The following is a 288,358-nucleotide window of genomic DNA, read 5'->3' as shown; positions in this document are numbered from 1 at the left end:
AGTCATTACCGTTTACCCCCCAGCAAGCTGGGTCCTCATTTTACCGACCTCGGAAGGATGGAAGGCTGAGTCAACCTTGAGCCAGCTGCTGGGATTGAACTCCCAGCCTAATGGGCAAAGCTTTCAGACGGCTGCCTTACCACTCTGCGCCACAAGAGGCTCTTCATTCATCATTAGGGAATTCTTTTTAAGGCAACACTGCTTTAAGAATGGAAAAAGAAGGTTTGAGATGCCTTCATATAAATAGGCAGATAAAATTTATTTTTAAAAAACAAACTGATTATTCTTCTGGAACTCAGCTAGATTAAACACAACATCTGGCTCCATGCTCTAAAAAATGTTATGTCAGTCTTTGTCTTTAGAACAGTTAAGTTTTATACATCTGAAAGCTGATTACTACAAAATCTGGAACTTGTATACTGGTATATCTGTTCCTTAAATTGAAGGACTGAAAGTGAGCCCCCAAATTAAGGTGTGGCATAGGGAGATACCACAAAGGTGAGGCAAGGACTGAGTACATGACATAGAGGCCCCTGGATGGGCCAAATCCGTTGCTCAGGTATGACTGGCCACAGGCTTGGGAGAGGCCAGCTGCCAGGAGAAGGAATCCTGTTGAGTTGAAGAACCTGGTGGGGGCAGAGAATACCAGCCTCCTATGGCTTCCTGGGGATAAAAATTTACGTGTGGTCATGGCCAGGAACTGGGAGCGTCCAGGAATAGATGAGGATTTGATATGTATGACAGATGAACCAATTTACATAACAGTTCACTCCTACAGGCAAATAAAGGAGCATCTTGTTGACCTTCCCTTGCTGTTCAATGTTTCTTGGGATGACCATGGAAGCATGACCCCTCCCCAGTCTCTCATGATCTCCTCTCTACTCATTCTCCCTGTCCAGACAGGGCTTGACAAGGACCACATAAAGTATTTCACAAGTTGACATTGGGTACATGTATAGTACAAGATACTTTGATTACTAGAAATGCTTACAAATGCCTTCATGGGAAGTCAAAATTCAGATTTTTCAGAAACTCCATATCAGAGCAAAAACACACAAATAAGACAGAACTGAAAATGAACATGTGACCTCTAGAGAGGTTTGGGAAAATCTGGTTTGGGAAATTTTTGGAGACTTGAGGTCAGAGCCTGGGGGAGCGGAGGTTTAAGGAGGGACTTTAGTGGGGTATGATGCCATGGACTTGACCCTGCAGAGCAGTCATTTACTCCTGCGGAACTTCAGTGTAGAGACCAGTGGCCAGGTGTCTGGAGGCCATAGAGGCCTGGCTCAAGCTGAGTTGGCTGAAGTTAAATCCAGCCAAGATGGAGGGCCCCAGCCTGGTAGAATATACTCCTGTGAGAGATCAGGGCCCTATGGGACTTAAATCAGTTCCGCAGGGCCTGTAAGACAGAGCTATTCCACCAAGGTTATGGTCAAGGTCTAAAATAATATAATACCCACCAATAGGGCTGCCTCACCACTAGAGGAGGAGGAGCATTAGAAGATCTGCTCCTTGTAAAATACCCCCTGCCTGGCAAATTCAATTGGAGACATTTAGAAATGAAATATTTTAATGTTTTTAAAATTATAAAATGGGAACAGCCTAGCTAGAATTTTTCTCCTCTGTGTTGTTCTTCCCATAACACAACTAGTTGTAGTAAAGAGATATTATCCAGATATGTAGGGGGGGGGGAGCAAGGAGCTCTATACAAGGGGATGGAAGGTCTTGCAGCAGTGGATACCCTTCTCACTTCTGTGCCACCACAGGCGTTTTAACGGGATTTTTGTACAAAACAAATAAAAAACAATAATTGTTCTTAAGAAAGCAGTCTAACACTCTATTGCTATATTCTCAATAGAATCATAGAATCATAGAGTTGGAAGGGGCCATACAGGCCATCTAGTCCAACCCCCTGCTCAACACAGGATCAGCCCAGAGCATCCCAAAGCATCCAAGAAAAGTGTGTATCCAACCTTTGCTTGAAGACTGCCAGTGAGGGGGAGCTCACCACCTCCTTAGGCAGCCTATTCCACTGACTGCGAAAAAAAATTTTTTTCTACTCTGACTGCGAAAAATTTTTTCCTGATATCTAGCCTATATCGTTGTACTTGAAGTTTAAACCCATTACTGCATGTCCTTAAAGAGGGCTATCATGTCCCCTCTCAACCTCCTTTTCTCCAGGCTGAACATTCTGTACCCTTTCAATTTTATCTACGTCCTTCTTGAAGTGAGACCTCCAGAACTGCACACAGTACTCCAGGTGTGGTCTGACCAGTGCCGTATACAATGGGACTATGACATCTTGTGATTTTGATGTGATGCCCCTGTTGATACAGCCCAAAATGGCATTTGCCTTTTTTACCGCTGCATCACACTGCCTGCTCATGTTTAGTTTACAATCCACAAGTACCCCAAGGTCTCGTTCACACACAGTGTTACCTAGAAGCGTATCCCCCATCCAGTAGGCATGCTTTTCATTTTTCTGACCCAGATGCAGAACTTTACACTTATCTTTATTAAATTGCATCTTGTTCTCATTTGCCCATTTTTCCATTGTGTTCAGATCTCGTTGAACTCTGTCTCTATCTTCCGGAGTATTTGCCAGTCCTCCCAATTTGGTGTCGTCTGCAAACTTGATGAGTAGTCCCTCCACCCCCTCATCTAGATCATTAATAAATATGTTAAAAAGTACCGGGCCGAGCCCTGAGCCCTGAGGTACCCCGCTACTCACCTCTCTCCAGTCTGATGAAACACCATTGACAACAACTCTTTGAGTGCGGTTCTCTAACCAATGCCCTATCCACCTAACTATCTGAAAGTCCAGATTGCAGTCCTTCAACTTATCCATCAGAATATCATGGGGAACCTTATCAAAAGCTTTACTAAAATCCAAGTAAACGACATCAACCGAATTTCCCCGATCCAGCAAACCTGTTTGCAGATCGCTCCCTTTAATATCTGCTCCATTATCTTACCCACAACAGAGGTCAGACTCACTGGTCTGTAGTTTCCCAGGTCATCCTTCCTCCCTTTCTTGAAGATCGGAATAACATTTGCTCTCTTCCAGTTCCCTGGGACATCTCCAGTCCTTAAAGAGGTCCCAAAGATGATGGACAAGGGTTCTGCAAGTTCTCCGGAAAGTTCTTTGAGCACTCTCGGGTGCATTTCATCCGGCCCAGGGGATTTGAACTCATCCAGTGCAGCTAAATGCCTCTCAACAACATCTCTGTCCATGTCAACCTGCCACCCAGACACTGTCTCTTGGCTACTGCCATCTCTAGATGTGCCTAAACACTTTGACCTGTGGGAAAAAACAGATGTAAAATAGGCACTAAGCCTTTCTGCTTTCTCTGCATCTTCCGTTAGAGTTTGTCCATCCGCACCCAACAGTGGGCCTATTGCCTCCTTTACTTTACGTTTGCTCCTCACATAACTGAAAAATCTTTTCTTTTCAGGGGCTTCCCTGGCCAATCTTAGCTCACTCTCAGCTTTGGCCTTTCTGATGATTGATCTACAGTGCCTAGTAACCTGTAGGTACTCTTCTTTAGAGCTCTGTCCTTTCCTCCGTTTCCTGAACATCTCCCTTTTCTTTCTTAGTTCCTCTTGAAGTTCTCTGTTCATCCAAACAGGCTTCTTAGAGCTCCTGCAGTGTTTTCGTCTTTCTGGGATAGTCATGGATTGAGCATGCAATAGCTCTTGTTTGAGTAGCGCCAACCCTTCACATGCTCCCTTCCCTTCCAGCATTCTCGTCCATGGTATGACACTCATCATGTCTCTGAGTTTATTAAAGTTTGCCCTACGAAAATCCAACATCCGCGTCTGGCTACAAGCTTCCTTGCCTCCCCATCTCAAAACGAATTCTATGAGGATTTGGTCACTTCTCCCTAGGGTCCTCACCTCCTTCACCTCATCCACCAACTCTTGCCTGTTGGTCAGTATTAAGTCCGGTATGGCTGAACCTCTTGTGGGTTCATCTACCATTTGATAAATGAAATTGTCAGCCAGGCAGGTCAGAAACTTGCATGACGGAGGACGCTTCGCAGAGTTTGTTTCCCAGCACACATCTGGGAAATTGAAGTCACCCATGATGACAAGGTCCTGACGCTTGGATATTTTCTCAAGCTGCTCACAAAGTGCAGCATCCACATCCTCTTGTTGGTCTGGCAGTCGGTAGCAGACACCAACCACCACACTGTTTGTTTTCCCCTCGCTTATTTTCACCCAAATGCTTTCCACTGTAGATATACTCTCCTTCACTAGAATTTCCTGAAAGGTAAGCCCTTTCCTCACATACAGTGCCAACTCCTCCACCTCTTTGATCTATTCTGTTTTTTTCTGAACAGTTCATATCCATCCACTATTACATTCCAGTCATTAGAATCATTCCACCAAGTTTCTGTGATGCCTACTAGATCATACCTTTCCATGAGAAGTTTCAGCTCTTCCTTCTTATTGCCCATGCTTCGGGCGTTAGTATAAAGGCATCTAAATCCTTTTACTTTTTGTTCCCTATGAGCTGGCCTTGCCGGTTGGGCTGCCCCTGATCGTTCTCCTTCCTTACACTCCCTATGTTGAACGTCTCCTTCCCCTTGTGGCTTCAGTTTAAAACTCTCCTGAAGAATCTCCCCAGGTTCCTGCCAAACACATTCTTCCCCAACTTCGATAAGTGCAGTCCATCAGGTGCTAGTAGGCCTTCCTCAAGAAAGCCTATCCCATGGTCCCAGAAACCAAATCTCTCCTGCCGGCACCAACTACGCAGCCACTGATTCACCTCCATTATCTTCCTCTCCTGACGCATTCCTCTTCCCTTGACAGGCAAGATTGAAGAGAATGCCACTTGTGCCCCCATTTGCTTGAGCTTCCTCCCTAGATCTTAATAGTCTGTTTTAATAGGAGTGATGGTATTCACAGACATGTCATTCGTACAATATTCATAGATTTCATTTTTTTTAAAGTAAAACCGCTTTAAAGTAAATATCTTTTGTGGTCTAAAGACTTCCTTTTACAAAACAAAGCCTGGAAATTCAGACAGCATGTCAATGGATCATTAGAATGCTATTGTGTAGTTTTGCAACAGCAATTTCTGATATTTTTCTTAAACCTTCTGGTGGCAACTGGCAACACATAGACATGGACAATTAAACTAGTCCAAAAATTATATGACTCAGTCACAAATATATTGTTTTTTGAACTTACTGTTTGGTGTTCATCTGGTGGTCCTTACAAATATGCATGCTGTATGTTCAGTGTCAGGAAACCACCTCCCCACCCATGTTAACCTGTTTGATAGGTATTCAGATTGTTCAATATGAACAGATGAGACCGGGTAATTGGCTTATATCTGACCACCACATCCAAACGTGTTAGTTTGTCTGCTGAACACATACCAGGGTATACAGAGTTTGCAGTTAGCCATTATACTAACAGCCATTGATGACTCTGGGTGCCCTGAAAACTATGTAAACTAGCAACCAATACTACACCTTGTGGCAGTGAATTCTCTAAGCCAGTGGTCCCCAAACTTTTTATCACCGGGGACCGGTCAATGCTTGACAATTTTACTGAGTCCTGGGGGGGGGTAGTCTTTTGCTGAGGGACATCGCTGCCAGCAGCAGCTGCACAGTGCCACACCGAGGGGGAGCCCCAGCCATGACGGCCGCTGGAGAGCACCAAAGGTGAGCCGGCAGCAGAGTGGCAGGACAGCCCCCGAGGCAGCAGCTGGGGGGGGGGACGAGGAGGATCTGTGGCCCGGTACCGACTGATCTACGGACCAGTACCGGTCTCCGGACCGGAGGTTGGGGACTACTGCTCTAAGTTACTTATCTGTTATGTGAACAGTTCTGTGAAGAAGTATTTTGCTCCCGTTTCCTGAACCTACTGCTCAGCAACTTCATGAAGTGCCCTAAGTAATAATATTATGATAGAAAGGAGAATCTTTCTCTATGTCCTCACTTAGTCATTTTAACCCACTGAAGTCCCTCCCCTCCCCAAACCCCACCCTCCTCAGGCTCCATCCCCAGAATCTCCAGGTATTTTCCAACTCAGAGCTAAGAACCCTATTGTATAGCAGATATATCCATGGTGTTGCCTGTAACAATTTTTCTTTATTTGTTTAATTCCTTTTCAATCTGTGGAGAGGTATCATTGGCCTAGGTTGTCTCAGCATAAATGTATAATTCACAAGCAGTCAAAAACAAGTATTACTCATAGGCTCTGAGCAATACTATTAGTTGTATGTAAACTGCTGTCAAGTCACAGCTGACTTACGGTGACCTCAGCAAAGGGTTTCCCAGGCAAGTGAGAAGTGGAAGTGGTTTGCCATTGCCTTCCTCTGCAAAGTCTTCCTTGATGGTCTCTCTTCCAAGTATTCACTCTGCTTAGCTTCTCAGATGAAACTGGGTTCATGGTAAATGTAGTCCGTGGACATCTAGAGAGCCATAGTTTGACCACCCCTGCCTATACTATGATGCCTTTCATAAGACCTTGGAAGCAATCTTCTCTAAACAGAGAGAAACTTGCCCACACAAACATTAGTGCTAAACTGATGCTGGGAAGTAACTTGTTACCATCCCCTCAACCTGAAAAATTCACTAAAACAGATGTGACAAAACTGAAATGTTGCAATATTGGTTTCATAAATAACAGGTTATCAGTTTAAAACATGGGAGGGGCAGAATTTTGTCCTTTTGTAAAATTCTTCATTCTTTAAATGTAAGTGTATCATAGTACTTGCTTATATATTACCCTATGGGGGTCCTTATCTATCAGTATGGAAATTAAATATCATACTTTAAATTGTAAACAAGCTTTTAATCTATTGTTCTTGCAAGGGAAATAAAGTAGTCCATACATCTTTTATTACAATTAAAGCTCTACCAGTTTAGCCTTTATACTTTGTGCCAATTAAGCAAGCAGCAGTGAGAATACCAGAATCAGCCTCACTCCATCATCTTCTATTATCAACAGAAGGGCTTCTGTTAAAGTACAGCAATAGCAAGGCTACTGTAGACTGTTCCTCTCACCCCTTGGGTGACAAAATCAAAAGAGCTTTGTTTAATGCTTGGAATCCACCTATCAAGAAAACAAAATCCCCACTGATTGTGTTTAAAAAAAAACAGAGGCAAGAAACCAATTGACTAAGAAGCACTTTACTAAAATGTCACACCCCACATCTGGCACCCTGCAATACCTCTGTGCCACACTCAGAGACTGCAAATGTGGCATGCCTGATAAAAAGGTGACTCTGAGGTGAGAGGTCAGTGAGGAAATACTCATAAAGTCATGTACTAATATAACCTAGAAGCATTCTGGATTACCTTCACTCCTACATTATGACACCAGGTTCTCAGAATTATTATACTATCTGTAACAGGGCCAAAAAGTTGAATAACTTAATTGTTGATATGTTACTTTTTAAAAAAAGTGTGAGTTTAACAATTCCAGCTGGTATCTAGCAGAATAATAATAAACTATGCAAATTAAAGAAATGTACATACAAAGATCATGGTGTTTGGATATGATCAAAATGGACACCGGTCAGAACATTACCTAACACAAAGAAGCAGTACAAGATTGGAAATCATGGCGACAGCTGTGCCATGGGGTTGCCCAGTTTTGGACTCGAATTAATGGCTAACATCATCATTATAGAAATGTGCTTGGGAGGGGAGTCATTAGTCTGTATAAGCCCGTGAAAGCTTTTAGGACTTTTGAAGGGGGAGATTTTGGTGAAAAGGAATTATTTCCTTTTCTTACAGTTCATGGCAGGCCTACAGTTTATATGCTATTAATGCTTTTACACTAGATTACCTCCAAACCATATCAATTTGCCATGTGCAAGTTGACAGAAGGATAGGATTTCAACAAATCGCTGTGCCACGACTATATAAATGTAGCCTAGATCAGGGGTAGTCAACCTGTGGTCCTCCAGATGTCCATGGACTACAATTCCCATGAGCCCCTGCCAGCGTTTGCAGAAGTAGCTGCCAATTTTTAAACATAAAAGTAATTAAAAATAACTAACAAATATCAAATGAATATTAAGCAACAGCCTAAATAATTAGAGAACATAATGAGACTTTCAGAATCTGACCATGGCTTAAAACTACTTACAAAATTTGACCACAGTATAAACTGGACATGAGCCAAATACTGGATATAAGCCAAAGACGCTATTAATGAAGATTATTGTCAGCAGTCTATAGAACATGGACAATGCAGCAGCTAAGCAGGTTTCCCTTGGGAGTGTACCAGGATGCTGATATCAAGAAGTACCTCACTCATGTAGACACATAATGTAATTAGGAGCAAGCTGTAAATTCTGTAGACTGGATTTACCCCTGGCCTAGATGATGAGACCAGCAGTGCTATCCTAGGAAAAATAGCCTGTGAACTGGGCCTGGCAGGCTCCATTGCAGGATGTGCCAATACAACTATTTGGTGAAAATTGTGGGGAAAGATGGGGAATAGGTTAAGGAGAATCCTGGCCTCGTTAAAAGAGACCTGGCTACAATTAATGGAAACTTTTGGTAACCATGTTAAGCAACAATCGAATGATGTGAAGAATGATCAACCAACAAGTGTGGCAGATGATAACATGGGAGAAAAGAGGAATAATTAAGGTGGGGAATTTTCATAGCATATAAATTAATCTTGCTACATCAAATGAAAATACAAAATCTGATGGTCAATTTAACGTAGCATAAAATATGTTTCCTTCAAAGCTGAGAGAACCCTGGAACGTTCTTGTGAGAATTTGGGGAAATGTGTTTATTTATACATTCATAAATTACAAGGGAATGCTGATCCCAAGGCAGACTCAGTGCAATCCCCATCTATTCTGAGTTCAACAAATTAGGAAAACAGTAAGTTGCTCTGGCAATGCCTCTGCTCTTCAAAACTAAAGTAGTGCATTAAAAAATGCAGACATTTGATGCTGTATTTAGAGCCAGAATATTTGGTTTCTATAGAACTAGCCAGCAAAACAGGTCTGAGTTCAGCTTGAAACTTTTTGAGAAAGGCAGACTGTAAATGAAATAAATAAAATGAATAAACAAACTGATTAGTATTAGTGCAGTTTACTAGAATGTATGACTGACACTAATCTCCAAGCTCCAAGAGGAAGAGGTGATTTATAATATGACTGGCTTGGCCCTACTAACAACTCACCCCATTACAAATTGGTTTCTTTTATTATGGCTTGGAGAAATACTAATATGTAGATAACAGGAAGTTCACAGAAAGTGACATTTCATATACACTGGTGGAGCTACATGTACATGTCAGTGGTGTCTGCCTGTTCACTCTTTGTTTAAGTAGGGTATTTTCAGTCACTGCACAGAAGCCATTAATAATTCCTGTATTTCTTTTTGCTGAGAGGTAAATAAAAACATTCAGGATCTGGCATGAACATTTTGCATAGCTATTTGCTTCATAGGACCTGACAGCCAACTATTGTTCGTGTTCAAAGAAATTTTGAGAAAAAACAGATGATGTAATTCATTAATATAAACTGCATTCAGATTTCAAAGTCCATAGCAATGAATGTCTACTTGAGAAGAAACAATGAATAATATAATTTTCATATAAATTGCATTTTTTTCAAAGCAGGGAGTGGTACTGTTTACAACCTATCAAACATAGCTTTATTGGGACTGGGATAGAATATATATGTGTACAATCAGGGAAAGTCAGAAAAATAGATTTAATATGACTTAGGAGAGCAATATTTAAAGTTTGCTTTATGGGTCTGATTTTGATTCTAATTTGTGACATTCTTCATTTCCATTTTGTTTTGTGATAGTTAAAGAAGATTTTGAAAAAAAGAAGTTTGGTTTATTTTTCTGGCAAAAACTCCATTCAACCTTGTTTTTCAGATCACTGGATTTTTGTTTATTTAGTTGTTCAGGAATAGTCAGTGGTATAGATACTAATATAGCCACTGCTCTGCTGTTATTTAAAATAATTATGTATGAAGGTCATTTTAAAATGAATGTTGTAATTTCACCACTAGCTTTCTATTCTCATTCATCATACTTAAGTGAAACATCTAATTTGACTCTAAAAGTAAGCAAGGGGAAAAAAGTGTTTCCATTTTTTATAACCAATGCAACTTTTCTATAACAAAACAAAAATTCAAAAACACTGCCCCAGAACATATTTACAGCCTGACTGATAGCCTAGCTAAGGCATACCTGAAGCTAGATTTATTTTAATTAACTAGCACCTGGATTCTAAAAATATGTGCTCCGTTCAGTAGGTACTGAGTCCATTCTGCACAGAACTTTCATACATCCAAGACCTTTCCCACTCACTTCAATAGTAATCAAATTTATAAAAACTTCAACCAATCAAAGTAATATAAAGTCTTCTTAAATAACTACCAAATGTGGGATGCACACAAATTTCTTGAACAGGTCTGATATGCCAAAGAAGCTCCTGCTGAATTTTTAAAATATGCCCTGCCTTTCTTCTTGTCTCAAGGTGGGTTACAAATAGCTAGGTTCAATGTGTCATGGTGACCTGTATTGATTTGTTTTTTTGCAAGCATCCTAGACAATTACAACAAAGTTTTCAAAAACCATTGGCTATCATTTCCTTTAGGATTCTATTGTGACAATGAAAGCCCAGCATACCCGTTATGGATAACTGTCAGTGCAGAGCTTTCACTTGTGATTGGTGTTCCAGGGGGTATTTGCTTGCAGAATTGAAGATGTAACAGAAAGCTGAAGACAGAGACACAAACATACACACACAGAGTGAGAGATCTCCTCCTATTTTCTCTTTCCCTCCATTGGCCTCTCTCTTTTTCTTGTTTCCTTCTCTCCATAATACCATTGATAAAATTTCAACCAATGAAAGTGATATAAGCCAACCTACTTTTATTTGCTTTCCTATCCTTAGTCTTTCCTCTTCTTTCCCCCATAGCAGCATTTCCCTCAGAAAACAATGGCCCAGTTACATGGTACTGGCCACTAGGTTGGGCCCAGTTGCACAATGAAGATCCTGAAAGGATTTGCATGATATTTTTCCCATATAATTTTCTCCTTTAATGTCCCTGGCAATCCACCTATCCCTGCTTCCTTCTGATCAACCAACCTATTTTTATCTGCTCTCCCTTCTGTATTTTCTAGTTCAGTTATACCCTGCCTTTCTCTAAAAGGGGAAACTAAAGAAGCTTAAAGCATTCCCCCTACTTTTTCTTCACAACAACCTGCAATTTAAGTTGGGCTGATAAAGTGTTAACTGGCTCAAGTTCACCCAATGAGCTCCATTACAGAATGGAGATTTGAGCCTGGGTCTCCCAGATCCTAGGCTGGAATTCTCACCACTACATCTCAAAGGGTTTGGGGAGGGGGGGGCTGCCATTCCTGAGTAAGTCATGCAGATCACATGGCGTCAAGTCACTTGGTGGTTGCTGCTGGACCTGGCTACCTCTAATTTTCTATGAAGAAGAATTATATTAAAAGACCCCTCATCTACATTTCAAAATAATACAGTCCAAGCCACAGGTATAGAATCTCAGCTAAGTTGTTCCAATGGGAGATGGCGTAAGTAACAGCTAGACAGAAAAGTAATTTTTGGCATCTGGTCTCCATGATTCTAGGACCTTTGGCAACTATCAGTGATGAGATGTACCATATTCCCAGATCATCATAAAGTATAAAGGGAATGTGGAAAAGATTGCAAGTGCTAATACCTGGAGAACCAGTGTGAGTCAGAGCTGTTGTCATTGTTCAAATCCAAGAAAGACTACTTAGTTTCCAGTAGACATAATTCTAGCAGTGTTTTAAAACAAATTCATCTTGGATTGAATAAGATATTCTAAGACAGGAGGAAACAATTAAGGAAGATAGCAGTACTTTTAATTGATTGCACAACATCCAGCCATTGGGTGTCTTATGGGCCTTTGTTGCCCTGAACTGGAACCCAACCAGAATTTGAGTCATAGCTGAACATTAACTGGAACCAAACAAGAGAATATACAGTATGATTCCCTTTTTGTGTATCCTAGAGTTTAACCTTTCAAAATCTATTTTGACATTTTTTTTCTCAAAACAGTTAATGGAACTGTTCAAGACTGGAGATATAATTGACTTGAAACCTAGTGGTTTGGTTGTACCAATGTTTAGATCATCTATTAGTCATCTATTCTGATCTTAAATAAATTTACTTTTCATTCATTCATTCATTCATTCATTCATTCCATTTGTACACCACCCTCCCCTGAGGCTCAGAAATGTTCAATTACTAACATATGTTCCATTACTTTCAGGGTGACAAGGCCAAATATTAAGGTCCATTCCGCACAACTTAACTGTAGCTGAAGTCTTACAATTTGTAAACGCTATTATTTTAGCATTCCACATGACGTCATCAACAAACCACAAAACTCCTGCCAAACTCCAGCAACATTCAGAATTTTATAGCGCTTCAGGGGGAATCCAGAAAAGTGGATTCCCCCTAAAAGAAGCTCTTGACTTCTGAGCACAATCCGTAACACATCAGAAAAAGACGTGCATTCTCAAAATAGCAGTAGAAAGAATGCCTCTCCCTAGTTCCCGCCCCTGAGCTTCTGGAGATGAGATCGCCATTCCCCCCCCCAAACCGCCAAAAGCAACAAATAAGGAAGCGCGAGGCTTCTTTAGCTGAAGTCCCTTCACAAGCAATTCAGAAGTGCTTAAGATTAAAACAAAGCTCCCTTCTGCAATTGTCTTTAAACTTTCCGAGCACAATACAGCCCCCAGTTCGACACTGCATGTAATTTCGACCAGAAATTGTACCCATTGCAGAAAAAAAACCTTTTTTACTTGAAGAGTGTGTAAACAATTAAGCGCAAGCTCCAACGCCAGCGAAAAAGGTCTTTCTGAGACAATGAATGTTCATTGCTGCTGGTGTTTTCTGTTTTTTTTTTAAGTTTTTAAAGGGAAAGGGGTTTTTCGGGAGCATGAACACAACAGTTCATTGGCTGTTCTTTTTGATTGACAGCCAGGGGCAGGCAGAAGCACGGGGAAAAATCGCCTCCTTTGTTGCAATTCCAGTGAGACTGGAAATCTGTGGGGAATAAATAGACCGCTACTGGGACTTCAATGTTCTGCTAAAATTGCAGGTGTGCGGAATGACGCAATTCTACTATTAATTAAGCGTTTCTGTATACTGAAAACATTTGGCAACATTGGTCGTTGTGTGGAATGGATCTAAAAATTTGCATTTGGGAGTAATCCTTGTTCTGCCAGTGGAATTGACTTCCAAAAAGTATATATTTAGGCTCCACCCTTCTTATAAATCCATTCTACAGAATTTACAGCTTGCTCCTAATTACATTATGTGTCTACATGAGTGAGGTACTTCTTGATATCAGCATCCTGGTACACTCCCAAGGGAAAGCTGCTTAGCTGCTGCATTGTCCATGTTCTATAGACTGCTGACAATAATCTTCATTAATAGTGTCTTTGGCTTATATCCAGTATTTGGCTCATGTCCAGCTTATACTGTGGTCAAATTTTGTAAGTAGTTTTAAGCCATGGTCAGATTCTGAAAGTCTCATTATGTTCTCTAATTATTTATGCTGTTGCTTAATATTAATTTGATATTTGTTAGTTATTTTTAATTACTTTTATGTTTAACAATTGGCAGCTACTTCTGGCCAGTTTTTTTTAAATAATTGTATTGATGCCATTGTTTACATTGTTTAAGTGGATTATAACACACCTTGGTATCAGTTTTCAGGATGGAACTGCTAAGTGCTCCTAATAAATAAGTTAAGGATGTTTATTAGAAGCTTTCACGTAAGAATGCTTAGTGCTATAGTCCCAGATGTGTTGTGTTCAACACTTGAATTACTCAAACTACCATAATCAAGAGAGTTTCAGTTTCCTCCAGAATGATAAAAACATGTTCCCTGGAAATTTTGAAAATTTTAATTTTGATATATTTTTGACAAATGGGGCAAAATATTCTAGGGGCAAGGTGAATATTTTAGAAACTTCTAGTCACTCTTCTGTTTTGACCATTGTTTCTAGGAGTCCCTAAAATGTCAAAATCACGTTTAGTAACAGCATTACTATGGCACTTAATTTAGGTAGCACTATGAATTTCACGTAGTACTTCACTTTTATTGTGTTAGCCCTCTCCACAAAGCAAAAAAATTACTGCTATTTGTTTTGAGACTGACAATTATTTATTTGCCAAAAGTATCAGTGTGCGGCAAAAGTAGAATCTGAACCTTTGTCCTAATGCATTATTTGGAAGAAACTCCCATTCAGATGAGTATGTACTAGTCGCTGTACTACTCTCTGTAAGTAAAGATGAAAATATTTCAAAAGGGGGAATCTGAGAAGAGACAAACAATGTTCATCTATTCTGAAGTTTTTAATCTTCTCTACAATATGTTTAGCATTCAATTAGTTGAATCATATTCATTTGAAAGAATAGTCCCTCAGCTTGGTTTAATTTAAGAGAAACAGCAGAAGAAATGGTAGCAATAAAATCTAATGTAATGAATATCCAATTATCATGAAGCCCGGAAAAATCAGTTGAGATTTTCCCTTCATTCTTCTTTAAAGAAAAAAAATGAAATTCCTTTAAAATGAAAAGCCGGGCATTCTTATTGTTATACCGTGAGCAGTTCCAGGGCTCTGCCACATGTTCCCATTCTTACTCTTTCAATTTTTCACGAAAGACCCTAATACTGGAGGAGTGTGTCTAGTTCCTTAAATCAGCCCATTGTTGGGAATGTTTTTTTTAAACCCTGAGAACTGCCGCCTGTTCTTCCTTGGGGGTGGGGGTGGGGGAGAAGGGCTGTTGCTTTTGTTGTGTCTGAGTAGTTTTTAGTAACTCTGCAAACATTAGCATGAAAAGGATGTCCCTCTAGAAGCAATGAGCCATGAAATCCCACAGTTCCTTTACGCAGTAACAACAGCCACATGAAAGAGGAACATGCAACATGTCACTATATATATAATTACATTGCCCGGGGCGTTGGTAGAAAAAGCAACTGGGAAGCCTTTCTCTCCCAACGTACGAGACACGCGCACACGCACGTTTGGGGGTTTCTCCTCGCTTGTCAGTTAATTGCACACGTCCCTCCTTTCCGAGCTCTCGTTATTTCACACAGACGTCTTTCTGCCTGAAAGGCTTCCGCGGGCGGGCACGCGCGCCACCGCGCATCACCCACATTCACGTATTCTCCCCTTCAGCTGCACCCAAAGGCCGCGTACTGACCGGCCACACCGGCTCGAACGAGTTCCCCCCTTCGAAAAGTTCGCAGGGCTTCAAGCAGTTTTCACGCTGGGAAGGCGTTTTCCGTCTCTTCGCTCCCGTAGCTTTACAAAACGCAAAGCACGCCCACACCTCTCTTTGCCCGCGTGCTTTGGACAGAAGCGATGCTCGCTTTGAACCTGCTGCGCACCTGAGCCGCTGACGGCTCCCTTCATCCGGAGGTGGCTAGAGCTCTCGCTTCTTTTTCCCTCGCAGGATTCTTGGCCGGGGACATGGCGGAGCGCGAATGCTGGAAGTTGTTGGCGCGACCCCCAAACACCCCCCTCCCCTCACAGGACAGAAAAGTGCTGGGCGCGCGCCAACTTGTGAAAGGTGCTCGAGGAGGAAAGCGGCAAGGGTTCGCGGGGCGCCAAAAGAGGTGACGGCCGGCGCGCGCGATGTTTGCCTGCCTCTCTGAGGAATTCGCCACCAGCTTTCTCCGGGAAAGTCGCTCGCCTGGCATACCCAGACGTACAGTAAGGCGAGCGACTTTCCCGGAGAAAGCTGGTGACGAATTCCTCTCAGAAGAATATTAGATTCTTCTATATATTATAGATACGCGTGTCTGTGTTTGCGTGTGCATGGTATGGTATACACATACATACTAAAAGAGAGAGGTGTGCATGAACAGTATACAGAGAGAAGCTGTTGTCCACCTAGGATAGGCTTCCGCCAGATTTGAGCATTTTGAAATCCCCCGCTGTCCAGTGGGGACACATTAACTTCGCCGTGAATCACCGTTATGACCTTCCTATTCCGTTTTCCCTCCAACTCGTGGAGTTTCTCTTTGGTTCCTCTTAATGGAGAATCACTTTGTTTTTGGTCCTCCCTTACGAACCCCTTCAAAACCGAACAATTAAATGTACTGGGAATGAGAACAATACGTATATATATTTGTGTTATAGTGTATTCCACGCACTTGTTTTCTGGGTGATGTGTGAAGTTACCCGAGCTTTTTCTCACACCAACCCTGCGAGGAAGGGTAGGATGAGAGTAACCAGACAACCCATTGAGCGCCGTGCCCGAGAAGGACTTTGAACTCCAGCCTTTCTCATCCTTCTGTAAAACGCGGAGAACCCCTTGCATGTGGGAACGGGAAACAACCGGCGCGTCCTTTCCCCACCCAACTGTGTCGCCGCCGAAACATTTCCCCTTCAATCCCTGCAGGCTCCGTTGCCACTTCTCCTCGCAACGAGAAAGCGGCTGGGCAGGTGGCCGGAGTCCCTTCGCAAAGGTATAGGATTATACAATTACCCACATGAGGCAGGCAGGCGGGCGGGCGGGGGTTAACGTCGCTCCATGAGGCTCCGTGTAGAGCCAGTTTTTACTTTCTTCCCATGGGGAGGAAAGGGAGGGCGACAGGCAATTAATTCTCTTACAGAAGGCAAGGACGGGGGACACTACCCGGCCGTGGAGGGAATGGGAAGAACAGAGACTGGGTCTCTGGCATCCGAAAAACATCCCCCCCCACACACACACACACGTGCGCAGGCGGCCTGTCCTCGGCTGCAGCCGAGTCCCACCAAATGCAACCGTCCCTCGGGGCTCTGCAGCTGTGACAACGCCGGTCCCGTCCCCCCGCCATCCTAGACCCTGCGCTGGGCCGGCGAGCGGCGGCAGGCTGGCCGTGGCCCCCCTTTCTGGGCACAGACCGGCCGTGACAGAAGGGAGTGGGAGTGGCGCGTTGGAGAGGCTGCATTTCCAAAGTGCTCCGTGCTGCCTGGGGTCGGGTTTCTGTTCACACGGGGAAGCCGCCCCGCCGCCGCCAGCATCGTGGACAGGCGACCCAAGGCATTGCCTGCCCATCGCGCCGCCCGCACGTTTCGACCCGAGCCCTCCCTTCTGCCTCTCCTTGCGGCCGCCCTTGGCTTCCGAGCCCTAATCGCTGCCCCGTCTGGACACGGCCGTCCCGAGCAAAACCTAAACACCCACCACCTTTCCTTGGGATCAACCGAAAAGGGGTGGTGGTGGGGAGGGGGTGCAAGGACGTGCCCAGGCCTATTTTAGTCAAAAAAACCTCCCCAGCACAGGATGCAGACGAGTGAAGGCCTGGAATACCTCCATCGCCTTTGAAAAGACCATCAACCCGGATGAAGGAAGAAACCTCCCGCACTGCCTTGTATTATTGTCCTTATTAACGAATGAACATGGCTTTCGTTTTGGGATCCCAAATCGCTTCCTTCATCTACATTTAATGATCTTGTATCGTTATGATTGTATCTTGTTTTATTTGGTGAGCCGCCTTGATCTCTAATGAGGCGGCATCTAAAGTGTTTTAGAGAAATTCTTGGCTATCCCCAAGTCGTTTTCAGTTCTCTTCCACTTTCCTCCTTCTCTGGTCTTTGGCTTTCTTGTGTCCCAGTTTTCCTCCCTGCCCCTAACTTGTTTCCTTCTTTAGATCCTTTCCTTCTTTAGACTCTATTTCTTTTAACTTCTAATCTTTTAACTTCTACCATAAAGCAGCAGCCGTAATGGTAATTGCCAAGGACAAACGGAGCCCAAGCAGAACGCAAACCTGGCCGTGTCGCCCGTCATCTGCCGCCTTATCAGTTCCTTTTCCTCTCCGACTGCCACGCCTCTGGCCAAGAAGAAACGTAATGATTAGCCAAGTGAGGGGGCGGGGTGTCTACTAATTCTCACCTGCCCGTTCCACCCATCAAGACAATGGCTTCTTTGAGAAGGGGATCCGGGTGATCTCAGAAACCACATGTCTCAGCAGGGGTGCTTTCTCAAACCATTGAAAGCAAGATTCAGGTAGACAGCCTTGCATTGCCTGAAGTTTGAGTTCAGTGGCACCTTTAACACCCAACACGGTTTTATTCTAAGTGTGAGCTTTTCTGCACATGTGCACTTCGTCAGATACCAACCGATACCAAGTACTTCCCCCATCTAATCTAATTGGGTTATAAAGTCAAATACAACTGACAAATTGGAAGGAGAAGAACGTGGCAAATGTTTGTCTCACTAGGGCCGTTTATGCACTGGAGGTTTCATGCTGGGCTGCAGGCTGGAGTTTTAGTCATGGCAGGTTGCCCCACCTCTTCCTGCACCCACATGGGGGAGCATTTGGCCTGGTGCACCTCATCAGCCCCCGATCTGTGCTCCTGACAGGGGGGTGGGGCAGTGAAGTTCCCAGTGCATAAATGGTCTAGATCAGTGGTCCCCAACCTGCGGACTACGGCCTGGTGCCGGGCCACGAAGGCCATGGTGCCGGGCCGCGGCTCCCTCTCCCCGCCCCCCCCGCAGTAAAAAACTTCCCGGGCCGCAAGTTTGCGGCCCAGGAAGCTTCTTACTGCGGGAGGGCGGGGAGAGGGAATCAGGGCTGCACCACGCACTGCGCACGCGCGGCTGGGCCGCGTATGCGCACATGCGCCATACATGGCTGAAATCGCACATGCGCGACACTTTTGCGCATGCGTGCACCCGCGAAAGTGCGCGCATGCGCGATTTCGGATGCTCATGCGCGATCCGTGGGCACGGCCCGCGCATGCGCGATCCGCGGGCAGGGCACTTGCCCTGCCAGTCCCCAGCCTCAGAAAGGTTGGGGACTACTGGTCCGGATGAACTCAATCCCACGACCTCACCCCACTTTCTCAGCGCCCGAATAAGCAGCCTGTCGAGACGGCTCTACCTCGCTTCCTTCCCACGGTGATCTCAGTGCGGGGCTGCTCGAGGGCGCAGTAAATTGCCATCAAGCCTCCCTCACCAGATCTAAGCGCACGGCCCAGTTTCCAGGTGATTCACCTGGTCAGCGTCGGACGCCGCGATCCCCCTTCCGCCTCCACCTAGCCAGAATGCTTGACGCGGCTCGACCTCTTCCCGCCGCCCATGCCCTTCCAGGGGAAGAGAGGCGGCCTTATATGCCCTCGCTGCTCACAACTGAGGATGGGACGGGAGTGCCAGTGACTCCAACATAGAATCTTAGCAAGAGTTGCCGGCTACAGTTTTTCGCCCCTCACGCTTTATTTTTGGTGTCACTTTTCTTTCAATGCTGCTGGGTCGGATTTGAGAAGTGAAACCAACTCCCCCCCCTCCGCCCGTGGTTTGCTTAGCGGAGGGCTGCGCTGTGCGCCATTCTTCTCTTGGGTTTTACGAGCTCTGCGAAGCCAGCTCCGAGCCAACGCTTCGACCAATTCCGCCCCAGCCTCTCGCGCCCAGGCCCCGCAGACCTGAAGGTGCCTCGCAGCCCGCGACAGCCCTCCCCCCCCCCTCCCTCCCGTCTCCCTTGTGAGCGAGAGCCGCTCGGGGCTTTCCCACGCTTCCAAGACACCGAAGCCTGTTCGGCGCCGGAGCCAATGAGAAGGAGGACTCGCGCGCTTGGGGCAGGAGGCCTGTCACTCACGCCCCTTCTTCTCCAATCCAGCGACTCACTCTAGGAGAAAGGGCGTGACTGTAGAGGTCTAGGGGTGGGGCGTGAGGCTTGAGGCTGAGCCGCAGCGTGGGAAAGCGGTGCAGAGATTCATTTGGTTTGTTGGCGCCGGTTTGGGAGGGTTCGGCGAACTTAATCCGGTGGTGTCTCTCCCCCACTCCCTCCGGCATTATTTATCTCCTGTTTGGGAAGCTGGACTGTCTCCTCGAGCAACCATGAAGCGGCCTTGCGAGGAAACTACCTCAGAGAGCGATATGGACGAGACTATAGACGTAGGGAGTGAAAATAATTACTCTGGGTAAGGAGAGATTTGTTTATTCAGTTTCTTGCCTGGAATGTGTCTGGTCTGCTCCACACGAGGGGCGTGTGTGTTTGTGAATGGATGGAAGGACTCTTTTGAAAAATCATGCTGGAAGGGAAGGGCATCAAATTTTATCCCCTTGGGACCTCGGTGGTGGTCTGGCTCTGTGGCATCTTGAGCTTCTATGTGGTATCCGGGTAAATAAATACATACCCTGAAGGAGGACAAGAATGGAGGATCTGCTTAGTTTTGGCCAAGTTTCCTCTGGTGCTTTAATGCATGGTTTGCTTAACCTTGGCCTAACTACTGTGTTACTTTATTCATCTTGGTCCACTTTTATCGAGCCGGTCATACTCTCGGGGTAATTTACCTGATAGGTTGTTGTGAGGACAAAATGAAGGAGAGAAGAACCAAGCAAACTGTTTTGGTCCTCAGTGGGGAGAAAGGTTGGGCATAAATGAAACTTAAAAAAAATCTCAATTACCTTGGAGGTATGAGTGGAATGTTTCTCTGAGCAGAATACTGTTTTTGGAGTTTTTACAGGAATACTTTGTATAAAAACACATTGTTATCATTTGTATGACCTGTATGGCACCTAGCGACACACTGTTGACGTTGTACATGTTAAGTAGCGATATTGAAAGGATGCAAAGAAGAGACTATGCTTCCTTGTTCTAAGGAGAGAACACTTACAATAGGAAGCATCTCTTGCAATAAGTGCTATTGGACAATACTGTCTGGTGCTCTTGAATGGAATGTGTGTTGCTAGAATCTTTCTGTGTATGCTCAGTGGGTACTGATTTGACATAACCTGGGTTTGGATGGTGGGAAAAATGGGGTGGAATGGTACAAGGAAGAGGAAGAAATGGATTGTACTGCCTCACCTGATTTTATTTTGCTTTAGAAGAATAGGTGAGAAATTGTTTGGGCAAGGCATACTTCAGGACATCTGCTACAAAGCACTGTTGAACTGCTTGTCCAACAGCCCTTAAAGTCTCTGTAATGTGCCTAATAGAAGAAAAGTTGTTATCAAACCAAGGCAGTTCACAAAAGCGCCATTCACTGATTTTTAGACTATTGTGCTACAGTCCTAAACAAACTTAGTGAGGACTGAGGCCCACTGAACTGCTTGAGGATAATACTGTTGATCTCCTAGATAAATGTATTACCAAAATTTCGATATGGGGCATATTTTTCTGTTTTTGCGTGAGATACCTAAACAACTAAATAAAAGGTAGCACTCATTGTATTTAATGTTTTGTTTCAATTCTATACTACAGTAACACACCAGAATCAAAATAGGAGAGGAAAACAATAGATCAGTCAAAATTAGACAAATCCCATTGGGAGAATTAAGGACATGGTTAAAACTGTCCCACTGGAATGAATGACACTAGGAATCTTGCCAATACAATGCCGCAGTGTTTCTCTCAAGGAGAGAAACTTTAAAAAGTAAAAACTGATAAACAAAGTTCATTTTTAGTCTAATAGTTCCTTTCACTTGGAACTTTTTTCAAGATTTATTGAGATAAAGTATGGTTTGAGAGTATTAAAATGCATTGCTCATATGATGGATTTAAGCCAATCACTGTTTTCTAATCCATTTTAAATTAACTTGTATTAATAATGTGCTTCAGGCCATCTAATGTGCTTCAGGCCATTTATTGATAGCCTGTTTGGCATTTGCTGAACATTAGCACAATTCAGTCTTGATCTCATCCAAACTGGATAGTGCAGATTAACTGGATAATTATTCTTAACTCAATCTTCTTTACAAAATAAAAGGTGTGCTCTAAATTTTAAACCTGGTTGAAATGACATGCTATAATTTACTTTTAGCCACATATTCTGATTAAAATCATTTGGTCTGCTGTAGAGTTAAGTGGATTATAAAATCCTTGGCCTAAGAGAAAAGTGAAATCCAATTGATGTTACTGTTTAAAGCCAAAAATTAGCTGGATTGAATATTCTAGCAATCTTTTATTTATTCATTTAAAATCGTTCTGTGACCAGTATTTGAGAAGCTAGTTCACACAATTTCCTGTTTGTTGGTACCTAGGTATATTTGAAATAGATACAAGTCTGTTAAAACAGATACTATAGACTCCTTAAATTGTGCCAACCATGAATTTGATCTCTCACATTTCATTTAGTGAAATATTCAAGTATTTGGTTTCAGCTGGAACATGCCAATAAATTTAAACACTTAATCTGGAGTAGACTACAACAGTGTGACTTACAAGTAAGGAATATTGTTAGGCTACAACACGTTCTTGGGAGTAAGCACTATTGAATGGATTTGGACAGGCTTCTGAGTTAGCCTGGATAGGATTGTTCTCCCAGGTTCCAGGCAGTGTAGTCCTTCAACCTATTGAATGGCAGATGTCAAGCTGAGGTTGTAAATACCTTATTGAAAGAACTGGATACTGCACAGAAGATGTGAGTAGCAATGCAACTGTTTCATTGGATCGTGAACACTAAAGTAATAACTAAGGCTGTTAGGATAAAGGGCTTCATATCCTGATCATGACTATTTAGAAGACAGTCCAATTCATCTTAGGAACATATGTGTCCAACTGCTGGTTAACATTTTGTATGTCCCAGTAACATACCTACATATATGTGTCTTATATTGGTTGTGAATGAACATTGACTGCTTAATTAAATTGTTGCTTTTCTTAGCCAAACATGGGAGTGAGCTCTGATCATTGCTTGAAAACACAGTAATTTTGTGCCAAACATGTGCCTTAAGTGACAGGGGGCACATGTATTTGTTACTTGAGCATAAGCACCTGAGTACAACAGAGTATTGAAATAAGCAGCCCTGAATGTGCTGAGCATCATACTTTTGGCAGTACTATTTCTTTATGCATATGAAATTTCATCAGTTCAACTCATGGGCTTTTGCTGTCCGACTGACTATTTTGTGTATTGTTGTGTATTGTTGTCAAGCTCAACTCAGCCTATGGAGTGTTTTTGAGAATATATCTTTTTCAGCAAGTTGCTTTGCTAGAAATTCTAATGAAAAAGGTAAGAGGGAGGTGAAAGTTTTGCTCTGACTTCTTAAAGTTCTTAAGAGTACACTGTGTGTGTTTATGGGGAGCGAAGTGACAGAGATATATGTAATACACCATGTAATGAGATTCAGCACCTGACATATCTTTTCAACTGCTCCTCAGGCACAGTACCAGTTCTGTGATCCGATCAAATTCTCCTACCACAACATCACAGATCATGGCCAGGAAAAAAAGAAGAGGGGTAGGTTTTTTCCCAACAATGGCTACGAGGGCTACTGTCACATTTATTGTCATTTTTTTAAATGTACATTTGCAGCTTTTATATCTATATTTCATTTTATTTTGGGGGCAGATTATAGAGAAAAGGCGCCGAGACCGTATAAATAACAGTTTATCCGAATTGAGGCGGCTTGTGCCAACGGCGTTTGAAAAGCAAGTAAGCATACATAAATATATCTCTGTTCTGACTCTCATCTTTTCTAGCCATGTTGGGTGTTTCATAAAGCTCATTAAAATGAGACTTGATGTGCCCTGATCTGGCACAAAACAGAAACTTCAGTAAAATGCTTTGTTGTGGTGAACCTATTAAAAAGGCGAAATCTTCCACAAAGCTGGAAAACGTTTCCATTCTCTGCCTTGCTGTTCCCTTCAGGGCAACAGTGTTCGTGTTGCTGCCTCTGTTCTTTCAATGAATTCCAGTAGTGGCTTGTTCTCTTTTTACATGCTTATTGTTTAAAAATGTCACATTCCTTCTAGACAAACTTTTTTAACAGCAATATGAATTTTTCTTCTTTATTTTCAGTTTTGTTACTCTTTCATTATTTCAGTCTGCCTAATATGCAGATGATCTAATGAGTTTAGTCTGTATAATATTTAGAACAGGGGTAGTCAAACTGCGGCCCTCCAGATGATCATGGACTACAATTCCCATGAGCCGTCACAAACAGCTGGCAGTGGCTCATGGGAATTGTAGTCCATGGACATCTAGAGGGCCACAGTTTGACTACCCCTGATTTAGACAATACCTGCATAGGAATGTTACAATTCTTGTGCTTTTTCTCAAAGTGTTATTACCTTTTTGAGTTCTTTCAAAGTGTGCTATCTTTGTGTGCTTCCCCCACTGAAGTAGAAGTATGCTATTTTTGTGTTTATGGGGAAAAGTGATGGGGCAATTGCATGAGTAAGATGCAAAAGAAACTTGTATCCCACTGAGGGATAATCCAAGCAACAGTTCAGTGAATAGCATTCCAGCATCATAGTTTCAATCCAGATTATAATCATGACTACTTGCAAAGTAGGGTTGTCCCTGTTTCTACCACAGCCCCTTGCATTGTACTCCCTCCAGTGCTTTTCTTCTGGGACAGTATGGCACGAGGCACAGGAGGAAATTGGGACTTGTCCCTGTTAGCCCACTTTCCAACTCTCACTAGAATTTCTTTCTATTCTGGAGAATGTGCATGTACTTTCAAAGAATCTCCTTGAAAACACAGAGTGGGCAGAATGCATTATGATGAAATGCATGGTTTATGGAATCCTATACTTAAACACTAGTTATTGATCCCGATGAAAGTACACATGGTTTTCATTAGTGTTACTGTTGAATATGAGATGAAAAAGCTTTAGCACCAAGGTTCTCACTGACTTCACAGGATCATACAAATGTAGAAGTCAAAATGGATGCCTCTGGCACTCAGATGTCAACCAATCCCATTTTTTAAAAAATCAAAATTTATTATCCAGGTTACAAAGTGCCAAAAAGCTGGCGTAAGGGGAGCTGTGAGCATGCATTACCCAGTGCCCCTGTGGAATCAAGCTAGGAGGTGTATCCAAGAGTCTCAGTGAGCTGCGCCTTGTGCAGAGAGATAGGTTAGATCCTGCTCCTGTTGCAGATCTGTGAGACCTGGAAGAAGAATTGTCCATACTAACTGATCAGTTAGATTCTAAGTATGCAAGAAAAAGAATCCATGTATTAATTTCCTTATATTGGTTAGGTTTTTGCTTTACTAGATGTCCCATGTCCAGTTGGAATCATATCTAGTGCTTGATGGAAAGATTTTTTTAGAAGTATGATTTCTTGGGAAGGGAAAAAATGTCCTTTGTACAATAAGTCTGAAGTTTAGTTTAAACTTGAGACTTCAGTTGTTAAAAATATATATCATGGAGTTTGCCTCACAGCTGCTTTTCAGGAAGCAATTTGGAGATACTGGCTGGTGTAGATTTTTTTCTTACACAGAAGAAAGCAGGATTGTCAATATTTATATTTATTATTTATATTTATTGACCACTACTCCTGGGCTGAGTCGGCTTGTGACGGTTCACAATAAAACCCCAATAAAACATTGATAAGAATTCCCAGGCAGTATAACCCATCTGATTCCCCCCACCCCAGTTCAGAACCCTGCACTCAACAGCCAGTCCTCAAGAAGTAGTCAAAATGCATCAGTATAATTATTTAAGAAACTTTATAAATTAAAACCCTATGATACCTGTTTTCCACTAGAGAAGTAGTTCATGGAATAGCGTTAAACATTAGATCAATTCCATTAAGAGAATACATTCTTTCAAAAAGTCCCACAAGCTCTTATTTATCTAGAGATGGCAGAGTTCTAAGTTCTTCCAAGTTTTCTACCAGGGTAGAGAACGTCTGCACAAATTACAGTTGCATGGAGTATATTACAGAACAAGCCTGTCATGCAGAGAAGACATTGAAGTAGGCATGAGGCAGAGGTAAAGAGCTGACAAAGAGCAGGCAAAACACCACTTGTGCTACCCAGGCTACTTAAAGCAATTTGCTAAATAGTGCCATTTAGCAGGCTTTGACAGCATGGAAAGAATGGAGGCTCGTCAAAGAAACTGGGACAAGAGACAACAGTTGTTTGTGGTTTTCAAGAAGTAAACAATGCATTGGGACAAACACTGTGAAGCAAGGTCTCCAGACCCCTTTCCTTTGAAAATTCCCAGTACTGAGCTTTTATTCAGCCATCACTGGAACAGTTTGTATTGGGATTATCAAAAAGTTCACCACAGAGAAAAATACACATTGTAATTTAATGTGAGTATGTGTGTTTTAAAAGGACATTTTATTATACAAGTCAAGAACTACCTTGGCACTGTTGATATTAAATGTAAGACAGAACAATGGGAGGATGTAAGAACAACTTTCATATAACTTGCCAGGCCACATGTCTTATTATTGTTTTTTATTAGCCTTCTTTATCAGATGTATCGATTAATAAAACTATGTTCCACCTTTCACTTGTGGCTTGAGGCAGCTTCCAACACAAATATTAAAAATATATAAAAAGATGGTTAATAGTGATGATAATAATAAAAACATTTTATTTATAGCCTGCACTTCCCCAGGGGCTCAGTATGGGTAGCAGTATTTATAAAACAGTAAAATGGTTCAATAAAACTTAACATTAAAATCCATAATAGATCCCTTGATTCCATAACTGCCTCCTTCTCATGTAGAGAAGGTTGATATAGGTCTAGATTTCAGATTCTGATTTAAATTTGGATGCTGTTTTGACTAGGGAGGCCAGGATTTATCTTTAAGTGCATGCATCTTAAACTACACTTAATAACTCCTACAAATGAGATGGCCTCAGAGCGTCTCCAGAAAAGCTTTTAAAATTGTGCCCCTTCACCTTTTGGGGAAGCCTGTAGCCACTATAGAAAAGGGATGGGCTTTTCTAGATACTGAGAAGTCAGCCTTAAGTGGAGGTACAGATCTTCAGGTATGTAGGCTTCATGAAAGGCTTTAAAGGTTATAATCAGCAATCCACACTGAACTTGGAAACAGACTGGTAGACAGTGTAGCCCTTTTAAAATAGGTGAGATGCATTTCTATCTGTTAGCCCCTGACAGTAGTTAGGGCCTATGTTTTGAAATAGCTTGTCACTATAAAATGCCCCAGATATTAGTATTTTGACCTGATGCAACCCCAGCCATGCAGAAGACAGGCACAGAGGTTATATCACAAAGATGCAGTTGCCTACAAAAAGAAACACGCAGGGCTGGATCCATGTTTCTGTTTACTCAAGAGGGACTCCGCATTTTCTGCAGATTTCCCCCTTGAGCTGCAGTCTTCCGTATCCTCCAAGCTTCAGGAGAGACTTTTCAGGGAACACAAGGGAATGCAGCAGGAAGATGGAAGTGGGAAAGGTCTGTATCAGGAGCAGAGCTCCATATGTGATTCTTAGGATCAGTGTTTTAAGTAGAGATACCAAAACCTTTTCTTTTGAGAAGCTGGCTGAATGTGCATAATAGTAATGTAAGTGTTGTAGAAAATATCAAATTGCAGTTTCCCTCTTATTGGTCATACTGTGAAACACCAAAATGATTTAACAGGCATGAAAATAGCAGCTATTTTCATCCATAAGTAGTAACATTTCAATAGCTAACCCAATTTTGAAACTATATTTCCTCCCTGTATTTTTCCCCGTTGCTTGGGCAATGCTTCTCACAATAGAACGTCATTAATTAGGCATTTGGGGGGGGGGGGTGACCAGATTCCTTGTGTTGTATTTTTTCCCTAACAGGAGCTTAGATATATCTCTGGCAGGCCCTGCTTCTGCTGTTTGAGAATAATTGCTTTAATGTCCTGCTTATTACAGAGAATCTTCATATTTTGGATGTCCCCTGTTGGTTGCATAACTATGTTACAAAGTCCTTGTTTTCCCATAAGTTGATAAGTTTCTTGTTTGGGGCTTCCTGTGGTAGCTGTTACAGGTCAGGGAAATGATGAAAGGGACAAGGCTTAAGTTTATTCTCATACAAGAGTATAAGAAGGACGGTCTAATAATTAAACCAAACAGAGAGAAACAGACCTATCCAATGGCAATACAATAAATATATTCATAAAACAAAGAAAAGTGTCCTTTTTTGTAGTTTTCCTTATCTGTTTATTCTGTAGGACTTCTGTCAAAACGGAATCCAGGTAATATCGATTTTCAGTGAGATTCTTTCATCAGTGACCTCTGAGTCTTCAATATCTTTATTAATTTTATAGGTATTGAAAATTTAAACCTTATATAATAATAATAATAATAATAATAATAATTAATAATTAATAATTAATAATTAATAATTAATAATAATAATACTGGCCACAGGCTCACATAGGTATGGGGATATCGGTCTGTAGTGACCAGTTCCTGTGGTAGCTGTTATAGGTCAGGGAAATGATGAAGGGGACAAGGCTTAAGTTTATTCTCAGTCTGCGTGGCATGGTCCTGATCCAAACCAGGTCCACGTACACCTGCAAATTATTTTTGTACAGACACATGGCTCAGGCCCAACATATGCCATGTAGTCCATGGCAAAAAAGGGAACACAGATTCCCTTGCTGTGGGTAACTAAGGGCCTTAGTTGTATCAGGCCTGGGGCCACCTTGAACCAACCCTGATGCCATCAGGGAGTCGGAATTTGACCCAATCCAAAACAAGTGGGCCAAATTCCTCATACAAGATAGTCTGCATCTGGATGGGATTGAATAGCCACTAAATTGATCAACTTAAGTAGATTTTGTTTCAAGTCCTTGCTAATGTATGGCCTGTTATGGTTGGCCTTTGGGTATGTCTCAGCAGAGAGCTACTGTGCAGTTCGTATCCTGTTCATTTCATTGCACTTGTGAGAAATTTCCATTGCAAGGTTTTGTGTTCCTTTCAGAATTGGTGTGGATCTTTGTACCTCATTGTAAAATTGCTTTTTTGGAGAGAGAGTTGCAGGTATTTTCTTATGCATAGCACATATGCATGCACCCTGTACCTTTTCTCCTTGTCTGTACTGTTATGTACCACATCTAAGAGTGTGCACAGTTGTCGTGCTAGATGCTGTGATCTAGTGCTTGTGCTCAAAAATCAAGTCTGGGATGCAGATGCTCTGTGGAAGATTGAAGCTGAGAATGGTCTAATGGTTGGGAAAATTGAAAACATAAGATGGAGCTCAGAAGAGAGTATACCAAATCAAAGCATGCAATACTTTTAAGTCTTTATTGGTTGTGCCTCTTATCTTAAAGGGATCTGCCAAATTAGAAAAAGCAGAAATCCTGCAAATGACAGTTGATCATTTGAAGATGCTTCAGGCAACAGGCGGGAAAGGTAAGAAACCGATTTTTGCACTGTTTCTAATATTAGCTGGGGAAACCTTAGCAAATGCTCCTTTTGACAAGCTGGGATAGGCAGTTCTAGATTAAAGGACTGGAAATCAGTGCTGAAGGCAGAGCTGAACTCGTGGGAAAGAACTACTGGGACAAAAGAAGCACTTGACCCTGGGCTTGTGTTTGCTTTCATAACACTGTGGGAGAGTAAAGGCTTCATTCACAGGCAGCCCAGTCAGAGATTTGTTTGGGGTTTCCAAAGAGCACTGAGATCAGCACAAGGGAGAAAAACAAATACCCCAAACATAAACAAGGAGGATTTCGGCAACAATTGTGCAGCAAGAAACAAAACCAAAGTTAAATTCATTATGCAGCTGCTATACCAGAGGAAGTGGTTTCAGAGGAAGATGTTTATGTATTGCATTTTGTTTTTTATGCAAAATTAGGCTGTGCCATTCATTCTCCCAGGCAAAATCTATGCTTGGGTTTTCTGGGTGTTGTACAGTTAAGGGGACACCCAGTACTAATAAGAAAAACGATTCTGTGTGCCACAGAGAATTCAAATAAATATAGTTTTATGTTTCACTGTGAGTTTCCTGGATGGCTTTATACATATAATTCTCTTGGCATCTTTGCCTCGATCCAATTCTATATTGCTGGTAAAAATTATCATCTTTGCACTCTTTACTCGAGCATTCCTTTAAGGTGGTAGGGAAGATTGCATGTGTATAAGAGGACTTATCCCTTCCCTTCCTGCTAGATGGCAAGCATGCCACCACTCAAACTCTGCCCTTTCTTTCACGATTCATGGCATGAGGCACTGATTGAAGCTCTGGGTTTCATGTCCCCTCCTTCCCTGCCTGCCAGCTGACTTTAACACAATCAGGAGTTTCTGAGTATAAGTGTGGACAAGCAGCAGGCACCCTTGATGAAATCTTTGAACATAGTCTGAATTCTTAAGGAGGAATGTTTACCAAAATACAATTTTGATTTGCTAGCACAGGAGAACTATATCAAAACACTAAAGGGTATAATAGAACTAAGACAAGAAACAAAAGTATGAGGCCAAGGTACACAATTCACTGGTATTACCCTGGCATCCCTTTCTGTGGAATAGACAGAAGTCTGATGGAGCTCTGAAACAAGAGGCTTGTCATGGCAGACGTCACTTCATTTCTGACTGTTTCTTGGCTTTCACCCTCTCTCACAGTCTGTTACACCTTTTAACCCTTTCTCTTCCAGCTGGGAGGATTTCACTTTGACCTAACCTGAATTTGGGCTTGAGTCCCTATGCAATGCTAGGGTTCAATTATTATGCCCTGAAGGCCCAGGTCGACATCCTACTCCCTCCCCGTATGGGTGGAAAGCGTTTTTATGCTTGCCCAAGGAGTCTTATGGATCCAATAGGATTCTGGAATACTGTGTAGGATCCAATCCTCCCCCCCCCCCCCGAGACTCAGTAGATGAGCTTTTGGAATATTAGCATGATTGTCACACCAAAGGTATCAATATGTGCTCCATGACTCCCTCCCAGCTTCATGATATACCCAGGAGCTATGCGAACGGAAATGAGAATTTGGTGAGTTTGGTGGAAACCCATGATGAAGCTGCAAGAACATCTTACAAGATGCTTATGAATACTTTTGAGATGGCAATAAAGACCACAAAATGGAATGTTTTGCAGCCTTTATTGCCTCTGCCAGCTCTCGTCCAGTGCAGTTACATAAAACAATTTTACTTTTGATATCCCTAGTGATAGAACCATCCCAAATTGCACAATTGGATATCAGCTGTGAGGCTTTTACAAACTTTTTTTGTGGAGAAAATCTTGTCACTCCACCATTACTTGCCCCCCCAAAGTTGATGCAGTAATGGAACTGGAGGCCCCTTGGCACTCTCAATGTCCCATTTTGGACCGCTTCAGTCTGCTGTCCCTGGCCAATGTGGACAGGACACTTGTCCTTCCTAACTAGTGAAACCTGGCAGTGAGGAGATTCGGGTTACCCTCCATGAGATTATCAACTTCTCCCTGATGTCAGGGGCTTTCCCAGGAGGCTATGGTTAAGCCACTACTGAAGAAAGCATTGCTGGATCCATCTGACTCAATGAACTTTTGCCCAGTTTCACGCTTGGTATTACTGGGTAAGGTGATTGGGCATGCAGTCACAGAATAGCTAGAGTTTCCTGGGACAGACACTGGCTCTTGACCCATTCCAGTCCAGCTTCCAACCTGGCCATGGGGTAGAGAGGCTCTGATTTCCTTCAAAGATAATCTCCACAAGCAGTTGGATCTAGGTGGGACAGCACTGCTGTTACTGTTGGATCTGATATTAGCATTCTACACAGTTGACCATGGGCTATTAGACTATCACCTAGCTGACGTGTGGGTTCAAATTGTAGTCCTTAAATGGTTCCAATCTTTCCTCCAAGGTCAGGGACAAAAGGTGACGGGGGAAAGAACCTCCCAGCGGCATGCTTTAGTATGTCGGGTTCTGCAGGGAGCTATTCTTTTCCAAATGCTATTCAACATCTATAATGCGTCTCCTTTCCCAACTGATCCAGAGTTTCAGGCTGGGGTGTCATCAGGATGCTGATTCAACTATATCTGCTGACAGCTGGCCATCCGTCAACACTCCCAGATTCTTTGGTGGTCATGGTGGGCTGGTAGAAGTGGAGTTGACTGAAGTTAAATCCAGCTAAGACAGAAGTCCTCTGGTTGCATCAGTGTGCCCCAGCTGGGTTGCTACAACTCCCAACTAACAACTTCAGCAGCCATCAGGAATCTGGGACCATTTCCACCTCACTTTTGGCTTTTTAAAGTGCTGAATTTTGTGTTCCTCACTGCATACCCAATTTGCCCACTCACCCCATGGTTAAGGATTCCCCAGATAAAGCATTTTCATTTTTAAAAGTGAATTTCAATTTAGGGCTGCCCAATGGAGAAATCCTTGCATTTGGGTTTTTTACACCAGCCAACATTTTGATTTTTGTGCACGCCCCCTTCCTCGTCACCGTCCTCCCTCTCTAAACGACTTTTTAAAAGAGTGATCATATTACAATGCTGTCTCTAGCCATAGAAACAGCAGTAATCAGTCTTGCTTGCTATGCTACAGCAGTGTTGAAATGTGATAACCTAAGTTTGTGTGTGTGTTTTAAAAAAATCACATCCAGTATACTGGGGAGGAGGAGGAAAGGCAAATTAGTATGTTTGAGGGAGGGCACAGAATGATGGAATTAAGGGGTGTAGCAAAAAACAAATGTACAAGCAGGCACCATTTTTTAAAAAAGCAAATATTTGGAAAAAGGGAAGGGAGCAAAGCATGATGGGAAGCTGCCTCCTTCCAAATCAGATGCAGAAAATATATAGTGAGTTCCTAAATTTCCAAACAAGGCTAAAACAAGGTATGTCTCAAATACAGGAATGTTCTCCCTGTGACCCTGGATGTTTCTATCGAGGCCTAGGTCATAAATGTTGCCATCTTTGCCAAGTGCGGCAACTATCTATCGACATCTGACCTAGCCATTATGATCCATGTAACAGTCACCTCCAGACTAAATTACTGCAACTCACTCTATGCAGGACTACCCTTGAAGCTACTCAGGATGTTCCAACTGATCCAGAACGTGGCCTGCATTCAACCCGTGCTCCCCCAGCTGCACCCCACCTTAAACGGTCTGTGACTTTTGTACCTGTGGGACTGCCTCTCTCATTATGTCCTACATAGAGCACATGCTCAGGGTCTCCAGCCCTAAGGGGATCAATCTGGCCATAACCAGAGCCAGGGTTTTTTCAACCCTCCACTGGCCTGGTGGCATACTCTGCCAAAAAAGATCAGAGCCCTGCTCAGGAAGCATGCCTCCTCACCTTGGAAGGGATGTAACTGACCATCGCATCCCAGGTCAGGAACTTGGGAGTGACCTTTGATGCCTCCCTAACTAGGGAGGCTCAGGTCAAGAAGTTAGCTGGTCAGGCATTTTTCCATCTTTGCCAAGCCCGGCTACTAGTGCCCTACCTGTCCCCTGAACACCTGGCCACAGTGATCCATGTGATTGTCACCTCCAGAATAGATTTCTGTAACTTGCTCTATGCAGGCCTGCCCTTGGGCTTGACCCGGAAATTGCAGCTGGTCCAAAATGCAGCTGCAAGGGATACCTTGGAGGGCCCATATCCAGCATGTGCTGAGGCAGTTGCATTGGTTACCAGTTGCGGCCCGGATCCTGTTCAAGGTTTTGGTATTGACCTTCAAGTCCCTATGTGGTCTGGGACCCGCATATCTGAGGGACTGCCTGTTGCCCTATGCCTCCTGCAGGGCATTGCGCTCTGTAGGCACAAATTTGCTGGTCATTCACGGCCCTCGGGAAGCACATCTGGCCTCAACAAGGGCTAGGGCCTTCTTGGTCCTGGCCCCTACCTGGTGGAATGAGCTTCCAGCATTTCACAAGACCTGCAAGACGGAGCTCTTCCGCCAGGTCTATGGTTGAGGCCAGCGTGCCGAGGAACATCTGTATGCCCCCCCAGGACTAATAGATACTGCCATTATGTGATTGGTGGCCATGGGGTATCATCTGCTCCTTTTTTCTCTCACTTGGTAGAAATGGGATGTATGTATATTTTGCCGCATGTTCTTGGTTTTATTGAACTCTTAGGTCTGTGGTTTTAAGGGATCTTATGGGGCTTTTATACAGATGTTTTGTGACCCGCCACAAGCCGTTGGGAGTGGCGGGCAGAAAAATAAATAAGTTAATTAAATTGTTCCACGGGGGTTGTAAGACAGAACTGTTCCACCAGGCCTGAGGTTGAGGCCAGAAGTAACATCTAAACTGCTGGCCTTTCTGTCTGACCCTGCCGGGCTGAAAACCTGTAGTTCTGAATGATTCCCCCTCCCCCGCCATGCCCATAAGTGGAAGCACCATGACTAATTTTAATATTTAATGTTTTAAGATTCTAAAATAATATAAAAACTTGGTATTTGTTATTAATCATATATAGGGGTTCCATGCATTTATGCAATGCTGTAATCTGCCCTGAGTTTCTGAAGGCCGGGCAGAATATAAATCCATAAATAAATAAATGTGTTCTGCCTTGCACCCTTCTCCCTTCCTATCAAAGAGTGCATTCCTGACCATTTTACAGCGCCACTCAGGATATCTAAATAGCTGTCTGCCTCGCCAATCTCCATCCTGTCTATTTGGCTCTGAAAAGAAGTCATCTCCTCTGAGCCTGAAACCTGAGGAGTGTATTGCTTCATTCCCAGGAAAGAATGTTTTCTCTAAGATCAGGGCCTCTCCGAGTGTTAATCAAGATATCTCAATTCCTATACCACAATAGTGCCTGCTTGACTTACAGAACTGTGAAAACTTGAGATAATGTAAATGAGTGGTCTAATACACTGCACTAATGTTAAGATTTATCATCGGGCAGGATTTCTGGTGCCAGGGAGATTGTGCTCCCTTTTCTTAAGACACTAGTCTTTTTTGTACAATGTGTTTAAGATTTGTTGTGGGGACACAACCAGCATTGAGTTTTCAAAGGAAACGTGGATGAATGTGGTAGTGCATCTCCCCAATTTCCTCTTCTTTCTTTCTGTCCCTTTCTCTCTGCCACCTTGCAAAGCTATTCCAAACTCAAAGCACTGCATACAGACTAGCAGTTGAATATTTAATGTATATAACGATTTGCATACTTGTACTAAGCAAAGGCCAGCCACAGGTGAAACTATCAGCACTGTTTTCCTGAACACAACCACTGTTTTCTCTGAGGAGAGTGACATGGAACTGGAGCAAGCAGCAACTCTGTGGCTGTTTCAGCTGGGAAAAATGACATGCACGTGTGTATGCAGGGGACAGACCTAAGCTTCTTCTCCCTTTACAGAATCATAGAGTTGAAGGGTCATCTAGTCCTACCCCCTGCAGAATGCAGGAACTCACAACTACCTGTCCACCCACAGTGACCCCAATTTCATGCCCAAGTGATCCCCCCCCCACCAAAAATCACCAGAAGCCAGCATGGCATGGAGGAAATTGACCTACCATCCCACAGTGATGGTCAGCAATTCCCTGGGTATGCAAAAAAGGGCCACAAGAGACAAACACTAGCACATCCCCTCCTGCCCACCCACTCATAACCTGCCTAAAATCATAAAATCAGCCTTTCTGTCAGTTGACTATCTAGCCTCTGCTTAGAAACTTCCAAAGAAGGAGAATCTGCTACCTCCTGAGGAAGCCTGTTCCACTGAAGAACCACTCTGTCAGGAACTTCTTCTGGATGTTTAGCCAAAAATATTTTGAATTAATTCACTACATTGTTTCTGGTCTGATCCTCTGGGGCAACAGAATACAACTCTACTCCATCTTCTATATGACAGCCCTTCAAGTAATTGAGGATGGTTATCATATCACCTCATAGTTGTCTTCTCTCCAGGCTAAACAGACCAAGCTCCCTCAGCCTTTCCTCATATGACCTGGACATCAAACCCCTCTGGACATGCTCCAGTTTGTCTACATCTTTTTTCAGTTGTGGTGCTCAAAACTGAACATAGTACTCCAAGTGTGGTCTTACCAGAGCAGAGTAAAGCACAAAGAGTAAACATCACCTTGCATGATCTATACTTCTTTTAATACAGTCCAAATTTCTGTTTGCCTTTTTAGCCACCAGGTCACACTCATGTTCAGTGTATGGTCTACTGAGACGCCCATATCCTTTTCACACATACTACTGCCAAGACAAGTCTCACCCATCCTATAGTGATGCATTTGATTATTCCTGCCTAAATGAAGAACTTTACATTTATTACTATTAAGTCATTTTAGCCTAGTTTTCTAGTCTATCAGGATCATCCTGTAGTCTGATTCTGCCCTTGGTTGTATTTGCTACCCCTCCCAGTTTAGTATCATCTGCAAATTTAATAAGTACCTCCTCTAATCCCTCATCCAAATCTGTAAGAGCTTCACTGTATAATATAAAAAGCGAAGGCCTAGGTGGGCAGAGGGTAGGCGGGGACAGCCCACCTTCCGATTGGTCCAAAGTTTGGACTGGCCCCACCCCTGGACTTTGGATGATTAGGGAGGGAACACAGCTTGCCCCGCCCCCAACCGGTCAGGGACAATCTGGCAATAGTTCCCCATTTCTTCACAGCTGAGAGAGAGGGAGCAGGTATCACCCTGGAAAAAAACTTCCCTTCCCCCTTTTTCCTGGCATGGTTCCTGTTGCGTTTGTAGTTCTGCCGAGATCCAAGGCAGGATTGTAAACCTGCAATGTAATTGACCAATGTGCGGCTATTTAGATATCCTGAGCGGAACTGTAAAAGGTTTAGGAATGCACTCCTAGATATTATTCGTGAAGGGAGTGTATGCCTGCAATGTAATTGACCAGTGCACAGCTGGATCCTGTCTGCTGGATCCAGTTAGTTTATAGTGAAACTGGCCAATAGCATGAACTGGCAGGAAGACCTCTTGTGTACTAAGTTGGGATTAGTTGTGCATTTTTTGGTTCATTTCTGCTTTCTCTGTGTGGCATGCTGGAGTCCTAATAAGGAGCTCAAATCACTTCCATGTCCGTGTCCACCCTGAACTCACAGCTCCCACAGCCAGGAGAAAGGAGGGGTTGGATTGTTCTAGAAGGGGACTCACCATCCCCAGGGGAGAGGTCTCCCATCTCCCTCTCTTCTCCCTGGGCATGCAGCCAGGAGAAAGGGCTGTGGGGTTTCCTGGGAAGGTGATTCCCACTGTCCTCTCTCCAGGCCATGATGGTTTGAGGCTGCTGTACCTCTGGTCGTCACTTCCTTGTCAATAGTAGACATTTAACCCAAAATTATTAGTAAAAATGCATCACCAGTAAATGTTAATCATTGTTTCTAGTTCTCAACCACAACCAGCCTTGTTTTCTTTCAGTACAAGTCAGGGTGACAGGCCAGGGCCCTTTCCAGAGTTGTTTCAGCCTTTGCGGGAAAACTTACTGGGGTCATGGTCAGCAACAACCTTTGCATTACTAAATACTTGCCTGACTTCATGACTTATCTAGTGCTTGTAACAGTAACAGCAGCCACCCCAAGAAAATCAGCGTGGTATAGTGGTTAGAGCTTTGGACTCTCATCTGGGTCCCAGGCTTGAATCTCCATTGTGTCCTGGAAGTTCACTGGGTAACCTTGGGCCAAACACACATTTTCAATGAAAGCTACCTTTCAGAAATGTTTTGAGCACGAAATGTGGGAGATGAGAATGCTATAAGTTGCTTTAGGTCCCTATTGTAGAATAAAGAATGATATAAATGAAATAGATTAATTAAGTAACTGAAAATGAGGGGCAGGTAAAAATTGGTGGGTGGATAGGAAGGAAATAAGAAGCATGCTACCAAGTGATTCATCACTACTGAACTTGCACTTGCAGTTTAGATTCTGTGATCTGTCAGTGGAAGGTGCTGACAGTCGATTGAGAGGGAAAGCAGAAAGCTTGGATGATTTGGGAACTTTGCATATATCCAACCTTTTCTACCTCTCCATACTGCACCCAGGTATAAAACTGTCCCCAGGAACAGTGCTACAGGGTGTGGACTTGGAGTGGGAGGTGGAATTTGGTGAAAATCATGTCTATTCTTTCTCTGAAGAAAAAGAGCCATTGGATGTTCTCTAGTGTTTCTAGCATCAAGATTTTCAACAAACATTGTGGTCTTTTAAATGTTAAGGCAGTTTGCTGAAATATGAATTATTTCTTTGTCATATGCAACTCATTATTTAGTCATGCTCATTAAGACCTATTTAGATCTTGGTATTGTCCATGACAATGATATAGGTAAATGAGGTAGGGAGGGCAATGCTGTCTTCTCCAGAAAAGCTTGGCATTTTTAAAATTATAGATAGGGATATTGTCAAATCCAACAGTACTATTCACTAGGGATGAGCACGATTTGACTGATGAACTAAAGTTTATCACAAATTTTGGCTGGTAGCAATGCTTGCAAACTGAAGAACTGCCATGAATTTTCACAAATTTTGATGCAGTTCTTGGTGGTTTGTGCAGAGCAGAAAACTAGAGTTTAAACCAGCTGATTGGCAAGGAGCTCCCTGCCGCTCAGCTGTTGGTTTGCAGGAAGGAAAAAGCAGGGATTTAAACTTTAAATGGCTCAGTTCACGAATTAGGATATCAGTTTGATATTCAGCCATGAACTGAATCATAAAAATGTCGTTCGTGCCCATCCCTACTACACAATTCAGTGATTGGTACCTACATTGCCTCATATGGTAGCAGAAATTGTGACACAGTAGAATATCATGCACCTGGCATCACAAAATTGATCATGATCTTAGATCAGGGATTTCCACCCAGATTTCTGGGGAGACCTGGATTATATGAGTTCCCCAAGGATTACATGGAGTGTCCCAGAAGTTCAGATGGCCTCTGACATCACTGGGGCTCTCATCCCATTGTTCTGCAGGCCTAGTCTCTTTCTCCACAATGAAAACAGTTAATGGTTGTTTTATTTATTTATTGGATTGGGTTTCTTTCCCAGTAGGCTCTTTTCCCAGCTGGCTCATGGCCGCTCAGAATCATAAAACCAGCGAAGTTCAATAAAACAATTGAAATAAAAACATTAAAGCATTAAACGATAGCTGCATGGGTTGCTTATACTAATAAAATATATATCAACTCCATCATAAGTTTTCTGTAATGGGGTTGCAAGAAGGGGGCAGGACCAGTTGAGGCTGAGCGGGCTTCCTTTGGGCCAGGGACCATCAACCTGTTGGTGTTTAATGAGCAAACAGTTCCCTGGGGAGAATAGGCAGACAAACAGTCCCTCATATATGCTGGGTCCTTGAACCAAATCTGGAATTCAACTGGTAACCAGTGCAGCTGCTCAAAAATGGGGCAGATATGTGCTCTCCAAGCTGTTCTGGTGAGAACCCTGGCCGCTTTGGTCTGTACCAGTTGTAGTTTCTGGGTCAGGGACAAGGGCAGGCCAGCATAGAGCGAGTTACAGAAGTCTAATCTGGAGGTGACTGTTGCATGACTCACTGGGGCCAGGTGCTCTGGGGCCAAAGAGAGTGCTAGTGGCCTGGCCTGGTGGAGATGGGAAAAAAGCCAGCTGGGCTACTCTAGTGACCAAAGGCTCCATAGAGAGGGAGGAACAAGGATCATGCCCAAATTCCAGGTGGATTGTACAACCTTAAATTGAATGCCACCCAGGCAGGGCAAGCACACTTCCTGATTTGCTCCCTTCCTATCCAGTCATAGGACCTCCATCAACTGATTGACTGGCTGCCAGTTGATTGATTGGCTGCCTCCCCCATCTGACTTCCCTGCCCACATCTCTGAAGGAGTATGCCATCATTTCCAGGGTTCCTCAAAGACTGAAAAATATTTTAGGGGGCCCTCCATGGTCAAAATGTTGAAAAAGCCTTTCTTAGATTAACAAACACTATTTAATTAAATTCTGTTTAGCAGAAAATATGTGAAACATTCTACACTAGAGAAAATGTCCAGAGATTAAAGGACATCTTGCACTTTTTAAATCAAAGCAATATTCATTTGGGTAGTAAATGAAGTACTTTCCCCTAGTCACCACAATATAATGCCAAAAGCTATTGAAGGATCATGTTCCTTGCTATTGGTTGTGCTGTATACTACCTGATTCATCAGAGCACATTCTGATGCATGAACCCAACTCTCTATATGTACAGCTCTCTATTAATTTTTTAAAGCAAGTGACCTTCATGTACATAGGAATGTATGTATAGGTCAAGTTGAATGAGGTGGAAGATTAGCTCTTAGAGGCTTAATTTACCAAGAAAATACAATGTCTAAATGCTATCTTCTAGAGACCTGAGAGAAAAGGACAAAATCTTAGTAGCAACTATTAATATCCAATTGTTTTGTGCGCCTCTCCTCCATACATGGGTGCAGAAAGAGACAGGTATTATTGTGAGCGCTCTGTAAACAGATTTTGTCTTAATCAATAAACATTTTTAAAAATATCTCTGACATTGATGTTGTCTTTCCATTTTGACACATGCATGAAACAACAGCATGAGAAGAACTTTGTTTTACTGGACTTTGTTACGCATGTATGATATAGATTTTGTTTTTTAAGAAATGCAACTCTAAAATCAACTACAATATTAGACATCTGTTGTTTTCCAAGAGGTTAAAATCACATGGATAACCCAAGTATTTTCGCTTTCTCTTTGTTTCAGGTTATTTTGATGCACATGCTCTTGCCATGGATTTCATTAGTATTGGGTTTCGAGAATGTTTAACTGAAGTTGCAAGATACCTGAGCTCTGTGGAAGGTCTGGACACATCTGACCCTCTAAGAGTTAGGCTAGTCTCTCATCTCAGCTCCTGTGCTTCTCAGAGGGAAGCTGCTGCAATGACTTCATCTATGGCCCACCACCACCACCACCACCACCACCACCCTTTGCATCCTCACCACTGGGCAGCAGCTTTCCACCATCTCCCTACAGCTTTACTACAGCAGAATGGACTACATTCCTCTGACCTCTCTCCTTGCAGACTGTCAACAGCCTCAGAAGTGCCTCCTCATGGATCTGCTCTTCTCACAGCCACTTTTGCTCATGCCGATTCCACACTTAGAGTGCCCTCTGCTGGTAGCATTGCTCCCTGCATACCGCCACTTTCTACCTCTCTCCTCTCGCTCTCTGCCACCGTACATGCTGCAGCTGCAGCAGCTGCCCAAAGCTTCCCTCTGTCATTCACTGGGGCATTCCCAATGCTTCCACCTAGTGCAGCAGCAGCTGTGGCAGCTGCAACAGCAGTCAGTCCACCCTTGTCTGCCTCTGCAGCTTCCGGTTCTCAACAAGCAAGCAGTAACAGAAACAGTAAACCTTACCGACCCTGGGGGACTGAAGTCGGAGCTTTTTAACTCTCCCTTTCAGAAGCCTTCATGGGATGTTGTCAAGTTACAGCAGATTGTTAACAGGTAAAGGTGCCCTGTGGAGGGCCCAGAACCAGATGGGAAAACAGCAGAACCTTTTCCCCTTAAAGTGTCAAAATAGACACAAGAGATTTCTCCCTTGTTGCATTAGGCATCGTATGGTACAGTTGTGATTGTCGAAAGGATGACTACCTTGTATAGATTGTAGAATGAATCCTCTTGCCATCTGCTTGTATTTGTGGAGGGGAGGTATTGGTTATGCCTAAAACAATTTTCAAGAAAGATAGGTGCAGAAGTAAGTGCCTGACCTCTTCCAACTATGAAGAGAAGAACATGGCTGAGGAAATCACATGATGAGGTCCAGAGAGGGATACAACTCTGGAACAGTCTGTATGCCATAAAGCTACAGGTATAATCCCTTTGGTATAATGGGATTAAAGGAACCGTAACTCTCTACAGCATTGCCATCTAAAGCAAGAACTGAGGCTTTATACATCTACTTACCTGGCTCCCTGTTTATGGAGGTTTGTCAAGTGGTGACAGGTAACAAGCATATAACATTAATAAAAGCACTGTTCTTTCAAGTGCTTGGTTTTATAGAATGCACACTTTCAGGCAATTTTCTTTTAAACAATTGGCGTAGTGTTCTGTGTCTCAGAATCCTTGCTCCGTACCAAGAGATTGCACTTGGACATGTCAGTAGCCAGCATGTCTGTGTTCCCTTTGGAAACTAAAACTTAGCAGGATACCAACCCTTTCCTCTTCTTTTTGGGCACTTGTTGGGACTGGTCTCCTCCCTAGGTATGAACGACTAGAGTGTGGCTAAGAGGGCCCTTTGAGGTGACCCCACCCCCAGTGGCAGCGCTGTCATCTATCTTTGGATTCACAATCCAAATAAATCTGCTTGAGGATGTAAGTTCTTTTACCACTATCTGGACAAGCAGTGCCGCAAAAATTTTTTTTTTTGCTTTTTATTATAGCAACATGGAATAGCCTAAGTGTTTTAATTCATTGACTCCAGAGCTAGAGTGTTTATGTTGGGTGGGTGATAAATAAAAGCACAGCGTGTATTGTTATGCACTTCATTTCTCTGCTGTGTGGAGAAAGCAATAAACATTGAGAATGTTAAACATTATGCAAAGTATACTTTAAAAAATATTTGTTTTAAAAATACTATTGCTAAGTTGAGGGCGGGAGGGGAAAATTTGTGCATTATTTTGTTAACCATTTTTCTATGCAAAAAACTTTACATATCACTAATTAAATGAAGTCCTTTTTGACCGACCTATAGAAGTGGTGTATTGTTTTGATATGCCTGTGGGGAATAAAAAGTCTGAATGGGTTTAATCTTAGAAGGAGCCCACATGGCAGCTTCCTGCACAACTGCTGGCTGCTACTGTGAAAGCAGAGGTGTAGGAATGGATCTTCTCATTAAAGAATGTGTCCTTTGTTAAATCCAGTTTTCCAAAGGTCTGGAAGAATCAGTGACCGTACTGATATTTACTGATAGCTGTCGTTCATAAAACAGATAACAAGATTGGTAACTGCACTCCTTCAAGAAAGGAATTATCCTGATTCTGAAAATGATCACCAAGATTAAAACCAAAAAAAGCTTTCCTATAGCAAACGAGCCAGAAAGGGATGGGTCAACTCCATGATAAGAAACTCACTGGGAAGGGTTAGGGAACAGCTAGAAGTTCCTGAACGTACAGGTGACCTGTTTGAACCACTGGTGCATCCAGCAGAGGAATCCCTACTGATGGAGGGGCATGGGTTTTGGATCCAGACCTTGTGCATGTAAAGCAGAGCCCTGACCACTGAGCTATAAGCCCTCTTCCAACAGCTATCCACGTCTTCCATGGGAGTCTCAGACTTTTGAGAACAGGTTCTTTAAGATGTTTAGTTTACACATCTAGTAGTATGGTTGAGGCCAGGGCAGGTGGTCCCAACATTGGATCTGAGCTCCCGGGGTTCATCTGAGTGATCTGATTGCCTCACTCCCATATTAGCAACCTGATGTCCCTCGGCTAACGTGGGCCGGTTTGGGGGGGAGGGGGGTTAGTGCGGGTTAGCGCTCGCCTGTTGCCTAACATTGATAGTGTGGATTGGTTTTAATGGTTTTAACTATGGGTTTTATTGTAATTTTTATCTTGTAAACCGCCGTGAGCCTAAGGGAATGGCGGTATAAAAGTTTAATAATAATAACAATACAAAGCAGGGACTTGGCTTTGACTGTTCCACAGCACACTGAATAAAGGCAGCGTTTACTAGGGACATATAACTTCAGACATACATATCAAGCCTAGGGGTCAGGCCAGCTGGCCATGAATTTAAACAAAAACTTCTTGAAAGGCCATGGTATCAACAATTTACGCCTTTTATGAAGCATGTATTGCCAGTGTATCCCTGGGACGGTGCTGTCAAGCCACAGCTGACTTAGGAGGACCCTGTGGGGTTTTCAAGGCAAGAGATACTCAGAGTTGGGTTGCCATTGTCTGCCTCCATGTCACATCCCTGGACTTCCTTGGAGACTTCCCATCCAAATACTAGGCAGAGCCAACTCTGCTTAGCTGATAAGATCATTCTAGTGTGGTCCACTCGGGTTAGGTTAGAATGATTTTGAGAACAGAGTCAAAATACTTGAGTTTTATTTCTCTCAGGATCACATATTTAAGATGGCAGCCATACTGGAGCTCTTATTGGACTAAAGGTACTGCTGGAACTCACTAAGCCTTTGAGAGCCTGGAATGCATATGTATGCATACATAAGAAACTCCTCTCTTCTCCTTTCCCTAAATAAAGCCTGGTTCTCCTACCTGCATATGGGCTGTTGGCAGCTCAGAAAGCAAAGTACTCAGGGTGAGGGATTCCAGAACAAAGATATGTGAATCCCTATGCAACATCATATTGCATCTATATATTGGGCTGACTAGGGCAGTATGCACCCAGTGCTCAGTTGTTTCTGAGAATTCAGTATCCTGATTTCTGTCCTGGCAGCAAAACAGAATCCATTTTACATATTTTGAGTAAACCTTAGATCCAAACTAACGAGTAGAATCATGTTTTTAAAGGTTCTTGCATGAATAAGATAGACACAATCTATTCATTGGATTAACCCAGAAGCATTGAGCTGTACTGATAAAACATTATTTATTCAGATTTTTATACCGCCCTTCCATACGGCTCAGGGCGGTTTACACAAAACATAAATTACATAGAATAGAATCATAATAAATACAATAAAAATAACACATTAACTAGAACAATTTCAACAGGAACGGTAACTTTGACAGAGCCCTTAGGTAGGTGGGGTGGATGGGACCAGCGGATTTTGTTGGGTCAGTTGGCCTCAAGCAAATTCCTGGTGGAGGGGCTCCCTTTTACAGGCCCTGAGGAATGGCAGGAGTTCTGGCAGGTCCCTGATCTCTTCAGGGAGCTTGTTCCACCAGGTGGGGGCTAGGACAGAGAAGGCTCTGTCCCTTGTTGAGGTCCAATGTGCTTCTTTGGGTCCAGGGATAACCAGCCAGTTGGAGGTGGTGAAGCATAGGGCTCTTTGGGGGGTATAGGCAGAGAGATGGTCTCTCAGGTACACTGGGCCAAGACCGTGTATGGCATTGAAGGTAAGTACCAAAACCTTAAGCCTAATCTGGAATTAAATTGGGAGCCAGCTGAGTTGTTGGAGTACGGGCCAGATGTGGGATCTCTATGGTGTTTTAGTGAGAATCCTGGCCACAGTGTTTTGCACCAGTTGTAATTGCTGGATCAAGGATAAGGGTAGACCTGCGAAGAGTGAATTGCAGAAGTCTAGTCTAGAGGTGACCATCACATGGATCACTGTGGCTAGGTGTTCTGGGGCCAAGTAGGGTGCTAGTAGCTTGGCTTGGTGGAGGTGGTAAATGCCAGCCACACTACCTTTCTGACCTGGGCTTCCATTGTAAAGGAAGCATCCACGATCACATCCAGGTTCCTTGTGGAGTCAGTCACTGAGAGCTGCATACTGTCCAGGGTGTTGATCATTTTTCTATGCAAAAAATCTTTACATATCACTAATTAAATGAAGTCCTTTTTGACTGACCATTGTTATTGTTAGGGGCAGTAACAATGAGGAATGCATATTTGGCTCCTGCTGGTGGTATGACTGTTACAGCATCTTCAGGATGCTGCAGCATCTTCAGGATGCATGTCAGGACCTAATCAACCTATGAGAAATGCTAGTAAATCACTATTCAATCATTAAATGTTTTTAACAGTACAATATGCTTTTCCAAGAGAATGAAGATTACGACACCATTGCCTGCTGCTCACTGACAATCATGGGAACAACCTTGGTAATAAATCCAGGCATTATCTGTCTCCCATTGAACACTTCTCCTGCCACAACAGCTCCTTTGATGTGACCATCAAAACCCAAGGATGCCCAAGAACAGGAGCAGGAGCCACAAGGGAAACAAAACAAAAATAATAACTTGGCAGAAATATGTAAACTCTCAATTTTAAGGTGATATTTTCACCACAGACTCTGCCCCCCTCAAAAGAAATGACAGAAACATCTGTTGTTGTGTTGAGCATTATTTTATGTAAGATTTTCAAACCTAATACCAATCTTGAGCATAAGCCAACCAAAGAAAGTACTATTTCTTTTAGTAAAAGTAATTTAGCACATGCTTAACTTTTTAATTTGGAAAAATACAGGGATTCTCTCCCAATTGTTGACATTCACATAGACAATGGTGTTACTTTGTTTTTCAGCCCCATCTTTTTGTGTGCACACTCACAAATGATCGTCATCTCTCAAATGGTGTCTGCAGAAGAAACATGTAACCTTTCCTGTGTTACCAAAAACACACTTATGCACGTGTCCTCTGGCATGTGTATATTCAACAGTGGGGAATTTGCTTAGTGAGAGGTGGTAACGTAGCAAAATGGATCATTTGACAATGTTTATGAGATGATTACACCCTTAAGAACTCATGGCAGACACAAATAGACTACAACATAAGAGATTCATAAGTATTGAAACGTTTATAGTGAAATAAAAAGTGATAAGTTTCTCTTTGGAAAGAGAATTCCAGTATGGGGATGTCATAACAGAACAGGCAGAGTCTTTCTATGGAACACAAGCACCCAAAATCCCAGTTGAGCTCTATGTCAGGTTTCAGATAAAGAGCCTTACCTTGACCAGTCTGACTTCCTGCATGGTTTTGGGACATGGTATCCTATACTGGCTGAGGTAGCTTTGGAATTTTAGCACTGTTTCCACCGTGACACAGTGCACACTAGCCCTTCACCATAACATGGACAGTGCTGTGGCACTAGAATGTCAGGAAGTAACAGCATCTTACCCAGAAATCCCTCCCCCCCTTTCCTAATATCAGTGGGAACTTCACACTTCACACATGCTTAATTTTTTATTATTATATACACCCCATGTTTGAACCCTACTGTACTGAAAATAAGTTCCAGAACTTTGGGGTGTGATAATTGCAGAAGGGTAGCTGTGTTAATGTATCACAGCATAATAAAAACACAAGTCCAGTGGCACCTTAGACTAACATTTATGCAGGCAAGAGCTTGCATGAGTCAGAACGCACTCCTCCAAATGATTATTGGAAAGAAATCATTTCAAGAAATGTTATATAGAAAGTCAGAGAAAAGATTTAGAGCAGGGAGGTGTTTAGTGTGAAGTGAAGTGACTCAAAATAGGTCCAGCTGAAATACACATTGCTGGTCTTTCAGATGCAACTGTATTTGTGTTTGATGGTTAATCTCCAGCTGCAGTTGGATATGGGCAATCTGTCACTGCTGATACTGTTAGATTTATCAGCAGCAACTGGCCTGGTAGACCATGATATTTTGGTGGATTGACTACAATCAGTTTTGGGAATTAAAATGGTTTTGTGCTTCCCCCCCTTTCAGGAACTATAAAGAATTTCAGTTTCTATAGGAGGGGCAGAGTCAACTATTCAAGGCATAGTTTATCTCCTCTTTTTATCCGCTCTTTATATAGAAATATTTGGCTGAGATCATCCAGAAGTTCAGACAGAGGGGATTGTCACCAATATTCCGGTAACACCCATCTTGATATCAAGGTCTCCAGAAGCAGCTGTGAAGGTGCCTTATGGCTCTGGTCAAGCACAAGAAAGCTAACAAACTAAAGCTTAATCCAAGTGTTTGGCTGGCATTGATTTACCAGACCTAGATGAGGTTAAGTTTTCTTTGGCAGACTGAGTTACAGACCGAGTTAGGGATGCTTTTTGTCTGGAGTGCCTTTGCTAGGAGCACCTTCTTTCAAGAATGTCTGGCTTACAACCCCCTCAGTTAGACTCAGCAGACCTAACTATACCAATTCATTCTATTGTAACCTCCATATTGAGTGACTGTAATGTGCTCTCCCTTTGAAGATGTCTCAGATGTTTCAGTTGATACAAAATGTAACAGTGAGACTCCTGTCAAGGGTCAGCTACCCAGAACACCTAATGCCACTGCTATATTAACTGCACGGGCTACCTATGCGCTGACATACTCTCTCTGAAGTAATGAAAGCAGGATTTGAGACATGGGACTGGTATGCCCCCTTGTGGAATACTGATTCAGGGCAAGGACTCTGCATTTTTCTTTGCGCCTTTCCAGAATGGGAAAATAATGGTTAAAGTAGCCTCTGGAGCAGGGGTAGTCAAACTGCGGCCCTCCAGGTGTCCATGGACTACAATTCCCATGAACCCCTGCCAGCGAACTTCTGGAGGGCCACAGTTTGACTACCCCTGCTCTGGAGTAACCACATCATACAGCAGTTTACCAGACAGCACCCACTTGTTTTCTGGCCATGCTAAAACAGATCAAAGCAGAGGAAGGAGGAGTTCACACCAACTTAGCAGGTGTTGTGCCTTTTAGAGAAAGGCCTTAAAGGATTCAAACAAGGGATTCTCAAAAAGGGGCAGTCTTCACCCTGTGCCAGGCATGTGGGAACCAGCTGAAACATCTATATTTCATGTCCTTGTTGCAATAAATCCAGAAGCACGGCTTGTTCGCCATATGAAGACGGCCCATTCATCCCATTAACTACCTCTGATTCATCTAGCAGTGGCATGGAAACGATTCACATGCCGCAAGAGGCATATGTGGTGAGCTGCTCCCTGCCACAAGTGTTGCACTGATGCCATTTTCAGCTGGCTTCCACATGGATGGCCCAAGGGGAAGTCTGGCCTCGTAGCAAAACCTGATGAACATTCAAGCACTTTTGTCAGTTCAGCTTTTTCCAGGGCTGCATTGGATGGAGACATAGCATTGCATTAACCAGAAATTCATATTTGCTGCTTTAAACATTCTACACTTTTGTGCTATTACCCTGATACAACATGGGTGGAAAATACCCAGATTTGGCAGTGTGTTCCTTCTCTTCATACAGCTTCCAAGGTGGTTTTGGCCTTTTAGGAAAACAAGAACAGATATTATCTTGGACCAGAATTTAGAATAAGTGGTATCAATTTTAATAACTGGCAAAGTGGCTATGGACCACACCTAGGTAGCCCTGCTCAGCCGAATCCCGTCAGCTCTTGGAAGCTAGGCAGCATCAACCCTGGTTTGTAACCAGACAGGACCTTCAAGGAAGTCAAGGGCCTATAATTGAGGGCATGCAATTGCAAACTACCTGCTCATATCTCTTTTCTTGAAAACTATCATCTGTGACTTGACATCCCATCCCCCCCCAAGCATTTTAAGACTGTCAGCTTGGTGGTGGAAGGGGGAGGACTAGAGCAGAACCCTCAACCTGGTCTGTTAGCTGGTGCTGCTTGTCATGGCAAAGGAACATGTCCAAAGCTGGTTGTTCCAGCTACAGCCCCCAGGTTTGTGCACTCACTTGAGAAAATGCCAAATGCAAAGGTGGTGTCAGTTAAGTGGGATAAGAATCAGTGGACAAGCTTCTATGCCATAGCTGGTTACTGTGGTGCTAGAAGAATAAAAAGAGGGTTTTTTGTACCTTGCTTTTTACTGCCCAGAGTCTCTAAGCAGCTTACAATTGCCTTCCCTTCCTCCCCCCACAACAGACACTCTGTGAGGTAGGTAAGGCAGGGGAAGCTCTCCCAAAAGCTGCTCTGTGAGAACGGCATTATCAGGGCTGTGGCAAACCCAAGGTCATCCAGAGGGCTGCATTTGGGGGGGGGCAGGGAATCAAACTCACCGGATTAGAAGCCGCGGATCTAACTATGACACCAAGCTGGCTCTACTGCAGTCAATTACCAGGTTAAAAAGCAAAACGCAACTCTCCTCCTTCCCTCTGTATTGAACTCCAGTCATAGTCCCAGATGATGCTTCCACCAGATGTCCTTGACTCTTCCCTGTCCGGGAAACCGAAATCCTTCCACCAGGCAACAGCTGAACAAGAACCTGCAAAACCTAGCCTGAAAGGAATAAGAGCCATGTGGCTGCCAAAGCACGCGCATAGGGATCTGAAGCGTTAACACGTTGAGCTTCAAAAAAGGAAAAGGCACGCAAACACCCAAGTCTTGATCCCCCCCCCTTTTAATACGTTGTTTGTCAAAAGAGAGAGAAAAAACAAAACAACATTCCGTAAAGTAGTATATAGTAATCACAAACGAGAAAATCCAGCTCGAAACCGTAAATAATTCTATAAAACTTCTCTTCCCTGACCGGGAATCGAACCCGGGCCGCGGCGGTGAGAGCGCCGAATCCTAACCACTAGACCACCAGGGAACTTAGATCTATTTGTGAGAAAGCTTTCTATTGGTCTTCTCTGCCATTATTCTTGCTACCTTTTTCATTCATCATGAATATCATCCCACCCCTTTGGGAAAAAGCTGACCTATCAACCAGAAATTCCGGCCTCCTATGCCCCTACTTCCCCGCCTACAACCTGCTGAGAGAACGTGTGATTGGCTCACTGGACGCCTCTTTTTTTAAAGAGAAAGAGGAATGCTGGGAATGGAAGTCTTCCTAACAGACTCCTTCGAACGGCCGAGTTCTCGGAGGCACAGAAACCCCGCGACGACGAACGCCTAAAGCTAATCGAACGCTGTGATTCATCTCAGCCCCTCCACGTTCTTTGGGGGTGGAGGCGCTCTGTCCAGAGCTCTATGGAGTCCAGTCGTTTCGTTGGTTTTTCGTTGAAACTGCCCGGTGCAGGGGAGGGATCGTGTCTGACGAGCCCTCTCACGGCAGGATGAAAACGGAAGACGGCAATGTATTGCAATAAAGCTCCGTGTTTGAATGAAATGAAGGGACCCCTGTTGATTTTTCGTTCCCTTTACGCGCACTCTCCGCCCCGCCCCCTCCGTTCTGTAGAACTAAAACAAAGAGGAATGAGGGTCCCCAAGGGCGGTATACAAATACAATAAATAAATGCCAATGCCTTTTGTCTTCCCCGAGGTTCCTGTGGAGCCTCATGCCAACAAATTTACAGTCCAGTGGCACCTTTAAGGCCAACAAAGTTTTGTTCAAGGTAGGCGCTTTTGTGCGCATGCAATATTGTATCTGAACAAATCTGTTGGCCTTAAACGCATCCAGGAAGCTACTGTCGCTAGACCTCTCCATAAGCACATCCGAGTGTCACTTCCCTCCACACAGTTTCATTAGCGTTTCACCTTGGTATATATATGCAAACACTGCACGCGGACAGCAAGTAGTTTGGTTTACGGGCACCGCCATCAAGCAAGTTAAATGGATTTAACAAGACAGCAATTAACACTGAAGCGGCACAACTAAACCGCAGTAGTATTAAATGCAAGCCTATGTGGTTATTACTGAAAGTAGTGGAATCAAAGTGAAGGCTTCTAAGCAACCATGAGACACTTTAAAAAGTCTACTTCCCTGACCGGGAATCGAACCCGGGCCGCGGCGGTGAGAGCGCCGAATCCTAACCACTAGACCACCAGGGAACTCTGACAACTTTTTGGGTTTTCTTCTATAAGACATTTTAATTAATCTTCTTTAATCACAAATAAATTTCAAGAAATGGATACAGGTTGGAAATGATAATGTCTATCACATTACTATGTTCAGTTCTAGCAAACAAAACTTCTCTCCCAACATTCTTTTCTTCTGAGCCTTACAGTATTAATCACCCTGCATTTCTTTACTTATCATACAAATACACCTGTGGGTAACTCACTACAGTAGAGACTAATTTCTAGATCCTAATTCAGTACCAAATCTTTTTTGATCACTGCAATCTACATTCTGGGAAAAGTGCAACTGTAGAGTGTGTAGGTTATTAAGTCAGGAATAACAACAATCTTTATTGTTATTTGCATGTGAAGATGCAAAGGGCTCTGGATAATAAAAGCATATATGCACAGATACATTTCTCTTTAGCACCCTCCGGTGGTGAGCCCATTAAAGCACCACAAAACATCCATATAATATCAGATAATACAATGAAAACTTATCAGAGGTATATGACTTAATATTCTCACTCCAAAATCCTAACTCCTTTCTGAAGTTGTAAAAGTCTGGATGAATAATGTGTTCCATGGGACATTTTTAGATCTGAAAAGAACAACTACCTAATATGAAAATAATTTTTTTTTGCTAAAGCTATGAAACAAACACTTTGGAAAATGTATGTATTTTTCAACAACCGCAATTAAAAATAATGTATCATTAATGTCTGTTTACAGAATCAAAGTCAGTTAAGGTATGTTCACAACATGTCACAATTCCCCCCCCCACACACACACACACACATACACACCATCGATTCAAACAGACAAAACCAGAAAATGCAATCTTAAAATATCCTTTTAAAAATAAAATTTATTTTTGGGTAGATCATTGGTAAAACTATTAATTCCCCACTTTCACTTCTGAAGATAAATGAAGATCATGTACAGTTTAATTTTAGCTACGGATACCCTGCTGTTCTCCTGAGTAGCCATACAAAGCATACAGCATTGTCCATTCCTCCTGCCTTTTATCCTGCTAGATAGACAAAGCTGAGAGAAGGTAACTGTCTCAAGGGCACCCAGAACACATTGTGGACTTGAACCTAGATTTCCCAGATCCCACTGTATGGGCAATGATGCACAAGATATTGTGACAAGGAGTTTAGTGACAGAACTTGTCTTTCCTCACGTCATATATATGTATTCCTTTCATTGTCTTAAGAAATTGATTGTGTTGTGCTTCTTTTACTGAATCACGATGATAAGTAAGTAGTATCACTCTCAAAAATATGTTTACCCAAATTCCTTTGTAATTGGGAAGCATTTAAGGAAGATCTTGATTTGGATGGGATTCACCTGCTCTCATCTCTACTAATGAAACAGGGTCCAGGTATGAGGCATTCCTGGAATGAGTTGAGAGGCAGGTGTAATCCAACAACTTTGTTTACCATGTATGCTTAGACATAAAAAGTGAGGTATTGACTTAGCATGATGAGCTTCTGTGCAGGTAGCCACGCACTGTACACCTTTTAGCTGGGGGTCTACATCTCTGGTATTGTCCTGGAGCTCCCGATAGCTGCTAAGAGATAATCTTGCTTGGTATGTATGAATGCTATATTGTAACATCTATATTATCCTGTGAAATACAACTGCCTGCTAGTTGCGCTCAATAAAAGATAGCAATTTTTCCTATCCACTGGCATGCTTATTGTTTCCAAATCCTAAGAAAAGAACCACTGCCAAGTAGTATGGCAAAACACCTACACAGGCACTCTAACTACTACATAATGCTAGAATTCATTCATTCATTCATTCATTCATTCATTCATTCATTCATTCAAATATTTAGTCTCAGTGGTAAGTTTGAAATACACAAACAATTTCATATATAGAAAAAGGCATCTGAAACAAAAATTATTACAAGTCAAATTATAATACAGAAGATAACAATCTATCTTGCCCTTCCAAGAGAACCCAGGGAGACTGGGAGACTGTGAACAGGTACCTGGAGGCAGTTTTGGAACGGATGAGGGCTGACAAACTGAAACTCATCCGTGACAAAAGAGGTGCTCCTGGGGTGATGGGGGAGGGGAAGGCTAACTGAGGAAATGAGTTAGTTCATCTTCTAGATGTGATTGCTCTCCCCCTAAAGCAATATATATGTAGCTTGGGGGGGGGGTGCTCTGGGATTCAAGCCTTCTTTGGGTGAACAGATGGCAGCAGTGGCCAAGGGTGCCCTTCACTATCTTCGGCTAATAGAACAGATGTGGCTCTTCCTGGCCAAGAAAAATCTTGTTATTCTCATGGTAACATTGAGAGTACATTACTATAAGCACTCTATAGGGAATAACCCATGAAGACTCTCCAGAAGCTATAGCTGGTATCATATCACTCCAGGTTTGTCCTACATATACTGGCTCCCAATTTTCTTATAAGAATCATGGCACTGGTGGTGATGATGTTAACCGTTCAGTCGTGTCCAACCCTTCATGATTCTATAGGAAAGTCTTCGCCATGCACCCCTGTCTCTGACTGCTTCTTTTAGTTGGTTCATGGCACTGATATTGACTTTTAAAGCCCTATATGGTCAGGGGCCATCTAAGGACTGACCACTTTCCCATATAAGCTGCTGCGATATGTACCAATCAAAACATTACAGCTTTGTGCCAGAAAATCTGGGAAACTAATAACTGGCCAGGAGTGGAAATGATTTGTGTTCATTCTGCTACTAAAAAAAGGGAGACTCAAAAAACTGTTCCAATTACCATACAATAGCCCTCATTTCTCATGCTAGTAAGATCCTGCTAAAAATCATACAACAACGCATAACAACAACCATTGAAAGAGAATTACCAGATGTTCAAGCTGGCTTTCAATGGGGGCGTGGCACTCATGATCACATAGCAAACCTGTGCAGGATTTGGAAAAGTCACAGGAGTATCAGAAGGATGTCTACATCTGCTTTATTGACTACAAAAAAGCTTTTGATTGTGTGGATCACATCAAATTTCTCTGGGTCACTCAGCAATGATGAGCTTGAACCAAACATGAAAAAACAAGGACATAAGCCTGAATACCAAATGTAGATTAATTAGAGCTATCATATTTCCAGTGGTCACTTATGGCTGTGAAAGTTGGACGATGAAAGAACTGGACAAGAGAAGAATCCATTCATTTGAACTCTGGTGTTGGAGAAGGCTTCTGCGGGCTCCATGGGCAGCAAAAGTCACAAACAAGGAAATACTACAGCGCATAAAGTCTGATATATTGTTGGTAGGCAAAATCCCCAAACTCCAGCTAACTGACTTGGCCATATCATGCGATCAAACTCAATGGAGAAATCAGTTATACTAGGATTGGTCAGTGGAAAAAGTAAACCAGGCTGACAAAGAACACGGTGGTTGGACGCGATCAAAATGGACACCAGCCAGAACATTGCACGGCTGAGGGAGGTGGTGAGGAATTAGGGATTGTGGCAACAGCTGTGCCACAGGACAGCCAAGAGTCAGACTTGACTGAATGCCTGACAACAACAATAACAGTAATATTGTACAGGCAGTAGGATTAACAACTGATTAAAGAAAATGCTTGCCTTGTCCTCTGCTTTTAACAAGCCACCAAGAGAAGCTTTTAATGAGAATTTTAAACATATTGCTTGCTATTTCCAGAGAAAACTGCTATTAACAGTATATGTAATACAAGTCAACTGTTTCCTTGTTCCCTCATCTGCAACTTGTGAGCCCTAGCTGATTAAGATACATGAAGACCTGAAAGAGGCACTGTTAATTGTCTCATCTATCTGTCAGTCCCTCTTTTCCCAGTTCCATCTACACACTTCCTACTTAGGGCTTGTGAGGGCACAGTGGTTCTTTTCTTTAAAAAAAAACAGATGCAAAAAGAACAAGACACTCCCCCCTTCTGCTTCTCCCCCCCCCCCATCAGGTCACAGCTAATCTATGATGACCTTGTATAAGGATTTTCAAGTCAAGACACTGCCTGTTTCTGTGTAGCAACCTTGGATTTCGAACATGGGCTCCCATCCAAGTACTATCCAAGACTGGCCATGTTTAGCTTCTGAGATTGAATGAGATCAGCCTAACCTGAGCTATCCCAATAAAGGAATTCTCTTTTTAATAGCACACAAAACAAAGGACTTCAATAGGTACAACTTTTCTTGGCCTTACATGACAGGCTAAACTTGCCAAAACAGAAACTTAAAAGCTCACTTCATCATTAAATGCATGATAAATCTACCCTCCTTTGTATGTGATCATCCTATTATTTCAGTAATTCTTGTCAACTAGCCTAGCGATCCCCAACCTGTGGGCTGTGGACCACATGCGGTCCGTCGACTAATTGGAGGTGGGCCGCGAAGGACGCCTTCTCCCCCCTCCGGCCCTTTACTTCATCCCCCCCGGCCCTTTACAACACACTTTGGGTGACATTGTCTCCCATCACTCCCAGATGGGACTACCTCATTGCAGAGAAACAAGCTCAGGGTTCCCATTGATTTGTCATTGTCATGAGTTAAAATTTCCATGAAAATAAAATGTTCCTTATGTTCATTGTTGTGGCGTGTCTGTATCTTATTTTGAAGGGATGTTTAAACATTACCATAGTGATCAGAGAGCGTTAGGGCAGTGGTTGAGAGTAGAGGAGTAAACTACCCCCCCCCCACCGGGCCTCAGTAAAATTGTCAAGCGTTGAGTGGTCCCCAGTGATAAAAAGGTTGGGGACCACTGAACTAGCCCATTTTGTTCAGAACACTGTGTAGTCTCTCTTTTGGCAAGAAAGTGGGAGGAAGGATGGGATTTTATCCTCCTGTGAGTCCCATGGGCCTCTGGGCCCCATCTGTTGGGAGTCTCAGTAGTACTGGAGGGAGCCAGTGGATGAAACCAAGAGCAGTTCTTGGCTTGCTGGCATCAGCTGTGAGAGTAGGAGGAACTCTAGAAAATGCAACTAGTTTGGCAACAGAGGCCTGGTTAGGGCAGTGGCAGCACAGAGGCCCAGCAGCAGAAGCCATGAAAACGCAGGGATTTAGGAGCCTCCACGGGCCTGGTGACGCAAGCCTAGGACCGTGCTGGGCTCGCTGGCACCAATGGGTGGTGGGTAGGAAGGGAGTGTGCTGGCCAAGCAGTGGTGGCTGCAACTGTTTGTGGGGCGGTGAGAGTCACGATACTTGCAGGAGGACCCCTGTGCTATCTTGGCAGTGTCCAGGGAGGCCAATAGTTAAAAGAGGGAAGGGATCCCCCTGTGTGTATTGTTGGTCCCTGCTTGTCAATATATCTAATTTTCAATGTTTAAATATCTGTGAATATTTAAATCTGGAGACTGAAGTAATGAATATCCAAGAAGAATCTTTCTACCACCCTAAAAAACTCCCTACGTTTGCAGGAAAATCTGAAATCTTAAAAAAAAAATCAACAGCATGGGGTGGAGGGCTGCTAGCACTAGGGATGGGGGGCATAGTGCTTGTTTGGGGGTGGGGAGGGGATAAAAGATAAAATGCTGCGTGCACCCCCCCCCCGCCAGCCCAAGTCCTTGCAAATGGTCCACAGTGCACCTGGCTCTGACTTAGCCACCAGAAATGTGCAGTCTTCCCAGGGAGAGGCTGTGGGAGGGTGGGGAGCCGAAGATAGGGAGAAAAATTAAAATAGATTGGCTAGTAGGTGGGAAGGAGAGAAAGAATCTGGAGAAGAGGAGAGGTTGTGAGAGTTTTCTGGGAAGGGAAAGAGGAAACAGTGGTAGAATGGAAAATGAGGTTCCCCCTCAACAACTCCTTGCAGGTCCCACGTATGTCATAACAAAATCTAAGGGGGATGTGGGCAAAAGAAGCCTACGGCTTCAGAATGCATGCTCACAGCCAAGGCTCAGTTTTAGAAAAACAGTACTTTTAACAGACTGTGGGGGGATGCTCTGTTTCTTTAATAGTCTTAATGCCATGAAAAGCTTTAAGCCTCTATTGAAGGGATATGACTTTTTTGTTAGCAAGAGTAGCCTGTGAATATGCACAGTGTTCATTTCCATTGTTACCCAAGTGGACATCTCACGCCCCCCCCCTCCCAGATTCATTTCTTTAATAGGTGCCACAACAGCAATCCAAAAGGCGTACTACAGTGATGCTACAGTGATGCAAAATATTTCATATCTAAATCTTTGCCCTACAATAAAATGCTTAGAGGTGATAGCCTTTGTTATTCACAAATCACACAACTACTGCCCATACAGACATTTGCCCTATTGCTCCTTTGCCTTTAACCTAAGCATCTTGTGTACAGCTGGATGATACATGCTGCTAATTACATATATGTACTTATTTTGGGTTTATGCCACCTTTAATCTTGGGCTTTAGTTAGATTTTATTGCTACATCATTTATTTTGGGGTGGAATACAGCAAAAAAGAAAAGTTCCTCATACATTTATCATGCATTTAACTTTGTACTCATCTATAGCCAAGAGCAAGGGTCCCCAGTATTTCAGAGCCTGTGGGCAGGCACATTTGGAGTTCTGACATAACCAAATGGCTGCTGCAGCTGGTGAGGCCACACATGAAATAATTGTCACAGCTTAACTTCAGTAACACAGCATAGATCAATGGTTCCCAAACTTTTTTGCGCTGCCTCCCCCTTGGCTCCCAGGCCACATCCCAAATGCCCCCCTCCCCTCATGAACACACACCTCTTTCCTGGGGTCAAAGCACGCTATATTGCCTACACTTCTTTTTGGGCTGTTGTGTAACTGCCATATTTTAGTCTGAAGAAAACATAAGTCCTTTGTAAAAGCCATTTGTAACAGCCACTTCATGTTCTTACTGAGAAGATGGGGAAAGAGAGGGGGGGGGGTTGTACTACCCACTTTGGGAACCCGTAATGCAGATCTTTGTGCTATGGTGCTGGCTGCTTCCAAAACAATCTGTACAGTCAAACAAAAGCTTTGTTTGGCAAAAGCCCTACCGGGCCTCATACATTTCCTAAAACCATTTAGGGTGACAAGGCACTCACAGGAACCATGTTGGGGATCCCTGATAGAGTCCTATGAAAGCATTCCCACACCCAATGAAATACAGAGCTGAGATGCTTTTCTGGTAATATATTAACTAGACAATACTCAGTAGCCAAAATCATACTTTACTGCTGGTCTTGTTGGGGTTTCTATTGGGATTTTATTAAATTATCAATGTTTTTATTGTAAACCATCACGAGTCCTTGGAGCAGTGGCGGGGTATAAATCCAGCCATAAATAAATAAATAAACAGCGGCTGGACAGATACTTATCCTGGATACTTTAGGCTGATCCTGCATTGAGCAGGGAGTTGGACTAGATGGCCTGTATGGTTCCTTCCAATTCTATAGTTCTTTGATTCATACAAGACGTTTTATATCAGGGACATTCCCAGAGAACCTAAAAGAGGCTGTGGTGAGGCCCTGATTGGCAAAAAAAAAAAGAGCTGGATCCCACTGACCTGGCCAGCTACCACCCAGTTTCACACGTAGTGTTCCTGGGTAAGGTAACTGAATGGGCAGTGGCAGGACAGTGCCAGGGTTTCTCTCTAGTCTGGCTATTGACTTGACAGTGGGTTGGAGATGGCTGTAATTGCCCTGGCAGATGATCTCCAGAGGAAGCCGGATCGAGGTGGGCCAGTGCTACTACTTCTATTGGATTTGACAGTGGCATTCAACAGAGTTGACCATAGACTCTTGACCCACTGCCAAGCCAACACAAGGATCAGAGCTTCAGTCTTGAAATGGGACAGAGGGTAGCAGTAAAGAGCAGTATATCCTAGCACAGGGCCCACCATAACTGCAGGGTTCCACAGGGAGCGCCCCCTCACCCACCTATAATCCAGAGTTTTGGGCTGGGTTGTCATCAGTATAGCAACCCAGAGCTATTAGATGTTTTATTTCCATACTGCAGTCGCCACTCACGTTAATTTGTGATCCAAGAAAAATGAACACATTTGATCTCTTCAGGTAGGGCAGCCCAATTTAGTTATTTGCTGTTTCTTCGCCTTTAGGCAATTCCCAGATGTTGGTTTTACTTTTTCTGGATTGTCCACCTTGAGGTTCACTCATGAATTTTAAGTCTTAGAGCAGTTGATATTGAGCGATTTGTGCCAACTTTTTACATTAAGAAGAAGAAGAGTTGGTTCTTATATGCCGCTTTTCCCTACCTGAAGGAGGCTCAAAGCGGCTTACAGTCGCCTTCCCATTCCTCTCCCCACAACAGACACCCTGTGGGGTGGGTGAGGCTGAGAGAGCGCTGATATTACTGCTTGGTCAGAACAGTTTTATCAGTGCCGTGGCAAGCCCAAGGTCACCCAGCTGGCTGCATGTGGGTGAGCGCAGAATCGAACCTGGCATGCCAAATTAGAAGTCCGCACTCCTAACCACTACACCAAACTGGCTCTCACACACAGAAAGCCACAGAGAACACTGTTAAGCAAAACAAATGTGAGTCCAGTAGCACCTGAAAATCAAACCAAATTTTCCAGGGTGTAAACCAGGGATTTCCAACCAGGGCTTCCTGGTGCTCCAAAACCACTCCTTAGGCGCTCCCCAGCCTTTCCCCTATGTCCTGCCTTAATTGACTTGGCTACACTTCTGAGCCAGTTCTGGGGCTAAACAGTGTTTCAGGGGCTTCTTCACAGTCAAAGGTGGGAAGAAGTTGGTGTAAGCTCTCTGACCAAGTATGCATTGGAAATTTTGTTGGTCTTTTAAGGTGCTACTGGACTTGGTCTCTAATACAGACCAACACATCTGGAATGCATAAAGTCTACTTAAAACCCAATTTAGGCCTATTCGATGTGGCCCTTTTTCTTTTGAAATAAGGATTATTGAGAATGCTGCCCTGAGCAGATTCTGTGGTCTTAGCTCTACTTAAACTCAAATGGAATAATAATAATAATAAAAACAGAAACAAGGTCAGGATTATCGAAGGGGCCCCCTCCCCCAATGTTGCTGGCCTAGCCAGCTGTAATTCGTTCAACGCGGCTGCAAGAAATCACAGCTGCATACCATGTGCGCATCGCATTTGCTACCAGTGGCGTTGACACATGATTCTTCAGGGCTGCGACCGACCGAAGAGACAAGGAAGCGTCCCTGGTGTGAAAGCGGGAAGGGGAACCATTGCACGTCCTTTTACGCGGGCGACACGCTTCGGATGTGGGCGGAGTTGCGTGTAGAGCCGCGGGAAGGAAGCCGGAGAGATCGGACTCGGATGCAGCGGAGTCTTCGGAGATTTGCTGCCGGAGCGAGCGGGGGGCTGCGTCTGCGCTGGGGGTGCGAGAGGGGGGGGGACCATGCCGGTCCGGCGACTGTCCTTGTGCTGGCCGCCGGCGGCCGGAAAGGGCGCCCTTTGGCTAGCGGGCTGACCCGCAACGGCGGCCGCCGGGACTCTGGGCCCGCCCGCTTTCGTTGGCAAGCGGCTCCCGCTCCCCGCTCCGGGAGTCTGCAGCTGCCGCTTCTCCAGCTCCTCTTCGCCTGCCTTGCCTTGCCTTGCCTTGCCGCTCCGCGGGGGAGCATGACGGACTCGTCATTCGGCCGCGGTGGCCGGACATGCCCCAGCCTTGGCTGAAGACCGGCGTCCAGCAAGCGCCCCCTCGCTGGAGGTACGTGGGCGGGGGGCGGCGAGGGGGTCTCTAGGGTCAGAGCCGCCGCTGCCTGCAGGCCGCCTCGAAGCATCGCGCGGGGGCTGCGTGCAAGACGCGAGATTGTCTGCTGCCTCGGAAGGCCTCCCCCAGGCCCGCGGCACTTGCCCTCTTCCGAGCGAGCCTTTCGGGAGCCACTCAAGGATGCCGCGGGGAGACGGAGGGGAGGGCGGGAAGCGCCGGCCTTTGGCAGCCTGCAGCCGCAAGACCTGGTTTGCTTCGCCTCGGCCGACAGGAGCCCCGGAAAGGCGAGCGCGCTCCCTGGGTGGGTGGCTGGCTGGCTCCCGGCCCCCTCCTCGGGCCGAGGCAGGAGAAGCGGCCGCCCCTGGCTTCCTCGTTCGGAATGCCTGTGAAGCTCTCCTCCGGGAGTGGGAGAAGGCACGGGCCTTTGTTTACGAAGCGTATCTAGCGAGCAGGGCGAGTGTCATCATGGCATCTGTGGCGTGTGGTATGTGGGCTGCGCTAGTGAGAAATCATCGCCCCCCCCCCCCCGCATCGTTTTGCAAGCTGGTGGTTACCGTGATAGGGAGCTATTGTTCCTGCATGAACAGTGGCTCCGGCTCATCTCTTCGAAGGGGTTTCTCCCCCCTGACAAGGTGTTTACACGCATGATGGACCGGGATGCATCTTTCATTTTCTGTAGCCATTTGAGTGGGCGTGGGAGAGGGAGGCTGCTGGCCCTCTGTTTGCTCATTGGGTTTTGGAATGCCGAACTTTCTTCAGGCCCATAGGGGTGGGGGGTTGAACGTACTGCTGTAAGGCTCTGAAACATGAAGCACTAATGTTTTAGCATGTCAGCAAAACTTCAACTCATGTATAATTAACAGGAGGAGTCTAAATGACATACTTAGCTGTTGGAAACAAAAGCTGAATATAGGTATTAAAAGCAAACAGGCTTTTTAGGGATTCTCAGAATCAGGATTGCTGAAATCATGCTCATGTGCACACACCAGCTACCTGTGAACCCCACTGTTGGCTGTCCTTGGGTATTACTGACATGGTGAACAGTACCAAGTGCAGCAGTGAGGACTGCATTTTATTGTAATCATCATAAACACGTAGATTAAAATGTGGATTTGGATGGTTCTACATCCAGACATATGGAGAAATGTTAGTTTTTGAACTTACTTTTTTTTGGGGGGGGGGAATATGAAAAAGAAAATAAAGGTTACTGTTTAGGCCTGAATATCTCTGCAACATTTTAAAATCCCTGGCATTAAATTCCCTGGCATTTCAATCTCATGAATTTATTTACTTGGAAGCAAGGTCCACTGAATTCTGCCTTAATAAACACACTTTGGTTTTGAGACTTCGGATGGCAAAAGTTGCTATTGAAGATGTTAAAATTTTAGTGAGGATAACTTGTGTGATGCATGTTAACTGGAATACACTTCAGTTAGTCTAATCCAGCAAAGAGTTAATATTAGTTTGTTATTGTTTTTTTTAACTTATTTTCTCCTGCTATGAAGTTTCAGTTGCGACAGCAACTTCAGGTATTCTGTATCATCATCATGATTAATAAACTATGTCATAATAGTTCCATAGAGCAGAAAACACTGAAATGTAGGTCATTTGCAGTATTTCGTTGGAGATGTCTTGATTTTAGCACCTCATCATTTATGTTTTGAGTAAATACGTAGTAATGTATTGGTATTGTGAACAGTGTTTATACACTGCAATGATTGTTTTTCTCATGATTTCATGTTTTTATATATCTGTAATAAATGGGGTTTCAGTTTAAATGGTAAATATTTGCTCACAAATTGATTCAGATGTGCTTGGAGATGTGTTCAGGTATGTTTAAACAGTGTTTAACAAGCTTTATGAAAATGCTGGTCTTTCTAGTCTAATATATGAGCAAATATTTGCAGTTTTAGATCAATGTGTTTACAAATCAGCTTAGGGCAGGTTAACTATTAATGTAAAAATTATAACCAACACAGAAATGTAAGTATAGAATTAAGTCATATGGAAAATTTTCACCAGGATTTGAAAACATGCTGGTCTATAAACCCTGTAGACTTCCATAAAGATCTTGAAGAGTTAAGTATGTGGTTGATGCTTTTCACATGTCTAGAACCCAGTGCAGACATAATCCTTAACTATAGTTAGCACTATCCATGGTTCTCTTAATCCTGATGAAAATGCCAAACATTTTAATCGGTAAAACTCTGATTTAGTATGCAGAGCTAACTTTTGTTCCAAGGGTTATATGATGGATTACTAAATCATGATTGATAAGGACCATGCTTTGCAAAAACATTTGAAACCTTAGTTTCACATTCTGCTTTGTTGATAACCATTAACCAGGATTTAGGAGTTTAAATGTTAAATGTAACTGTGGCTAAGGAAAACAAATTATAGATAACTCTTAGTCTACATAAGATGTGTGAACAATTCCATTTATATAACATTTACAATTTGTTGCTCGCAAGAAAAAGCCTTTGCAGAATATAAAGTTCAGTTGGAGTTGCTTAGAAGCATAATGACACAGACAGATAAGAATCCCAGACTCAGCACTTCTGAGACTTTCGTAGTAGGATGGAGAGTGCCAGCAGGTGTGATATATCTCAGTGACAGTGCTGATTAGTGCCAGGTAAGAGAAGCAGTTCCACACTGGTTGCACTTTCATTCCTCCCCCCCCCCCCCCGATTCTGGAAATCTTACAAAAATTTAATGTTTTCTTTTTTATTAAAAGTATATTTAAGAGACCAGCAAGTGAAATGTTATGGATGAAAAATCCTTATTGTGCCTGGTCTTCCGATCTATTATTGTAATTTAAAAATAATATTGGATATAAAAATAGTGGGAGAAATAAGTCATACTGCTTCATTATGTTGTAAAGATGGCAACGGAACTGTCATTGCATAAGGAACATACTGGGACGATTGAGGGCAAAAGAAGAAGGGGACAACAGAGAATGACTGGATGGAGTCACTGAAGCAGTAGGTGCAAACTTAAATGGACTCTGGGGAATGGTAGAGGACAGGAAGGCCTTGAAGGATCGTTGTCCATGGGGTCGCGATGGGTTGGACACGACTTCTCACCTACCAACAACAAATCTTACTAGAGAAGGATACTGGGCTTGAAGCTTCCAATTTTTTGCAAGTGGGTCTACCTCTCCCTCACACCTGCAGCCATATTATTGTGGTGTTCACTATCTCCTCAAAAGTTGGAAAGTGCCATGTATTCAGCAATGTGGACTACCCATGCTGTACCTGTGACCATTTACAGTGAAATTTTTTGCAGAGTCACTGCAGTGTAAATGCATTGATAATATAATGCCTAGCATGAAGCAACTTTGTACACTGTTTATAGTTAAGATGGTGGGAACTGAATACGAAGACTTTAAGTCTTACCTCCAAACTTGGACAAAACAGTTTTTGAAGAAAAACTTGTAATGCTAATAGATTCAAGTGGGTAGTCCAGTAACACTTTTAAGATACAATGTCTGAAGAAGTGTCCATGCACACAAAAGCACGGACACTTGAATAAAACTTAAAGGTGCCACTGGATTCTAAATATGTTATAATGCTAATATTGGACAAATTGCTGGGTGCTGAAATCTTGTAACAGTTGAGAGATACTTGTTCTCCTTTCTCCATGAAGTGTTGAAATCTTATTTTTCTTCTTAAAAATGAATCAGGCAGTACATGTTTTCCAATGTTGGATGCTATGACAACCCTGCCCATATCTCCCTTTCTATTTCCCTTTGTTGACTGAGCCATTCAAGTAATGTGTTTTCTTATTTGCTGAAGAACTCTGGCTGTCCCACCTTGTCACATTTTGACTATTGGCTCAGCTGAGGAACCTTAGCGAAGGATCATGAACCCCCTTTAACTTTAAATGACATATGAGGCATTTTGAAATTCAAAAATAACAAAATATTTTATTTAATATAGAAGATAGAAGGGAAGGTTCAGGGGAAATTGGGTAAAATTTCTGAAATAACTCGGAGGCTAAATTAGTACATACACTGACTTTACTTATGTTTCAGGCTCCTGAGAGTTTCTTAAGCTTTTCATAGTGACTTACTTTTTTTATATTGAGAGGCTTTTATTCCAGTGTTTTCCCAAAACATTTCAGTACACTTCCGTTGAGTGTTCTCCAGCTCTCTTGGTTTCCAGAAGGCTGGTGCACTCTTTCCAGTCTTCTCTTGAAACACTAGTACTTGTCTTTGAGTTTTTTAACCGACTCTGAAGGTTTCTTCAGGTAGTTTCTAGCCACACTAGACCAGGGACTCTTCAGAGCTATCATCTTGTTTAGATTGGATAGGGAAATTCTTTATCTCACTAGAAGATCAGTCCCCGGATGGGAGTCTCCATCGAACTATCCACTCATCTTTGCAAATTTTCCCTGGTTTTCCTGTCTGTATTAACCTGCCGTCAGTCAAGGCTGAATTCGAAAACCATTAGTACTTCACTATTCTCAGCTGTGGGTGAAATCAGACTTTATTCTTCTCAGCATCTGTTCAGCTGATGCTAGCCAATCCTTTGAGCAGCCTTGTCACTCAAGGCTGTCTGTTTCTGTGAAGAATTAGCCCGTCACAGTCCTTCACCTGTGTGTACAGCACCTCTAAGCTTTTAAAAGTGCAGTCCATCACAGACCAGTAATGCTCTGGAATGGCAAGGCATGGTTGTAGGAGAATTGGTACCCTTGATGGAGTTTCTGTTCTTTTTTCCCTTCTAAGAGTAGTTATGAAGCAGAACATAGTAACGCTTTCTCCCTCTCCACCAATTAAAAGTAAATTGAAGTATATGGCATAGGTTGAGAATTGAGTGTGTGACATCCCATGCATTATTCAGAATGTGGCCATAACAATCACCCAACTGTGATGCACAGAAGAGTATGATGCATTAATTAAATTGGTTCTATTATATAAATGCTGATGGTGGAATAAAACACTGTTAGCATGTGTCACAAGACTTGTTTTTATACCAGTATTACCGTATCAGGCACATAACTTTACTGGTCACAAAAGCCAAACTGCAATGATAGTCAGGCAGGTGATGATGAGAAAGGGAATCACATTCTACTAATGACTTCCAGTGTGTGAGTTTTAGCTCCCAACTGAAACTGTACAGCTTGCTTAGAGATTGGCTGTAAACATCACAACTAAAGAAATGAAACAACACTAATATTTCATAACTTATCTGAAAGTCTGTAGTGCTCATTAACAAAGATGATGGACATTTCTATCCATCAGTTTCTGTAATTCACAAAGTTGTATGTTGTTGAAATGGAAACAAATGCCAGAGGGTCTTGCTACTGAAACAACACAGTGTTATGGAACCTCTAAGACCAATACATTAGGAAAACCACAGAAGACGTGTGACAGATATTTTTTGCTGTCCAATAACACCTGATGTATGGTGACCCCCCCCCCCACTAGGCTTTCAAGGCAAGAGGTAGTAGGAGGTGGTTTGCCATTCCCTGCCCCTGTGTAGTGGCCCTAGTATTCCTTGGGGGTTTCACATCTAAATACCAACGAGTGCTTACCCTGCTAAGCTTTTGTCTGGTAAGATTGAGCTATTTTGGTTTATTCAGGTCAGGGTACCATACAATCTAACAATCCTTTATTGCAGCATAAGTTATATGGGCTAAAACCTACTTTGCTTGATTCTTAATGCAACTGATGCATTATTAGCATTTTAAATTATTTTGTAACAAAATGAATATGAACACATACCTAACGAAAATGGAAGTGGGGTGTGTGTGTGTGTTGGGGGGGGGCTTTGAATAAAAATGCAAAAACAAAGGTGATTTCATTTAAACAATTAGAAAATGTTGCTTGATTTTTACTGGTGACTTGTTTTAATTAGTGATGGTTTCATTACTGATTTTTGTTCTCTGTCTTAGAAACCTTTGGGCTGAAATTTATATGGGATACACATTTCTAAAATAATAACTGAACTGACATCTTAAGTAGTAATTCTTTTTCCATAGATGCAAAAGTTGGCTGTCTGTAAATTCATACACAATCTCTCCAACAACTTGAGTACGGCTGGACTAGCACTTATGGTGTGACATTTTTAGAGTGGTTACCCTCCTTGTTGGCTCATCCGTCAACTTCCCTGCTGAGCGTTTAGCAAATACCATCTTCAGACACAGTCTTTTTGCCTATGTCCCTTCATTATGGTGAACTAGTAGGGAGAGGAGTGGGCAGGCAGCTTGTAATAAAAAACAGTACTGCGGATTGCAGAAGTTGCACAGAAGTTGCACAAAAGGGGCACAGAAAACATTAGGGAGTGTAGTCCTGAGATGGTGGAATTAATTGGGGGGGGGGGCACTGGAACTGTGATTGAGCAGAAGAGACTGCTGGTGGTCATGTTTGTATATGAATGTTAGTAGATAGGCATAGAAAGACAAAGTTCTAAAATGACCTCTATACTGGATACCAGAAAACAAAGTCTCAGTGATCAGAAGTATATCTGAAAGTACAACGATATAGGCTAGATATCAGGAAAAAAAATTTCACAGTCAGAGTAGTTCAGCAGTGGAATAGGCTGCCTAAGGAGGTGGTGAGCTCCCCCTCACTGGCAGTCTTCAAGCAAAGGTTGGATACACACTTTTCTTGGATGCTTTAGGATGCTTTGGGCTGATCCTGCAGTGAGCAGGGGTTGGACTAGATGGCCTGTATGGCCCCTTCTAACTCTATGATTCTATGAAAGGTTCAAGGCATTGTCCTCTGAGTCTTTGCTGATTTATCGCACTAAGATTTGTTGCCACATGGTTAAACCATGTATACATCGTAGCTTATTGGAGACTTGCAATGTTGCAAGTGAGTGTCAGCTTTAGTCATTTCTAGAATATGTTGGCCTAGCAGAATTGCACACATTGCTGTTCTAGTCGGAATGCTGCATTAATCAAGATACAGAGACCTTTAGCCAAAAAGCAATTACGCTGCTTGACTACATAAGACTATTGACCTCTGTGCTTGAAAAAAATGCTCATTGTAAAAAGGCCAACTGCTTCTTTTGGTGAACTTAGATCCCACAGGAGCTGCTAGTTACTTTATACATGAGATTTCAGCTCACTGTCTCAAGGGTTGATGGATTCATTACATTTTGGTCTCAGCAGGAGTTAATTTACCCACTTACTAATCTGCTAGGTTGACTGATACATAATTTGTGTAGAAATAGAGGTTGTTTTTTAACTGGAAGAAAATAAGCCTGGAACAAGAGTGTACTCATGGGCTTTCATGCACAACACAAGGTAGAACAACCTACTTTGGCTTCTTTTCTCTGTACCTTGTGCAACACCCTAAAATTTTCTCTAGCATTGATAATATTATAAGGACTACCAAGCACTTCCTATGTCCTCATCCTTCAAGATTTTGATATAAGTTATCTGGTTTAGAGAGATGTCTGGACTGTTGTTGGCATTCATTTTTCTAGCTGAAGGGACCAAATAGACTGTTAGGTCCCAGACTTGAGTCCTGTTTTAAAGCTGCATGCCTGCTCAACTTTTTATACAGGATACTGGCAAAACTAGGTCTTACGGTCTTGAGATATCTGTTCTCTCTCTCTGCTCCCTGCTGGTGAGCTTGATTGTTTATACAATTTTGGGTCATCATGGGGGTTATGCTTGTTATTTCCCTTTGAGGAAGGACAGAGGTTTGCATTGAAGTGAACAGGAGTAAACTGTGTATTTGACTATCATGTCTTTCAATGTGTTGTCCTATTACCACACAATTTTCTTGTCCTTCATCATGTAGTAAGATTATTAAGTTTAAATTGGATGTTTGTTATCATTTTACTTTGGTTTCTGCTTAGCATTTTTGGGGACACTTAGGTGACTGTGCAAATAGATACTACCAGGGCTTATAGCAGACTGAATGCACATGAGGTCCATAGATAACAGAACCCAGAGTTGATTAATTTGAGTGTATGTGTGGGTTTGGTTGATGCAGGTGTAGCCCAGTGGTTTCATAGAAGGCCAGGATTATGTGTGGAGGACAGTGGAATACAGCAGTTTTGCTGACAATAAGTGGGCTTGGGCTTGGTCAATTTATGGATGGGAGACTTTTCAGGATTCCTATGTAAGCCACCTTGAATTCCATTGTGTGTGGGGCATCCATCTAGGATACAAATTAATAAAATAATAGGAGATTGAAGAACTGGCAACCAGAACTTGTCTATGCAATTACTATTAAAGGTAAAGTTATCCCCTGTACAAGCACCGAGTCATGTCTGACCCTTGGGGTGACGCCCTCCGGTGTTTTCATGGCAGACTCAATACGGGGTGGTTTGCCTTCCCCAGTCATTACTGTTTTACCCCCCCAGCAAGCTGGGTACTCATTTTACCGACCTTGGAAGGATGGAAGGCTGAGTCAACCTTGAGCCGGCTGCTGGGATTGAACTCCTGGCCTCATGGTCAGAGCTTCAGACATCATGCTGGCTACCTTACTACCCTGCACCACAAGAGACTCAGATGCAATTGCTATTACTGACTTCTAAATTTCCCCCCTCCTAAGATCATGAGGGGGACTATTATCTGTGCTGATCTGTACAATATAAGCAGTTGAGTTTTGCTTGTCGTCTTTACTCATATTAAGCTGCTAATGTTTGAACAGAAAGTGCCTAACATTGATTTTTTTAAAAAAAATCCAGCAACTGTTTGGATATGCTAACTTCACTACTCTGACACATTTAATAAACTATTCTCATCCAATAAAGTCTTCAGGTTTAGGGTAGGTACAACATAAATATGTGTGTGCATGTTTATGCATACAAATAATTGGTGTAGTGTTAACTCATTACTTATTCCTGATGAACTCATAACTTCTTCCCCCCCCCACCTCCTTGACATATACTTACCTCTTCTGTAATTCCATTAACCTAATCCAGACTACTGTACAATTCTTTCTCCTTCAGTGTTGGAACTATTTTCCATTAAAAAAAAAGCTTTTGGCAGATTTCAGCTTTAGAAATCTTTCTTTTAAAAAGAACTGATTAAGAAAACAGGGACATAGTTGTTTCTGACAAACACAGGAAGATGCTTTAAGGAGATGTCCCCCTTCCATTTGTTCCCAACATCTGAGGACTTGTTACACCATGCACATGATCATGAGGTTAACCATTCCATATGATATGATTCCTGCAGCCTAGAACAGTTATGGAACCATGGTTGCTTTTACTGTCACTGACCAGGCAAGCGTAATGCATAGACATTGGAAATTTTTGGACTGCTTTTTGTTTTCTTTTTTTAAGCCCAGTGGTACCTCAAAGACTAATAAATTTACTATAGCGCAGGGTTTTACTTTATGCTACTCTGAAATAGTCTGTAAGGTTCCATGCAAACTAGGAAACCTGACAGAAAACTGGCAACTAGCAAGCAAGATGCTTTGCCTTAGCAGTATATACTGCAAGCAGCTCAGGTCCAGTATGTACCTTCCATCTATAAATAGACCCAACAGAACATCATGTGTAAAAGAAATGGTAGATTGGGCTCTTGTTACACAGCCAATGCAATTCCTGTTGATACTGCCCAATATAGATGAAACTGAGTTTTTCAGTTTGACAGTGTGGGTGGAAATGCATACTTGCCTGCACTTAGAGTCTACCATACATAATTATTGTTCACGTGTTAATAGTCAAGCATAGCACTTAGTTGTTCTCAGTTATCTCTGGCTTAAAGCCAGAATGATTAGATACCAGCATTTCAACCCTAATGTTGGCAACTGTCTGCTTGAAGCTTTATTGTACTAGGCAGGTTATTTGCAAGTGCTTTCTGTAGTAGCAATGAATCATGCTAATGGCTTGAGTGCTTGGATGGTGAAGTACGAGATACTGTACAAATGCCAGTTGGAGTTTCTTTTACACTGCTTTTCTTCGCTGGCAGTCTCAAGAGTGCAGATGATTCAAGTGAAGGATGATTACACTGTCTTAAGCATTACTTTGTTGAAGCCACTTTTTCTTCCAAGCTTCTCTTTGCACTTGAATTATGTAGAAAGCCGTATTTACCAAAAAGTTATTTTCACCATTTTCAGAGGTTTAAAGGCTATATAAAATGTTTGCTGCTTTCAAATCTTTATATTGGCTTGATGAACTTGTGAGTTTGTGGGATCATAGTGATAGAAAAAACCCACAACAACCCAAGGGAATGTCTAGAAAACTGACACATTGTAGACCTCTAGGTCATATTGAGGTCATTTGTAAAGTTTTTCTCAATTGTAGAAAACAGCTTAACTAAAATGTGCAGGATGCCATGCACTTCCATCTGTATTGCAGTCATTACATTTTTAATCCAATAAAGATAGATTGTTGTCCTGGGGGGGGGAACCTATCACCACAAATGAATGATTTTTAGAATTTTACTCATAGCCATTTGGTAGAATAGAAACATATATATTTTAAGACCTGACCATATCCTATGAGAACAGCTCTTAGTACATAGGTTTTCCATGTGACAGAAGAATAGCTGTTCGAGCAGACTTTCTCAACCAGGATTTCGTGAAATCCTGGGATTTTGTGACAGCACTGGAAGAGTTTTGCTAATTATATATATATATTTTCAATTATTTTTTTAAAATATTGGGTGATATGACCATATATGATCATGTCAGCCTGCTCCCTCCCAAAATGGCCAGTGATGGGCCTGGAGGGGATGGGAAGGACAGGGATCTCAAAGATACAAATCCTTGTTGGCCAAGGCTCGATGCAGGTGGTGGTGACTGGAGTCCAGGGAGGTAAGTACTCTCAATTTAACTTAACTGGGCATAGGCTTGCCCTGACCCTGTTTCTGATGTGGAGGAGTGCTTCAGTCCAGTTTCTGGTACTGGGGGGGGGGTGACAGATCAGCATAAGCCTGACCCAACTCTGTTTCTGCAGGCTCTCTTTGATGAAGAAGAGCAAAACAGTAGCCAGCCCAGAGTGCAGCTATGGTCCTGTTCACAAATCATCTGAAAATATTTTTCTGCTGTCACTTCCTGTGCTATGGGAATGGCCTGGTGATATCGTGTGTGATGGGAGCGTCTGGGTGATATCAATTCTGGGGACATGATTTCTGGGAATGTGGCCTGCTGACATCACATTCAGGGTTTCTTGAAGCCTGAAGAATGTTTCAGGGGGTTCTCAATGGTAAAAAGGTTGATAAAATTGCGTGAGAGACTACAGGCAAAGGTTTTTTGTAACTTGTCCTTAATATAAATATTTCTATACCATTTTTCTAAATCTAGGTATAGTGTGCCTCACAGCAGAACGGAAATTGGTAGTGTCAATCCCAGGTTATTGATGGAAGTCTGTGCCTGAAATAGTTAGCAAATGCAAAATGGCTGTTTTGATAATCATGATTTTTTTTTAGTTTGAATATATTTAGCATTTGTATTAGGATCATGTTGTGCCTTAGTACATTGTGCACCGCATGTCAGAATTAAAGTTACTATAGGAACAGTAACTTTTGCTTTGTGATGTTTGTAATCTGTGTGCGGTTTAGTTTGTGTGTGTGCTAAATAGCATTAACTACATTTCTGAGTTACCATCGTTGTGTTTTTCAGGTTCTTTCCCCGTTCTCCTTGATTTATGTATTATATACACCATATGGTAGCTACCTTGCTGATGAGAATATACAGTTACCCCCATTGTTTTTAAAATCCATTTCTGTACTTTAAGCACCAGTAATTGACAGACATACATTGGCTAAAATATATATTGGATTTGGAAATGGCCCCCTGCTGCATTAACAGCAATCAGAAGTGGTGCTTGCCAGACTAAAAGGTTTTCTTCTGCCCCATTCAATGCAAGCTTACTCAAAAGTATGTCTCACTGAATTTGATTGGACATACTCTAAAGTAAATGTGCTTCCAGTTGCAGCCTAGCATCACATGCAAAAGTGTCATTAGACTATAAAGGATCAAACCTAGCCACATTTAACATTCAGATATTTGATAACTGGCACAGCAAAAAAAAAAATTATTTTCATGCATGTGTGTGTAATTGTGCCTTGTGTGTATAATTTGGCCAGTCAGACTTTGATGAGAATCTTCTTCCCTGTACACTCTGGTACATTTCTTGAAACCAAAGTATCTGTAACCGCTCGGGGAACGGTATACATAATTGGTTAAGGGCTAAGTGGGCGGAGAGTGAGCGGGGGCCAGTTGGGTGAGGGCCCAGAGCTCTACCCAGTCAGGATGCAGAAAGCCTCAGACAGGTCACACCCACTCAGGACTTTGGCCCAATCATTGGCCCACCCACCCAGGACAGCCAGGGGCAATCTGGAGACATCATGGCCAGTCTGCCCCTGACCACTGCAGGGAGAGGAGGTCAGTAGGGATGCCAAGGGGGATGAGAACAGAGGTTTGGACAGGCTGTGCCAGCCCTTTTCGCCCCAAGGCTGCTCTAACTGACATGTCCAACTGTGACTTGCCTCAGAACCCTGACAGAACTGGCAGGAGGCTCTGACAGCCCCTGCCTGAGGGGAAGGAGGCCTTTCTGAGAGCAACGAAGGGGAATCTGAGGGCATGGGTGAGGGCCTTTCTTTTGATGGGGGGGGGAGCTTTCCCCTTCTGCCAAACAGTTGGCTAACATGGAGGCCACAGAAAAGCCTCTTCTCACTTAAAATACTGCTGTGGCCGGCCATGTTGCTAGAGGGAAGAAAGAGCCAAGCAACTCTCTGCAGATTTGAGACCTACCACATAGGTGAGACTGGAAGTTGTTGCAGAGGTTTTGTTGCCTCCTGTTTCATCTGTGCAACAACCCTGTGCAGTAGGCCTCAAATGTTTCAACTCCACAACAACCTGCGTAGGAGGCTTTAGATGTTTCTTCTCCTCAACCCTGTCCAAACTCCATAGCAGCCCTTTCTGCCTGGGGAGCTGATCTTTATACTCCGCAGATGAGCTGTAATTCCAGGAGCTCTCCAGGTCCCACCTGGAAGTTGGCTACCCCTGGGTTGGAGATATTCTTGGAGGTTTGGAGGAGGGCCTTAAAATCGTACAATGCCTCAGAGTACAATGCCCAGAGTACAATGCCCAAAGTAGCCATTTTTTGCCTGCAGAGCTGATCATTATAATCTAGAGATGAGCAGTGATCTAGAGAGGATGGTAGAAGCTCACAGACTGTGGTTGAGGTGGAGTGGTTGCGGGTGTGTTCCTCATGGGCTTTGGTCAGCCCTTATCAGCAACTGTTTGAATTTTGGGGTGCAGAGAGATAGACAGACCAATATCAGTCCTGGAAAGTTCAGGAAGATCTAAATAAAGAATATTTACAGCCTGAAACTGTAAATAGTGAACAAGTAAATGGCTGGAGAGACATGGGAAATGAAGTGACTTTTTTCAAGCTTGGCCTGGTAAATAAAAACTATGAACTCAAAGGCATAAGTGGCCCAGAATTTCAAGTGTAGTTAGCTTTACAGGAAAGTAGACAGTGAGACTTTGGGGGGAACTAGGTGATCCACTTTTATTAGGCAACAATTTGGTCTTGCAGACAACAACAAGGACTACAGTTGCCACCAGTAGATCTGAGGCTTCAGAAGGGCAGACATCACCAGCCAAGCAACCAAGTGGATTCTGGTGCCATGTGCATTCCTTTTGAAGGGATGCATGTGAGGGGAGAGAGCTTTCCCTTCAGCCTAACTGCCTAGAGATGAGCGGTACTTCCAGGGGATTCTCAGATCCCACCTGGAGGCTGGCATCCCTAAACCTCAGTGGGATATAATGCTACACAGTCACCCATCCAAAGTAGCCATTTTTACCTGCAGAGCTGGTCTGTATAGTCTGGAGATGAGCAGCAGTTTCAGGCCCCACCTGGAGGTTGGCTGTCCCTGGTCTGAATATATTCCTTGAAGACTGAAAGTGGGGCCTCAAAAGTGTGTAATGCCCCCGCAGCTACCTAGCACCCCCCGACCTATTTCAGGTCAAGAGAACATTGCAGAGAGGAGGTAAGGTTGCCAGATTGATGTAGGTTCATCTTCTGGAATTCCACACTACCTGACTAAGGTCAAGACTGCTGTGCACAGAGGGACCTCCTCTTAGGGTTGCCATCTTCCAAGTGAAGTTCTCTACCGCAGGGGTAGTCAACCTGTGGTCCTGCAGATGTTCATGGACTACAATTCCCATGAGCCTCTGCCAGCGTTTGCTGGCAGGGGCTCATGGGAATTGTAGTCCATGAACATCTGCAGGACCACAGGTTGACTACCCCTGCTCTACCCCACCTCCCTCACGGAGAGTCTGCTATGGGGAGAGGAAAGGAAGGTGACTGGAAACTGCTTTGAGACACCTGAGGCCTGCTGGCTGACTGTAGCCCATGCCCTTACAGACTGGACAACTCCTCTCCTTCCTCTCCCCCCCACCAAGCTCTAGTGGCTGTTGTGTTCCTGGATACAACGGGCTTTGCCCCTAGTTAGATTCATACTGTAACAAATTTTCAGGTTGTTTTCTGGTTTTGTTTTACTGCTTTGTTCTGCTTCCAAGAAGGCAAGGAGACTTGCAATACCCTCCACAAGAGGGTGCTACTTAACACACTTTATGAAATTTACAGGGACTGTTCTGAAATATTACCTGTCTTCTGTGACTTGTTTGGACTTTCCTTCCTTCTTGAGTTCTGTGCTTCTGTTGCCCTTGTAAGATGTGCTTTTGTATAAAATGCCAGAGTAGATTTGATGTCACAGTTCTTGCTGGTTTAGGCACATCGGGATCTAGTGCTGAGGGAGGGGAATTAACAGTTTCTCTATAGTTAAATCTGTATTTGTGCGCTCCACAATGTTTGAAATCTCTTCCACCTTTTTTAAAAGTTCCTCTTCCTTCTGCTTTCCCAAAACTGATTTTTTTAAACATGTGCAGTAGGATGATAATGTAATGAAATGTATTGGTAAATGGGTAGATGTTAGGAATGACTTCTAATTTATTATTATTATTCAATTAAGATTTCACTTTTCCATACTCACTCCCCCTAATCCAGGTATTTTAAAGATAAACCTGAGGAGTGATGGGGGATACATCTTACCTTATTAATAATAATAATAACTCTAAAGTTAGTTGGTCCAGAACGTGAGTGCAAAGGTCCTATCGAAGAACCCTTGGAGACTGCACATATGACCAATTATCCTACAGCTTCACTGGTTGCCAATTGAGTTCTAGATGAGGCTTAAGGTGTTGGTTTTGACCTTCAAGGCCTTACACGATATGAGACCATCTCTATCAGTATGTCCCCCAGAGAACTCTTTGCTCAGCAAATTCCAACCTGCTGGTGATCCCCAACTCCCAGAGAGGTGTGCCTGGCCTTTTTGGCCCTGTCTCAAGCCCCTGTTGGAATGAGCTGCCAGCTGAAGTGCGAGCCCTCATGGAGCTTCCAGTTTCCAATAGTGCAAGACACTATTCCTCCACCAGGCATTTGGTTGAGGCCAAGGACCACCGTTCCTGTATATCTCAGGGAGGGTAGCAACATGTTTTAAAACCAGTTACATAATAAAATCAGCGTATAATTGGTAAAACATATTTGTAATTACCCCCCTTCAAGGATCGCTGCCTTGTTGTGGCAAGGGGGCTTGCGTAGTTCAGTGAAGCTATGAGCTATGCCGTGCAGGGCCACCCAAGACGGACAGGTCATAGCTGAGAGCTCTGACAAAAGGTGATCCACTGGAGAAGGAAATGGCAAACCACTCCAGTATCTTTGCCATGAAAACTCTATGGACAGTTCCAATAGGCATAACGATATGACGCCGGAAGATGAGCCCCTCAGGTCGGAAGGTGACCAATATGCTACTGGGAATGAGCAGACGGCGAGTACGAGTAGCGCCAGAATGAATGAAGCGGCTGGGCCAAAGCCGAAAGGACGCTCAGTTGTGGAAGTAACTGGTGGCGAAAAGACAGTCCGATGCTGTAAAGATTTTTATTCCATAGGAACCTGGAACGTCAGATCCATGAATCAAGGCAAGCTGGACGTGGTTAAACAAGAAATGACAAGACTGAACATCGACATTTTAGGAATCAGTGAACTAAAATGGACAGGAATGGGTGAATTTAATTCAGATGACCATCAGGTATACTACTGTGGACAAGAATCTCGCAGAAGAAATGGAGTAGCCTTCATAATCAATAAGCGAGTAGGAAAAGCAGTCTTGGGATACAATCCCCAAAATGACAGAATGATCTCAGTTCGAATCCAAGGCAAACCATTCAACATCACAGTGATCCAGGTCTACGCCCCAACCACTGCTGCTGAAGAGGATGAAGTTGATCAGTTCTATGAAGCCCTACAACACCTTCTAGAAGCAACGCCCAAAAATGATGTGCTTATCATCATGGGGGATTGGAATGCTAAAGTAGGAAGCCAAAAGATAACCGGGATAAGAGGCAAGTTTGGCCTTGGAGTACAAAATGAAGCAGGACACAGGCTGGTAGAATTTTGTCAAGAGAATACAATGGTCATAGCAAACACTCTTTTCCAGCAACCCAAGAGACGACTCTACACATGGACATCACCAGAGGGTCAACACAGAAATCAGATTGACTATGTGCTCTGCAGCCAAAGATGGAAAAGTTCTATCCAGTCAATAAAAACAAGACCAGGAGCTGATTGTGGTTCAGATCATGAGCTTCTTGTTGCAAAATTTAGGCTTAAATTGAAGAAAGTAGGGAAAAGCACTAGGCCACTCAGGTATGAACTAAATCATATCCCCGACGAATACACAGTGGAGGTGACAAATAGATTTAAGGAATTAGATCTGATAGACAGAGTGCCTGAAGAACTATGGATGGAGGTTCGCAACATTGTACAAGAGGTAGCAACTAAAACCATCCCAAAGAAAAAGAAATGCAAGAAATCAAAATGGCTGTCTGAGGAAGCTTTACAAATAGCTAAGGAGAGAAGGGAAGTGAAAGGCAAGGGAGAAAGAGAAAGATACACCCAACTGAATGCAGAATTCCAGAGAAAAGCTAGAAGAGATAAGAATGCCTTCTTAAATGAACAGTGCAAACAAATAGAAGAAAACAATAGAATCGGGAGGACCAGAGATCTTTTCAAGAAAATTGGAGATAGGAAGAGAACGTTTCATGCAAAGATGGGTATGATAAGGGACCAAAATGGTAGGGACCTCACAGAAGCAGAAGAGATTAAACAAAGGTGGCAAAATTATACAGAAGAACTATACAAGAGCGAGCTTAACATCCCTGATGACCACAATGGGGGTAGTGACTGACCTGGAGCCAGACATCCTGGAATGTGAAGTCAAATGGGCCTTAGGAAGTCTGAGTAACAATAAATCTAGTGGTGGTGACAGCATTCCAGTTGAACTATTCAAAATCTTAAAGGATGATGCAGTAAAAGTGCTACACTCAATATGCCAGCAAAGGATTGGAAAAGGTCAGTTTACATTCCAATTCCAAAGAAGGGCAATGCCAAAGAATGTTCAAACTACCGCACCATTTCACTAATTTCTCATGCTAGCAAAGTTGTGCTCAAAATCCTACAAGCTAGGCTCCAGCAATATGTGGACCGAGAACTTCCAGAAGTACAGGCAGGATTTTGAAGAGGCAGAGGAACTAGAGATCAAATTGCCAACATACGCTGGATCATGGAGAAAGCTAGGGAGTACCAGAAGAACGTCTACTTCTGCTTCATTGACTATGCTAAAGCCTTTGATTGTGTGGAGCACAACAAATTGTGGCAAGTTCTTAAAGAGATGGGAATACCAGAGCATCTTATTTGTCTCTTGAGAAATTTATATGCAGGTCAAGAAGCAACAGTGAGAACTGAACATGGAATCACTGACTGGTTCAAAATTGAGAAAGGAGTTCGGCAAGGCTGTATACTGTCGCCTTGCCTATTTAACTTGTATGCAGAGCACATCATGAGAAATGCGGGATTAGAGGAGTCACAAATTGGGATCAAGATTGCAGGGAGAAATATCAACAACCTCAGATATGCAGATGATACCACTCTAATGGCAGAAAGTGAAGAGGAACTAAAGAGCCTCTTGATGCAGGTGAAGGAGGAGAGTGCAAAAGTTGGCTTGAAACTCAACATCAAGAAAACAAAGATCATGGCATCCGGCCCTCTCAATTCCTGGCAAATAGAAGGGGAAGAAATGGAGATAGTGACAGATTTTATTTTCCTGGGCTCCAAGACCACTGCAGTTGGGGACTGCAGCCAAGAAATTAAAAGACGCTTGCTCCTGGGGAGGAAAGCTATGGCAAATCTAGACAGCATCCTAAAAAGCAGAGACATCACCCTGCCAACAAAACTGCGTTTAGTCAAGGCTATGGTCTTCCCAGTTGCAATGTATGGCTGCGAAAGTTGGACCATAAGGAAGGCCGAGCGTCAAAGAATTGAGGCTTTTGAACTCTGGTGCTGGAGAAGACTCTTGCGAGTCCCTTGGACTGCAAGGCGAACAAACCGGTCAGTCCTAGAGGAGATCAGCCCTGACTGCTCTTTAGAAGGCCAGATCCTGAAGATGAAACTCAAATATTTTGGCCACCTCATGAGAAGGAAGGACTCCCTGGAGAAGAGCCTAATGCTGGGAGCAATCGAGGGCAAAAGAAGAAGGGGACGACAGAGAATGAGGTGGCTGGATGGAGTCACTGAAGCAGTAGGTGCAAACTTAAATGGACTCCAGGGAATGGTAGAGGACAGGAAGGCCTGGAGGATCATTGTCCATGGGGTCGCGATTGGTCGGACACGACTTCGCACATAACAACAACAATTTGTAATTACAATACCCCCAGCTAATTTAAACTAGGGAGGGATTCAAAATCTTTAGAGGGCAGATCTGAGTTATAATTCACCTTGATATCAATCTTTAATGCATTGTTTCCTTCCATTCCCCTTTCTCACTTACCTAGATAGTACATTAGTAGAATGATTTAGCTGTAGTGTTTTAATAAATAACAACATTGTATAATTTTCTTGTTTGAAAAAAAAGACCACAAGTAAACTGTTATAGCAATTTATTTCCATATCCTGTTTCAGAAGATATCAAAGATCTTTCAGCAGTGCTTAAATGGAAACGCAAGTAGTGATTCTTGGACCATGCCCAACGGTGTCCAATAATGTCTTGATGGTTTTGGAGAGTGGAAGGATCATGGAATCAAACTTGACTCACCTTCAAAGTTTGTTCATATAGCAGCAATAATAAGTATTGTACAATGGTTCTTTGGTATGTGAAATCTTAGACTGCAAAAAAGCTAAAATCACGAATACCTGTCAGTGAGAAGATCTGTCTGATGGGAACTGCATATTTATCAGTGTTCCTTCCTTTTCATTCAGTTTTCATGTTTTACCTGCTTTCTAGAGGCTGTATGTATCTCTTTGCATATCCATGACCTTCCCCCACCTTGTAATCCTACCACTAGAATAGCGCCCAGCATCCAGCAAACTTCAGCTGTTCCCTTTTTTGCTGCTGCCTCACTGAATCAAAATAGCCAAATGGATTTTGTCTTGGGAGAGGACCATTAACCTCTTCACTTCAGAATATACAAGCCATTCTGTCTCAAAGTACTTTACTTGGACACTAAGGACACTGCACAGTAATGCCATTAAAGGATGATATGATAGATAGGATAATGCCATGGGACCGCTGTGTTTTGCTCAAACACTTTGTATTCTCTTCAGACCTAAGGTCAAGAAAGAAATTATTGTGTATGGTTGGGCCAGCCAGACTTATTTCAAGGAGTTGTTATGTAGATAAAGTGTAGGAGAGGAGAATGATGTAAGAGGCTTTGGGTCTCTATTGTGAATATACATTACAGAGCCAGTTTGGTGTAGTGGTTAGGAGTACGGACTTCTAATCTGGCAAGCCAGGTTCAATTCTGCATTCCCCCACATGCATCCAGCTGGGTGACCTTGGGCTCGCCACAGCACTGATAAAGCTGTTCTGACCAAGCAGTGATATCAGGGCTCTCTCAGCTTCACCCACCTCACAGGGTGTCTGTTTTGGGGAGAGGAAAGGAAAGGCGCTTTGAGACTCCTTTGGGTAGAGAAAAGCGGCATAGAAGAACCAACTCTTCTTCTAAATACATACATTCAAATACCTCACAGGGAGAAAGGCATAAATGCAGTAAATGAAAGGGTATAATGTTAAAAACTAAGGGGATTTCTGCACCCTTTAAAAATAGTGAGATACTTATCTATCATTGTCGTTATATTCTGGCCCCTCCATATGATGTCCCCAACATGCAGCATCTGGGCAGTAAACAGTGGATTCACCATCATATGTAGCGCTACCTACCAGAGAGCAACCTTCAGGCCAGCAGCAAAAAAAGTGTATGGAGGTGAAGAAGCTCTATCTTTGCCTTCAATGTTCTGTCCTTGCACCCACCTCCCTCTCCCTTCTTCCGGGTATGGGAGTTTTTTGTTTTTTTAAGTGAACTGCCTGAAGCAACAGATAGGTATTCAATTGTGCAGGCAAGGAAAAAAATTTCTCCCAAAGTTGTAGCACAAAGCATGCCTCTTTAAGCTTCTCCCCCTCCCCATCGAGAATTAGATTTATTTTTAAAAGCAGCATGACTTGTGATTCCATAAACGGTGGCAATAAAGAAGCACTATGCATCTATGATTAGGGTTCAGCAGCTTCAATGATCACCGAAGCTGGCACGCTGCTACCCCTCCTCTCTGCACCACAGTGCTGGCCTCCTCAGGCTTCGGTGATCGCTAAAGCAGCTAAACTGCGCCAGAGCGCACAACCCTATCTATAATTAGATGTATAGATGTTTCAACTGAGAACTATTGTTAAAAAAAAAATTAGTGGGCATTGCAGGCCCTTTAAAGCATGGAGAAAGGAGATTGGCTGCCTGGTTTGATTGACAGGCAGAAGAGAGTCGTGTATAAATTGCATTGCTCTCCTCTACTATTTCCAGCAGGACTAGCTGGTGCCTGGATGCAGGTACAGAGCTCTGCACCTGCATGTGGGTGCTGGCTGGTATGACGCCCCCCCCTCGCGCACCGCATCACTGGCTATCTCGCATCAGTGCTTGCCAAAGTGTGCTGGAGCGCTCAATCCTATGGGGCAGCAATCTCAGCAGTGCTCAGCAATGACTGAATGTGTCCTCATTTTGAAAACATTTGCTGGGCCTAGTATTCACTTGACTGAAATGCCAAACAATGGGGTTGTATCGTAGATTTCTTCCACTAATGCAAAAGTCTCTTCTGCAAATAGAAGAGCCTTTTGTATTGGGGAGGGGGAATGCTACCATTTGGAAAACAAATCCATCAGTTTTATGCTCTTTGGAGAATCCTTGGAAGAGTTCCATGCTAATCTGTGTGAACGCTCCTTCTCTCCTTCTTTGTGTATCACAAAGATAACAGCACTGGTCATTTTGGTAGATGTGTCTGTACTATCATAGGTCAGGGAGATTGCAATTCAATTTTCCTGGATTTCCCTGGGAGGGGAGGCTCTTGATACTTTTAGCCGTGGTATCTTTCTGGAAACTATCCTATGGACTTCGTCAAGGATAAATTCTCATTCTTTTGTGATGCTGTTTTCTTAAGGCTGTAATATGGCTGTCCTTTGATACGCTGATTTGTTTGCTAATAATTACACTGAGGTTGTATTGTGTCTACCTTAGGAGTACCTTGCCAAAACACTCTGTTTGAATGTTTGTAAATGAAACAGCCATTTCAAACAGAACGTAACTCTCCAGTGTTCTTATTCAGAGGAAGCTGGACCCTGTACTTCTGGTTCCTGGATCCTTTGCCACTTTGAACTGGGCAGTACTTCAAAACTTTTTGGTTAAATTTGCTCTTCAGTTGGCTTGTGACTTTTAGTTGCCTTCTGGATTGTTGCTTCACTGAGTTATAGCGTTTTGACTAAATACTAACATTGCAGTGTTAATTTTTTATTTATTTATTTTCAGACGTCTATACTACCCCTCACGAGGAGTCGTCTCGGGACTGTTTACACATAAAACCAGTATAATAGAACATTAAAAACCCAATTATACAGACATAAAATCATCCCAAGAAAAAGGTGTCAATCACCACCCCAAACATCAGATCAGCAGATGTTCCCTAATTCTGTCCATCCAGGCACTGTCCTGGCCTCAACCAAACGCCTGGCGGAAAAGCTCTGCCTTGCAGGCCCTGCAGAATCCAATGAATTTCATCAGGGCCCTTAACTTTTCTGGGAGCTCATTCCACCAGGTTGGGGCCAAGGCCAAGAAGGCCCTGGCCCTGGTCAAGGCCAGGCTAATGTTCCAGGGGTCCAGGACAGCCAGCAGGTTCATACCTGCAGAGCAAAGGGCTCTGTGGGGGGCATAAGCAGATAAGCAGTCCCTCAGATAAGTGGGACCCAGGCTGCATATAGCCTTAAAGGTCAACACCAAGACCTTGAACTTGATCCAGAAGCAGACTGGCAACCAGTGCAGCTACCGCAGCACTGGCTGGCAATGAGCCCTCCAAAGCGTCCTGGTGAGGACCCTTGCAGCTGCATTTTGCACCAGCTGGAATTTCCTGATCAGAGGCAAGGGTAGGCATGTGTAGAGTGAGTTACAGAAGTCTAATCTGGAAGTGACCGTTGCATGGATCACAGTGGCCAGGTAGGGTGCTAGTAGCCATGCTTTGTATAGACAGAAAAAAGCTGTTTGGGCTATTTTTGTGATCTGAGCCTCCATTGAAAGGGAGGCATCAAAAATCACTCCCAAATTCCTGCAGCTGTCAATTGCTCCCCATCCAGGCATGGGAGACATGCTTCCTGATTCTGCCCCCTTCTACCCAGCCATAGGACCTCCGTCTTGGAGAGGTTGAGTTTCAGATGATTCTGCCTGACCCATCCAGCCACTGCTTCCAAACAACTGGCAAATGTATCCGGGGGGGGGGGGAGTCCGGCCAGCTGTCCATCAGGAGATAGAGCTGGGTGTCGTCTGCATATTGGTGATACCTCAGGTATTGGTGATATCTGCATATTACGGGGTACCTCAGGGCTCGGTGCTCGGCCCGGTACTTTTAACGTATTTATTAATGATCTAGATGAGGGGGTGGAGGGACTACTCATCAAGTTTGCAGATGACACCAAATTGGGAGGACTGGCAAATACTCCGGAAGATAGAGACAGAGTTCAACGAGATCTGAACACAATGGAAAAATGGGCAAATGAGAACAAGATGCAATTTAATAAAGATAAGTGTAAAGTTCTGCATCTGGGTCAGAAAAATGAAAAGCATGCCTACTGGATGGGGGATACGCTTCTAGGTAACACTGTGTGTGAACGAGACCTTGGGGTACTTGTGGATTGTAAACTAAACATGAGCAGGCAGTGTGATGCAGCGGTAAAAAAGGCGAATGCCATTTTGGGCTGTATCAACAGGGGCATCACATCAAAATCACAAGATGTCATAGTCCCATTGTATACGGCACTGGTCAGACCACACCTGGAGTGTGCAGTTCTGGAGGCCTCACTTCAAGAAGTACGTAGATAAAATTGAAAGGGTACAGAGGAGAGCGACAAAGATGATCTGGGGCCAAGGGACCAAGCCCTATGAAGATAGGTTGAAGGACTTGGGAATGTTCAGCCTGTAGAAAAGGAGGTTGAGAGGGGACATGATAGCCCTCTTTAAGTATTTGAAAGGTTGTCACTTGGAGGAGGGCAGGATGCTGTTTCTGTTGGCTGCAGAGGAGAGGACATGCAGTAATGGGTTTAAACTTCAAGTACAACGATATAGGCTAGATATCAGGAAAAAGATTTTCACAGTGAGAGTAATTCAGCAGTGGAATAGGCTGCCTAAGGAGGTGGTGAGCTCCCCCTCAGTGGAAGTCTTCAAGCAAAGGTTGGATACACACTTTTCTTGGATGCTTTAGGATGCTTAGGGCTGATCTTGCGTTGAGCAGGGGGTTGGACTAGATGGCCTGTATGGCCCCTTCCAACTCTATGATTCTATGACGACCCAGCCCAAAACTCTGGACCAGGTGGGCGCGACCAGAGGGCACGTACAGATGTCAAAAAGTGTAGGGGAGAGTATCGCCCCCTGAGGTACTCCACAAAGGAGCACAAAGGTGTCAGATAACTCCAACCCGTCTGCCACCCTCTGGGTCCAGTTCTGGAAAAAGGAGACTCACCATTTCAGCAGAGTCCCCCTAATTCTTGACTCAGCAAGGTGGTGGGCCAACAGGTTGTGGTCGACCACATCTAAAACGGCCGACAGATCTAAAATGACGAGGGTGGTCAGACTGCCCCGATCAAGCTGGGTTAGGGTTAGGGTTAAAGCAACTGTCCTAACCCCCTGTTCATTTTGGTTGTTTTTTCAACACCTTTTCAAGCTTGACAATACCATTTTAAAGTGTGGTGACCAGAACGATATTCCAAGTGTGATCTCACCATAGATTTGTATTCTCTGTTCTTGTTTGACCTGTGGCCAGCATGGAATTCGTCTTTTTTACAGTAGCCACACACTGGGTTGATGTTTTTATCAAACTGTCTAATTACCACCCATAGGTCTTGGTCTGTTGCTGCCAATTAAGATCCCATCAGTGTATAGTCAGTCAATCAAATCAATCAAATTTTATTACGGCAATTGCCAGCCATAACAAAAAACTACAAAACAGTAAAGTTAGATTGACCCCCCCCCCCAATATTTAGACATCAGGATAAAATGGGAGAGATGAGAGTATTTCTTTGTCTAAGGCAGAGCTTGTCAGGACACTGTAATATTGCTGTTATTACTATCCCATCTGCAAAGGCAAGTCATAAATCTCTTGATCCACTACTGCTGTAGGAAATACATTCTTCAGTTCAACCACTGAGACATTCTGATAGCTAGATGGATTTTGCCAGCTTCATTAATCTTTCTCTCCAGGTGATTGCTGTGTTACTTCTTCACCAACAGTATTAACCACTGAAGGGCCCCTCCCCCTTCTACCTTTTTCAAAAAAGCAAACAAATAAAACCAGTCTGCTCCATCTGTGGACTTGCTAATTTGCTACAAATATAACCAAAACTAACTGAACTTGACAGCTGGAGTAGCTTCATGATGTTATGTGGTAGCATATGGGAGGGGGGTGTATTGGCCCCATAAGGAAGTCCCAGAGGGCACTTCAGACCTCTGACCCATCTGAAGTTTATATCCCCGTTGGCCTGTTTGCAGAAATTAGGCATAAATTCTTAAAACTTAATTTTAGTGAAGTCATTGTTTTCTTCTTAGAACAGGATCTCTGTCAAACTTGTATAGTCTCCTTTTCTTTGAAACCAAAGGCTTATTATCCCTGCTGGGCACATTGAAAAGAACACGCCTGTAATACTGTGAAGGAAAAATAGTTGTTTTTCCTTCCTTGGGTAGAAAAAAGCGTTTTGTTTAGAGAAACCCTGTGGTTGAGGTAAAAAAAACACACCTCGTACTAGTTGGGGGTGGCTAAAACTGAGAAAATGCTCCATGTGAAAGCAGTCCAAGTGACTATCATGGCATTGTAATAGGGTTCCTTTAAGGGGGTGAAATGCAGGGGGTGGTACACCTGTCTACTGTGCAGTTCCATGCTGTAATTCTCAGTATTGCAGTTTATTTATTTCTGATGATTTGAGTCATGTAAGTTTTTATAGGTTTCTTCAGATGATTTTAAATTTCTCATATTTAGCATGCCCATTAAATATGAAAGTGGGCAAGGCCCACTTTCTATCAGGAGAGACTACAGCTTGGTCATAAGGGCAGTATTCCATGTATTTTGCTCCTGCATAATGTAATGGGAAAAAGAAAAAAAACACTAGGGGAAACAAAATGTAGACTGGCTCTGGAGACTTGAATGTTCTTTGTGTCCTTACAGTTGTTGGGGAGGAAGCTCTTTGGGTTTTTGCTTTTTTATATTTCTCATTTTCTAGAGATCATCAAACTTTGGTGGTTTAATAAAAGTTGAAAGAGTATCATTACTGTGTATTAAAATAATTGCAACGAGTTTGAAATGAATCCCTAGTAAAGTGTTATTTAGGAAGCTTTCATTTAATTTCTGTGTCAGAGAGACTATATCTTTTAAATGATTTTATTAGAATTAATATTTATAGAGCATTTTAACATGCTGTATGCTGCCGTGAGCCTATTTAGGGAGGGCTGGTTTATAGACCGACATGCTGGGAGAGTTGGGGTACAATTCCAAAATAAATAAATAAATAAAATTAATAATAATCCCCGGTCCCAAGGAAATATGGCTGGCCTCAACCGGGGTCCTGCTTGGTGGAATGAGCTCTCAAATGAGATCAGGGCCCTGTTGGAACACTCCAATTTCCTTAGGGCCTGTAATATGGAGCTCTTCTATGGTTGAGGCCAGCTACATATATAGATACACAGCTAGATAACATCTGTAGCAAATCTTGGCCTCCCTTCTGCCCTCCCTGCCTTTTTCCCCCTCCATCCTCCTTCTAATAGGCCATAATTGACCTCAGAAATCCAGGATTGCTGCAACGGTATTGTGTGGCTTTGTATAACTTCAATCTGTTTTTATCGATGAGTTATTGTTTTATTGCATTTTATAATATGTAAATCGCCCTGAGATGGGAAACTGAGAGGGGCAGCATATAAATCACATAATAAAATAATAATCGTGAGAGTGTCTGATCGTTCAAATCAAATGTAGATGTTTCAAACAATGCACAATCATGAAATCACAGACACAGGAGATCTCAGCGAAGTATCTTCACAAGGTCCAACTTCTTCATCCTGAGGTTAGCACAAGCTCTTTTCAGCCGTTCAATGGTCAGAATTCCTCTTCAAGCAAGTTTACGTGAGAAGTCAGGTTGAAGGGATTCAACACTGAGGTGTTAACTCTTCCTCTAGGAAATAAAATTTTCCCTCATAGGTTTCTGTCATGATGTAAAATTCTCTAGGGAGAGTTTTCATTTCTAAATTACAATGTAGAGAGACTCTGTATCTTGTTGCTTTTATAAAGACAAATAAAATGTGTGTTCCCTGTACAGTGAGCTGGCCGATGTCCATTGTCTTTTGTTTTTGGTACAATAAACTGGGTATCATGTGACTTTCTTTTACAGTTAAAGTTGACTTCTTGTGGAGCAGCATGCTGTAGCTTTGTGACTTTATAAATAATGTCAGGTGGTTCTGACGAGCTAATTAATGAGCTTCCACTTTTCTTCCCTTAATGATAAATGTAGGAGCTATAATGAGGACATGAGGCACTGACTGGAAACACAAACACAAGCTTACTTTGGACTTTTTACTATTCACCATGGAGACCAAGGAAGACAAAAAAGAGCGAAGAGGCTATTTTTACCGGTAAGCTGATGGATGTATTTGTGGATTTCCCCCTCTATCATAACATTTTAATTTGGGGCAGCACTGGAGCCCAGTTGTAGGTTCAGATGGGATTTTCAATCCTTACTGAGAGAGTGGTGGTTTGTTTTCTTTTTCTTATTATGTCTGCTATGGTAAACCACTGAGATAGTGACACTTTCTCCACTGTTCTACACTGTTAAGTGTTATTATTCAAGCACTGTATGTTTTAACGTGGACTTTAGCCCCCATTTCACTCAGACTACATTAATATTAAAGTTCATACAATGCACGTTTTGTATACTTTTTTTAAAGTGGAAGATTGCTGTGTAATTCTACCACCTTTCCACAGTGATTTGCCATTAAATCTAAGCCTAATTATGTCTGTTTCATCAAGAGGTTTGGTGGCTGTAAGGTGCAACTGGACCTTGTACAATTATCTCTTAACTTGAAACTCGGTTATTATGTCAAGTAAATTTTTGAAGAATTTGTTTATTACTGACAAGTAAAATACTTCTGAGAATATTTAAAATATGCCCCAGTTTTCTATACAGATCAATGCTGCTTACAAAACCCCCAAAATGATATGATCATCAGATTAGATTACATTTCGTTGTCACATACAGAACTAAGGTGTGTATATTGTTAGTCAGTATCTTATTTTAAAAAGCAACAAAGATATTGGCAGTGAATGCAAACATCGACAAAAAGAAGTCAACTAAAGCAAGATAAAACTACAAGGTAATAATTAGAGTAAGATTGTAGTTGATATCTGAATCAAAATCAGAACAGTACAAGTAATCCTTTTCCTTTCCCCAAATGTAACCAGTGAAGGTTTCAGATAAATGTCATGTGGAAAAGTGTTCCATAGAAGTAAAGCTATCATTGAAATGACCATCTCTGGATATTGCTTGGAAGAGGGAAATATCTGCCTTGTATAAATGCTTGCCAAACCCCTGAAGGTTTGAAAATATGGACTGAGGACTGTCCATTTTTGGAGAAGCCATTTTTATGGTAACTAATTCTCAATGATTTATGGCCTTACAAGTCAAAGTTAGTACTTGAATTGAGCTCAGAAAATGGGACACTGTTAAGATACATCATACATGGTATGATATAATCATTAGTGGCTCTTGATCTGTAACAAGCTGAAATTTGGACCAGTTAAAGGTTCTAAGAACTTTCAAAATACTATAGACTATATTTGCAAGTTCACTAATTGATTGTTGGTAGAGTATATTATCAAAAACAATATTGCCAGTTCCATTTAAAGCCGAACAATAAAACTAATGATAAAAAAATTCCTGTAGGAACTAACTTTGCATGTATACATCCTGAATGCTTTGTTGTTGTTAGGTGCAAAGTCATGTCCGACCCATTGTGACCCCATGGACAATGATCCTCCAGGTCTTCCTCTCCTCTACCATTCCCCGGAGTCCATTTAAGTTTGCACCTACTGCTTCAATGACTCCATCCAGCCACCTCATTCTCTGTCGTCCCCTTCTTCTTTTGCACTCAATTGCTCCAAGCATTAGGCTCTTCTCCAGGGAGTCCTTCCTTCTCATGAGGTGACCAAAGTATTTGAGTTTCATCTTCAGGAGCTGGCCTTTTAAGGAGCAGTCAGGGCTGATCTCCACTAGGCATGACTGGTTTGTTCGCCTAGCAGTCCAAGGGACTCGCAAGAGTCTTCTCCAGCACCAGAGTTCAAAAGCCTCAATTCTTTGACGCTCAGCCTTCCTTATGGTCCAACTTTCGCAGCCATACATTGCAACTGGGAATACCATAGCCTTGACTAGGCGCACTTTTGTTGGAGGTGTGATGTCTCTGCTTTTTAGGATGCTGTCTAGATTTGCCATAGCTTTCCTTCCCAGGAGCAAGCGTCTTTTAATTTCTTGGCTGCAGTCCCCAACTGCAGTGGTCTTGGAGCCCAGGAAAATAAAATCTGTCACAACCTCCATTTCTTCCCCATCTATTTGCCAGGAATTGAGAGGGCCAGATGCCATGACCTTCGTTTTCTTGATGCTGAGTTTCAAGCCAACTTTTGCACTCTCCTCCTTCACCTGCATCAAGAGGCTCTTTAGTTCCTCTTTGCTTTCTGCCATTAGAGTGGTATCATCTGCATATCTGAGGTTGTTGATATTTCTCCCTGCAATCTTGATCCCAATTAGTGATTCCTCTAACCCCGCCTTTCTCATGATGTGCTCCGCATACAAATTAAATAGGCAAGGCGACAGTATACAGCCTTGCCGATCTCCTTTCTGAAGTTTGAACCAATCCGTGATTCCATGCCCGGTTCTCACTGTTGCTTCTTGACCTGCATATAGGTTTCTCAAGAGACAGATAAGATGCTCTGGTATTTCCATCTCTTTAAGAACTTGCCACAATTTGTTGCACTCCACACAATCAAAGGCTTTAGAATAGTCAGTGAAGCAGAAATAGATGTTTTTCTGGAACTCCCTAGCTTTCTCCATGATCCAGCATATGTTGGCAATTTGATTTCTAGTTCCTCTGCCTCTTCAAAATCCTGCCTGTACTTCTGGAAGTTCTCGGTCCACATATTGCTAGAGCCTGGCTTGTAGGATTTTGAGCATAACTTTGCTAGCATGAGAAATGAGTGCAACAGTGTGGTAGTTTGAACATTCTTTGGCATTGCCCTTCTTTGGGATTGGAATGTAAACTGACCTTTTCCAGTTCTGTGGCCACTGTTGAGTTTTCCAAATTTGCTGGCATATTGAGTGTGGCACTTTTACTGCATCGTCTTTTAAGATTTTGAATAGTTCAACTGGAATGCTGTCACCTCTACTAGCTTTATTGTTGCTCAGACTTCCTAAGGCCCATTTGACATCACATTCCAGGATGTCTGGCTCCAGGTCAGTGATTACCCAATCGTGGTTACCAGGGATGTTAAACTTGCTCTTGTATGGTTCTTCTGTAAAATTTTGCCACCTTTTAAAAATCTCTTCTGCTTCTGTGAGGTCTCTACCATTTTGGTCCTTTATCATACACATCGTTGCATGAAACATTCTCTTCATATCTCCAATTTTCTTGAAGAGATCTCTGCTCCTCCCTGTTCTATTGTTTTCTTTTGTTTGTTTGCACTGTTCATTTAAGAAGGCATTCTCATCTCTTCTAGCTATTATGTGGAATTCTGCATTCAATTGGGTGTATCTTTCTCTTTCTCCCTTGCCTTTCACTTCCCTTCTCTCCTCAGCTATTTGTAAAGCTTCCTCAGACAGTCATTTTGATTTCTTGCATTTCTTTTTCTTTGGGATGGTTTTAGTTGCTACCTCTTGTACAATGTTGCGAACCTCCGTCCACAGTTCTTCAGGCACTCTTTCTGTCAGATCTAATTCCTTAAATCTATTTGTCACTTTTACTGTATATTGGTCAGGGATATGATTTAGTTCATACCTATGTGGCCTGGTGCTTTTCCCAATGCCAGTAGTCCAGTGGTCCCCAACCTTTTTATCACCGGGGACCGGTCAATGCTTGACAATTTTACTGAGGCCTGGGGGGGGGGTAGTCTTTTGCCGAATGACATCACCACCGCCTGAGCTCCTGCTCCACTTGCTTTCCCACTGGCGCCCGTGACTTCCCGCTGCCCGCTGGAGGTTGCTGTCAGCAGCAGCTGCGCAGTGCCACACCAAGGGGAAGCCCCAGCCATGGCGGGCGCTGGAGAGCACCAAAGGTGAGCCGGCGGCAGAGTGGCAGGGCAGCCCCTGAGGCAGCAGCCGGGGAGGAGGATGAAGAGGAGCCATGGCCCGGTACCGACTCATCCACGGACTGGGACCAGTCCCCGGACCAGGGGTTGGGGACCACTGTACTAGTCCACAAAATGCTACCAGTCCACAAAAAGCTGTAACCGAAATAAGTATACAATCTAATCAGGCATGGACCCTAAAGGGTCTTGGTGCATGTTGGATTTATCATTTAGTGTGCTGGTTATAGATTTATCTCTCCTTTCCTATGGGTGCTATTGCTATATGTCACTGCGATCACCTCAAAATTTTGAATGTGTTGAAATTTTTGAGAGGGCTTTGATGGCATCCCTATGTAGAACGTGTTACAACAATCAGCCATTGATGTCATGGGAACTTACAATACAACCTATTAGGCACAGCAGTGGCCGCAAGGGACGCATTTTAGCGATGCACCAACTCCGTGCAAAAATGCCTCCGCTGGGAAATGCAGCTGCAATTGAAAGGTTCCCCTGCGTGGAGGCATTGGGAGATGTGGTTATACAATCCCACTTTCTCACAAAATAGCAAACCCAAACCCCACTCTGTGGCATCGTGAAACGCAGCGGAACCAAGCGGGACATTTTTGGTCCCCTCCTGGCCACTGTAGCATGGGGAGGAGCTGGGCCTGGAAGGAACACACACAATTGAATCATATAATTCTAGGAAAGTGTATAGCTGCTATACCCAATGAAACTGACTGAAGGCAGTTTGAAACATGTGCGTCTGAGGATAAAGCCAGATCTAAAATCTGAAAACATACCTTAGGGGAAGCACTGCTGTGTGCAGATCATGTAATACCATCTGCAAGACCGTAACTCTCCAGTCCATTTTCATCTGTACAGCACATTAACTAATCCATCTGGCTCTCATGAAAGGAAGAAAGACCAACAGTTAAAGCTTAGGGGAGAAGGAGGGCATCACTGAGGGAATGCTAAGTAAAACTAAAAAGTCTTTACCCACTAGTGGAAAATGGCAGCAGATTGTGATGGATGAGTTTCCTTAGGATGAGAGCGTCAGTGTTTTGGTGCCACTGTTGAGAAGGCCCTATACAATGGATGGTCTGTGCCATCTGCTGTATTCATTCTATATTTAATGTATTTAAATATTAACTGAAATCCAGTCTCCCAAACACAGCAAGCCAGATTTCTTCAGTAGAATATTATGTCAGAGCTCTTTTAAGAAATGTTTCTAGTGTAAAAAGTTACTGTTAGAAACAGAAGGAGCATTTCTGCCTTTTCGCTTGGTAAAAAAGTAATTTTTTATTTCAAGTAAATGTACAAACAGAAAGGCAGTGGTTTACTGAGATACTTAGATCATATTAGATTAAATAAATATATGCATAAGATGAGGATAGGTACCATACCCTCATAAATGAGTTGCTATTTGAGACATTCCTTTGGTACTCCATTGTGTAGTTCTGGTATAAAACCTACTATACAAGCAGTAGCTGTTTTGTGTTAGCTTTCAATATGAGCTGAAACACATTAAGATCATCATGTTTTGCACAACCTTACTTCTCTACCCCTGGCAGAGACACATTACTCTGTAAAGCACTCTGCTCATCTATGTGCATACTTAATTAGTTCAAAGCCCCCAAAGCATACCTATAATTGCTATAACCTTAGCTAAGCTCTAAGGTGAGGGTAGGTTATAGTCAGTGCTTTAAAAGTTGGTTGTGTATAAAAATAGGTTGGAACCTCATATTCCATTATGGCTTTCTCCCGAGGAAATGTCCAGACATTGGGGATTAAAGGTAACTTCCAGTTGGCTTACTTATGAATAGTTGATTTATATAGATGGAAAAACTGTTAAATTGAGATCAAAGGAGGAACTTTTGGAAAATAGATTGGATTGGTTTTTATATTACCAAATTCCAGAGTTGTTTAAAAAACATAAAGAGAAAGGCTTTAACTTACAAAAATCTAGATTTCAGAAAGAAATCCTAGAACAGGAGGATAGAGACATTTCAAAATTATACAGGCAACTTGGAACATGGAAGAAGGAAGGGTCAAAGAAGTTATGATTCCTTGGTCTAGCGATATAGGCATTCAGTGAGTTTGGATACTTGGGATAGATCATGGAAGACCAACATGTGGTATACTCCATGTTATTCAATTATATACAAACTAGAAATAAAGCCCGCTGTAGCTTTAATACAGCTAGAGCTGGGCCCCCCCCCCCCAGTGGCAGCGTTTTGCAGGCTTATCCCGGCCGCTGGCTAATGAGAAAGACAGGAACATCAGTGAAGTCTCCATCCCACCCACTATGTAGCTACCCGTCTGACTTCTCTCCTTAGACTTTCAAGCATATCTTCATCGAACCATAAGAGATTAGAAAAGGTTTTTTTCTCTCGACAATGAGTTGTATTCAATAACCACAAACTCTGAAGTTTTTTTCAGGCCTGCAGCATGTGCAGAGTCTCTTAACTCTACCAGCACAGGGACATAATAGACATGTCAACATTTTAAATCTAAAAGGATTGACCTACCTCCTGGGACCAGAGAGTTCGCAAAGGCAGGGTTTCTTTGTTTTCTCCCAGGGGCCGTGAGAAGGCGGAGGGCCCCCCCACCAACGCAGCAATCTTGAGGCTTCTCCCAGCCGCGGGAGCGGCCTAGCCTTGGAAATCTTGAGGCCCGGAGCCGGCGCCGCCACTCGCGGCTCTTCCTCCGCCAGCAATCGCAGGTCCATCGGCACTGGCGGCTCCAACGGCAATTGCAGCCGCAGCTCCAGCTCCGAACGTGGGCCCGCCGCCGCCAAGTGCAGGTACATCGGTGCTGGCGGCTCGGCTGCCGCTGGCGGCTCCAGTGGCACTAGCAGGTCAGTGTGCTGGCGGCCTGACGCGTCGGGAGGCGCTTTGCGCTTCCCGGCGTGCCAGGCCGCCAGTGCTGGCATGGCGGCTGCCTGATGCATCGGGAGGCGCTTCGCGCCTCACGACGCGTCAGGGTGCCGGCCAGGGAGCAACTGCGAGCCGCGCTGTGCACGGCTCACAGTTGCTCCCTTGGCGGCGGGGCGGCCATCGGAGAGGCCAATCGGCAGGCGCAGGCTGATGGTCTGTCCGGAGGAAGGGGCCAATCGGCACCCTTCCTCATCCTGGACAGAGCCCGCCCTAATTCCTCCCCCCAAGCCCTTACGGCTTTATTTAGTTAGTGGCGCCCGTGGCGCTGCGGGCGGTGTTAAGATATTTATAAAATGGTAACTTATTGTTGGTAACTCCAGTAAAGCTCGTTAAATGGAATTAAAAATACATGATAAATATTGGAAATGCAAATGTGAAAAGGGGGCCTTTTTCATATGTGGTGGATTTGCAAGAAGGCAATAATAATCTCGAGGAATTAAAAAATGTTGAAATTTAAATTAAAAACAAAACCCAGAATTATTTATGTTGAATTTTTTAGTGGGTAAGATACATAAATATATTAGAATATTGTTTCTTTATGTGACATCAGCAGCCAGAGTTATCTTTGCATCTAGATGGAAAGCTCTGTCATCCCTTCGACGGAAGTGTCGTTAAGAAAATTGATGAACCATGCCGAAGTAGTTAAAATGTCTGCTATTTATTGGGAAGTATTCTTAGCAATGGGCATTGTTTTAGAACTAAAATATTTTCCAGTCTTTTCACAGATTTGTAAAAATTAATATTGTAGCAGTAGGTTATATGTATAATTTTGTGCCACGAAACTAGGTTTGACTATTTCACTTGACTGGGATAGGGGAGAAGTTCAGTATATTTTGTAACTGTACATTTTGATTCATATTTCAGTTATGTATGTGTTTTCATTTGTTTGGGCGTTAGGTGTAATGATCTATATTAATTTGTCTGTATGTGGAACTGCAATAAAATTTTAGAAAGAAAAAAAGTGTGGCATGGTAAGGATTGTGTGGTGGTGGTTTTTAAGCAGTAGTAGTTTATTCCTCATAAACATGAACACATGTGAGGCTGCCTTACACTGAATCAGACTGTCAGTCCAGCAAGATAAGTGTTTTCCACTCAGACCAAAGTTGCTCTCCAGGGCCTTTCTCTGTCTTTTGCATCTCCTACTGCTTGGCCCTTTTAAATTGGAGATGCTGGGGATTGAGAGCTGCTGAATGCAAAGCAGAGGTTCTTTCACTGAGCCACACAGCCCCTCCCCTGAGTGCCTGAAAGCCCTCAACCAGCCTTGCCAGTAGCAGCTACTACCTTTTCCTGTGGGTTGTTTGCCAATCTGTGCTTTTATCAGCAACAACATCACTACATGTCTTACTGATAAGCTTCTAACTAAGCCTAGGCACCAATTTTTTTTTTTCAAACCTGCTGCCTGATCTTTTTTGTCACACTGCTAGATTTTTTTTAACCCTGTCAGGAGACCATTTTATCCTTTCTTAAACCTCCAGCTCTGAAGGTGCCCTAAGTATCAGAATTTATATTGTATGTTTACATTCTTACCAAAGCATTTGTTTCCTATCATATCTGGTAATATCCTTATCCATGGTTCCTCTATATATTTGTGAAACACTCCTGTGGGAGGACTGTGTCCGGGGTGTCCGCTCTTGAATCAGGGTGCGGCCAGCGTTGGGCCAGCCCCTACGCTTGCCACCCTCCCTAGCAGCCTCCCTCACAGGAGAGGAAGGAAAGGCAATTTTAAACTGCTTAGAGGAGAAGAAGGGAAGGTGATTTTAAACTGCTTAGAGACACCTGAGGCCTGCTGGGTGACTATGGCCCATTCCCAGTTGTCTCAGAGCTCTCAGCCCCAGTTTCCTCACAGGGTGTCTGTATGGAGAGAGGAAGTGAAGGCGATTTTAAACGGCTTTGTGACTCCTTTTGGTAGTAAACAGCAGGGTACAAAAATCTAGCTCTTCTTCTGAGGGGCAACAGTGAAAGAAGCATGTGGGCACATAACATCAACAGTAAAAATATGGAGACAGAAGGAGCAGGGCCACAGAACTAGGAGGAATTGGTTGCCATGTAATCTCTCTTTAAGAAGTATCTCTCTCTCCAGTATGATTATCCCTTCACATATCTGAAGACAGGACGCTCATCTGTAACCACTATGCCACAATTCCCAAAGGTCAGTCCTCTCCCATACTCAACTGACATTTCAAACCACAGGTTCTTGACACCCATCTCTCCACACCCATGCCCTAATTTGTCACCACGCCACCACAATCCCCTGCCACAACACCCACATTCAACCCCATGCCCTTACAGATTGGACAATCCTTCCCCTTCCTACTGCCAAGCTCTCTCTGTCTTAATCATTCTCTTCTTTCTATCTCCCTGTCTCTTTGCTATTTTCCCCCCTCCCCCCTGCTAGCACCTGTTGAATCAGCTACAATGAGCTTTAATTCTAGTATATTTATAAAGTTAACATACAAATGCAATCAGGCCTTATGAGAAGTACACATGTATAATCAGGAGCCTAAATGGATTTATTTTGGGCTTTATTTAATTTGAGGTCTTTGTTATGTATCTCAGTGACTGTGTCTATCAGTGAGTATCTTGTTCACATCCAAGTGCCTGCTGCTGTTTCTCCCCCCCCCCCACTACCGTATGCTAGAATAACTTTTGATTTTGTAAACACAGTGGCTGCATACTGTCAACAGTTTTATCTGCCTGATTTTTAAAAGAAGTTTATTTTGCTGAAACTGAAGAGCACAATTAAACAGAGGAGGAAAAAAAATCTGTTGCCTGAGAGGTACGGATTTTCAGTCCTCGTATCGGTGACCCTGTTCTAGTGGACTACCATAGACTGTGCTAAAGGGTTAGCAAATAAAACAATAGTTGTGCAGGCTGCCAGTATGTTTAAGGAACCAGGTCAAGGTTTTGGTGCTTACCTTTAAAGCCATTCATGACCTGAAGCCCACATACTTAAAAAGACTCTCTCTTGTCAGTATGAGCCTGTGCAGCAGTGTTCACAACAAATCTGCTGGCTGTTCTTATCCCTGTCAAGTTTCATTTTGCTGCTGCTCTGTCACAGACATTTTCAGTGGCTTGCTGCCCTTTTCCTGTGAGACAGGCTTCATTATTATATTTCTGTAAAGACTGCCAATTGGAACTTTTAACTACATTATAGTCAATCAGGACTTTGGGATGTGGGCGTTATAGGCTTTTTAAAGTGCGTATTTCTCTTTCTCTGATTTATTTTACTTTTATTTTGCAGCAGGCCTTGGGTGCCATATGTTTGAAGAGGTGGGCCTGTACATATATTTAAATGAATATCTAACATACAGTGAAAGCCTCTCATATATCTCTCAGCCTGCTGTTCTCCCCCCCCCCCCCCCGCTATTTAAACATATAGGGAACTAAGGCAGGCTGTGGACAAAAAACTAAATACACATCATACCTTAAAGTTCTATACAGATATGTTCATACTCAAGAACTGGAGCTATGGCCAGATCAACCCCCCCCCCCTTTTTTTTTTGAACTGGCATTTTTATGTACTTAATTCAACCAGAGGAGATGCTGAACTTAGATTTTGGTTTTGAGGGTATGTGAATGAAAGAGGTTATTGTTATGCTAGCACCCATATTTCTATGTTCCCCAGGATTGATTAAGAATCCTACTTATTAAAGAATTAAGTGAAAATCGAAGACTCCCCGGAAGTCTGTTTATTACACTGGAATAATTTGAGGAACCATATGCTTTGTATGTGCATGCATTCATTCAATTTTTACTCCCATCACTTTTCTTGTTCTATTATCTTCAACTCCTAGTGACTCTCCAAATGGCACTTGGAGTCAATGTGAATGATGGGTGTTATAATGTGTCAAATTTTATACTGGTATATAACCTATATGTAAAACACATCGTTTTTTCATCCATTGTTAATATTTAATGTAGATGTTTAATGGTGTCCTTGCCTTAAAACATCTATCAAGATGGTCGTTGGAATATATTGCTGGAAAAACAGTTCTTGATAGTGCATTATAAGAGAGTGAATGTCAATGGTGTAACTGAAATTCATCATTTCAATTGTTAATTTTGGGTTTTTTAAACCCCAGTTTATCTTTGGTTAAAGAAACGTATCAGTGTAATTAAACCAAAATAATGAACATTCAAAAGTGTCTTGATAAATGTTATGAATTTTCTAATTTATAGTGTTTCAGATAAAACATATATCAGAGAGCACAAATTAAATAACCTTGAGTGAAATGAATGGTATGTTTTGGTAAAAACAAAGTTGGTCATAAAACTGGGGCAGCTGGCTATGAAATTATAATTTTAGATGATATGACATAATAAGTAGACATTAGCCAAATATATTACATCAGTATGGTATCATTTGAGATAACCCATATATGCATGTCCCTTCTAGTATTACCCAAGTGATGTGTCAGCATCTGCAGGATTTGTCCAATGCTACTCCGATAAAGTCAATAGTCTGAACTCTTGGGGAACAGCACAGACTGCACTGGGTCTCATTCTACCAAGGAAAGTTCAGAAGTTAAACATTTTGTATCCAGTTTTCCAACAAGAGCTTTGTTTAATAATTAGTTGAGGTACATAAACTGGCAGAGCAGATCCAACATTTCTGTTTCTACAAACAGTATTATCCTTCTTCTGAGGAACCTCTTGCTGGTAGATCATATGTCTTCTGAAGGAACTTGCACCAGTGGAATGATGCAGTGTTCGTGGAACAGAAATTCTGGCTTCAGCTTCTAACTAGTGCCATTGTTAACTTATTTGCTCAAACCAGTTTTGCCAACTAACATTAATCTGTTCTTTTTAGTCTGAGAAAGAAGAGAGCAGTAAAACAAAACACAGACCTGGCATCTGGTAATGCTTATGGAACCCCTGCATGTAGAATTCAGACTGGGAAAGATGAGGGAAGCAAAGTCATCTTGGCACAAACGAATGGTTCCCAAGAAAATGGCAGAATTTCTGGGGAAAACGAAGATTATGTCACTGATGGAGAGAAAAAAAAGAAAAAATGCAGCCAGCCTAAGGACATTAGGCGCACAGATCTCAAGAGATACTATAGCATTGGTGAGTTGAATCTAGACTTGAAATAATTTGGCTTTTACTTGAAAGGCTCTGTTGGACATGGGAAGTATTTAAATGTAACAATGTGAAGTATTGCACATGTGTATTTTAATGCTGTTTTATTTTCAGTAACCTTATTCCTAAGAATCAATACAGAATGTATAAACATGTTGTGGTTTTATGGTCTTGTCTCTATATTTCAAAAATGTTACAACACCATTATAGTTTTATTGATCTTGGCGAGACTGGGCGTGAGTCCGTCACGTATAAGGTTTTTTGAAATAGTGGATGGCAACTGATAGAAAGTTTTGATGTCAACATGTCTTTTATACCTATTTGAAAGAATTGTGGTGGATGAGTAGTTTGGTACTTGGTGGATGAGTAGTTTGGTATTGAAAATGATTATATGATCTTTTTGATAGACTTTTGTCTCTAGTTTATCCTGTAGTAAATGAATATATGATCAACCATGCTGAAGGAATATCAAGGGTAGCTGGATGAATTACTGACCAGGTTTCTCACTGAATGTATTTCCAAATCATGTAAACTTGAGGATGGATCCAGATGAAATTTTTCTCTGGTGGAATGGAACTTTCCTGTCTTCCCTTTTCCCCTGTAGCCCACTGATCTCAGAAAGCTGCTTCTGGGGGATAGGGGATGTAGGACAATAACATGGGGGAGGGGCAGTCTACAACGGGAAGTAGGTTTGAAAATTACCAGTTTAATCTGGATCCAACCCATGTTCTAATTTTCTTTGTCTGAGTGACCTCTATGGTTCTTGACAGATTTGTCAGTCTATTTTTTATATATACACACATTTTGTGTACTATTAACAAGCTGTTCTGCTTCTGAACAGAACTACCGTCCTTTGTAGAAAACCATAATACTTTAGTCTGGTAATTATTTTCTCCATTAAGGTAACCCCTGAGGTTCCTGGGAGATTTGCCAGCCCAGCATTTGATAATCATTATAATGTGTGTATAATGAATGTAATGAATGTAATACATAGAGTATGTGCTATCCTAGATGGCAGCTTTTAGAAATGTTTTTCATATCATAACATAGTATAAATCATAATAAGAGGAAAAATTCTGTGTCCTGTTGCATAGTCAATTTTGTTGGAAATACCATAGTTGAGTATTTTTAAAAAAAATCATACTTGAAAGTAATTAAAAGCTGAAACATGATTTTTGAATATGAACATATATAGTCTTTGGGTTGGCGGTAAAACATGCTACCAAAGTAACTTTTATTATGCCTATTAAAATTATAAGGAATAATTGTAATTGTAGGAATGATTTCATCACTTGGCAGGATGTTACAAGGTTAATGGGGATTAAAAATGACTGTTGTTCAGAAAGTGCTTTTAAAAAATTAGTTTGGAGATTGCCAGGAAGTTTGCTGTCGGTGTCGTAATATTTTGCTAGTTTAATAATAAACTTGCTTAGCATTTATGCAGTATAGGTTTAACCTTTGCAGTAATCTTGAGAGAGCATTATTTATACAAAGATAACAATGATTATGATGCCCAGTGCCTTTCTCTAGTAGATTTCCGTTCCTCTATAAATTGGGGGAGGGGGGAGCCATCATAGATCTGTACTGGTTGGCTGATTTTAAAAATAGCAGCAAACTAAACGTGAGGAAAGTGTTTCTTATTTTCATGCCATGACCATGCATGAGCACATGCTAATCTATATTTCAGCCAGTTTCTGTCAAGAGCAAAATTTCATACACAAAACAGTTGTGCAACCCTCTACTACTCCTTTTAGCCCCTGGGCAAAGAATGAGCATACAAAACTGTACGACCCCTATACTTTTACTGGGTTGGAGTGGTTTGGACGCCAGAACATGCTGATTTGAGCTGCCCATGCAAGGGCTCAACAGCCACTACTCAGCTGGCCAGTGGCTCACCCATTGCCTTCTTTTGCACTACTGCTGGCCAAACCTTAGCTAAGCAGCCCATGCAAGTCAGACCACGCCAGTGACAATGATGGGCTCAAGCTTGCCTGTTACCACCTATGTCACTGGCTGAGTCTGAGTTAAGCCAGTGTAGGATCCAGTGAAGGAGAGGAGCCCAAACCTCCTGTTGCTGGCCGGATAGAAGTAGCTCTTCACGACGGTGATCCATTTGATATAACTCTGGCCTATGTGGATTTTCTTATGTGGTATCCATGTTAGCCAACTCAGTGTAGTGGTTAAGAGTGGCAGCATCTAAACTGGTGAGCCAGGTTTATTCCCCACTCCTCCACATGCACCCAGCTGGGTGATCTTGAGCTTCTCTCACAGAGCAGTAATATCAGGGCTCTCTCAGCCTCACCTACCTCATAGGTTGCCTGTTATGGGGTGAGGAAGGGAAGGTGATTGAGACTCCTTGTGGTAGAGAAAAGTAGTGTATAAAAACCAGTTTCTCCTCCTCCTTCCATCTTAAGGATCTTGTTGCAATTGTGGCTGCCAAAAGTTAACAGTGTTTGCAGCCCCCAGCACAAAGAATAGCAGAATATTTTCTCCAGCAGTTTTTCAGTGCAAATCCTTTTGAAAGAAAGAAGGCATGAATCATAGAAGGCTGTTGGAGAATGAAACCAAATATCCTCCTAATTTTTTTCTTGAATGCTTCTGTCAGTGTGCCATCTTCCTGAAATACTGTAAGAAGTTTTCAATGTTAGCCAAAATTGACATAGGACAGGCCGCTGATTTGTAACAAAAACTGTTTATGGTATGGATCAAAATGACTATCATTGTCTTTTTATCTGCCAAGACATTTTCACTAGTCCAGTTCTGTTGTACTTCCCACCAATTACTTTATGAACATAAGAAGATGCTGCCTATACTGAGTTAGACCACTCACTGATCTGTGTAATTCAGTACTGTCCATGCTGGTTGGAAGTTGAACTTCAGGATCTCATACACCTCTTCCTGATCAATTTTTAGCTGGGAGGAATAGAAATTGCTGTACAACATCCCCTCTGATCCAGACAAGGTTACAGTCTTGTTCTGTAGAAAATAAAATTTTGCTTCCAACAAGAAAAAAATTAAAATGTCTTTAAAACATAGAGGTTTGCATGCCACTTATGAACTAATTAATCATATAAAGACCATAAAGAGCATATTTTATGTATCTTTCTATGTCTATTCTTCAGCTTTCTCCAGTTGGTATCCAAAGCAGCTTACATCATTCTTACGTGTTCCATTTTATCTTCATGACATAACAAGGTTACATTAGACTGAGTGTGTGTGGCTGACTCAAGGTTATCCGGCAAGCTTCCATGTCTGACACTATACAAAAAAATTAGACCAATAAAATGTATTTTACAGGGGGTTGCAAATGAGATTCATAATCAGTAAAAGAAACCAAAAGATATCATTGATAAATAGGTTCTGGTTTAGTAGGCAAGAGCATGAATTTGATAGTTGAATTTTTGTATAGTTACCTAGGTATGGGCTCCCAAATATCAAGTAATTTTGAAGATAATATTCCCTTAGGTCCTCCAGTTGTGGTTCTTACTCAAAAAGTGGTCTGTGAATGGTCCATGCAATATTCTATTTTTAATCCTAGATACATGCTCCATTATACAAATCTTTAATGGTCTGATGGAAATCTAATATGCAACATGTTACTACACACAATTTATTCATTATTAATTTAATTTTTATGCTGCTACTCCTAGCACTGCTAACTTGTGGTGGCTTACAACAATTGATAAAATACAAGCCAACAAGAATAAAACTTACAACTAAAAAACCCCTACCACCCACCCATACCAAGCTGTCAATTACTGCTGTATGCACTCCAGTGGAGATGTAACCTAGGGTGGGATGCTGGAGGAGGGACCAGATCTCCCTCACCTGGCCTCAACCAAACACCTGGTGGAAGAGTTCTGTTCTTCGACTTGGAATTAATAAATGATCTCATATTCCATTTAATTCTATTGTTGGGATGTTCAGATTATTTAATTTCCAACATTAATTTACAGATATTACATGATCTGCATCTGTGATTCCCAGGTGAAAGTGATCTTAAAGAAACACAGTTAAATTGGCGTTTAGATGTAAGTAGTTCCTGGATATTGCAGCTTCTTCTCCAAGCCACTATTACCTGAAGAAGTCTTGGCTTACAATTGCCTTGCTCTCACAATCCTGAATGTCCAAAACCAAATACCTTTGTTTGTAAATATACATTCCCTTTACTGGGCATTTTGTAACACTCCATGAGCCGGCTTCGGGAGTAGTGGGGAATAATGATGATGATGATAATAATAATAATAATAATAATAATAATAATAATAATAATAATAATAATAATAATAATAATAATAATTGCAGTAACTTCAACAAGTAGGGTGTGTATTTTTCACATACACTTAGTGATTTTAAGGACGGACCCTTTCTTTATTCTGAAGGTGATTTCATCATACCATGTCAACCCACAATCTTTCTGTCCAAAGCCAAAATATCCTAAGGAAAAAGCTCTGCACAAGTGTGTGGTGGGGACCACCGCTTTAGCAGACAGGTTTTGCAGCAGGTGGTAGAACAGAAAGGAAGGAGGATCCCTCCGTCATGACAGCTTGGACATATAATCAATCTGGATATATAATATATTATATTATAATATATAATACTAGTAAAAGAGCCCATTGTAATTCCAATACAATGGGCGCTAGAATGGGAAGGGAAGGGTAGCAAGGAGAAAGGGCAGCAAGCAGAAAAGGAGCGAACCTTACCGGAGGCGTCAGTAAGGGCTGGCGGGCGGCAGCGGCGGCGGCGGGGCATCCTGGGCTGGGTGGAGGCGGCGGCGACGGCTAGCTGGAGGTGGCGGCGGCCATTTTCGGAGGTCGGCGATGTTTGGCGGCGGCCATTTTCGGCGTCAGCGGCAGCGGCAGGGGATCTTTTCGGCCATGTTCGGCCATTGTCGTCGGCGGCGGCTGGTTTGCTGGCTGCGGCGGCGACTGGCTGGCGGGGGCAGCGGCTGGCTTGCGGCGGCGGCCATTTTCGGCGGCATCGGGAGCTGGCTGGCGGCGGCGAGGGCTGGCTTGCGGGGGCAGCGGCTGGCTGGCGGCGGCGGCCATTTTCTGTGGCGGCGAGGGCTGGCTGTCGGCGGCAGCGGGTGGCTGGCGGCAGCGAGGGCTGGCTGGCGGCGGCAGCGGTTGGCTTGCGGCTTGTTTTCATCGTTGGCGGCTGGCTGGCAGAACGGACGGGAGTCTCCGGCAGCCGCACGCTGCCCGGCCGCGGGGGGCTCCCTGGGCGGCGGCCTGACGCGGCGAGAGGCGCTTCGCGCCTCTCGCCGCGTCAGGCCTCCGCCCAGGGAGCCCCCCGCGGCCGGGCAGCGTGCGGCTGCCGGGGACTCAGTAGCCGGCGGCCTGACGCGGCGGGAGGCGCTTCGCGCCTCCGGCCGCGTCAGGCCGCCGGGCAGGGAGCACCCGCCAGCCGCGCTACGCGCGGCTGGCGGGTGCTCCCTTGCCAGCGGCCTGACCCCTCGGGAGGCGCTTCGCGCCTCCCGAGGCGTCAGGCCGCCAGCCAAGGAGCAACTGCGAGCCGCGCTGCGCGCGGCTCGCAGTTGCTCCGGCAAGGAATTGGAGGGACCAATCGGCAGGCGCTTCGCGCCTGCCGATTGGTCCCTCCAATAGTCTGTCTGGGGGAAGGGGCCAATCGGCACCCTTCCTCATCCCGGACACAGCCCGCCTTCCAAGGGCTTACTCTTTTATTTAGTCCGTGGCGCCCGTGGCGCCACGGGCGGTGTACAGATAATGATGTTACCTGTACTATTTTGTTGTTTCCTGTAAACTGCCCTGAGCCTTCGAGGAGGGTGGTATAGAAATACAATAAATAAATGCATAAATGAAGCTGCAGGTTTTTTTAGTTTTATGCTTAAGTAGTCCTACAATGTTCTGCAGTTCATTCACTAGAGTAGTAGGTTTTGGGATGCTAACGTGAATATTATATGAAGTATACAGTATTATCCCAATTACCTTATTTTATAAAACACAGGGCCATAGGGATCAGAAAAGCTTTGTATGTGCATGCATTCATTCAATTTTTACTCCCATCACTTTTCTTGTTCTATTATCTTCAACTCCTAGTAAGTAAGTAAGTAAGTAAGTAAGTAAATAAATAAATAAATAAATTTCCCCACAGAAGGAGAATGAAATGTTGGAACATGCCTGAAGATTTCTTCTGTTCAGCGGGGCAAAGTCATTCAAAGAAGCAAATGAATAAATGAACATAATGAAAATATTTGGAGCTGTTCTATACTAAAGCTGGCAGGTCAGCTGGTAACTTGCAGGAAAATTTGCACAGCGCAGCCTGGAGCAACAGGAGGTGTGACCTAACCACTCTGGATGACTTCATCCCACTGAAAAGAAGAAACCTTCAGATAGGTTCCAACATTTTATTCAATAGTGCTGCAAGTTTGATTGATTGGCAGCCATTCCCTTTTCCTGGAAAGTCATAGATTGCTGTGATATGGGATTGCATATGAATTAGTATTTGGTTGGTGGGAGTGTTTTGTATATGGTAAGTTTTGATAAATATACCAGTGATACAAACATTTTAGAAGTGGCTAATTTGATCCTAACTTAAACTGTCCAGGTGGTCTCACAGTTCCTGGTTGCAAGATTTTATTCTTTTTTTGAAATTACTACTTCCATTTGTTTTCACTATATCAGATGGCAAAAAGCGTAAGCTAGAATAAGCTTCGGTGCTCTAAAGTTGCCTCAAATATTGGCTTTTGCTAAAATTTACAGACACTTCTTTGTACTAACGGGCACTAAGTGTAAAGATAGGCTCTTGTAAATCAGTAGCCACAGATCTGTTACTATTTCTTTTACAACGGGTTCCAGTGTAATTTCTTGCCTACTGCTGAAAATACATTTAGTGTGCGGTAGGAATTCGACCTGCCACCTCTGTCCAATTTATTTTATTTACTTTATTTATATCCTGCCTTGCATCCCAATGGAGACCCCAAGCGACTTGCATCATTCTCCTCTACACCATTTTATTGTCACAACAATCCTGTTAGACTGAGAGAGTGTGACTGGCCCAAGGTCACCAAGCAAGCTTCCATGGCAGAGTGAGGATTTGAATCTGGATTTCCTGGATCCTTACTCTGACACTTTAACCACTACACCACACAGGCTGTCTGAAGTGTTATATGATTTATTGGTGTTGTCTTGTTATTGGAACAGGGAAACTCTTGTTAAAAAAACACAAGAGGATTTTCCTAATTCCAAAATCCACATCATTTTGAAACTCAGGATTTGCTAACAGTGCAGTTAAATCATTTCTTAAAGTCTGAATGCTCGTTATTTGAACAGCAAAATAGCAGTATAAGAAGTGTTGTAGACCAAAGATTGTAGATTATGACTATATTCACATAGGTTATTAACTTGAGTTCAGTGCTGTCAGGAAGTTGGGGTGGAGGGGTAGGGTTTGCTACTTCCCCTCAGCATGGTGATGCATTGTGGTATCTCTCAAGATTTTCCTGGATGTTCCCCAAGTCTCCCTAGATCTGCTTTGCTCCAAAGTTCTGGAAGGGTTTCAGAAAAGCCTTGATGCCTGTTGTGTGGGTGAGAAAGTTTGGACGCTCCCACACTGCAGTCATTTTAGCATTCTGCAGGGCCTGCAAAATGGAGCTCTTCCACCAGGTCTGTGGTTGAGGCCGGGGGCAGTGAGGAAGATCATTGTGGCCCCCCTACAGTGGTCAGTGTCATCTTGACCTCTTTCTTCTCCCCTGGAGGTAGGGAGCGGGAGCGTGGGGAAAACTGAGATGTTCCACCATGTTGGTGCTTCTTTTGTTGTATTTTCCTGTCCGTTTTTAATGGGTTTTGTTAGGGTTTTTATAGGACACATTTGTGACCCTCCACGAGCCATTTCGGGAGTGGCGGGCAATAAATTAAATAATAATAATTTTCCTCACAGCAGTCATTTCCTCTCCCTGACACTGGGGGTATTTTGGTTTTCTAAATCAGTGACAGAATATTTATTGTTTATTTAATTATTTTGAATTTCTTTATGCCACCACTCTTGGGACCTGCATGAGGCAGCTTCCAAAATCAGATCAAGTCAGATTTTACTGCATGTAGCCATAGGCCATTAGAACATAAAAAATATTTTTAAAATATTTAAAACATTTCATTTCAAATCAGTAATAAAATAGTAAAATAAAAGAATGAACAACACAGATTACAATTACTAATCACCATTAGAACATTTCTAGATTACATATATCCACCTGACCTACAGTTAATTAGAATTCAGTGTTAAGAGTCCCAACCCAGCATAAAAACATAGATCATGAGAACAGACCATGGATAGCTTAAAATAAGTTTCAGAGAGCAAAACAGTGCTAAAAATAGATGCTTGAGTGAACAGAAACATTTTGTTCTGGCACTTTAAAGAAAGCAACATAGGTGTTAGACAAGCCTCAAGAGGAAGGACATTCCACAAGTGAGGTACCACTACTGAAAATGCCATCTCTGGTTGCCATCCACCTCACTTCTGAAGGCAGGGACACAGAGAGCAGGGCTTGTGAATCAGATCTTAACTGGCAGACTGGTCAATATAGGTGGAGGTGGTCTTTAAGTACCTTGTCCCCAAGCCACTTAGGGCTCTAAAAGTAAGAAACTTTGAATTCTGTCCAGAAACAAATGGGCAGCTTGTACAGATCTTTCAGCCCTGGGCCAAAACAATCTCTGTATCCTGCCTAGATGCTGCATTTTGAATGAGATGGAGTTTCCAGACCATTTTCAAAGGGTGGGAGTGCCATACAGTAGAGTGCGATACAGTAATCTAACCTAGATGTAAGAGCATAGATCACTGACCTAATCATGCTTCTTGGAAAATGGCCATAGTTTGCATATCAGCCAAAGCTAAAAACAAAAGGCTCTTTGTACCACAGAGGAGATCTAGTCCTCTAACTGAAGGCCAAGATCCAGCAGTAGCCCCAAGCTACAGGGAGAGTTCAACCTCTTCCAGGACAAGCTGACTCCTGTGTCTTCAAGCAGCTTGGTTACTTACCAGCGGCTTACTGGTATAGCAATCTAACATTATAACAATACATGTAACTGGTTCTTTGAACCATTGGTTGCCACTTTAAAAGATCTCTAGTCCTATTAGGGCAACCAATGGGAGTTGGGGGCTGGGTAGATGAGGATGCTGTCAGTGATGACATAATATCACTTCTTAGGGAAACCTAGAAGTGATGTCATGCCTCTCTAGGAATACCTGGAAACTCTGATAAAACTCCATGTTTTTGCCTCACTTCTGTAGAAATGTTACATAAGTTTCAAAATGGCAAAAAAGGTAACAGAAATTGAACATCTACCAGAGAAAATAAGCAGGATGAAAATGGACTTTGTGAGAATGCACAAAATTAAAACTATTTCATGTATTATGAGAATGAATTGGAAATGAATGCTACATTTTGTATACGTGTTAGTTTCAAATGAATGCACATATACTAGATTTTCATGTAGTATTTTTTTAGTATTTTAATAGAGATAGAAAGAAAAAGAGGACAATTTTAAAATTGAATTTGCATTCTATATAATGCAGGTATTAAAACATTATTACACTTGACATGGAAAGTGGTACTGATCTCTCACATTTCATTTGTGCATATTTGTGAGTCAGTGTTGCCTGAAAGTAGAAGATAACTGTTTTAATTATTTTATTTAGAATATTTCTATGCTACCATTTTTGCTTGAGGCAGCTTACAATTAACACCCTCCCACCACCATATTACAACACAAGATATAAATAAATGTACATGCTAGGCAGTGCATATTTTTCACAGGGAAGAGTGTATTCCTTCAGTTTGTAATCAGGATTTGTTCCATCTATGATATAGGGTTTCCATACCCACAATCTACCCTAACATTTCATGGACTTTTGAGGAGTAGAAATCAAGGATTAAAGAGAGAGTGTTCTTTTCCATTTCCTCAGGGTCTGTGGAGTCCATGGACAAAGGGGGAATGTTTAAAAGTTCCATGGATGTGCGCTTCACATCTTCAGAAATCAGGGGTTTGTGAAAAGTGCATCAATTTGTGTTACAACTTTAAAATATAAGCAACAAAATAAGGAAACAGCCTCCTCCCCCCCCCCAAAAAAAACAAGCCAGAAAACATGAAACCTTTTTTTGTACTGGCAGAGGATTACTTTTAAAGAGATTTTCTTGTGTTTGTGTCTGTGTTGTAGAAATGCATGACTGCTCTTTTAATTTATCTTTCTAAAACATTAAGCACTTTGATAAAGCTGTCCCTATTGCACCTGGAAGTTAAGTCAATGGAATGCCAATATTTACCAGGAGCAGAATGGGGGGAGTAGGGTTCTGACTGGAGGGTCCATTTCAATGATAATGGTGGTCCTTGGCCCCAACCAAATGCCTGGTGGAAGAGTACCATTTTATAGGCTGTTTGGAACTTAGGAAATTCCATAAGGCTCATGTCTCTGCTGGCAGTTCATTCCACCAAGCGAAGCACACCTCTCCGGGACCAGGGGTCACCAGCATGTTGGAATTTGCCTAATAAATAGCTCTTGAGGGGGCGTATTTAGAGAGGTGGTCCCTTAGGTACACAGGTCCCAGACTGTGTAAGACCTTAAATCTGATCTGGAACTTTACTGGTAACCAGTGCAGCTGCTGGAGGACTGGTTGATTATGGGCCTTGTAATTGGGGTCTTTGTAAGGACTTGGGCAGCCTTATTCTGGACCAGTTATAAGTACCAGATCAGGGGTAAAGGAAGACCCATGTAGTTACAGTAATCTAGCCTGGAAATGACCATCACATGGATCATTGTGGCTAGGTGCTTGGGAGCCAGTTAGGGCACAAGTAGCGTCACCTGGTATAGATGGAATAAAGCCTGGTGTGCTACTTTAGAGATCTACGCCTCCATAGTAAGCCGTTGAAGTTCACCCCCAAATTCCTGCCAGTCTTTGCAGCCTGAAGTTGCACCCTATCAAGACAGGTGAGGCGCGCTTCCTCCTCTGGTCCTTTTCTCCCCAGCCATAGAACCTGCATCTTCAGAGAATTGAGTTTCAAGTAGCTTTGTTGGAACCACTCTGTCATGGGTCCCAGCCACTCGGCTAACAAACTGGGTGGGATGTTTGGCTAAGGTGACCAGAGTCTGTGCCAGTATACATGCTATATATTATGTCTTTGTTGTATCCTGCTCTTACTGCATTGTTTTCTACTATTGACATTTAAATTTTCCATTGCCTGATATTGTCTCTCTGATACTTTTTGGTACTTCTGATTTTTGTAATCCTAGACCTTATTAGATCTTTCATGCTATTTGAGTATATTGTTTTATACCATACAAAGCGGACTATATCTGTAAAATACACACAATATACAATACTGTTGCCATCCAGCTATTGTCAGTTTTTGTACACCCCATGGAAAGGGGATGGGTAATGCTGGCTGTGCAGAAACATTACATGGAAAATGGTACCAAAGTAGATGATACTTTGGGAGGTGCAGTCTCACCATTTGGTGGAATATCTGCAGAAAACTTTGGATTTAACTGGGTTTGAGAAAATGGGAAACCACAACACGACCACAGGTAAGCCGTGACATTGTATGGGAGCTTAGAAATAATCCACTGAAGTTGGCAGCCCAATCAGGATAAATCGCTGTGGATAAAATGGATGAGAGGAGAACGATGTAAGCAGCTTTTGGCCCCTGAAAGGCAATTAAATGAATTAAATAAATGAATAAATATAGAAAGAGCATCAGCAAATAGGAACATGACAAAGTTAGCCTTCTGTGTTTGTTAGCCCTATGAATTGAATTGCTAGCTTTGAAAACCTTTCTTTTGGTTTACTTTTTTGTTTTAAAATTGACATGCTTTTCCTTGGATTTCTCAGTTCCTAATATCATAGAAATGTGGACCTGCAAAATGTCAATGACATTTTTTCTTCCAGTGTTTATGCTCTATCTGGACTTCGAATGGGGGTGAAACAAATCAATATTCAGATGGAAAAATCTGCACTAATAGGATTTTGTGAACATCTCTGGTTTTGAATTCCTAGTAGAAACCCTAGGAACACAAAATTTTACAAATAGAGAAATACAAGAACGGATTTTAGTATCACTACTGAACACTTCCTAGGAGTCTATGTGCTATACGTGCCTCCTGATCCTTCAGTTTCTCTTGTTGCAAGGGATAATGCTCATGTTACAGCAAAGGGAGGGAGTATGCAAAATTCCATTGGTCTTGGGAACTGGATTGCATAGATCAGGGGAAGCCCCTTTCTCAAACTTCATCTCAGCAGATGAAGGGAGTTTGTATGAGTGTGGAGGTGACATTTGTTTCTAATTTCTTAGATAAAGAACAAAAAATATTGGTACATATTTTAGAGAGCTCTTATATCTTTTTGGACAAGATTTACTGTAGTTTATTTTTGGGTTTTGTCTGTTTTGAAATAGGCAAGGCTGACTTGGCAGGAGGTGTGGCAAACACATGTGGAAAGAAGTTTGCCAGAAGCAATGCACATTTCTTTCTTTTTCTAAAGAAGATGAAAGTTGTAATAGACTTAAATGGGGCAAAATCCAGATTTCTGACATATGTCAAGTGATTTGCCTCCATTCCAAGAGCCTGCTGTGTTCACTGTCCAGATCTGTGTTCACTGTGTAATATCTGTTCAGTGGCTTCTTCTCCAGGAAAGACCTGCAAGATAGTTCTATATGAATTCCCCCAAAGATGCACAGACATGAAAAGTGAAGAGGCTTTATTATCTTCAGGGTACAGTTCGGCAAATGAGGACAGCTATGAACTTTTGCTTGAAACAAGGGCTAGGGATCACAGCAGCTATCTAATGGCAATGAAGAAGCTGGTTGAGGTTATGCATGTATATTCACCTCAAAAGCATTTCCCCTGGTCTGTGGATTACAGGCAGCCTTACGTGGTGCTAGGTATGCAAGCTACCAATTCCTGTATGCTGACATTTATCATAGCAGTGGAGGGAGTGGGAACATGGGGATCTTTAAAAACTAGATAAGGGAAACAGTTGCGGTTCTTTATATCTAGCATGCCAGTTAAAGTTTTAAAAATGGAGCTCACTTTTGGATGTATGTGCCATGCAATACGAGCACCTACCATAAGTGTATGTGTTTTATTTAATTGTGTGTGGTTTTTATGACTGCAAGCAATATTTCTTTTATATATATATATATATATATTATTTTCATAAAGATAGAAATATAGAATAGAGACAATATAAGTTATTAATACAGAGAATAGTAAAATATAGTCTTCGTTTGGAAATATAAGACCCCACACTAACTACACAATGGTATAAACTTTTGCCCAAAGCTAATAAACTTTTTCACGTTTCCACCATGTTTAAAAAGAGAAGCCTACTTTGTTACCACCTTTCCAACATTTGTTTACATAGTTTTTAACAATTTTAACGGTCATTTTTGGTGTCCCATAACACCTATGAAACAATTTATACTTAACACAATCTTAGAGCCATCCATATTTCCACCACATTTAGGAAAAAAGGCCTACTTAGTTGTACAGAAGAAAAATATATAAGTTGCTATATAAGTATACGTTATATAAGTAAAAGTTGTTAATATAAAAAATGGTAAAATAAAGTCTTCGTTGGTTACATTTACACCTCCTCGATTAGGTGCCTCCTTTTAGTTATGCTTTAAATTTAGACTGGGAGTCACTGCGGAGATATATTCAATAATACAGATTCAGCTTGCATAGGAAATCTAAGACCCCACACTAACTACATAATAGTATAAACTTACAATGAGCAATAAAATATAGTCTTCATCTGTTATACTTAAACCCACTCCATTGGGTGTCTCCTTTTAGTTAAGCTTTAATTTTAGGCTGGAAGGCACTGCGGAGATATATTTAATAATACAGATTCAGCTTACTTAGAAGATCTTAGACCCCACATTAACTTCTTGACCCTAGTAAAAAAGAAGAGAAAGAAGGGAAAAAGCCCCACTTTTTCGTGACATTGCCTTGAACATGTACAAGAGAATAACGAGAGGATTTCAGTCATTGCTTCTCCTTTCCCTTAATACAGATTCAGCTTACATAGGAAATCTGAGACCCCATATTGACTACACAATGTTATAGACTTTTGCCCCAAACTTATAAGCTTTTTCACATTTCCGCCATATATAGGAAAAGAAGCCTACTTTGTTACCACATTTCGAATGTTTGTTAACATAATTTTTAGTAATTTTTACAGTCCCTTTTAGTGTCACATACATTTACAAACATTTCATACTTGACACATTCTAAGAGCCATCCTGACAGGTATATTTTCAGATTTGAATTAAATGCTTAACATTAAACATTTTTTTTGCAGAACAGTATGAGCTTTGGCCCCATGGCAATACACTAATAAAGAAGAAATAAAGGGGAAGAAACCCCGTTTTATATTTCCGGCACTTACGATTATATTGCCTATGTACCTACAGAAGAAAAGAAAAAGAGAGAGAGAGAAATTCAACCACTGCTTCTCCTTTCCCTTCCCCGGTCTTCTTAAGGGGGTCTCATATCGAGGCTTGCTGTACCTTGTTGCTCCCGTAGACTTGTGTTCTGTCCAGTTGGTCTTTGGTGTAGAAAGTGCAGATCCATATATCTTTTGATTGGTTCTTGTGTACTGTAGCTTTGAGATGGCTGTATGTCTTTTTAAGAAGGGTGACCTCATCTAGGCTGCAAGGCTCCGACATCCCCTTTTCCATCTCCATAATTTCAAATTTCTCTTCTGCTGATGGTTTTCCACCTTGTTGAGAGCTATCATCAGCAACTGTTATTGATCCATCATTCCTGTTAGAGACTTCTTCCTTGCCGTCTTGGATCTCCTTGAAAATATTTTTAAGCAATCCTTCTGTAAATGCTTTCAAATCTTGGGTTTGTTTCTCTATTAAATGAGCCATTCTTTTTAACAGACATGTTTTAGACTTGTAAGTCAGCAACCAATCTCAGACAATTTTGCAAATAGCCAGTAGAGGTCCTACACAGTCCTAAGCGAGAGTAAAAGTCTGTTTTGACCTCCGACGTTCCTGGCACTGGCATGTGACGTATTGAAGTCAGTAAAGCAGATATTCTCGTACTGGAGCAGAATTCTCACGAGATCCTCCCAGCCAAGGCTCTTATCTCTTATCTCCGAAAACCAAAACAATGGCAGTAAGAGCTATTGCTAATTAATTTGAGTTGATTTAAGTCCTTCTTCTGCTTAGGAAAGAGAATTAGCCTGCCTCATAACAAGGTGGCTTCAGGCAAAGGGGGAAAAAAGAGAAACGAAAAAATACTTGCGTTCTCTGTGCTTTAATTGCAGTCTCTGTGCTTTAATTGATATCTTGGAATTTGGCAGATGTGCTCCCCTCAGTTCACAGCGTTCATTTGCAGTAAATCATAGTGGAGGGTTAAAGCAGATTCTTTAAGAAAGAAAGAAGAGTCCAAGATAGAATATGGCGGTCGTCCTCTTGACCTGAAACGCTGACAGCCTGTAATCTGGGGAGATATACTCCCTAAAGGATTGGAGACGGCCCCAAGAGTTCCCTAGGACTTCCTGGGTAGAAAGGTGAGGTGGGGTTTGCGTACCCCTCCTCTTTTCTGCCAATTGCTTCCACAATTGGACCCTGTCAGGCTTCAGTGATTGCACTGCAATCCTCTTGGCCACACCTCGACTGCAAGCAATATTTCTTGATCAAGTAACAAGTCTGAGTCTTGAGATGATAAGTTATTCTGGAGCAGTCCAGTAAGGCACATGGGCAAGACTCCTTAGGCATGTTTTAGGAATTTCCATGAGTGTTCTGTTGTATACTGTTATGATAATAAAGGGAAACAGTACTGCTCTCCCCAAATGAACCTCTGTAGCAATCCTGACCCTTTCCATCAGTGGCTCTTCATGCAGATAGGTAAAACTGTCAATACTTGGTCTTGAGCTTTTACAGTGCTGGCTTCTACATTATGGAACAGCCTTCTGAGATTGTCAGGATGGCCTCTGTTTTTTATCCTTTAGTAGAGTCTTTAAGGGTAGTCTGCCCACTTTTTGAGCTGGTCTCTTGTTTTATTTATTGTTTTATTTTGATTCAGTGTTATTATTACGTTACTGCTGGGAAATGCTGTGAGTCTCTTTGAGGATAAAAGCAAGGTATGAATGTTCTAAATAAACCACATGTCACCTCTGAAGAACTTGGGGAAGGGGACTCCTTATTTTTTCCCTTTCTAGTTGTTTTTTCATACCTTGTATCCTCAATGGCAGTCAATAACTCTTTTTGGCAGTCATCAATCAATTTACCAGGAGGCATTAGGCCCCACAGAGCATTCAGGAAATCATTTGGATCCATCAGTCTCTGTAGGCAGGCATAAATTCTCCCCCCACCTATACAAGGAGGGAGCGGTATATGGAACTGGGCCTTCAGGGCAAGGTGATCTGACCAAGTCATGCTATTTTTAGCTTTCAGATCTCCTATATGGAGGGCTGCAGGCATTAAGTTTACCAGCCTGCATTTGCAAGCAGGAGGCCATGCGCGTTTTACCCCTCCTAGTGGAAAAGGTTTGTTCTTTGTAGTCTGGACGGGAGCTGTAATTCCAGGGGATTCCCAGGTTCCACCTGGAGGCTGGCATCCCTATGCTCAGGATTTTGGAAAGAGAACTGTCATTGTCCAGTACAGCTTGTAAGTTGCTGATAATATCTGTCTATATTATTGGACCAGATGTGGCTGTAGCTAGAGCCTGGCTATATTCAATCAATCAAATGGTATATTTAGGATAGTAGCTGAAGGCATGTAGATATGTTAGCAGGTTTCTGATATAAGGTGGCATCTGTGCATCCATTGTGTATTTGTACAGTAGTGTCTAGAATTGTTTTTATTAACATAGATTAGTTTATTGTCAGGTTTATGTTGGGGTGAAAGTCATTGAATGCCTGGTGGAATCTGTCCAGGACTTCTTTGCGATGTGCCCAGACAATAAAGATGTAATCAGTGTATCGCAAGTATAAGAGCGGTGTGAGCTGTTAGGAGTTTGGGAAGCATTGTTCTACGTTAATCATAAATTTATTAGCAAGCATACTTGTGGGGCCACATGGGTGCCCATGGCTACACTGTTGATGTCACACATGATTTATGATACCAGGCATCTCTTTGCTGAACTCTGCTCTTTCCTCTTCCCCTTTTGCATCTTTATTAAAATGAGGTAAATTAGTTTCTTTTCTTTGCATTGTGATTGAGGAAACAACTTCTGGTTTATGAAAGCTCATACTGGAATAAATATGGTTAGTCTTTAAGAAGCCACTTGATTTCTGTTTTGTTCAACTGCTAGGTTGGAAGGAAGACTGCTTCTCGGGAAGTGACCAGCACAGCTAGAGTGGATAGCTTTTGAGCTTTTCACACCCCCATTCTTTAAACAAATCTTAAGATTAAAATTGATGTAGTCCAGCTTTGCCATAATTCTGTGCAAGCATACACATGTACACATACAGGCAAATTACTTATCATACCAGACAATTCCTATCAAAGCATGTGGCACATAAGATCTTGACTTGGTGAACAAGCATTCATTTGCAAAATAATTTTGCAGTACATTAGTTCATACATTATGTAATAGTTTAAGAGCAGTGTTTGCTAAATACATAAACAATAAAGTGATGCATTTTAAACTTTTCCACTTCATAATAAAAATTGCCTAGCATTCACAGAGCTTATCTCCACCAGAGGGTGGAGACTGTCCTGGTTGCCTTGGTGGATGACCTCCAGTGCCAGCTGGATAGCAGTGGGTGGGCCATTCTCATAATGTTAGATCTGTCAGCTGCATTTGATGTGGTTGACCACAAGCTTTTGGTCCACCGCCTTGCTGGGGCAGGGATTTGTGGGACAACCCTTCAATGGCTGTTCTCCTTCCTATGGAACCAGGTGAGTTGGCACACCCCTTTCAATTCCCATGTGGAGTTCCATGGGGGTGGTCCTCTCCCCCACGCACTTTAACATCTTTATGCGCCCTCTGGCCCAGCTGGTCTGGAGTTTAGGGCTGGGTCGTCACCAATATGCGGATGACACCCAGCTCTATCTCCTGATGGACGGCCAGCCAGAATCCCCCCCCCCACGGATACATTTGCCAGCAGGGTCGCCTGAAACTCAACCCCTCTAAGATGAAGGTCCTGTGGCTGGGAAGGAAGGGGACAGATCAGGAAGTGCACTTACCTGACCTGGCCAGGGTGCAACTCAGCATCATGCCGTGTGCTAGGAATCTGGGTGTGATCTTGGACGCCTTGCTTACTATGGAGGTGCAGATCATGAGAGTAGCACGCCTGGCATTTTTCCATCTAGTAGCCAGGCAAGGCTACTAGTGCCCTATCTGTCCCTGGAACTCCTGGCCATAGTGAGCCATGTGCTGCTTACCTCCGGGATTGACTTCTGTAACTCACTCTACGCAGGCCTACCCTCATCCTTGACCCAGAAATTGCGGCTGGTGCAAAATGCAGCATCCAGGTTCCTCACAGGAACATCTTAGAGAGCCTATATCCAGCCAGTGCTAAGGCATTGGTTGCTAATTGTGGCCCAGATCAAGTTCAAGGTTCTGGTTTTGACCTTTAAGACCCTTCATGGTCTGGGCCCCATATATCTGAGGGGCTGCCTATTGCCTTATGCTTCCCATTAGGGTTGTGTGAGGCTGTGTTTGAATCGGCCGTTCCAGGCTGACGCGGCCAGCACTGTGCCACAGGGGGAGGGGAGGGGCGGGGCGCGCACTGGTGCATAACTCGGCACACACACAAAGGCATGGAGCTCCCTGGAACGGCCGATTAGGACGCCACTGTGAACAACCCTACTCCCTGCAGGACCTTGTGTTCTGCGGGTACTAACCTGTTGGTGATTCCTGGCCCACAAGAAGTTTACCTGGCCTTCGCCAGGGCCTTTTTGGTTCCAGAAGAGCTAAGAGCTCTCACCATTCTGCCAGGCCTGTAAAATAGAGCTCTTCCGCCAGGTTTTTGGTTGAGGCCAGTGTGCGGGAGTTCACAGGGGCCCCTCCACAATCAAGAACTATCAGCATCCCTGGGGATTTGGGTCCTGAGGTGCAGATGAAGGGTGGGGTTATGGGAGGTGAACAAGGGTTTTTTATTTTTCTCATCAACAGAGTTGGTTGGGATTTGGTTTTATGTTTTTATGTATTGGGGTTTTATTCTTGTAACTCGCCGCGAGTCAATTCTGAGAGGGGTGAGTAAGAAATATAATGAATAATAATGGTAATGATAATAATAACATGAATGGGATTACAGACAAGTGTAACAACTCACAAACTCAATAATGCTATTCATATATTGTTCTGGCTACTTAGCATAGTTATATTTATTAATTCTAAATAATATTTCATTTTAGTACCAAGCTGGAAAGATCAAAGATGGAAGTGGCCTAGTTGGGCCCCATAGACTACTACATGCAAGCTATTCTTTGTTAATTAATTTCCAGTTTCAGGTTTTACTCACATGGCTGCTATTTGGAATATATTATTATTAGTTTAATACTATAAGAGATACTATTCAGTACTTTAAATCAGTGGTCCCCAATCTTTTTATCACCAGGGATTGGTCAACGCTTGTTAATTTTACTGAGGCTCGGGGGGATAGTTTTTTGCTTAGGGACGTTGCCGCCGCCAGAGCCCCTCCTCTGCTTGTTTTCCTGCCGGCGCCCCTGACTTTCTGCCACTCACTGGGGGGCACTGCCAGCAGCTGTGCAGTGTCACGCCGAGGGGGAGCCCCAGCCATGGCAGCCGCTGGAGATCACCAAAGGTGAGCCGGCAGCAAAGTGGCAGGGCAGCCCTCGAGGCAGCAGCCAGGGAGGAGGACGAGGAGGAGCCGTGGCCCGGTACTGACTGATCTACGGACCGGTCCCGGTCTCCAGACCAGGGGTTGGGGACCACTGCTTTAAATGACAGTAAGCCATGACTTCTTTGGGTAGTTCTTTAAATATTCAACTTGCCTAACTGATCACCTGGTTTCTTGTTCAGATAACAATCAAACCAGAACTAACGAGAAGAAAGAAAAGAAAATGGTCTTTCAGAAACCCCATGGTACAATAGAATATACGGTAAGAACTATTTGCACACAACTCATTGATGTATTTATTCTGGGAAAATGTCATGCCAGTGGTATGGTTTCCAGATGCCATTTAAATTACATCCTCAGTGTTCATTGCTTCTTTTGTACTTCCTACAAGCAGAGCCTTGAGTCCAAGTATAGGGAGGGCATGTAATCTCAAACACAAGTATCTTGATCACACCCATATATGTGACTTGTGGATACCTCCTTCTCCTAGTACACATATAGCTGTGTGTATTAACACTACCACAAAGCTGTTTTCAACTCTGAAGAGGAAAACAACTACTCTGTGGCTTTATACAACAAAAACAGTGACATTTGGCCATTATAGAGAATGCAGGCTGTTTTCTGATCTGCAAAATCTAAATTCCTAAGAATTAAACTTTTCTACTAGAAGGAGCAATATAGAAATATAGAAACTGTTGGCAAAATAGAATAAGGATTTCTGCATGAGAACACCCATGTATACAGGAATTCATTATTTCATGAATGTAAAAATGGAATAACAGAAATTCCCTGGCAAACCCAACAAAGCTTTGAACAAAAAAGAGACAGTAGAGTACAGAAAATTCACCATTCTATTTAAATATCTTGCAGTGATGGGAAAAGGGGGGTAATTTTACAGTTAGGATACTGTCAGGACTCTCCATAGACAAATACAGTATGTGTGGAAAGGTGATAAACAAGTTGAAAAAAATCCCCTTTCTGCATTGCACAGCTCACATTCAAAGCTACATAAACATTGTGCTTAGTTGACTACAGCCCACACCAGCCTATGTACATCCAGGGACAGGGTTAGGCAAGCAGAAGCCTTGGAGCAGAGACATTCTTAGGAATCAAAATTTCCTAGTTTCTTATTCCTTCCCCTTCTTTGTGTTTCCTCACATGCACCCTATTTTCTATACAAGTTTCTCAACTTCTGTCAAGCTTTCATATTCTATACCATATTTGTAAAATAGGAGAAACAAACCCCTTTACCTTTTCTACTGGGAAAAAAAATCCACATTTCTCACTGAGGCACATTTGAACTAGCAGAAAGTAGACAGAATGCCAAGGAGAGCTTTATATAGCTGCATATAATTCATTAACATGGCAGAAGCCAGAATATAGCCTTTCCGTGCTAGAAGTTAGAAAATAAATCTTACAATGTGAAGTTCTGCTCCTGGAGGCAGTGAGGGGGTACCCTCCATTGCATTCAAGGCTTTGTATTTGGGTAGTAACAATAGAGCACAAAATATATTCAAGCAATAACATTTTCAGTAGTTCATGATTCTTGGCAGGCTGGATGGGAAGAGGTGGATGAAATGGTAAAGGTCTCTGTTTTAACTCTGGGTAGGCCCTGGATGGTATTTTTAGTTCTGGGAAATGTAATTTTATTTAAAGCTATGCTTATGAGCATATACAGAGTATATTTTAGTCACTATGAATTACTGCAGTTACCCTCTGTGTCTGGGATTATTATTGAAAGCTGTGACTTCCATATGAGCAAGAGTCCTGGCAAATTTAATTTAGAAAATAAGAAGGGGGAATGGTCACATGGAAGTAAGGAGTCATTAGTTATTACCTTTCAGCAGCCATTTTCTTACCGTGAATTTGCATATGCTGTAGAGCCTCTAACAAAGGTTTTTACATTTGTCTACCATGGCTAATAGCCATTGATAGAATTGTCCACAGTGTATTGGTGATAGCTAATAGCTATCACTATGTCTAAGGATTTTGTTTTTCCTAACTGGGAAGGGCAATCCAGGCCCTAAGTCATTTTGGCTGTCCTTTTCCATTCTCTTCAGTAAAAGACAACAGGCTTGTCAGAAATTAACAGATACAAGGTGAGAAGAAAGTAGGCAGACATACTAAGGTGGTTAAACCTTAGTATAATTATAGTGGCGTTAATTATATTTACACAGAGGAGAAACTAGCTTGCTCTGTATACACCATCCTTGTGTTTTGTAAGCAGAGAACCTAGTGGACTTGCCACACAATGAGGGTTTTGTTTTCATTTGTATTCCTACCATCAAATATGGGAGTGTTTCCTACTGATCCTTGTGTGCCTAGTAAAGACGTACATGTGCAGGCATGCTTGTTGTATCCTTGGTGTTTCCCAGAGGTCAAATGCAAGCCTTTCTGTGTTTGAACTAGGATTGCAGCTGTATCAAGGACTGTTCTGATGTTGGCATGTGCCTTAATATACAGTGGGCTAGACTAGGCCAAGTGGACAAGTTTTATGAACTTAAATTTCATTTCTTGTTTGTAAGCAAACAGTGATACATAACTGTATGGAACAATGCAGACCACAGTCTGAAAATACAAATGTATATGTAACAGCAGAATGATTTCAGTTTGTACAATTTCATTTTAAAGTTTGTTGTAGGCTACTAATTGAAAAGAAAGATTTGATAGATGCTATTTTGCGATGCATTGTAATTATATAATTATTTTGTTACAGTATTAGTAATAAAAATATGAATTTCTAGTCTTTTGAGTTGTTTCCTTATGTTATGAGTTTGAAATCTTTCTTTCTTTCTTTCTTTCTTTCTTTCTTTCTTTCTTTCTTTCTTTCTTTCTTTCTTTCTTTCTTTCTTTCTTTCTTTCTTTCTTTCTTTCTTTCTTTCTTTCTTCAGGCTGGAAGTCAAGACACCCTAAACAGCATTGCCCTGAAGTTTAATATCACTCCAAACAAACTTGTGGAACTCAATAAGCTTTTCACACACACAATTGTTCCAGGCCAGGTAATTACGTCAAGACTAAATCCCCAATTGCTAAAGATTAGATATGTGAGCATAGAACACTGCAATGCTTAAATAATTTTGAAACAACCACAATGATTGAAGTGAAAATAAATATTTGGAGCCAGGTAGTAATTTTAGATATGCATTTATTGTGCCAAAAGTCTGTGGATCTATTGTTCTCCCTGCTGTCTGAAGCACATTCTACTAGATACATCCATTGTCATGAGTTTCAGAATTCCCATGAGTGTCTCACCAATTCTTGCACAGGAAATGGACCTTTTCTGTGTTCCTATCTGTCTCTGCAGCCTGTTATGATCCAGGGCAAAATCATATCTAGAGTTGCAGGACATGCAAGAAGGAATAGCAGCACAATTTTAGCTGGAGGAAGGAAAGATAAGGTATTGCTTCTTCTGAATAGTCCTGCTGAGGACAGGAGTTGATTTTGATTTCCTTGTTCTTCCTTATTCCAGTCTAGTGATTCACATGACTGTTAAGGACTAACATGGCTATCCCTTTTGTATTTGTAACGCTGGAAGACAGTTCTATAATGATGCTTTCTTGGGGCAACAAACTTCTGAATTTTCCTGAGATATAGGATCTTAGTTTGACTCTCCTAGCTTTTCAGGTTTTTCTATATTTGAGGGCGGGGGAGACACTTTTCATCCTGTCTACTATGGCATTTAAAATTTGCCTTCAAGTCAAGTCTAAAGTGGTCAGGTCTGATCATGTGATAACTAGGCATGTGCAAAACAAACAACAACAAAAAAACAGCAAAAAGGACCATTACAAATAGATCCAGGTCGAATCCAAAGCACCATTTCCTGGCTATGATTCGGTGCCATTAAAGTCAGTGGGACATTTTCCCTTTCCATCTATTTTGTGGTCTTGGTGGGGGAAAGGGGTTTAAGGTAGAGGCGTAAAATTTGCATCATAGCTGTGGGAGCCTCAAAAGAACACCCTAGTTTTAGAAAGATTGAAGAGAAGCTCTCACAGCTATGCTGTGAATTTGGTGACTCTACCTCAAACTCCACCCCCTCCCATCCGAAGAATAGACAGGATAGGAAAAATGTTATCCCTTTAAACTGTCCAAGCTCTACATGACCAGATTGTTCCCAAATCATGGTTTCGTGATTTGGTCAAGGCTGATTTGGGCAGTTTAACTACAAGGTAAGGTCAGTTCAAACCAAAAAGTGTCCAAATCAACATTGATTCAGGTGCTTTTCACACTGTCCAAACTGAATTGCAAATACCTAATGATAAATACGGCATGTGAATGAAAACACGCACCCAGTTGCATCTTTTAAAATCTCATTGATTTTTCAATAGACTGAAAATTCAGCCCATGAATCTGAGTGAAGGATTGCATTAGACGGTAGTTTATACAGAGATAGGAGCTCTTAGCCTTCCGCAAACAGCTTGCTCATCCACTTTTCGATGAAAAGAAAGTGCTCTACATTAACAGAGTCCAGTCTAGTGATCATTTGTATATACTTTTCGTTTGTTACTTTAAAACTCTGTTCTCCAATGTGGTTATTTTCACAGTGGTTGATAGATCCTGATAACCTAATATTTCTCTTATATAGTATATTCAGTTTTGTTTATATTTTGGTGTAGGTTCTGTATGTGCCAAATACTGATCCTGTTTCCGCTGCTGGAAAGCTAGCTTCTTCAAGTCCTGGTGCTCCTGTTTCACCATCATCATCAGATGCAGAATATGATAAACTTCTTGTAAGAACTCTCATAAGCATTATTTGTCCTCCGACAAATTGGTAAAATAATTACTCACGTCTCTTTGACATTACAGTTTCATTTCCTCAAAACAAGGGTTGCTTACAACAGTATACTTGATATAGTTATTTATTTTGCTGGCAGCTGTTGGCGTGCATACAAAGCAGTGGACTGGATAATTGTTCCATAGAGGGGAAAATGGGGCATCTCTCATAGCTTGAGAAAACAGCTTGATTTGCACAGGGAGCCTCTATAAACCTTCCCACCCCAAGAACCACTTTTGGGCTGTAAAGGCCAGTCACAACAGATTCAAATTTAGTTTTGTTCTTCCTACATCAGTGTTAAAAATGTGGGGAGAGATTACAGAACAGTACTTTTGCATGGAGATAAGTAACTTCAGAAGACCAAGACTATATGGGAGGAATCCACATTGTGGTGCTTTTGCACACAGGCATTGCTCTCATTTCCAGGACTAGTCAGTGGTGGCCTGAAAAAGAGCTGCAACAGAGAGATCTTTCCATATAATTTTGATCTTTTGACTTGTTTGGTAATTAGTACAGGACTTGTGACATCAGCTTTCATGTATGCAAATGTAACATTGAAGGGTAACAGAGGAGGAATTTCTGTAATTTTATAAATTACAAATGTCTGCCATTGTCAATATGCAAGTGGTTCAGGTCACATAAATCTCTAAATTGGATGGAAAACCATCTAAACACTGCCCGCGGCGCCACGGGCACCGCGGACAAAATAATTCGCTAAGGGCTTCTGGGGTGGGATCTGTCCGTGATGAGGAAGGGTTCGGATTGGACCCTTCCTGTGGACAGACAATCGGAGGGACCAATCGGAGGGACCAATCGGAGGTCCCTCCGATTCCCAGCCCCAGCAACTGCGAGCTGCGCGCAGCGCGGCTCTCAGTTGCTCCCGGCCTGATGCGGCGAGAGGCGCAAAGCGCCTCTCACCACATCAGGCCGCTACCCGAGGGAGCCCCTGGCAGCCGTGCAGAGCGCCGCTGACCAAGGGAGCCCCTGGCAGTCGCGCGGAGCGCGGCTGCCGGGGGCTGCCTGCCCAGTGGCCTGACGAGGTGAGAGGCACAAAGCGCCTCTCGCTGCGTCAGGCCGCTGCCAGACGAATCCCCCGGCAGTCTCGCGGAGCGCGGCTGCCGCTGCCAGACGAAGCCTCCCTGCCGCCGCCGCCGCTTAGACACGACGCCACAGGGAGGGAGCCGTCGCCGCAGGACACACCAAACTGTGAGTGCCTAGCGCCCGCTGTATCCCTTATACAGCAGGCTATATTTCTAGTTTCTCTATAACTGGTATAATTTCTGCATAATGTCATGTTTTTATATGAGAAGGATGTGAAATATAAATTTGCATGGAATTTTACAGCACTATGTTTATTCTTCAAGGATGCTGACTTGGCAAGAAGGGCTTGCAGACCGATCCAAAGAGTCCTGTCTTCGACATCAGAGGAAGATGAGCCAACTGTTGTCAAGTTTTTAAAAATGAATTGTCGATATTTCACAGATGGCAAGGTAGAAGTTTCTAATGGTTTCATTTGCGGCAAGTTAGGCTTCATGTATTCTGTCTTGTATTCTTTCTTAGAAGCAGATCTTCCCCACCTTCCCCTCTCCAAAACAAGTCACCCAGTACAGGTGATTGCAATAAGAATTGTGAACTAGGCAATATGGCCACTTGTTCCTCTTCTGACAGGTTAGCTTTTACTGGAGTAGGAAGTTTTGCTGGTAGAGGGAGTGGATGTTTGATCTTATTTCCCCTTCTTATCAGCGGACCTTTTATGCTGGGGAAGGTTCTTTGACTCTAGCAGTGCCTTGGGGTAGTGGCCACAAATATACAGCAAGATGGAGTGTAGAATCCTTAAATAGTACAAATACAGAATGTGCATTGTTTGACAGTATTTCCCCTAGCAAACTCTTGAAAGGGTTAGCAGATGTATAAAATTCAATTTGCAAATTTAAAAGATTGTCATTTTTAACTAAATTGACTTTCAGTCTTTCAAGAATTTCTTTCAGTGAATTTCTCCACTGAAAGAACATCAAGCCTTTAGGGGCTTTGCTGGCCACAAAGCCAAGAGATTCAAAGGCAAACAGATCTCTACAAGGCAGATAGCACTTACAACTTCCACACTCTCAGAGACAGAACTAAACACTGGGCTGGAGCTCAGTCGGAGCAAGCAAGATAAAATATTTCAACTAGCACATCCTGTTCGCCTGAGAGAATAGCAGGGGTACAGGATTGAGAGGATACATGTTATGACTCCTATAGCCACAGCATGAGGCATCATTGGAGTCACAGGAATTTCAAATCCAGGACATTTAGGCTTAGGCAGGCCCCCTCAAACAGACCCTTTCTGGCTTCCAACCACCACTAATAACTACATTGGATAGAATCCAGGTCTTGACAGACTCCCTTGACCACAACCCCCTGTGGGAAAAACTTGAATTCTGACAATAGGAAAATAAGGTGAAAAACCCATTGACAGTGGTTTGACAGGGAGTTAATTAGTTTGAATCAGAATAGAAGTTCACCTTTGGACTCTTTCAGTCAGGTAAGCACACATTATGATCCATCAAGTCCAGTGCAGCCCCACAACATTTGTTGGGGTTTGTAGTGCAGGACAACATTCCCTTTTTATGTCCATTTTTAAGCAAAAACTGAGAGCTTACTAAATCCCTTGCAGACCTCCATAAACTGTAGATAAACTGAGTTTGGTTTTGTGGTCACAGGTTAATTTATTCAGCTCATGTTTTCCTTGCTAGACCTTTAAATGCCTACAACTGATTTATGAATTCAGCCATTAGAGGAAACCTTATCTAAATTAAAAAACTGTTCTAAGATTAAATGTTGGCATGAGTCATATGTGTGCTTTTAAACAGAAATTTGAATTATTCCTAGTTCCTGTAGGTATCCAGTAGAGATAAGCCAATACAGATTGTATTGACTCAAAAATCTTAATGTTGTAATTCTAGTTAATTAACAAGCAGGAGCTCTGTTTCATTGCAGTTGAAGATGAAATTTAAACACCTGCATTCTTCTTTATAACTTTGGCCTTCTCGGCGAAAGATAAACTTGTTTTGACCACTCTGAATTGTTAGTTCTAATACAGCGTTGCCCTGAGGGTCACCACAGTAATAAATAGCTTAACTGCTTGAGAGAGGGAAGAGGACTATAAAGATTTCAGGAGAGTATGTAGGAGCAGGATGACAGACATAAGAGTATTCTGTGAGCATGTGACAATGATCTGATATGCTAAATGGTCATTTATTTATTTTATTTCAAGGGCGTGGTTGGGGGGGTCATGTTAGTCACTCCAAATAACATCATGTTTGACCCTCACAAGTCGGACCCTCTGGTAATTGAGAATGGCTGTGAAGAATATGGACTCCTTTGTCCTATGGAGGAGATTATTTCAATTGCTTTGTACAACGATATCTCACACATGAAGATTAAGGATGCTCTGCCATCGTAAGACATATTCTTTATTGATCTTCTTTGCATGCGAGTGGGAGGTGGAGGAAGAAGCAGGCATTCAGTTGAGGTCCACTAGTTCCAACATCTTCCACTGGGTCCCCGAACCTTCCTCCCATGAAACTGAATCTAATGCCTGTACTGATCATTCATGGGCCCATCAGTATGCTCCAGTTATGAATTTATTGTTCTTATTGTTTGCCATTTATTGTTCCATTGTTTTATGACTAATGACTTCTCTGTATTGTTCCCATTCCTGTGTTCCATGTGAACTGCCCTGAGCTTCCGGGGAGGACGTTATATAAATATAATAAATAAATAAACAAAAACAGGGGAAGGAGACCACAAGCAACAAGACAGCATATAAAAAGGGAGATATGTATTACCTAACCTCAGCCCAATTAATACATTTATTTCATTTGAATAAAAAAGACAGTATACAATGTAAGTCATTCCACATTAACATTGACCTTAATAACACAGTACTAAACTCATAGTTTCTAATTGTCTGGTATGGCAGTTTGAATTTTATGAGTCTGCTGTTTGTTACAAATACCTAATTACATTAAAGACTTGTTGCAAAAATTACTGTTTGTGATAGACAGACATGAAATTGGCCTATATACGTGGGAGTAAAAGGCAGAGAGAAAATTGATGAAAAGGAAAGAAACTTAAAAAAAAATAGGAGTGGGCACAGCATTTTAATTACACTGGGCCAATGTCTGCCCTGAATGTATTTATTGCAAGAAAATGTAAATTAAAGAGAGATGATTATAGATTTCAATATTGTATGCTGCAAGTTACATTGGTGCAGTGAATGATACATTGGAGACTGTAGGAGAGCTGGCATATGAAGGTCCACAGTATGTGCAGGCCTGATATCCTTGGATCTCTTCCATCTTATGCTTGTGTACTGTTAATGATTCCTCATTGTTCCTTTATTGAAATGGCTGAAAAATGGACACCAGTGAAAAACTGCCATGTTAAGTGCAACATAAGAACAAAAATGTTTCATAATCCAGAACTGTGGTTTGTACTTTCTCATGGATGTTTGGTCATGTATGAGAAGTTTTTAATAAATCCCAATCAAGTTAGTTTGCTGCCCTCTGCCCCTTTCTGTATGTAGGTTTTAATGTTTTGGGGTTCTTGGCTCCTTAGTAAGAGAGCCGGAAACATTTCCAGTTCATTTCTATTCATGTTTTTATCCAAAGTTCTATTAAAATTTAAAGTTGAGATTTTGTCTGAAGTCTGTGAGGATGGCAGAAACATTCAGGCCTGATAGCTTACCCAGGCCTCCATAGAGCAGTCAGGGTTATATTTGTATAATCAGTTTCTCTCCTCATTAATTTCTAAACAAAAAGCAGGACTTCAGATGTGAATAATTTTTCATTTATTTATTTTCATTAATTTGTCCTTTTATTGATAATGGGTGCTATGGTATGATTGTTATACTGAATTATACTGTGCTTTTTTCTATCTTCCATGTTCTACATGAACTGCCCTGAGCTGAAAGGGAGGGTGGTATATAGATTAATAATAAATTAATAATAAATTGAGATCTTGAAACTTGGTGTTTCATCAAGACATATTTTCAGTTCAGAGAGACCAAGTGTTAAAAACTCCAAATATATTTGTATTCCAGAGTTCATGATTTTCTAAAACTTTTGAGCTACATTATAGTTCTGAAAATTTGGATCTTGTAATTCATAAATTTATATTTTTCCAAACTGATAAACCAGGATTTGTATGCCTCCAGTGGATTAGAATCAACCATAAATAGGAAAATTTGATAAGATTATATGACTGTATTGTTGTTCTCTTTGTGGCAGCTTAATACTCAGATTGGGCCTGTCTTTTCTTCCTGCATCCCTAAAATGCCTACAGAATATGTAATAACATAGCCATTTATCTACTTTTACATGTATTTCGATATTAACATTGTTGGTTATATCACACCTTCATCTTCATAGCCATTTGATTCAGTTAAATTTTATTTTGTAGGAAACTGTTAGTTTAATTTTTATTATTTAAATATTGTTTTGATGTATTTTAGTTTAACATTATTTTTCCATGTTGTGTTTTAGTTCTCATTTTGTTTTTGTTTTTTTCCTGTTTGTAACACTCCATATACATCCACCGTTTTTCATGACAGCGACATACCAAAGGATCTTTGTCCTCTGTACAGGCCTGGTGAATGGGAAGACCTTTCCTCTGAGAAGGACATTAACCCTTTCAGCAAATTCAAATGCTTGAACAAGGAGAAGAAGCAACCGAAAGTAAATAAATTCGTCACCTTGAATTCCAAACTGATAAAGCCTCCAGACCAAGAGAAACCTACAGATTTTGAACTTTTTAAACCTTCTGAAAAGGCCTCCTTGGTGTCACTAGAACAGTCAGGGGATTCCATCATTGATGATCCTTCAAAAGGAGTACATTTAGAGAAGTATACTAAAGAATGTTCTGGACATAATGTTACTCAGGGCCTAGCCAAAGATAATTCCCTTTTGGAAGAAGATGGTTTTATTGAACTAGAAGAGACTTTATCTTGGACCGATGGCAAAGGAGACAGGAGAGATGTGGGACCAATACAAGTTTCCACTGATGGTAACCTGACTGAAAAAGTGCAGCTACGAGCAACAAATAAGGGTAGCTGTGAGCGATCAGAATTAGATTTATTAGGGACAAAGCATGAGGTTGGCAGTAAAGAGGTTATTGATTCAGAGTCTTGTGAGAAGCTAGATGTAGTGCCTGAAATAAACAAGGGTGGCAGTTCACCAACAAATAAGGTAGAAACTACTCTGGATGCCAACCAGGAGCTGAATAAAGACAAGCTAATTGAATTTTACCTAAATAAAGATGAGTTGCAGCCACCTGATGATTTGTGTAAGGCTAAAATCAAGGACGAGGGGAATAATAAACAATTAGGTATAGACCTCACACTTAGTTCTTCTCATTCCCAAGCCAATGAAGATTTTACAAACAAGAAGGTAGGACCTGATTCATGTCCTATAAAAAGGACAGATCCGTTGCCAGAAGTTGCCTCAGCAGTGCCTGAGAAAAAGGAGCATGAAGGATCAATATCATCTTCATTGTTGCCTCATCTAGACCAAAAGGGTTGTCAAGAAATTGATCTAGATAATAAATCTGAAATCAGGCTGTGGCTCCTGCAGAGAATCCAAGTGCCTATTGAAGGTAGGCCTCTTTTGAACTTGGTCAGAGAAATAGCTATTGGTTTTTCAAAGCACTGGGTTTTTCTTCCTGTTATTTTAATTTAATTTTAGCATAATTATTTTAATAACTTAATTCTTGCTGCTTCCACCACTTCTGATCTAGTTTTTGGGAGTTGTGGGTAGTCCAGTGAGGCAGTCTCGCCTGCAAATAACAGCATTAAGTAGCCATCAAGTCACAGCCAACTTATGGTGACCTTATAGGGTTCTAAGACAAGAGACATTCAGAAATGGTTAGCTACTGTGTAGTGACCTGATATTATTTGGTAGTCTTCCATACAAATATTAGCCAGGACAGATCCTGGTTAGCATCTGAGTTTGACTGGGCTATCCAGGTCAAAGATGATAGTATTCCATGTAGGAAAATGTCTGTATCTATAATTTGTAGTCAAATCTCATGTCTTACATTTGTCACTTGTGACAGCATATGTCAATTTCCCTACTAAGGAGAAATACTGATGCAGTTAAATCATAAAAATGGACCAGTTTGTAACTTCAGTACGGTGGAAAGGGCTTAGTGTAATAGAAGCCATGAAACTTCCCTGGTTTCCATCTGAACTTAGAAGACAGATGTGATTCTCTTTACCACTGGGTGAAAACCAACATGCAAGGGAGCATGGATAGTACTCAACAGTTTTTTTTCGCAAAACTGCTTAACTTTTTTATACTACCTGTAATCACCTTCAGAGCAGTTTTTCAGATTATAGACTTTTATTGGTGCCTGTATTTTGGTCAGAAGATTTAACCTACACACACTGAGTAAGAAAATTAAGAGATCTCCGTTACAGCAACTAACCAAGTCTATCCATAGAACGTGTCACTCATGGGGTGAAAGTTGTGACAGTGAATCTTCTTGTTTGAGTGGAGGATTCACAAGATTTTCTCCATGATGAAGTACCTCAGAGTAGGGGCCTCTTTCTGATGTTTCCCCCTTTTCTGCCAGTTTAGCCAGAGTAGAGTTTGTGAAGGCATTCTGGTGGGGAGCAGGTTCAGGAGTGCATGAAGATGGTGGATAGTGGCAAAGGTGTTGGTGTGACAGGCTCAGTGCAGTACATCTATGGCAGTGAAGTCCTGCAGAGAGCTGGACAAAAGGTTGTGCTGCTGAAGAGGCTGTAGTTGTACTAAGACAGCTCATGCATGCACATGCCTCTTTCTATCCTCTTCTGGCTTATCCATGGCATGCCAATCGACTTTTGTCAATTCTCCAGCTTTTTACCATCTCCTCGTAAAGTTAATAGCTACCAGACAGCATTGTGCCTCTCCCCATCTCACACACACATTCATTATTATTGCAAGTGGGTGGGTGAAAATATGACAACTTGACAAGGAAGAGGAAGATGATAAAGAGAAGGGAAGGAGTGACCACCAGGGAAGGCTGGCCTGCAGTCTACTTCCAGAGACTTTTTGATCCATATTGGGGTCCTGACCCACAGGTGAGGAAACACTACACTGTATTACATTACAGTGGGAAGAGAACCAATACTAATTCAGATTCTTTACACGTTGACAAATAAAGTTTCATTGCACACAAGAATGTGTTTGCTGACCTCACATTTAAGGTATGGAATGGCCATCAAGCCTTGTAGGGAATGACTGGAGAAGAGAACTGAATCTGGTAATATATACTGTCACAGTGGATAGTTGTTTGGGATTGTGTACTGACACACCAACACACACACAGGTATTCTGATAGTGCTGATGCAGTAGCTTCTGTCTTGTGCCCAAAGGCTAGTGGCCCGGTTGGATGCAACCTTTTTGTGATTTGGCGGGCATATATATGTAAAAATCAGTGGTTTTTTAAATTTCTGCTGAAAACATAAATTTTGTAAGATTTTCATTTTTATATGGTTGTTATTGAACTGCAGCTATCTACTTGCTTCTGTTGTTTATAGCTGAGTAGGTATAGTGTGTATTTTATAGGAATGATTTTATTTAGAATATTGTTTTAGAAATCTTGGTAGAGGAAGCTACCACTTTCTTATTTGGGAGTAATTTCCTCTTCGTTTAGGTGGCAAGGTGATCTTATGAATTTGTTTGGCTTGTGTGGTTCTAATATTTTTCTTGTTGCAATTTCTGGTAAAATTAGAGGGGGAAATTAGTGTGTGGGTGGCTGGGTGTTTTCCATGACCTGAATACAGTCAAAATGAAGGAATGTCCCAGAAAAAAAAAAAGAATTTCAGCTTGCAAGATGCATTTTGAAACCCAGCCCTAAGACTGAAGCTCTTTAGTAAAAACACCAGCCATACCATATTAAAGTAATTATTTCTTCCCTGGGATGTATAATAGAAAAAACTGCGACAGAAATTTCATAATCTGTTGAGAGATTAAACTGTGACTTTTACGGTCTCTTTGCTGTGCTATGACTACATACTTGCCTTTTTTCTGGATTCAGATATGCTTCCTTCAAAGGAGGAGAAAAGCAAGACTCCTCCCATGTTCCTGTGCATTAAAGTGGGTAAACCCATGATGAAGTCATTTGCTTCTCAGAGTGCCACTATGGCGCAACAATATGGCAAAAGAGGGAAGCAACCCGAGTACTGGTTTGCAGTCCCTCGAGAGAGGTAAGATGGAGATCTTCTTTAATACACATCTCTCTTAACTGGTAAAATCCATTTATCTCAGCAGCCTGCTTCTGTTTGTTTGCAGGAAGGATGAAGAGATACTGCATTTTCCCACAACTATTACTGTTGTGATGTTTACTTGTAACACTCTTATGGCTTGTAATAGTGTGTGGGTGTCCCCTCCTTGGTATATTTACTGGTTTATTGGGCCTGCTGTGCACGATGTGATCATGCAAGTGTCACTATTCTGTTAATTATTGTGTGAGGTGATTAGTGACAAGTGTCACCATCTGCTCAGTCTCCCTCCTCCACAAACCTTTCTTTTAATTTTTTAAGCTTGCCTAAGTGGCCACTATTAGCACTATAGAGCCCCAATGGAAACTGATACTTAAAGAAGAAAAGTCTTATCTGAAGTCTTGGAGAAGCCTCTTGTCTTTTAAATTTTTGCCTTTGGAAGTGAACTCATGGGTGCTGAATTAGCAGAGGGAATGGCAAGGAACTCCTGTGGACTCCACTTCGATATTTCCTGAGAAGTCAGAGCAGTCCAGAAAGGGTTTTGCTCATGAGAAAACATCCTAGACTTTCTTCCATAGCTTAGGAGACTCTAATACAGGGTGTAGTCTGCACGGGGCTTTTTACCCACTCTCAGATTGACTAAATCTCTGCAGTCTACACTGGATTCTATTTCCATTTTTATTTTGGGTGCTTTAAATCAGTGGTCCCCAACCTGCGGGCCGCAGCCCGGTGCCGGGCTGCGAAGGCCATGGCGCCGGGCTGCGGCTCCCTCTCCCCGCCCCACCTCGCAGTAAAAAACTTCCCAGGCTGCAAGCTTGCGGCCCGGGTAGCTTCTTACTGTGGGAGGGCGGGGAGAGGGAATCAGGGCCGGGCCGCGCATCGCGCATGCGCGGCCCATGCGGGCGCGGCCCGGTGCGCGGGCGTAGCCCGTGCGGGCGCAGCCCGGGGGCACGGCCCGATGTGCGGGTGCGGCCCGATGCGCGGGCGTGGCCTGATGCCCTGCCGGTCCCCAGCTTCAGAAAGGTTGGGGACCACTGCTTTAAATTTTCCCTCTGCATGGTGCCCCTAATCTTCCCCCGTGATATCCTGGAGTGGATATAAGCCTCGATATTTCAAAAACCGCCATGACTATATGAGCAGCTCTCTGTTCTTTGCGAATTAACTTGCTGCCTCATGCCTCCAAACAAAGCAGTCTTTCCTGATTGGCCAGGGTGTCAGTTCAAAGACTTCCTAGTTCCCGATTGCAAGGCTTGTCTTGAAGTGACTGCGATCCAGAAGCTCTAACTTCTCTCAGCAGTTAGAAGCTCTAACTTCTCTCAGCATGCCTCTTGGATTTATTTCCACAACCACCCTGCTCGCTGTCTCCAGTCCTCTCCCCCCTACCACCGTTCAAGAAAAGAAAGAGACTCCTGCTGTGCTTGGCGCCCCTCCCTGCTCTGAGCTTTCCCAATCGAGTGCAGAACACTTTCTGTTTCAATTGGGGTGGGGAGTAGAGGAAGACCTGAGTTCAAATTGATCTGAATTCAGCAGGATCCTTCAGGCCTGCTGTCAAGGAGGCCTCTAACTGCCCCTGACTGAAGTGAGAGATGCATTTCCAAGAGCAATGCAGGGGAGTCTGTGGGCATGGGTGTGCATTCCTTTTGAGGGGGGAAAGCTTTCCCCTTCTGCCTAATGGTTGGCTGACAGAGAGGCCACAGAAAAGCTCCTTCTCACTTAAAATACTGATGTGACTGGCCTCGGTGCTGGGGGAAATATGCAGCCAAGCCATGCACCTCTCTTCTGTGTGGAATCCTGAGCAAGAGCAGCAATTGGTTCCTATTCCATCAATAGGAGGTTTCAGAACCATCAGCAGAGTCTACGGTCAGGGTCTACGGTTAGGGGTGGAACAGTCTACCTAATTGGCCATTTGTTGGATGGATGGCCAATCAGGTAGGTGATGAGTAGGTCAGAAATGCCTCCCACAAGCTCAACTGTGTTTTGTATATGTTACAGATGCTTTGTAATGGAATTCCTAGACTACATGAATTATATCGCTAATAAGCTTTCTGATTTAGGAGTCATTTACCATATTGCTTAATTTGTACATTTATCCAATGTGTCTCAAGCACAGCTCTAAGATGCTTTTGCTGAACATTTTTGTCCTCTCTGTGACTTTGGCCAAGTAGCAAGTTCTCCTAAAGCATATGTTGTTTTGTCAATTCAGACAATGACCATGAGTTAATCAGTGGCTTGGACACAGTTGCATCATGGTTGTGAAATGGAATAAGTCCTTATCTTTTGCACATAACTTGAGAAGCTGTAATCATTAGAGGTGTGTTTATAAAGGGTTTTTGTTGTCCTGCTGAATGTTCATTTTGACCCAGTTATGCCTTTGCATCAGTTAACTAGTCAGAAGGTCCTTCATTAAAACGCCTGCATATCTTACAATGGGGAACATGAACAGGTCTGGAATTAAAAAAGCTGTTCTGTTTCTTCGTGACCACTGGATATCACTGAAGAATGTCAGGTTGGTAATTTTCTAAGTAGTTGTAATTGCTTATAATACATTGGTGTGTTGGAGAGCTGGTGCTACTGTTTACAAGCTGAAAGTAATTTTAGAGAGTAGAGAATGAATATGGACAAATAGCACAGTTCTTTTTTCAGGGGTTAGATGCATGGATGGAGCACACCTAGCCCCAGTGTTCCACATGTGCAATGGGTGCCAGGTTGTGCCAGTATCCCCATCTACCAACATGCAGTAATCATCAACTTCTTGAATGAACAACTTCCTAGTATCTCTGCAAGACTGGGACACAGTAACATAAGGCACAGAGAATGCTTATGCAGTGCAACTTCAGGTGGGTTTGAAGCAATAGAACAAAGTTAGATTCCAGTGGCACCTTTCAGACTAACACAAAAGCTAATACCTTGAACAAAACCTCTTTGGTCTTTAAAGGTGCCACTGGATTCAAAGGTAGTTCTGCAGTGTAACTTCGTTTGCTTGCTAAATGCTCTTTGAGACCAACATATGAAGTTGTCGTGCACTGAGTTATACTATTGGTCTCTATAGTAAAGTATTGCCTGCTCTGATGGGTGAGAACTCTCCACAATCACAGGTAGAAAAAGATCTTTTTCAGTCTTCTGCTTGGTACCAGGGGGTTGAATGTGGAATCCTTTGCATGCACAGCATGTGCACTGCTTCTGATCCAATTATACTCTGTTGATATAATTAAAATGCTTGAATCTAGAACTCGTAATTAATCTCGTGGAATTTTTACTGTGTGCCTGAAGGAATGGGTTTCAGTGAACAAAGGTATTAAACTCATGTAGTAAAAAAGGTTGTGGAGAAATAAGAGACACCAATTAATACAGTGATAGAACTGTTTAATATCTATAACTGTTGCAAGTATGGTATATATAACCTGGTCGCTCCCGTGATTTTGAGCCCAGAAGCTAAAGAAATGTGGCATGTAAGTAATCCTGGGCCAAACTTATACCCCTGTTTGATTTGAAGAATTGCAAGAGTGGAGAAATGCTAGCAATTAAGGGTGCTTGCTCATTTTCATTTGTACGCATTTCAGATACTTACCTTGATAAAAGGTATTAAGTTAAGTTCTTGTAATTGTGCAAGGCAAACCTTGTGATTTTAGGTTGGAGTAACTGTGCATAGGATTACATTGCAAACGCCTGCTTGTGTGAACAACAGAATCATGTCACCAAGAGTCAGAAACAGATCTGAAGTCTCTAGCCCTCCACTTCACTGTAACCAGCCATGTAGGGTATATAATTTGCCTTGGAAGCAGTGGTAATTTGATTAGGGGAATAAGCCTTACGTCAGAAAGTGAGAGAATAGCAGATGAAGTCTGCTCCAAATTGTTATCTAACAACACTACCACTTCATGGGTCATAAAATTGTTTCACATCTGAGTTTAAAAAAAACTTGAAATGTTTTAGAGTCACTTGTTTCGAAGAAAAACTGATTTTTAGAAGAATGACATGGATATTTTCTAATCCAATAATTTTCTGTTAGCCAGCGTGTAAGACCTATCAGAGCCTAAGAATATTCACAAAAAGTGAAATATTGGGAGTATAATCTTTTCTAAGTTTCTTCCCTGGGAAGGGTAAATTATCTGTAAAACAAGCAAGTTGATTGATACTTAAATGTGAAAGCCCATGTTATACCCAAAATACACACTGAAATGACTTGATTTTGTGGTTATTAAGAAACTGCCCATTTTTCAACAAAAGCAGAATTTTGGAAAGTAAAGTGATTGAATCAGCTGTAAAAAAGGGAGGATGAGGTAAAATTCTAGCTACCTATTTAATGTCACAAAACAGAATGGAGACAGTACCGTTGGGAGTGACAGTGATGGATCCAGAACATTCAGATTTGCACATGCACCTGTACCAATCAGTGACTGATGTGGACACCTCTTGCATGTCCTGATATTTCAAAGGGCTAGTGCATATTATTTCCTGTATGGCAAACCAGTTCTTGGTGACCAGATTGTCCAACATTTGGAGGGACATCTGGGGGTATCTGACAAATTGTGTTGAAATTAAAAAATATATATTACAATACTACTTTTGCGTTCTATAAAACTTTTTGTTGCTCCATATAGAACAAATTTTTAATCAAGAACTCCCCCCCCCCCCCCTGGTCAATGGTGTCCCGCTTTACCAATATTAAAATCTGGTCATGAATAGGAGATTCTGTCTGAATGTAGAGCTTACCTCTGATTGAATTTTGAATTCCATGCAGGTTCATTATCCAAGGGAACTGGCTGTGAAATAGCCTTAGGATATCTCTGTTCAGGGTATTCTCTTCCATGTAGAAATAATGTGAAGAGTGCTGTGAGCAACAAGACCTATTGAGCTCCCATCAAGCACCAAATAATGAAGAGTTTTGGATGTACAAAATAATCATAGATCAATCATTAAAAACAGAACTTTAAGACTCTTAAAAAACCCAGTTCTAATGATTTGCAGAAGAGTTCATGTTTCCTTAATATCTCCTTATATCTTTATTTACAGTCATTTAGACCAAAATTTCAGATGCACTAATAAACAATGGCAGTAAAAAGGGAAGGTAATACATAAGAAAAAGGTTATTAATGCTTCAGCTGTAAAACTTTAGAACTTTTAAAACCATAGAAGACAGTATTTAAGAGAAGCATTAAATACCATTGACTATTTCAGGAAAGCAAAATGGGACATAATACAATAAAACTAATAAACTGTTAAAATATAAAACTAAGCAAGATTAAGGGACAAACCATAAAAGCTACTAACCAAAAACATAAGTATTTCTATGGCAAAGTTATAATGGTATATGTCAGTGACCCAATCTTTCCTAGTTATTGAAGCTAGCCAAGCAAATTTTGCTTCTTTGCTAGTTAAAAAACTGTTTGAGTCCGATAGCAATAGTTGCAGGTGATTTTTTCTAAGGCTGCGAGGGCATTCCATAAGCATTGGTACTAATGCACCTTTGCGAATATGGTTATACAACTTGCACGCAAATAAGATGTGTTCTGTGGTCTCCACTTGACCCTTACTGCAAATACAGAGCTGTTCTTCGAGAGGGAGTCCTTCAAATTTCCCACTCAAGTGAGCAGAGGGTAGGGCGTTGTGACGAAGGAGCGTAAAGGATCTCCTGTGCTCAGGATTTACCACTTTACTTAGATAGTGCATCAGGGTATTCCTGTTTAAAAAGTCTTTCCTAAAAAGCGTGTCCTGGATATTGTTGAAATCGTGTTGTCTCTCTACTTCTATCACTCTTGTTTTAACAAGATCTATAGCCTTATCGTAACCCATAAACAAAAACAATTGATGGGAGAGATCATAGTAGCACAGCTTTTTAGTGAGTGCAATTTGCCAAGGTGCAATGAATGTGTCTATCACTATTAGACTTGCAAGACCTTACTGTTGGAAAAGTAATTTTAGCCAGAATACAAAGGTAGCTATCCAAAGCCTGGACTGAACATTGATCATTTCCATCTCAATCCTAATTGCCACATTTAAGATGTTATTTGGTACTGCCAAAATTGTCCTTAGGAATTTAGACTGGACCTTTTACAGACTGCCCAATCTGTCCGTTATAGTGATTGGAGCTCCATATGTCAGCTGAGCAAGAGCCTTAGCCTTAAAGATGTTAATTGCAGCTGGAATGTAGCAACCTCCTTTCTGCCAGAAGAATTTTTTAATTGTACCTGTGCTTTTCTGTGCATTTAAAGATATGTTATTGATTCTTAAGAAGAAGAGTGGTTTTTTTGCACCCTGCTTTTTACTATCTGAAAGAGTCTCAAAATGGCTTACAGTTGCCTACCCCTTCTCCCTCCACAACAGACACTCCATGAAGTAGGTGAGGCTGAGAGAGCTCTGGGAGGACTATGACAGGTCCAAGGTCACCCAGCTGATTGCATGTGGAGGAGTAGGGATTTAAACCTGGTTCTCCAGATTAGAGACCGCTGCTCTTAACCACTACACTAAGCTGACTCTCAAAAATATCTTACTTAAACAATCTACTGGAATCTACAAGAAGAAATACAGCTATTCTGTAAATGTGAGGTCAGGGATCCAAATTTTATCCAGGGAGGTATGGCAGTAACAGTTGTTTGGAACAACTATGGTTTCTTCTTTATATATTCATTTCTTCTGTCAGAAAGCATTGCTGGAGATGTCAGGCCCTGACATAGATTGATTTAGGGGGATAAACTATTTAATCAAGAACTATAGGATATAACTCCCTGTGCCTTGACATGCAGGCAGTGCCTTAATCCCTGTAAACCAGCTTGCCCAGTCTTGACAGTGATGTGCAACTGCTGGTCTTGCTTTCTAAGTGATGTGGGCATGAAGCCCTTTTCAAATTTAATTATCTTGCTTAAAAGAGGTACATTCATCCTGCAGTGTCCCTTTGCTAGAAAGCAACAGTCCTGTGTTATGGTACTTTGTACATGGGGCAAGTGCTGTTTTTCCGTATGCAAAAAGTGATTTTCCATAGGGTTATGTTTTGCTGTCATTGTCATGCAGAAATGCCATTTTCTTGGTAATGTAGTTAAATAGAAGCCACTACCAGCCTAGCAGCTTCTGCATTTACTCTGAATGTGTATGTCCTATTTTAGGTGTTGGAAACCTTTTAAGTAACATAAACTGCATTTCTAAAATACAATGTTCTAGGAAACATAGTACAGTTCTTTTTCTTTTATTCTACAGGGTAGATCATCTGTATACATTTTTTGTACAGTGGTCGCCAGATGTGTATGGCAAAGATGCTAAGGAACAGGGTTTTGTGGTGGTGGAAAAGGAGGAGCTTGATATGATAGACAACTTCTTCAGTGAGCCCTCAACAAAAAGCTGGGAGGTGAGTGCTTGTGCTTTTTAGCTTAGAAACATGAAGATAATTGTAGGGTTGCACCCAGGCATCCTCCCTTGTTTCTAAGAATCTCTCTGATGATTATGATCTCCTGTTAGCTGAAGTTGTTTGCATTTTAGTCCCCTTGGTTACAGAAAGATCTTTGAAGCATGAGGATAATGTATTGAGAAGGCACCGAAACCAAAACAGAGCTGGAAAACATGTTTTATTTCAGCCTACTACTTCATCACACTTTCCTCATGTTCTTGAGCAGTCGTTTTCAACCATTTTCCTATTTTACAAAAGCAAAAGAGATTTTCCTAAATTAGTTCTATACCTGAAATTATATAATTTATATACTTAAAGTCCAGATTCTGGCAATGGCTTTTGGTTTGCTTCCCATGTACAGAATGCACCTTGGGGGAAGTGTCCCTGGCAAAGCCTTCCCCAAGGATGAAGCCCCCATTGCAGTCAGTATGCCCCATTGCATGGCCTTTGGACCACATGGCCTTTATTCTCCCCGTTGGCTGTTAGTGCTAAGTGCTCCCTCAGCAATGCTAAGAACCTTCTGCATTCTATGTGTGCATGGGAGAGACCTCTTAAGGCAGAGTCCTGTGCCACGTGTCATCCTAGCTGAACTATGAGGTCTCCTGGATAGGGTTCATATAGTGCCTTGGGGCTGTGGTTGGGTGTAGGGGAGGGGTTTATCTGCGGCTAGAGAGGGCGGTGATTGATTGTGGCTGCAGTCAGCATCCTGTGCTCCACTGGGGTTTTTGCAAGAGACACTCTGTGAGGAAGGGGCTCTTGGCTTGTCCTGCTTAATGGGTACCCGTTTAATGGGCTCTGCTGGTTTGGGGAGGAAGAAGGCTGGAATGGCTTAGGAAACCAGCTAACTCCTGCGATGCCTCCCTTTGCTTGCTGGTGTAGCAGCTTGCTCCAGCACTGTTCTGTGATGTTGTCCCACCGAAACTGGATGGGGTGCAGTGCCACCAAGCCCGTATGCTGACGCATATCAGAGATACGGTGGCAGAAGAAATTGTCAGCTCCCTGTGTCCTTTTGTGCCCCTCCCCCAGATTTTGATGTCAGTATTTGTCATCATCAAGCTGTATAAAGTGATCTTTGTACCCATGAATGGAAGAGAAGTTAGCCTTGTTGAGGAGAGTTAATGCTTCCTGTGAGGCTTTAGCCCAGGGCTGCAATTTGCTTCTTGGGGGAATATACAGGTACTTTCCTTTTCCTTTGCAGAGCTAATCAGATTGTGAAGGTGACACAGAGACAAATGGTTATCCCCTCAAATAACCAAATAGAAATCTGTCAGGGCCCCACAGAACTGTGGGTCAAAGTTTAAAAAAAAAACTCTCTCTGCAAAGGGGTGGCCTCTAATCTATAAAACTGGGTTTTATTCCCCATTCCTCCACATAAAGCCTGCTGGGTTACTTTGGGCTATTCACAGTTCTCTCAAAACTCTTTCGGCCCCACCTACCTCACTAGGTTTCTATTGTGGAGAAAGGAAGCCCAGTCCAAACATTGGTTCTGATGATGCCACAAACCCCTTTTTTGGATTACCCACCAGAGGCTTGTATTTCAAAAGAGGGCTCTATGCCCTCTGCATCCCAAAACAAAGTTTGAACCACCACATGTCATATCCTCCCCCCACCCATCTCTCCTCTCTGAGAGGACATGCACTGTTTCCTGGTCTGAATCCTGGTTCTTGTGGTCAGTTTGACCCATGGGAGTTCACAGCCAAGATCTCAGTTCATAGCATTAAGTATGTTCCAAGCCCAGTTGCCAACATTAAATTTATTGCTTTATTTTAGTTAAATGTCCATGTACAAGAAACACGGTGTTTTGTGTAGCTCAGCATAAAGTAAAGTGTGGGGAAAAAAACATAAGAATGCATCCCTCCATTCTCCCCACCCCAACAGCATAACACATGTACAAGTACACAAGAAGATCAGTGATCTCTTCTCCAGATACAAAATTGTTGGCATAACTTATTACAGGAAATCATTTTGTTTGCTTCCACAAATGTGGAAAGAATGGTGATCGGTATCTATATGATGGAAAGGAACAGTAGAAATCAGGACATGGCAACACAGAGATCACAGAAGTTGTATTTAGCAATATTCGAGAGAGAGATCTACCATTTCTGCATGCGGGGTAAAATTGTATGATAATACAATTGTGTGATAATAAACTTAGGGCAGGACAGCGCTCAAGAGACTATAGCGCATTTCCCCCTCCATATGTTCTTAGTCCTGGCTGCTGACTGCTTGTTCACCCCAGGGACGCATGATAGAGGGCGGTAAATCCACTGTCCTGGATTTTACCACATTGCACTGAAACAGCCTTGGTAGGTTGGCGACGTCATTTGGAGGGTCCCGAATGAGCCGCCAGAATTCGGAGGCTGTGTCGCAAAATATTCCTTCTGCGGAAGTTGTTATACACTTCCCAACCACATTGTTGTTTTGTGGCAGTCATGAACCTTAATGTTCCCTTCCCCAAGCCAGGAGGGAAGATTCCGATTACCAGAGACACTGAACAAAAGTGTTAGAAACAAGTTTGCAGTTCAGTTTTCCTATAACTCTATTTCATGGTCCATACATATTGGCAATTAAATGTACTGTTAGCTACTAAGGCATGAGAGCCACCAGTGACCAGGGGCATGTTAAAATATTCTTTTGATCCTGAAACACAATAATTTAGACCTGGATCCTCCTCCACATTCTCCTCACTAGCCCAGGGCTCCTCATAGCTTTCAAGGCTCACTTACCCAAAGAGTCCCTTCACTCCCTAGATCTATAGAACAAGGTTTTCTGCCAAACGTAGGTGGCTTTTGGCATACCTTTGTGACAACCTTAGATAACTTCTACCAAAGGAGCCACCACTAGATCAGTCACTGTCCAAGGAGAAGGAGAGTCATGACTTGGGATAGTAAATCTACAGACAACACAGCAAAAATCAGTGTTTAATTGACTTTATATATATTATATTGTTTTGCTTATTATTTTAGTCACATTGGTGAGGTAATATCATAAATGTTTTTAAAAAATTACTAACTAGCTTTCCAAGTGGCAGATAGTTTTGTGCACAACAATAAATAACTTGAAATAATTATGATTCACTGTCTGGTCCTGGTATACATAAGACAAGGGAAACTATGAATCATATTGGGGCCCCATACCATTTCAGACATATTGATTTTCAGAGTACCCACTTGGGAGCAGCTGGCTCAAGCACCAGGTTTTGGACCAGGAAACAGCACATGTCCTCTCAGTTTATGATTTATGGTGATCCAGTGGTCAGTCAGTCAGATTTTTACTATAGTCATTGACCAGTAGCCTTTATTTTGGAGTTCAGATCTCTTTCAATATTATTGGTTGAATTCACAAATAAGAACAAATAAGGAATAAGTAACCAACTTCTGCCTCCTTAGATACAAGAAGTTGCTTGAAATCTCTGTGTTTGCATTTTTGTTTGCAGTAGGAGAAACAGTCTTACATATTTCTTCTCTAGCAAAGCAGCATTTCTCCTAGACTGCTGGCCCCAGTTAAGCATATTAATCAGTAGCCTTTGAAGTAGGGTTTCAAAGCATCAGCCATATTGGCTGAAGGTAAATGAGTTCAGAAAATAATGTGACAGCTATCATGGTAGCACTTATCTGATCAGTTTAGCCTGGGGAGGAAGTGTTCTTGCAGATAAGGGGACTGAGAGGCAGAATCACTGGGATCTGCTGCACTGTGTTGATGGTGTGTGTGTGTTTTAAGTAGTATTGGGAAGTCAGTTACTTTAAAGGAGTTAAAACAGAAATGGCAACCCTATGGGCTTTTATCTCACAATTTGCACACTTAGGTGCTACATGTCTTTGACTCCTAACACAGTTCCATGAACATTCTTTTGAGATGAGACCATTGCTAGGCCATCCTGTGTGGTTTACTGTAGAAAATGAAAGTGAATCTTACCAGGAAGTCTAGACCCTTTCAGAGCTCATGCTAAAAGAGAAGCAGCTTCATTCATTGTAAAGAAGCTGATGGTGCTAGCGGCAGAAAAGGAAATCCCTGAGAATGAAAGTTCAGCAAATACCCTTGAATTTTCAAATAATATACAGTGCCAGACCTGACCAAGAACCCACTGTGAAGGTAGGTTGCTCTTTTATCACGATTTACAAGTGAGAAAGACTTTCATTTAGTTATCAGCAGAGTACATTTATTTTAAGCAAATGGAGGATACGCAGAAACAAAATTAGGAAAAAGAGTAGTGTTCTTAATGCTGGGTAGTTGTAGTTAAGTACTAGTAATCACAGTGAAATTTAGTTGTACTTTTACAATCCTTACTGCATGTTATTTTTCTGAATATGGCAGTGCAGTTATATACTCGTGTGTGCTGTGCACTTAAGTTTTGTATATTTATTTTGTAACCATGACTCCTTCTTGGCTGTTGGGAATCTTGACACACGGATTTAGAGTTGTAAAAGCAATGATTTTTTTTTTAATTTGCCTTTTTATTGAACCTTTTTCTGAGCTTTAGTACAAAGGACTGGTAGTTTTTACACAGTTTCCCACACCCTCCCTTCCTGCTCTTACTCTGAGAATGAAGAAACTGTGATATTGTTACCTATAGATAACATATTTTTAACGTGGCATTTTTTAATGTACAAAGTGCTTTGTACACTTAGTCCAGTTAGGTCAACAAGCTTCAAGATGTGCATGGCTTGCCTCCAGAACAAGGTACAGTTGCTTTTGTTCTTGGGGCTGAGTAATTTATTTTCAGCTCCATAAAGAAGGTGATCTGTCATAATAGCACTGATCTAAATCATGTAAGTACCATCTTATGTGCGTGTTTTGTTTACAGTACCTGCTGTGTGTCCATTCTGTTTAGATTATCACTGTAGAAGAAGCAAAACGCCGAAAGAGCATTTGCAGCTATGGTGAGGATGACAGCGATGAGAACAACGATGATGATGGTGATGCTTTGCCGGTGTTAAGAAACCAGAGTGCACTCCTAGAAAACATGCATGTAGAACAGGTAGAGCTGATTTCGTACATAACTTGGTACTTGCTTCCATTTTTTAAAAAATATATATATTGATGTCTTGCCTTTTCATTTGTACACAGAGGACAAAGGGTTTTCCTCTGTCTGACAGTTCTAACAATAATTTTTGTTATAAAGTTATGCACCTGGTAGAGAGAGTAGATATAGGGAAGTTTTTCTACAGCTTCCAAAATATTTGAACTACATGGCACCAAGCAATGGGCATGGGCAATCGATTCAGGATATATAGAAAGTAATCTTTACTGGATAAGTGAATGAAAGGTGTAATTTGTTGCCAAATGATAGAATGATAGTCACAGTATAGATGGCTTTTAAAAAGTATAGATGGCTTTTAAAAAGTATTAGATTAACGAAGGATAGATCTGCCAGTGGCTGCTACTTGCCATGGGAGCTGAAGGGAGCCTTCATCTTCAAAGTCAGAAAGCCTCCGAATACCAGCGGCAGGAAACAACAGCAGGGGAAGCCTCAGCCTTTATACTCTGTTGTGGGCTATCCAAAGTAACTGGTTGTCCACTGTGCGAGATGGGATGCTGGACTAGATGGATCATTAGTCTGATTCAGCAGGGCTCTTCTTATGTGCCTGTTTAAGGCACATCTGCAAATATAGAGCTGGCTTTCAAACATCATCCCAAAACACTTATATCACTTGTCCCTGGCAGATTTTCCCATCCCAGGGAGTAGCTTTTCAGGGCTATACAGTGTTGCTAATAAAGGAGTAGACCAGGAAAAAAAAGTTGCTGTTAATGCAGCCATTCAAAATTAGCACTGTATTTAAACCCTCCTCAGTGATTACTTCCTCCGTATGGTAATGGCTTTATACCCGCGGTTCTCAACCACCGTAATGCCGCAACCCTAACACCGGTGGGGGTGGCACGGAGGCCAGTGCCATGGCGCCGCTGCCTGCTACCACCACGCGCTGCAGCCACCAACCTGGCAACCCCATGGGAGGGGCCAGGTGATCCCAATTGGGGTCGGGACCCCAAGGCTGAGAACCACTGCTTTATACAGTAAATAAAGCTTGATTATCTCTCTCAAAGCATCACTTGGGCTACAGCTCACAGTGTGCTGTAGTATATTTACCTGGGACCCTGTTTTGATTACTTTTCATATACTTTGGATTAATAAACTACACAAAGAATGTTTTGACTTGTGAAAGACATTTATTAACCAGCTGACAGATTTCCTTTTTTGCTTCATTGGGATATATTTGATTCAAGTAACATAGTTGTGTTTCTTTTTAACTTCCAGCTTGCCCGGTGCCTGCCAGCAAGGGTTCAGGGATATCCTTGGAGGCTTGTATACAGCACACAGGAACATGGAACTAGTTTGAAAACTCTTTATCGTAAATCAGCGTCTCTTGATAGTCCGGTCCTTCTTGTCATTAAAGATATGGACAATCAGGTTAGGCACTAAATGCAATTATTCATTTCATCACTGATGAATCCATTTGTGAGGGCAAATAGATGCATGCCAATGTCGATGGGGAATATGGCGTACTTTAAGGGCTGGATTAATCATGGTTAAGAGATAAATACAATTATTGTTAAACTTAGGGCGGGGGGCAGAAATAGTAATCTGAGTCTTTCTAGTGTAGGCAGTGTACTTTATGCTGCTTTCCCTGTAAAATTATCTGTAGTACAATAAATAGAAGCATAAATGTAAGATAGCAGAGCAATTCTCCCAACTGGAAAGACAACTCAGTGTACTGGTGACTTAGCTAGTGTCACCTGGGCTTTTCAACATGCCCCAATATAGAAGCCCTACTTAGGGTAAGGTCCCTCTGCTCCCTATATGACCAAGAGATTTATTGAAACAATCATCCCAAAGGTAGACACATGTAATTAAATAATTTAAACAGCTGTAAATAAAAAGACACTCAGGCTGGGTAGCTGAGATAAGTCATCTGGATGCTTTGGCAGAGTCCCTCAAGTGTCCATATGCTAGGCAGATGGAAAGATGTAGCAGGATCCTGACCATTCAAGCAAAAGGCAGAAGGAGTCATCCTTGTCAAGGTTGATTCTGGGAACCCCCAGCAACTGCACTTCTGGCTTATCAAGGACTAAATCTACACATTGTTGGATATTGTCATATCATTGCCCAATGATAGCAGTAATTCACAAGAGGATTAGCCTGTCCGCACAGCATAATCCAGTTATGCACAGTCTAACAATGGGGGATGCAGCCTACACTAGCAAGGTTGAGTTTAGCTCTCTCAGCAGTGCTATTTCTCCTTGCAGCTCCTCTCCTAGAGTTGGTGGAATTAGCAGTCTCTTTTCCTCTTTGAGTACAGCGGCAAGGGCTCCAAGGAAGCTAGGCCTGTTTACTGTGCCAGTAAATTGGTCCTCATCTGTACCTTCCCTGCCACCAACAAACAGCACAAGTATAACAGAACAATATGTAGATGCTCCCTCTTGTCAATAGGTCTGCTGAGTTGCCTGTCTTAATCATAGTAAACACCATCCATGCTTCATAATTCCCACAAGCATGGCACAAAGTAATATAATAAACTTCCAGCATTTGTATCTGCGCTGTTTACAGAATGAAATAGCTCAAACACAAACAGGCAACTTGATTATTCATTAAAATATGCATATTCTACCTTTTATCATGGCTCAATGCAGTTTATAGATCACAGATTAGAAATACACAGAATAAAATCCCAAATAAATAACCCCTAAAACAGGTGGTCAAATACTTTGGCCACCTCATGAGAAGGAAGGACTCCCTGGAGAAGAGCCCAATGCTGGGAGCGATTGAGGGCAAAAGAAGAAGGGGACGACAGAGAATGAGGTGGCTGGATGGAGTCACTGAAGCAGTAGGTGCAAACTTAAATGGACTTTGAGGAATGGTAGAGGACAGGAAGGCCTGGAGGATCATTGTCCATGGGGTCGCGATGGGTCGGACATGACTTCACACCTAACAACAACAGAACAGAGACCTGCAGTCAGCATCTGGTAAAGAGAATGAGCGTATTTAATTTTATTCGTTTAATCATTTTTATGCTGCTTCTTTTTCTTAAAAGAAAAAGCTATACATTACCAAAAGAAAAAAAATCAAATCTGGGCTTGCCGAGACCTGGTAGGTGATCTTCATAGGTGCCAGGCAGTGAGCACTAGGCCCTCAGCCAATAATCTCTTGCCCATCAAGGTTAAATGCTTTCGGAAAGAGGGGGAAAGTTAGACTTATGAACTCCAGTTCCTGTTAGCTTGCTGCAGTAAGACAGCTGGATCTTCTTCCTGAGTTGCTCCTCTGCTTTTATTGAATCCTAAAAATTCCCCACCTCCTCAGGGAGCCTCTTTACTGTGTAGAAGCTACAATAGAAAAGGCATGGCCAGCTTGGTGTAGTGGTTAAGAGTGCAGACTTCTAATCTGGTGAGCCAGGTTTAGTTCCTTGCTCATCCACATGGAGCCAGCTGGGTGACCCTGGTCTTACCACAGCACTGATAAAGGTGTTCTGACCAAGCAGTAATATCGGGGCTTTCTCAGCCTCACCTACCTCAACAGGGTGCCTGTTGTGGGGAGGGGAAAGGGAAGATGAATGTAAACTGCTTTGAGACTCCTGGCAGAGAAAATTGGCATATAACCAACTCTTCTTCTTCTCTAGTTGATGCCAGGTGGGCTACCCAGAGCACGAGGGCAACGAGCAGGAAACTGCAAGATTAGATCCCAATAGTCCTGCAGGGTTTCACTTTCCCTTGTCTTTTTTTAAACTCAATTTATAGACAACTTTTCACAAAGAGACTCAAGGTGGATTACAACTAAGAATAGTGCAACATGGAGCACCAGCAAAATAAGAGACGAAGATGAATACTGCATTATCACAATACTCTGTTGGATAGCATTCTGATCTGTTAAACTAGCATGACCAGAAAAATTCTGTTTGGATGCTGCGTGTACTGGGTAGGACAGAATGGGTGAAGAAGTGACCAAGGCCCTACATTTCTGTGGGCCTACTTCTTGTGTGGATTCTGGACTGATGGTTCAGTAGACATAAAATCCCCATTTTTAAAAACACATCTCCAGAATTAAACATGAGGCTAGTAGGTCAGAAGATATTGGTTATATTTCACATGCCCAACTAGGGATGCCAGTACCCCAGGTGTCACCCCTGATTTTACAGCTCATCTTCAGGTGATTGAGATCAGACTTCTCCTGCATACAAGGGCTGCTTTGGAGTGTGGACTCCATAATATTATACCCCGTTGAGGTTCCTCGCTGCCCCAAATCCCACCCACTCCCAGCTCCACACCCAAAGTATCCAGGTATTTCCCAACCCAAAGGAGCATCTCTATGTCAAAGGTATTTATATTGGTATCTCAGCTAATTCTTCAGGGGATTTAGAACAGCAGGGCTGGACAGCATGGTTTACTTGCTGGTTTCATAGAACTCTGTATGGGTAAATACTTATTTCCCATCAGCATCACATTTTAAATAAATCAGGCCTAATATTTTGGATTTAAGGGTTAGCGCTCTGGGTTTCATAGATTAGCGGCAAAAAGATTTTCAAAGGATTTCTGCCTTAAGCTTGAGAGTGGTTGTTTTTTGTTCTTCTCAAGCATAACTGTTGTTTTTCTTTTTACAGATATTTGGGTCTTATGCAACACATCCTTTCAAGTTTAGTGACCACTATTATGGCACAGGAGAAACTTTCCTGTACACATTTAACCCTGTTTTCAAGGTATGCTGCACAGAGATAACTTGGATGCTGTTGTACTTGCCTGAAAAATGAATGAGATTTGCAATTGAGATTTTTCAAAATAGTAATAAACAAGCAGAAGGACCCCTGAAAACTCATGGGGGAAGATGTTGTATTCATACACTTGGAGATTTTGTTGTAAGACAGGACAAATGGAAGCAGAAGTGGTAAGCCAGAAAGAAAAAGCACATCACAACATTATAATATTTTCTGATTCTTGTAACAGGTCCTTGGTAGCCCTTGTCAGAGTAGAAAGGCAGGTAGAACTTTTATGAAATAATGTTCTGGGTGGGGAAGAGCAGTTTATTTTAAATATATATATTTATCCTTCCTCCAACCTGATGAGAAGATACCAGTGCTTCTGGGCCAAGGGAAATATAGCGGTGGGGGAGGTTCAATAACAGGGAGGCAGCACCATATGTAGATCTAAGAGGGCCTTGATCGTGGAGTATTCACGGTCAGCAGCCTGGTAGAACAAGTCCTCGACGCTGTGTGACTATTTCACAAGGCACGGGGTTGACTTTGTGTGTATGACCGAGACCTGGACACGCTGAAAGATCTAGTGCTGTCTGGGTTCTTGGTCTTGCACCAACCTCGACTCGGGGGGGGGGGGGGGACAATCCTGGTCTGGAACATGGTAACCTGCAGGGGTCTCCTGGCTCCATCGATCCCAGGAGGTGGTATGTGTCAGCCTAGGATGAGAATCAGTCGAGAACGTGGGCATCTGGGTGGTGTACTGCTCACTCACTGCTCCCCCAAGATGGACTGCCAGGCCTGCTGGAGGCAGCAGCCACCTGGGTGTTGCAGTTCCCCCAGATTATTGATTCTGGGGTACTTCAAAGTCCATGCAGACTCAATGTCCCCAGGACATGGAATGCAGTTAGTGTCAGCCATGGCGATGCTAAGGTTCTCGCAGTTTGTTGCTGGTCCCACCCATCAGGCTGGCCATACCCTTGAGGTTAGACAGCTAGAGCAAGTGTGGCAGAAGACTCATGATGAAGCGGCAAGGACATCTCATTGCACGCTTATGGGGTGGCAGTGAAAGTGGCGAAGTGTGATTACCTCACTGTGGAAATCATGTCCACTAGCTCTCGCCCTGCACAATTATTTAGGGTACTTAGGGTCCCTTACCGCCCTCAAGGAAGGATGCCCAAATAGTAGTAAATTGCATTTATACTGTGAGGTTTTAGTGAGCTTTTTTGTGAATAAAGTCTTGGTGCTCCACTGCGAACTTGCTGCCAGGGTTGATAAAAAACGTGAACTGGAAGCTCTGTGGCCATCTAGGGGGATTAGGTTTGATGGCTTCAGGTGGCTCTCTTTATCTGAAGTGGACAAATTGCTGGGGTCAGTGGGGGCTACCACATGCCCCCTTGATCCCTGTCCGTCTTGGCTGCTTAAATTTGGTGACAGGTGGATTGGTGGTCCACTGAGGGAAATTATCAACCTCTCCCTTTTGTCAGGAGAGTTTCCTCAGAGGCTCAAGGTGGCAGTGGTTCGTCCCCTGCTGAAGAAACCATCTCTGGACCTGCGATGGTTTGTGTTCCTGGGTAAGGTAGTTGAAAGGGCCGTGGCGGACCAGCTCTTGGCTCTTTTGGATGAAACTTTGGCCTTGGATCCATACCAGTCTGGCTTCCATCCTGGCTATGGGGTGGAGACCATGCTGGTTGCTCTGATGGATGATCTCTGGCACCAATTGGACCAGGGTTGTTCAGCCATCCTCATGCTATTAATCCATCGGCTGCATTTGATGTGGTGGATCACAAGTTGTTGGTCTGCCACCTCGAGGACACAGGGATTCGGGAACAGCCTTGAAATGTTCTCCTTTCTGGAGAACAGGTCCCAGAGGGTGATAGTCGGGGAGGAGTTGTCAGCCCCCTTTGTACTCCCATGTGGTACCTCGGGGCGATACTCTCCCCTAAAATCTTTAACACCTACATGTGCCCTGTGACCCACTTGGTCTGGAGCTATGGGCTGGGTTGTCATCAGTATGTGGAAGACACCTAGCGCTATCTCCTGATGGATGGCCAGCCGGATCTCCCCCCAGAAACATTTGCCAGTTGTTTGTAAGCATTGGCTGGATGGATCAGTCACCTGAAACTCTACCCCTCCAAAACAGATGTGCTTTGCCTGGGGAGAAGGGGGCAGGACCAGGAAATACGCATTCACTGTCTGGATGGGGTGCAACTAACATCTGCACTGCGGGCCAGGAATTTGGGTGTGATTTTTGATGCCTCACTATCCATGGTAGCTCAGGTCACTAAGGTAGTCCATATGGTGTTTTCCCATCTATGCCAAGCACAGCTACTAGCACCCTACCTGTCTTCAGAACACCTGGCCACTGTGATCCATGTAGCGTTCACATCCAAATTAGACTTCTGTCATTCTCTATGCTGGCCTACCCTTGTCGTTGAGTCTGAAATTGCAACTGGTACAGAATGCAGCTGCTCAGATCATCACTGGATCATCTTGGAGGACCTATGTCCAGCCATTGCTGAGACAGCTGCATTGGTTGCCAGTTTGCTTCTCGATCAAGTTCTGAAGACTATTGGCTGGTGCTAATGCAGCAAGTCGCTGGCACGTTCTTGTTTTGACGACCATTGATGTCTGTATTTTTTGATGCTTTTATGGGGGTTTATGATGTTTTATGCTGTTTTATTGGATGTAAGCTGCCATGAGCCAGCTTGCTGGGAGTGGCGGTATATAAATATAATTAATAATAGTAACAATGAAGTATCTAAAGAACACTCCTTTTTTATATACAAAACATGTTCATCTTCAGTCTGTACAGTCCCACATTGGGATTGCACTTGCATGGGTCATCCACCAGAGCAGGGATCCTCAAACTTTTAAAACGGGGCCAGTTCACTGTCCCTCAGACCGTTGGACTATAGTTAAAAAAAAAAACTGAACCATTTCCTATGTATACTGCACATATCTTATTTTGAAGTTAAAAAACAAAACAAAATGGGAACAAATACAATATTTAAAATGAAGAACTAGTAAAGTTAAATCAACAAACTTGCCAGTATTTTAATGGGAACTATGGGCCTGCTTTTGACTAATGGGATGGTCAATGTCCAGTCCCATATTTGTCACTGCTAGTCGTAACAAGTGATGCAAGTGTGCATCAGTTAGGCTAGATCTGGTTGGAGATTTCAGAAGTTTCATTCTGGAAAAAGTCTGTTCACAGACATAAGTGCTGCCAAAGATGGTTCCCATTTTGAGTGCATAGTTCCTGAGATTTAATGTGAGTTCAGCCATACAAGCTTATAGCTGAACTCGCACTGCTCAGAGATCATAACAGTGTGAACCAGGGCTTACACAGCACACAGCATACAACATCATACACAACTGAATAGCAATCAGAATATAAATGCAGTTTGGTGTAGTGGTTAGGAGTGTGGACTTCTAATCTGGCATGCCAGGTTCAATTCTGCACTCCCCCACAAGAAGCCAGCTGGGTGACCTTGGGCTCAACACAGCACTGATAAAGCTGTTCTGACTGAGCAGTGATATCAGGGCTCTCTCAGCCTCACCCACCTCACAGGGTGCCTGTTGTGGGGAGAGGAAAGTGAAGGCGACTGTAAGCCACTTTGAGCCTCCTGCGGGTAGAGAAAAGCGGCATATAAGAACCAGCTCTTTTTCTCCTTCAGTAATATCAGGGCTCTCTCAGCCTCCCCTCCCTCACAGGGTGTCTGTTGTGGGGAAGGGAAGGGGATTGTAAGCCGCTTCAGACTCCTTCAGGTAGAGAAAAGCGGCATATAAGAGCCAACTCTTCTTCTTCTTCTACTGTCAATTAAATTGGGTTTCCTACTCCTTCGCAGTCTGCAGATGCAATAACACTGAGCACTGACCATTTGCATTTCCTCTGAGCACTGACAATTTGCATTATCATTGTGATGCCACCCACCTAGAAACCACTCCAACCAACTAACCAACTTCAAAAAAAGGCTCTCCTAATGTTAAAAAAATCCTAATTGTTTTAACGTGATTGGGGGGGGGGGTCTCTCTTTAGAGGAAGGCGGCAAAAAGAGCTTGGCAAAAAAGATCCGACGGGAAGGTGGGGAGGGGGGTAAAGATTAAAATCCTTGCAAGAGCAGAGTTTTTCTAGGGCACCCGCTGTGCGCTGCAGACCCTGTGCTGCCTTGCAAACCTCATTTTCCCGTTGCCACTCTAAGCTCAAGCCAATTTACCAACTTAAGAAAAAAGGCTCTCCTAACTTTAAAAAAGGCTCTCCTAACGTAAAAAAAAATCCTAGCTTGTTTTTAACCTCGATCAGGCAGCCGCTGGCTTTGCACAGGCACACTCGCGCCAGAGACTGTCCAATCACGCCAGATTGACCTCCAATCACACCAGAGACTGAGAGGAAGAATGAAGAGATGGACAAAAGGTGGGAAGTCAGAGTGCAGCTCAAATTTCACACATGTGCACTGCAGGGAGTCGCCTGCTAAGTGACAGGCAGCTGGAGGGAAAAACACCCGGCGGGCCGGATAAAAATCGTCCGCGGGCCGGATTTCGCCCGCGGGCCGTAGTTTGAGGACCCCTGCACCAGAGGCTCTTACAGTTACTCTAGTATTTCTTTAACAATCCAAGGGGAGTCCCTTCCCTGCAGGCCTCATTAGAGGCCATCTTCCTCCTAATGGTCATGTGTTCTGCAGGGAGGAGCACGCTTTCCCTTAGTACTTCCTTCACAGCCACATTGTGGAGACATTTTCTCTTCAGCTCTGGTTGTCATGGATTATATTTGCTTCCTGGAATCTCAACGCTCTTTGGGAAATGTTATTTATTTTATTTATTTATTTATCATACTTATATACCGCCCTTCCCGGAGGCTCAGGATGCTCAAATGCTCCCCGGAGGCTCAAATGTTGCAGAAGGCTTTTAAAAAAAATGTATCCAGTGCAGTACAAAAATGACCTGTTCAGATGAACAGCTTCTCTGCCCTTTCTGCTTGGGTGAGACCCATAATACAGCCATATACAAGATTTGCCTCCAGGTTAGCCAAAAGCCTGCTCAGATCTATCGGCACGTTTACAGGCAAACCTATAGGAGAAAGATTCAAGTGGGTAGTCGTGTTGGTCTGAAGCAGCGGAACAATTTTTTAGTCCAGTACCACCTTTAAGAACAACAAAGTTTTATTTATGCGCACACCATTTATGCAGACACCATTTGAATAAAATTTCATCGGTCTTAAAGGTACTGCTGGACTCAAAATCTGTTATAGGAGAAAGCTCTCTCTTGCTCTAATAGGCCAGGATCTGCCATGGCCGAGCACAGTCAATCCTTGCATTCAAAATCACGGGTTAGAACCCACCAACTTGCAAGGTCACAATCGAGTGTCTCGGTTCTGGGGGCAGAAGCAAAGTGTCAGGTCCAATCGCCTGCCCATTTAACTGAATGCTGTGTGTCAGAATTCCCACTTAGGAAAGCCTATTCCAAATCCAAATATAAGAAGAAGCATCATTCCAGTTTCAAGATGCTCCAGAAATTGATTAACTCTTTGGTTCCAGTTAAACTGTCCTTTGTTCAAATTGAATGGAGGGAAGTCTCATTACAAACACCTTCTCCACGTACCTCCCCAGCTCATGTCTTACAATGGCAGAGCATCCTTAATCTCCTCCATTGGACAAAGGAGTCCATATTCTTCACAGCCATTCTTAATTACCAGAGGGTCAAACCTGATGTTATTTGGAGTGACTAACATGACCCCCTCCACCATGCCCTTGAAATAAAGGCGATCATTTAGCACAATCAGATCATTATCACATGCTCATAGAATACTTTTATGACTGTCACCCAGCTCTTAAATACTTCCCTGAAATTTTTATTGTCCCCTTCCCTCTCTCAAACATTTAAGCTATTTATCACTGTGGTGACCCTCAGAGAATTGCTGTTTTCCTTTTTTTAGACCTCAAGAATGAGGCAATTGGCACTACCAGAACTGAGGCATCCCTTTTCATGGAATTGTGGCACTGCAGATCCACCAGTTTGGTACCTGCCTGCAATCTTGCCACCTCAATATGGGATATTTGGATTTTGTGTAAGAACAGGTTCGGGGGCTAAGTCCCCTTTCGGTGTAAGCTCAGACTTACCATTGGACCCTTCCTCTGATTAAACTATAGAGGAACCTGATCCAGTGTCATGTAATGAAGTTCTGAAGCCCTAAACAAAAAATAAGATGTAAATGGCTATATCATTGGAAATAGAAGTGACCTCCAGCAACCCAAGACCTCAAGCATAGAGCCTGCCTAAGATCTTGTCTTGAGGTCTTGGGTTGCTGGAGGTCACTTCTATTTCCAATGATATAGCCATGGTACCTTATATAGAGCTTTTGCCGGAAGATGAGAAGCCTCTGGTTAAACTTCTCTAAGTGAAAGCACTGAGCAGGCCAGGCTTCTGGAGCTTCAGTGCATAGGCGGCGTTAGCAGTGTTCTGGAGAAGCACTTCTTTGGGGGACATACGCTCCTTTCTCCAGGACCGGACCCAGAGGGTAGCAGTGGGAGATGAGCTCTCGCGCCCCTACAGACTTCCTTGTGGAGTCCCACAGGGCGCGGTCCTCTCTCCCACATTGTTCAACGTTTTTATGCGCCCTCTGGCCCAGCTGGTGCGGAGTTTTGGGCTGGGTTGCCACCAGTACACTGATGACACCCAGCTCTATCTCCTCATGGACGGCTGCCCGGACTCTCCCTCGGAACCATTTGCCAGATGTTTGGAAGCGGTGACAGAATGGTTCGAGCAGAGTCGCCTGAAACTCAACCCCTCCAAGACGGAGGTCCTGTGGTTGGGACGTAGGGGCGGGAACAGGAAGCGCGTTTACCCACCCTGGGAGGGACGCACCTTACCATCGCGTCCCAGGCCAGGAATTTGGGTGTGATCATTGACGCCTCCCTGACCTTGGAGGCGCAGGTCAAAAGAGTAGCGGGCCAGGCATTTTTCCAGCTTCGCCAGGCCCGACTACTAGCGCCCTACCTGTCCCCCGAACACCTAGCCACAGTGATCCATACAACGGTCACCTCCAGAATAGATTTCTGTAACTCGCTCTACGCAGGCCTTCCCTTGTCCTTGGTCCGGAAACTCCAGCTAGTGCAAAACGCAGCTGCCAGGGTCCTCACTGGTACACCTTGGAGGGCCCACATTCAGCCAGTGCTGAGGCAGCTGCACTGGTTGCCAATTGCTGCCCGGATCCGGTTCAAGGTTTTGGTTTTAACCTTCAAGGCTTTACGCGAGTTGGGACCCACATACCTGAGGGACCGCCTATCGCCCTATGCCCCCCGCAGAGCCTTACGTTCTGCGGGAGAAAATCTGCTGGTTGTTCCCGGCCCCAGGGAAGCACGCTTGGCCTCGACCAGGGCCAGGGCCTTTTCGGTCCTGGCCCCTACCTGGTGGAATGAGCTCCCGGGAGAGCTGCGGGCCCTGCGAGATCTTCCATCATTCCACAGGGCCTGCAAGATGGAGCTCTTCCGCCAGGTTTACGGTTGAGGACGAGGCTAACATCTATGCCCCCCCCCCAGGGACCCGGGTCCCGGGATTGAGATTGGGGATTAGTACCATCAGTATCCCCTCTCCACCTGCTTGTAGTAGGAGGGGGAGGTTGATTAGCCTATCTTGCCAGGTTAGCTTGCTAACCGATAATGTTATATTGTAATTGTTGCTGAGGGTTTTTAATGGATTTTATTGAAGGTTTTTAAAATGTTGTAACCCGCCATGAGCTGTAAGGGAGTGGCGGGCAATAAATCGAAAGATAATAATAATAATAATAATAATAATAATAATAATCTGCCAAGTAGTGATCTGGTCATCATCAGACACCTTTGTTAAGAACTATTCTGTGAATGTGAGAAGGAATTGAGCAATTAGCAGAGCTATACTGCACTCCGTGTTCCATTGAAACTCACTCCACCTACAAGATAAGGAGCTCTGTAGTCTCACAATGTGAGATTGCATAGAAGACTGAAGATGAAAACAGTGTTGCATTTACCTGTTACTGTTGTTCATTGAAGTGGCTTCTGTGCAGGCATGCCTTCCCTCCCTCCTACCCCACTGTGAGTACATAGGATGTAGTTATATTCATTACACTTGTGGCAGCTCAGGAGGACTGAGGGAAAGAGGGGCTCCTCCCTGCAGAATACATAACAGTTATGTAGGAAGATAGCCTCTAATGAGCTCTGCAGGGGAGGGGCTGTCCTTTGAATATTAAATACTAGGGGAGTGGCTGGCCTAGGCAAGCATAGTCCCAATGTCTGCCTGCACAGAGGCCATTTTAATGAACAGCAGTTACAGGTAAGTGCAACACTATTTTGTTTTCACAGTTTTCCCTCTCTGCATGAGTAGAAAGTGTTAATTTCTGTGGTTTTTCCTTTCAAGTTGCTGCCCTCTGCACCATGCTGTTCCTAAGGGCCCCTATTACAGCTGCCTTTTTTCTGGATTGATTGTCCATTATTGCATTAGATTTTATAGAGGCAGCTTAGACTCTTGGAACCACCAAATACCCCTTAATAGTTTCTGTCAACTTGTAGAGATTATTAAAATGCTGCCCCAGGTCAGCTAGTTATTCTCCAAATTATCTACATTCATGCGTGAGATAGTCTTTTCATCACTTTTCTCCCCTCGGTTGAGTTAAGTCAATTCAAGGAAAGTTATCCTGAGTCTTTCAGAATCAAAGAATAAGACTTTATTTTACACACAGTGTCACGTACAAATAAGCTAATGAGAAGATCTAAGAGAAGAGCAGGGACAATCAACTTGAGTTTATGATCTGCATATTTTGGTAATTCTTGAATAATTCCAATCTTTGACCACTATAACATATAAGTATAACGTCTCCCCATTTCTCTCAAAACAAGTCTGGATGGGAATTTGGCAAAAGAATGACAAAAGCTTTCTACTTGCCACCCCATATTTCAAGGAAATGCAGTACATTTTGGCCTGTCCAGAAAAGGGAGAATTTTTTTCAATTTTTTTTTCAAAGGAGCAATAGCTGTGTATTGATTACTTAAGTGTTTTGCTCTTCTGCAGATGAGCATATTTTGTACCAAACCGGGGTGGAGTTCTGTAAAAGTCACAGCTCACGGAGAAAGTTCTGGGGAGCAAGGAAGTCTAATAAAGTAATTATGAATAGCTCTGGTTTTTATTACATACTAGTAGCTTAAGCCCTTTGTAGGCAGAAATACAACGGGCGCTAGAACTCCCGTCCCCTCCCCCACCCACCCACCCACCCACCCGAGGCTCTCTGGAGCCTTCTGCCGGCGGGCGGAGCGGGCTCGCAGCGTCTATGACGCTGCGAGGCCGCTCCGGCCGGCGGCAGAAGGCTTCCCGTCCCCCCCCCACCCACCCACCCACCCGAGGCTCTCTGGAGCCTTCTGCCAGCCGGCGGAGCAGCCTCACAGCGTCTACGACGCTGCAAGGCCGCTCCGCCGGCCGAGAGAAGGCTTCCCGGCCCACCCCCCAGGCGAGGCTCTCACCAGCCGCCCCGCCATTTTCCGAGCGAGTGAAGCAGGCAATGGGGAGCCGCGCTTTGCGCGGCTCCCCATTGTCTGCTTGGGGCGGGATTGACACTCGGAGGGGCCAATCAGGAGCCGCTTCGTGGCTCCTGATTGGCCCCCCCGAGTTTTTATCCCGGACCGGTCCTGCCCTAACTCCTCCCCACTACCCCTTACTCTTTTATTCAGTCCGTGGCGCCACGGGCTGTGTACAGATTATATTTTTTCTATTCATTATTTGTTGGAAGCCACCTGCGTGACATGTTGGAGAGGCAATGTGCAGACTTTTAAAACAAATACTGGAGGAACTGGGAAGCAAGCAAGCTGTTTGTCATGTTGTGGGCTGAAGCCAACAAACTCTGTTTTCATACTGTGTCTATATCTTTCTTATTAGAAGCTGTAAGTTTCTTATTGAAGCTGTACTTTGTTTCCTTAGGTTTTTAAGTGGAGTGGAGAAAACACCTATTTTATCAATGGAGATGTAACCTCATTAGAACTTGGAGGGGGAGAGTAAGTTATTAAATTCTAGTCATGTATTTATTAAATAAATTGCATGGGCAACTGGAACTCCTTAAGACTTTTTTCAAGCAGCCATTCACCCTCATGGTAGTGTTGTTTGTTTTTATATGGCCTTATACCTCCAGCCATTTTAACAAAAGCTTAGCTGTATGTTGATTTGGATATGAATGCACATATAGCTGCTTTGGCAAAAAATAATGCTTTCATTTAAAGAGAAACCAAAAAGGAATTAATTTTATTTTCCATAACATTTGCAGCCCACTTTGGTGCTTGGATATCTGTGAATAAGGAATGCTGTTTTACACAGATATATTTTTAGGGTGCTGTCAGTGAACATCTGCTATGGTTAAAAATTAACAGAAACAAGTCAGCCTGAATTACAGGCTTTTACATTCTGTTTATTATTTCGGTGGAGAAAAGTTAAACATGTTTAACTTTTCCATTAAAATAAATGGAATTGGAATGTTTAACTTTTGCTGGGTCATGCCCAGTATTTTGCTGGATCGTGCTTCCCTTGGCTGTCTTGCAGGCATTCATTCAATGGCTTCAGGCAGCTCTTTAACCAAAGTGGACAAGTTGCTGAGCTCAATGAGGGCAGCCCCTTGTCCTTCAAACCCCTGTCCTTCTTGGCTCAAGATGAGCAACAAGAGGGTAGGTGGCCTGCTCCAGGAAATAGGAAACCTGTCATTGACAACAGGTGAGTTTCCGGAAATGTGGAAGGAGGCAGCAGTCTGTCCCCTGCTAAAAGAACCCGCTCTGGACCCTCAGGACCCCAGCAATTAGTTATGCACTTGATGCTCCTGAGAAAGGTGATCTAATGGGCTGCAGTGGACCAGCTCTTGGCATACTTGGAAGAAATGTTGGCCCTTGACTCTTAGTGGTCTGGCTTCTGACCTGGCCATGGAGTGGAAATGGTGCTGGTTACCTTGATGGAAGATCTCCAGCACCAGCTGGATCAGGGTGGGTCCATTGCTCGGTCTGTCAGCAGCGTTCAACAATGTAGATCATGAGCTCCTTGCTCACTGCCTTACCAGTGCTGAAATCCAGGGGACAGCCCTTCAGTGGCTGATCTCTTTCCTCCAAATCAGATACATGGGAGGTAGGGATGGGAGAGGACTGATCATGGGAATTCCAACTCCCCTGTGGCATGGTCCTCTCCTGCACATTATTCAACAACTCACTCTACACAGGCCTGCCCTTGTCCCTGATTTGAAAACTGCAACTGGTACAGAATGTAGCTGCTAGGGTTCTCACCAGTACACTGTGGAGAGCCCATATTCAGCCAGTGCTGAGGCAGCTGCATTGGCTGCTAGCTGAATTCTGAATCTGGTTCAAGGTACTGATTTTTTACCTCAGGACAGAGCTCTTCCACCAGGTGTATGGTTGAGGCTGGGCACGTCTTGGGGCTCCCCTCGCAAAACTGCAGCACCCCTTTGGCAAATTAAACCATCTGAGCTAAAGAAGTATTTGGCTGTTGCTGCCTATTAATGGGTTTTTATTGTGTATTTTATAATGTTTTCACTGGTTTGAAGTATATTTTACTGGATAGGGAGTGGCAGCATATAAATTCAAAGAAATATAAATATTTGAAGGCTATAACTGAACAAATTACATGTTCGGCTAACTGTCTTTTTTCTTTCAGTGGCAGGTTTGGTTTATGGCTAGATGCTGATTTGTATCATGGTCGAAGCAACTGTTGTAGTACATTTAATAATGACATCTTATCTAAAAAAGAAGACTTTGTTGTCCAGGATGTAGAAGTATGGACATTTGAGTGAAGTACTTGATGCCTTAAAAAGCCTATGGCTCTGAATGTTGAGAATTGGAATGTAGGCTGCCTGATACATTTCACCTCCCCTTGAAAACAGATGGCAAACAAGGATTACAGCAACAACAAAGACCTAGCTAAATGCTTATTCCAGCTCTGCTGTTGCTCCTACAATAAAGATACAATATGCTTCTGGAAAGCATTTATGTCACGTGTTTAAAGCCGTCTCTTTTTTTCCCATATCTGTGAAAAAAAACATGGAACTGTATAGTACATTCCACTTGTATTTTTAGTCAGATAAGTGAAAACCAAAAAGAGGGAATTGTTCATTACCAAATTCTATGACATAAAGTGATGTTTTCCATGATAAAGTAGTAATTTGAACATATATACCTGGCACTTAAAGGGAACATTTTTAATATATATATATTATTTGTATAGGCCATTTTTTTCTGAAATGCAGTAGGCAGGTTATTTTTGTTTTAATATTACAAGTCTCAGAATTGGCTAGAAAGGTTAAATGTGACATATGTCTTAAGTGGCAATGATGAATAGTTTTGGTTTCCTTGTTTTTATATTTTGCTAGTTCTTTTTTTTAATTTTGTAAATAAAATATTTTTGTTGATTTACCCTAATTGTTTTAGGGAAGGGAGGGGAAGAATACTGAGTGCATAATTCTGGATTATTGGTAATATATCTTGTCAAATATACATTTGGTTGTGTTGATATGATATTATGAAAGTAAATTTTTCATTCATTATCAAAGGCAACAAAACCAACCCCATTGACAGAGGTTGTTCTCAGAAATACGTTGTCATGGGACACAAAATAAATATGCCTCAATGTATTGCCTAAAATTTTGTTAAAGAAAAATGTTATAATGCCACATTCAACTTGCTTAATCACTTTTTTAGAAGAATGTTCTCTTTTCCGAATAACATTTGGATCCAGTGTCTGACTTCCTATAACAATTATTCTTTTTCTGTTTTTTTTTAATGACATTCATACTGTGTCCATGCATACTTGAATACTACAGTCTTGTAATCATTAATTTCTTAGAAGGGCAATTGATTACAGTAATAATAACCCACTTTGCATGTATTCTACCTTGTGTGCATTTGTTGAAGGAGAACACTGGATATGAATTGACTTTGTTGAATGCTGTAAAAAAATTAAGGAACTTCACTTTAATTTAAATAAGAGTTTTGGTTACTTGCCTGTCAAATGAAATCCAGTTATAAAAGCAATTTAAAAGATGATGCTATTAATGCCTGAAATGCTTATGATATTACCTTGATATTTTTTTTGAAAAGGTGAGACAAGGGCCCAGACATCAAGTTAACTTGAGAGGACATTTTTTAAATTATAATTTTGCTTCAGTATTCCAAAATTACACTGAATGTGACATAACTTTCCCAACTAAGGCTGCAGCTCATTTCCATTCAAACAAAGTTGCTTCCAACTAATATAGATAAAGCTACACTATAATAATAACGGATCTGTTTTTTTTAAAATAAAGATTTGACCAACTGAGGAATTGATGTGTTTATATTCTCTGTATGCTATATGAACTGTACAGCTGGGCCCAGTTTACGAAGACTATATGTGAAAACATCCTTTTGTTGTTCTTTAGTTTTTTATCAGCAGAAATAAGAGAACAAGTAGTTCTTCTTTGAAAGCATCATTGTCTCTTTGCACACAAGGTTCTTTGTACTGACTGATCTCTATATTACATATAATCTGCGAAGTTGTTTTTCACATGATTTTTTTACACATACAGTTAACAGTGGCATGTATGAACACTCCCATGCTGTGAGAATATGTAGCAGGTGGGGCTTGCTGCAAAATGTACATGTTAGAAAATAGAAGTGCATGCATCCGTCATATCTGAATGCACACAGCAAGTTATACATATAGTTTCCTACAAGAATTAGTATGCTTGTAGACAGTTTAACATGTGAGAAACAATACTAGGTGAATTTAACACATGGCATCTATGCTTTAATAATTTTTCCCTCTGAGAGTTCGGACCATTGCTGATATTACAGAGATTGTCACTGTAATATATGAGCCACTATTAGAGTAACATTTTGGAGACATACCAGAGACTTCTTAAAATGTAATTTTGCCGATGAAAGACATTCACTAACTGAAAAAAGATTTTCAGATATTTGACATATTTCACTGTTGTTACATGCAGTTTATTCCATTATATACTTGTCAGAGAAATGTTTGTGTTCTGTATTCAAACAGTGTTGTCCTACTAAAATTGTGACTCTTCAAACCTATGGATATTTAATATATGTAATGCAGTACTATTGCTATTGCAATATTTTCAATAAAGAAATTTATGCATTCATATGTTTAATTTGATGTTTTTCTCCCACTAATGAAAGATAATAAATTCCAGGAAAACTAAAATCAGATGTGGCTTGTGGTTGTGTCTGATCAACAACATTGGTTTATTTCTGAGGAACTCTGTGGAATTGTCACATTCCAACTGGACATGTACCTGGCTACTTTAATCTTGCCTCCTATGTTCCTATCTTTCCCACTTTTGAGGAACTGATTAGAAAAAGACATTGTGGAGTCCCATATTGCTTATTTATTTATTATTATTACAGTGGGTTCTGTTTTTCTATTAAGTGCTTTCCAATGGGTCCCTCTTAGAACCTGTGCAGCTGCATTCTGGACCAGATAAAGCTTCTGAAGCAGCCTGAAATGTAGCCCTGTGTAGAGCAAGTTGCAGAAGTCTAGAGGTGACTTGCATGGAACACAGTGGCTAGGTTGGATGTTGACAGATAAGGTGCCAGTTGCTACACCTGGTGGAGATGGAAAAAAGTAACACAAAGGGAAGCAACAACCCAACTTGGAAAACAGGCTAGAACCAAAACGGTTAGGGAAAACATATTTGACTTGTTATGACTGTTTCTGGTCCTGCAAGGTTTTCATATTGGCAGAATCCTCAGCCAGCAAATATTTCTTATTCCTCCTCTGGGTATTAGAATCATAGAATAGAGCTGGATGGGACCTCCTGGGTCATCTAGTCCAGTGGTCCCCAACATTTTTATCACCAGGGACCAGTCAACGCTTGACAATTTTACTGAGGCTCGGGGGGGGGGTAGTCTTTTGCCGAGGGATGTTGCCGCCTGAGCCCCTGTTCCACTTGCTTTTCCGCTGGCACCCCTGACTTCCCACGACCCGCTGGGGGACGCTGCCAGCAGCAGCTGTGCAGTGCCAAGCCATGGCGGCTGCCGGAGAGCACCAAAGGTTAGCTGGCAGCAGAGTGGCAGGGCAGCCCCCGAGGCAGCAACCGGGGAGGAGGATGAGGAGGAGCCGTGGCCCGGTACCGGCTGATCCACGGACCAGTCATCTTCATGTGCCATACTGCACTGCAGGCCTGGAGGCATGGGTTCAGATGACACCCAGCTCTATCTGCTAATGATTGGCCTGCTGGATACACCCCCAGATTCATTGGCCAAGTTTCTGGAATCTATGCCTTTGTAATGATGTCTACATCTCTGAATAAAGGAACTTGCTTTTAAAGTTTTCCTGTTCATACCAACGAGCACTCTTACACGTGAGGACTAACAACAGGAGCAGTGTTGACTTGCCTCTGTCCAGCTGTCTCTGGAGTTCATCTGCTAGGGTGACCTGTTTCCACCACATGGCCAGTCTGAAAGCCAGCCAGGAATGGATCCAGGACAGATGCTTTATCAAGGTATGCTTGTAGATAATCTGCAGCTGCCCATTCAACCACCTTCCCCAGAAACACTAGATTCAAGACAGGGTGGTAGCTGGCAGAGTCCCATGTGTTAAGCAATGCTTTCTTCAGTAGAAGCCAAACCGCTGCTTCCCTTAGGCTCCCTGGGAATGTCCCTGAGGACAGGGACAAGTTTATAATCTCCTGGATAAATAATTTCTTTTAGCTGACAATAAAAGTTTTTGCACATTCTTCCTTGATAATATTTCTGGTTTTCATCCATAGTTCTTCATTTCCTTGTTCACTTCAAGTTAGTAATGCAAATCTGTTCTTTGCATGGTCTTCAAGCACTTTAAGAGTTTTGTTTAGATTGTATTTTGGCACTATGAATGTCTTGGTGTTTTTCTTCAGCCTTATTCTGATTGTCAGGATTAAGAATTCATGGGTTGTACCATAATCAGCTACTGGCCTTACTTTAGTAGAGAGAACAGAGCTTGTCCACCTTCTTCCAATTTTGTTATCTATTAGATTTCTATATTCGCCATCTAGTGATATCCTCATATGCAATCATCTGTTCAGTTGGGCTGAAGTGTGTTTGCAATGAATGAACTGCTGCCTTCACAGGATTCTATGAGTCATTCTGCTTCTTTTTGTGCTCCTCACCCAACTCTTCCAACAATATTTGATTCTTTGTTTACTACTTTTGATTTCTAGTTACCTATGATTATCAGTACATCATGTTTAGGCATGTGATCTATTTTCCCCTGGACACTTGCATAAAAGCTTTCAGTTTCTTCCTCATCAGCATCTGTAGTTGGGGCATAAACTTGAATGATGGTTATGTTGACAGAGCCAGCTGTCTGGTCTGTTGCTTACTTATTTATTATTAAATTTATAGACTGCTCCTATCAGACCTGCAATCCTGCTAACATTTAATAAATACAATAATTTTAAAAGTTAAAAAATCAGCCAAATAATAGGTTTTGCTCATTGAGCAAGGTCCCTTTGGGGCTGATTCCCTTTGCTGTTGCTGCTGGGAGGTGGGGAGCTGTGGCCTTCTGAACTGTAAGGCTCCTCTTAGGCAGGACATAAACCTTTGATACAAGGTGAGGAGCAAGATCAGGCTTGAGGACCCTACATCATTCTAGATACCATTAAACCACTAACCTGTTATGAAAGTAGAAAGCCAGCAGGGGCGAGGGAGCTATCCAGTGCTTTGTAGAGAATGCTACATTTATGAATATATACTCACTGGGTGCAAATCATGGGAGTGTATTCATTGCATGGAGCTTATGCCCTTGAGGCTATGGTTGCCAACCTGAAGAAGCTAAATCAGAAAGAGATGGGATTGGGGAAGAGACCAGTCCCACTCCACTGATGACAGGAGAAGAAGGGTTTTATAGCCCACTTTTTATTACCTGAAAGCATCCTGTGTGAGGCTGAGAGAGCTCTGAGAGAACTGACTGGCCCAAGGTCACACAGCTGGCTGCATATGGAGTCGGATATCAGAAGAAAGTAAAAGGATCTACACAGATCCTCATGGACCCTCCACTTTTAAAAAGTGAACCCCAACAAATCCAGTATCAAATCACATGTGGAAGTAGGACTATGGACTGGACCATTTAAAAAATTGATTCAAAACTTTTTGGTGCTGCATCAGCACAAAAATAAGGATCCAATGCATGGATTCTCATGAATTCATATTATTTCTACATTGAAACACTTTCATACAGTAAACCAGGTCTTTGACTTAGCCTATAGGCAGCACCACAAAAATCACACATCCACTGTGTCATGGGATCAAAATGACACAAAACTATAGTTGAAACAGATTGATCCTCATGATATTCGCACTAGATCCCAAATTCACCAATATCCATAGCCATAGCATACACCACAAAAATCACAGATCCACGCCTTCATACCAGAGCAAAAACATGGTTCCAAAGTAAGGATCCTGATGTATCCTCATGGTTTTTCCAAGTCACCCCAAATTCACCATGAAATCACATCTTTAACCGCTCCTGCGGAGTGGAATAAATAAAAGAGTAAGCCCTAAGGGGGAGGAGAAAGGGCGGTCTCTGTCTGAGATAAAAACTCGGAGCTGCGAAGTGGCTCCTGATTGGGCCCTCCGAGTGTCACTCAAGGGCCAAGCGGCCAACGGGGAGCCGCGCAAAGTCCGGCTCCCCATTGGCCACTTGGCCCAGCCGGGGACTCATCGCACACAAGGAGAAGCAGACTTCCCCGACGGTGAGTACTCCCACTGGCTTCCCCGCGCCCAGGGATAAACACACACAACCCCCCTGGCTGCCCCCCCCATTGTGCCGCCGCTGCTTCCCCGCCCCCACAGACATGCGCGCACACACACACCAGCCAAACCTCCCTGGCCGCCCCCCCACACGATCGCACCGCAGCCGCTTCCCTGCCCCCACAGAGACACACACACACAAAATCCCCCTGGCCGCCCCTCCCGTTGTGCCGCCGCTGCTTCCCGCCCCCACAGACACGCACACACACACCAGCCAACCCCCCCTGGCCACCCCCCCGCACGATCACACTGCAGCCACTTTCCCACCCCCACAGACACCCACACCCACCCACCAACCACGCTCTCCCACCCCTTCCTCCACCCCACACATCCACGCACACACTCCTCTCTACCCCCCTCTTTTCCCGCCACCTCCCCCTCCCGATTCACCCCCCCCGTGATTCCTCCCCCACCCTTCACACACCCCTGTCCCCTCCCATTTTACCTACCTCTCTGCCTGCCTTCCTTTCTTCTAACTTCCTCTATTTCTCCATCTCCTTCCTGTCTCTCTGTCTCTCCCTCTCACTTGCTTCTTGTCTTTCTCCTTTACTTCCTTTCTTTCTCCCTTCTACCCAACCTTTCAACCACCCCTTGCCCTTCTTTCTCCCTCCCATACCTCCTTTCCACTTCTTCCTTCTTTGCCTACAGTCTGCCTCCCCATTCTCTAGTGCCCGCTGTCTTTCTTCTACAGCGGGCTTAATTTCTAGTATCATATAAATGGCCACTGCTTACACTGCAAAAATAGCAGATTCACGACTGTGGTGACATCACAGGATAAAAACACAATTCTAAAGCATGGCTCCCAATGGATCCTCAAATATCCCTTGCCACAACATGCACCACAAAAATCATGGATCCGCAATCTTTTTTCTGCCCTGGCCTTTGGGGTAAACACTGACATCCAGCGCAGCCCACCACATTGTGGGACTCACCCAAAAACATCAAGCAAACTGAATGTTCATCATCCCTCAACCAACAGCCAGGCAAATAGAATGGTGTGGGCCATGAAAAAGTCACTTAAGAGGCTTGTCTGTGGAGACTGGCACCAGCAACTCCAAGAGTTCCTTGGCCACCAACATGCCACTCAATTGTCTGCTACAGGTTGCAGCTCCGCAGGGCTACTAATTAACTGGCACCTCACCACCATGCTGGTCCACCTCAACTAGTACTTGACTTCACTTAGAGATCCCAGGCAGGAGAGGACAACAGCTCCAAGATCCTTTACACCGGAGGCCTGATGTATGTGCGGAACTATTCCAGCAATTCTCCCTGGGTCCCCGCCCTTTTGTTAAAGGAGAAGCCCACAGATTTAACACTCTACATTAAAATATGGTATCCAGTAAGATGGTTTTATTTCGTTTCAGTGTTAAAAAATCATACGGATTAATGAAGATCCGTTTAAAATCGCTTAGATCCAGCCACGCCCTGGGAAAGCAAACCCGGCTCTCCAGATTAGAGGTCTCTGCTCTTAACCACTAAACCACACTGGCTCGCAAGGTGCACCGCATGGCATGACATCCCACTGAAGTCCCTCCCCTCCCCAACCCCCAAGTCGCCAGCTGTTTCCCATCCGCAGCTGGCAATCGTAGGAGGTCCCATCTCCCCTTCGAGTCTCAAGGCAGCTGCGGCAGAGTAGGCGTCTTGGGAGAGAAAGAAGGACTCCTCCTCTGTGATCCCGACTTCAGTCACCCCCGTCCCGCTACGCAACATCCGCTTAACCTGCAGCTGGGTGCCTCACAACATGTCAAATATTAGCGCGCACAACTTGACGAACAACTCAGAGCCCGTCCCTTTCCCCCACCCAGGATGACACTGGCGGGCCGAACCCCCCTCTCTGCCGACCGCGTCCCCGCGAAAGCCCCCCCCCCCGCAGGACCGCCCCTCCCCTCTCCCCTCCCCCCCGGAAGAAGCAGCCCGCCCTCTGCGGTCCTGCCCTCAGCGCCGCGCCGGGCTCTTGCGCCCGCCCGCCTCCAGGAGCCGCCTCCCTCGCTCTGTCGAGGCGCCATAGGGCGCAGGCAAAGGGTTTCCCCTTTGAAAGGGTTGCTTGAAGCTCGAGGACGGCCGGGAGGCCAAGTCCGATGGCCGGGGAGGAAGGCGGGAGCTCGGGCTCGTCCCCTGCTGCAGAGCCCAGTCCCGATCCGGGGGCTGGTGCCGGTGCCGCTGGAGGCGAGGCCGGCTATGACAGCAAATGCATTTTCTGCAGGATCACTCACGGGGAGGAGCCGGGGACCGAACTGCTGCCTTGCGAGGTGAGGCTACCCGGGAACACCCTCCTTCCCCCCCCCCCCCCCCGACCTCCTGAGCTCAGAAGAAGGGCCGGGGGACTCCTCTCCCTTACAGCGCCCCGTTTGCCCTAGGTCACGTTTGTAGCCCTAGAAAAGGAACCTGGGCTATGGCGGCGGGAAAAGAAAAAACGAGCCCCAATTCCTGCCTTCCGCCCAGATCCAGCTGTAAATTGGCCCTCAAGGCGTACATGCTGCTTCTCAGCATCTTGAAAAAGCGGTCTACGGCGAGCAGAACCCCGTCCGATGGGGCGATTTATTTATGATTCAGCGCCGTGCCCCATCTTTGTAACCTAAGCACGTTGTTAGGGCAGGCTTGTTTGTGGCATAACCTGTAGGTAGGTCGCTTGAGGAAAATAAAGAGCAAGGTTGCTGGAAGAAAATTGATAAAAGCATTACCGAGAGAGGGGAAGGACATGTTGAAAAGGGACCTGAAAAGGGCCCTGAAGGCAGAGAGAAAGGAGCGCAGATAGACTGGAAGTGGGCCTGGAGTAACAAAAAGGGAAATTGTCAGGAACTTTCCCAGAGATAACCGGGGGGGGGGGGGGGGGCTATGCACCTCATTGGTAGGTCTGTGAACAAGATTTGCTGTGATTCTCTGAAAGCCAGGTAGGAGCCAATTTAGCCAGATGAAATCTTACTGGCACACACAAAATAGTAGTTTGCCTGATTGACCCCACAAGGGGAAAATGTCCAGATTTCTGCCCCCCTGGGCAAATAGGGACTGACTGAAGGGGAAGACTGTAGTCCCTTCTTCCTGCACCACAGCCCCGTGCAAGCTTTGTATATCCCTAAAAGTAAACATGCAGAAGAGTTGTTTGTGTTCCTGTCCATTTCTTGTCATTTGCCATTGTCACCAAAGGGATTCCTTTGTGTTCATTCACTATTCTGTTAGACAATTAGAAGCATTGACTGTTTAAATCAGCAGCATACTGAAATATTGTTAAGGAACACAGAGGCTACAGCCTGATTGTGTCTTTTCTCTGAGGGCAGAGAGTATTGAAGACTAGATTCTTCTAGATTTATATGCCAGTTCTGTTTCTTGCATTGTCACCTTCATATCCTTTCTGACACCATTCCACCTGCTGCTTAGCAAATACTTTAGTGCCTTCACACTTCTTGTATGTTGCCATTTGAGAATCATTTTAATTACAGTCTTTTCTTGTTGGCTATTTAGCTGAGGTTGATGAATACTCTAATCTTGTTTTTCTGAGATAATTCAATGGGGACATTTCCTATTCAAATTTAATAATAATTTGGGTAACAAAAATGAGAAGGACACATACCGGATGGGTGTGTGTGAACAAGATATATGGTGAAACATGAGCAATCGGTGTCAAGTGGCTGCAAAAAAAGCTAATTCAGTCTTGGTGCCTCAACAGAGGCATAACATCCAGATCACAAGATATCATAGTCCTACTGCATTGACCAGGTTGTACTTTCAAAAATGGATGTGAACAGAATGGAGTGGGGGCAGAAGAGATTGACAAGGATGAGCAGGGGCCTAGAAACCAAGCCCATAAGACAAGGCTGAAGGACTTGGGAACATTCAGTCTGGAGGAGAAGGGGTGGTGTAGTATTTGAAAGGAGGGGGGAACTGTTCCTGTTGGCAGCAGAAGATAGGAATTGCAATAATTGGTCTAAATTGCAAGCAGAAAAATAACAGCTGGTTATTGGGGAGCTGACTAGTTCAGCAGTGTAATTGGCTACCTAGGGAGGTGGTAGCTGGCTAGATGATCACCTATTAGGGATGCTTTAGGATGACTCTGCATTGAGCAGGGGGTTGGACTAGATGACCTGTAAGGTTCCTTCTTAATGTGATTCTGTGAAACAAATAATGTAAACATTTAAATCATTTTAGCAAAATTAAATCATAGAATCATAAAGCTGGAAGATCTCCAGAGTCATCTAGTCCAATCCACCGCAGAATGCAGCAAATTCCATGCTCAGATGATGCCCCCCCCCCAAATAAAACCCCGTCAGAATTCATGGGCAGTCTGGCCTGGAGGAAATTCACCTCCTGACCCCAAAGTGGCAACCAGCATTTCCCTAGGCATGCAACAAAGGGCGACAAGAGTCAAGCATGGACACAGTCCCTTCTACAATCTGCCTAAACTCACAATCTGCCTACATTCACAGAATCAGCATTTCTGTGAGGTGGCTATCTAGCCTCTACTTAAAAACTTCCAAGGAAGGAGAGCCCACCAACTCCCAAGGAAGCCTGTTCCTCTGAGGAACCACTCTTGTCAGGAATTTCTTCTGCATGATTAACTGAAATTTCTTTTGAATGAATTTCATCCCATTGGTTCTGGTTCTATCCTCTGGAGCAACACAAAACAACTCTGCTTGATCCCCTATGTAACAGCTCTTCAAGGTCTTGAAGATGGCTATCATATCACCTCTTAGTCGTCTTCTCTCCAGGCTAAGCTTAGCAAATTTATTGATTTATTGATTTATTATATTTATAATAATATATGTAAAATACATCATGTACAAGCACTAGGGCTTATCCATGCTTCTTACTCCACATGTAGCCTATCTGACATGATTGACTTGCAGCACAGCAAACTCAACAAATATAGATAAACACACTATTTTTACATTTAGTATGTATATGGGGTGAAAACATTTCCATGAAAACATATAGCATCAGAAAATTTTCTGCCCTGTGTCACTGTTGATACCACTTCTCATTTAGCTTGGTGTAGTGGTTAAGAGTAGTGGTCCCCAACCTGCGGCTCCCTCTCCCCGCCCCCCCCCCCCCCCGCAGTAAAAAACTTCCCAGGCCACAAGCGGCAGGGCGGGGAGAGGGAACCAGGGCCGAGCGGGGAGATGTGCGGGCGCGGTCCGATGCAGGGGCGCGGCCCGCGGGCACGGGCCGATGTGCGGGCGCAGCTCGCGGGCGCGGCCCGATGCGGGGGCGCGGCCCACGGGCGCGGCCGGTGCGTGTGTGCGGGCCGCGCCCCAATGCCCTGCCGGTCCCCAACCTCAGAAAGGTTGGGGACCACTGGTTAAGAGCACTGACTTCTGAACTGGCGAGCGGGATTTCATTCCATTCTCCCCCAGCTGAGTGAATGTAGGTTCGTTACAGCACTGATAAAGCTGTTCTGACCGAGCAGTAATATCAGGGCTCTCTCAGCCTCACCTACCTCACAGGGTGTCTGTTCTGGGAAGAGGAAAAGTAAGTAAATTGTAAGCCACTTTGAGACTCCTGGTAGAGAAAAGTGGCATATAAGAACCAACTCTTCTTCTTCATTTAAACCCTCTTATGTAGGAAGAACTAAATGAATGGGTGTTAGTGCTGAAACACAGATACAGTGGACCCCAAAATGAAGGCTTCTTCCCACTTCTTGTGTACCATATACAAAGTTTTAGTCTGCAATGGGGCTATATCAAATTGGAGGTCTCACATGTAACCCTTACTATAGGTGTACTGGCGGCATCAGCAGCATGAAACATTTTTTGCCTGGTTAGGATGTTGTCCTGTCTGGACAGTTTTCCATGCCCTGGTAGCATTCAGATCAGAGTACTGCCATGTACGTTATATCTTTTAAAATACACCTTTGAAAAGTACTCAAAAATGATCCAGTGTTGGATAATTAGAGAAATTGCTTGCTACTATTAGTCAGTTGAACCATAGCTTGCTTGTGTTAAAATTATCTTCTTTATAGTCAAAGTGCTGGTTTAACTGATAAAGCTCTAAATGGTCCCAAGACATATGCCCTGAAAATACCCCAAATCTTTCAAAAATCTAAGCTTGTATCCCTGAAATGCATTGTCAATAGAGCTTCTTTTATAGTCTGTAATATAGATTAATACTAGCAAGAAAGCCCATTGTATTCAGGAATGCAATGGGAGATAGTGGGCGTGGTCAACAAGAGCAGGTAAAGTGGGGGACATACCTGAGTGGGCGGCAGCGTGTGGGGCATTGCGGGGGCCGGAGGCCACAGGGATGGGGCAGCGGAGGGTGACAGCGTGGGTGCCACATGGAGTAGGCCGCGTGCTGCCGCCCGGCTGGATGGACAGCGCGGTCTGGGAGGGGGCGGCCGTGCAGGTTGGGCAGTCGAGTGCCCCAGCGGTGGGTTGACAGCACGCAGCCAGGCTCTGGCGGTGCCATGGATGTAGTGCTGAAGCTGTTGGCCGGCTAACCTACGCGGCTGCCATCTCCAAGGCTGGGCCACCCGTGCAGCTGCGCAGCAGCAATGCTGGAAATGCCCTCCTCGCCGACCAGCTGTCTGGCAGCGAGGCTGGGTGAGCAGCTAGCGCGCACACGTCAGAGGTGGGCACTGTAGGGGCCAGCCCAATCCAGATACACCCAGCTTTGCTGGGCACATCCGAATTGGGCTGCTGAAGCGGCAGAAGCTCTGGACGGACAGGGATTTCCTGTCCCGGACAGCACCCGTACAGTCAGCTCCTGACCCGGACAGCGCCACCCAGATGGCCCTTTCAGAAATATAAGAGGAACCTGTTGTAAGGATATGCCTTTACCTCATCTGACTTGCTAAAATGGTTCTTATTGTCGTATAATGACATGTGTTTGTCATCTGAGTAACAAGTTTTCATTTTCTTTTCATTAGCATGAAGACCTGGTGTGCTTCAGAGATATCAGGCCTGGAGCGCCACATCATTACCTAGTGGTTCCAAAAATACACTTGGGAAACTGCAAGACTTTAAAGAGTGAGCACATTCCGTTAGGTATGTTGCTAACTTTAAAAACTAACCAAAGTACTGTTGGTGTTTTAGGGTATCTTGAGGTTTTGAGAATACAGCATTCTAATCTGATACTATTTTTGTCCTTGCATTGTTTGACTGTCGAAATAAAGAACAGTTCGTTCTGCATATACTGGGATCAGGAATTAACTCATCCTGGAATCTTCTGCTTTCCCCTATTGCTCCATCCTTCAGAAAACTGTATTTTGTCAGATCATACTAAAGCTGCAAATTTCAGCTTGAAGACTGGCTCTCCAAATGCAACTGTCTGCCTTTAAATGTAACCAATATATCTTCTGGTTCAAATAATATAGGGGTACTTGGTGATTGCCCAGAGTGCTTTTGCTTTTGGCTAAAGGGTTGTATGTGTTTGGAGTGGGTGTAGCTTGCCCAATTCAGAAGACTGTTTTAAATTACATATTATGGATCCTTTAGCTATGTTAGAAACTTGGTGCCCCTACTGGTTAGAATTCATTGGCTTAAGTTTTTCTAGGTTGCAAAGGTCTTCCAGCCTTATTCATTTCCTTGATCACCCATAGCCCTGAACTGTTTCAATAAATCTTAATACTGTGCTTTTTGTTTGGTCTTGTTTTTACTGGATAAGAACAGCTCTACTAACCAACTGTAGATACAAAAAATATCCCATTCCCAAACCTATCCCTTCTTGAAAATAAATCATGCTGCTTTCAGTGTAGTTAGCAGTTCAGTTTAGGTATTTCTGGGATTGAGCTGTTGGACTTTAATGCTTTGGAAATCTGATTTTTAAATCTGATTTTATTTTTTCCACGTGGATTTGACAGTGGAAAGAATGATGGCAGTTGGAAAGAGTATCCTTCAGCGAAATAAGTTTACTGACTTGAATGACGTAAGGTATGTTTCCAGAATGGAAAATATCTAATGTGTTTATAAAAACAAAATAGTATTGCATAACAAGTTTTTTTTTTTTTTAAGGATCATGAAATGGTTGTAATATAGCTGAGGCTCTTAGGACTTAGCATTAGGTTGCCCAGAGTTCTTTCACTTTCAGTTCTCAGAATGGAAAACAAAATGCTTTTAGTATTGAAGTATGGCCCTTAGCCATCCCATTATAATAGGCAGTTGAATGCATTTGATAGCAAGGCCAGAACAAGTGAAATGCCTTTAAATTTGCTTAAGCAAACCAATAAAAGAGTTTCTCTTGCTCTATGCACCTTCTTGTGTCCATGTCTAAAGCACTTCCAGACAACAAAGTTGTTATAGGGCAATGCTTTCCTGCATTACTGCAAATTGGGAGAAACCCAAGGAAAGTGAAGGGTAGTAATTTCTGCATAGTGCTATAGCTTGCGGGCAGGTGTGAGCTATAGAACAGAGAAAACAGGATTTTACTAATAAAATGGACAGGGGCATTGCATCTGTCCACTGATGCAGAACTAATTCCATCTGATTCTTTATTTCTGATAAAGACATAAAGTTCCCTATATATAGGAAATTTTCCTGGTTACCTGTTTAGGGGTGATTAATTATTTGTGTTCATTGTATATTGCATCCTTATTTTATTTATGCTGCTGAATGACTGATTAACTTTTCCTCTTTTTTCTCCAGGATGGGTTTTCACTGGCCTCCATTCTGCTCTATAGCCCACTTGCATCTTCATGTCCTGGCTCCAGCCAGTCAGTTGGGATTCTTGTCTCGAATGGTGTACAGAGTCAATTCTTACTGGTTTATCACAGTAAGTTCTGCCATTTGGTGAATTACCAATTGTAACATGCTGCAACTTCATTGCTCATGAGGCTCATAAGTTCATGTTGCTTCTAGCTGTAGAGACTTTGTTGTGAAATATTTGCTTATCATAATCTATAAAATCATGACTGTCCTTCCAATGATGTGTTGAATGCTTTAAATCCTCCCTCCTAAACGAGCTCCGTCCACCAGGAGACTTTTGAATGTTCAGTGCACCGGGAAGCACATGAGGGGGTATTTAAAGGGAATGGCTCTGCTCCTCTGGCCTGCTGCAGTCCTTTCCTCACCATAGAAATCCTTTCCTGCTGGTTCTTTAACCCACTCACCCCTCACATTTGCTGCCCAGACAGGATGCAGGAATGCTTCCTGAGCCCTGGAGGAGCAGCATGGGAGGCAAGGAATGGGCAAACCTCTCTCTTAATGGGGAGAGACTCTTGACCGGTCTTTAAAGCCCCCCACCCTTCTCTGCCCATTCAAGGTGCAAGGAGAAGGCTCTACACCCTAGAGTGGCAGCACAGGAGGCAAGGATCTGGCGAGCCCCTCTCCTATTGGGGAAAGACACTGACTGGATCTTTAAAGATCTCCCCCTGCTTTGCTGCCCATTCAGGGTGCTGAGAAAAGTCTTCCTGTACCCACAAGGGGTGGCGTGCGAGACAAGGAGCTGGCAAGTGCCTCTCCCAATGGGGTAAGAACCTCTGCCAAACCTTAACGCACCCCATCAGGCAGCAGGGAGAAGGCTACTTAGTGCCCATTGAATTCTAGCCCACAATGGACTTCACTGCTACTTCTTAATAAAATGGAACTGAGCCCTTCTATATCCGAGCTGATACGCCAGTTAAGCATTACTCCATCAGTCTGAATACTTGATATCAGTTCTTCAGTGAAACTGAGGTTGACATAGTCTTGTTCACTAGTTAAGGAGTGTAGACAATCCCAGTGCTTTAGTTTATAATTTTGCTGGTATTTGATTTTGTGCTATAAACTGCTTTAGTCACTCTTGACTGTAAAGAGCGAGGAAAGGGAATTCAAGTACCCACTAGGGGGGCTTCCACATGGAGATCATGCTCCAGGTCAGCATTCAGACTAGAACTGTTATCTTACTATCCACATAAATATTATCACCTCATTGTCCACTATCTAGCTTTCCCTGATATGGTCCTTTGGGAAATATTATAATACGTTTCATGTCAAGGGGACAGGAAGATGCACATTTCTGCAGATCACCTACTTTGTCATTGTTTTCCTTGTCCTGGATGTCTTGTAGCTGCCACTTTTTCTTCCTCCCCCTTAAAAAAAAAGTTGATAAATGACCTGACTACCTTGTCCTAACAATTGATATATTACTGTAGCATAGAAGTATATGTCAATTACTGGTGTTAGGCTACAGTACTGTTGCTTACCAGGTCTGAACAGTGAGGAAGAGTTTGCTGTAGCTTCAGGTGATAGCAGTATGTCAATTGCCCTTAAAAAGAAAGCACCCTCTAGTGGTTTGTGGATCAGGCAAGCAAAGTGTGGGGAAATGAATTATCAGCATATGGAAATAAACCAAGGAGATGGCATAGCATTGAATGATGATTGAACTTAGCCCAGAGGCATCTAGTTACTGACCACTGTTACTGCCTATTAATTGTGCTAATTACCCTTGAAGGACCTAGTCTGAAATCTACACAAGAGGATGTGTGTCTTTTCTGCAAGCTTTGGAGTAGTCTGTTAAGTCAAAAAGCTAACAAGTCTTTGGAAACAAGCCAGAGGAAGCCCTAACTTTACCTCACACTTTGTTTCAACAGGCTGAACAACTGATGGAACGACTGAAGGCCGAAAGTGCTAACAGCTGAAAAGCACTTGCCTCCAGACAGCACTTTGGCTTGTGACCCTTCAACACAATTGAAGACAAGTATTGAAAATGCTGCTATACAATGGTTGAATTAATGGTTAGTGAACATTGTACCCTAAAATTCTCAGGCCACTATCTGAAATAAGAAAACCCCCAAGCACTTTTTAGAGCATTCATGTCTACAAATCAGAAAATTAAGTGTCCTGTGTCTTCAAACAGATAATTATGAATCCTGCATAAAAAAGCAATTTAATATGACATCTGGATTGTCTGATTGTGCTTAAACAATGCAGGGGTTTTGTGCCTATGGAATATATGAGCAACTCTTGGCATCACAGTGTTAACAGTAGTTATGATGACTATATTGGTGCTAAATCACTTGATCACTGATGCATTTACATGACTAAGTAGAACTGAGTATAATGAGAGAGATTATACTGTCGGACCACAATATGATTGTTTGAATGTAGACTATCTAGTTAAGTGCATGCGTTTAAGACTAGGAAGTGAATTATAGGACAGATTTAAAGTAAAGTCATGGTTTTGTTGAACTTAAGGTTGTAACAGTTGAACATATTTAGACAGTTCAGGGGGATTATGCTGAGCCTAAACTTGTCTCCTAAATATTGCTGTGGAATGTAGGGGCATTGTCATAGACATTAGGGTATGTTTCACACAGCGAAACTGTGCAGACAGAGCTTGGCGTCCAAGCTTTAGGCAAATGGCAAAATGGAGATGATTCAAAACTTAACTTAAAATGACTTTCCTCAGCAACTTTGCTGTTTAGTTAACTGTTGTCTTCACAGTGATGCTAACCTTATGCAATGTTCATACACCTTAAGTTCATCAACTTTTTGTCAAGAAAAATAACTTGAATGAGGGGTGATTACAAACAAGCATTACTTAAGCAATGTAATTACTTCGTACTGTTGCCCATTACATTAGTGTTCAAAGTATGCCAAAATAAAACAACCACTCTTTGTGTCTTTCTCTGGACTTTAGAGTTTTAATCGTATTTATTGGTTATTTAGCATGTATTTTGCTACAAGGATTAACTTACTTTTGAATGTTTAAAATTATTCAGCAAACTCAAGTCTCCGGTAAAACTCTGGGAGGGGGAAGCTGCGTCCGTGTTGAAATGTTAAAAATTAAATGTTGAAGTAAGAATAGACTATATGTGTAGTGTGAATGTGAATTTATGTAAAAGAACTGTGAATGTACATAATGGTTGAAACACTGTTATGAAAAGGAAAACGCCTAATAAAAGCCATTATCCATGGATCTCTTGAACAATTTTGTATCTAGAATCTGAGCAGGAAATTTGCTAATTGCATACTGCAGACTTTCTGAAGTACAGGAGTGCAACACCTTATCAAAATATCCTGCTCCTCCATTAGAACCATTGTGAATCCTACACAAAGTGTGTGAATTTGAGACTAGCTGTTGCTAAATGATAGTTGGTTTGCACTAACCTATTTTATGTGGTGTCTGAAAGCTTGTAATCTTAAATGAATTGCTTGAAATCAATAAACGTTTTATTGGGAAAGTGTTTATTTTAAAGTTGAGGCAAAAAGTACAATCTAAATAACAGTATCCTAAGAAAAAACTAAAGTACTTGGTTTATATCACTTCTATTTCTTTATACATTCATGCCTTCATTTCCAAAGTGATAACTCATTAAATATATTGCTCACATTTCCAGATCCAGTGATCTTTCAAACTGGTTGGATAGAATGTGGGAGTCCATCAGGTTTTAATACATAAGCATAAGTTAGCACATACTCATTGCAGAATTCATTGGCAAAGCTGTAAACTCATTACAAAATATTTAGTTTCTGCTCCTTTTAAATAATTTCTTTGTTTTGGCCAACCAGCACTGTTGATGTTTAAGGCTTTAAACTGTTCTCAGCTGCATACAATTTGGTTAATACCTAGATATTTTACTCAAGTAAGGTAATAATCACACTGTCATCTTTTCCTTGCCAAAGCATTTCACCTTCAAAATCAACCAAGCCATGTTTCCTTGCTCTCAGTAGAACACCAACGACTTTATTGGATATGGTCACATATCTGTCAAATAGCTGTTTGAATGTTATCTTTACATGTCCATCCTGGTCTGTCTCCCCAACATTTCTTATAACCAGGCATAGTTCTTCCACTTCCTTGCCTATGTGAGTATGAGCATCTTTCCCTCTCTGTTCTGTTCTGGAGCCTTCGAGGGGTCTCCCATAGGTAGCATCTCCCCTTCGTGCACACAGAGTTACTGGCCTGTTGCTGCTGAATGGATTCCGTCTCTGATAATCAACATGATCTTCAGACCAACTTTGCCAGCCTCTTGCTAGTTCTCCCACAGTACCAGTGTGGGTTTCGTCTGCCTTGATATTCTGCACTTTGCTTCTCTCCATGTTGCAAGGACACTTCAGGATACACACAAAGCAGCTCTCACCCAAAGTTACAGCTGTAGAAACAATACAAAAAGCATCTCACTAACTTGATCAAAACAACAGCCTAAACTGCTCCCGTGTAGTAAAATAGTACTTATGTAATTTTACTCACCTCTTCTTCCTAGGAGAAATGACTTCTGTCAGCCCAAGATCTTACACTTCCCATTTGCATTATACATTTCTATTGGGGGGGGGGGAGAGACCAAAATCCTTAAACAAAGCACTGATTTGTAGACTTTTTACCTACAAGAACTGACATAAAGCTAGTTCTCTGTAATATCTTAGACCCATATCCAGAAGTCTAAAGGAATTAAGAGACCTCCCAAGTAAATAATGCATAGTTTACAGACATGCAGCCTAATGTTCTTCATGCTGACACAGAAGCAAGTTCCATTAAGATGATTAAAGCTTTCAAGTAAATGTACTTAACTGCAGCCCTCAGTCTAAGCATCAGTATTGTGATTACTTGCTCTGCAGTAAGATGCCTTTGGGAAAGCTGTACTCACACTTCTTCAAAGGTACCTCTTCTCTGCAAGTGAAACAAGCTGCCGCTAGTCATTTTGGTGCGTGACCCATTTAATGCACTCAAGCCCCCTTGATGGATGTTACAGCAAGCCAATCAGGGCAACAATGCTTACCAAGGGGAGGGGATTCCCCCCAAAAAAGATGAGTAATTATTTTAAGGTGGAAAGAGTATTTAGTAATATACAAACATAAAATATAATTTTACTGCTTACAAAATGGCAGAGAAAGAAAACCCAGTTTACAAAGAACAGCATGAGTGCATCCTACGAGACCATCCTTAACCTAAAAAAGAGTAATCTGAAAGAAGAGTGCTTGCACACAGATTAAAACTTGATTGGTTTTAAAGGTCCCACTGGATACATACTTTGTTCTGTGGATTCAGACCAACACCTGAATCTCAAAAAAAGTGTTATTAATGTTCTGATGATTAGGATCAACTAAAAGTGTCAAATAAGGCAGTAGATTCAAGCTGGTAGCTGTATTGCTCTGAAGCAGCAGAGCAAATTTAGAGTTCAGTGGCTCCTTTAAGACCAACCAATTTTTATTCAAGGTATGAGCTTTCGTGTGCATACACTTCCTCAGACACAATATGTATGAGTTGAAAGTCTTCAGAAGTTTTGACAGTTTTTTCTGTAGCGGAGTTTAGTATATATTTAGTACTGTATATACATTTTCTGATTACAAAAATAGTCCTTTAAAATGCATATACGAACAAGAGCTATGATATCTCCAGTAAAAAAACACACACCTGTCTAGGTGGGACCAAGTCACAATCCTGTTCATGCCACAGAATAAACCCACCGAATAAACTGGACTTGCTTATGAATTAAGCATGCATAGAATTGCACTGCAAATTAAGGGTACAGTCGGAGAGGCTGAGTTTCTAGTTATTTAAAGTCTCAGCCTCATCCCTACAGGCCAAATACCTTCACGTGGCAATAAATCCTTTTGATGATGCCTAAAAGGCGAACGGTTGCTTAAGACACTCTGCTAGGGGAAAAAAACCCAAAACTAATTATAATTATTCTCACCTTCCTTTTTTATTAATTTTTAAGAAGGCACAACAGACAGCTATTTTACTTCAACAGCCCCAGCCCCCCGGTTATAGCATTCCGTTCGGCAGGCGACTCGCTGCTCTCGCCGCCACCCGCTTCCTCCGCAGCCTTCCGGTCCCTTTATTCGCTCCAGCTCCAACTCCGGCTCCGACACCGCCTCTCTCTCGGCCAGCTCCTCCCCGGTTCGGCTCAGCGCATGCGGCCCTCGGAAGGCAGCCGCCGGGGGGCTATGGCGCTGCGCGGGTCAGGGCTGACGCGTTACCTGCTGCTGCTGGCGCAGGAGAACCTCGAATTCCGGCTACCGGTGAGTCCGAAACGAGCGCGCGCCTGTGAGGCCGCCTGCTGGAGGCGCCCCCGCCCCCCCCCCCGCGTAAGGCACGGTCGGTTCAAAAAGCACGGGACTGTGCTGGCCCCTCGTGCGTCGCCTCGGCTTGCCTTCCCTAGAGGGCTAACGCCTGCTCATGTGGGGTGATGCACAAAGACCAGTCTGTAACGACTTGATAGTCCATCTCCCTTGTCCGTGCTTTCCAAACTAGTTTTCTGTGTGGGAGCCGTGTGATTTGGGGGAGGAAGCTTAAAAAGTGCTTGGGCTAGATTGCCAGAAATGCAGCTTCCAAACAGACATTCACTCTTTCAAACGAGCGTTAGGAGAAGCGGAAAAATATGATCCTTGTAGGGTAGGTGGTGATGTGTGTAAGGTGCTGACGTAGCCAACTTATGACAACCCCAAAGGGGTTTTCATGGCATGTGAGATGATTTGTCATTGCCTTCATTGGAAGGGTCTTTGTTGGTGGTCTCCCTTCCAAGGACCGACTCTGCTTAGTTTCTGAGGTAGGGTGTGAGGGGAGGAGGTGGCCCAACTGGGCTCTCCAGATGTCCATGAACTACAATTAGCCCCTGGGGTTCATGGACATCTGCAGAGTCACAGTTTGGTCACCCCTGGGCTATACCATGATGCCCTCCTCCTCAGGAGGTGAGGTGCAAGCTAGAGTTATTAGCCACACTTCATAGGTTGGTGGGGCATGACTGATAGATCTTTACTGTTATATAGTTTATTGTTGTACTGGCCAGAGCATTATACAATTAAAAGAAGTGGTGCAAGATCAAAGAACGTTCTAACAGTTGACTCATAGGATCACAAAGAGTCAGACACAACTGAATGGGTAACATCATTATCAGGTTACTGTTATAATCCCAACAGTGTGGGTTGGGGAGAGGGAGGAGCATGGGAATAGTGGTTTCTAACAACTATACAATGTGGATCCACAGTTGCAATGCCACCAGGCATGCTGAAGGTGATACAACTTCCTTCATATTTCAGAGATTGATTGATGCTAGTTGTCAACTAAATTGCTGCCCAATTGCTCTTTATCTGTGAAGTACAATAAGACCGGGCAGGCTCTAAGGCACCTGACTTGATAGAAGAGAACAGGACTATTTCTACTGGTCCTGCCACCCAACATTCAGTCAGCCATGTCTTCAATAACTGCATAGGATCCCAGGTGACTGGGAATGATATAAAAAGCAGTCCTGATTGTTCGAGACATGCTTGCGGGGGAGCAGGCCCCCCTGAGGTCAGTGGTTCATGAGTAGCACCTAGGATTTCACTTCAATTTAAATTGTGACACAATGTGGAAAATCCCTCACTTTGCAGCAAGGTTAATGTAGCAAAGATGCTATCTTCATCTCCCTTCGGCCATTGATCACAGACTGCACCATTAAAGATGGTCATTTGGTGGATATACAAGAGAGGCCCTTTTCTGTGGCAGCTCCAAAATTATGGAACAGTCTCCCCAAGGAGCTGCACCTGGCCCCCTCATTGTCAATATTCAGAAAGCAATTGAAGACCATTATATTTAGGAACACATTATGTTCAATTTAACTTTTATTATTGGCAGTTCTTGTTTTTATTATTAGAATACAAGAGAAACCATGTTGGATCAGGCCAATAGCCCATCCAGTGCAACACTGTGTATCTAGAAGGAGGAGGAGGTTTTTATATCCTGTTTTTCACTATCTGAAAGAGTCTCAAAGTGGCTAACAATCACCTTCCCTTCCTCTCCCCACAAAATACACCCTGTGAGGTAGGTGTGGCTTAGAGAGCCCTGATATTACTGCTGTGTGAGAACAGCACTATCATAGAATTATGGAATCATAGAGTTGGAAGGGGCCATACAGGCCATCTAGTCCAACCCCCTGCTCTACACAGGATCAGCCCTAAGCATCCAAGAAAAGTGTGTATCCAACCTTTGGTTGAAGACTGCCAGTGAGGGGGAGTTCACCACCTCCTTAGGGAGCCTATTCCACTGCTGAACTACTCTGACCGTGAAAATGTTTTTCCTGATATCTAGCCTATATCGTTGTACTTGTAGTTTAAACCCATTACTGCGTGTCCTCTCCTCTGCAGCCAACAGAAACAGCATCCTGCCCTCCTCCAAATGACAACTTTTCAAATACTTGAAGAGGGCTATCATGTCCCCTCTCAACCTCCTTTTCTCCAGGCTGAACATTCCCAAGTCCCTCAACCTATCTTCATAGGGCTTGGTTCCTTGGCCCCAGATCATCTTCGTCGCCTTCCTCTGTACCCTTTCAATTTTATCTACATCCTTCTTGAAGTGAGGCCTGCAGAACTGCACACAGTACTCCAGGTGTAGTCTGACCAGTGCCGTATACAATGGGACTATGACATCTTGTGATTTTGATGTGATGCCCCTGTTGATACAGCCCAAAATAGCATTTGCCTTTTTTACCACTGCATCACACTGCCTGCTCATGTTTAGTTTACAATCTACAAGTACCCCAACTATCAGGACTGTGACTAACCCAAGGTCACCCAACTGGCTGCATGTGGAAGAGTGGGGAATTAAATTTGGCTCTCCAGATTAGAAACTGCCACTCTTACCCATTATACCAAGCTGACATTTGGAAGCAAAATGTGATGGATTTAGGTTTCAAGCAGTGCCCAAATGTTTGGGCTCCTAGCATGGGCATTGTTGAATTTATGGGTGGTTCTAACTGCTGTTTCCTTGAATCAGTCACTCTTTGTACACATTCATATACAGCTTGTTTTGGAGTTAAACAGTTAGATAATTAATATTTAAATGATTTGTTTCTTTTCTGAAACTACCGGATAATAGTTTTGTTCTGTAATATTTCTTTTTAGGAAATAAAGTCTCTTATCTCCCTCAATGGTGGACAATTTTGTAGTCAACTGGAGTCAAACCTAAATGTAAGTACTAGGTCAGGAATATAATCTTAAACTACTATGTGCTTTATGATATTCCCCCAAATGTTTTAGTGAAAAAACATACTATAGAAGAAGAAGAGTTGGTTCTTATACGGTGCTTTTCCGTACCCGAAGGAGGTTCAAAGGGGCATACAGTCGCCTTCCCATTCTTCTCCCCACAACAGACACCCTGTAGGGTGGGTGAGGCTGAGAGAGCGCTGATATCACTGCTCGGTCAGAACAGTTTTATCAGTGCCGTGGCGAGCCCAAGGTCACCCAGCTGGTTGCATGTGGGGGAGCGCAGAATCGAACCCGGCATGCCAGATTAGAAGTCCACACTCCTAACCACTACACCAAACTGGCTCTGACTATAGAGCAAACCTTGAATCTAACAGGCATTACATGATTTATTTGGAAACAGACCATTCCATGCAGAGCTGCTGATGTTTTAAACTGGGACACAAAAGACATTTGGTTAAAATATTTCCAAAAAATGAAATTTTTTGTCTGAATACAGACATTCTGTTTGACACTGCGGTGGTTCTTTGGGAGTCTGCCCCTTTCCAGCGGAACTGATGAAGGCAATACCTTCATGACAGTGTAACGTCCGACTTAGTCTACCAATCGCTTTTAAAAGCAATGTTGTTAGTTATCATAAATTCTTTCATAGTTTTACAGTACAATCCTAAGCAGAGCTACATACAATTGACCATAGTTGCCTTTCAGCACTGGTACTGGAGGGGGGTGTCAGTTGCAGAGGATGGAGCTGGGGCTGGCCTGTGGGGTTCTGCACAGTTCACTCTTATCCGCCGTGTAGCTTAATATCCATATGAAGTTTCTGGTAGATGTCATCAAGAGGTTTGGGCTGCAATGTCACCAATATGCGGGTGATACCCAGTGCTGCCTTTCTTTCCACCTAACTGCAGAGATGTTGTTTGTCTGAATCAATGCTTGACATCAGTAATTGGTGGTATGAGGGTGAACAAGCTGAAACATAATCCTGACAAAACACAGAAAGGTACACCTGGGACAAATTATGCTTATTTTGGATGGGATTATACTCCCCTTGAAAAGATGGGTTTGCACCTCGGGAGTGCTGTTTGACACAGTGGTCACCTTAGAAAACTACGGTGGTTCAGAGTGCATCATCTGCAACCATTCCTGGATCAGTCACATGTAGCTACAGTGATCCATACCTCAGTATTCATATACTGTATATCTGCTGGAGGACATGCTTTAGTTACTTTTTGTTTTCTTCCCAGTGATTTTGCTGGGTAGAAGAGCGATTTTTCAGCATGTACAATGAAAAACTAATTTCCTGAGTTCAACTCTTACCAAACACTCCTTCTTATGTTATGGTGAGATTTGGATAGAATTATTCTAGGAATAACAAATAATCTCACTTGGTGTAGGTGAATAGCGAATTGCTTTACCTGAGGGGAAGATGGAATTTTAATTACAGCTGTCTACAGTATTTACTTAGAACTAAAGTGACTGGTTAAACCCTTAGGAAACCCACGAAAGCAAGTCAATATGAAGAAGGCTTAAAGCATAAACGTTAGCACAACTCTCTGTGGAAGAAGGGAGACATATTATGCTGGATGTGACTGGTGAGCAATGGATGTGACTGGTGAGCATTCTTGGCTGTCTTCCTCCTTGCTCCATCTATTTGGCCTCCACTTTTGCGACCTCTGTGTCAGCTGTTAGGATGAAGCAAATGAGGATACAACAAAGAAAAGGCAGCTTGGAAAAGGACAAGGCTGATAAGCTTCAACCAACATTTAATTGATCAAGATATTTGTTAATTTGTTTGCAAAGGCAGACTTGCAACACACATTGTTTACCCTCTTATACTAGGAGTGTAGCAACATAAGCAATGCAGATTTTATTCCCACTCTCCTTTTCCTTAGAACTGTTCCTCTTTTCCTTTCAGTCTCCATTTTGGATTCTCAACTTACTTTCCGAAGAGATGGCTAGAGGACTAATGAAGCGGACAGTATGTGCCAAGTAAGGATTATGTATTTAGAAATAAAGAGTCCTCTTGCTCTTCTGCATGCACCTTTCTGTGTCACAGAGGCCTCCTCCTTCCTATCCATTCTGAAGCAGCAGTTGCTGTTCCAGTAGACTTTCACAGTCCCATTCTCAGCAGTGCTTTGAATAGGCAGCACCAGGGGTTGAACATTGAATCTTCTATATGCAAAGCTCATGCTTTTTAACATTGAGTTGCTTGTTCTCATCTCTAAGGGCCACATCTTGCATGTAATCCGGGATATGAAAATGACCATCTTCACTAAGTGACAGTATGAATATCAGTTCATTTTTAATGAAGATGTTGAGTACAAAGATATGAAAAGTAATAGGCAACCTTTTTTTTTACAAGTGCAAGATAATATAATTTTTGTGATATTTTCAGGTCTATATTTGAATTGTGGGGCAGAGGCAAGTCTGTTGAAGAACTGCACTCTTCACTGAAGAAATACCCAGTAGAGAAAATGGTTTGTATATGACAAGTCCTGGAATAGGAGAGAGCATGTTACAAAATGCCCCAACGGGGCATTTATTGTAACCTAATCCATATAACATTGTTTTATTTTAGGAGCCATATCTACAGTCGAACTTTACATACAAAATAAAGGTTCATGCTTTTAACAAAACGCTAACACAAGAAGAGAAGATTGAAAGAATAGATGTAAGTAGACATTAATCTCTAGAACTAGTTTCAGAACTGTTATTAGAGAATGAACTTAGTAGTGGAACCACATGTGTACGTTTCATTGCCACAGAGTTTATTTTGAAGTCATAATTTGCATACTGGAATTGTTCCCTTTGTAATATCATAGGTAAAGGTAAAGGTATCCCCTGTGCAAGCACCGAGTCATGTCTGACCCTTGGGGTGACACCCTCCAGCGTTTTCTTGGCAGACTCAATACAGGGTGGTTTGCCATTCCCTTCCCCAGTCATTACTGTTTTGCCCCCAGCAAGCTGGGTACTCATTTTACCGACCTCAGAAGGATGGAAGGCTAAGTCAACCTTGAGCCGGGTGCTGGGATTGAATTCCCAGCCTCATGGTCAGAGCTTCAGATAGCATGTCTGCTGCCTTACCACCCTGCACCACAAGAGGCTCTAATTGTCTGCAAAACCCCTGGCATAAAATGAGAAATGGCCTAAACTTTTATATAAATTGGCCTCTCCTTGAAATTCTTACGTGTGAATCTCAAATCATGGGGGGCAAACTAAGCTGTGCTTGACCCTTCTGGAAGATTTAAATCTTCCCATATAGATTCACATTTAATTTTTGCATACATATGTGCAAGAACTATTAATCATCTGAAAAATATAGCTTTGAAAAGCTTTTATTGCTTGGTGCATACTTTAGTGCCTTTCCTGGCACTATAAGGTGATATAAGTTAATATGGGCAACCTTACAATTTGATGTCGGTGGAGTATCTGTTCTGGGTGCAACTCTCTTCTCTAAAGTGGCAGATTTGCAGTCTGCAAATACTCCCGTACCCTTGGCTGCATGTTAACAGTAGCTTCAGTTCATATGTTAGCTGTGACCTTCATCATAGATCAGTCACATGCATCCATGCCCTGGATATAACTGGGATAGATTGTCACCATGCATTCTTCATGGAGGCTGTCTGGGAATATAGTCTGGAAATGTCAGATATGGTTTCAGAATTTGAGAGGAGAGATTATATTACCCAACCATTGTAGAGTAGCTGCACTATCAGCTTCCAGGCCCATTTCAAGGTTCTGACACTGCTTAAGTTTTGAGAGGCAGTGTGATGTAGTGGTTAAGAGCAGCAGACTCTAATCTGGAGAACCAGGTTTGATTCTGTCCTCCTCCACAAGCAGCTGGCTGGGAGACATTGGGGCTGTCACAGTTCTCTTAGGACTATTTTCTCAGAGCAGTTCTCTCAGAGCTCTCTCAGCCCCACTTACCACATAGAGTGCCTGTTGTTGGGAGAGGAAGGCAAAGGTGTTTGTAAGCTGCTTTGGGACTCCTTCAGGTAGGGAAAAGCGGGATATAAAAAAACAGCTCTTCTTAAAACCTTGTAAGACCTTAGCCTGGCATATCTAAGGGAAGGGCTTTTCCTGTGTGAACTGTTAGATTCTATCAAATCAGGCAGTGGTGATTTGCCTCTTCATCTATCTTTCCTCACCCCAGAAGTACCAGCTGTTAGAACAAAGTATGTTGTGAAATAGATTGCTTCACTATTTGCTGTTTACGTGAGAACTTTTGTCCCCAAGTATTCCAGTAAATTAACAAAGTGATGTCAAGCAGATCTGCACCCTTTTAAGCCCACTGACTTCTATGAACTTGAAAATCATAGAATAATAGAGTTGGAAGGGACCTTATGCACTATGTAGCACACTTGCAACCCTATTGCTCATCCACTGTAACCTGCCACCCCTTAAGCCTGCACAGAATAAGCCTCTCCATCAGATGAATATCCAGCCTCTGTTTAAAAATTTCCAAAGATGGAGAACCCACCACCTCTCGAGGAAGCCTGTTCCACTGAGAAAGCTCTTTAAGTGACAGGAACTTTTTCCAGATGTTTAGACAGAATTTCTTTTGAATTAATTTCATCCCATTGGTTATGGTCTGTCCCTCCAGGGCAAGAGAGAACAACTCTGTTCCATCCTCTATATGGCAGCCTTTTAATTACTTGAAGATCATAGAATCATAGAGTTGGCCATCATCCAATCCCCTGCTCACCACAGGATCAGCCCTAAGCATCCTAAAGCATCCAAGAAAAGTGTGTATCCAACCTTTGCTTGAAGACTACCAGTGAGGGGGAGTTCACCACCTCCTTAGGCAGCCTATTCCACTGCTGAACTACTCTGAATGTGAAATTTCCCCCCCTGATATCTAGCCTATACATCCCCAAGTCCCTCAGCCTATCTTAATAGGGCTTGGTCCCTTAGTTATCAAATCCTCTCTCAGTTGTCTCCTCTCTAGGCTAAACAGAACAAGCTCCCCTAACCTTTCTTCATACGTCTTGGTCTCCAAACCCCTCACCATCTTGGCCTCCTCTGAACATGTTCCAGTTTGTCTAGATACCTCTTCAACTGGGGTGCCCAAAACTGAACACAGTACTCCAAGTGAAGCCGAACTAGAGCAGAGTAAAGCGGAACCTTAAAGAGATGGGAATACCAGAGCATCTTATTTCTCTCTTGAGAAACCTATATGCAGGTCAAGAAGCAACAGTTAGAACCAAGCATGGAATCCGTAAGGTGCAAGGTGAAGGTGCACTGCAAGGTGAACAAACCGGTCAGTCCTAGAGGAGATCAGCCCTGACTGCTTTTTAGAAGGCCAGATCCTGAAGATGAAACTCAAATACTTTGGCCACCTCATGAGAAGGAAGGACTCCCTGGAGAAGTGCTTAATGCTGGGAGCGATTGAGGGCAAAAGAAGAAGGGGACGACAGAGAATGAGGTGGTTGGATGGAGTCACTGAAGCAGTAGGTGCAAACTTAAATGGACTCCGGGGAATGGTAGAGGACAGAAAGGCCTGGAGGATCATTGTCCATGGGGTTGCGATGGGTTGGACACGACTTCGCACCTAACAACAACAAAGCGGTACCATCACCCCCATGATCTGGACATGATAGTCCGTTTGATACAGCCCAAAATCCCATTTGCTTTTTTAGCCACCGAATCACACTGTTGACCCATGTTCAATGTATGGTCTACTAAGACTCCTAGATCTTTTTCGCACATGCTACTGCCAAGACAAGTCTCCCCTATCCTATAATGGTGTATTTGGTTTTTCCTACCTAAATGCAGAACTTTACATTTGTCCCTATTGAACTTCATTTTATTCAGCTTAGCCCACACCTCGAGCCTATCAAGATCATCCTGTATTTTGATTCTGTCTTCTGTTGTGTTTGCTACCCCTCCCAATTTAGTATCTGCAAATTTTATAACTATCCCCTCTAAACCCTCATCCAAAGGTATAACTTTCTTTAGGGTTAGAGTCCAGTAGCACCTTTAAGACCCACAAAGATTTATTCAAGGCATGAATGTTCGAGTGCAATCTTTGTTGGTCTTAAAGGTGCTACTGGACTCTAATTTTATTGTGCTACTTCAGACCAACATTGCTACCCATTTGAATCTTTCTTTAGGGTTTCACAGCAAGTATTTGATTTTCCTTTTTGTCTGCAGTTGTTTGTATGCTTTAGAGCAGTGTATGCTTCAGAGCAGTGGTCCCCAACCTTTTTATAACCAGGGACCGGTCAACGGTTGACAATTTTACTGAGGCCCGGGGGGGGGTAGTCTTTTGCTGAGGGCCGCCGCCTGAGCCCCTGCTCCGCTTGCTTTCCTGCCAGCACCCCTGACTTCCCACCGCCCACTGGGGGGTGCTGCCAGCAGAAGCTGTGCAGTGCCACGCTGAGCGGGAGCCCCAGCCATGGTGGGCGCTGGAGAGCACTAAAGGTGAGCCAGCGGCAGAGTGGCAGGGCAGCCCCCAAGGCAGCAGCTGGGGAGGAGGACAAGGAGGAGCCGCGGCCTGTTACCGGCTGATCCACAGACTGGTTCCCGGACCGGGGGATGGGGACCACTGCTTTACAGAATCTGATTATTATTGTTCTGTTTTTAGTGAAATGGTGGTTTATAGGTATGCAGTTAAAATCTCGGAATTCCTTTTTATTCATTATTCCACCTGATGGTGCATTAGTACTTGTTCCATTCTTTTCAGGAGTTTTTTAAACGAATGTGTTTGTATTTCTTACATTTATACAGTCTCTCGAGTTTTTATCGTTTAAAGGAAAGGTGAATTTAAAGAAACCAGATCACGAATTTTGGTTTGTGGAAGATTATGGAACAGATCCAAATAACATCCCAAAACAGCCTCTTCATTTATATTTTGGTAGATGGGTACGTATATACATTAATAACTTAAACAGTTTAAAATGTTCAGGAAAGTTGAATTTACAATTTTAGAGGGATATGATGGATCAGTTTTTTATACATTCTTACTTATCAGTATCAGTGATATTTTGAAGTACTGTGATTATGAATATGATTATGAAAGCAGAAAATACTTTTATTTATTTATTATTTGGCTTCTATACTGCCACTTCCAGAAGGCTTATGACAGTTTACAACTAAATATAACCCCATAAAACAACGTTAAGATTCCCAATTAAAACTCCCCTGGTGGCAGCAACTCCCTCCCCCTACCAGTTTGACAGACTATCTGAAAATGAGCCTCAGGGGAAATCTTCCTAGGGGGAGTCTGCCTCAGTGAGGGGCCCAGATCTTCCAATCCCTGGCCTCAACCAAAGCACTGGAGAAAGAACCTTTTTTTGCAGGCCCTGCAGAATTGTGAAAGCTCTGACAGGGGCTGCAGCTCTCCTAGGAGCTCATTCCACCAGGTAGGGGCTAGGACCACAAAGGCCCTGGCCCTGGTTGAGGCCAGGTGAACCTCCCTTGAGCCAGGGACTTCCAACAGATTCCTACCTGCAGAGCGTAAAGCCCTGCAGGGGGCATAAGAAGATGGGCAGTCCCACAGGTATGTAGGGTCCAGGCTGTGGATGGCCTTAAAGGTTAACACCAGAACCTTGAACTTGATTTGGGCTGCAACTGGCAACCAATGCAGCTGCCTCAGCACAGTCTGGATGTGGCCCTTCAAGAGGTTCCTGTGGGGATCCTAGCAGCCGCATTTTGTACCAGCTGCAATTTTTGGATCAAAGACAGGGATAGGCCAGTGTAGAGTGAATTACAGAAGTCTAGTCTGGAGGTGACTGTTGCATGGATGACTGCGGCCAAGCAATCTGAGGACAGATAGGGCACTAATAGTATCGCCTGGTGTAGATGGAAAAACGACATGTGTGCTACTTCTATTACCTGGGCCTCCATAGTCAAGGAGGCATCCAGGACCACATCCAAGTTCCTCGGCAAGGGCAAGATGTTAAGTTGCACCCCAGCCAAGGTGGGAAGGCGCATTTCCAAATCTGTCGCCTTCCTGCCCAGCCATAGGAGTTGGTGGAGTTGAGTTTCAGGTGAAACTTCAGCCACAGCTTCCAAAAACCTGGCAAATGTATCTGGCAGGGAAGTCTGGGTAGCCATTCATCAGGAGATAGAACTGGGCATCGCCCACGTATTGGTGACAGCCAAGCCCAAAACTCCAGACGAGCAGGACCAGAGGGTGCATGAAGATGCTAAGTAATGTGGAGGAGAGAACTGCTCCCTGTGGGACTCCGCAAGGCAGTCTATAGGACATGACAACTCTTCCACCACTGCCACCCTCTGTGTCTGGTTCTGGAGAAGGGAGTGCAACCACTGAAGGGCTGGCCAATAACCCGACCATGTCAAATGTGGCCAATAGATCTAATATCCCAAGGATGGCTGAACCCCCCTTGATCCAGCTAGTGCTGGAGATCATCCGTCAAGGCATTTCTACCCCATAGCCAGGTTGGAAGCCTGACTAATATGGGTCAAGCACTAAGTTTCCTTTAAGAATGCCAGGAGATGGTCCACGGCGGCCCTTTCAACCACATTACCTGGAACTGCAAGATGCAAGACTGGGTGGTAGCTGGCCAGGTCCTGTGGATCCAGTGATGGTTTCTTCAGTAGAGGATGAACCATTCAGTACCTCTGGGAACTCTCCTGTTGCCAGGGAGAGGTTGATAATCTCTCCCAGAGGGCCTTCCATCCTCTGATCACTAACCTTAAGCAGCCAAAAGGGACAGGGGTTAAGGGTGCAAGTGGTCGCCCTCACTGACCCTAGCAACTTGTCCACTTCAGTTTTGCAGAGCCATCAAACGTATACCCCCTGAGACGACCAAGGGGCCTCTAGTTCCCTATCTTATATCAATTGTGGCAGGAAGGTTGCAGCAGAACAACAAGACTTTATCTACAAAAATCCTTGCTAATGCCTCACAGCCTGATTCCAATTTATTAACATTTTGGCGCCCCTCCTCAAGGGCGGGAAGAAGAAAAGATTCAGATGAGTAGCCATGTTGGTCTGAAGTAGCACAATAAAATCAGAGTCCAGTAGCACCTTTAAGACTAACAAAGATTTATTCAAGGCGTGAGCTTTCGAGTGCAAGCACTCTTCATCAGACTAAGAACTGACCATCATAACAGTAGGAATATAAAAGGGAAGAAGAAGAGTTCTTATATGCTGCTTTTCTCTACCTGAAGGAGTCTCAAAGTGGCCTTCCCTTTGCTCTCCCCTCAACAGACACCCTGTGGGGTAGGTGATGCTGAGAGAGACCAAACCACCCTAAATAATTGTGCCAGGTGAGAGCTCGGGGACACAATAGAGGTGGCATAAAACCCACCTTTAGCTGCCTTCACAGCCATCTAATACACCTTCATAAGTGTGCGATAAGATGTTCTTGCCACCTCGTCGTGAGTCTTCCTCCACACTTGCTCTAGTCGTCTCACAGCCCTCTTCCTCTCCCACAGCTCTGCAATAGACCACGGAGCTAGCTTGAGGTGAGGTCAGAGAGGACATTGAGGAGCAATATTGTCAATGGTGGTTGCATGGCAGGACTGCCAGTCCTTCACCAGCACCACCAATGAGTCGCCAGGAGGAATTGGATCCCACAGAGCATTCAGGAATCCATTTGGATCTATAAGTCTCTGTGGGCAGGCTAAAATACACCCGCTGCCCAAACGACAGTATCCTAAGTATCTTTATTTGGTAATACAGCTAGAGTCCTTATAGCAATACAGGCAGAAGGCAAATATAAGCGGCAGTGGAGAAGTCAGTCTCCGCCCTCTTCTTCCCTCCCCCTCTAGATGATATTGGGGCTCTTGTTAGAGCTGGGGCGAGTTTGCCGCCGTGTCTTAAGGGTTTTTATATATGTAATCTGATTTTTATGTCTATTTTAAGGGGATTTTATTGGGGCTTTTGTTCAGATGACTGTGACCTGCTGCGAGCCTTTGGGGAGTAGCGGGCAATAAATTGAATAAATAAATAATAAATAAAATAGTGATTAATCAATGGGGCACCTAGTGCCTGCTGAGTGCTGATAATGTTGCAATGATTGCAGGACTCGGTGGACTCGGTCAGATGGATAAGAGAATTAAATAAGCCACTATGTAGTCCCTGGTAGCGAGAAAAATCGGGGTATAAATGAACTAAATAAATCCAACAAGGCACATTCAAGATCACAATATTGACTAGCTATACCTGACCTGTATAGGTCCTGGGGATATGCTCTTTCTCAGTCAGTTTAAAGCTCACTGGTGGACAATGGTGATTCTTGTTTTGGGGGGGAGGGGAATAAAGTATGTGACTTATTCTTGCACGCTTGGGTGTTTGTGAATAGAAATCGTACTAACAGGCTATTAATTTATTATGACCTCTTCCAGAATAATCCCATGTTGCAATATAGCTATATGAATATTTTTATCAAAGCTCATTAAGGAAGTCATTCCTGCTTGCCACCTCCCCAACAGATTGCCAATGGACAAAGGGACCTTATTGAGTCATACAGTGTAAAAAGAAGACACTTCATTGGGAACACAAGCATGGATGCCTGCTTGGCTTTTATCATGGCAAACCACGGAAGAGTAAAAACAAATGATATTGTGTTTGATCCATTTGTGGGAACAGGTATCCATTTTCCTTCTTTGGGGGTAATGAAAGCTTTATGTATGTACAGCCAGTCCGTATGTTCAGGTTGTCCTGAGGTTATCGGTCTTTTTTTCATAATTTTTATCAGCCTATAAAAGGGGTTGGAGAAAAGGTAGTAGAACTGCCCTTTGTTACGTTTCTATTAGAGCTCTTCACACTTATTCCAAATATTCCAACTATCCCAATTAATAGTGCCCCCAAAGATATTTCGCATGTCCCATGAAGCCCTTGGGATGAATGCAGTTTTAAATTTAGATATGATTTTACCTCCACTTTTCCCTATTGTTACAATCCAGCCTTTAAAGTATAATACTGTTTCTCCATGACAACATTGGCTTACAAGTGCACATTTTAGTGCAACAGCCTTCAACTCCATTCGTCTCTTAATTCCTTTCCTGCAGCAGGTGTGAAATCTACCAGGGTCCTTTGTCATTAAGGAAAATGGGAATAAAACAAAGTAGCATCATAGCATCTATTTCAGTGTTGATCATTAGAGTCTAAACTGTGTTGTATTAGAAGTCCAGATATAGTTTCTTAGAGTACTAGAACTGCTTATTCCAGTAGAGGGAGCTTTTATTCCACCAATATGGATTGTATGGAAGCAGCTATTTGCAATTAAATGCTGTTTGAGATACATTTTGCATCAAGTATACATGAGCCAAGTTTGTCACAAAGAGAGTCAAATATTATTTTTGCTACTATGAGAAAGGAAAGTTTTGAAACAGAAAAGATCTGAAAATCAAGAATCAAATGCTATAGATGGCTCTTCTTTAAGTCCTAGAGTTTAAAGCAGAGCTTAAAAATACATTCTTGCTTTTGTCTTGCATCTCACTTAAATTGTAAAGTGTAAAACAGATGTTTATGCCAGACAACCAGTATTAAATATTTATTGTGCATAACAGAACTCTTGCCTGTGCTACAAATCAAAACCTTTTTAATAAACAAACAAACAAACAAACATTCAGCTGTCATGGCTTCTCACAAGTATCCCAGAGGCTATAGCTTTCTGAAAGTGCTAAAAATTCCCTAGAACTGCACTTCTTAGATTTCAAAGCAGGAAAATGTATAAACGATTTCAAATTTTAATAAATCTAGACAAAATTTGAATCTACTTTTGCTGTCCATTTCTTTGTACCAAGCAAAACAGTGGCACAGAGTGGTAAGGCAGCAGAAATGCAGTCTGAAGCTGTCTGCCCATGAGGCTGGGAGTTCAATCCCAGCAGCCGGCTCAAGGTTGACTCAGCCTTCCATCCTTCCGAGGTCGGTAAAATGAGTACCCAGCTTGCTTGCTGGGGGGTAAACGGTAATGACTGGGGCACTGGCAAACCACCCCGTATTGAGTCTGCCATGAAAATGCTAGAGGACGTCACCCCAAGGGTCAGACACGACCTGGTGCTTGCACAGGGGATACCTTTACCTTTATAAGATTTGCAGAAGTGCTTCAATGGAGCAGAGACACATGCTTTCAATATGCATAGAGGGTGTACATCTCTGCATAATTTCCCTTCAGACTCTACAGGGGAAGCATGAGGTGCCTGTGCACTTTCTGGAGCACTCCCGGCATGTTATATGTATGCAAACGTTCCCCTGCTTGGTGTAAGTTCAGACTACACAGAAAAAATCTATTAAGTGTTTCCAGTCTGTTTGGAATCTGTTGTATGTTTTATGCAATTACCTGACAGACTGAAGTACTGAATGAGTGAAGAAAATCAACTAAACCCGCTTTGTAGGCAAAATTAGCAACATCAAAACAGCACATGAATTGCATTGAATTTGAGCTGAATGATGTATAAAGAAATGAAAAAAAATGTCTGCAAGGCTAGAGACAGAGGCTGGAAGTCATAGTAGTCTATCTTGTTATATTGTCTCCTTAATCTATATTACAATAATATAGATTACAATAAGCTTAGTATTGTAATATACTTCTGTAACTCGCTCTATGCGGGCCTACCCTTGTCCATAATCCAGAAAATGCAACTGGTACGGAACGCAGCTCTGAGGGTCCTGACTAGGGCAGCTTGGAGGGGCCACATTCAGCCTGTGCTGAGACAACTTCACTGGTTACCAGTTTGCTTCCAGATCAAGTTCAAGGTTTTGGATTTGACCTTTAAGGCTATGTGCGGCCTGAATCCTACCTATCTGAGGGATTCTTATCTGCTTATGCCTCCCACAGGGCTCTTTGCTCTGCAGGTATGAACCTGCTGGTTATCCTGGGCCCCAGGACATTCGCTTGGCCTCAACCAGGCCCTGGCCCCAACCTGGTGGAATGAGCCCCTGGAAGAACTAAAGGCCCTGATGGAGCTATTGCAGGGCCTGTAGGACAGAGCTCTTTTGCCAGGCATTTGGTTGAGGCTGGGGGGGGGGGTGCCCAGAGTTAAGAACTGGAGTCCCGCCCAGTGTTAAGTGCTGTACATCTGGCACGGAAGATCTAAGATGAATGAATGAGACCATTTATGAGGATGCAACCAAAAGGTGGGAATAGCTGATTGGAATAGAGACTGTTTTTACTGCCATCTGTAGGACTATGATTATTTTAATGTGGGTTGTATGGGAACTGCGGGTTTTAACATTGTATGGGGTTTAATGGGTATGCTAGGGGCCAAGCCCGTTACATTCAGGAATATAACAGGCGCTAGATTGGGGGGGGGGGTGGAAGAACTTTGTGGATAGCCTCTCCCTCCCCCCAGGAATTGGAAAGGCTGCAGGCTGGAGGACACTTGGCAGGGAACTCACCGGCAGGGGCAGCTCTCACACAGCAGGGAACTGCAGCCTCCAAGCCTCAGAGACAAGTGGAAGGAGGAGGGGGTGGTCAGGGGTGGGGGATGGAAGATGATTGCCTGGCTGCTGGACAGGCAGGCAAGCCAGTTGGAGGAGGAGGCACTTAGGGAGGGATAGCTGCCCTGAGTGGGAGTTAAGCGCTGAGTGACATTTAAGCCATGGGACACCTCCAAGCCCTTACCAGAAATATTTTATGTGGAATAGATTGTTTATGGGCTTTTGTAAGCCGCCTCAAGTCACCCTTGTCGGGAGAGGCGGGATATACATCAAATTATAAACAAATAGTATTTCCTTTGTTGTAAAGTATATTATGAAATATATAGCATTTTAAATTGTGTGTGGCATACTACTACTAGAATCATTTGTAATTTGGCCTGACTTCCTTAGATATGGCTTAAGTGGTTTGGTTCCCTGCAGAATAAGTTTAATATATAAAATCTGTTACATTTTACAGGAGTGGTGCAGAATTTGGTTGGAAAGTATAGCCATGTACACGCCCACCTGGGGCCCCATCCCTTGCAGGCCCATCATTGGCTATTTTGTGAGTGGTGGGTGAGTCAACATGACCATATATGGTCATATCACCCAATAAATTTTTAGCAAATTTAAACTATATAAAAATCAATTAGCTCCCATCTATGCAGGAAACCCTTCTTGCCTTCAAGAAACCCCAGGGTTTCACAAAAACCTGGTTGAGAAAGCCTGTCCTAGCCTGACACTCTAACCCAGTGGTCCCCAACCTGCGGGCTGCGGCCGGGTGCCGGGCCGCGAAGGCCATTGCGCCAGGCTGCGGCTCCCTCTCCCCGCCCCCCCTCCCGCAGTAAAAAACTTCCCAGGCTGCAAGCTTGCGGCCCGGGAAGCTTCTTACTGTGGGAGGGCGGGGAGAGGGAATCAGGGCCGCGCATCGCTCATGCGTGGCCCGATTCGCGGGCATGGCCCGCACGGGCACGGCCCGTGGCCGCGGCCTAATGCGCGGGCGGGCGTGGTCCTCGCGGGCACGGCCCGATGCCCTGCCGGTCCCCAGCCTCAGAAATGTTGGGGACCACTGCTCTAACCTACACAACAGCACTTGTCCTATACCTCTTTCATGCTAGAAACTCATCTTGAAATTGGTTATTTTAAAAAAGAAAACATGGTGAAGAGAAAACAAAAATGTGAACACTAACATAGTCTTGAGTAAGTAATTGCTGGCTCTTAATAACAGCTGATATGTGTACAATTGTTTGCAGATGATGGTTCATATCTGATCCCCCCTCCCCCAGATGTTTATTGTGTTGCAAAGAAAGCTTGTTTCCCTAATGCAGTCTGTGTGTATCAAATGTTTTTTTGTTGCTGCATTCGCAAGTAGTTGCATCATCACCCGCAAACTGTAAGTTTTGTCTCTTTTCTTTCCTTGGCAGGTGGACTTCTTATTGCTTCAGCCCACTTCGGAGCATACGTATGTGGCACGGATATAGATTATAGTACAGTACATGGGTTGGGTACGTTCCTTTCAGCATTAAGCTACAAGAATGTAACTATTTAGCATATGGTAGCAGCAATTTAGCATGTGTCGCAAACCACCACAGAATCTTGGAAAGGAACCAGAGATCATTGTGTCCAAGGTGGGACTATTCACTCTCCAGTCTCATGCAGCCTATTCAGTCTGCTTGTCCACTGGCAACAAGCAGGTTTATTTGTGTAAAGGAGTTTCAGATGAAATTGCTTCAAATAAGCTGAGTGAGAGATTTGGGTTTGGTCTTGACCTTCTCGGCATTTCTGTCGCTATTTACACATACATTCAAGGTGGCATGCCAGATTCTTTTAAATCTAAAGCATTATTTATTTTAAGTGTAACTTTTAAAAAGTGCAGCAACTTTCAGTTAAAGTTGCTGCACTTTTTAAAAGTTACACTTAAAATAAAGGAATTTCTGTAGAAATGCTGAGTTTTAGTTCAACTAGCTCCATGTATCCTCAAACTCTTTGTTATGGTGTGTCTAAAATCACCATCCTCCATGCTGTGTGGCATATCTGTACTAAAAGTAGTTGTCATATGGCATAATACCTTGTTGCCTGAATTCCACCAGCTATTCCTAGACCCTTGAGAACAGCAAAATTCTGATCCTATCCATAACTCCAAATGGGTACACTTTAGTTAATCCCTTAAAGCCTTGTTCACAGTTTTACAGAATACAGTAATTTTTATAAGCTTAGTATTTCTGAGATTTCTAGAAAGGGCATAGTCCAGAAAATATTATTAGACCTAAAGGCCTATTTAGACTGCTGTCTCAACTTGGGTCGGCCATGGAAAAAGTCAGCAATTGTAGAATTTCCGTTTTGAATTATTACCATAAAATATGTCAGTAGGGAGCTTTTTCTCTTCTGTGGATACATACATGCTCTTCAGACAAGTATGGAACTCATACAAGGGCTTTGCATGGTCCGTATATTTGTATAGCTGTCTCTCAGGAGAGGATGCACACGTCCCCACATTGCATGTTACACCGGAACATATAAAGAGGAAATCTGGGAGGTGTGACAGTCCTGAGGGGATTGCAGTGCAATCATTGGAGCCTGACAGGAGCCAATTGTGGAAGCAAACTGGCAGAAAAGAGGAGGGGTACGCAACCCCCACCTCACTTTTTCTACCCAGGAAGTCCTAGTGAACTCTTGGGGCCGTCTCCAATCCTTTAGGGAGTTTATCTCCCCGGATTACAGGCTGTCAGCGTTTCAGGTCAAGAGGATGACCACCATATTCTATCTTGGACTATTTTTCTTTCTTTCTCTCTCAAAAGAAACTGCTTTAACCCTCCTCTACGATTTATTTACTGCAAGTGAACACTGCAAGTGACTGAGTGGAGGACAGCATCTGGCAGCCTCAACGAAAGCCATTAATCAACGCTTCAATAAATAACAGCAAGTAATCTCTCCGTTCGAGCCGCTTTTTGCCTATCTCTTTCCCTCCCCCTCGCTCTGCCTGAGTAGCCACCTCGATTCGGGACAGGCTAATTTTCTTTAGAAGAAGAGGACTTAGATTAACTAGCAATAGGTTTTATTGCAATTGTTTTGGTTTCTGGAGATAAGAGATAAGAGCCGTGACGGGGAAGATCCCACAAGAACTGTGCTCCAGGACGAAACTATTGGCTTCACTGACTTCAAAACGTCATCTACTAGTGCCAGGAAATCTTGATGTACGACCAGCTCTTAAAGGACACCTTGTGTGGCTATACTAAATTCAACTTGCTGACCTCTACTGGCTATTTGCAAAATTGTCTGAGATTGGTTGCTGACTTATAAGCCTAAAACATGTCTATGTTAAAAAGAATGGCCCATCTAATAGAAAAACAAACCCAAGATTTGAAAGCATTTACAGAAGGTTTGCTTAAGAATATATTCAAGGAGATCCAAGATGGCAAGGGAGAAGTTTCTAACAGGAATGATGGATCAATAACAGTGGTTGATGACAGCACTAAACAAGGTGGGAAATCATCAGCAGAAGAGAAATCTGAAATTTTGGAGATGGAAAAGGGGATGTCAGAGCCTTGCAGCCCAGATAAGGACACCCTTCTTAAAAAGGCATACAGCCATTTCAAAGCAACAGTACACAAGAATCAACCAAAAGATACATGGATCTGTTTTGAAAGTAATCGATTTAAAGGAGCTTCTCAGGAAAAAAATTGTACTGATATCGGAGTCCAGGAGGGTGCAACTGCCTCAAGATTCATCGGTGAATATTCTGCAGAAAAGAGTACAATTGCACTTTCTACGCCAAAGTCTAACTGGGCAGAATATAATTCTACAGGAACAACAAGATGCAGCAAGCCTCGATATGAGCCCCCCTTAAGAAGACTGGGGAAGGGAAAGGAGAAGCAATGGTTTGAAATCTTTTCTTTATTCTTCTTCTGTACACTTTTAAGGCAATATAATTGTAAGTGCTGGAAATGTCATGATAAAGTGGGGGGTTTCCCCCTTTTCTTCTTCTTTATTAGTGTATTGTTATAGGGCCAAAGTTCATACTGTTCTACAAGAAATGTTCAATGTTAAGCATTTAATTCAAATCTGAAAATATGGTGTTGAATATCTGTCAGGATGGCTCTTAGACTGTATCAAGTATAAAATGTTTTATAGGTGGTATGTGACACCAAAAGTGACTGCTAAAATTGCTAAAAACTATGTTAACAAATGTTGGAAATGTGGTAGTAAAGTAGGTTTCTTTTCCTAAATGTGGTGGAAATGTGAAAAAGCTTATAAGTTTTGGGCAAAAGTTAATGTGGGGTCTTAGATTTCCTATGTAAGCTGAATCTGTATTATTTTATTTATTATATTTCTTATTTATTATATTTATTTATGATTATTTATGATATTAATATTATATTAAGCATATCTCCGCAATACCTCCTAGCCCAAACTCAAAGCTTAACGAAAACCTAATGGAGGGGGTTTAAGTGTAACAAATGAAGACTATATTTTACTGTTCTTTGTATTAACAACTTATACTGTCTCATTTCTATATTTCTATCTTTATGAAAATAAAAATATATATAAAGAGGAGATCTGAATGACTTATACTTCCCTGTTGCCACTTCTTTGATATAGTGATATATTATGTATTATACCATTGTTCTTTCTCCTGCAGATTGTTTAACTTGGATAGTAATTTTAAATCTCCTGCAGAGATGTTAGTCTTCATGACATATTTGAAGTACAGGTGCTAAGTAGAGTTTAGATGTGAGAGTTTTAAATTTATTAGGATAAGACTGAAGGAACTTGAGACAAAAAAATTAACATTCTTTGGAATTATTAATTTTGCCTTCTTACTCCAACCACTTCCAGGTAAAGCCAGCAGGAAGAACCAGAAGTGGAGAGGACCTGATGAAAATATTAGAGCCAACCTTCGCCAGTATGGTTTAGAGAATTACTATCTTGATATATTAGTTTCTGATGCATCAAAACCCATTTGGAGGAAAGGAATGCAATTTGATGCTATCATCACAGACCGTAAGTAGATGTAGAATTGCAGCTTATGATAATGATGGAAGGTTTACTAGCTGATAATATAATTTAGCATCCAAAGCGAATAATAGAATAGACATATTGTCTGAAAAACCTGCTGATTAGATTCAAGGAGCTAGTGGATAAGAGCTCTTCATCTAACATGTATTGTTATGCATTTTATTTATTTTTATATGAGATCGGACTCGAAAAGCCAGTTGTTAAGAACTTGGGATTACTTGAAGAATGAAGAGCTTCCTAATGTGAATAAGCATATTTCTATTTTCTCTTGACCATACATACTTTCCCATTGATATAAGAATGGTCTTACACTTACCTGGAATCTCTCTGTAGAAGCTAAAAGGGGTCATGTACGTGCAGCCTGCAATTTAGCCATCTCCGTCAGTATCAAGTGGATGTAAATTCTTAATGTTACACGAGTCCCTGCATTATTTAGTTATGTTTTGCTTATTTTAATCTGTCCTTGAGTGTGTATGCTTTGGAGTTGTCTGGATTTTAAAGCTTGGCTGGATTTATTTTGAAAGCCACAGTGATCTGATACTGGTACTAATTGGAGAGCAGGTTCGACTTTCATCAAAGTATTAGATGTTTTGAATATGCTCTCTCTCATCTACAAATGCTGTTTATTCATGCACTAGTATCAAAGCCCATTTAAAAAACAGACTCTAGAAATGGGCTGGCCTTCTCCCACTACCCAGTGGGCAAGGAGGCCTTGGAGCAGGGTGGTCAAGCGAGACAGGCTGGCAGGAGGCCTGTTGCAGAGTGTGGTGGCCCAGCGGAATCTGGGTCACCAAAGCAGGCACAGCACTTGTGGCACCTCCGAGAGAACCTGGCCACCCCCACGCCTGCTTTCTGGAGTAGTAAGACTTACCATGGGTGTGTTGCTTGGAGGGCACCTGGCTTTTCTCTCTCTCTCTGCTCACTGCCTTGAAGTGGCAATAAGGAGGGGAGAGGCCAAGGAAGCCCTGCAATTGGCCCTCAGTGGAGGAATGCCCTGTCCTTGTTGGGTCCATATCACACACTGAGGGCCAATCAGGGCCAGTTTTACTCGGTTCGTTGTCCGCACACAAACTGGGCATTATTGGGCTACAGTGTAAAAACCTAGCAAAACAAAACATGACCTATGAGAAAAGGTGTCTGGTGTTTAGCAATAATCTTTCAGACTGTATGCAGATAAAGAGTAGGACTTACTTAGATTCTGTTCAATTGGAGTTTTACCTTTCTTTGCAAATATGTACTGGGTTTTTTTCTAAGAAACTGTACTATATTCCTTGTAAATTATTTAATTTCTTCCCTATGACTCCATAGCTTTTAATTTGCAAGGGTATTGTGCTGATCATAGCAGTATTTGTGGGAAAGGGAAGAGGCTTTTCAAAAGCTGAAGTAGAAATTAGTTCTGTAATGCTGATTTCAGGGCAGTGTGAATTAAATATTCCACTTGCATTAATGACTTCAAAAATATTCCCCAGCATACCTTTGGTACGTCTAAAGTATCTTAGAAGAGAGTCAGTTCATGCTCCCCAGCAACTGGACACTGAGCAGTAGTATCATGAGACTATTTAATTTATATATTTTATTATTTTATTATGTTTATATTCCTGGGGCTTAGTGTGGTTTACATCAGGAAAAGTATATTAAAATAATATAATCATTAAAATTAGCTAAAATTGTTAAAATATAATTAAGAAGAAAAAGAGTTGATTCTTATATGCTGTTTTATCTCAACTTAAGCAGTCTCAAAACGGCTTACAGTCACCTTCCCTTTCCTCTCCCCACAACAGACACCCTGTGAGGTAGGTGAGGCTGAGAGAGCCCTGATATTTCTGCTTGGTCAGAACAGCTTTATCAGTGCTGTGGCGAGCCCAAGGTCACCCAGCTGGTTGCCTGTGGAGGAGAGAGGTATCAAACCCGGGTCACCAGATTAGAAGTCCGCGCTCCTAACCACTACACCAAGCAACATGAGGGCATTCCGTTCTGAGCCTGAGTGTGTGCGGGAGTAATGTGCATAGACTATGTGTTACTAAATTGGAAAAATCTTACTTGGTGACTATTTGCACTCATTCCATGTGCATGCCTTTACAGGGAGGCCAGTTCCTTTGGTGGTGTATGGGCCTCATCCATAGGCCTGGTGGAACAGCTCTATCTTATGAACCCCATGGAATTGTTTTATGTCCCACAAGGCTCTGATCTCACCTGGGAGGTTGTTCCACCAGGCTGAAGCTTGGGCCAAAAAGGCTTTACTTCTCTGGGGCCAGGGACCCGTAGCAGATCTTGTGTGCTGGAACATAGGCTCCTTTGAGGGACATAGGGGTGAAGGTGGTCTCAGATGGTTTAGGGCCTTAAAGGTCAGTACCAATACCTTGAACTTGATTTGGTCCTCAACTGGGAGCTGTGCCACTGTGTTTTGGACCAGTTTTAATTTCCGAATCTGGTACAATGGTAGCCCTGTCATTTTTTCAATTTATTGCAAAAAAAAATTTATCCAGTTTTATTGTTGTCCTGCTTATAAGGTAAAAGGCATTAATTCCTAAATCAGACGAAAAAATGGCTGTCAAAGGACAAAGATTTTATTAGTCTTGTTGTTATTAGTATTATTAAAATGTCTAGACTTTCCTTCCAAGACTGGCTCAGGGCAGTGTACATCCATAATTATCCACACACTTAAAACAATAAATTAACATTAAAACAATTAATATTAACAACACATTAGCAATCTAAACCAATTAATAACTTAGGAGCATTAATAGAAGCAGCAGTATGTCATTGTCAGCTAGGAGTTTTATCCTTGCCAATAAATTTACCCCAGGCCAGATATTACTAGAAAGGAGTGTTTTTGTTGGGTGGGGGCATAGATGTTACTAAATAATTGCCCCCAACCAAAAGCTCAATGGAAGACCTCTATCTTACAGGACCTGCAGAACTGTGCCACCTCTTACAGGGCCCCGATCTTCTCTGGGAGCTCATTTCACCAAGTAGAGGGGCCAGGACTGAAAATTTCCTTAGTCTGGTTGAGACCAAACATACTTCCCTGGGGCCTGGGACAACCAAGTGGTTGGAATTTATCAACCAGAGGGCTATTTTATTGGAAAACATAGTGATTTATTTATTTTTGGCATATTTGACCATGTTTTTCTTTCTAAAGAGGGCCAAACTGTCTTACAAAACATATCAAAATACAATTTAAACATATGGGAAAAATTAAGAATTCACTGAACCACCTAGATCAGTAAACCAGCAGGCGTTGGTCATAGGCTAACATCCATAGGCTCATGCCTCTGGCCATATCTAGGTTAAATATATACACACAGAGAAGAAAGCAACTCAGTCATGGTCTTATTCAACTGCTGCTAGCAAGATGTTCCCACTTTCCTCCTTCTGGTGTTTTATTATTAGCAAGTGTATAGTAAATTGAAGAGGTGCTTATAAAAATTATTGAATCAAATGAGATCAATAAGTGAATATGCTTGGTGACATACTAAATTGATAAAAAGATCTTTTTTTGTAACATTTCAATGTTGATCAGTAGTTGGATTGATTAATAGAAGTTTTTGTAGGAGTTCCCATTCATCATCAATTTATCAACATGAACAGATCTGTGGACATTCAAATCAGGAGACCAGAGACATGAAAAAGCAACGCAGAGTTTTCTACAAATCTGGAAAAAAGTTTGTAGAAGTTCCAGGTTTGCAGAAAAATCTGAAATCTTTAAAACAATACAGGGGGTTTAACCCCCCCCCCATAATAAAAGCAAACCCTATACTTTTAAGGTATGAATGCCTTCTCAGTTACCATTATGGAAGTTGCTAGGTAGCCATAAGAGTATTACCAGCATGCGTATATTCAGGACTGGCTGCTTGTTTGCCTTGGTTTCTACCATTAAAAGGCAGGGGGAGGTGGCCATTCCACAGCTGCTTTGGCCATTTAGGGAAGGCTTACTGGAGTTAGGCCTGGCAGCAGCCACTGAGTGACTCAGTAACATGTGACTTGCATGACTTACCAGAGATTGCTACTGTTCAATAGCAGCCACTCCATGAAAACCAGAGTTATGTATTTGCTAGAGCTTCATAGTGGGATCTGGGAGACTCTAATCACTCTGATGTGGAAGCTCACAGGATAACACTGAACTAGTTACATATTCTTAGCCTAACGTATCTTGCAGGATTATTAAGATGCTTTGGATCCCCATTGGGGAGTAAGGCTGGGGTATGAAGTAAATAATAAGTGTAGCTGACTATGAGGAGGCAGATAAAAGGTTGCTTAGTAGGGTGGGAAGAGTGAAGAAAAGAATGATGTGGTTATGGGGATATCCAGAAGGAGAGTGAGATGAAATAGAATGGGAAGGGAACATAGGAAAACTGAGATGCCCTCCAACAAGTTCTTGACAATTTCCTGTCATGTAGATGGGCCTGACCCACAGCATAGCTGGACCATAGTTTTCCCAGGTTGAGGCTGCCAGGAGAGGGAAGGAGGAAAGCTGAAGATATAGAGGCAGGTAAAGGTAGGTTGGAAAGAATGAAGAAAGGAGGAAAGGGGAAAATAAGATGCCCCTGCAAATCCTTGCATGTCCCTTATATATATGTATAGTCATAGTCATACATAATGACCATATAATATTTTGTAATACATAAATGACACTTTGTATTAAATGGAGGTGAGTAAATTGATACCTGCTTCATATATTTGTTTTTCATAGCTCCTTATGGCATACGAGAAGCCACAAGAAGAACGGGGTCACAGAAGGAAATGGGCAAAGTTACAGAAAGAGGGTAGGTAAGCCTGGGGCTGAGTATCGAATGTATGACTGGGAAGCCAGCTGCAGTTTCAGAAGCATTTTTCACTGGCTTAACATGCTAGCCTTCTGCCAAACCATTGACAAATCCGACAACACTGTTTTTAATTATATCATGTGTATGTAAGCAACCACTTTGTTAATCACTCTCATACTTTGGGAAGGAATGTGACTACTATATGGGACACTGGGGCCTCATACAGGACAGCATGGGTGCCACACTGAAATTGTATGCTAAAGATTGCATCACCGTATTGTATTGCCTAGTATGGATTGTGAATAGAGAGCGGGAAAAGTCACCAGTCCTAAATTGTGGTTGCTTTTTTTTAAAATCTTTGCACCATGCCTACCATTAGGATTCTAAGGACCAGGGATAGCAGTTACTAATCCTGAGGACAATGCCACCAAACTAGGATATTAATTAGCCTCTGTTGCACATTGGATTTTACAGTCTTCATCCCAGCATGGTTTGACTTGCTTTCAAATTTTGGTAGAAAAAAGTAGTGTCCTAAACTTTGGGGTTGGATCCTACCAGCTCTTCTGCTGGCAAGAGAGTCCCTTTTTACCACTATGGAAGTCTGTGCTTTGGATCATGGAATTCACATGGACCAAAAAGAGTGGAGCAGCAATGAAGAGAGTCGTTGTATTAGACCAAGTGGGAAAGCTAGCAGGAACCAGTTGTGGGAATGAAAATGACCTTTCCCTAGGCAAGCCAGTATAATTTTCCCCATTTTATTAGGAGCAAAGTGACAACGAAAAAATGGGATAACAACACAATTGTTATTTGGAATAAAGATTTATTTTCCCATGGTACCATTTTTTTCTATGTCATTTTGCGCCTCCTGGTGTGGTCCTTCAATCTTTCCTCATTTTATTAGGAAGAATTTGTAAAATTGTGTTGCTAACTTACCAGTGTCTATTGCTTTTCATTTATTTTCTATTTTTGACTTCAGTCATTCTCTTGCCAAATTGGTTTCTGAATTTTTGTGTAATTCTATTCCTGTATCGCTTAGCTTTCCAAAGTCTGGATGCTGTGGACTATCTGGCATAGTATTGTCTTCTTTGACTGGCAGCAGCTTTCCAGGATTTAAAACTGAGAAAGACATTTTCCAACACCTGTTAATCTGAAATCATTTTACTGGAGGTGCCAGAACGTGAACTGGGGGCCTTTTGTATGTGAAGCCTGTGCAGTTCTGCCACTGTCTCATGGCCTCTCTCATAAATGCTCTTGGTTGTCTTGAATTTACAAACTATATGCTGTTTAAATAAATGCAAATAGTATTGTAGCTGTTATCAATTAATATTTTTAATACTACAGCACAGAAAATCACATCTCCATTTCTTCAAATTATCAGCTGAGTGACATCCTTTTTGACCTATTGAAATTTGCAGCAGAGTACCTAGTGATTGGAGGAAGATTGGTCTACTGGCTTCCAGTGTACAAACCAGAGTATGTATGCATTAAAATATGGGGATATATGAAATGCTATGATCATATATGTATTTGCCTTGTATCAAGTCAGACTGTTGTCCCATTGGTACAGTCTCTTTCAAAGTTCTCTGGGATCTCAAGGACAGAATAACCTTTCCAATCTTCTTTAGTGAGGGAAATAGTGCTCAATGACCGTTTACGCACTGGAGGTTTCATGCTGGGCTGCAGGCAGGAGTTTTAGTCATGGCAGATTGCCTCACCTCTTCCTGCATTCACACGGGGGAGCATTTGACCCGGTGCACCTCATCCACCCCTGGTTTGTGCTCCTGCATGGGAGCTGGGGCAGTGAATTTCCCAGTGCGTAAACGGTCAATATGGCAAAAACATTAAACAATAGGAGGGATGGGAATGGTGGCTTAGGATCACTGAGGGGTCAGTCCATAAACACCTAGTTTCTTGAAATGAAACCAAGTATTCTGGGCCAGATGAATTGCATCCAAGAGTACTAAAAGAACTTGCAGATGTAATCTCTGAACCTCTGTCCATTATTTTTGACACTTCTTGGAGAACAGGTGAGGTGCCAGACAATTGGAGGTGGGTGAATGTTGTCCTCATCTTCAAGAAAGGGAAAAAGGAGGATCCAGGTAACTATCAACCTATCAGCCTGACATCTGTAGATGACAAAATTTTGGAACAAATAATCAAACATTTGGTCCTTGAGCAGCTGGAACTGAGAGCTGTGATTTCTAAGACTCAGCATGGGTTTCGCAAGACCAAGTCATGCCAGACCAACCTTTTCTCTTTTTTCGAGAAAGTGACTACCTTGCTGGATCAGGGGAATGCTGTGGACATAGTTTATCTGGATTTCAGATAAGGTTCCACATATTCCTGTTGACAAACTGGTAAATGCGGTATGGATCCAAATTCTGTCAGGTGGATCAATAAGTGGTTGATTAATCATACCCAAAGGGTACTTGTTAATTGTTCAGCATCCTCTTGGAGAAGAGTGACAAGTGGAGTGCGCCAGGGATCTGTCCTGGGGCCTGTGTTGTTCAACATATTTATAAATCATTTGGATGAGGGATTAGAGGGGATACTTATTAAATTTGCCGATGATACTAAACTGGTAGCAAACACAACAGAAGACAGAATCAGAATACAGGATGATCTTGATAGGCTCGAGAACTGGTCTAAACTGAATAAAATGAAATTCAATAGGGACAAATGTAAAGTTCTGCATTTAGTTAGGAAAAACCAAATACACCAATATAGGATGGGGGAGACTTGTCTTGGGAAAAAGGATCTAGGAGTCTACTAAGATCTAGGAGTCAACCATATATTGAATATGAGTCAACAGTGTGACTGGGTGGCAAAAAAGGCAAATGGTATTTTGGGCTGTATCAAACGGAGTATCATGTCCAGATCACGGGAGGTGATGGTAACGCTTTATTCTGCTCTGGTTCGGCCTCACTTGGAGTAATGTGTTCAGTTTTGGGCACCCCAGTTGAAGAGAGATGTAAATAAACTGGAGCATGTCCAGAGGATGGCAACAAAGATGGTGAGGGGTTTGGAGACCAAGGCGTATGAGGAAAGATTGGGGGAACTTGGTCTGTTTGGCCTGAAGAGGAGACGACTGAAAGGGGATCTGATAGCCATCTTCAAGTATTTAAAAGGCTGCCATATAGAGGATGGAGCAGAGTTGTTCTTTCTTGCCCCAGAGAGTTGGACCAGATCCAGTGGTATGAGATTAATTCAAAAGAAATTCTGTCTAAACATCAGGAAGAACTTCTTGACAGAGCGGTTTCTCAGTGGAACAGGCTTCCTCGGGAGGTATTGGGTTCTCCATCTTTGGAAATTTTTAAAAAGAGGCTGCATAGCCATCTGATGGACAGGCTCATTCTGTGAAGATTCAAGTGGGTGACAGATTAGAGTGGATGGGCAATAGGGATATGAGTGTCCTGCATAGTGCAGGGGGTTGGACTAGATGACCCATGAGGTCCCTTCCAACTCTACTTGACATATGAATCCAGAGATGCCAGGGTTTCAGCCTTATTTTAAAATATGTGCTGTACACTGAGCCAATGACCTTTGCCTTATGTGGAATGTAGAGTATGGTAAAGGTAAAAGTATCCCCTGTGCAAGCACCGGGTCATGTCTGACTCTTGGGGTGACGCCCTCTAGTGTTTTCATGGCAGACTCAATACGGGGTGGTTTGCCAGTGCCTTCCCCAGTCATTACTGTTTACCCCCCAGCAAGCTGGGTACTCATTTTACCGACCTCGGAAGGATGGAAGGCTGAGTCAACCTTGAGCCGGCTGCTAGGATTGAACCCCCGGCCTCATGGGCAGAGCTTCAGATTGCATGTTGGCTGCCTTACCACTCTGCGCCACAAGAGGGTCTTGTAGAGTATGGTACAAGATGCAGCTATTTCCAAACTTTTTTGCATTGAATTATAGTGTTGGGAGAGTTCTGATGTTTTAGTGGCTTGGAATCCCTAGTTCCATGGACAAAGGGGATTTCCACCCACAGAGCGTAACTTCTCTATCTCCCCTCTTTTGCAGTAGCCCATAGTATCTCTCAAAATGCTGCTCCTGGGGTACAGAGGATCCCAAGGAGCAACTTGAGGAGGAAGTTGGTAGAAATTGTCCTTTTGTGTCCATAAAACTACAATGGTAGATCTAACTGTGTGTGTGGAAACAGAGAACAGTTTGAATCTTTGAATGCTTAGTGTTCGATCTTAAGCCACCCCAAGACTATTATCAGAGAGGTGTAGAGTACAAAGCTAATTAATTAAATGTACTTGGATTGAGGCAAGGTCAGCTGAGATCCATTTGTTTTCGTTGTATTTAAACCCAGCTTGGTGTAGTGGTTAACAGAGCCATCTTCTAGTCTGGCAAACTGGGTTGGATTCCCTGCTCCTCCCCCACATGCAACCAGCTGCATGACCTTGGGCTCGCCACAGCACTGATAAAGCCGTTCTGACCCGACCAGTAATATCAGGGCTCTCTCAGCCTCACCTATCTCACAGGGTGTCTGTTGTGGGGAGAAGAAAGGGAAGGCGACTGTAAGCCACTTTGAGTAAAGAGAAGTAGCATATAAGAACCAACTCTGTGAAGTTGCTAGGTAATGGCTAGAAAGATGTAGGAAGTGGGTTATCCTTAAGTGTGCTGATAATGCTGTTGTGTGGTCATCCTTTTGACAGAACAACAGAGAATATGTATTCTAAAAATACTGCATTATTGTATTGTCACCTGTTGAATCCTGACGATGACTACTAAACAAGTAGTTGCTGATGTTGATTAAATTACAAGTGGAATATTTTTTTTCAGTATTCATGAGTAAAGAATGTACAGACTGGGAGTATTTACTTATCCTATTTGTATTAATCGGTGTTCCAAGAAACTCACTGTAGAACACAAAGTTTAAAAACTGGTAACCTTTCAACAAAAGACAATCCCTACTTTAATTGTTCTTGTCAGAAAACTACGAAGAATATTGCAAATGTTAAACTGGAACAGAAAGCTACATGAAATGTACTTTTTCTGTTTACAGGCACTCTTTCACCTGTACCATGTCTCTTGTTTTGTTCTTTCTCCCTTTGTGGTTGCACATATGGCTGTGGATTCTGAAAGCAATTAGCACACATTGTTTCTGGGAAATTTAATAAGGCTATGAACCATGTGGAAGTGTATAGTCTAACTCTGTTTGAACCAGTGCCTCTGGCTGTTCTGTTTCAGATTCACAAGTTACAGTTCATAAGCTCTTCTAACCCTTTGACTGTTTATTTCTTCCAGATACACTGAAGAGATTATACCCCGGCACCCATGTCTGAAACTTATTAGCAACTGTGAACAGACACTTTCCAGCCACACGTCAAGACACCTGATAACCATGGAAAAGGTGAAGGAATTTGAGGTAATTGTTTTGATGGGCTTTCATGCAAAGTAGCAGTTGTCAGATTTGTAACAGATTTTTCTGCTGTACAAACTACGGGTGCCTACCATCGCACTCTAGGTGTTAAAACACTTTATTTTTCCCGGTCCTGCCGCTAGTAAGATATTTTATATGTTGGTTTTAGAAGGTTTGTAAAACAGTCATAAATGTCAAAACATGACGTCAAAGTAGTTGCTGTGGCGATGAACCTGGGCAGCAGCAACTGAAGGCTTACTTTGAATCTTATTTTAGTCATACTTCTGTGTACATGGCTAAGGTCACTTTGGCTTGCAGTCTGGAGGCTGTTTTTTATTTACATTTTATTGTTTGGATTTGACATGATGCTCAGTTGCATGTAACGCTGAGATTATAGGAACATTAGACCAGGGGTATTCAAACTGCGGCCCTCCAGATGTCCATGGACTACAATTCCCAGAAGCCCCTGCCAGCATTTGCTGGCAGGGGCTTCTGGGAATTGTAGTCCATGGACATCTGGAGAGCCGCAGTTTGAATACCCCTGCATTAGAGTCTGTTGCAAGACACGGCTTTGTGTCACTGAAATTGTTTTTTAGCCAAGATGTAAGAGAATGCATTCATCAGTCCTGATGACAGTTGTGAAGATGGCTCTGCAATATCAGTGCTTCTAAACACAGTCTTTTAAAATGTACCACTCCACACACAATGCAGAAAAAACACTGGTGAGGATTTTACTTGAATACCATCACATACAATTACTGCTTCTCAGCCAGTCTCTGTGCTTCCTGCCATATGTAGGCAAAGGAGTATGTTTTAAACAAAAGTCTAAACATGAGAAACTTTAATAACTTTGTTAGTGTCTTCTTGAATGGAGGGAAGATAGTTCAAAAGTATTTTTCTGCCACAACTGATAAAAAATGGTTAACAAAGGCATTCAGTATACTCTTAGTTAGTGGTAAAACAGTCTGTAAAAGTCAGTAAGGCCAATTTCACATGTGGGGAAAAGGTTGGGCGGGCGCTCATACAGCAGCAGGGCTAAATCCCGCATCCACATGACGTTGCTGCCAGGCCAGCTCCCTCCTAGGCCTGGTGTGCTTTAGGGCTCCATTGCCCTGTGTTAAGGGAATGCAGATAGCCTCCCTGGAGGCCAACGGGGCCTAGGCCTATGTGGAAATGGAAGAACCAGGCCTTCCAGGTCCGGCTTCTCCTCACCTACAGCATGTTGGCAGGGACAAAAAATGCCCCAGTTGGCTTGGCAGTGCTCCGTGGCATTTCAGGGTCGAATGTGGCATTTTTTTTTTATTTACAGGTTCCACCTGGACAAAGCTCTCCTATACCTGCGAGCTGAAGGCCGGTATTATATGCATAGAATTTTGATTACAACTTTGAGTTGGTTGAAATATTGAAAACTTCTAGGATAAGTTTCAAAATCATTGGAGGAAACAACCACCGATGAAAGGTCTACTTTGAAAATGGAACAAAATCTAGAGTCCGTTCTGGTTGTTTCATTTATCATTGAAATAGAGATTGTATAAATATATTGCTAATTGATTTTGATAGCCTGGGACAGATTCTCTCTTTTTCTGTTAGGATATTTATTCAGAACTGCCTGTTTTTGCATGTTGTAGGACACAGGAAGCAGCAGAGCGCGATGCTCCGCTATAACACTCTGGTGGTGACCTGGAGTACTGCTGCCAGTGCAGAATTGACCTAAGAGAAGCAATTGGGGCACACTTCTATACCCAGACCTTTAATCTCAGCAGCATCTAGATAGGGCTGTTTGTCTGCAGAGATCAGAGGCATAAAGAGAGGCATCTTCAATGGTTGTTTGAACTATTCTTTGTTAAGCAACAGAATCATTGCTAGTCCAGTAAATTAGATATGTTAAACATCAGTTGGATAAGGGGACATCCCAAAACAACTTGCATTGAAGGTGTGACTGGCACTGAACTTCAAAATAGTGTGTATGAGAGGAAATACGCTCCTGAGTACTTGTGCAGCAGCAAAAGAGGCTTTGCCGTTTTCTCTTTTCCACCCAGCATGCTTTAGTGTGCCGACAAGGGTCATTGGGGCTGAGATGTGTTTTCTTCCTGCTGGTTCTACTGGAGACCATTTCACCCCCACTCTCCCAGACACACTATTTTAAAAGTGAGTGCTGGTTGCATGTTCAAAGCAAGTTGGGTTGATATTAGTCATTCAAGTCAGGTGGTATCAAGTCACCCAGAGATTGCTTCCATGTTTAGGATTCTCAACCTCCGGGTGGGGCCTAGAGATCTCCCAGAATTGCAATTGAATTTCAATAATGAAGATCTGTCTTCCTAGAGAAAATGCTTTGGAGGGTGGATTCTGTAGCTTGCCCTCCTCAGAATTTACCATAAAGTATCCAGGAATTTTCCAAGCTTCATCAGATAATGGCACTACGATACCATCCAGTTTTTTTCAATCCTTGATCGAATGATTCCTATGTCATCATTGTTTTAATGAAGATAAACTACACTCCTAGTGCTTCCATGGTTGGAACTGATACCAAACTCAGCAGAAAAATTATTTTCTTTACATATTGAGAGCAGAACATAAATGTCACCATTGTAACTTTGGATTCTTACCACATCTGTCATACTTGGTGCCATGTAAATATTTGTGTTTAACATTTATTTTACTTCATTTCATTTATTTTACAATTTTCTAGAAGACTTGGTTTTTATATCCCCCTTTTCACTACCTGAAAAAGTCTCAGTGGCTTACAATTGCTTTCCCTTCCTCTCCCCACAACAAACACCCTGTGAAGTGGGTGGGTCTCAGAGAGCTCTGAGAGAAATACTCTGTTACCCACCACAAGCCACAGCATGGGAGCGGCAGGATATAAATAAAATAATAAATGAGATTTGTTATAGTGATCAAGTTATTTATTATTTTATTTATATCCTGCCGCTCCCATGCTGTGGCTTGTGGTGGGTAACAGTTAGTTAGGAAACATGTCCTCTTTTGGCTTTTCAAAATATGGTAACCTTATCTCATCTCTGTCCTGCTTGATGACAAAAGATAATATAATATAATGACAAAAGTAATATAATAGCAAGCCTTTGTTTATATTATGAACAGAAGGCACTGAGTTTACTAAGGACTACACTGGTTTTGCTGGGCTTCTGACCCCACCCCTTTGCTTGGATTGTCATTCTGTGATTGATACCAGCTGACATTGGCACAGTGGTACTGGGGTTTGCTGGGCATTTTGTGATTGCACTGGTATTTCTGGGTACTCTACTTTACACTGGTGCTGCTTGGCTGGCAAAAATGCTCCCCACCTTCCATTTCTATTGCAGAAATTTTCTGGTTTCACTTTAGTCTTTGGAAACAATGGAGGTTGGGTACACCTTCTTTTGGGATGTAGTGTGTTTCTTAAAATCCAGTCCATTGAAGCCTGTAAGGCAGGAGACATTTGGAAATAGTTTGCCATTGCCTGCCTCCATGTCAACCCTGCTTAACTTCTAACATTAGATGAGATCAATATATCCTAGGTCTACCCAGGTCAGGACTAGGCTCAAGATCACCAGCAGGCTTCCATGGCACAAGTGGGGATTCGAACCTGGATTTCCCAGATCCTAGTCCAACTTCAACGACTACAGCACATTGGCTTTCATGATGTGAAATAGAATGTTGGAATTTGAAATATATATTATTATATATTATATATACAAAGTTAAATAAAATAATTTTTTCATTGTCTACATTTCTTTTTTGGTCACTGAAACAAAGTTTGTGTCTAGTAGCGCCTTTACGTTCAAACTTTATTCTTTGCTTCAGACAAACATGACAACCTGTGCCATATCATGCAAATTATGACAAAACTGTGCTATTGGAAATTTGCCTTAGGTAATCTTGATGTGGTTTTATAGTTTTATAATGTTTTAAATGTTTGATATTGAGTGTTTTATTTTTACCCACCTGGATGTATTTTCTGGCCATTATTATTATTTGTTTCATTTCATGGTATTTCTGAAAATGTGTTGTATAGAGGAGGGGCCCTGATCTGAGTAGCCTCAGCCTAGCCTGATGTCATCAGATATCAGAAGCTAAGTAAGCCCACTGTGGAGCCAGGCAATGGCAAACCAACCCTAGATGTCTCTTATCTTGAAAATCCTACAGGGTCACCATAAGTCAGCTGTGACACGACCACAAAAAGAAAACAAATAAAGGAAGGCGATGTTAAAAGACTATGTGCCCCAGGTGCCAAATAAGCTAGGTAAACTTCAGCTCCTGGCCACAGCTGCCACCTGTACTTCTAGACTATGAACCTGTTATTTTAGGAGGGATGCAACCTCCTGTAAAGCAGGTGACACCTTAAATCCCAGGTCGGATCATGCACTCACTTGTGTCTCAACATTTCTTACATCAATCTCCTCTGTTTTATTCTCTGAACAACCCAGTGAAGTAGTTTAGTTGAGGGAAAGAGCCCAAGGTCACCCAACAAGCTTCCATAGCCAAGTGGGATTTGAACTTGGGTTTCCCATGGGTTGACATTCTAACCACTGCATAGCACTTGCAGTCTTAGACTTTTATATCAGCACATCTGTCTGAAACATCATTGCCTTATTTGGTGACCTTGTATCAGGGGTAGTCAAACTGCGGCCCTCCAGATGTCCATGGACTACAATTCCCAGGAGCCCCTGCCAGCATTCACTGGCAGGGGCTCCTGGGAATTGTAGTCCATGGACATCTGGAGGGTCGCAGTTTGACTACCCCTGCCTTGTACCAATGCAGCAGTCACTATATATTATCCTGAGCATTGGTTTCTCCCCACCCCACACACACTACCCTGAGCAGTTTTAGTCTTGGAATGAAGGCATGAGGTGGAAGAAAATGTTGGATAGGGCATGATGGCTGTTGGCTGTTTTTTTTTAATTTTTTTTACAAGTAGCCTAGTTCTGTATTTCCCTTGACAATTATCTCCATGTTGATTGATCACATTATGAGATCTTGGCATATGACAGCCTGTTATTAGGGCTGCACACACATTAATCTTCTCTTAAGGATATTTGAATACTAGGTTGAATTTCCTTTTTGCCCAGCATTCTCGTAAGGATTTGTCCACATAATCTTTCTTCTGATGACTCTAACCTCTCAACATATGAGTTCTTCAGAAATCAGATTCTTAAGCATATGGGAGGAAGATGTGTGTGCATAGACATGTTTTACATCCTTAGTGGCTGCAGTTTAAGCTCGTGAATGATTACACAAGGAATATGCCTGTCCTGTTTCTGGCAGTGGTCATAAATGTGTGTTGGACACACATTACAATAACTGTTTTCAGGCTGCTGCTCTGTCTTATTTGGATACCAGTTTTTTTTTTAATGTGATCATCTGTACAATTCCCCTTATGCCAAATGGCGCAGCAATGGCTTTCTGTGCACTGGGAATTATTTTTGATGACTTCACTTTCTCCCAAATTTCATCTCCTTCTCTTTTTTAAAAAGTAAAACTCATTGGCATTGTTTTGAAGAAATAAACTTTTGTATCATGTAAAAATACACATTAAATGGATGTATGTATGCTTATGTGAGGGAGTCTATATTTAAGCTATTTAAATGCAAAGCGTTATCAAATTCTGTGTCCTTTAATAAAGCATTTAATAATATAGTTTTAAATTAAATTCGTCATTGGTTGGTAAGGACCATTTCATTGAACAGCAAAGCCATCTGCCTGCCCTTCCCTCACCCACTAGGACATGATCTGCTACCCACATTCCTGGCTGTTTGTGCTACCCAGCATTGTTGGGGAAAGGTATGTGGGTAGTGGCACTACTGTCACCAGCATTTGCAGCCAAGTTCACTGCCTGTGCCATTGGGGAAAAGGTATGCAGGCTATAGAAATGTTTGTGAGTAGAAGGGGTGATGCCCAGGCAGGTGGAGTGCCATACAGGTACTTGGGCAGAAAGTGAAGTGTGTGTGAGAAGGTCTGGTGGCACCGGCACTCTCTGCTTGGGGTCACTTAAAACGTGGAACCAGCCTTGCTCTGAACAATCTGTACAAAGGCAAATAATTTGCAATTCTTTCTCCCTGATGAACAGACTTAAGACCCAGATATGTCCAGTAAAGCTTTAACTGGTTGGTAATAAGCAAGTACCTTGTTAAAGCAATTACAGGGATATTATGAGATTTAAGTCTCAGGCTAAAATCTGATTAAAGTTAGATTAACCCAAATTAGTCCTCAATTCAGATTTTTCCTGTGCTATGATTTTGCTAGATGACTTTTGACCTCCCTGTTTTTGTTCTCAGCCTGAGGCCTCTTATTTACAATATTCCTTACATGATTGCCTTATAAAATAATGTAAGTGAAGTGCTGGATGTAAAGATGAAGGGTAATCTTTCAACGTTGTAGGGAGCCATTGCCTCACAATTTGCAGAGGAGGGCTTAAAAAAGCCTTGTGCCTTGAAAAATCACTTTGTCCTTAGATTCAAAAATAGGTCTATGTATTGTGATGCAGACAGGATTTTTGTGATTTGGTGACCTATATCAGACCTGTATGTTTCAACATATGCTGGCTTAGGATGATTTAGGAACAAGTCCTAAACTTTATTTAGTGGGTTGAGTTCTTGTTCTTGTATATGGATCTCCTTGCAAATGTCTAAATAGTGTGTTTTTTATACCTTACAGGATGAAGACCGCTCTTCTAACATTTTGGAAAGCCGATACCTGACATACAAAAGTCACAATTCCTTTCGTGAGAAATATTTCAGTGGAGTGACAAAAAGGATTGCCAAGGAAGAAAAAGACAATCAGAAGTAATTTTTTAAAAGACTGAAACAAAGGAATTATAGGACTTGCATTTCGCTGTTGAAACATCTGGACCACAACATTACATGGATACTTCAGAGAACAAATACTGGTTTTAATTTTTAAAAACTTGAAGCAAAAAGCCACAACATAAGTTAAGAACAGTTCTTTTTCATTAGCTTTGTTTATACCATATTTTATTGCACAAGATTTTATACCCTTATTTATTTTTGTACTTCAAGTCCAAATGACAATTGATTATAACCTTTATCACTACTATTTTTTACTCCATTATCTATAGCAAAAACTAGTAGTATTGTTTGGCTTCTTAAACTGTGAACATCTGGAAGTCTTAAGGGATGTCTAATATAACAATCAAGAATTTGTTAGTAGGAAGATTAGTTTCATTTGTTTTCTGCTTTTGTAATTGACATATAATAAAGCCAACAAAGCTTGTTGAGAGTTTTTAAAAAGTACATTGCATGTAACTGCAATTTAGCATTTATCATTGGTATAGCCAAAGACAAAACAGCACCCCACCAACCTTCTAGGATCCAAAGGCTGCTAAACCTCATGAATCCTTTTTATACATCTGAAGCTCATCTGTATCTTGGATCTACTCTTGCATTCCACTTTTGATCAAGCCAGCTTCCTGTAATTTTGGAATGAGAACCTGATAATTAAAGTAGTAAGTACTACAAGGAAAAAAGGGTAATGGTTCCTTAATAGTATTTATTTAATCAGTTCTTCAAATCTGGAATGACTAAAACATAACAATATCTTGCTCTCAGAAACCGCAAAACCCACAAGTCCATGGTATTCGATTACTTTCTTTTGCTTTTAGTGCCAGTCATGCTTCTGTTGGTCATTGATAAATATAACTTTTCAGCTTCCCTAATATGCCTGTCATATAAGTCTGTTGGCTCAAAACATTTCTATATAACGTATATGTTGAAGAAGCCAATAGATGTCCAGCTGTTTAGGAGTGGAAAAGTCATTGAGGTTTATGGGAATTCATCATTTCACCACTGCTGGGGTCAACTCTGGCCTTTATCGTGAAGATCATTTAAGATTTGCAGCACATCATAAATAACTGTATAAAGGATTAAAGAGACTTTAGACTTCAATGAATATGTGGTGTCATAGAAGCAACTATGTTAAATAAGCAGTTTTTACTTTTAACTTGGGGCTTGCCATGTGACTTGAAGTCAGCATCCTCACACTAATTGCATTTCAGATCTTTTACTTTAATGATACTGCTCATTTAGCTTACAGGCCTTGAGCAATGTCACACTAGATACAGCAAAATAAATAATTTTTAAATAACCAATTGGTTACTTCACTTGAGGTCCTTTGAATTTAATTTCATAAGGAAAAACATGACTACAGCCATTTAACTCCTAAATCCATGCCTACCAAAAGTTTCTAACCTCATGTGGTATTGACAGTCCCTCATTATTGCAGAAAAGAATAAATCATAAATCACCAATACTGCAAAAGGTTCTGCCTTCCAGTAAGCAGTTCTCCAGAGTTTCTATCTGCCTCAAAGCACAGTCACTAAGTCTAAATATAGATTCAAGTAGATTGCTGTGCTGGTCTGAAGTAGCACAACAAAATCTGGGCCCAATGGTACCTTTAAGACCAACAAAGATACAAGGTGTGAGCTTGCCTGAGGAAGTGTGCGTGCACATGAAAGCTCACGGCTTGAATAAATCTTTGTTGGTCTTAAAGGTGCCATTGGACTCAGATTTTGTTGTTCTATCTGAATATGCAGTCCTTTGCATTCCACCTTGCATTATTTGAGAAGGGATTAATCTTGCAACCATAAATCCTCTCCTGTATTGAGGAACAGTTAAAAAAATTAAATATGGGAAGTATCTAGTATAAAGGGGAGCATGCCCTACAGACATTCATTCACAAGAGTGTGCTGCTGATCTTCTCAATATCTCCAAATCACTAGTGCTAAAATCCAGCTGCTTAGTCTTCATTAATTTCTTCTAAGATGTAGTGTAGGAGTCAGATTTTAATAGATGGGGCACCCATTAGCTTCTGTGGCAAATAGGACATGCCTGTGCTTCTAGAGGTTATAAGCCTGGTTTTTCCCTTAAAGACATTAGCCACAGAATTTGGCATCTCTGTGATCTTCCATAAAATTAGTGGCAGAAGGTAATCTAGTGTCTATAGGCCTCAATCCATAACTCGATAGAGAAACCAACCACCTACTTTTGCATTAAAAACTGAAATAGCAGGAACAAACTTTAACAAAAGTATTATAGTCTCTGTTGCAACCAAAGCCCTGTTATGAGCATTCTTAAAATGGCCCCTGCAGGCCAAATCCCAGTTCAAATCAGTACTATCACTCAGTCAAAATGTGAATAAAATCTCTAAGCCAAGAAAACTGCCTCTGAATTTTTGGGACTGTTGATGATCAAGCCATTCCTTTTTTTTCACAGCTGGGCCTCTAAGTCTCTGTTCCCAATTGTTTTTGAGCTATGTTTGTTCTCCGGTAGCTTTGATTGAAGCAAAAAAGACAACTGTGGAATAAACGGCATATGTGCAAATTACTCAGACATTTTGGACCATTTAGCAAAGCTGAGCGTAGCTTGCCCTATAAATACGTCATTTTCACTGGTTTACTTGACCCAGTATGGACCAGCTACACATCATATCTGGTTACAGTTTTTGAATCTATTTCCAGGAGAAACACTTCAGTGAGTTCAGAGAGTAGTTCTCCAGATTAGTGTGTCTTAGCCTGGCAGAGTAGGGCTAGCATTGCTTTAAAGGGCTTAATGGCAAAGAACAATAACAGCCGATATGGTAGCACAGAATGAGTAATGTAGATTCCCAAGCCTGTTGTTTTCTACCTGATGCAAATGCAGCAGAGTTTTTACAGTGAGGAGTCAGTTGTCAGAAGGGGAAGTTAATGAAACTTTGCCTTTAACCACTGATTTTCTTCTGAAACCCCTGCCTCCCCCTCTCGTAGGCTCAGACAATGGAAATGAACCTACCTCACAAGAAATGACCTTATTATACTATCAATGTATGAAAAAGCATCCACCAGCACATACCTCTTCTATCCACTAATTATCCTCAGTGAATGTGGCTTGGTCTTGTATAATTAACCAGTAAACATATTTGAGAATGGGTTTGCTGTCATAGCTGGTAGTTTCTCACTCATTATTTATGATAATGTACAATAGGTCATCAAATGGTGTTTTATTTGCCTATGACATCTCTTTGGTTTATGCCAGAGTTTTTCAAAGTATGATCCTGGGAACTCTGAGATTCCTTAAAGGAAGGGATCACTAATAAAGACTTCTCAAAGAGGAAGCTTACCCTCTCATGCCAGTCTTTTTACTGCATGGTCTCCACTTAGCCCTTATGAAAACTGGAACTGGTCAGTAATGGAGTTTGTATCCTAAACAAGCTGACTATAAAGACCAAAAAGCCTACCCAGCAGCTCTTGTCACTGAATGTGCATTCCAGTATCTTCTTCAGTAAGGGTTTAATCATCAGGCTAGCTGCTGTGGGAAGCATTCCCTGACATGAGAAAACTTGAAAACCACTGGCTTAGAGAAGTGCACACTTAATCACAGAAAATGCTTAACTCATATACCTAATACCACATTTTCCGAACTCTCTAAGAAGCTATATAGGCATTTTTTCCATCCTCTTCCCTCATTTTACCCATATATGGGGTATTTTAGAGTATTTTTTTCTCTTTCACAAGTTCCCCCTGTCCTTCCATTTTTTCAAACAGAATTTTTTCAATACTTTTGTTATTGCAGGTGCCTTCTGAGTTTTTACATGGAATGATATTAAAACCCAAAGATATCTCATTAAATATATGGAACAGACATGCTCTCCTCTGAGTGTTTTTTGTCAAGTATTCCAGATATTCAAATTTATTCACCAGTTATGAACCCAGCAATCATTTTGATCATCATGAATCCACTGGCAGCTATGATTCTTTTGATATTTATCTATGGCTCTTGTTCAGGGCACCTGGAGATAATGTAAAATAAAAACACCAGCCCAAGAAACCAAGCAATCCACAGACAGGTAGCAGTACCAAAACCAGTACCTCAGGAATAAGCTCCAAATAAACATTCCTGAGTAAATAATAAGGTTTCAATTACAGTCCTAAAAGTAAGCAATGTCATGCTAGGGCTCTCTCAGGTGGCAGCACCCTTTATAAAGGAATTTTTAGCCCAAGCACTACGAAGTCTACCTTCTTCAAAAAGAGGTACCTGGAGCATGGCCTCTCTTGCTTAATCCTTGCAAGCTCTCTGTGACCTCTAGACTAGAGACGGATAGGTTCTTTTCCTGCCAGAAGCTGGTCATTTGCAATGAAAGGTTCTTTGGCACTTTCTAGCCAAAGCGACTCCAACTTGCACCAAGTTCCAAGATTTGCCCCTGGTGGAGACAGTCCGTTCAGAAGCTTGCTCTGAAATCATTGCTTTTGACAGTTCTTTGGGGTGCTTTGAAGATTTTTCCAGTGTTAAAGATATTATTTTTGGACCACTTTTTTCTTACCACTCTTTTATTGCTGCAGTAAGCAAAGGAAGGAAAGAGATCTGAAAATCTTGTTTCACTGAGCATCGAATATCAGGAGGGTTCTTGTCCCCTTATTACGATAGTAGCGTTCGCAGAAAATGTGATACTTTCATTGTGGTGGTGGTTCTTACCAAGTACCCTTGACTTCACCAGACAGTCTTTACAATATGGGTAGAAAATATGTAAAAATGCTTAATCTCCATTGGCATTTCCTGTCAAGGTGACAAACAATATCGCATTTTTAGAATACATGTATGCCTCTTCTTCATGGAACAAAAGCGAGCCTTTATTCTTGAGGATTAAGCTGTAGCAGTTGTGCATGTATGAAGCAGAAAGTGCAACTGATTTGGCTGCTCCTCATGATGTGATCAAAAAATCTTTCCTCTCCAGTCCCTGGAGTAGTTTTGTACTTTTAGAAAGATCTTGTTCCCTAATAAAGCAACAACGAAGAATACCACATTGATGATGTGATTTTTATCATATCAACATCTGCCCCCCTTAATAAAACAGTAAGGAGGGTTGGGGTGGGCTGAGTCTGTGATCAAAACTCCCGGATTGGCCCCTTGGCCCTGGACTGACAAGCGGGAGAGGCCAATTGGAAGGCGCAAAGCACCTTCCGATGGGGCCCTCACCAGGACAGACCAGAGTTCCAGGGCAATCAGGAGACATGGCTGCCAGTCTGCTCCTGACCACCGCAGGGAGAGGAGGTCAGCAGAGCTGCCAAGAGGATGAGAACAGAGGGTTTGACAGGCTGTGCCAGCCCTTTTCGCCCCAAGGCTGCCCTAACTGTCATGTCCAACTGTAAATTGCCTCATAACCCTGACAGAGCTGGCAGGAGGCTGCAGAGTGCCCCCCCCCCTCCCTTCAGCCCTGCTGTGAAGGAGCCTCTGACAGGCCCTGACTGAGGGAAGGGAGGCCTTTCCAAGAGCAAGGCAGGGGAGCCTGAGGGCCTTCCTTTTGAGGGGGGGACTTTCCCCTTCTGCCAAACAGTTGGCTGACAGGGAGGCCACAGAAAAGCCCCTTCTCACTTGAAATACTGCTCTGCCCGGGGGTTAGACACAGCCAAGCCATGTTTCTTTCTTCTTTGCAACTCTCTTAAGATTGGAGGCCACTGCACAGTGTTATTCTGCAAATGAAACTGGTTCTTTTTCATCTGTACAACAACCCTGTGCAGTAGGCCTCAAGTCTTTCAATTCAACAACAACCTGTGTGGGAAGCCTTAAATGGTTCTTCTCTACCACAACCCGTTCCAAAGTAGCCCTTTCTGCCTGGGGAGCTGATCTTTATACTCTGCAGGTGAGCTGTAATTCCAGGAGCTCTCCAGGCCACACCTGGAGGTTAGCTACCCCTGGGTTGGAAATATTCCTGGAGGTTTGGAGGTGGGACTTCAAAATCATACAATGCCTCAGAGTCCAGCCTTCAAAGGAGCCATTTTTGCCTGCAGTTGGGAGGGAGTGGTGCAGGTGTGTCCCTCCTGGGCTATGGTCTATGGCCAGCCCTTACCAGCAACTGTTTGTATTCTGGGGCACAGACAGGCAGACCAGCATCAGTTCTGTGAGTCTGGAAAGTGCAGGAAGGTCTAAATAAATATTTACAGCCTTTGGGTAGTAAACAGCAGGGTACAAAAATCCGTTCTTCTAAGGAGCAACCATGAAAGAAGTATGTAGGCACATAACATTTTATCAACAGTGGAAAAAATGGAGAAGAAGGAACAGGGTGGACACCTGTGTACTTTGACTACCCCATGTGTATTAGGGCAGAGGGGCATTTAGGTGTCTGTGGCCTAATTCACACAAAAAGGGAAATGACACAGAAATGGGAGGAATTGGTTGCCATGTAAGCTTCCCCTAAGAAGAGTCTCTAGTCTGATTTTCCCTTCACATAACTGAAGACATGGCTCTGGAAAGCTCATCTGTAACCGCTCTGCCACAATTCCCGAAGGTCAGTCTTCTCCCACACTCAATGAACATTCCACACCACAGGTTCTTGACACCCATATCTCCACACCCATGCCCTCATTTGCCACCATGCCACCACAACCTCCCACACAACACACACATTCAACCCCATGCCCTTACAGACTGGACAACTCCTCCCCTTCCTCTTCCCACTGCCAAGCTCTAGCGCCCATTGTATTCTTGGATACAATGGGCTTTGCCCCTAGTATTGATATAATACACATTGGATGCAGATAATGCTGTACAGATATTTTTGTACAGAAAATATACAATTAACAGAAATAATAAAATTATTAAAATACTGGAGCATACAAGAACACACCAGAGTGGATAATCTTGCTACCTCAAGGGTAGTTTTGTTAAAATGATCTGCAAGAAGAAAAGTATAAGAATCTTATGATTTGCCTCAACGTTTGGATAGAGTTGAAGTAATGTACATATTCCAAATCTCCTAGTAAAATGGGCAATGTAAGAGGATATTTTTGATTGTTTCTACTGTTCCAGATTGACATAGGCAGGGACACTGTACACATGGAATATGTGCATATTTCCCTTTAAAAAGGGCAGATGAGAGGACATTAAAATGGGCCAGAATGAAGACTATGTGGTGCTTTGGGAATTCTAATGTATAGAGATAACTTGATGGAACTTTTTTTTTTTTTTTTTGCAGTTCCCCACTGCCAGAGCCTTTTGTGGCGCAGTGGTAAGGCAGCAACATGCTGTCTGAAAGCTCTGTCCATGAGGCTGGGAGTTTGATCCCAGCAGCCAGCTCAAGGTTGACTCAGCCTTCCATCCTTCCGAGGTCAGTAAAATGAGTACCCAGCTTGCTGGGGGATAAACGGTAATGACTGGGGAAGGCACTGGCAAACCACCCCGTATTGAGTCTGCCATGAAAACGCTAGAGGGCGTCACCCCAAGAGTCAGACATGACCCGGTGCTTGCACAGGGGATACCTTTACCTTTACCTTTACTGCCAGAGCAAAGTGGGACCATGATCTGTCAACTTGAAGGGTGGTATCTTATAGGATCTGTTTGATTAGTGCTCAATTCATTTGATTTCAGAAACCAGTAATACAAAATTCTAAATGTCTAAGTTCTTGGTGATTTAGGAGAGATTGGATTTATATCTTAAAATGAAGTGTTGACTTAACACATTCACTGTTGATGTGCAGGGCTAGGAGGAGGTCCACAATTTGCTATGGCTAAAAGTTCTCTTTCTGTCAAACTTCTTAAGAGGAGAACTGCAGAACCAAAGCTCTGATGACTCCTTGCTATTTAGATAAACTTAACTTTTTGTTTTTGTTTACGGAAGGGAAAGAAGGAAACTTCATTTTTTCAGAAATCACAGTATAAAGCAAGAAATATATTGAATTATAATCCATGATGAAATGCAAATAATATTGAAAACCAGATTTGCAATGCATCCAAAATGTATGTTATTAAATACAGCACCAAACAGTATTTAAATATACAGTGAGCTTTTTAAATATATGGTAACAGCTCCTAGGATCTTATATGCATCAAGACGGAAAAAAGAATCTTTACCAGATCTTGCAAATTGGTTAACCATTTCTGCATAGAGGGCAAAACCACGATTTGTGTCCTGCCGGCAATTGCGGGATAGTAAATAGTGCCTTTTCGCCCCTCCATACTGTAAAGCCGTCCCGCTTTTTCAGCTACCGCATTGCTCGTTTTCCCCCTCCTCACTAGTGGGAGAAAAAGGCAGAAAAGAGAGCAACATGCTCTTTATTTGCCGCTCCTCAGCTTGTCAATGTAAGCCACTTTGAAACTCCTTTGTGTAGAGAAAAGCAGCGTATAAGAACCAACTTTTCTTCTTCTTCTTCTTCTTCTTCTTCTTCTTCTTCTTCTTCTTCTTCTTCTTCTTCTCTAATCACTTAAGGCAACCAATCCCCTCTCAGCAGAGATTTGGGATCGTTAAAGTCCCCTCAAGCTCCAAAATTAATTTGTTTTTTTAAAAAGGGAACTCACATGTTGCAACGCGTGAACACAGCAACATTCATAGAATCATAGAATCATAGAGTTGGAAGGGGCCATACAGGCCATCTAGTCCAACGCAGGATCAGCCCAAAGCATCCTAAAGCATCCAAGAAAAGTGTGTATCCAACCTCTGCTTGAAGACTGCCAGTGAGGGGGAGCTCACCACCTCCTTAGGCAGCCTATTCCACTGCTGAACTACTCTGATGGTGAAATTTCCCCCCCTGATATCTAGCCTATATCGTTGTACTTGTAGTTTAAACCCATTATTGTGTGTCCTCTCCTCTGCAGCCAATGGGAACAGCATCCTGCCCTCCTCCAAGTGACAAACTTTCAAATACTTAAAGAGGGCTATCATGTCCCCTCTCAACCTCCTTTTCTCCAGGCTGAACATTCCCAAGTCCCTCAACCTATCTTCATAGGGCTTGGTCCCTTGGCCCCAGATCATCTTCGTCACTCTCCTCTGTACCCTTTCAATTTTATCTACGTCCTTCTTGAAGTGAGGCCTCCAGAACTGCACACAGTACTCCAGGTGTGGTCTGACCATTGGCTGCAGAGGAAAGGGCACGCAGTAATGGGTTTTAACTACAAGTACAACTTTATCAGTGCTGTGGGGAGCCCAAGGTCACCCAGCTGGCTTCAAGTGGGGGGCGGGGGGCAGAGGGGAATTAAACCTGGCTTGCCAGATTAATGCAAACAGTGGCCCATTATTTAGTTTTGTTGTTGTTAGGTGCGAAGTCGTGTCCGACCCATCGTGACCCCATGGGCAATGATCTTCCAGACCTTCCCGTCCTCTACCATTTCCCGGAGTCCATTTAATTTAGTTTTATTTAGTTTAAAGTAACACAAAATCTTTTATAAGGGTTTCATAAAAGGGTATAATCTCTTTTGCCTTTCTTACAATATCAAGAAATCTTTGAGGTGACTCTGTCCACATTGCTTCAACTGTTCCCCTGCAGCCTTGAATTTCTTCAAACACCTGAAAAAAGAGGCTGCAGGAACCCCATCTTAGAAGAAGAAGAGTTGGTTCTTATATGCCACTTTTTTCTACCCGAAGGAGTCTCAAAGCGGCTTACAGTCACCTTCCCTTTCCACATTCAAGTATTTGTCAATCAACATGAACTTGGACATTATGCGGTTGAGTATACATGAGATTACATGCCTGAGGGACCGCATACCACTCTATGCCCCCCGCAGGGCCTTGCGCTCTGCGCGTGAGAACCTGTTGGTCATCCCCGGCCCAAAGGAAGCACACCTAGCCTCGACCAGGGTCAGGGCTTTTTCAGTCCTGGCCCCTACCTGGTGGAGTGAGCTCCCGGTTGATCTGTGGGCCCTGCGGGATTTGTCAGCTTTCCGCAGGGCCTGTAAAACGGAGCTCTTCCACCAGGTCTATGGTTAAGGCTGGGGTCAGCGAATCAGGGACATCATTCCCCCCCTAGGAGTTGGAGTGTACGCTACTCCCCTATCCTTTCCTCTTCAGCTCTTTAATAATTGGGGGAGGGATGGGATTTTTAGCCATCATGTTAGTAGATTGATGTTTTAATGGGAATTTTAATGGGGTTAGTTGTTGTGACCCGCCTCGAGCCTGTCGGGAGAGGCGGGAAATAAATCTAATAATAATAATAATAATAATAATAATAATAATAACATTTTCAGTGTTACTGAAGCACACTTATGTTTTCAGAGGATGGAGGAATAGGGGAAACATTCCTATTAATACTATTTCCCCAAGGGTTGCAAAAACACACAGGTGAGCACTGCTACAGAGTAATAGGAGTTATATAAGAAAATGGTTTACAAATAATATTTTCTCCTTCCTTTTAAAATTAAGAATGTATTCCCCTTCATTATTGTGCAACAACAATCTAATGGCAATTTACCAGTACAAGAAATTAGGGAATGTTTCATAATGAAATCTAGATTTTAATTTGGATTTTAAGAGTGAGTGAGAGAGAAAGAGTAAAAACTAGAGCCAAGGGACTCATGTTTTCTGCCTTCTTTGAACATTTGCTTTTCTTATATTTGGCAAAAATCAATGACAGCTGTGATCTCGCCAAGTGCCTTTTCTGAAGATCCTACTAATTTGGATTAAAGTGGATGTTTGAAAGCCTCAAATTGAAATCTTGGCATCAGAACTGCTGAGGCCCTGCAGCATCAAGTATTCCTGAAGTTATTATTTGCTGAGGCAACATAAATAAGCAAAACAAATTTTGATCAGTTGTTTGCTATCTGTCCTCCTTGACCTTGAAAATTTAAGGTTTGTGCAAAACAGCACTAGCGGAGGCTCCATTTTCAAAAAGTCTTGTGTCTTCTTTTGTAGGAGCCTCTGAGTTTTAAATTAAAACATCACCATGGAAGAACTATAGGTTTATAGTGCTGCTTACTATAATTTTACTATACAAAGTACAGTATCACCCTCAATTATACAAGCCTCCTCATGAAGGTTACTGAGCAGCTAAATATTTCTGTTGCCTATTTTCATTGCCTGACTAAAATTCTGACCTTGAAAGCAGGAAAAAGAGGAAGAAGCAGCTGGAAGCATTCCTGATCTAGCAGTAAAATAATTTCAGACAAAGTGACCTTTGGCAAGTGTTCTATACCTTTTCCCCTTTTTGGAGAGAGGGACAAATAAGCAGTTTCTCAGTTTCTCCTCTTAGCCATTTAGGGCCACCATTATTTCAAATCTAGCAACACAGTAGCCCTATGTGTCCAGTGGCGTTTTGTCCATAGGACCTCATAATCTCCAGCAATGGTGTTATAGGGTTCATAAATGGTCCCTGCTGGAAGGAGAACCATAGGACCAACCCTTGAACTATAGTTGTTTATATACTTTGATCAACCAAAATGACACAAAATATATATTAATAAAAAGTATTGCATGGCTTTGGCTTTTGGCTTTTGCTCCCTGAAGCCTCTGCCTTTTATATTTTGACAGGTATTGGTACCAGATTTCTCTGCTCTTTTGACCTACACTTAAAACTGCCAGTGTTTGAAACAACTCTTTCTGCAATGTCTCCTGACTTAAGACTCTAACAGGAACTCTCTTCACCACAGAGTTAGTGAGACAGATACGAACACTGATCGCTCACCTTTTGATCTTACTATCCCTATAGAGTAATTTCCTGTTTCCTGAGTCTTCTTTCCTCTTCTCCTCCATCCTTCAAGCCTGCAATATCATGGATGTAAAGATACTGCTAGCTTCTCTCACCAGCCAGCTATTTAGATTAGAATAGGAATCTTCTCTTCACCTCTAAATGTGTAGAATTAAGTTCACTAATCAATAATTACTATATTAGCTAAGTATAACCTTGGAGAATGTACTTTTCTTATTTGTCGTTTTCTGACCATATGCACACTGCACACTGTACTCACCAGCCATACTAGGTGCTCTGCTAGCTTTCAGGATATTAAGACTTTATTACAAGTCTACCAGAATTTAATATCCTTCATCCAGGAGGGTTGTGGGTGGGGATATGGGGGAGGGGGTGGGGAGTAACACAGATTGAGGCATCACGTCACTTCCAGTAAAAAATTGAAGTGGCATAGATTTTAGCATGGAGTGATTCCTAGAGCTATGTTGTGGTTAACATTTTTTTACTGCCACTTGGAGTGGCAGCAGGCAATGCGCTGTAAGGGGATTCCTCCCCTCAATGAAAGAAATGCCCCCCCTACTTATAACCTTGAAAGTCTTGTGACTATGGGCCCTTATCCATAACTCTCCCATCTATACAAAGTACTGGCTTAGGGAACTTTCCAGGTTGTTTGTCACCATAGGTTCATAAACCTGGGCTCACTGGTTATGACTAGAAAAGATTATCAAAGCAGCATTCCGAAATAGAATACATCTTTTAACTTGAAAATATATAGCCAAAGATCTACCAAGTCTGCAAGAGATCTAGTGTTTAATAGTTCTTAAATCCAAAGAGATCAGGACTAAAAATAAAGTTCAGTGTCATAGCCATATTAGCATGCTGAAGCAAAAACAACAGGGAGTGCCCTGACTTTCACTGTGATGTTCACTTTCTCAAATGCTTGATGTGCTCTTCTCATTTGGTAGGTACAAATGAGTACAGAGAGAAGCTAACAACAGCAGTAGGGTATCACAGGTATATCTTTTTAGTGCCAGTTCTATGCAGAAAAACATGTTATTTTCCCTTTCCATATCCATCTCTCTCCATGTGTCTGTGTTTATAAGTATACAGTCAGCCAAGTGAAGATAACTAATATACATCTGGCAAAGAAAGCTCTAATCCAGAAGAATTTATGCCCCATTAGTTTTTTATGGTGCCACAAGGCTTTATTGGTTTGGAATCAAAGACTTATAGCACTGAGTCAGTACAGGAAATGACCTTTAAAAATAGGTCTTATCATTTGCTTTAGCAGTATTTCACTCCAGTCTATCGACGCAATTATATTCTAAGAAATATTTGCATTGGTTGTTCATGTGTTGCTTCATCTTAATTTTGTTTCCTGAGGCTTAGTACTATGTTGCCTTCAAGAACATTTGACCCAAATTGAAATATAGAACAGTGTTGACACTTAATTTCTACAGGGAGAATAGACCCTTCAGATTCAGTTCTGTCACTCAGCAAAACCGACAAGGTGTGGATAAAAATGACACAACATTTCAGAGGTTTGTTAGTATTCCTCACAAGATATGACACATCAGCACAAGAAAAGCAGGTGAGGAATGGGGTTGAAGGAGCATATGGACAGCAGATTCTTTTCAAAGTTTTCCTTTTTTTTTCCTTCTAGAAAATAATTCCCCATATCTGATGAGTGATATTCTGTTTGTAAAAGGTGAAAGGAAAGACAATACCATATATTTGACCCATCCCACTCATTGTTATGCTACCCTGTATTTGGTTTTAAAGCCAGCATAGAATTTCATTCCTAGATTAGTACTTTGAATACATACTGCACCAAGTACTTTATTCTGAAATATACAATTTAAAATGTAAACTGATCATGTATATAGTGGGGAGGATGGCCAGGAAAAACCATCTCAGCATTCCACATTTTGATTTTTAAAAATATTAGACACTTTGGCATCTTGTGGCTGATGTGTAGAATTAAAGGAATGTGTCTTCCAACTGATTTCCAGGTAGGGACTACAATTACAGGTCATCTTCAGACTAAAGACATCAGTTTCCATAGAGAAAATGGCAGCTTTGCAGGATGAAGTCCATAACATTATACAATAACAAGATGCTTCCCGACCTCAAATTCTGCTCACTCCCATTTCCACACCCAAAATCTCCAGGTATTTCCCAACCCAGATCTGGCATCCCTGCCCCCAACATAGTTTTTTCATTGTGTTGCAGAATGCTCACGTTTGACAACAACTATGTTGAAGGTCAAAAGATCAAAGTCAATTGTGACTCCTCTACGCATCCTCTGTTATGGTGATTGGATGCTAACAAGGATGATCTGCTGATACTTCTTCAATGGATGTTCAGGTTGGAATATTTACTTTCCTAAAGGTTGTGTGAGCAGGGTAGGGTCTGAGACTAATACTCTGTAGAGCTTTATGTATGAGATAAAAGAAAACAGTGGACAGTTTGAATTTGGAAACAGAGAGCACTGGGAGTTCAGCTGGGCTGAAATCAACCTTATTGTCGCAAGGAATCTGAAGCAGAATTAATGGTTGTGCTGCTTGCTTTTCAGAGCTTGGTTGCTTCCATTATGTTCCGCTTGTAGAAAACAGATATTACAAAGACACCATAAAACCCTGTAGTTTCTGTTCCACAAGAAACCAAGAGTACAATCTCTCAGAGTTCTCAGAACACTTTCTAGGGAGTAAGGATTCTGGATGTATTATTTATTATTTACTAATTAAATTTATATACTGCTGCTCCCAGCAAGATGGCTTGCGCCAGTTCACAATAAAACATAACATAAAACACAGTTCATCCTAAAAACAACATACTAACAAATCCCAAAAATACAACAGACTGCATGGCAGTAACAGTATAAAATATAAACTCCTTCCAAATGACTCAAAGCACTGTTACCGGTATGGGTCCCCATTAGGTCTGCTTTCTAAACTCTAGACTTCTCACAATTAATACAATAATGGAGTTTGTAACAGTACAGGGATTGCAGAAGAAAGGTTGTCCAGTTTGCTGGAGTTGATAGTGTCTTGTAGCAGAAACTTTCTGTACAGCCAGCTGTTTGGCAAGGTGCATTCTCTGATCCACAGACTTAATTTTCCATCATAATTCCTCATCCAATGATTCAAGTACTAGTTCAAGAAGGAAAATATAACCATTTGCAATCATTGTGAATTTAACAAAAACAACAACAACAAGAGTAAGATGTCTCATGTAGTTTTTAGAATGAGAGTTTGAAATGCTCTCTCCTGTTTGGCTTAGTTCTTTTGTTTTAATTTTTCTTACTCATAAATTATAACTGAATTGAAAGTTTTTAGATAATTGTGGAGCATTCCCTGTATATCGCAAATGTAATGTAAATAATATAAAATTAGTTGGGTAAAAGTTAGTGCTTCCATAATATGTGTACAGAAGCATATTACCACATTGAGATCAGTTTTAAGAGAGCACAAAAACTAATGTTAAGAAATACCCAAGCCAGCAAAGTTTCTCACACTGCTGCATGAGTTGGTTTTTGTACCCCGCTTTTCTCTACTGGAAGAAGTCTCAAAGCAGCTTACAATGGCCTTCCCTTCCTCTCCCCACAATAGACACTCTGTGAAGTAGGTGAGGCTGAGAGAGCTCTGAAAGAACTGTGACTGGCACATGATCACCCAGCAGGCTTCTGTAGAGGAGGAGTGGGGAATCAAACCTGGTTCTCCAGATTAGAGGCCATTGCTCTTAACCACAACACCATGCTGGCTCTCTGTGAAAGGCCCAATCTGAAATGTTGTCATGTTCAATATTTTGGCAGTACAGATCTTTTGCCTCATTCTATCCCACTGAAATGAAGGGAACTGGTTTCGAGGAAACCTCCCCAACAATAAATAGATCTGTGGGATCTTAAAGACTAAGGAAGGTATAATGTAATAAACTCTCATGGGCAAGAAAAAGAACAAATGAAGTAGTTCACCTGTCATGGCATAGAAAACTCCCACTTGTAGAAGGACACCTGCACCAGTGATGAAATCAATGCAGATAATCCTCACTATGTGGAGCAGCCTTTGCCAGGGCAAAACTATTATTATTATTTATTAAATTTCTAGCCTGCCACTCCCAAAAAGGCTCGTGGTGGGTTACAAACTTGCATAAAATCCCCAATAAAATCACCCCTAAAACAATCCAAAAACTATATCAGAATGCACAGCAAACCATACATGGAATCCAAGATATACCACGGCAAAAAAACAATACTGAATCCCAACACTATCACCTCCGGGGGTACACCGAGGGGATGCAGATCTTACTCTGCCAACAGAGTAGCCAGGAAGGGGGGGTCTAGATCTATCTTAGCGCGCCAGCCTCAACCATAGATGTGGTAGAAGAGACAGGAGACATTTGTTAACTAGCTGGGTCAGGATTCCCTAGACTCAACTCATTTTCTTTGCAGCTATACAGTCCCTAAGGGGAAATCATTTTGAAGCCTGCAGGAGCTCAATTAAATTTGGGTCTGTGGGACAGGAAGGGGAGAGGGAGGACTCCAACTTTCCTGCCATTTCCTCCATCCAGAATGGCTCCAGTGTAACTTTGGAGCTGTATGTGCTCAGAATATTCTGTGTTAAAAAATGTAACATGTAGTTTGGCCTTTAGATATATGAATTTATCAGTGAAGTGTGGGGATAAATATACCATTAGCATAGTGTGAAGGAGAAGAAAAAAAAATCTTACATCTTTCCTTTTCCTTTGCAAGGCTTTTCCAATATAAATCAAAGCACTGTTCAATTATATATAAATGGAAAAAAGAATAGTCAATAACAGGAACAGAAGTGAAAAAGAAAGCTCATCCCTAGATACTCCCTGTTGAATCCCAGCGCACAACATGGTTTATTTCTATCTTGGCAAGTCACATGAGGATCATGTGCCCAGCCATTACATTAAGTGCCCCCCCCAAACCAGCAAGAGTTGGGGGGCTTTCTATAACCTTGGAAAAAATCCAAGGGGACATATTCCAGGGGGTATATGGAGGATATACCCGGACTAGGGGTTCCCCGGGGACCGGGAATGGTCTGTGGATCAGTCGGTACCAGGCCGCGGCTCCTCCTTGTCCTCCTCCACAGCTGCTGCCACGGGGGCTGCCCTGCCACTCTGCCGCCGGCTCACCCTTGGTGCTCTCCAGTGGCCGCCATGGCTGGGGCTCCCCCTCGGCATGGCACTGTGCAGCTGCTGCTGGCAGTGCCCCCCAGCAGGTGACAGGAAGTCAGGGGCGATGGCGGGAAAGCAAGTGGAACAGGGGTTCAGGCGGCAGCGACATCTCTCAGCAAAAGACTATCCCCCTCCCCCCCCCCCAGGCCTCAGTAAAATTGTCAAGTGTTGACCGGTCCCCGGTGATAAAAAAGTTGGGGACCACTGGTTTACATTATTACTATGCAATATTAATTTCCAGGTGACAATGCTCTTGCACAGTAGAAAAGAGAAAAATCTATTAATCAGGAAGTACCTAAACTAAATCTTGTCTTTGCCATAAACCTCAGGATCTATCTGCAATGTGGAGTTAAGACTACTAACTTTTTCCACATGGTTGTTGAAATTCCTGCAGTATTACCGCAGTATAATAATGTATATGAAGTGGTTTGAACACCTAAATGTTAAGTGTTATGATTCACATATGCTAGGAAAGAGTAATAGGCCATTATGTCCTGCATAAGAACTTTGCTGCAGCATCTGACCAGCAATTCTTAGAAGGCCGACTGCTTAGTTAGATGAGCCATTCTCTTAACATGACAAACCGTACATTTGCATTAAATGTGATGTTTCCTTGTCAGAAGACATCCATACTGATCTGTGACACCAGACAGTGCAACAACTACCACTGTGGTCAGCAAAAAGAAAAGAATCAGTCCCAACCGTTGCAATGTGTTTGATTTGGAACTGGGAGTGATAAATTCCCTACATGAAAAGACCTGATGTTCCTTTGGATCCAGCTGCTTACAGTGCACAAGGTTAATGGTTCTTCAATAGTGACATTCATAGTAAGATCAACCTATGCAACAATTTAGAGCTGTGTAGTTGACAGTTTACTGGCTGGTGCAGGAGCTCCTGGACCATTTTCAAGGACATCATTATGCACAGCATGTTCTGCATCATTGCATAGCTATTTGTTGCTTTCAGGCCCCCCCCCTTCTCCTCTCCATTTCACCAAACAAACTGCTTTCTTCATATCCTCTATATTGTCTACCTCTGTTGGGACTACCTCCATCCCTGCCTCAGTTCATTATACCTTGAGGTGGAGCCTCTCTTAGTGGCAGAGCATTGGCTTTGCATGCAGAATCTTAAAAGGATTACATAGTAGGTGATGTGAATGACTTCTGCCTGAGACCTTGGAGAACCACCACCAGTCAGAGAGGAGAATACTTTGATTCTGGTTGAGAAAGCTAACGATCCCTCTGTCTTGCTTCTCCAAAATGGCATTATTAGATTGTGTACATTTATCATTGTGAAATGAGATGTTGTCTTAAAATCAGGTGTCAGATTGTTGTTGCTAGGATCAACATTTTAATTGCCAAGTAAATTTGTTTGAAAGCAGGTTGTCCTCCTGGGAAGATTGTGAGTGGGTTGGCAGGAAGAGTTGTGTCAGTGCTTGGCCCTTTCTTGCATGCCCAGGGCAATGCTGATCGCCACTTTGGGGTTGGGAAGCAGATTTCTTCCAGGCCAAACGGGCCAGAGATTCTGGTTTTTTTTTAGGGGGGCCATCTAGACATGAAATTGGGGTCACTATGGGTGAGCCGGTGAGTTTTCTGCATTGTGCAGCGAGTTGGACTAGATAACCATGGATATCCCTTCCAACTCCATGATTCTATGAATCCTGTGTATAAACTGTATAAACTCAATACATTAATTAAAATATTGTCTCCAGTAGCATTGCAAATAAGATATAATTTTATGCATTTAAATTAAAATAAATAGCCCAAAATACTTAAAGTGCTGTCCTAAATAGAATCACACCCTTTTAAGCTCACTAACTTCAACAGATTTAGGACATGACTGTTTAGGACTGCATGGTAGTCTTTTACCCAGCTATAGGGACTTATGTGCCCACAGTGCCATCATAACATTCCTGAAATTTTATTACAGTGTTCTGGTTTGTCATTTTGCAGGGTTGCTGTGGTAACTACCACTGATTCTCTGTGTTTATTTGCTGGAATAGCGGATTCAGGGATTAAACTCTAGGTGATATTAATCGGTCATGCTGTTCTGGTTAATGAACAACCAACATTCCTTTTGACTTCCTTTTCTTTCAAGATTAGGTCATTGTTCTAAAATCTACACTCAGCCAAAGTCATAGTCAATAGTCCTGAGAAACCAGGGGGATGAGAATGTGTTCCTTTGTGCGTCACATGGCACCCAGACAGAATTTAATCAGACAAAACAGCAGGTATTTTAGTGGAATTTGCATGTTCAAAGTATTTCATAAAGATCCTTCACATATCCTTGTATTTTATATAGATGGTTTCTAATAAATAAATAGGCATGACAGATAAGATATTCATAAGGAGGAATAGCTAATATTATGAAAACAGTGCATGTAAACAGTACAGTGACTAGGAAACAAGTTTAGTTAAACAGGATGGTTTTACTTATGAGGAAAATCAGGCTACCAGAATTAAGGAAATGTTCACCACAGGCTGTATGTATTTTCATTTATAATCTAGAAAGCCCTATCCTGTTAGCATGGGGGGGGGAACCAAACAAATGGACATTTTTCATTAATTTGATTTTCAGCTGTTTACTTTGTTATCAGCATGTCTTTATTTATTGGTGAGAGGACAGTGGCTGTAATAAAGAGTATACCGACTTCACTGTCGTGCTGAAAGCTCTTTTGTTAATTCTTTCTGAGATAGCTATTGGTTTTAATATTTTGCTGAAATAAGTGAAATATATTGTACTAGTAAAAAAGCCCGCTGCACTCAAAATGCAGCGGGCGCTAGCGGGGCGCGCCGTGAGGGCGGCGGGGCGCTGCAGCTCACAACCTACCTGGCGTGTTGGGGGTGAGCGGCGGGCGAGCTGGAGGGCAGGAAGAAGTCGACGGGCGGTGGTGGCTCGCGCTGGCTCCCCAAGCTGGTGGCTGGCTGGGTGGTGAGGTGAGGTCTCGGCGGCGGCGGCGGAGCGTCCTGGTGGTCAGGCGGGAGCAGCTGGGCACGGCGCCGCTGAAGCCTGGTGGCTGGCAGGGCGTGTTGGAGTGCAGCGGGGGGGGCAATGGCTCCTCCAGCGGCCGGCGCTGGGTGGCTGGTCCGGCTGCCAATGTGTTCTGGGCGGCGGAAGATCGTCCGTGGCGTGCGCAGCAGGCGGGAGCTGCTTCGGCCGGCGTAGCAGGAGCTGGGCGGCTGGTGCTCATTGATGGAGCACATCGGCGGCGCTTGGGAAGGTTCCTCCGCCGGTGGCTGCTTGCTGGCTGGTCCGTGGGGCAATGTGTTGGCGGTGGCGGCAGCGAGCAGCGGTCTTGGAAGTGGGGTTGGTAATCGCGGCGGTTTGGCGGCTGCATGGGAACTCGGAGGGAGGCGGATCGGGAGACGTGAAGCACCTCCCGATTCGTCAGTCTGGCAGCAAGGGACCAATTGCGAGCTGCACTGCGTGCGGCTCGCAATTGGTCCCTTGCTGCTGGACTGACAGTTGGATGGCCCAATCGGCAGGTGCTTTGCACCTGCCAATTGGGCCCTCCGATTGTCAGTCCAGGGGAAGGGGCCAACCGGCACCCTTCCTCATCCCGGACAAGTCCCTCCGACAGAGGCCTTACGGCTTTATTTTATCCGCTCTCCGAGGAGCGGTTAAAGATAGTGCTGAGGAGAGAGGAGGCACACCCTTCTGCCATAGAGTTGCAGTTGTTGGCAGTATTTAGATACGCAAAGAGGAGCAAAGTACCAGGCTGCTTAAAATAATAAAATACTTTTATTTAGAAGATAAACAAACTTTGTATAGAAAGGAGAGAGAGAGCTCATATTTCTTGCTACATCTGTGACAGTAAGAATATCTCAGTGGAATCAATAAAACTATATTTCTGTCCTGTTTCCCATAGCAGACAATGAACTACTTTGGAAGGGCCAAAGTAAGGAACAAAATATCCTATTGTTATTATAATAAAATAGAATTCCAATGGGACCTTAAAGATTAACAACATTGATTCCTTAAAGATTAACAACATTGACCTTTCATAAGTGGGAGACAATGTCTTCTGAAGCAAATTAAGGTGAAATCATTTTGCATATATTTATAAGTAAAATTACAGTGATGAGAAGAAGAGTTGGAGGCCTGGCATGGAAAGAGGCTTGGTATGGAACCTGTTGCATATCTTTTTGTTGTAACTGGTATTAGGGACTGGAACAGATTAGGTTGTTACAATGAGTGATGAGAGAGGTCAGAGGTTGCAGCCTTTCTCTTGCAGTGCAAATGAAGCAAAATCTAACTGAAGGGGTATAGCATCTGAACACTGTGATTTCATATGTCGGATTTGTGTTCATTGATGTAGAAGTTGGGGCAGGGGGTGACTCCCTATAAAGCAGGAAATGTCCGCCACTCAAGACTTCTTGGCAACTGTGCCTCTTAACACGGATGTCCATTTAGCAGTCCTGGCTAACAGTTATCAATATTTCTATTCTTCAGGAAGCAGTAGAGAGTCAGAACTGACTGTTGTTGGGTTCCCCCCTCCCTTTGGATGTCTATTGAAATGATTGTTTGGGCAATTTATTGCTGCTACTTTCCATGAAAGAGTTGCTTTGACTTTATTAGTTTGACAACCAGACTACATTAAAAAATGTGCGGAAGTCATAAACCCTGTGTCAGTCAGAACTAGTTATATTTTTAGCCAAGATGGTGGAAATTCATCTTTTGACCACAATTAGATGGAGCCCAAGCCTTTGAAAATGTTCCTGTTCAATGGAAAACAGAATACTTTGTGGTTTCATTTGAAAAAAAAGGACTTTCCTTCAAAACAAAAACTATTTTTTCCAGGTGAAATCACTGAGCCTAGATTCATGGGGAGAGAATGTGATAATCACAAATGGCAAAGAACCCCAGTCTTGTTTCTGCACCAAACACTATTTGATTCTCAGGAGACTGCGCTAGACAAAAAAAGTGTTCAGATATTTCCAAAGGTCCCAGGATACACTCCCTAAGTGAGGGTATGAATACTCATGGCTCAGGTGTATATGATATAAAATAAAGATGAGCTGCCTTGGCTGGCTGTAGAGCATGAAGCACAATTTGACCTACAGGATTGAGTTTGCTGCCTCCTCCTTGCAGTGGCAGTAGGCCAATTCAGATGGTCTGCCCTCAGAGATTAATGAGTCCTGTAGGTTTCCAGTCGGATTTTCAGAACTTCTCTTGAGGTCCTTGTAGCTGTATAGAATGGTAATCTCCTTAAATCACAAGAAAAGGCAGGATAGAAATGTTTAAATAAACAAACAAACAAACTCCAGTCCATCAACTGGTAAAATTAGATAACAGATTGAAACTTATCTAGTTTTTCCATTTTACATGACATTAAGATAATTCAATATTTTTGTGGGTCATGACCCCTGTCAACCAGCTCAGCATCTCAGACATGGAGATGTTAGAGGAAGAGCCCCAGGAAACAAGGCCAGCAGCTGAGAATGACTCACAGGACTAGGGAGAGCCTCACATGGGTTAAGCACCTGCTGACAACAGCATCTAAAGCCATCCTGCCTGAGACTGCAGTGAAGGTCTCACCACCTGTCCCTGAAATAGTCACTATGGTTTCTCTGTGCAGGTTCTGGGCTCATCCCTCCAGGACACACTCTCTCTGCACTAACAGCAATGCCAGTAAGGTGGCTCCAAGGAGGTGAAGTGTGTGACTGGCTGCATGGAACCCTATCCTGACTGCCAGCATCCACTGGTGCTCCCAGTCCTTGTTTCCTAGACTGGAGTACACTGCATCAGAGAAGATTAGTCAGCCAGCAAAGCACAGGACATTGTAAATCATATTCCCTGCCTCATACAAGTATGCAACTTGGAGGAAACCCAGATATAGTGCCAAAGCTCAGAATGAATTTGTGGAGGTCTTAGGAACAATCACTTGTTTGGCAAAAAATAATATTGTTGATAAGGCTCTACAACCACCATCACATCTTTATCTGAATCATGATGCTCATCTAAATACCAACCCCCCTGCCCCTGGGTCCTGTCACTACTGTGGCTGGTGGAAGAACTGGCCATCAGATGTCACTTTCAGGATAATTCTGGAAGTGAAATCAGTGCCCTATAGGAATTTGTAGAGAGGTGTGACATCACTTCTGTTTCCCCCTGGAATGTCATGCTGTCACTGGAATCCCCATCTCTTCCCCCCCTCCCCAATTTTCTGCTAGTTGTCACCAATCAGATTAGCTGATACAGTGACTAGTTGCTTGCAACCAGGGCTCCTGAGATGGTGTAAAATTCTTGGGGCCTCACTTTGCCATCATAGAACAAAGGAACAGACTGTCTTGTTGATCCAGGTCAAGAGCTTGAATCTCAAGCCTTAAGCAACAGCCTCTCTAGAAATCCAAAATTGCTTACTTTGTATTTATTTGACTTCAGATTATGAAGCAAGTTTTCTCACAGAGTAAGAGTACAAGAGATTTAGTTTCTACAGGGATTTCTTTCCTTCCTTCCTCTGCACTTTGAGTTCTTTCCTTTTCTTCTCCAAAATCTCTCTCTCTCTCTCTGGTTGCCATATTGAGGAGGCCTGGTTAATCTGAGTCCAGTGAGGCTTGTTTCATTTTTCCACAGATTGTGAATGCATTTCAGTCTCTTTTCTTTCTGATTTTTTTGTGTTTCTTTAAATGGTTTTAATCTTAAATTGGAGATCAGAAACAAGTATGATTTACAGATTACTACAGTTCTCTCTGAACCAAGCCACCTTTTAAGGCATAGAAAGATTTCTGCATTGTGTAACAGATTGTATAAATCATACAGTTTCAGTAAAAGACCTCAAAAAATTCTGGGCTTCCCAACTTCCATGCTCATTCATCACCCTGGCCCTGCGCTCAGTGACTGAAGAAGCCAGCAGCCAGCAGCAGTGGCAACAGCACTGCAGGTCGAGATTTTGCCAGGTGGTGCCAGCAGGATGAAGAGGCCAAAATAGTGACCATGTCTGAGGAAGCAGGTGAGATGGTGGGGCAGATGGCACAGAGGCCATGGGAAAGAAGCCATTAGCACTGGGCTTCATCCTTCCAGCAAGGCTGATGGGAATAGCAGAGCCCAGGACTAGCCTGCCTACAGGCCACCTCTTAAAAAGCTGTCTAAGGGTCAGCCAGGAAGGAGGACCCAGACCTCTACTGTGTCTTGCAGGGGAGGGCCAGTGGTAAATCTGAACACAAACCTCTTTCCTCTTATGTTTCTGAGGCTCATCCAAGGCTGAAGGAAGGATGCAGGTTGTCTGAGGCTCTGATCCACTGGTGCAGGAACCTAACACTGCTAAACCACATTAGGTTTAAGTGAGCTGAAATAGAATGAGTTCTAGAATTGGGAAGGAACCAGCTCTGCCTCTTATTAGCACAAACACTTGAAAACAGACAGCAGCCACAATTTCTTAATTTCTTTCTTACACAGAAGCAATTAGAATGCAACAGAACCATTCCCATGTCTTTAATTTATCTTCTTTAATTATCACTCCTCTTTAGCAACATCTGGTTCTAATTTTTTATTAGAAAGTTTGCATGTTTGAATATATTCTGGCGGGTGTTTCATTTGTTCTTGTTTTCATTTTCAACGGAGCTGGTTTATTCCCATGGTGGGAAAATGCCAAGGTTGCTTTCTTTCTGCAAGGATAATAAATCAAGTAAGTGTTCTTCTTTCAGATCATTATTACCATGTAGGCACACCCAGATACAAATCCTACAGATTACTTCATGTACATGCTTGGGTTTAGGAAGCCAAGCATCTGCAAAGGCTAGACTGCTTTCCTGTTCAGAGGAGACCAAAAAGCAAAGCAAAGCAAAACAAACAAACAAAAAACCCTCTTATGCAGAGATGGGGGTCTTTAAGAATAATTTTTCAAAGTGAATTCAGGCTTAGACTGTTCAGCCTGGCATATGCTTTAAAAGAGAGAATTAGAGAAGACATTTTGGAGAAATCTCATACATAGCACAATTACGTCTGCAAAGCAAATCTGGTTAACAGGTCCCATGAAGAAACAGTTGTATAACAGAGAGATGGGTTTGGTCAGCTTGGAAAGCAGGTTCATCTTTTTCAGTATAGTGAATGTCCTCCAGTATATTCTCATTAGAAAATTGCTTTGCAAAAAGCCTTCTGCGGCCCCTAAAGGTAAAGGTATCCCCTGTGCAAGCACCGGGTCATGACCCTTGGGGTGACGCCTTTTAGCATTTTCATGGCAGATTCAATACGGAGTAGTTTGCCAGTGCCTTCCCCAGTCATTACTGTTTACCCCCCAGCAAGCTGGGTACTCATTTTACCGACTTCGGAAGGATGGAAGGCTGAGTCAACCTTGAGCCGGCTGCTGGGATTGAACTGCATGTCTGCTGCCTTACCACTCTGCGCCACAAGAGGCTCTGTGCTGCCCCTAGGATGGTCTATAGAGCAACAGCTAGTTCACAGGCTTTCTCTGTTCTTTGAAAAGAATGGGTGTAGAGGGCACCTTCACTTCCAGCATCCAGGAAAACATGCAAATCAGTGCTATTCCAGAGATCATTTAGTGGAGACTGAACAATTTGGGTTGGATTTGGCTGTGTTTTTAATTTCTGTGTTATTTTTATTTGGTTAATTTTAAAACATGTGCGTTTTAAAAGTAAAAAAAAATAAAACAAAACTCCTGTGTGTGGAAAAAAGACCCAAACACAGCTTTGAACTCATAAAGTTATCGTTGTAAGGCAAATAGCTTACTAACTGAACTATCTTGGAGTTGGCTACCTATGGCCCTATTTAAATTATTCACTGAGTTTTTGCAGCAGATTGGAAGAAGGGACAAAGTGGCTCCACACAGGGGTTTTTTCTTTGTAGCTTCATCAGTCTTTTGATACCTTTAAACAATGTCCATTTCATATATTACATTTCATCCATTAATCATAATTCAAGTCTAAAGTTACAATATTAATTCACAAACCTTACAGTCTGAACATTTCCTTAGGTAATTTGCCAAATCAGTCCAAATTATATTGAAATTATCATTCTTTTTCTCCCCTTGAATTACTTTAATGTTATTTCTTAAATTTTCCAAAATAATAAATTGCGTTATTTTCTTTCACCCACTATCTAATGAAATATTATCTGTGTTTTTCCAATTAGTGGCAATTATCATACTGGTTGCTACAATCAAAACGTTCACCAATGTTTTCTGCTTACACTGAGCATTTTCATTCAGAAATAAATTGAGGAGAACCAATTGGACTGAAGGTTCTAACTTCACTTTTATAATTTTACTAATTTCCATAAAAACTTTCTCCCAGAATTTCATAATTGCTGGACAATCCCACCACATATGAATAAAAGTTCACTCCATTCCACAGCCTCTCCAAAAAATTTTATCTCCAGATTTCTTCATCCGATATACCCTAATTGTTGTATAATACCATTTTTGTATTACCTTTATAGCATGTTCTTGGACTTTCCTTGATATTGACTTGAATGGAACTTGTCTAAATATCTTATTCCACTCCATCTTAAATCTAATTCCCACATTTTTGATTGTTTGTAACACTGGTTGTAACTGATCTAATAATATATAATTTTGATATTAGTTTCCTTCTATTTTATCTATGTTATCAATTAATTTTTCGAAATCCGTTAGAGGCCTATTCAGTTGGTTTTGGATTTCTTTATTTTGCAGAAATAATGAGATTTGAAGTTCCAACATCCAGTTATATCCCTCTGGAAAATGCCTATTCATCTATTCATAGATGCATAGTGCTTTTTTATTGCCACCCCTTATGGAATCACGAGTTTTGATACTTTTTAAAAAATCTTGTTCCTGATTTTTTGGGGGGAGGGGCTTTAGCAAGGCAAGCTTTGTGTGACATCTTTGGGGAAATTTTTCTTTTTGGCTTTGCCTGCATTCTTGTATGTCTGTTCATTGCTCCAGGCAGTTTGCTTAAAAAAAATCCTGCCCCAAGAGAAGAGAAGTGGGTGCGAGGGCAGAATATTGGAGGCAGAGATAGCGCTTCTTCACCTCCACACATTTTTTTTGTTGGTGGCCTACTGTTTGCTCTCCTCTAGCTGTCACTTTTTAGGATGGGGGATCCACTATGTGATTCCCCAACTAGCAATTTAAAATGGAGGATGTAGCCAGCGTTTGCTGCCCAGACACTGGATGTTGGTGACATCATGCAGAGAATTCAGAATATAATGACTACCTAAGGTAAGGATTTTGTTACATTTAACAGGTGCAGAAAGGCCCTCAGCTGCCATAAAACCCATAATGCAAAGCAGCAATTTTTCTCAGGGAAAATTATCTGTATGATTTGGAAATCATTTGTAACTTTGGGAGATCCCCTTGTTGGCTATTCTAGCAAGACCTGAGATTATATATTTTGCAGGGTTGGAAATGGCTGCCAGGGCAAGGAAAACATGGGGGAAAAGGAATACTTGTACAGGCTTTGTACAGTCCTTGTACTGGATCCAGATATAGTAGTTCTCAGCTAGGGATGCCTGCTCCCTAGGGAGGAATCAATGAGGGGTGTGCAGCAGATTCATCTCTTTCCTCCCATTCCTTTTACATGATGTTTTAATTCAATGAGAATTCAGGGTTTCAAAAAAGTGCCTGTGTGAACCCATGTTTTATACAAGCACTATCCAAATACTATGTTATACTTTTTTTGCACCTTGAGTCAATATTTAGCATTTTTAAAGAGTAGATTCTTAATATTCTCCTTGCTTGTTGGCTTTGGAAAGGTGCCCTTCTGCTTAAATGCATTGAAGTCCTTTTTGAAATTTACTTATTGTCCACATAAGCCAATAAGACATATTAGTGAGAGACAGTTTTCCCATTGCTTTAATTTGTAATACAGTAGTTTCATAAGCTTTTAGCAACCTTATTAAAATCAACACAATTAGGTTATCTCCTTGGATTTTTTTGCCAGGTAGACTAGGCATCTGATCTAAATGGTCAGGCAAATTGCCTTCCTCTGACATTCTAATACAAAATAGAACCAATAAATAAAACACTGCTACTTACCTACAGAACGGATTACTCATCAAAGGTGTCAGGAAGATGCCATGTAAAGTATGGTATGGACACAAATCATGTATGAAGCATTTGCAGATGTTCAGTTCAAAAGCCTATGCATATGTTCCCAAGGAAAAATGAAGAAAGATGGACATGAGAACTGAGCAAGGCATATTTGTAGGATACACTCTAAGATGTAAAAGAAATAGAATACTTAATCCAAAAACTGAGATGGATCTGTGATACAGTCTACGTTGATGAAAAACAATCACAAAAAGAGTGAAGCTCAAAGAATACACACAATGGAAGAAAACAGAAGCCAAAAGCAGTGCAAGGAGACTGCAGAAGAGGACATTGGAGCTCTGATTGTGGACCAAACATAGACATCCACAGACCTGCCACCAGGCAAAAAAGCAGCAGGATGCCGATAGGTTTTCTAAGAAGGATCCCAGTCTTTACTAAAAGTAAAGTTTGGAACACTGGAGAGTGAGAAGATATAATGTTTATGAGACTCAATTATAAACCAATTCTTAGAAAACATATTGGACACAGATTTACTGGAAATTATGTGACAGCCACCTAAAAGCTTATCATATGGCAGCTACAAGCGAAAGATAAGACACAAATAAAACCCTAGTCTACAGACTTCCCTAGATTTTGGCGCAGCCATGGCTAGTAGTGACAGTATTGCTTTCTTTCAAGCATGCTTTGAAGTAATAAACAACTTTAACATGATAAACATTTAAGTGGCTGCCACACGTTTCCTATAGACAGCTGGGGTGGTGGTGGTGGTGGTGGTATTGCAAAGACAAGAGTTAACAAGAAGTGTATTTGTGAATATTAGGATTGTCCAGCACTCAAAGAATCTTTAGTTGCTGTGTAACCTCATACTCATTGGTGTGTAAATACACGTGCATGTTACTCAAGCAAATGGCAATACTCTTTCAAGAAAAGGCTATCTTTTGAAACTCTTTTGTTTCTGAAGTGCTTTGTAAGGCAGAATGTTAAAGGACTGTTGTTGTTGTTTCTTAAATCAGTCATACTGGAGCCCGTCTCCTGCAATCAAACTGGCCTTTTCTGACTAACTAGTTAAAGCCTTAATATGACTGTTTTTCTGAATACAGCATATATCCAGTAGTGAATATACCATAGAACTGACATACTAGGATCTATCTAGTGATGTCAAGCACAAAGTGCTAATAAGAATATAAACATAAGCATTCTGGCCATACATAACACAAAATCTTTCTGGATCTGCCTGGTACATCAGAGAGCTAATGAAAAACAAATCTTGGAGGAGACGGGATGAACTTTCAACTCCTTTTCAGTTGTTCCTGTCATCACATCAAGATCTCATGGCAAAGAGCTTGGCCTCTGAGAATAGCAGTCAACATGTCTTGGAGACACCAACTATTTTCTTTGCAGGAAAGACAGGAGTGGTCCAAAACAGAGAATTAATATATTCCCTTTTCCTTTTTTATGGCCTATAATTTTACTGCAGTGATAACACTTGGGGGGAAAAAACTTGAAGACTCGGAACTTAGAAAGTACAGAATTTATCTCTGGTAACCACAAACATTCCAGTGAGCACAGACAGTTCTTATTTAGTTCTGTACATCTTGCCTGCTTGTAACAGGCTTGTAATTTAAGGGCTTCAGCATATTATGATAATGTTTGTTCTTTGCTTCTGGTAAAATCAGAGCTTGTACATAGGATCAGTCAAAGCATTTTCCTACTCCATTTTACCTTTTGCAGAGCAGTCGTGATTCAAAGGTATTGGTTATTGCTTTTGGAACTGGGGTGCTGTACAGATAGAAGATTGCTTAGATTTCTTGCTCTTCTGACATCCCAGAAGTCCAGCACCTGAGTGTACCCTTGTTCCCATTTCTAGGAGAAGGATACAACAAAACGCTTGCTTACTACCCTGGATCCCCCAGGAGTACTTGTGTTTCTGACTCTTCCCAAGAGCCCAACACAAAATAGAGAACACCTTTATCAGCTTTTCTGAGGTGCACATATGAGTACAAAAAGGAAAAGAGATCTGTCATATAAGAAGAAGAAGTGGAAGAAGAAGAAGAGTTGGTTCTTATATGCCACTTTTCTCTACCCAAAGGAGGCTCAAAGTGGCTTACAGTTGCCTTCTCTTTCCTCTCCCCACAACAGACACCCTGTAAGGGACATGAGGCTGAGAGAGCCCTGATATCACTGCTCAGTCAGAACAGTTTTATCAGTGCTGTAGTGAGCCCAAGGTCACCCAGCTGGCTGCATGTGGGGGAGTGTAAAATCAAACCCGGCATGCCAGATTAGTAGTCCGCACTCCTAACCACTACACCAAGGCTGGTCTACTTATAAATATCTAAAGATATGAGTTATAACTCACAAAAGCTTATATTGAACTAAATAGTTCATGAGTCATTAAGATGCCACTTCTCTGGGTTATTCTTCAAGCAGGTTGGCTCTGGCGGCAGGCAATATAAGTTCTAGCAATGCTGTTGATCCCACAATCACCTAGGCAGGACTGAGGTTATTTATGAAAGTAAGTACATAAAGCGATCATTGAGGCCAGAACCCAGCAAGAGTTTACAAATGGATCTAAGAATATAAGAGAAGCGATGTTGGATCAGGCCAGTCCAGTGCTCTGGTGGCTACAAGCTAAATAGTGCAGTTTCAATCCACTGTTTGCAAGTAGATTTTGAAGAAGAAGAAGAAGAAGAAGAAGGTTCTTATATGCTGATTTTCTCTACCTGAAGGAGTCTCAAAGCCATTTCATGCAGTAAAATGACTGTAAAGGTAAAGGTATCCCCTGTGCAAGCACCGAGTCATGTCTGACCCTTGGGGTGACGCCCTCCAGCGTTTTCATGGCAGACTCAATACGGGGTGGTTTGCCAGTGCCTGCCCCAGTCATTACTGTTTACCCCCCAGCAAGCTGGGTACTCATTTTACCGACCTCGGAAGGATGGAAGGCTGAGTCAACCTTGAGCCGGCTGCTTGGATTGAACTCCCAGCCTCATGGGCAAAGCTTTCAGACGGCTGCCTTACCACTCTGCGCCACAAGAGGCTCTAAAATGACTGTATGGCATGCTAAATGGAATTTAAAAAATACATGATAAATATTGGAAATACAAATATGAGAAGGGGACTTTTTCATATCTGGTGGATTTGCTAGAAGGTAAACACTATTGGAGGAATATTCTTGATGAATTTTAAGAAGTTGAAATTTAATTAAAAAAAACAATCCAGGATTATTTCCATTGAATTTTTTAAAGAGTAAGATACATAAAGTTATTAGAATATTGTTTCTTTATGCAACATATTCAGCCACAATTGTCTTTGTATCTAGATGGAAGAGTCTTGTCATCCCTGCGATGGAAGAGCGGTTAAAAAAAATGATGGACTGTGCCAAAGTTGCTAAAATGTCTGCTATTTCTTGGAAAATATAAGCAATGGGCATTGTTTTGGAACTATGTGAAAAAATACTTTCTGGACTTGTATCAATAGGTTATATGTATAATTATACATTGTAGCAGAATATTTATAGCAGTATAATATAACAGTATTATATTGTAGCAGTTGTTGTTAGGTGCAAAGTTGTGTCCGACCCATTGCGACCCCATGGACAATGATCCTCCAGGTCTTCCTCTCCTCTACCATTCCCTGGAGTCCATTTAAGTTCACACCAACTGCTTCAGTGACTCCATCCAGCCACCTCATTCTCTGCCGTCCCCTTCTTCTTTTGCCCTCAGTCACTCACAACATTAGGCTCTTCACCAGGGAGTCAGTAGCTGTAGGCTATATATATATTATAATGTCCCACAGAACTAGGCTTGACAAATTCACTTGACTGGGCTAGGGGAGAAGTCCAGTATATTTTGTAACTTTACATTTGTTTTTGTTTTGTTACGAATGTGTTTTCATTTGTGTTTGGATGTTAGGTGTAATAATCTATAGTGATTTTTTTGGGGGGGAAACACAATACAATTTTGGGGAAACAGGGGAAAAAAGGACCCTTAAAAACAAAATAGTGATTCAGCAACTTCAGAAATTTCTGTATTTAAGTGCTGCTTCACTGTTGGTAATTTGGTGGGCATATGAGAATAGTAGGCTGTGGACACATTTACTTGGTCTCCCAGTTCACTACATTTAATTTAGAGAAAGATTCTATTGAATAAATGTGTTAAGGTATGTTCTAATAGCAAAATGCTTTTACGCTATTTTTGCTTGTAATGTATACGAACTAGTTCTAATTCCTTGTAATTGATTATCTTTATTTATTATAGATAGTTTCAAATATTGGTCCAGAAAGATATTTGACTGTACAAATAATTTTGTAATTGATCTGAGCAAGTAACTCATAATAATGACAATTAGTGTTTTTTGTAATTTATACATGTTAAGTTTTATTTATTATTATTATTATTATATATTATTTAATTTATAACCCACCACTCCCAGAGTAGCTGGCTCATGGCGATTAACATAGTAAAATACCCCACATTAAAATTCCCACTAAAATAGTATGACACTATCCCTCCCTGCGGCAAAAGCTAACCTCCCCCTTACTGTTCAATGGACTTCCATCATCTCATGCCTCAAGAGAGATAGACAAGGGAGTATTCTGCTGTTCTGGTTGTCTTGGGGAGGGGATCTGGATCTTAACTGCCCTGGCCTCAACCAAAGATCTGGCGGAAGAGCTCTTTATTGCAGGCTCTGTGAAACTGAGAAAGTACTGACAGGGCTCTCAGTTCTCCTGGGAGATCTTGGGTTTTATCCATATTTGTGCCACTGAGGAAATTTTTTTCAATAAACGCGTTTTGGAATAACTCATGTTTTTGAATAAAGAAGAGAATCTTTTTGTTAAACTTTTGCAGCCTTTCTGTCAACCTCCAGAAGGGGCCTGGAGATCTCCTGGATTTTCTCCTAGGTCACTCAATTGCTCAGCCTAACCTACCTTGCAGAGATATTGTTGGGATAAAATTAGGAGTATTATTTTCTTGACTTATTGTATGGCACAATTATACACAAGTCCTATGACTTGCTTGACCTTGGCACACTATTTGCCAGCCCAGTCAGTCCACCCATCCACCTTTCCAAATGGAGGTTATGGTGACCCACCCCAAACCACTAGCTAGTGCCCATTGCATTTCAGTGATATGGCAAACATCTTGGCCTCAATAAATATGTCTACATGGGAGAGTAATGAGCAAAGAAAAATGAGTGAAAGAACAATCTCAGTAGGGGCTATTATGCACGTACTGGTTTTCACTGCAGTCAGTTTGCTATCCCTTTTAAATCATCCTTTAAAAATGTTTTTAAAACATTCCCATTTATTCATATTGCATTTTTTTTTGCTGCAGTTATACATTTGGAAAAGTTCAGAGAGTAACTCTGAGAGGGGGAACTTCCTCTGTTGTGCTTCAGTGTCACCTGACCACCACTCTGGCACATGCTGCCGGCAAGGCCCCATGGGAATTTTAGTTCATGTACATGAACCACCATACCACCCCCTCCCCTGTAAAGTTTTTTTTTAATCACTGGTGAGCACAAAATGGGAACCGCTGCCCATAGCGTGAAGCAGTTCTGCTTCCTAATTTTCCTGCAAGATGAAACTGGCATTTTAGCCAGCTGCTGGACCAACACAATGCGGCATAGGGAAGACCCTTCCACTTTGCAAGCCTGATAAACTGTCAGACAACAGCCCCCCCCCCTGATGGTCACTGATGAGAGGTAGACTTCCTCTGGAAGTAATTACTTGTGTGATATATTTCTTCAGAAAAGCTAGTTTTGTAGTCTCTGAGGAAGGCTGTTGTAGCAGGAAATGCCACAGATACCAGCAGAGATACTCCTTGAGCTATTATGCAATAAAACAATAAAGTTCCTTGGGTTGCCAGGGGGACTGATTGCTGACACTGAGGAGGTGGCAAAACAGCAGCAGTTACCTTGAGCTCCCATTGGTTGATGAGGGACTGCAAGCAAAAAAGGGGTTTTCAGGAGAGGAGACCAAAACCACACTAACATTTATATATAAAAAAGAGCATCTTCAGTACGGTCACACAAGAAAAGTAATTTCAAAGCTAGTTTTAGATACTGCACTGAAAAAATGTAGTCAATGCTATGAGGAGGGGCTGATATGCATAATCAAAAATAACATGATGGGTTTCACAACATGAAAATGGTCCCACGTGCAGAAATAAAAATAACAATGTCTTTTTGGTCAGACTTTTTGTGAAGTTTCTTGCCACGCATAATACACCTAGGACTTCACACAGTGCAACACTGAGTCCTCAGAAAACAGAGACTAGCAGAGCCACCAAACCCAAATTTAAAAGTTAAGGATGGTCTCCTAATTTGACTAACACCACCTACCCCACCTAGCCTCTTGTGGCGCAGAGCGGTAAGGCAGCAGAAATGTTGTCTGAACGCTTGGCCCATGAGGCTGGGAGTTCAACCCCAGCAGCCGGCTCAAGGTTGACTCAGCCTTCCATCCTTCCGAGGGCGGTAAAATGAGTACCCAGCTTACTGGGGGGTAAACGGTAATGACTGGGGAAGGCACTGGCAAACCACCCCGTACTGAGTCTGCCATGAAAACGCTAGAGGGTGTCACTCCAAGGGTCAGGCATGACTCAGTGCTTGCACAGGGGATACCTTTACCTTTACCTACCTACAGGACTTCAAAAAATAAAATCAAGAAATTATACCAGTCAAATAAAACAGTAACATACCCAAGCAAACCAAACTGTAAAACTTTTAAAAGCAAATAATTTCAGGGGGAGGAAAGAAACCAGAAAAGAGAATCAAAAGTTTAAAAAAACCCAACATACACAGCCTCCAACAAAGACAGAAGAACCCAAATATAAAATAAAAATAGTTTTAAGGTTTAAAAAAAAAATAAAAAGCCTGAAAGCCCTGTCAGTGTCAGGTAGTCATGATCATCTTGCCAAAACTTCTCAGGCTATAAAATTTGTCAGCTCATGGTTTGTTTGTTTTCTTAAAAGATAATAGCAGTAAATGTACAGGAGATGGGGGGGTGGGCTAACAAGTGCAACAGCCTAGGGCCTATCTAAATCCGGCATTGGTGTGCAAATTTCTGATCTTCTCCTATTAAGGCTCTTTATTTTGTACTTCTCTACAAACCCAAGCCTCTCTTCAAAACAGGCGTTTCACTTCACATTGTGGTATTCTTACATAAAGAAAAAGATTCAAGGGAAACAAAGATATTTGATTTCTTCAAAATGCACTAAGTGGAAAATAAATTCATTCTGTTTCTGCAAAGCTACAGCTCAGTAAGTTAATGCAGTTGTCATTATGGTCTTCCATAATTTTGTTTTGGAATGGGAACGCAATGTGCTAACACTACAGCACTGTCTGAATTACTTCTCATGTGTATTCATTATTTATTTCTGTTTTCAAATGATATTCCATTCAGAGAATCCCTGCTGCTCTTTTTATTGCAGAAAATTAGGCACCATTTTTTTTTAAAGCTTGAAAGCTATAAAGTCAATACAATTGAAACATTCCGAAGATGGAGCTTGGCTCTCTGATGAAATAGTTGCTTGGGCTTGTATAATTTATGAGTGTTTTCAGCACAAGGAAGATTTATGTCTTTAAACTGGTCATCAGGGTTTTATTGAATACAGTTTAGTGGCAAATTGTATATGAACAAAAGACATGTCATTTTCTCTGCAATTATGAACAGGAAAGTTGATGAGGTTTTACTTTTCAATTTTCTTTTGCTTGGAAGAGGAAGCATGAGCTTATGCTAGGAGGTACATATTTACAGTGAAAGAAATGGAGATGGGTGAGGAGTGTGTGAACCATAAGGAAGATAAGCCATACTAGAAAATGATTATGGAAGGAATGATAAGAAACAAGATCTAGTTTTTAAAGGGTCAGTCATTATATTTTGGCATTTACCAGGACCTATTTGACTGAATAGCTCCAATTTTTGAAATTTTTATTCACAGAGATAGACCAAGATCCTTGTTTCAGTCTGAAGCATAATATGAATGTACTCTGATGGTAAAAATATAACTGTTATTAAATAATCAACCATTTTTCCATATCTATCATCTATTATATGGTCAGTCCAGGATTCAGTTCAGGAAGAGGCAGAGTTCTGGGGGCCCCAGTAGATGGTTGTTGGTTCAGTTGACCTCAACCAAATACCTGGCCAAAGAGTTCCATTTTGCAGACCCTTTCTTCACCAGAAGTTCCTGCATTCAGATGCCTTTGGAAGGTCCCAAGAAGTACATGATGTCGAGTTGTCATATACCTGCTGCCATTTACCAGTTAATTCAGTGGTAGGAGGAAAGGGGAAACTGGCACCATAGATATTGCCAGTTTCAGTTTTCAGTCTTGTACACAGTGGGACCCAGGCCAAGCAAAGCCTGATAAGCTGGATATGACCATGCAGCAGTGGCCACCTCTGATCAAGGTAGTCATTTAAAGCCCAATCTGGGAGAGAGGAAGTCTTAGTCTAATAAGAACAATGATAATAATGGTGGACTGATGCTGGGAGCCCAAGCCAGAGCTCATTAGTAAGCCATGTCACCCCTAGTGGTGGCAGCTGCTCCAAGATGAAGGCCACCAGTTCATTATCATAATCTAAAATATCAGCCTATAGAAATTGCAGCCTACTCCACTACTTTTTTTCATAGACATATTCAGTATCCAACTTTCACCCAAAAGCTCTCATAGCAGTTGAAAAATAAACTGAATATAAAACAATTTCATACACCCTTGTCGGAAGAATGGTACACTCCTATCTGGGATGGTTTTCCACCGAGCACACAGTTTCAGGAGTGATGTATGTGGAGTGGTGAGGAAGCTGGGAGACACTTGCCTAGCCAGCCAGATCAGCTGAATTAACCCTAGTGACCAGTGGGGTGACAGATGACACTGCCAGATTGCCCTGTTATAAACATAAAGCTAATATCGACACAGGGGTTAGAGCAAGCATTGTCCATTTTTAATACAGTTAAAGGACAGCATAAGCCCATTTATTCAGTTTATTTATAGTCCCTGTGATTCCACAAAAGTTGAACAGGAACAAACTAAAATATATTAATGAAGAACTGTTCCTGTCACAGATAAATGGTATGTATTTAGCTACACAATGAAATCAGTTTAGACTAACTAATTGCCAGCACACCCTGAACATACAATTCATTTGTTTCATACTGCTGTTGTGGTGTCCCCCCCCTTTTTTTGGGGGGGGGTAGTTTCTGCAAGCTGAATACCTGAGTATTTCAACCAAATTTTTAAAATTATTATCTTCAGCACCAATTCATCATGTTTTCCCCTTGTTGCCTATTTCAGCTGCTTCTCCAGGGAGATGGTTCACATAGGAAAAATCAATGTAACAATTACATTTTAAAAATTTAATTTAAAAACCCCTGCCACCATAAAAGCAGCATCCATCAGCATAATGCAATAAAAATGGTAAAAAACAAGAAACATAAACCTTGCTTTATCATGCCCCAGCCAGCTTCAGCTAGCTTGGTGTAGTGGTTAAGAGCGGCAGCCTCGTATTTATTTATTTGTTTGTTTGTTTATTTATTTATTATATTTATGCTGTGGAGAGCCAGGTTTGATTCCCCACTTATCTACATGCAGCTAGCTGGGTGACCTTGAGCTAATCACAGTCCTGTTAAAGTGTTCTCACATAACAGTTTTGTCAGTACTCAGCCTCACCTACCTCACAGGTTGTCTGTTGTGGGAAGAGGAAGGGAAGGTGATTGTAAGCTACTTTGAGATGCTTCCGGATGGTGAAAAGTGGGGTACAAAAAAACCCACTCTTCTTCTAAGTTTGTATCCCTCCTGCATTCCTTGTTTTCAGGGCTTGTATGCCTTGTTATCACAGTCATGACTGACACCATGGTTCAGATCTGTGGTGCTCTAAATACAAGCCATTCTTTAAACATTAAGTACAATGATAAACATTTCAACAAGAAATGAATTTCTGTGGATAGGACAACTTATAAAACATTTTTCACATACATGTAGCACTGCCTTATGCAAGATAGAGATTATTAATTGTCTTTGTCTACCATAATAAGCTACAAACAAGGAGGTTAAGATTAAGAAGAGTATCCTGGTTACCAGAAACCGGTTGGGATATAGAACCGATTGCCTTGGGATATGATGGAATCCAACCCCCTGGATGTGTTTAAGAGCAAGTTATACAAATGTTTAGTTGGATTAGTTTAAATAGTTTCCCATCTCTGTGGTAGAGTTGTGTAATAATGACTTGCCCAGCATATAATTTTGTCCCTCAATGGAGATGGAGATTTATAAGCATCTTAAAATGATACATTTAGGTGTAATGACATTTTGTAATGAGGAAAAGCTCAGTTCACTGACCTTTGAGGGACCATCCAACCAGATGTTTCTATATTTCTATGAAAGTGAGAACATTAAATTTCTAGTTTTCCTACTGTGTCAATTGGCATTGAGTATCATTGGAACTTCCAAAGTTCAAGCCATCTTTAATTAGGTCATTGAAAAGTCTACTCCTTCCAAATGGTTAGAGAAATATTAGTGGCCAAGTGACTTATTTAAGCCTATCCAGCATGTCAAGTTAAGGGTTTGGAGTTTTATTCTTTGTTTTATGGCCTTTTGTTTCAACCATGTTGATTGACTGGTTTGGACTAAAATTAAAGTCAACTGTCAAATATGATACTCATGCCATATGCGGAAAACATCATAACAAATCTGTTGGCCATATAAGAAAGACACCACACATGGGAACAATAACCTTTCCTTGAAAACCACATAATTTTGATCTAAAGCTACCATGCTCCATTAAGGACTAATAATGCACCCATTTTGTAAACAGAGTCCAACTTTTAAGACTGGATAGAAGGAACTGGAATATAAAAGAACATTTAAAAATGTGAAGAATGTTGACTCTCAAATTTAACAACAGCCCTTTTTCTGAAATCTGGTGCCAAGCCGCAATTCAGCTGAAACATTTTTACAAATATAGGAATGAAATGTTATCCTTTACCAACTCAAGAAGAAGAAGGTGTTATGACTGAGTATAATATAATTAACAATGTGCAGTCCTAAAGAGAAGTTACACACTTTTAATCCTGTTGACTCAGTGTAGGATCACATTGAAACGTTTCATCACCTAAGGATGATTCCCCCTTTTATTTTCACTACCACAGTGAATTCAAATGGATTTGGAGTGGAAAAAAGTAGCAAAGGGAGCCAGTTTGGTGCAGTGGTATAATGGTTAAGAGCGATGACCTCTAATCTAGCGAGCCAGATTTGATTTCCTTCTTCTCTACATGAAGCCTGCTGAGTGACCTTGGGCTCATCACACTCCTGATAGAGCTGTCTCTTAGAGCTCTTTCAGCCCCACCTACCTCACAGGGTATCTGCTAAGAGGAAGGGAAAGGTGTTTGTAAGCCACTTTGAGACTCCTTCAGATTGTGAAAAGCGGGATTACTTCTGGATTTGCAGTGGCAAAAATGGACTGAATGGGAATTTTCTCCTTGCTTTTCCTACCATTTCTCATCTTTCTACCTCCAGTTAACTTACATTCACTGGTAGTAGGTGTGACTTGCTCCCATAAGTCAATGGAGGAATCCACACAGCCTCCTAAAAATTTGGTGAACTGGGCTCTTTCAAGATAAAACCTTGTTTCCCTCAGTTTGGGTTTGCTGCCATGAAGTAATTTTTGGTGAGTAAGAAGAACACAGAGATAACTGAGGCAGGAGTTACATAAAATAACACAGAAGACTTATTTATGTGTAAGTTGTTTTTAAAGAACAGTTCAGCAACACAGACCTCCAAATAGTCGCAGGAGAAGCCACTTTAACTTTAGCGAGTTATGGCTTCAGGCTGTGATTTGAATTTCCTTTAACAGACTTCCACTGCCTAGCCTGGAACCTTTCACACACATTCACAGGACTGCATCCACACCAGCCTACTCTTTTTCGAGAGTCGGACTAGACAGTATTTGGTCTACCCATCACCAGAGACAGTCTTCACAACCTGGTACTCTGTCCTCTCTCAGAAGTAGAGTTAAACCATTCTGCCACACTACCCGGGAGAGTTACCCTTTCAGCTCTCTTGCTTGTCTGCTCTCTTGTTGAGGTGACCCGAACTGATGACTCCGACATTCCATTCCTCCTCTGAAAGGTGTTGAGATGCTAGAACAGCACTCTCATAGGTTCAGGTGCAAAAACAGGCAGTCAGTTGTTCTCACTTTCAGAGGCAAAACAGCCTAAGTGAGTCCATTACTGCAGTGTTGAGAAACTACAGTAATATTTCTGCTATTGTCAGTGAAGGGGGGGAGGGGGTAATGGAAGACATTGAAAAGAAAATGTTATCATAAGTAAGCAGGAAAATACAACATTCCACACCTTTCCATCCACACTGTCTCCAAGTCTATTCTGAATAAAAACTTTAATGAATCTACAGAGTAGAGCTGGGGAATACATAAAAGATCTACTAATGCAGAAAAAAAGGCATGTAGGAAATGCATGGAAATGGGGGAGAAAGAACAAGAGTGTGGAAGCTTTCTAGCACCTAAGAAAAAAAATTCTCATAGGCCACAAAAAAATTCTCATGGTCAAAAACAAAGAATTCTGAAACTGTTCACCTCCAGAGTTTGTAAGAAAGGTAAAACAGCCAAAATAGTGCTCCATACCAGAAGTTCACTGAATGGCTGGTTTGTAATCTGCATAATGAGTACAGTTAGTCCTACAAGAGACTTACAGACTGGATGTCTGACAAGTATGTAAATAGAGTTTCAAGGAGCTGAAAATCAAAGAAAGATATTCAGGAACTCTATATGGAAAAAGAGGTCCAATGTCTATGAATCTAAGCCTCATGAATTTCAGCTTGATTCTGAAATGCTCACATGCCCCAGTGAAAGATTTATTTACTTCATCAGGACAATGGAAATTTCTGGCATATTCCACAGGCTATGTTAGAAGCAGGCTCAGGCTTCCAAGCATAATGGTGTTTTCTTGTGTAATTTCCCTGCTGCAACTGTCAATAGAGTGCAACATAAATAGGGCTTCCTGCATGACAGCTGTCTTTTAAAAAAATGGATGCTGGGAATTCAGAGAATCTGATTCATAGATTATATTGTCATAAGAAAACAAAAATATTTGATTGCCCATTTGATTGGGGGGTGGGATGAAATTACTCTTATGGAGTCAGGGATAGGAAAGTGTCTGCCATGTGGACAGATTCTACAACCACGCAGGCTTTTCTGAGTTCTTTCCCAAAATCTTACTGTGGAGCAGTTTTGGGAGAGACAGTAGAAAAGCTCAGAAAACTCCAGGAAGTATACAAATACTGCAGAATGCTGCAGAGAACAAGGGATAAAACACTTCCTAAAAGTATTAAACCTGTAGCAAGTAATCTGTATGCAAATGGTCAATGTCTGTATTCTGTGCCCTTTTTTGCTGTTGCTTTCATACAGTATATTTTTTACTGTAGTTTGTTCAGACAATTGTTTTTGAAGAAGAGTTGGTTCTTATATGCCACTTTTCTCTACAAGAAGGAGTCTCAAAACAGCTTACATTCACCTTCCCTTTCCTCTCCCCACAATAGACACCCTGTCAGGTAGGTGAGGCGGAGAGAGCCCTGATATTGCTGCTCAGTCAGAACAGCTTTATCAGTGCTGTGATGAGCCCAAAGTCACCCAGCTGGTTGTATGTGAGGGAACATGGAATCAAACCTGGCTCACCAGATGAGAAGCTCACGTGGCCTCAACCAGGGCCAGAGCTTTCTCCATCCTGGTTCCCACCTGGTGAAACAAGCTCCTATAGAACAGTGGCCCCCAACCTTTTTCAGGCTGGGGACCGGCGGCAACAAGGAGGGTGATCACCCAACCGCGCATGACGAGCATGCACCATGCACGACTGAAAACGCACGTGTGTGGCATTTTGCACATGTGCACATGCAGAAAAGTGCAGCACATGCATGTTTTTGGCCGTGCATGTGCATTGCGCGTGCGTGGCCCTGCTTCCCTCTCCCCCCTCCCACAGTAAGAAGCTTGCCGGGCTGCAAGCTTGCGGCCTTAGAAGTTTCTTACTGCGGGGGGGGGACGGGGAGAGGGAGCCGCGGCCTGGTTGGGGACCACTGCTATAGAAGATCAGGGCCCTGACGGAACTTGAACAGTTCCGCAGGGCCTGCAAAGGGAGCTCCTCCACCAGACATTTGATTGAGGTTGACCTGAACCACCACTTCCCAAGGGCTCTGCCCCTGAGCCTTCCTCCTATGGCACCCACTATAATTCCACCCAACCCACTGGGCAATCAGTAGGAGTTACTTCAATTATTAATTTTTCTACTGTTCCATGTTGCTTGTTGTTTCACTTCATTCATTATTGTTAATCTAAGTTATCTGTATTGTTTCTGTTCTGTTTTATGTGAGCCGCTCTGAGCCTTCAGGGAGGGTGGTGTACAAATATAATAAATGAATGAATGAATAAATACATAAATAAATAAGTCTGCACTCCTAATCACTACATCAAGCTGGCTGTTTTTGAGATAAGTTATCTGTACCTTTTAAATTATGAAGAAGCTATGGGCCCCTACTGCATAACAGTTCTGTAACTACTCTGTGGATTCTTCTTATTGCAACAGAATTTGCAATTTCACAGCTACAGCATTTTCACGTAAATGGTAGTCATGTTTATTCCTTGCAAAGAAATATGTTTAAACTTGAAATCTTGATCTTTCTGCCTTCAGGACAGCAATGAAAACTAGGGATCCAAGTGGTGATCATGTGGAAATGGGGGTTTAGTACAAACACAAACTCTTTCATTTTTCCTACTCCTAGACCATTTCTGCATGAGAATCTGCCCCTGGACAGCCTCTTGTTGCTGTTTATAGCCTCATCCACATGAGGTTGCCTACATCCAGAGGCTGTTGAGGGGCTGGCTTACATTTTGCCCAGATTTGCCTCGGGATGAGGAAAATTGCAAAAAGTGGATTTGCCACATTTATATTTATATTTATATTTATATTTATATTTATATTTATATTTATATTTATATTTATATTTATATTTATATTTATATTTATATTTATATTTATATTTATATTTATATTTATATTTATATTTATATTTATATTTATATTTATATTCCGCTACTCTCAAATATCTCACTGCAGTTTACAAAATCAATAAAATACAATAAAATTCTCTAAAATAACCCATTAAAATATATTTAGAACGACATGATATCAAGATGGCAGACAATAAAATATAAACAAAATAACAATAAATACAACAAAAACATAGCAATACACCCTCCATTCAGCATGGGCCTGTCACTCTCTATCTATTTGGCAATGAGGAACCTAGTTGGCTTCAGGTTAGAGATCCTCAGCTGACAATCTCAGCTGTTATCTCACATCCCATCGGTGAGTAACCAGTGAGCAACCAGGGATAAGCCCGTATGGAGGGGAAAAAGTGCAAAAGTCTCTGTAGCGTTGTCCCACCCTCACACCTGCCCTCCCCTCTCCATTTCCTTTTCTGAGTAATTTATTTTCATAAATAGATAGATAGATAGATAGATAGATAGATAGATAGATAGATAGATAGATAGATAGATAGATAGATAGATAGATAGATAGATAGATAGATAGATAGATAGATAGATAGATAGATAGATAATGGTGAGGTCCACATTGCAACATGACTGCAAAACTACATTGTCAAAGGTAAAATAAAATCTTCCACAAAGTATCCATGGTCTTATTGGGATCAGGCAGACAAAAGTCCTGTTTCTGTTTTCTGGAGGCGGGGAATGAGCTATGAAAGGGGGGGGGGCAGGAGATCTAGCAGCCTTCTCCTGTTCATCCAGGGGTCTGAGCACTATCTTTTTTACTCCAACTGTTTACAAAAAAAATAAATATTTGGGCTCCAGTTATTATGTCCAGCCTTCTCACAACTCAGGCAGGCAAAACACAGTCCTGTTTCTGTTTTCCGGAGATAGGGAGTGAACAGGGAAAGAGGAGGGGACCCATTGAATCAGCCTTCTCTTGATCATCCAGGTGTGCATGCTGCTTGTTTTAAAGCTTACTGTTAACATACAAGCAGTCTTTGAGCACCAGTTACTATGTTCAACCTCTCACAAATCAACCCAAACATAAATAGAGTCCAAAACACAACAAATCCCCCCCAAAAGGGGGGGGGATGCTATATCGTTCTGGAGTTTCTCCATAGCAATACGGAAGTGTTACTTTTGTATTAAAAATGAATCTGTGTTGTGTCATTAACACATAGTAACGTGGAAGTGCCTTTAAAAAATAATAATTCCAGGGCTCAAGTGGGGGAAGACAGTTTCAGTCCACGAGAGAACTGCTGTGATTGGTGGCTTGCTGTGATTGACAAGCCAGGGAGTGAGGGGAGAATTTCATTTTGAATTTCATTTTCCCTAGCAGCCTAGTTGGGAGGCAAAAAGCTGCGATGGGGCAGAGGGAAAATGCAGGAGTGGTCTCCTGTATGGAGGTCTGCAAACTCGAGGTTTACCATCCCGCATTTGGACATATTACCCCTCCATAAAGAAACAGTCCTAATTACTCCTACTTCTAATTTAGTTCAAATATTTTAAAACAAAAAAAAAAACTAAATCTGTGGTATTAGCTTTCTGAGTCAGAAAATGGACTTAGTGGACCTGAAAATAATTAAAATAAGAGATGGAACTACCAATCAAGTGGAGGAGTCCATGTTTAAACCATGTGTACCCAGTATCTTTTGGATGAAGAAATTCAGCTTGTTGAACAAGCCACATATATTCCTGATATTTATTTTGCATTCTAGAACTCCATGACTTTCACAACCAGAATAAATTCTCATTGTGCTATTGAATGTGTTGGGTATTCAAATGTCTATTATGGATTATTACTTGATAATTTAAAAAAAGAAATTGAAAGCTGACTGTATCTACTTTCCTCTTCACTAACTTCTTGTGTATTTTTATGCATTGCATAAATCAAAAGCAATAAAGTATTCTAACATTTGTAATACAGGATTTGGAAATATTTACCCCTGTACTCATGAATAGTTGGACTCAGGGGAGAAAGACACACCATTCATATGCAGTGTATATGTATGGTGAATTATGTAATTTGTTTGAGTCTTCATGTGGGGAACTAATTTTGACCATGTGGACATCCGGCAGATTGCTCGATCAGGAGTACTTTAGATGATAATTATGTTACAGTGTATCCCTTGGGCAGGCACAGTATTCATTCAGAACACTAGATTTGGAAGCAGATGAAGGGGTCAGGGTAAAAGATACACACACAGAGATGGAATGTACTGAACAACAGGCAAACATTCTGGGGAAAGAGAGGATACCAGCAAGCATTGCCAGCCTTGGGTGGGAGTGAAGGGCTTACCTGTGAGGACAGGCATGAACCTGCTCACACATTTAAGTTTTTGGCCAGTTTTTTTCTGTTCAGTTTTGGCCAGCTCACAAACTGAAGAGCCACCATGATTTTCCATGAAGCCACCCTGAGACTATGAGGAAAGAGGCAGTAAATAAATAAAATAAACAAATTTTAAGGCAGTTTGTGTTGGTTCATGAAAAGCAGAAATCAGAGGTTCATGAAAAGCAGAAAGCAGCTTGGCAGGGAGCTGAGTGGCAGATAAGAGAAAGCAAGATTTTAAATGGATGGGAACCATTTAAAGTCCTGTTTTCTGCTCCCCATGAAAATTGTCAGTGAGCAGAAAGCAGGGGTCACAAGCCAGTTTGGTTGATGAACCGGCATCCCAGGTCATATCAGTTCATGGTTCAACAAGGAACCAAAATGCCCATCCCTATTCACCTGTGAAAGCCAAAAGCAATTCAGCAGCATAGAGGGACAAGGCATTCTTGAACCTGGACCTTCCAGGGCAAGAGAGAACAAGTTACCTTGCCTATGCTGTGATACAGCTGGGTCTCTCGGTTCTAAATCTCCCACCCCCATTTTGGGATCAGACCCTAAAACCTTTAGCAAGTCTTAAATGATCTCAAATTTGCTAGTCATTGGACAGTGTCCCCTATATAGCAAAGTAAATATACCTTGTTCCTCTGTATGCTTTGAAAAGAAACACTAAAAACCCCTTCATTTTTTCTGCACATGCTTTTTTTTTTCTTTTAGAGAACTTGCTCTGGTTTGAATATAATGGTATTACCTTCAATGGTAGTGTTCTGTAGTGGGCGAATACTGACAACAACCTGGCTTTTTTCTTGACACAGCCCTCTCAGCTATAGAGTGAAGGGGATGAATCCAGCATTTTTCAAAACAGATCAGGGTTTGATTAATTTGCAAGGTGAATCTTGGTTTCATAAACTAACAATCGTTACAATAAACTATGGTTTTGTATTATGTCTGTTCTATTTGAAGTTGACTGTTTATTGAATTTCACTGCTGTAGTATTCTTTCATTCCATTTAGTAAACTATTGGGGAAAAATTAAATCCATAAGTAGCTACACTAAAATAAAATTCAGTTTTACCAGTGATTTGTAGTATTTTATTTTTATAACATCTCTGAAGGAATTACTGAAACAGTACATATTTTTATTAACCTATATAAACAGCTACTAGTATAGTGGGCAAATATAGCACTTTTCTTGCACCGTGAACTAAGATTTCTGAATAGTCTTTCTTCTAAATAGACCCACAGAATCAGTGAATAATATCCTGATGTTTTTGCATGTTTGATCCATAGCAAGTCATAGTTATCTCCAGTTTAAACTATATTCCAAAACATACAGAAATCAAGACAGAATTATTTTTATTTTTCTCAGAGCTTCCATCCCACATTGATATTCTGGTTTTCCTTCACATTTCCATTCTTCAATGTGGTTCCACTTAGACACAGCTTGATAATTTCATAACCCAATTTATATTTTCCTCTAGAATTGCTTTGTTTCCTTTTATGTACACAGCATGTAAGAAATGGGGAAATGTGCAAAACTCTACACAGTGCCATTATACTTTTATGACTCTATGTGAAATTAATTCTAAAATTCTTTTCTTTCAGTAATGAAAAGGAACCATATATGTCTACCTTTAATCCTTAAATTGTTCCATTAAAGTTTAATTCAAATAGAAAGGAGTTCAATCAAAGATATAATATTGCAAAATCTATATCTGGCAATTAGGACTATCATAAAAATTTTATAGTATGTGAAATATTTCAGTGTATTGCAAATAAGAGCAAAGGAAAAGCCACTAACTATCTTGAATCCTGCAGTTTTCCCCTAGGATTAATTCACAAAGCTGCATATATTCTATTTAGCAAATCATTCAAGATGCTTTAATAGTTTAGTCAGACTCAAAGCTGGAGAATGTCAGTAGGGTGTACTCACCCAACCACTACTACAACACACATACATTTCTTCCTCACGTTCCTTTTTAACCATTGAAAATATGATGGCTGGAGTTGTGGGGCCCACTTGGATTAAACATAGTAGGGATAGTAAGACTGATGGGGGTGGTCAGATTGCTGAAAACTTCTTGGGTGCCAGCTTGGAGTTGTAGTTAAGAGAGGTGGTCTCTAATCTGGATAACTAAGTTTGATGTTTCACTCCTCCACATGCAGCTGGGGGTGACCTTGGGCTAGTCATTGTTCTCTCAGAGCTCTCTCATCCTCACCAACCTCACAGGGTGTCTGTTGTGGGGAGAGGAAGGGAAGGTGAATGTAAGCCACTTTGAGACACCTTTGGGGAGTAAAAAGCAGGATACAAGAAAACCAACTTTTCTTTCCTGTCCCTTTTCTACTTGCTGAACTCTGTTTCAAGGAACAAGTCAGGTTGTTGTCAGTATTTACCTACTACAGAGAACTACCATTAAAACTAAATATAGTTAATAAACTAACTTCAAACCATGGTTTCAGATGCATATTTAGTCTATGGGAGAAAAATGTTGCCTGGAGCTCTATAATACATTCTAACTCCTGAATGGCTTCCAATAAAGGGGGGTAAAATATTACTTATCCACTGCCACATAGTGCCAGATTATATGCAAAAGCCTTTGAACTGATATAATGTAGGGTTATTTCACCCCTGCTGTCAACTTCTATACAAAGTACAGGTTCCAAACATCTTCAAAGGTAAAGTATGTTACAGTCATCAATTCTAGACCTGTTGGTTTTTATCCCAGGACCCTTCAATGAAACTCAGGACAACATGTTTCACAATGATCCTCTGGAGTGGTTCAGAACAAAAAGAGAGTACCGAACCAAAGGTCACACTGGCCTATTATGCACGGCCGCTGAAACGGCGGCATGGAGAACGCGGAGGAGGAAGAAGCGAAGCAAACCGCTTACGCACGGGACGAAACACAACGGAGGTAAAACCCAGGTTGTTTCCACACAAGGACCAATGTTGCCAATTGGTTCCACAAAGTGGAAACGCTATTTTTAAAAGTGCAATCTTGGCGTTACGCATACCTGCCTTTGTAGTGGAATCCAGTAGTGTTTCATTCGTTTCCCACAGGTTTCCGGTCTCGCAAAAATCGCTAGAAAGGAAGCGATTTTTTCTGTGCTTGGTCCTGCCCCTGGCAGTCAATCAAATGAACAACCAATGGGCGGTTGTTATCATGCTCCGGAAAGCCCCTTTCCCTTTAAGCACAGTTAAAAAAAGAAAAAAGAAAAACACACGTTGCAACGAATATGCCTTGATTCGTTGCAACAGAGAGACCCATCTAGCTGGTGTGTGAGCTGGCGATTCGTCGTTACCATGCTCGCCTGAGTGAAAAAAAAATCCCCTCCTGCACAGGCACGATTTTCGGCCGAAAATAAAGGGAACTTGCAAACGGGGCTGTGTTGTGCTTGGGGACTTAGGGGAGTTTTAAAGCACTTCTGTGGAGGGACTGTAGCCAGAGAAGCCTTGCTGGGTGAATGAAGCCTCGCTGGTTCATTGCTTTCTGCTCGCTCCGAGAAAAAAAAAAAGGCAATCGCTTCAGAGGAGTTCAGAGGAGAGAGCCAGGGGGAGGGACTTTGTTGGAACCACAACAATGGGAATGCACAGGTCTTTTTCGCTAGTGTTGCAGATTGTTCGCAAGAGTGTAGCGCTTTTCGGAGGGTGAATACACTTTTCCCGATTTCCCTAGAAGCACTACAACAAATTGCTTTTCGCGGGACTGTTTCAGGAGTGTTGCAGATTGTGTGAGATGTCTTGCGGAACTGCAAATTAGTAGCGTTTACAATTTCCAACCCTTCTGCTACTTTAAAGTCGTGCGGAATGGACCCCAGAGTATACGATTATGCACGCGGCTACTCTGGAGCCACTTCTGGTTGCTCCCTGGTCCCGGGAAGCTCCACTTTCTTCCGTATCTCGCTAACGCAGCTTTTTCGGCGTCATATGTTGACTCTGCCGCTTGCAGCGTGCATAATTGGTGATTTCAGCTGCCGCCATTACACCCTGAATGCGGATCTTCCACTCTGTGCATAATGGGCCACTGGGAGCTTCATGGCAGAGTGGGGACTCAGGTGCTAGTCAAGCAGCTCCTACATCACACTGTCCCTCCTTGGATGTTATCAAAGCTTTTGTGACTGAAGGTAAGGTTGCTTTCTCCAGGAATGTCTCCTTTTGTCATAAATGTTTTTAAATTTTAACTTGTATGTTGTTTTTACTGCTGTTATCTACCTCAATTCCGAAGGGTGGGTTGGAAATAAACATTTATAATTATTACATTATTATTAAATTAATGCCCATGGTTTGTGACAGACATCCTTAAAATGTCATGAAAATTTTCATCTCTAAGTCTTGACTTACACCTGGATTTCACATTTTCATCTTGGAAAAAGTTCTTGGAAAAGTTTGTATGTGGTGCCAAAGACTCTGGGAAAAATTTGGAAAAAGTTTGTATGTCTTGGGAAAAAGTTTTTAAGTGGTGCCAAAGACTCTGAACATGCCTGCAGCAAATTTCTTTAGGTTAATAAATATATCAGGTAGATTAGACTAGAACGCTAACATGCTATTCTCCTAGTGGCTGTCTTTGAGGTGATCATGGGCTTGCAAATCAATCAGTTACATCTGAAAAAATTACATGCAACTTCTGGTGCTACTTCAAATAGATTCTGAAACTTTCTTATTTCCTTTCCATGCTTATGGCAATCAGTGAATATGTTCTAGAATTCCATATGAGCTTTGATGTGTCTTTCATTGTTGAATTGTAAATTCCCATTCTTCTCAAATTTTAGTCTATCCCAGCATGAGAAGTATGGAAAGTTACCTTTGCTAAATTGCTTCGCATAAATGTTTAGTTTTACTTCAAAAGCTTTCAGTTTGGAATATGTTGCACACAAGTTTTAATTTCCCCTGCAACCTTAGATTCAATGTGTTCAGATATTAGTTAAGATATCTGTGATATCAGTTAAGAAAGCCAAACCAAAATCTATCCAGAGTCAGAAAGTATTTCTTGACCACTTCTTTTTTCCTTGAGAAAGACATAATGTTGAAGACTGAAAAAGCATTTGAAAACTTTGCCTCACTAAGCCACCTGAATTCTGAATGCTTTTCATATTCTGAATCTATCTCTGAGAGAACATTTTTGAAACTCATTATGAGTAAGACCATGACACCAAATGTAATCAATTTATCCCAGACCACGATTTTCTTCTGATTTACAGACCTTCAAGCATATGTTTTCTGCAGTGCACTCAATTCTGTAATTCTGAAGTTCAAATCTAACCCCTGATAGGAGATCCCTGACTCCCTTTCTACAATAGTTCTCAGGTAGTAGAGGCTAGGAATGCAGGCTAGGAAGAAGTTTTAAAAATGGATTATGAACCTGACCTACCAGATGGCATGTTATAAATCTACATATGCTAAGGCTTTAAAAACTGGAAACCCTCCAAAAAAAGGCAGGTAGAGAGAAAGAGTAGAGTAGAGTAGCGATCCCCAACCTGTGGGCCGTGGACCACATGTAGTCCTTCGACTAATTGGAGGTGGGCCCCGAAGGACGCCTTCTCCCCCCCCCGGCCCTTTACTTCATCCCCCCCGGCCCTTTACAACACACTTTGGGTGTCATTGTCTCCCATCACTCCCAGATGGGACTACCTCGTTGCAGAGAAACAAGCTCAGGGTTCCCATTGATTTGTCATTGTCATGAGTTAAAATTTCCATGAAAATAAAATGTTCCTTATGTTCATTGTTGTGGTGTGGCTGTATCTTATTTTGAAGGGATGTTTAAACATTACCATAGCGATCAGAGAGTGTTAGGGCAGTGGTTGAGAGTAGAGGAGTAAACTATCCCCCCCACCGGGCCTCAGTAAAAGGCATTGAGTGGTCCCCAGTGATAAAAAGGTTGGGGACCACTGGAGTAGAAGATTTTCCATTAAGTTGGCTTCAAATTATATGCAGGGTGCACATACACATTGTTGCCTGCTAACCAATCATGAGAAGCGAAATGACAGCTGGGAGGAGAGGAACTTGGCTGGAGGAAGAGGGGGGAAGGGGAATCCTGTAAGCTTCACTGCTAAGAGAGCACTCTTTCCCCTGAACGCAAGGACTCATAGCTGGAGTGGGTGGAGGAAGAAAGACAGAAGCAAGCAAAGGAAGAAGTCAGAGCAACCAGTTCCTATTGAGGAAGGAAGAATGCTTTTGCCAGCAGCAGCAACTTCACCTGTGAAAAAGCGGAGTGGCAGAGATACTTGAAGTTTGCTGCCTAGCAAAGCACCCAGAATGGCCAAAATGTCAATATGGAAGACTTAAAAAATGAACCAAGACCAGAAAAAAGAACATTACTATTGTGTTTTTTGCAGGAAAGGGCCAGGAAGAGCAGCAGTAGCTGGTGCCTCCTGAGGCAGGAGGAACAGTGTGTGTCTGAGGGAAAATGCCTTGAGAGTGATAGCAGCAAGCAAGCAGTCTGGAGGGCCACACAGATTAGAGCTTGGGGTCATAGACTGGAAACCCCTAGTCTACCCTGGTAAAAGGCATTCCTTGCAACATCAAACCCTTGTTTATTCAGAGAGAGCCCCCTCCAATGCAAAAACCCAAGTTGCAGAGGGAGAGTAACCCTATCCAGAGCTGGTCAAATGCCTTTGCTTCCAGCTTTATTTCTAGTCCATGTTCATTTCACTTGGCTTCCTTCATTGCTATTTTTTAAATGGTGGAATTCATTCAGGGAGCTCACATATAGATGTAGTAACAGACTCCATGCATTTGTTTCTTTATGTCCAGATTCAGTTCTGTAAGATAATACCATTAGCCACCCTAGTGTTTCATAGCTGCTGTGGTCACATATTCTTACCGCTATGCTAGGGAGAGTACTATATTTAATAAAGAGATCTATTTTTTATGCTTTCTTCCCCTCTGGAAAGAAATAGTCCAGTATTATTCTATTATCCCATTTAAAGGTGGGAGCAGAACTAGAATGCTTTATCCAATTCTGCTGCCTCAACTTATTGATTCAGATATAATAGAACTAAATCACAAACCACCCTTTACTTGTTTTTGTTCTTTAAAGCCAAACCTGAATGTTGCAGCTATGCAGAAATTAAACCCAAACAGCTCTTTTAATCATATTTATTAAAGTGAAGTAGCAAGCCTCAAGCCTTTTATCTCAATCCTTCACCCTCTGTTGGACATTTGCGGTTGGAAACTGGAGGAAAACCATCCCTGATAATGGGTTTTTTAAATGACAACCTGGATGTTGTAGGCCTCCAAACCTGAACCATAAAATGTTTTCTTTTTATTCTCTCAGCAGAAGTCCATTATGTTAGGGGTGAGGCACGTAGGACCCCAGATCCAGTGCCTGTTCCTAGTAACATTTCATGCCTCAAGCAATTTGCCGAAAGAAATTAGGCATGTTTGACAGTGAAATGCAATGAACTTGTCTAAAACAGAAAGCATGGAACTGCCTTCAAGCCGATCTGTAACGGATATTGTGTTGCCATTTGTATCCAGACTGTGACAGTTCAAATTTGAAATTCCAATATGAATATTGGAAATATTATACTTACATTTGTCATGAGAAATATTAAAATGTGTTTTTAATCAAAAGTCAGTTAAATAAAAGGAAATAACTCCAGACTTGTCCATTACTGGGGACTTATATTTGCTTCAACAATTACAAGTAATAAGAAATACACATTCAGAGAAATTTGCATTAGACAGTCAGTGGCCACAAGAACATTTGATGTTGTTTTGTATCCTTAGCCTAAAGTGAATGGAGTATAAGGGTTGTAAAATATGTGGGCTCAAGAACCACATAATGCTGGAATCATTGCAGCTCTTTAATCATGAGAGTACATGGTACAAAAAATATGAAGACTTCACTCTACTCAACCCCCCAGAAACCCTACATATATACATACAGGGAATAATGGGGCTGGCTATGGCAGCAAGACATTGGCTCAGACCCCTTGATTAATTTAAACTGATTGTCTGTTGTGGTGGCTGTGACAGTTAGAGTACAGGTCTACCCAATCCTACCACAAACCATGTACTTGGTCCTCTGTAGGATCACCTGTGTGCACACATACACAACACCCCTTCCCTCTTAAGGTGATGCACAAAGTCCTGCAGGTACCTGGAGCCATGCAAGTCCTTGTAGACTGGCAGAGCTCAGGGATCGCAGCCTGGGCCATTGAAGCAGGAGTAGTGGACTGCATTGGCACAGTGCAGGGGGCCGCAGCTGGTGCCACAGTCCCTGGTTGAGCATTGTCAGTGAATAGGCATGCTGAGCAGGGTAGAGGCTCTGGAGGTGGGTCGGTGGACCCAGCAGCTCCCAGAATGCGGCACTGTACCTGGACCATCAGCCCTCCGATATCTCCACCTGGTAGGAGATGGGTCCAGTAGCTTGTGTGACCATAGCTGGTACCAATGCAGGACTGGACCCCTAGTTCTGTTCATAGATCTGGTCATCCAGGATGAATTGGTGAGGTGTGTTGTTGGCTTGCGCTAGCTGGCATCCTGGATTGTGTCATGGTCAGGGTATGGAATCTCTTGCCCATGAGTAGCTCTGCAGGGCTCCTACCCATTGCTGATGATGGTGTGACACGCTGGAACACCAGGAACTGGAAGAACCACTGTCGCCAGTCCCCTTGTGTGAGGCGAGAGAGTACATCCTTGGTCGTGTGGACCATGTGCTCTCCTTGTCTCTTTGTGAAAGGGTGGAATGGCACTGTTGTGACATGGTAGATCAGTTGTTCCTCTAGGAAAGCCTTGAATTCCACTGAGGTAAACTGTGACCCTTTGTCCGATACCAAAGTGTCTGGAAGCCCGTGGTTTGCAAATATCTGGAGTACGGCTCTGATTACCATAGTTGAGGTCATGGTAGAGACAGGGACCACCTCTAACCACTTTGAGAAAGAGTCCATGATCACCAAGAACATGTATCCCTCCAACAGCCTAGCAAAATCTATGGGAATCCAGGACCAGGAGGTCTTGGCAGACTCCCATGGCTGCACCAGGGTCTGAGGCATTTCTGGCTGACACTTCTGGCAGTATTGGCATTGGTGGGCCCAGGCTTCTACCTCCTGATTGATGCTCAGCCACCAAATGTAATTATGGGCCAGCACCTTCATGTGCACGATTCCTGGGTAGCCCACATGAAGTGTATCCAAGATTGGCTAGCATAGTTTGAGTGGAACTACCACTCAGTGGCTCCACAGTAGGAAGCCTGTGTGAACTGAGAGCTCTGTCTGTTGGGCTAGGAAAGGAGCAAAATCAGAGTCCTGCTTACCACTCAACCATCCCCTCCATACCCAGTGAAGGATGCGGGAGAGGAGATGGTCTTTAGCATAGTGTGCAATGATGTCCATGGAGCACAGTGGCAGCAAGTTGATTTCCAGGCTGAAGGTGGTAAGAGCGGGATCCTCACCACAGTCAGGCAGTGGTAGGCAGCTGAGGGCACTGGTGTGACCAATGGACTTTCCTGGGCAATGCTCCAGAAGAAGAAGAGTTGGTTCTTATATGCCGCTTTTCTCTACCCGAAGAAGGCTCAAAGCAGCTTACAGTTGCCTTCCCTTTCCTCTCCCCACAACAGACACCCTGTGAGGTGGGTGAGGCTGAGAGAGCCCTGTTATCACTGCCCGGTTAGAACAGTTTTATCAGTGCCATGGCGAGCCCAAGGTCACCCAGCTGGCTGCATGCGGGGGAGTGCAGAATCGAACCCGGCATGCCAGATTAGAAGTCCGCACTCTTAACTACTACACCAAACTGGCTCTCCAGGTGGAAATGGTATCCATGAAGAAAAATAGACCAACGCAGCATAGGGGACAGGATCTGGGGTGTCTGGCAGTCTGTTGTGAAGAGGCCGAGGTTTGTGATCTGTGATGATCATAAAAGAAATCATGGAACTTCTTAAGACCTGCTACAATGGACAGTGCCTTTTTGTCTATCTGGCCAAAGTTGTGTTCTGCTGAAGACATAGTCCTCGAGGAGAAAGCCACCAGGGCCTCACATCCATTAGGGGAGTGGTGGCTGAGGATGGCCAGACTTCTATGCAGGCACCCATACCTAAGGTGACTTCTTGCCCAGTAGCTGGTGAAGAGGCTCTGCAATTGTGGCCTGGTTTGGAAGGAATGAATAGTAGAAGTTGACTAGCCCCAGGAAAGCCTGAAAATTGTGCTTGGATTGAGGTGCAGGAGCCTGCTGGATCACCTTAATCTTTGCAGGAGTCAGGTGGATGCTGGCCATGTTGATCAGGAATCCAAGGAACTCCATCGACGATATGCTGATGTGGCACTCCTCTCTGTTCACCTTGAGCCCAGTGGTCTGGATACAGCTGAGGAAGTCTCACAAGCGGGTGGCAAGTTCTTCTATCCTCCCGGCAAGCAAGACATCATCAAAATATGGAATGACACCCAGAATGCCCTTGAGGAGGTCTTCCATGACTTTTTGGAAGACCCCGGAAGCTGTTTTAGGATGCTTTGGGCTGATCCTGCGTTGAGCAGGGGGTTGGACTAGATGGCCTGTATGGCCCCTTCCAACTCTATGATTCTATGATTCTTACCCTGAACTGCAGGCACCTGACCTTGAAAGCACCCCGGTTGGTGATGATCATCTGCAAAACTTGTCATATACAGGTAACTGCTGTTAGGCCTGTGCAAGGTCCAACTTTGTGAACACCTTCCCTCTTGCAAGGGAGGCCAGCAGGTGGCTGATTACCAGCACCAGGTACAAGTGGTACTGGGGAGCCTTGTTAAATGTGGAACTATAGTCCGCACAGATCCTAATGTCACTGTTTGCCTTGAGTGGGGTGACAATAGGCGTTTCCCAATGAACGTTGAGAACCAGCTCAAGGACCCCTTGCTCGATGAGCTTGTATAGTTCCATGTCTATCTTTGGCTTCAGGGTGAAAGGCACACGTCTGGCTTTGAGCTGAATTGGAGCGACTTGCGGGTTGAAGGCAAGGGAAACTGGTGGGTTGATGTAGCACCCCAGCAACTGATAGAAGATTGTGGGAAGTTCTTTGTAGATGACTGGCAAGGAAGTGGTCTGGAGCCAAATAATGCATGTGCACAGGATTTCCAGGGGTTTCAACCACTCAAAGCTGAGAAGGCTAGTGCACTACCCTTTGACCACAACCAGCTGCAGGCATCCAGAGAAGGACTTGAAAGAGACATGGAACTCCCCAATGCCTAGTATGGGAATCTCGGTACCCAGATAGGCTTTTACAGAGATCAGCAGGGGGCGTAGCGTTGGACCCCTATTTGGGCAGAGGAGCCAGTGTGTGTTGCTTGAAATTATCGAGAGCGACAACCCTGTGTCAAGCTCCATTTCACACAGCGATCCCTCAGTTGTGACCTTGAGCCAGATCTTCGGCTCCATGCAAAACTGCATACTGCTGACTGTCGTGGCAGTGGCGCAGCTTATTGTGGCAATGGTCATTTTCTGATATGGTGACCAATGTCAGCGCTGGACGGGGCTACATTGTGGGCCCTTTCTGGAACAATGTTCTTATTTTTTGTTTTTATAATCCAAGGTAGAGGTACTGGGGCTGCTTGAGGGCCAAGATGCCTAGTAGCTCCCGTTGAATGGCCCACCCTTGGCAATGTGCACACACTCAGGAACGTGTTGCCCTGGGTATCTTGTTCCATGTTGTTGTTGGCCAGGAAGTGGAATTTCAGCATTTGAATGTATGCCTCCCATTTGGCTGGCTGGCTCAAATTGAAAGGCTTGAGGTGACCCTGAGGGGCCATGTTGGATCCTGCTTCACGTTATTACTTCACATTAAATGTACACACATAATTGGCTGTTATTCCATCCTAGCCCATCTATCGAATACACAAAACTCTTAAGTGATGTGCTACCAGAGGGCATTGCCCTCTGCCCCCTCTAACACCTTCCCACTACCCAGAGAAAGGAAAGTCCCTTCCTCCCTTATTCTTCAGGTACCATTAAACATAATGCAATGAGACACACAGAGACAGTAGACCTTCCCATATGTTCATGTCAGACGAGAGGGAATCTCATTGGGCATGTGGTGCTTGCCATGCTGTATTTTAAATGACTGGTGAATGAGATGGGAAGGAATTTAACCAATCTGGTCTCTCATTTTGTATTCAAAACTACACTGTGCAGTCTTTTTGAGGCAGCAATGATCAACATCCCTGACCTGACTAGCCCAGGCTAGCTGGACCTCATTAGATCTTGGAAGCTCAGCATGGTTAAGCCCAACACCAACAAAGAACTCCAATGTTGCAATGCAGAGACAGGCAGTGGCAAAACACATTTGAATGTCTCTTGCCTTGAAAACCCTATTGGGTCACCATAATCTGGCTGCAACTTGACACGGGAAAAAAAGTTCAGTACTTTAAAATTAACACCAGCCTTACAGGCAGCGGCGGTGACAAAGGAAATATGCTGTTATTGCTTAGTATGTTTTAAAACATGTGGCTGAATTGACAGAAGTACAGTTGGTTTGCAAGGACCTAGCAGGGGAAGTTATTTTCACAGACCTCAAACCATTGTAGATTGAGAATCACCTTGGGCAAAATCCTAGGTATGTTAGTTGATTTAACTTGGCTTGTGTATTCCTTACTCTGCTTTAGGATATAGCCCTTGATTATTTTATTAAGACAGCTATAAAAGGTGGGAAGATAGAGAAAAGACCATGCAGAATGACATAACAGGAAAAGAAAGCTGCACATCGTTTGACTTTCCCAGTATGTGTATTAACAACTGTCATTCATTTTGAGGTCTAGAGAAGCATTACACTTGCCATCCTTATGGAAAGTTTTTAATGGGCATCCATCAGTGTCCTGTTTACTTGCCCAGTTTAGAAGACTTGGAATAGACCTGCAATCTAAAATAAGTGTTTTCAAACACTTCATCAAGCACAGTGTATTTCTATGAACCCGTATTCTATGCCTTTCCCTTCCAGCCATATCCACAATCACCTACTTGTAGTATGATCTTTGTCAGGGCAACACTGGAAAATTATTTAAACTTGACATTATTTTGGGACGGTAACATATAAGTCACTGCGAACTATATAACTGCGTTGGGCTTAATATCAAGCAGCTTGTCTTTAAAAAGAACAATACCCTGAACCTTATAGTCCAACGACTATCAGGAGTTTGGTGTTTAAATGGCTTTTGGTACAGTATATCAATTTGGGTCATTTTCAGTACTGCCTAAATCCTACAGTTGGGTTGCATTATACTACTTAGCTTGAAAATGCATTCCTTTTGAGAATAGATAGCTGTATTTCTTCTCTATAACTTGGAAGGACAAGTAGCCGAACCAGAGCAGGCTGCTTAGGCAGAACCCACTTGACCTATAAAGTTACCAACATGTCCATAAATAAGTGGATTATCGTCAAACATATCAATGGCTCTCTCATGATATTTATTGTAAGAGACCCGTCTTAAGCTGTGTAATGGCTTTTCCTTTCAAACTAAAATTTTAGGGGGCCAACAAAATGCATGACATGAAAGCTGGTTACCAGATGTTCAGCATCTTTGAAAGATAAAAGGTGATCCTCCCCTTACAGGCTTAACTGAATGATATAGTAGCCTGTACTGTATAAGACCATTTGAGCTTTTATGAAGTCATTTTGCACTTAGCCAACAATATCCCATATTTCCCCTGTCATCATAGAACCAAGTTTACTTTCCTTAATCCAAGCTGAATTTATGGCCAGATTTTTCAAAATTACATACACACATATGCACACAGAAACACACACACACCACTTTACAGTGTTGGTGAATCTAGGTTTTTTTCTTATACTTTCAGTTTTATTATCTTACCTGTTGTAAATAGATCTACTAAAGTTAATATCAGAAGCAGAATGTAAAAATGTATACTTTTAAAAAACATTGAAGTGATAAAATGGATAATTTATTTAATGACAATAAATACTGTTCTGTAATGGGATTAACAGCACCAACATACCAAATAGTAGTATGAGAGGAGAATGATGACAAGATACCAGTATGATATAAGAATAAAAAGGGAGTAGGTTCCTAGACGTTGTCAGAAAATAGGAAGCCTTATCTAGAGATATTAGTTTGGAAAAACAACATATTTGGATGAGTAAACTGGGAGACTTCAGATTGGATTTTTGGATAATTAGGTGGATAGGGGACTGGTTAGAAAACCGCAACCAAAGAATAGTTGTCAATGGTATTTCATTAGATTGGAGAGAGGTGAACAATGGGATGTCATAGGGCTCGATACTGGTCTAGTATTTTTCAACATTTTTTGCAATGATCTGGATGAGGGACTCCTCATTAAATCTTCAGATGACACAAAATTGGGAGGAATAGTGAACACCTCAGAAAAGCTAGAGTTCAACAAGATCTGAAGATGCTAGAAAAGTGGGCAAATGAGAACAAGATGTAATTCAATAAGAAGTGCAGAGTTCTACATCTGGGTCACAAAAATGAGAAGCATGCATACTGGATGGGAAACAAACTTCTGGATAGCAGCATGTGTGAACGAGATCTTGGAATAAGCTAAATATGATCAGTCAGTGGTAAAGAAGGAAAATACAGTCTTGGGCTGTATCAACAGAGATGTCATATAGAATTGCTAGATGTCATAGTTCTGCTGCATACTGCATGGGTCAGACTGCACCTGGAGTATTGTGTACAGTTCTGGAGAACTCTTTTCAAAAAGGATGTGAACAGAACTGCAAGGGTGCAGAGGACAGTGATGAGGATGATCCAGGGTCTGGGGACCAAGCCCTACGAGGAAAGGCTAAAGGACTTGGGAATGTTCAGCCTGGAGAAGAGGATGTTGAAAAGGGGCATGGCTGCTGTATTTAAGTATCTGAAAGGTTGTCATTTAGAGGAAGTCAGGGAGTGGTTCCTGCTGGCAGCAGAGCATAGGACCCATAATAATGGCTTTAAACTATGTGTAGAACAGTACTGGCTAGATATCAGGAAAAGATTTTTCACAGTCAAGTGTAGTTCTGCAATGGAATGAAACACTGAGCTCTCTCTCACTGGAGGTCTTTAAGTAGCAGCTGGACAGATACTTATCCTGGATGCTTTAGGTTGATTCTGCACCTAGACTCTAGATCATCTGTATTGCCCCTTCCAACTCTATGACTCAACTAGTAGTAGAGCCCGCTGAAACTAAAATTCAGCGGGCGCTAGGGGCCTGGGGAGCTTCCCCCCCATCCGGAAAAAAGCTCCCCAGGCCCCGCGGATCGCGTTCCCTGGGGCCTGGGGAGCTTTTTTCCTTCCTTTCAGGGTGGGGGGGGGGAGGAAAAAAGCTCCCCAGGCCCCAGGGAACGCTCTTCGAGCCGCGGATCGCGTTCCCTGGGGCCTGGGGAGCTTTTTTCCTCCCCCCCCTCCGACCCTGAAAGGAAGGAAAAAAGCTCCCCAGGCTTCAGGGAACGCTCTGCGAGCCGCGGATCGCGTTCCCTGGGGCCTGGGGAGCTCTTTTCCTCCCCCCCCACCCGGAAAGGAAGGAAAAAAGCTTCCCAGGCTTCAGGGAACGCTCTGCGAGCCGCGGATCGCGTTCCCTGGGGCCTGGGGAGCTTTTTTCCTCCCCCTCCGACCCGGAAAGGAAGGAAAAAAGCTCCCCAGGCTCCAGGGAACGCTCTGCGAGCCGCGGATCGCGTTCCCTGGGGCCTGGGGAGCTTTTTTCCTCCTCCCCCCACCCGGAAAGGAAGGAAAAAAGCTCCCCAGGCTTCAGGGAACGCTCTGCGAGCCGCGGATCGCGTTCCCTGGGGCCTGGGGAGCGTTTTTCCTCCCCTTCCGACCCGGAAAGGAAGGAAAAAAGCTCCCCAGGCTCCAGGGAACGCTCTGCGAGCCGCGGAGCGCGTTCCCTGGGGCCTGGGGAGTTTTTTTCCTTCCCCCCGACCCTTAACAAAGCTCCCCAGGCCCCGGAGAAGGCGAGCCGCGGCTCTGGGGGCTCCGTGGGGCGGCGGCTCCGTCTCATGTCGGCTGTCTTCTTCTGAGGCGGCGGTGGTGGCAAGTAGGCTCTCTTCTTCTCCGACGGCGGCGGTGGTGGCGGCAGGTAGGCCTCGGCAGCAGCGCAAAGGAGCAACTGTGAGCCGCGCTGTGCGCGGCTCGCAGTTGCGCGGGGCTGGGAATCGGAGGGACCAATCGGCAGGCGCTTTGCGCCTGCCGATTGGTCCCTCCGATTGTCTGTTCGGAGGAAGGGTCCAATCTGGACCCTTCCTCATCCCGGACAGAACCCACCTCAGAACGCCTTACAGTTTTATTTAGTCCGTGGTGCCCGCGGCGCCACGGGCGGTGTTAAGATGATTCTGTGTTCAAGTGGTTGATACGTTGTCTGTGATACAAAATGAAGTCTTGTTTGCACAACTCCACTCTAATCAGGCTGCACAATTCAGATCTCAGCATATACAGCCTTTTGGATAAATTTCTACCTCGTAGATATTCTGTCTTTAGACTGGTACCAAATTTACATGTATCACTTAGAGGGTTATATTCATTTCAGCATTTTTGCATGTGCAAAGATTTCTGCTTGTGAAGTGTGACTTTCTTGGCTTCTTCTCCAGAGGCAGCCTGAAGTCACCCCTCCCCAGTTGCATACCTGGGGTTCCCATCTTCTTCAGAAGCAGGATGTTTGGAGGCATTTCAGGTAGCCGCAAGAAATAGGGAGCTGAGAAAGTTGTCTTTTAAGGCAAAAGCCTTTGTGTCTGGGGAAATGCTTCTCTGATCCAACCCAAAATGTTTTCCAGTGCCTCTCCTTCTGCTGAAATAGGAAAATAGAACTGCAATAATAAAGGCAGAAATATAGCCCCTCTTGGGTGACAGGGGATGTTAAGGGCACTCTCCTGTGTGTTGCCAAACAGAAATAAATTCCCTTTTGTAAGGTTTTCAAGAGGTGGTTTAATATAATCATTTATTTTATTTTAATACAAGTTAATTTAAAAACATTTTAAAGTTGCTACCCATGCAATCATACATCTGTTTACTTGTTGTTATCCACCCTCAGCCCATTCTGCCACCTTTTGGACACTGATCACCAGCATCCTGGTTCCCTTTTGGCTCAAGTGAGGCTTTGTGCGGCTTTGGTTTGTCCCAGAAACCTCTCCAGTGCTTAACAAATCTAAACCCTTCCTTCCAGCACCACTTGCTCCTCCATGCACTGAAATTCCTGATCTGTGCCTGTCTAGCTCCCTCTGAGTTTGGAACCAGCAGCACTTCTGAGAAACCTACCTTTAAAGTTCTGGCATTTAATTTTCTACCTAGTAACCTAAATTATTCCCCAGAACCACATGACTATATTTTCCAATGCCAGTAGTGCCAAGGTGCACCATGAATGCTAACTCCTCCCCAGCACTATCTGTTAACCTATCTAGACAGCATGTGATGTCTACAATCTTCACACCAGGCAGGCAAGATGCCATCTAGTCAAAACACTGTCACTGTCCCCACTCTCCATTTTCCTAATTATCGAATCACTCACTACCAGAAGCCTACCACCTATCAACCCCTGATAAGTGTCCTTGGTATGAGAAGATATTGGTCCATCTTCTAAGAAAGTGGTCCCTCCTAAGGGATCACATCCCTCTTCCTCCTCAGGCAGATGCCCTCTGACCTTGAGATTCTCATTCTCCACAACAGAAGAGCTGTCAGCACAGGAATGGGACTCTTCTGGCAAGTCTATGAGGGTTCCTTCCTCAAACATCTCTCTCTCTATCTGCCTCAGCTTCTCCAGTTTGGCAATCCTAGCCTTAAGGGAATGAACCTGCTCCCTGAGAGCCAAGGGTTCCATGCGCAGCCAGTGGGTAGATACACGTGGCATTCTCTGCATAACATTGGATAGCCCATACTCCCCTTATGGCTTTCTATCTTAATAACTTGCTAGTCATTTAAAGATATCTTATCTTAGACTCAAATAAACTGCTTGCCTGTACTAGTGTGAATTTTCATAGCAGGAGGGATACAGCAGTACACCACCTTCATTGCTGATGTAGAGCATGTATGTCCTGTCTTGGGAAATTTGGATTAGAGGGCTTCTCTCCTGCTTCCCCTCAAGCAGTTGACTCACCTCACTCAAGCAGAAGCCCCTCTTGGCAGAACCATGCATTTCTAGTGCCATGTAGCCCAAAACACAAGAGGGAAATGTTTAGAGGGTGGTAGGCACTCTGTCTGAGTGGAGAAGGGATGTCACAGTCTAGTTCTTCCCAGGCTACCTTTACTTAACCACTTAAGGATGTCCAGTGTCACCCACTGCCCTGCCTCACCCCCCAACCCAACTGGGTCTGAAGCTGCAACCTGAACACAAACAGCTCTCTTGGTCTTGGCCACATCCAGCTTCCATTGGAATCATTTGCCTTTTCAGTCATGTCTGTCCCCAGATAAGGCTGGAAGAAGAAGAAGAAGAATTGGTTCTTATATGCTGCTTTCCCCTACCCGAAGGAAGCTCAAAGCGGCTTACAGTCGCCTTCCTCTTCCCGCAACAGACACCCTGTGGGGTGGGTGAGGCTGAGAGAGCCCTGATATCACTGCCTGGTCAGAACAGCTTTATCAGTGCTGTGGTGAGCCCAGGGTCACCCAGCTGGCTGCATGTGGGGGAGCGCAGAATCGAACCCAGCATGCCAGATTAGAAGTCCGCACTCCTAACCACTACACCAAACTGGCTCTGCAGGACTCCCACAACAGCTATCAGATCCAGGAATGGATCGATGGCTTTTTAGGGTGGTTGATTTAAGAGTGCATTTCAGCTTTTCAGTACTTCATTCTGCACATGATTTGGTCTCATGGAAGTGCTTGCAAAACACCCTGCGTTAAACAGGCATTATGTAACTGTTATAAAACTCAAAAACATACAAAGGTAATTTCAAATAATTTCGTCTGCTCCAATATTTTATTCATACAGCAGTCACTTGAAGACCTTAACGTGAACAACCTTTGTATTATGAATTGCTCACATTTGGCTGTCTTCCTATGAAAGCATAAATCATTCTAAAAGGAATGTTATTTTAAAAGAGAGAAAAGTCTGTGAGAATGTCTTGTTGACATAAAAATCCACTTTGAATGTAATTTAACTTTGAACAGAAACCAAACAAATTGGGGAAGCTAAAAATAAAATAATATTGAGACTACTTACAATGGCATCCAAACTGATATCAATGTTATATTGCAGCAGGACAGGAATTTCAACAATAAAATACCTGTAACAGTATCTTCAGAAGGTCTGTAAAAGGTATCAGGAAAAAAATGTTGCTTTGAAGTGATGTACTGAAGAAATATAGGTAAAGTTGCTTTATGTTTCCAACTTTTTAAAGTTTGAATTCTTTGGGTTGTCTCTTGAAGAATACTTTATGGTATATCTTGTAGTGTCAGGACAACCCACTGCACATAGCCAAAGAAAATAAAATATAGGCTATTGTTGTATTGTGTGAATTGGCTTTTCAGGGCTCTGGCTTGTGAATATGGAGGCAGTACACATATGGAAAATTCACTCCCCCCCCCCAGTTCATAACAATATGGTGACATTGGTCACCATATCTTCCTGCTATTCATGGCTGGTGAGCTCCCAGTTGATGTGAATGCAATGTCTACACAGGTGCACTTGCATGCTAGATTCATATCCTGTGCAAACAAGCTTGGTTTTTCAAAAGGGAGCCTGAATCACACAGATGGCCAGATCTCCAGTGGTTATCCATGCTGGTCTGCAGTAAAAAAGCAAGTTGCTACTGGAATACAATCTTACAAAAATAGCCATACATATGAAAGAAACCCCTCTTCTTCGCTTCCTCACTCCTGACTTAATTGATACTGCTGACTTAGTCTTTAACACCAGGGCAGAGTCTGCACTTACTTTGTTTATTCCATTGCCAATCCTGTTGAATTCAGATCGATTCGAACTCGGGTCTTCCTCCCCCCCCCATTGAAACAGGAAAGTGTTCTGCACATGGTTAGGGTAGTTCAGAAAGGGGGGGGACCAAGCCTCTTTCTTTCTTTTCTTGAAGGGGGGGGGAGAGGAGCCAAGCAGGGAGCCTCTTTCTTTTCTTGGAGGGGGGGGGAAGAGAGGATCGAAGAAGCAGTGGAGAGAGAAAAAAATCCTGACAGAAGACTGACAGAAGTTGAGAGAAATAAGGGGCTTCTCCTTTAAGGCAAACTTGTCACATGGGCACCTTTGGCCAATCAGGGTATCTCTGCCACAGATGAGAGCCCAGATTCAAAACAGCCTCAATTCTATTCTTAAAATATTGAGCATTAAAAGCACTCTAAGGTATTGCACAATAAAGGTAGGGTCTTGCTGCAGAAGGAAAATTTAAACTGCCCAAAATCAAAACGGAAATAACATTATGTGTAGAGGGCAGGGACTGAATCGACCTGGGATTGGAATAAAAGCTCCATGCAGTTTACACCCAGATTAGAAAGAAACATGCCTAGGTTAGTCCAGTCTCTCAGATCTTGAAAGCTAAGCAGAGTCTGGTCTGACTAGTTTTTAGGTGGGAGACTTCCAAGGAAAAAAGGGCTGTGATGCAGAAGCAAGCAATGACAAATCATCTATAAATATCTCTTGTAGGAGCTTGACATCCGTAGCAGGCAATATTTTCAACCAAATCATCAAACAGTCAGTCTTGAGCAGCTGGAACAGAGAGCTGTAATTTCTAAGACTCAGCACAGATTTCATAAAAACAAGTCATGTCAGACCAACCTTATCTCTTTTTTTGAGAAAGTGACTATCTTGCTGTGGACATAGTTTATCTGGATTTCAGTAAAGCTTTTGATAAGGTTCCATATGATATTCTTGTTGGCAAGTTGATAAAATGCAGTATGGATCCTAATTCTGTCTGGTGGATCGATAACTTGTTGACAGATCATACCCAAAGGGTACTCGTAAATGGTTCAGCATCCTCTTGGAGAAGAATGACAAGTGGAGTGCCCCAGGGATCTGTCCTGGGGCCTGTGTTGTTCAACATATATTTATAAATGATTTGGATGAGAGATTAGAGGGGGTACTTATTAAATTTGCAGATGATACTAAACTGGTAGTAAACACAACAGAAGACAGAATCAGAATACAGGATGATCTTGATAGGCTCAAGAAGTGGGCTAAATGAAATAAAATGAAATTCAGTAGGGACAAATGTAAAGTTCTGCATTTAGGTAGGAAAAACCATAGACACCAATATAGGATGGGGGAGACTTGTCTTGGGAGTAGCATATGCGAAAATGATCAAGGAGTCTTAGTATACTGTACATTGAACATGAGTCAGCAGTGTGACTCGGTGGCTAAAAAAGCAAATGGCATTTTGGGCTGTATCAAATGGGGTATTGTGTCTAGACCATGGGAGGTGATGGTACTGCTTTACTCTGCTCTGGTTCGGCTTCACTTGGAGTATTGTGTTCAGTTATGGGCACCGCAGTTGAAGAGGGATGTAGACAAACTGGAGTGTGTCTAGAGGAGGGCAACAAAGATGGTGAAGGGTTTGGAGACCAAGACATATGAGGAAAGGTGGGGGGGGGGGTTTGGTCTTTTTAGCCTGGAGAGAAGATGACTTAGAGGGTATATGATAACCATCTTCAAGTATTTAAAAGGTAGCCATATAGAGGATGGAGAAGAGTTGTTCTCTCTTGCCCCGGAGGGATGGACATGAACCAATGGGATAAAATTAATTCAAAAGAACATCCGGATGTAGTTCTTGATAGTTAGAGTGGTTTCTCAATGGAACAGGCTTCCTTGGGAGGTGGTGGGTTCTTCATCTTTGGAAATTTTTAAACAGAGGCTGGATAGCCATCTAATGGAGAGGCTGATTCTGTGGTTCAAGGGGGTGGCAGGTTACATTGGATGAGCGATAGGGTTGTGGGTGTCCTGCATAGTGCAGGGGGTTGGACTAGATGACCTATGAGGTTCCTTCCAGCTCTGTTACTCTATGATTCTATAATTCTTTGACTATTCAGGGCCTGGAATAACAGGCCCCAGAGTGGTACTCCCTGTGGAGTACCACTTGAGTAGGCCTTGAGTACTATGTCTCATTGTGATGGAAAACCCATTCCATGTTTTCTTTGCAACTCTTTTCCTAATGAAATGTATTTCAATGGAGCCCATACAAATCAATTGGCATTTGTACCTCCCATTATTTTCAATGGGCTTTCCAGCGTCTCCCATTTTTTCCAATGGGCAATCTTGTCATTCATTTTAGTACATCCTGTGTGTGTGTGTGTGTGTGGGGCAG

General features: G+C 42.6%; 4 protein-coding genes, 2 long non-coding RNA genes, 2 other non-coding genes and 1 pseudogene across 22 annotated transcripts; 4 read left to right on the top strand and 5 right to left on the bottom strand.

Moving 5' to 3' along the window:
• The first annotated feature begins 19,645 nt into the window (after positions 1–19,645).
• Positions 19,646–42,220, top strand: HEY2 (hes related family bHLH transcription factor with YRPW motif 2). Of its 4 annotated transcripts, XM_077300230.1 has the most exons (7): positions 19,646–19,925; positions 23,108–23,186; positions 23,298–23,381; positions 27,014–27,112; positions 28,968–29,049; positions 32,629–32,721; positions 40,235–42,220. In XM_077300230.1, the coding sequence occupies exons 1-7, from the start codon at positions 19,843–19,845 to the stop codon at positions 40,921–40,923; spliced, it is 1,209 nt and encodes a 402-aa protein (XP_077156345.1). In that variant the 5' UTR covers positions 19,646–19,842; the 3' UTR covers positions 40,924–42,220. The 4 variants fall into 4 exon arrangements, with proteins under 4 accessions (XP_077156345.1, XP_077156360.1, XP_077156353.1 ...); XM_077300245.1 differs by lacking the exon at positions 27,014–27,112 and having other exon boundaries at positions 19,647–19,925; XM_077300238.1 differs by lacking the exon at positions 32,629–32,721 and having other exon boundaries at positions 19,648–19,925.
• A 1,981-nt stretch (positions 42,221–44,201) lies between these two features.
• Positions 44,202–49,616, bottom strand: LOC143841548 (uncharacterized). Its single transcript, XR_013232724.1, has 3 exons — positions 49,115–49,616; positions 48,794–48,883; positions 44,202–48,359 (listed from the first exon to the last, which is right to left on the bottom strand). It is a non-coding gene; the product is annotated as an uncharacterized LOC143841548 (long non-coding RNA).
• TRNAE-CUC (transfer RNA glutamic acid (anticodon CUC)) lies at positions 49,576–49,647 on the bottom strand. The gene has a single exon. It is a non-coding gene; the product is annotated as a tRNA-Glu (tRNA).
• Positions 49,648–50,756: 1,109 nt separating this feature from the next.
• TRNAE-CUC (transfer RNA glutamic acid (anticodon CUC)) lies at positions 50,757–50,828 on the bottom strand. The gene has a single exon. It is a non-coding gene; the product is annotated as a tRNA-Glu (tRNA).
• Positions 50,829–60,109: 9,281 nt separating this feature from the next.
• NCOA7 (nuclear receptor coactivator 7) lies at positions 60,110–164,325 on the top strand. 3 transcript variants are annotated; one of them, XM_077300201.1, is made up of 16 exons: positions 60,110–60,442; positions 87,494–87,614; positions 99,058–99,314; positions 119,286–119,365; positions 121,995–122,102; positions 123,717–123,830; positions 125,239–125,364; positions 127,131–127,315; positions 129,504–130,510; positions 132,938–133,106; positions 140,313–140,460; positions 145,331–145,477; positions 146,753–146,905; positions 150,087–150,182; positions 160,116–160,189; positions 161,841–164,325. In XM_077300201.1, the coding sequence occupies exons 2-16, from the start codon at positions 87,568–87,570 to the stop codon at positions 161,974–161,976; spliced, it is 2,847 nt and encodes a 948-aa protein (XP_077156316.1). In that variant the 5' UTR covers positions 60,110–60,442; positions 87,494–87,567; the 3' UTR covers positions 161,977–164,325. The 3 variants fall into 3 exon arrangements, with proteins under 3 accessions (XP_077156316.1, XP_077156309.1, XP_077156323.1); XM_077300194.1 differs by having other exon boundaries at positions 129,471–130,510; XM_077300208.1 differs by lacking the exons at positions 60,110–60,442; positions 87,494–87,614; positions 99,058–99,314; ... (6 more) ...; positions 132,938–133,106; positions 140,313–140,460 and adding an exon at positions 140,513–144,591.
• Positions 148,197–168,561, bottom strand: LOC143819089 (uncharacterized). Its single transcript, XR_013224782.1, has 3 exons — positions 168,427–168,561; positions 167,595–167,693; positions 148,197–148,420 (listed from the first exon to the last, which is right to left on the bottom strand). It is a non-coding gene; the product is annotated as an uncharacterized LOC143819089 (long non-coding RNA).
• A 1,328-nt stretch (positions 168,562–169,889) lies between these two features.
• HINT3 (histidine triad nucleotide binding protein 3) lies at positions 169,890–179,801 on the top strand. The gene is made up of 5 exons (XM_077300146.1): positions 169,890–170,226; positions 174,837–174,954; positions 175,770–175,839; positions 176,551–176,677; positions 178,476–179,801. Exons 1-5 carry the CDS (start codon positions 170,056–170,058, stop codon positions 178,521–178,523), a joined length of 534 nt encoding a protein of 177 aa, XP_077156261.1. The 5' UTR covers positions 169,890–170,055; the 3' UTR covers positions 178,524–179,801.
• Positions 179,802–180,051: 250 nt separating this feature from the next.
• Positions 180,052–182,805, bottom strand: LOC143819060 (actin-binding Rho-activating protein pseudogene; annotated as a pseudogene). 5 transcript variants are annotated; one of them, XR_013224754.1, is made up of 4 exons: positions 182,523–182,803; positions 181,473–181,495; positions 181,079–181,147; positions 180,052–180,980 (listed from the first exon to the last, which is right to left on the bottom strand). The product of XR_013224754.1 is annotated as an actin-binding Rho-activating protein pseudogene, transcript variant X2 (transcript). The 5 variants fall into 5 exon arrangements; XR_013224745.1 differs by lacking the exon at positions 181,473–181,495; XR_013224762.1 differs by lacking the exons at positions 181,473–181,495; positions 182,523–182,803 and adding an exon at positions 182,240–182,503.
• TRMT11 (tRNA methyltransferase 11) lies at positions 182,696–221,500 on the top strand. Of its 5 annotated transcripts, none has more exons than XM_077300123.1 (14): positions 182,696–182,850; positions 185,710–185,775; positions 187,706–187,779; positions 188,186–188,267; positions 188,369–188,461; positions 192,520–192,654; positions 196,192–196,348; positions 200,548–200,628; positions 203,960–204,124; positions 208,833–208,905; positions 210,247–210,378; positions 214,154–214,259; positions 215,578–215,618; positions 220,923–221,500. In XM_077300123.1, the coding sequence occupies exons 1-13, from the start codon at positions 182,743–182,745 to the stop codon at positions 215,614–215,616; spliced, it is 1,311 nt and encodes a 436-aa protein (XP_077156238.1). In that variant the 5' UTR covers positions 182,696–182,742; the 3' UTR covers positions 215,617–215,618; positions 220,923–221,500. The 5 variants fall into 5 exon arrangements, with proteins under 5 accessions (XP_077156238.1, XP_077156232.1, XP_077156221.1 ...); XM_077300117.1 differs by having other exon boundaries at positions 214,154–214,274; XM_077300106.1 differs by lacking the exon at positions 215,578–215,618.
• The last annotated feature ends 66,858 nt before the right edge of the window (positions 221,501–288,358 follow it).

The sequence above is a fragment of the Paroedura picta genome, chromosome 1, assembly GCF_049243985.1.
Source record: "Paroedura picta isolate Pp20150507F chromosome 1, Ppicta_v3.0, whole genome shotgun sequence".
Lineage (NCBI taxonomy): Eukaryota > Metazoa > Chordata > Lepidosauria > Squamata > Gekkonidae > Paroedura > Paroedura picta.
The sequence above is the reverse complement of the archived record's forward strand: the minus strand, read 5'-3'. Positions and strand labels throughout refer to the sequence as shown.

Coding starts and splice junctions, on each gene's coding strand:
- TRMT11 (XM_077300095.1), top strand. CDS start 182,743: ATGCGGCCCTCGGAAGGCAGCCGCCGGGGGGCTATGGCGCTGCGCGGG. Junction 210,379..214,153: donor CTTCCAGTGTACAAACCAGA/GTATGTATGCAT, acceptor TATTTCTTCCAG/ATACACTGAAGAGATTATAC. Junction 214,275..220,922: donor AAAAGGTGAAGGAATTTGAG/GTAATTGTTTTG, acceptor TATACCTTACAG/GATGAAGACCGCTCTTCTAA.
- NCOA7 (XM_077300194.1), top strand. CDS start 87,568: ATGGAGACCAAGGAAGACAAAAAAGAGCGAAGAGGCTATTTTTACCG. Junction 122,103..123,716: donor ACACAATTGTTCCAGGCCAG/GTAATTACGTCA, acceptor ATTTTGGTGTAG/GTTCTGTATGTGCCAAATAC. Junction 150,183..160,115: donor CATTTAACCCTGTTTTCAAG/GTATGCTGCACA, acceptor TTGTTTCCTTAG/GTTTTTAAGTGGAGTGGAGA.
- HINT3 (XM_077300146.1), top strand. CDS start 170,056: ATGGCCGGGGAGGAAGGCGGGAGCTCGGGCTCGTCCCCTGCTGCAGAG. Junction 174,955..175,769: donor GAGTGAGCACATTCCGTTAG/GTATGTTGCTAA, acceptor TGGATTTGACAG/TGGAAAGAATGATGGCAGTT. Junction 176,678..178,475: donor ATTCTTACTGGTTTATCACA/GTAAGTTCTGCC, acceptor TTGTTTCAACAG/GCTGAACAACTGATGGAACG.
- HEY2 (XM_077300230.1), top strand. CDS start 19,843: ATGAAGCGGCCTTGCGAGGAAACTACCTCAGAGAGCGATATGGACGAG. Junction 23,187..23,297: donor CCAGGAAAAAAAGAAGAGGG/GTAGGTTTTTTC, acceptor TTTTGGGGGCAG/ATTATAGAGAAAAGGCGCCG. Junction 29,050..32,628: donor TCAGGCAACAGGCGGGAAAG/GTAAGAAACCGA, acceptor CACTCTATGCAG/GACTACCCTTGAAGCTACTC.